Source organism: Prionailurus viverrinus, chromosome A3 (genome assembly GCF_022837055.1).
Source record: "Prionailurus viverrinus isolate Anna chromosome A3, UM_Priviv_1.0, whole genome shotgun sequence".
NCBI lineage: Eukaryota > Metazoa > Chordata > Mammalia > Carnivora > Felidae > Prionailurus > Prionailurus viverrinus.
In genome coordinates this window covers 73192434-73480791 of record NC_062563.1, presented here as the reverse complement: position 1 = coordinate 73480791, position 288358 = coordinate 73192434, and the positions used below count along the sequence as shown (strand labels likewise).

General features: G+C 38.8%; 2 protein-coding genes and 1 non-coding gene across 5 annotated transcripts; all 3 read right to left on the bottom strand.

Moving 5' to 3' along the window:
- Positions 1-40592: 40592 nt before the first annotated feature.
- LOC125163132 (U6 spliceosomal RNA) lies at positions 40593-40699 on the bottom strand. The gene has a single exon (XR_007151298.1). It is a non-coding gene; the product is annotated as a U6 spliceosomal RNA (small nuclear RNA).
- Positions 40700-47779: 7080 nt separating this feature from the next.
- On the bottom strand, positions 47780-73142 carry CA3H2orf73 (chromosome A3 C2orf73 homolog). Its single transcript, XM_047851215.1, has 5 exons — positions 73010-73142; positions 68749-68962; positions 62075-62228; positions 49117-49232; positions 47780-48328 (listed from the first exon to the last, which is right to left on the bottom strand). Exons 1-5 carry the CDS (start codon positions 73033-73035, stop codon positions 47960-47962), a joined length of 879 nt encoding a protein of 292 aa, XP_047707171.1. The 5' UTR covers positions 73036-73142; the 3' UTR covers positions 47780-47959.
- A 23784-nt stretch (positions 73143-96926) lies between these two features.
- Positions 96927-287314, bottom strand: ACYP2 (acylphosphatase 2). 3 transcript variants are annotated; one of them, XM_047851168.1, is made up of 6 exons: positions 287039-287314; positions 260178-260194; positions 258659-258768; positions 241544-241638; positions 237511-237619; positions 97383-97476 (listed from the first exon to the last, which is right to left on the bottom strand). In XM_047851168.1, the coding sequence occupies exons 1-5, from the start codon at positions 287175-287177 to the stop codon at positions 237552-237554; spliced, it is 429 nt and encodes a 142-aa protein (XP_047707124.1). In that variant the 5' UTR covers positions 287178-287314; the 3' UTR covers positions 97383-97476; positions 237511-237551. The 3 variants fall into 3 exon arrangements, with proteins under 3 accessions (XP_047707126.1, XP_047707125.1, XP_047707124.1); XM_047851170.1 differs by lacking the exon at positions 237511-237619 and having other exon boundaries at positions 96927-97476; XM_047851169.1 differs by lacking the exons at positions 237511-237619; positions 241544-241638 and having other exon boundaries at positions 96927-97476.
- Between the last annotated feature and the right edge of the window lie 1044 nt (positions 287315-288358).

Genomic DNA, 288358 nt, shown 5'->3' with positions numbered 1-288358 from the left:
TCATGACCCACTCCTGGCCAGTGCAATCCAAAGGGAAGCCTGTTGGACTACAGCTGCAAAAAAGTTTCCTCCCTGATAAAGTCCAACCCACTAAGAAAATCCTTTTCTGCCTTTGTCTTTTTGCTCTGCCTTTTCCCTCTGGAAGTTGTGGCAGCCATCTTGAAACCTCACCAACTCTTTGAGGAGGGAAGGGTAGAATGACTAGACAATACCACTGAGTTACTGAATAAACTCAAGGACAGACCGCCTCAAGACTTTTTGATAACTACATAATAAATGTCTTTGTGGTCTGAACCACTATTAGGTTTTCTATTACTTGAAGCGCAGTGCATTTTAACTGCTATAGGCTGACAAAAATAAGACTCTGGCACACAGAGCTATCTAAGTATATGGAAACCACAAAGTGACAGGGAACATTGCAATAAATATACAGAATAATATAGAGGAATGTTATACTCCTACAGAAGAAAGCAAAAAAAACAAAAAACAAAAAAACAAAGCAAAACCAATAACCCAATAAGCACTTTTTTTTGTTGTTGCCAGTTTCCCTGGATCTGTCAATATTTCCTGGTAGAAAAAAATATTAATTTATACTTCCGATTAAAATAAAACAAGCACCCAGATACTTTTTTTGGCTTGTAATCTTTTTCAAGTGCGTATATCTCAGGGAACAGTCTTCTAGGGAGTGATATGGTAGTGTTTTTTTCCTCCCTCCCTCCATCCTCTGACTTCTTTTATTATTATAGAATACTACTAAATTATGTAAGATGGAGCTCCCTGGGATTCGAGAATGCACTGCCTGGTGGGGCTGGGGGAAGAATGTGATTTCTTTATTGATCTAGCATTGGGAGTCTCTTCAACTCAGGCTCTGTGTCTACTCAATACAAATCTGTTTTTGAAGATGATAATGAGTAATTGAGTTTGCTGAGAAGGAAATTGATTGCTTGAAGCTGGAGAAGTGGGTGACGAAATAGCTTATTAAAAACAGTCTTTAGAAACACAATTCTAACTTATCCAACTTTTTCTAAATGGTTGGTGACCCTTAGCTTAAACAAAAAGCCAGGAGAATGGATTCTGTGATTATTTTCAGCGAGGTAGTGAATCCTTGGCTTGGTATAGACACTGAAATGGGATTTAAATAGCACATAAGTGATGAAAGTGAAGACATTCGCTCTGCCCTACAGTGCTCTTAAATGATGATGGGTTGGGGGTGAAATGGCCACAACGTGTTTCATCCCTGCATTGGTGTTGGTTTGGATGCTCTGGCTGTCAGGGGGCAGTGGGAGGAGAGAGGTAAAGGGCCTCCTTCATCCTTTGCTTCTTCATGATGTTCCCTCTTGAAGCTGTTTCAGGAGACAGGGATGCTCTCAGTTCAGATGGCAGTTATCTGCAAGTAACAGAAAACCCGTCTTAGAGTGTCTTATACAGATATCTATTTACTTTTTGTTTTTCCACATAACAAGAAACCCAGAAGTAGGCTGATGCTCATTTAATTCAGCTGATCAAGAGTAGCACCAGGCACCTAGTCTCTTTCTATATATCAGCTGCACCATCGTTAATGTGCCAGTTTTCACTTTCATCCTTGACTCCTGATGATGGCCAGATGGCTATACTCTGTAATTAGAATCCAAGGCAGGAAGAAGGGAATGGCAGAGGAGGATGATATTAACTATATATATATATATATATATATATATATATATATCTGGAAAGCAAAATATTTTGCAGAAAAATTCAGGAGATTTCTGTTTATGTGTCATTGGTCCAAACTGTGTCACAGGGCCATCCCATGATGCAAGGGGTAGGGGAAAAAATAGCCTGTTACATTGCCAGCCAGAGCAAAATTGGGATTCTGTTAACAAGATGATTCCACAAAAATATAGAAAGAATAGAAACATTCTCTCCTGCTTTGCTAAAGATCATTGGACAGCTTTGGGTTCTTCAAGGGCTCCAGAAGCCATGGTGGAACCTGGTTGGAGACAGTGGCAGAGCCCAGGAAGGAGATCAGTGTTCATGAAGAGGACACCCTGAGAACAATAACATGACCTCTCTCCTCACCTTTTACTCTCTTCTCCCAATGAAAGCAGTAATGACTCCTCTGATGGCAGATTTTGGAGGAAGGAACTGGGCATACCCTGGTCATTCCTTTGCTTCCTCCTCTCCTTTGGGACTTCCTGATTCTTCTGTTCTTAATCATACAGGAAGCTTAGTGCACAGCCCTTGACCCTGTGGATGAGGAGTAAGATTGTCCAGCTGTGCCTGTGACTGGGGGCAGTGTGGAATAACTGTTGTACAATACAAGGATATAATATTGTTGTACAACTAGCTATGTCCTCTAATTTAGCATTTCTCAGTAAGAAAGCCCATAATTTTCATTTTCAGTTATCTGACACTTATGTCTGTCTCTTAATTAGTATTGAACTCAGATGAGTGAAATATAGGTACTATGTATGAACTCCCTAATACCCCCACATGCATGAGCCTCTAGGTGTTCTCAGACTGGTATGCCGCTGGGACATTCAAAGCTCTAATGATCCACACTGATAACCTGAAAATGGAAGGTACCCTCCAAAGATGTGGTCTCCTCTATTTGAGTAACGTTTGGCTTCCATTTCTGAGACTTTCTTTTCTGCCAGGATCAGGTAGTTGGCCACTTTTAGACCCAGCTGGACTGATAACTCACACAAAGTGAATCCAACATAAGTTAGCTGAGGTTTAAAGATGATTAAGGCAGTAAGACTGCCTCCAAATTACTTCAAGGATGGATATTTAGAGTTAACAAAAAATAAGTCTTCATTCTTGGATTGAATGAAAAACAAACTCCAGAGGAAAGAAAACAGATTTCTGAAAATATCTTTTTCTTCCCCTCATAAAAAGAACATTGGCAATTCTTCATTGTCAAGCAGCTGTGTTTGGAAATTTCTTATTCATCTAGATTTGGGGTTACTTAAGATCCTGTACAAGTCATGACCCGTATACCTAAATCTGATCCAAAAGAAACTCTCATGTAAAAAAAAAAAAAAAAAAAAAAGAAAGAAAAGAAAAAGAAAAAGAGAAGGCATTATATTCAGGAAAGTTCAGCCATGAGAACAATAGTGAGAATTTCCTGAAGTGTTTTCTAGATCTTACCAGCTCTCTGTGCCTAAACATGCATGTAACCAAAATGTAGTTTTGTGGCTTCTGGGCAACTCTCATAATTTAAAGCAAAACCATTAAACATCAACAGACCCACCCATGTAGAAGAGTTAAATACATTTTCGCTGCTTGGCTTCCCAACAGGATTACTATTTGCCCTGAAAAGACTTCTTTCCAGGATGTATTAGTCCTATAATGTGGTAGGCAGGCTAACTGAGCAGATCAGAGGGCCCTGGGGTGCCCTGACCTTCCCAGTTCTGATGGAAGACTGGCAGTAGGGTATTCCCAAAGGTGTACCCTGGCCACTCAGGGCTCCAGTAGCCCTTCCTCGTGTTGTTCATGTAAGAGAACCTAAAGCAAAGTTGTTGAAAAATCCTTAAACTGCTCTGAGCAATAGGCTGGAAGCTGATTGCAAGGAATGCTATTGGTTTAAATTCCAGATATTTAGGGCCGTCTGGATGGCTCAGTCGGTTGAGCGTCAGACTTCAGCTCAGGTTGTGATCTCATGGTTTGTAAATTTGAGCCCCGCGTCAGGCTCTATGCTGACAGCTCAGAGCCTGGAGCTTTTTCGGATTCTGTGTCTCCCTCTCTCTCTGCCCCTCCCCACTCGTGCTCTGTCTCTGTCTCAAAAAGATATAAACATTTAAAAAAGTTGAAACTAAAAAGTTGAAAGATGTTTGTCCCAAATAAAAATGTTAAAATTTAACTGCAGATTTCCCACCCAGGTGAGGCTAATGGACAAGTAACCTTGACCTTAACAGTGGTAGCCTAAGTCCTTTTTTCCTTTATTCACCAAAATGCACCCAACCGAGTAAAATTAGTGTATCCATCAAGGTTTTATCAGAGAAGCACAATCACTAGGGGTGACCTAATAACAAGGGATTTATTTTCGGGGTTTGACCTTATGCAGTGTGGGAGCTGGTTAAAGAGTCTCTGTGAGGCTTTGCTTCTGCCTCTGGCACTGGAACTTGAAGTTAGCAGACAAGCAGTTGAGAAGAAAAGCTGGGCGTGAAGGGGGGAAACATAGACACACCAGAATAGGTGGGAATGAGGCAGAGACTGCAAGGATGGCTGGACCTCAAATGGCACTCTCGACTACCTTCAAGGCTCCAAGTCTACATAGTGCCGGTACCCTGCAGAAGAAGCCGGCAGCTTCTCTCCCACAGAGAAGAGTGCAGTGGCCATGGAGCCCCAGAAGCTGATGCAGGACAGCCGGAAGCACTATGGCCAGGCCGCAACAGTGGCCTATGCCAACCAGCGGAGCCACTGAATCTGTAAAGACACACGTGAGTGGCACCAGTGCCCCGTGCAGGCACCAACCTTCCAAGCACCAAAAGAAAATGGCTATTTCATTTCTGTCTTCTGAATCTCAAACAAAATTTCTCTTTTGACCCAAGCCAGCTGTGCAAAGAGAACTCTGGGAAATGTAGTTCTAGCTTAGCTAAATTGACATAATACACACGCATCCCAGAGAGGAATAAGGCATCCGAGTAAACTGTAGAAATAGTAGTATCTTGATTATGTTGCTGGATGAAAAGTTGAATATGCTTTATAATCAAGTAGGTCAACTGAGGGCAGGAAAATGCGGCATTTTCACTTTACATGACAAAAGAATCGGAGATGGAGCATATAAAAGCTAAAAGCCCAGCATAAATTACTCAAAATATAAAAAGATACAGAGAAACCAAATAGACACCTTGAATAGAATCAAAGTGTTGGAGGCGTACAAACTGCCCTGGGAAACAAGATTCCTTGAGAGGGCTCTAGTAGCAACAGCAGTAGAAGCACCAGCTGAACAGACATTTAGGTCTTCGCTGACATCCGTTTGAATGAGGAGCAGGAGTGTGCCAGAGAGTAAATCGGGAGATTTCTGTGCTTATAAAAATCCCAATGAAGGAAAGAGGTCCAGCTCTCCCTGTCAATTCCCAACATCTCTAGAGAAGGCATCTCTGCTAAATCACCCAAAAGGACAAAGTGAGGTAAATGTACTATAATCCATGACCTGCCAGCATCGTCACATCCTTAGTTGTTTGGGGGGTCCCAAAGACGGATTACTGACTGGGTTCCTGGAATTCTTGACACACATGTGCTTGCCACACTCTCTCATCCTCTCTCCTCTCTTTCTGTCACATTTTTCAACTCTCATAATTTTCTCTAGTAGGAAACTGGAGCCTTGAGTCATACCAGATGGATAGAAGGAACCAGCCACTTACTTGTGCAAAGGGACATGGCAGCCTTTAAAATGATCACTGTGATAACTGTTAATGACAGACATTCTGAAATGTTTCAGAGACATTTGGAAGATGTGATTTATCTAGAGAGGCTTATGTTATTTGGAACTGTCACTTTTTCTATATATCATTAGGCAGTGCCTCCTGCTAATTGCATACATACAGTTGCCCTCAAGTGCACTTATCCTTGACCTGCCCACATTATAAATATTTTAGATCTATGTGCTTCTAGTCTGAGAAGATGACTGTGATTCATCCTTTCCTCTCTGGGTTGCAAACCAGGTTGCTCTATACAACTAGAACAGGAAGCCAAGACTCATTATATTTTGGTTTTTATAATAATATTTTATTTTTATTTTATTTTATTTTTTTTTTAATTTTTTTTTCAACGTTTATTTATTTTTGGGACAGAGAGAGACAGAGCATGAACGGGGGAGGGGCAGAGAGAGAGGGAGACACAGAATCGGAAACAGGCTCCAGGCTCTGAGCCATCAGCCCAGAGCCTGATGCGGGGCTCGAACTCACGGACCGAGAGATCGTGACCTGGCTGAAGTCGGACGCTTAACCGACTGCGCCACCCAGGCGCCCCTATAATAATATTTTAAAGGGAGAAGAATTTTTACTAGCATGAATGCCATAAAGTGTAAATAATGACTGTATATTTGAAAGGGAAATTAATGCCATCAAAACTTAAATTAAGAGGAAAATAAATACGTTGTTTAATTGGTAAAAAGATAGGCTTCTGGGTGACCCTACAAAGAAACTAAATGTTTCCCTGGATATCCCACAGTACCCTCAGAATGCTATTTCTAGAAGTCAACAGAAACTGGGCCTCTACATTTAGAAAGTATGAGTGCAATTTATATCGACTATTTCAGTTAACTTCTGATTGATCGGAACTGGAAACATTTTCAGAGCACAGAACATGTATCAACTATTGAACATCTCAGCAACATAAAAAAATATTGACATAACATTAGTACATGATTTCTATTACTTACCCAAAGTATTTCATGGATTATTTTAAGATATATGTAGTTCAAGTCAATTTCCCAGAGATCTACATGATGACCCTCCAAAGGTTTGAAAGTTTTGATACTAAAGACAGAATTTTAAATAAGAACCCATAAGGAATGAAGCCTTAGCTGCTTAAGGCTCTAAATTGAAAAGGATTAAGTTATTTCCAGTTCCATCTGAAATGATGGTTTCTGACAAGTTCCAAAGAGCCGAACAAACCTGCCATTTTGTCTGAATGATGCTCTTTTTGAGGACAGCTTCCTTCCAGGGGTAGATTGCTCACAGCTCTCTTAGTAGGGGGAGCCTAAAAACATAGGCTGGCTTCAGACAGAATCACTACCTAAAGCCTTAATAAGAGTAATTCAGACCAGCTAATGGCTGCAGCGTGTGGATGTGGTCAGATGAGGGGACCACCCTGTCTCCAGAGGTAACTTCCTAGTGACCTTCTTTCTTACCAAAAAAAAAAAAAAAAAAAAAAAAAAAAAAAAGTTTATTAAAACAGGCATGTCTTCCTTCCCCCTCCACGTTCTTCCTTCCTCCCTACAACCAAACAGGACAAAATGGCCGTGTGAATGAATGCTTTGAATGCTTCCTCCACAACCTTTGACATTACCACCTGGATGGGTGAGGCCTATTGTTTCTTTTCCTCCTTCCCCAGCTTGGCTCTGAAAGGACACTGATGCAGTTACTGATAAATTATTCACTGGGACTCAATGACCAGTCCTTAGTTTAATAGAATGGAACGGATTCCTCTCAGAGTGAAAGCAGGGCCTTTACCACGTTTGTGAGGGATTCGGCCTCTTTCTGGCTGCTACACTGGATCAGGGAAGGCACTCCGGTGCCTCTGTATGCTGGGAGGGCATCGGAGCCTGGAAAAGCCACAAGCGTGTTGTGCATGTTCTCCCACAGCCTGCTCTCTGGGGTACTCTTGGCCTTGAAGGCTTGACTGGAGAGTTCTTCCTATTCCTATGGTTGCCTTAGGAAAGAGCAGGACAAGGTATAAAGCATTTCCAGCACTGCAGAAGGTTTCCTGGATGCACCGGTTTCTAATAGACTCTGGGACCATAACAGATTAACAGAGGCCTCCAGTTTCAGAGAAAATCACAAACCCGTGTGACACCGGTGACCTCCCCTCATCCCCAAGAGAGAACCACCAGCCATTAAGCCCCCATTAAGTGAGCTAGCCCCCCCACCCCTCACCACCAAAAAGAGAGAGGTAGCCCCTGAGAAGGGGCTGGCAGTGTCAGGGCAGGTGTCATCTCCCACACTAAATACACAAACCCATTTCCAAGTCCACTCTGGAGAAGGAAAGAAGAGCTTTGAATCGCTTATGACATTATGAGCTTGGACAAATTTTAATAACTAAAAGTGACGTGAAAGATATCAGATCTGCCTAAAATAACACTAGGGGATGAAATGGACAATTTGAAAGGACATGGTTGAAAGCAGTGATTAAAAAAATATAAAGCCATTTCTGTGGCGCCTGCGTGACTCAGTCAGTTGAGCGTCCAACTTTGGCTCAGGTCATGATCTCACGGTTTGCAAGTTCAAGCCCCACATCGGGCTCTGTGCTGACAGTGCGGAGCCTGCTTGGGATTCTGTCTCTCCTCCTCTCTGTCCCTCCCCTGCTCGCATGTGTGTGCCCTCTCTCAAAAATAAATAAGCATTAAGTATCTATCTATATCTATATCTATATCTATATCTATCTATATCTATCTATAAAGAGCCATTTCCTTCTTCAAGGTAAGGCTCCTCAAATAAACTGGTTACCTAAAATGCATAATAATCTGGTTTCTGCAAATTTTAAATATAGAGCTAAAGCAACACCACGGAGAAGAAGAGAATGGCCAAAAACCTCGAATATTTCTAGTTTTCTCTCTCCTGAAGATGTTTCACCTGTCCATGAAAAAGAACACCTTGACAGCCTGAGGTTTGAGCACTGGGCAAGGAGTCAAGAGACCAGAGCTCTGGGTCCTGCAAAGGCAAACAAAGCTGCAGGCTTGGACAAGCCCCACTGCCTCTCGAGTCTCGGTTTTCTCATCCATCAGACGCCCTGCAGCACCGGCTCCCCAGCTGTTTCCAATTTCCCCTCAACTTGCTCGTGAATGACTCATAACCTGGTCTTTTATAGGGGCCAGAGCATTTGAAACACATCAAATATAGGTTAAATACAATTCAAACAGTTAATCCACATAAAACACCAATTATGTAAGTAAAGAGGTTCCTTCACTCCAGGGTTTGTGTGTTGCTCTGGAGGTCAGATTAAATCTCGTGCACATTCCAAAGCGGAGTTACTAAGTGGACATTGATGATGCAGCAGGAGCCTGATACTGTGGCTGTGAGATGGATCACCTGGGACCCTCAAGTCTCCGCCCCCATCAGCAAGTGGATGCAGGCAGCCAGCCTCATGCTTCTCCAGCACAGCTGTTTTGCCATCGCAGTATTAAAGGGAGAGAAGAACTACATCAAAGCTCCAAGCAAACGATGTAGTTGTGGCTTTTTTCCCCAGAAAAAGTTTTTAAAAAGTTAGTTATTAAATATTTCAAATGTATAATAAGATACAGATAAAAGTATAACAGTACACATTTACCTTATCCAGGTTTTAAGATCATTAACATGTGGCTACATGTCCTTAGATTTAAAAAACGGAAGGAAGGAAGGAAGGAAGGAAGGAAGGAAGGAAAACATTTTAGTTGGAGTCAGAGATGTCTCCCCAACCCTGACTGAGGAGATCCTGCCTCTTCCCAAAGGTAATAACATTTTTATTCATGTGCCTTTTTCCTGCTCATGTCTTTATACTTTTTCTACATGTATGTTCATAAATATATGCACATATATAATTGTGTGTTTTCACATTTTACATAAAGGGACATTTTGTAATTTTCACTTCCATTTAGCATTACATTTTAATCTGTGCTGAAATATGTAGATGTTTATTCATTGTAACTGGGTATACTATTTCATCATATCATGAATCGTATGATGATGAAACCACAACCTGCTGTTCCCCCATCAGAGGATATTAGCCCTTCTAATCCTCACATGACATTCACATTACAAACAGTGCTGCAGTGGACACCCTTGTATATCTGTCTGTCTTCTTCTGTACCTATCTGAGTGGCCAGTACCTGAAGGGGAAATTGATTCCTAGAAGGGTGTTAGCATCTTGTACATCAGTAGATACTGCAAAACTGCTCTTCTAAGTGGCTGTGTAAATGGACACCCCATCAGTAAGATAGGAACTCTCGTTGCTCAACATTCTTGCTAACATTTGGTATTACCAAGCTTGGATTTTAGTCATTCTGTTAAGTGTGAAATGGTATGTCTCATTTGTGATTATAACCAGCATTTCCCTGATTACTAGAGATGTGGAAGATTTTTTTCATGTTTATGGGACTTTAGAGGCTTGTCCTTTATTTATTTTTAAAAGTTTATTATTTTGAGAGAGCGAGAAAGCACAAGTGGGGGAGGGGCAGAGAGAGAGAGAGAGAGAGAGAGAGAGAATCCCAGGCAGGCTCCCTGCTGCCAGCGCAGAGCCTGATGTGGGGCTTGAACTCACAAACCGTGAGATCATGACCTGAGCCAAAACCAAGTGCCGGAGGCTTAACAAGCTGAGCCACCCAGGCACCCCAAGTTTTCTCTTTTTTTTAATTTTTTTTTTCAACGTTTATTTATTTTTGGGACAGAGAGAGACAGAGCATGAACGGGGGAGGGGCAGAGAGAGAGGGAGACACAGAATCGGAAACAGGCTCCAGGCTCTGAGCCATCAGCCCAGAGCCTGACGCGGGGCTCGAACTCACGGACCGAGAGATCGTGACCTGGCTGAAGTCGGACGCTTAACCGACTGCGCCCCCCAGGCGCCCCCCAAGTTTTCTCTTTTACTAACTTTCTATTCTTTGCTCATTTTTCCATTGGGTTGTTGCCTTTTTTCTTATAGGTTTGTATTTCCTTCTGTTGAGATACTAATCCTTTCTTGGTTGAAAATAGGAGTTGCAAAATATGCAAAATACCTGCTTTTGCTGGTGGATGTGCCTGTCTCTCTTGATAAAAGTGTAACAACTGACACTTGAGCTTGGACTTGGGGATGGAGAGGAGGAATCAGCTTTTCATTTGACTCTGCTTTGTGGCTCTTAATTGCAGGCAAAAGTATGCCTTAGGCCCAGCCTAGCTCACTACAGTAGTGCAGTGAGATTGGGGGCTGAAGCTCCTGAGAAAGTTACTTGCTTTGTTTTCCTCTCTGAGCACCTTGTAGGAACCGATGGCTATCTAGGAAGGGCTTAGGATCCTAATGATCCTAGACCTGTGTTTCTCATGGCTACCTGCACATTCAAATCTCCTGGGGAACTTGCAAAAATAATATGGATAATCTGGCCTTACCCCTGAAACAATTAAATAAGAATTTCTGAGGATGGATCCTAGGCATCCCCATTTTATTTATTTATTATTTAAAAAAATTCTTTTAATGTTTATTTATATCTGAAGGAGAGAGAGAGACAGTGTGAGTGGTGAGGGGCAGAGGGAGACACAGAATCCAAAGTAGGCTCCAGACTCCAAGCTACCAGCACAGAGCCTGACATGGGGCTTGAACTCACAAACTGCAAGATCATGAGCTGAGCTGAAGTCAGAAGCCCAAGCAACTGCCTCCAGGCAGTAACCTTTTAAAACTTTCCAAGTGATTGTAATGGGCAGCCAGGGTACAGAACCACTGCCTTCAACAAATACCATCTTAACCACGGCCTGTTGTTACTTTCAACACTTTGAAGTTTAAGTCAAGACACCTATCCTCATTAAGAATTATTAATTAGCTCTGGGGAGAGGTTAAGAGTTCTCTAAGCAGATAGGAAATAACTATTAACACGTGTCTTTTTAAAAGGCCAAGAGACTGATTACTACGTGACACAAAAAGCTTTTAAATCACATGCAGTGCTGAGGTCAGTAAGCTAGGGAGTTCTGTACTCCCCCTTCCTACCCCGTGTATTATTTGATCTCTATTTTGGTCTCCTTGGAAGACAAAGATGTTCAGTTTGTAACATTTTTGCAGCTGGAACAGTGGTCCCTGGAGCCTGAAGCCTTCATTTTATTCTGAGGGTTGTGACGGTGACCCTGCAGGATTTATAGTATTTTTCTGTCCTGACTATCCTTTCTCTATTTTCCAGTTATTCCCTCTACTCAGAATCTTCTCTGCTATGTTGTGCTGAATTTTAGTTTTACAAAGGATCCCTTCAGCGTTGATTACCTTAGATCCTATTCTCCAGGGCACTTGGGAGCTTCCCTCGGCTGCAAAGCCTTCTTTAGGGCCAAACATCTCTAGCACACATAACAGGGAAGAACAGAGGTTCTTGGAAGATGCTGGGTCTCTGTGGACAAATTTTCCAGGTTTCCCTTTGAGGTTGCTTTGTTCCTCTCTCCAGGGAAGAAGGACAAGATTTCCTTTGGGCATTGACAGACTGTTCAGATGCAATCCCAGGGATCTTTGAGGTAAATGAGCAGAAGGTAACTGGGCTGTTTTCAAAAGGGCATGTGTCTAAACTCAAAAGGAAATGTCTGCTGAAAGGAAACACTAGATGCTTGTTTTCTCTAATGATTAGAAACTACTGATGAATTATGGAAGGCCCAAAATTTCACATCGTTCCTTCCCTCTATACCCCCAGGGTGACACTGACTTATGGTTCATTCTTCACCACTCTTACCTCAACATTCAATGACAACCATGCTTTTTAGTCTCTTTCCTTGCAACTGGGGGCATGAGTCTTTTCCTTCATCTTGTTTTCCACTTCATCTCTTAATTTTTTCTTGAAAGAAGGTTACTCTTTTTCTCATGCTAATTGTTTGCTTTGAAACTCGGTTTCTTTTAAAACCTTTTGTGAGGGGTGCCTGGGTGGCTTAGTCAGTTGGGCATCTGACTTCGGCTCAGGTCATGATCTCTGGTTCTTGAGTTCAAGCCCCGCATGGGGCTCTGTGCTGACAGCTCAGAGCCTGGAAAGCGTGTTTCAGATTCTGTGTCTCCCTCTCTCTCTGCCCCTCTCCCACTTGCACTCTGTCTCTCAAAAATAAATAAACGTAAAAAATTTTTTTTTAAGTATTTAAAGCCATTTTTTAGTACTCCCATCAAAAGGTTTACCCCCACTGTCTAACCTTCAGTGTTGACTCAGGAGGGCAGATCTGGAAGGGGACAACAAGGCAATTTACTTTGTCTTTATAAAACTTCCTTATCTTTACTTTCTTAAAATGGGCACATATGACTTCTGTTTAAAATCTTAGAAAGTACATTTAGTCACAAGGAAAACAGAAAAAAGTGCACCCTTTGTCAGAATTTATGCAACCCCATAATATTCACATTATGTGATAAATTTATATATTCTACATACACACAAATGTAGATGCATAAATATAAATATGTTAGCATTTATAAAGCAGTGAAGACCATCCAGACCATAGTCAATAAACTAAAACAAATAGATGTGCCATCATTCAGCAAAACGAAGGATTTGTGTCAGGTCTCTAAGTGAAAGGAAATTCCGAGTTAAGGGTGAAAACACAGTGCTTGGCCCAGCGTGGAGTGCCTTGCTCTGCTGATGGGTAACTGCTGAGGTTTCCTTTGTTCTCATCTGAGAAACTGGAATGAGTTAAAGGCAAGGAGCATGCTGAGCTTGAACTCCTTCCATAGTTTCAAAGTGACACAAGGCATGATTTAAAGCCAGACAGCCTGCCCAGGTTTTTAGTTCTTAGTGGAAGCTGTCTGTCTTTGATGGATTACATGGGACTGGGGGTTCTGAACACCTATTATGACTGACCCAGGGCTGAATGCAGCCAGGCAGATGGTTTGCTGCATTCCCATAGGTTTTCCGGTTCCAGTCAAAGCCCTTGGATTTGAGTAGCCATAGGATTGACCTAGGACTTGTTGGCTGGTCCTGGACCCCGTATCCACAGATAGGGCCCCAAAGTGTCTAGGCTGTTTCCATACCAGACCAGGGCACCCGAACCTTGAGTCTGATAGTCGGCTCTGGGTACTGACTAGGACTTTTGTCTTCCATAGAACTAGGGTTGGGCTCTAAGCTAAGTTCCATTGGGAGGAGGAGGCAAGGTCAACTAGGAGTTCTCATAGCCCAGATAGCCTGAGACAGATAGAATCCTAGTCAAACTCCTGTCCAGCAGGTAGGTCCAGCCAGACCTGTTCTGACTGTAGCACTGAAGGTTTAGCCAACCCTGGGTCAGCTTTGGTTTTGGCCCAGTTGAGTTGGTGTCAATGCTGCTCTTCCAACTCAAAGTTTTCTTTGAAAGCAACCAAAAATAAGAGAGAATTACGCTTGGAATATATTTTTTACACATATGTATTTTTGATCATAGTACTTTGTTGCTGCATTTCTTTTTTAGTTGTTAGAAAAAAGAAAAAAGTCTAAATCCTGAACAAACAGGGGTGCCTGGGTCACTCAGTCAGTTAAGTGTCCAACTTTGGCTCAAGTCATGATCTTAGGGCATCCAACACCACATCAGGCTCTCTGCTGTCAGGGCAGAATCTGCTTTGCATCCTCTCCCCCCCCCTCCACCCCTTCGTTGCTTATGTGCATGTGCTCTCCCTCTCCCTCTCTCTCAAAAACAACAACAACAATAATAACAATAATAGAACATTTAAATCCTAAACAGACAACTGCATTAAGTGGTTACATTGGTGGTTTGAAATGGTGCTTTCGGTAATTTTTTTTTTTTAAGTGTAACTTGTTTTCTTTGGCATAGAAAATTCCACAGGGACTTGTGAAAAATTATAGGGGCTTCTTTGTGTTCTTAGGCATTAATTCAAAGAATTGTTGATGGATCAATAATGATACAACTAAACTTCTGAGAGAATTCATCCTACTGGGGTTTCTTTAAGTTTAAAGGAAAATATTTTGTGAGGCTTACTTGGATGGGGGAGAATTAAGTGTGGATCCATGATTGTTTAGGGAGGGATAGTTTGGGAACTTTCCTAATGACCCCATTCCAAGTGAGGAGCCAAGTCCAGCCCCTGGGACCACACACTCACATCCTTCCGGCTATTCTAGCTGTGGGGGGAAGTCCAGAAGCACCTCCTGTCCTGGGACAACTGGTTAGGGTGGAGACCAGTCAGAAATATAAAGCGAAAGTACCAGAAGCTCTTGCTGTTCATGTCCTGAGCCTAAATTCTTACTTGACTCATTTAACCTCCTTTAGCCCCCTGAATTGATGCCCTTGGAGAACCTGACTTTCCCAAAAGGATAGGGGTTTATTTATAATTATCATATGACCAAATCCACCGTACTGGAAATTCATCATATGCATGCTTAATATATAAAATAGCTCAACAGTTCAGGTTCATTCCCATTTCATTTCAGCTTTCTCCAAACCTATCCTGGCCAAAACATTGTAATATTTAGAAATGGCCTGGGCACTTCTGTTTTTATTAAGAACAGACGTGCTTATAGTTGGAAAGTCTTTTCTCTCACTGTCTGTGTCCCCCTGATAGCATCGCAGAGATTCAACAAATACTTACTAAATAAATGGATAAAGAACAAAAGCTAGTTTGGTTCCATTTCGAAGCATTTATCAGGTACCTTGTACGTCCAGGGAGAATGAACACAAATACCTGCTCCCAAATCTGGCCAATACCAACCTCACACTTGGTGTGTCATCCAAATAACTAAGAGATGATCCCCCTCCTATTGAATCACATGTTCTCTGAGCACAACTTGATGGTGAATGTCTATGTATACAATGGGGTCAACATATCTATAGCAGAGTTTCTCAACCTGGACACTATTGGCGTTTTTGATTAGAAAATTATTTGTGGTGGGGACGGCCCTGTGCCCTGTGGGTTATTTAACAACTTCTCTGGAGGCTGGTAGGACCCACCCACCACCAAAAATGTTTCTAGGCATTGCCAAATTTCCTGTGGGGGAAACAAATCACCCTGGGTTAGAAACCGTGAATCCCTGTAAAAGAGTAGTATGTGGTTATGCCATCTTAAACAATACTAAAATTACAGAAAAACCCAATAACCCATTTTTTTGGTGTCGTTCAGTGAAGGTGTTTTGTAATATTCTGCTCTAAGGAACACACACTGAGTGGACTATTCTCTGAGAAACAAGTCTTTTGTTTATGGGAACAATAAGTGTTGTTTTAGGACAGAGATTTATAGTTAAAAAACCAAACTAAAAATAGTATTTTATTTCTTGGAACCAGAATAATAGAAAAATGAAGACCCAAATAGTCAAATCCTCACCCTGGTGGACTCTGACACTTAGAAAAGTAAAATGAATAAGTACACACAATAAAAAGTTAATATAAGAAGTAAAAGTGGAGGGGCGCCTGGGTGGCGCAGTCGGTTAAGCGTCCGACTTCAGCTAGGTCATAATCTCGCGGTCCGGGAGTTCGAGCCCCTCGTCAGGCTCTGGGCTGATGGCTCGGAGCCTGGAGCCTGTTTCCGATTCTGTGTCTCCCTCTCTCTCTGCCCCTCCCCCGTTCATGCTCTGTCTCTCTCTGTCCCAAAAATAAATAAAAAACGTTGAAAAAAAAATAAAAAAAAAAAAAGAAGTAAAAGTGGAAAACAAATGTCTCCCCCTTCCCCAATGCCCCTAACTCTCCCCAGAGCTAGCCACTTTAAACATTTTTTTTTCAGAAAAAAAAAATTACAATAAGGAGGGTTTAAGCTCACCTTTGGGAGGTTAGAATAGATACAGGTATAAACTTGGAAACAGGGCAGTGACTTGAAGCTAATACCAATTCCGAACAAATCAGAAAGGAAGACCTGGGCTTTGAGACTATTCATTATTTATCTACCCTCCCTAGGAAGGGATAGTCTTCTTTTTCCCAGGCTGCACTGGCTGTGTGCTTTAGAAATTAAGCTGTTTTAGTTTAAATCTGATAGGGTTTTCACTCCTAGAGCAAGCTCGCTGAGACTGGTTTCTGGCAGGGAGTTGTGTCCCCATCTTTGTTAAGGCTGACCTGCTGTGATTGTGCCAGGGACTCATTTACGGCCTTTTTCCCTCAGTACACAGGGCACCCACTCTTTCACTGCATTAGCGTGTTGTTCTGAACAGAACAATTCAGCCTTTGTCATCGTGCTGAGGTCCCCCCCGCCAGGCCTTGTGAATGGACACAGGTTTCTAGAGAAATGGGCACCCATCAGTACAGTAGTTCCTGTCTTCTCCTTAAAGGTGCCTGTGGATTCCAGTAACTTTCTCTGAGTCGGCTGTTCAGAAAGTCCTGAATTTGTTTGATGTTCTGAAACACTTTGGGCTCTTTATCTAAAAATGTAGACATGATGAAGAATTTCCTAGTATTCTCTAAGCACGCTTTTCATCCAGTGAATGAATCTCTTTATGTGTTCTAGCCACTAACACCCTAAAGTTCAGATGCATACAAGTAAAAGGAGGCATTTGTATGAGGACGACAAGATGTCAGGACAGCAGATTTTTTTTTGACTATTTGTGAACTTTTGTGACATTTCCCCTCTTAATATATTACCAATTGTTCATTCACATTTTCATGCAGTCACAGACATTAATTAAACAATGACTGTATGCAGGAAGACTGTGTTGAGCACTGTGTGGGATACAGGGGTACATGGGAGGGAGCAGAGCAGAGTGGTCCAGAGCTCTGAGTTTGGGAATCAGAACACTCTTTGGCTTTTCCTCTTCTGGGCCATGTGATCTTGAGCAAGTCACTTAACCTCTCTGTGTCAGATTCCACATCTGAAAAATTATTGTAAGAATTAAATAATACATGCTTGCAAAGCACATACTGCCAAGCATCTTCCAACTGCTTGTTTGCTCATGGGAAAAAAACATTTATGTCAATAATTATAGCCTGTGTGGTAAGGAACAATAAATGCTATGAGAAGGCAAAAGGAGGGTGTATTCACACAGTAAGTAGCATTAGCTACTGTAATTAACAAGCTGTGCACCTGTGGTTTAGCACAGTGGGCATGGTTTTTCCAGGCTACCTCTGTTCCAAGTGACTCGGAGGCCCTGGCTCCTTCCATCTGTGGCCTTCTAGAGCCTCATAATCATTCACTTCAAGGTACACAAGTAGGAAAAAGAAGAGTATGTGTGAAATACTGCTTGGGATGTGTTGTAGCGAGGCCTGCCTGTTAGTTACCTACTGTGGTGAAGCACAGGGCCCCAAACCTAGCAATTTAAAAGAAGCCCTAGTTTCTGCAGGTCAGGAATTCTATAGCAGCTTAGTTGGGTGGTTCTAGCTTTGGGTCTCATGAGGGTGGAGTTAAGATTTGGCTGGGCTGCAGTCATCTGAAGGCTTGAATGAGATAGGAGAATCCTCTTCCAAGAGGGCTTATTCACATGCCTGTTGGCAGAAGGTCTCCCTTCTTGGCTGGCTGTTGGCAGGATGCCATGTGGACCTCTCCCCTGAGCTGTTTGAGTGTTATTACAACATGGTAGCTGGCTTCCCCCAGAGCCAGTGATCTGAGAGGGAGAGCAAGGAGAAAGCTCTAATGCCTTTCTATGATCCAGTCCCAGAAGCCATGTGCTGCCATTCCTGCTATATTTGCTCATTAGAAGAGGGTCACTAAAGCGTGCCTGGGTGGCTCAGTTGGTTGAGCGTCCGACTCCGGCCCAGGTCATGATCTCATGGTTGTTGAGTTTAAGCCCCGTGTTGGGCTCTGTGCTGACAGCTCAGAGCCTGGAGCCTGCTTCGGATTCTGTGTCACCCCCTCTCTCTGCCTGCCCCTCTCCTGCTTATGCTCTGTCTCAAAAATAAATAAAAATTTAAAAAAAAATTTAAGAAGAGGGTCACTAAATCCAATCCACATCATGAGAAGTAGAGTTAAGCTCCAATTCTAGAAAGGAGGGGTATCAAATGTATATTGAGCCCAGAGCTCCAAAAGCCCTTGGAGTGTTCTGAATGGTAAGAGTACATAAGAGTGTCTTTGGTTATTTAACAGAAGGCTCTTTCAACCATACCTCAGTTTATTTGAATGAGGTGACTTTTGGAAAGACCTGAGGGTAAGGAGAATCAGCCTATGGTCAGAGGGCTGGCATTTTCAGCCCCACTGCCTACAGCTTTCAGTGAGAGACTAGAGGTTGAGTTCATTGCCAATCATGCCTAAAATGATAAAGCTTCCGTAAAAATCCTCAAAATTGTCAGTACAGAGAGCTTCCTGGCTGGTGAACGCATCCATGCGGCAGGAGGGCAGTGCACCCCAGCTCCATAGGGAGAGAAGACCCTTCTGGATCCCGCCCTATGTATCTCTTCATCTGGCTGTTTGTCTCTGTCCTTTACCATATCCTTTATAATATGATAAACTGGTAAATGTAAGCAGGTGTTTGCCCGAGTTCCATGAGTCATTCTAGCAAATTACCAAACCTTTGGAGGGGATTGTGGGAATCCCAATTTATAGCCAGTTGGTTATATGTGCAAGTGATAACCTGGGATGTGCTATTGGCATCTGGACTGAGAAGACAGTCTTGTGGAACTTTAACTTGTGGGAGCTGAATGCTAATTACTGGATAGTGTCAGAACTGGGTTGGACAGGATGCCCAGCTCATGTTGGAGAATAAGTTGGTGTAGGGTACAAAACCACACACATACCTGGTCACATAAGTGAGTAGAGCAGTGGAGGAAAACACCACTGGAAAAGAAAAAGGGGTTTCCTCTCATAGCTTCTAATTCCTTCACGGATCCTCATTAGCTGTGTACCTTTGGGCAGTTTACTTTGTCTCTATCAGCCTTGGTTTCTTCATCTGTACAATGGGAACAATAATATCTCTGTTCATGGGTGTTAAGAGGATTTTAGAAAATGTGTAAAATACTTAGGGCAGTAAGTGGTGGCTCCAATGATCAATGGAGCTTCTTCATGGTGAATAAAGAAATAGTCATAGAAAGTTTTAACAACACGCTCAAAATCAGATAGGGGCTTAATTAGAAACTGGACTAGAACCAGTATGAACATAGGTGTAGAGATCTAAAAATAAGACCTGGGTCTGGAATAGAGGTAGCAGAAGAAGCCACCTGAGCACAGAGGGACAGGGCAACACCAGCCCTTGATGCAGGAGAGGAACTTGAGCTGATCTAGTAAAGAGAAGGATAGGGTCATAAATTCTTGGGTAAGGAGGCGTTTTATGCAAACATATTCTGAGATTCAGTTACAAATAGATGAATGATATAATTAATACAATAGACTTTGAATCAGGAATAGGAATACGCTCATTCAGCCACCAAGCTCAGTGGTGAAATATCTACTAAAAAGCACCCAGAGACTTTCATCATTCTCAACTTGTAGTCAGGGAAACAGGGAGACTAAAAAAGATATCACCAAAGAAACACTGTTTTGAAAATATCTGTACAAGAAAGAGGAGAATCAGCTATGTATTCTGTGCCCATGTTCCCATGGTAGCATGTATCTGTTTGGAGCACCTGTCCCATAAAGCACAGGTGTAATTGTGTGTGTGTGTGTGTGTGTGTGTGTGTGTGTGTGTGCGTGTGTGTATGTATGTGTATCAAGGGCAGGTGTGGAGAATTCATACCAAACTCATGTGATGTTGCAGTTGTGGGAAAGATATAAGCACATGGTCCCCCTGTGGCATCCACAGGTGGATGAGAAATTCCCAGGAGCTTTTTGAGCTTTTACCTTTTATGGAAAATGATCTGTGGAATAGCGTCTCAGAAGTCATTTTGGTCAATATAGAAAATATCACCTGGGGGTGCCTGGGTGGCTCAGTTACTTAAGTTTCCAACTTCAGCTCAGGTCGTGGACTCATGGTTTGTGGGTTCAAGCCCCATGTCAGGCTCTGTGCAGACAGCTCAGAGCCTGGAGTCTACTTTGGATTCTGTCTCTCTCTCTCTCTCTCTCTCTCTCTCTCAAAAATAAGGTAAAAGGCAACCAACAGAATGGGAAAAGATATTTGCAAATGACATATCAGATAAAGGGTATCCAAAATCTATAAAGAACTTATTAAACTCAACACCCAAAAAACAAATAATCCAGTGAAGAAATGGGCAAAAGACATGAATAGACACTACTCCAAAGAAGACATCCAGATGGCCAACCGACACATGAAAAAATGCTCCACATCACTCATCATCAGGGAAATATAAATCAAAACCACAATGAGATACCACCTTACGCCTGTCAGAATGGCTAACAGTAACATCTCAGGCAACAACAGATGTTGGCGAGGATGCGGAGAAAGAGGATCTCTTTTGCATTGTTGGTAGGGAATGCAAGCTGGTACAGCCACTCTGGAAAACAGTATGGAGGTTCCTCAAAAAATTAAAAATAGAACTACTCTATGACCCAGCAATTGCACGACTAGGCATTTATCCAAGGGATACAGGTGTGCTGTTTCGAAGGGCACATGCACCCCAATGTTTATAGCAGCACAATCAACAATAGCCAAAGTATGGAAAGAGCCCAAATGTCCATCGATGGATGAATGAATAAAGAAGATGTGGTGTGTATGTGTATATATATATATATATATATATATATATAAAACGGAGTATTCCTCGGCAATCAAAAAGAATGAAATCTCACCATTTGCAACGATGTGGATGGAACCGGAGGGTATTATGCTAAGTGAAATTAGTCAGAGAAAGACAAAAATAATATGACTTAACTCATATGAGGACTTTGAGACAAAACAGATGAAATGAGGGAAGGGAAACAAAAATAATATAAAAACAGGGAGGGGGACAAAACAGAAGAGACTCATAAATATGGAGAACAAACTGAGGGTTACTGGAGGGGTTGTGGGAGGGGGGATGACCTAAATGGGTAAGGGGCACTAAGGAATCTACTCCTGAAATCATTGTTGCACTATATGCTAATTTAGATGTAAATTTTAAAAAATAAAAAATAAAATTAAAATAATAATAAACAAACAAACATTAAAAAAAGAAAAAAAAAAGAAAGTATCACCTGGAACTTGGGATCTCAACTTTGTGCCTCCTGCAAATAGAGAGGCACCCTGTGTAGTAGTGGGGTAGTCAGTGTAAGGTTGTGGAAAGAACTGAAGACATGTGGCCAGATGGACTTGGATCAGAATTCAGCCTTAGTACTAACTCGCTGTGGGGCCTTTGGCAATTTGTATCTGAGACTCTCCTCTGAAAGAAAATGGTGTGAGAACCAAAGGAGCCATCTTAAATTAAAGGAGCTAGTACCTGGCCTGTAGGAACCACCTAACACATTCCTTTCTCATGTCTCTCTCCTCTTCTGAATAAGAGACTCTTAAACTTCAGAGTACATAAGAGTCACCCAGGAAATGCAGGCCTTGCCTCCCACCTAAGAATCTGATCCAACACCTTTAGAGGGGGGCCAGGAATCTGCATGTTTACCTGGGGCCACAGGGGATATGATGAGGTGATCCAACAACCATATTCTAGAAGAGAAAAGAACTAGAGAAACATAAGAAACAAAGGATAAACTGTCAAGTGAACACCAAGGGTTCCTTCCTGGCTATTTTTATTAACCAGGGGATGAGGAGGGAATTGTTGGGGGAAAGCCACATCACTTTCCAGAAAAGCCTGTCACTCTGACCCCAGGGCAACAACCCACATTTATAGAAAAAGCTTGTCATTTAAAAAAAAATGCTTATTTATTTATTTTTGAGAGAGAGAGAGAGAGAGAGACAGAGACAGAGACAGACAGAGAGGGAGAACGTGTGCATGTGCCTGTTGGGGAGAGGTAGAGAGAGAGAATCCCAAGCAGGCTCCGCGCTGTCAGCCCAGAGCCTGATGCAGGGCTTAATCCCACAGAACTGTGAGGTCATGACCTGAGCAGAAACCAAGAGTTGGACGCTTAACCGACTGCACCACACAGGTGCCCTGCAAGAGCTTCATTTTTAAATTGAATCAATGCAATCTCCTTGTGTAAGGCCAGATAAGGAAATGGGATCACAGAAGCCATGCTTTGCCCAAATCCATAGCTTCTGTTCATTTACTGCTTCATTGTTTCACTTATTCTTCATGAATTGACTGCCTGTTATATGAAGCTTGGTGAAAGTACAGGACCTGCTCTCTGCCCTCAAAAACAGGAGACGTTAAAAAAGGACAATTTGAGTATCTACAAAGACGACAGTACAGAATGTGACAAAAGTACAGACTGAGCGGTAGAGATAACGTGTTCTGTAGCTGGGGGAATTCAGGGGATGGGGATCCACGAATGGTTTACTGGAGCCTTTGGGAACTGGGCTGGGCTTGAAAAGAGAGTTTGATTTGGACAGAGAGTGAGCGGAAGGCATTCCAGCTTTCCCCCTTCATTGAGTACTTCTTTTTAATTTATTGTGTGGGAAATCATTACATATCCTTCACATACCCTCCTGCATACCCTCTGTTTGTAAATGTGTTACTAAGTTTTGTCGTTGTTGTTCAAACTAGTAACTCTTCCCTTTACTGTTGATGATACTGTTTTCTGGGAAAACTGAATGCTCTTTTCTTCTACCCTAGACAAGTTTTTGGTAAATTCACTTGCATATTTCCTGAAATACATTAAATTTTTTTAATGTTTATTTATTTTTGAGAGGGGGGCAGGGGCAGAAAGAGAAAGGGAGACACAGAATCCAAAGCAGGTTGTAAGCACAGAGCCCAACACAGGGCTTGAACTCGCAAACCGTGAGATCATGACCTGAGCCAAAGTCCGACGCTTAACCAACTGAGCCACCTAGGTGCCCCTTCCTGAAATACATTTTATAATAAATTTCTGATGTTCTAAAAAAAAAATCTATTAACACATATAAAACATGTGATTTGATCAGTTAATTAGGGAAGAATTCAAATTGCTTTAATACAGAGTTTTTCTGTTGAAAATCTGTTGACAAACTCTGTTCAGGCTCATCTAGGTGCAGGCCTAGAACCCTGGATAAGCTCACGTGGCTGCAGAGCCGTATGAGGCTGAGATTGTCATCAAGAATGAAGAGCGCTGGTTATACATCCAATCCAGATGACCCAGAGGAATATTTTCACCACAATCGTCCTATCTGTAGAACCTGCCACACAGTGGCAACCTGAATTAGTGGGCTAAACTACAGACCGTTGCCAGGCACCAGGATGATAAAGTCAGTGTTTCTTCCAACCTGATTTCCAAATCAGGTGAAAAGAAAAGGAGTCAGGTTCAGCCTGCTGTGTCCTGAAGCTGCCTGGTTCTGCAGGTCTCTCTAAATAGCTCCGATCGATTACCTGGGATCTGTGGAGATGTTCGTTAAAGAGAAAGGGTCCTAATATGTATTAAGCTCCTGTTAGATGCCGAGTGCTGTATATGTCAGTCCTTAAGCCTCACATCTGCTTTATGTTTAAATACGTTCTCTACCTGCTTGATCTTTTTATACCATAGGTAATATTATTAAATCATTAAATTAAGATCCAAAGATTAATTAAATGGTACATTGATGCAGAACACTACTGGTTTATTTGACTCGAATGTCCAAGCCTTTCTTCTGTACTGTCCAGCCCCGACACCAAGCCCAAGGAGCTGTGAAAACAGACACATGCATCAACAGAGCACTGCCTGTCAACATACTGACACATGGGTTGTTGAAAACACAGGGAGATCTGGGTATCCATTAAGGAAATAATGACTGTGATTTTTCCAGGAAAAAGAATATCCATAACATCTGGCACTGTGGTAGTCTCAGGGGTGGGCTGGAGCCAGTTTGTATTGGCTTAAAAGAGCCAGTTGTTAAATTTTCAGGAATTTTGTGAGTTGTTAAACTTGGCCATTATTAGATACTAAACTACATAAATTTTTGATTAAATAAGATATTAAAAATGAATGTCATAAATACAACTCACTTCCTCGTTATTTTATTACACTTTACCATTACCTCTGCTCTTAAGGTAAAAATGGTATATGATGGTACGCTATTGTGTGCATGTCTTCTCAGTGCTCAGCAACATTTTGATGGGATCTTGAACTCCATCTTGGACATTGTAACTGCACTAAGAAAATTAATAAATATTACAAACCAGGGTGTAGTTTCTCCAAGAGAGCTGGTTGTTCAACATTTACCAACCCACCACTGGGCAGTATCCATACAAGTGTTGTCATGAATTTCCTTTATAAGAAAATAAACAGTCCATAAGGACTAATGAATACCTTCTGTAAGCCCAAAGTGCTATCCACACAATAGAGAGTTGTCCAGGAGAGTGGAAATCAGGAAAACAAAGTCTGTTGGAGTGTTAGTAAAGTGAGTAGTATAGATTCCTTACATCAAAAGAATGCTTGGCCATTCACAAAATTGTGACACAAACTCTAGTGTGAGCTTCACATGGATCCTGTGGTCGAAAAAAAAAAAATCTAATTTGTTGAGCTTACAATGCTCAGCTAATAGAAGCCCTGCAGTGGCCTAATGCTTTTTCCAGAATGCTCAGCTTCTTGGGCTTCAGTGCTATTGGCCAAGCAGTGGCAGCCCTAGCTGGTGAAGTGCGTGAACACACGTTCACAGCAGGTTTCAGGATGTAGTTTGTGCATGGCTTGTTTTCACTAGGTTAGTAGGACTCCTGATTCTGGGTACTGCCAGCCCATTGCCCCAGTGAGTGTCCAGTGGTTTATTCCAGGTGACCTTCACCAAAGGTTAGATTTACCTCCATGGGAATAAGATGTCTGGAAATGAGTAAGACAGAATAATTGGTAGAGGGTCAGAAATGAAAATCATGGCCTTACATGTAAAATCATATACATCTATTTTAGTGCCAAGAGAAGGGGCCATAAAATAAACTCAAAATTTTATGGTAAATATGGTCTTTCAGGTATCTTCAAAGCTTAGTGGGTTGATACTCATGACAGAAATATAGATAAGATTTAATTGGATATGATTTCTTCCATCATCTTCCCTAAAAATTTAGAAACTGATTTATGTTACTGTAAAAATTTTAAACAATATGCAGGGGCACCTGGGTGGCTCAGTTGGTTAAGTGTCCAACTCTTGATTTTGGCTCAGGTCATGATCTCGTGGTTTGTGAGTTCAAGCCCCACATGGGGCTCTGTGCTGGCAGTGTGGAGTCTGCTTGGGATTCTCTGTCTCTCCCTTTCTCCCTGTTCTTCCCCTGCTTGTGCTCTCTCTCTCTCTCTCCCTCAAGATAAATAAACTTTAAAAAAAATTTAAACAATACGCAAGGATGTAAAGCCAAAATGGGAGTTGCTTCTTTATCCCTGCTCTCCAGGGATAATCACACTATGGTTCATATTCTTCTAGAATTGTATCTACACACACACACTCCTCTACATGATTTGAAAATTTTTAAAAAATTGAATCATACCATCTGTAAGTAGTCTTGTGACTTGCTGTGTTCATAATACATCTTAGAGAAGATCTAGACCGTATTTTGAATGTATAATAAAGAATTCCATTGTGCAGGTATACCATAATGTATTTAAAAAGTTCCCCATTGAAGAACATAGAGATGTTCTTCAATTACTTACAACTAAAATAATGCAGTAAATAAACATTCATATAAATATGTTCTTGCTGGGGCGCCTGGGTGGCGCAGTTGGTTAAGCGTCCGACTTCAGCCAGGTCACGATCTCGCGGTCCGTGAGTTCGAGCCCCGCGTCAGGCTCTGGGCTGATGGCTCAGAGCCTGGAGCCTGTTTCTGATTCTGTGTCTCCCTCTCTCTCTGCCCCTCCCCTGTTCATGCTCTGTCTCTCTCTGTCCCAAAAATAAATAAACGTTGAGATAAATATGTTCTTGCTTAATCGTACAGTTGTTTCTGTAGGATAGTTATCAAGGAATAAAATTATAGGGTAAAAATGTATGTGCATTTACAATTTGGTAAGTTTTGTCAAATTGCCTTTCAAAAGAGTTGTACTTCTTTATACTCCCACAGTGTTATAGTAAAGTACCTGTTTCCCCACTGATTCTTTCCAACATTTTATGTAAATAACCTTACATTTTAGTCCATCTCAAGTGAATAGTTGTATCCTTTTATTTTGCAATTATGTGACATAATTATGCTTGTTTTTTTTTAATTTAATTTTTTAAATGCTTTATTTATTTTGGGGGGAGAGAGAGACAGAGCGTGAGCAGGGGAGGGGCAGAAAGAGAGGGAGTCATGGAATCCGAAGCAGGCTCCAGGCTCTGAGCTGTCAGCACAGAGACCAATGCAGGGCTTGAACCCATGAACCGTGAGATCGTGACCTGAGCCGAAGTCAGACGCTTAACAGACTGAGCCACCCAGGCGCCCCTGCCTGTTTTTGTATTTTTTCTTTGAATTGTCTATTCATGCCCTTTGCCCATTTTCCTATTTTTATTGACTTAATTTGATTTATGTAAGCTCTTAATATAGAACATTTGATATCTTTATGTATTAAGGCTATTAATATTTGTAGCACTAAAATATTTTTTTGTATTTATTTTTTAACTTGGCCAAAGCTCTATTTTGGGCCATATTTATATTTTGCATTCTTGTGTAGATAATTCTGATCTGTTCCTTCATAGCTGCTCTTTGGGGTATTGTTTTGGATATTCAGAGATGTTGACAAGGTAACTAGAAAGCCTTAAGAATAAGCCTTGAAAATTTGACTAAATGTCATAAAAGACAGCATTTTTAAAATACTAGATATTCTATTATATGTGGAAGCAAAGCAAAAATACTTTTCCAATGAGTTTAATAAATTGTTTTTACAGGCCAGGGAAGTAAATGCAAGTACAAAGCTGTCCTGAGCCTTCTTTCTGTGAGTGGCAAACACACATGCACTGGAGTGAGGGAGCCCGACAGGAAATGGGAAAGGTGTCTTGACATGTACTTTTTGTTATTTGCTCTGGATCTGAAATTTAACACTTGATCATTCTGTTCTTATTTTCCATGTAAAAAGAAAAGAAAGGATTAGAAATCTGTCAAGTGCCCTGTGTTTGAAAAGTGACCACTATTTTCAAGCTCAGGCCTATCTAACCTTCTCTTTGGAATACATATTTTGGAAAATGTGTATAAGAATATTCCTAAAAAGGGACCAAAATGCGAACCACTGGTTGATGTTTAAGTTCTTTAAATAGAGACCGATTGTGCTGTAATTTTGGAAGGAATTAGTTATTCCCTAAGAAAATTAGGGTATATTTACTGTTTTTCTAAGCATTATTTTACTTTACTTTAAATATCAAAATCTTTATGCTCCTTTTGCCCTGAGACAGCTTTTCTTTTTACTTTAAATGCCATCAGTAGCCAAAGGAACTATGAATGTCCAACCAATTATTAAATATCATTCTTCAACCAGATAACTCAAATTTACTCAGGATAACTTGTTTTCAGTAGGACTTCCCAGTGCATTGGTATATGATTGCTTAAAATAGCTCATAATAGAGTGAGAGAAAAGAAAAAAAGACTTCCATAGAAGAACAACAGTGTAGAGCAAAGAGTGCTCAGCTAAACCAGTTACTTTGGAGAGCACGGAGTGTGAGAGAAAACAACCTTGCGGGAGGATGTTGCACAGTAAAACACAAGCTACAGTGATTGGGAAGGAAGCAAGAAACTCTATCTCTGATCTTCAGTGTCGCCCTGCTATTGCCTTGGCAATGGCAATAAAGAAAGTGAACTTGCTATCTAACACGCGGAAATAAACATGACCTCCTGGCCATTCATGAGACTCAATGTGGAGACTCACAAGAAAAATGGAAGAATAAATTTTGCCCAATAGGAAGAGACTATGAGGGAGATAAATATATGAGTAGAAATCCAAAAAATTGGACCATGCATGCTGGAGAATATCTGAGCACAGAAAAGAGGAAAGAGGATCACAAGCAGCACAGAGATGGGTAGTACCCTAGTCCATTTAACTTACTGGGTGACTTCATCTATTTGATCCTTACTCCAGGTCTCCTTCAGTCCAAAGACATAGATCACATGCTGTGCTAAGCTCTGTCTTCATTCATTGGGGAGACACCTACATTTTTGAGGGGGGCGGTGACCTGTTGGCAGCTGTATTTTTTAAAACGAATTTTAAGACACAAACTCCGAGCATCAAATCCCAAGAGGAGCATCCTTCTTTTTAGAAAATGTTTATTTATTTTTGAGAGAGAGAGAGAGAGAATGAATGCAAGAACAGGGGACGGGCAGAGAGAGAAGGGGATAGAATCCCAAGCAGGCTCCATTCTGTCACCATGGAGCCGGATAAGGGGCTTGATCCCATGGATCATGAGATCATGACCTGAGCCAAAATCAAGAGTCAGATGCTCAACCGACTGAGCCATCCGGGCGCCCTGACAGCTGTATTTTCAGAAGACAAATTATATTAGGGTGAAGATTATTCTGTGAATTAAGGTAGCAGCAGTATAAATCCTAAAAACATTGACAGAGTACATCTTGTGTTCCAGGCAGTATACACAGTAGACCCTAGAGATGCAGAGTATAGAGACAGACAAGTGCGTGCTGTAAAAGTGACATGCAAACAGGGTAACAATGGGATATTCAGCTACGAACAATTTGTTCTGCTTGGGGTTGGTGGAGGTGGACCTTCAGAAAATGTGAAATGGGGAGGTGTGAAGGTGTGGGCTGTCCAGACAGAGGGAACCACATAGATAAAGACCCAGAAGCACTAATGTGTTTGGAATGTTCTGGAAAGAGCAATTATCTCCAGGTGTGAGCACAGGGCACTGGGCTGGAGGCATGGCTGGCTGGAGGGAGGCTGCCAGACTGGGGAGTAAGTCCTTCTGACAGCAGTGAGAGGTCTTTAGAGAGTTTTCCGCAGGGTTGAGCTGCATGGGTCTGAGGTGAAACTGCAGAGACCAGTGCCAACAGTGAATGAACAGGATATGAGAAGCGAAGGCTGACAGGCCAGTTAGGAGACCATTGCCTGTAGATGAGTGGAGTGGTGTGGTCTTGAACCAAGGAAGGCAGAGGCAGTGGAAATAGGAAACAGGAAACAGATGGAAGAACTAGAATTTGGTGACTGATTGGAGATAGGACACAAAAGTTTTTAACCCATTGGGTGACCTATGATGCCATTAACTTAAAGGCAGAAATATGCAAGGGGGAACATAGGAGGCAGGCAGGAGTCTCATTTGGGACATAATGAGTGTTCCAGTTTATCTATTGCAAGACAATAAACAACCCCAACCTTAGTGGCAAACAACAATAACCATTTTGTGATGGAATGGGTGTGGCTCAACTCTACTCTTCAGTCTGGGGCCTCTGCTGAAAGAAAGACAAATGCTGACCATAGAATAGCCAGAGCTGCAGGAGCCTCTTCCAAGTTGACTTTTTCACTCATGAATCTAGCACCTTGGTGGAGAAAACTAGAAGGCTGGGCTCAGCCAGGACCGCTGGTTGGAATGTCTACCTGTGGCCTTCTCTGTATGGTAGCGTTGGGGAAGTCCAACTTCTTACATGCTGGCTTTGTGTACCAGTAAACCATGGCCTTTTATGACCTAGCATTGGAAGTCTGATGTCATCGCTTCTGCCTTGGTCTACTGCTCCTAACAGTCACAAGGTCATGCAGATTCAAGGGGAGGGGACACAGACTCCTCCTCTCAGTGGGAGAGAAAGTTTGAAGTCATGTTTCGAACCACCAAAATCAGTTAGAATAAAAACAAGAGGACAAATTGAGACACAAATAAATGATACAGATCTCGGCAACTGATTGGATATTAGGTCAGGGAGGAAGGAAACCTCAAGGATGAATATACACATTGAAATTTCCCACATTATAATTTTATTACTAGGTGTCAGAGGGCAGACTTGGAATCAGACTATGTGAGTTTCAATACCAGCTCCACTGCTTATTAACAGTTTGGTCATAGGCAAGTTACTTAATATCTCTGCCCCTTTTTCCTTAGCTGTTACCCCATTTTAATGGGTATGGTGATAGTAACCTACTTCAAAGTGTTGGTGAGGATCATAGTTAAGAAACATGAACTCGATTTAACAGTGCCAGCCAAACAGCACTCTCAATACATATTAGCAGCCATTATTGTTTGCAAAGCATTCCACATGCATTACCTCATGTATTCCTCACTAGGACCCTGTGATGAAGCTGTTTGCATTATCTCCATTTCACAGATGAAGAACCGTGACCCTGAGAGGTTAGGTAACATTCTCACGGTCACACAGCCCGGAAGTGGCAGAGATGGGAAACATGCCTTCCTGCTTCCCTAGACTGAGCTCTTCCCAGAGCAGCTCTGCAGCTCCCAAGGCAGACGCATGCATAGGCCCCTCCTGCGCTCACCCACACCGTGGGATTAGCTTCCTGGCAAGCTGCTGTGTTTCTGGCACTGGTGTCGTCCTCCAGGGAGATGCCTCTGAGGCGGCCTCGGCCCTCGCCCACTATCGGCATGTCTGAAATTTACTAGAAGCAAGATTCCTACAACTGTGACAGCAGGTGTGACTCCCGCAGGCACCCGCCTCCCTGCTTGAAATCTGCAGACTGTTGCATTTGCTCTGGGATGGGCATGGGATGGGGTGGGGTATGGTCTTTTCCCTAAAGCTGATTGGAAATTGGGATTGGACAGGTTAGTGCAACCTCTGCTCCCCAGGGACTGAGCAGATGCCAGGCCCAGATGTTCCTGTCCCCTTTCTGGCCAGAAGGAGAGGCCCACAGGGCTGGCTGTGGGGTGAGTGTTGAATAAGGACAGGCTTGCCTTTCCTGGAAAAATCCAAGGCAAGCCAGCTGCCTGGTGAAGGCTGTCAGGTCCCCAGCAGTGGTACCTGCAGGGTGGTGTCTCTCACCCCCTCGGTGCTCTGGCCGAGCGCAGTACTTTCCCCAATTTCACCCTGCCCCGTCTTTGCATTTGGGGGGCTCAAAATCAAATCAGAAAAAATTCAGAATAGTGACAGATTTTTCTCTTCTTCCTTGAACAACCTACAACATTGGCACATCTGTGAGAAAATGAATCTATCAACTCATCAGAGACCCTGAAACTGGCTGGAAAAGCATAACCATGTCCGCTGCTTTCTGTTAAAGGGCACCCTCTGGGCCCTGAGGAATTGTTCCTGAATTACAAAGGAGGAACAGATCAAGTGCTTGTCATAACACACTGTAGAAAATAAGGAGTAACCAGAAGTTCCCATTCATCTAAGGAATCTTTGAAAATCCTGTCTTGGGTGGAGTGACATTTGGTAACAATAAAAACAGTTCATTAAGGGTGGGCAGCCCTGTTACGGCTAAAGCTGACTGGCAGACTATCCCTCCAGGGATCGTGTCTCACCTCTCAAAGCTTCCAGGAAGTTCCCAAGAATGTCAGGAACCCTGTCTGGCCTTGGTGGGTCCCAGCCCACCCCCCATCCAGGCTTGCTCTCCACCCACATCACAAGAGAAGGGGCCTCCTTCATAGAAGTTTCTTCTTAAGACCAGGTGACTCCTTCTGCTTTTCCCACAGTTGAAGCTGACCAGGGTCAGCGTGGGGAGAGTCACCAGGCAGAACTACCCACAAATTTGTGTGCGTCCAAGTTACCTGGTTCCTGCCCGGATCGGATTCTATGGCTAGAATCCTGGATGGTAAAACCTAAAAACATCACATCAGCTCTGCAGTGACAGATCTGAGTTAACACACTTGCTACTCTTCTTTACATCGGTTTTCTAAAAAAGCACTAAAATAGGGGTGCTTGGGCGGCTCAGTGGGTTGAGCATCTGACTTTGGCTCAGGTCATGATCTCACATTTCACGAGTTTGAACCCCAAATCAGGCTCTCTGCTGTTAGCACAGAGCCCTCTTCAGATCCTCTGCCCCCCCTTTCCCTCTCCCTCTGCCCCTCATGCTCTCTCTCAAAAATGAATAACCATTAAAAAAATTTTTTTTAATAAAAAGCACTAAAATAACAGCTAATATTTGTAATGTGCTATTAAAGGATATATGTAAAGTATGCTTTATAATTAACATCTCATGATTTCCATAACATCCTTATAGACATGGTAGGGAATTTTATTTCCTTTCCTTCTTCTTTCTCTGGAAATGTAATTTTCACTCCTTTTTTTTTTTTTTTTTTTTTAAGATAGCTGGCAGCCCTGAAATATAACATAGGATTTTTTTTAATGTTTATTTTATTTTTGAGAGAGAGACAGACAGAGTGTGAATGGGGGAGGGGCAGAGAGAGAGGGAAACACAGGATCCGAAGCAGGCTCTGGGCTCTGAGCTGTTAGCACAGAGACCAGCACAGGCTGAGATCATGACCTGAGCCCAAGTCAACCCTTAACCAACCAAGGCACCCAGGTGCCCTTAATATAGGATTAAAGTAGGATAGGATTACTCAGTGTTTTTTACGGTGTGAATGTACTGACAACCGTGTTAGAAGCAAGATGAAGAAGAGAAAACCCCACCGGACTGCCCTGCAGTGGGATGCCCTTCATTGCCATCTATTAATGAATTCTTTTAACAACTCTGGCAACTTTGGTGTTGTTAAAAAAAACAAAATTCATCTGTGTAAGTTTAAAAATCAAATTTGGCTTTCTTCAATAATTTATGAATCGAGCATCATTCCATCCAGCAGATAGAAAGGAGCAATTTTGAGCTGCAGAAAAGGTTTTTAAAAGCAGAGAGGGAACAGGAGAAATGAAATTAATAGCAAAGAGTGTATTGTTTCAGGCAAAGTCACCCTAGTAGGGGGAACAGACAGGGTCTCTCAGTGGGTTACCTCCTCCAGGTTGGTTGGTTAAAGGTCACATTCCTTAGGGGATTGAAACCGTAGTTAGGTTAGATAGTGAGTCTTGGTTTGCTGACATGGGCCTTAACATAAGTGACTCCATCTTGGGCCTGTGGTTTTCTTTTTAACAGTGTGATTAGAAATGCCAGCACCATACTGATTTGCTTAGCAAGGAAATTTTTAATATATATACATATATATATATATATGAGCAAATAAATGCATTCAGTAGTATTGTTTTTCCTCCCTTCAGAACAGTGCTTCCCTGTAACCCATGAAATTGTCCTAGTTATTGAAACAACCATTTTTATTGGCCTATTAAAATTTTCACAGGTAGTGCTTCTGGGTCATTGTTGGTTAAGTATCTGACTTCAGCTCACATCATGATCCCACAGTCCATGGGTTCAAGCCCCGCATCGGGCTTTGCGCTGACAGCTCATAGCCTGGAGCCTGCTTTGGAATCTGTGTCTCCCTCTCTCTCTGCCCCTCCCTTGCTCATGCTCTGTCTCTCTGCATCTCTCAAAAATAAATGTTAAAAAAATTTTTTTCAATAAAAACATTTTTTTCACAGGATCAGGACTTCAAAGATAAGAAAAGAAACTCCACGTCTTGTCACTTTACACATTTTAAAGCACTTTCAAATAAATTTTTGTTTCTAGTTTGATCCTTAAAATCACTGGTGACTTAGAGTGAGTGTAATTGTTCTTGGATTACAAAGCTGATATTTATGTGGATGAGGTGACCTGTTCCAAGACCTATCTTGGAGTTAGAAACCAGATTTTCCAGCATTTGGTTCAGGTTTGGTCCAAGCTGCCTCCGTAGAGATTTTCAGGATTTTTTTTTTTTTTTTTTTTTTTTTTTGTCTCCTGAGTAGGGATTACTGATAGGTGTAGGAGTCACAATGTCTGTATATCTTGGATCATTTCGCTTCAGACAGTAATACAGACACAAACCCTATGCAAATTTTTGAAAGTTTTATCTATGTCAGTTTCATCTTACTTTTTGGTAAACTACAGATATAAGTTCTTATTATGAGAGGAATATTATACTGTGACCCAGAATGGTGGTTAAAGTTCTTGTGGCCAGATGGGTGCCATATGCATAAGGTGCACAGCACCATAGGTGAACAAGGGCCGTTAGAGCAAGTGGGGAGCTCCTGAGGAAGCTGGGAGGTTGTTTGAGAGATTTTGGACAATCCAAATCCAAGATTTGGAAATCTTGGATTCAAGATGTCCTAAAAGTTGGGCTGGACTTGATTGAACTGCCCTACTAGGCAGAGTTGCAATCAGATTCCCAAGTGAGGCAAGGGTGCACCAGAGAAGGGTGTACCACAGCTAAGGAAACACCCAGGCTGGATCTTGGTGCTCTCCTGACCAGGTTCTGCATGTGGGACACAAAAGATGTGATAGCCATGAAGTGATATGCCACTTCAGGGGAAATCCCCTTGCCCTGGTCTCCTTCCTGGTCTGGAGGACAATGTCTCTAAGAGGGCTGTTATGAACAGATGGAGAGCTTCTTAAGAGGACCCACACACTTGGGGCCTAAGGTCTGGATCTGGCAGCCGTGTATTTAAAATGTTTCCGGGATGCCTGGCTGGCCCAGTCAGTGGAGCAGGCGGCTCTCTATCACAGGGTTGTAAGATCGAGCCCCATGTTGGGTGTAGAGATTACTTAAACATAAAATATTTAATACAATAAAAGGTTTCTGAATTATGATATCTTCTTTAAAAATTTTTTTAACGTTTATTTATTTTTGAGACAGAGAGAGACAGAGCATGAACGGGGGAGGGGCAGAGAAAGAGGGAGACACAGAATGGGAAGCAGGCTCCAGGCTCTGAGCCATCAGCCCAGAGCCGGACGCGGGGCTCGAACTCACAGACCGTGAGATCATGACCTGAGCTGAAGTCGGACGCTTAACCAACTGAGCCACCCAGGTGCCCTGAATTATGATATCTTTAGAAGGGGCCTGGACTCCATAGTTTTCTATAGGTTCAAGTACTGCCTATTGTCTTATTTTTAATAACTTTATTGAGATATACAGTTGGCCCTTGAACAACATGGGTCAGTACTGCGTGGGTCTACATATATGCAGGTTTTTTGGATAAATATGGTATGGTACTGTAAATCTTTTCCTTATGACTTTCTTAATAACATTTACTTTTCTCTAGCTTACTTTATTGTAAGAATATAATATATAATACATAACATACTAAATATGTGTTAATCTACTGTCTGTTATCAGAAAGGTTTCTATCAACAGTATGCTATTGGTTAAGATTTGGGGGAGTCAAGGGGAGCTTGGGTGGCTCAGTTGGTTAGGTGTCCGACGTCAGCTCAGGTCATCATCTTGTGGTTCATGGGTTTGAGCCCCACTTCGGGGTCTGTGCAGATAGCTCAGAGCCTGGAGCCTGCTTTGGATCCTGTGTCTCTCTGTCTGTCTCTGTCTATGTCTCTCCCTCTCTCTCTCTCTCAAAAATAAATAAACCTTAAAAAAGATATGGGGGAGTCAAAAGTACACATGGATTTTAGACTGTGTGGGGGGTTCAGCATCCCAATCCCCTGCATTGTTCAAAAGCCAAGTGTAATCGACATGCAATAAAAATTTGCTATTTTAAAGTGTAGAATTTAGTGGTTCTTATTATTAGGGTGTATGTTGTCACCGCTAACCCTAATTGCAGAATGCTTTCATCACCTCAGAAAGAAACCTTGTACCCATTATCACTCCTCATTCTCCCTCTGCCACTCCTAGCCCCTGACAACCACTAATCTGCATGGGTTTCTGTGGATTTGCCTATTTTGGACATTTTCTATACCTGGAATCATACAACTTGTCTTTTGTGTCTGGCTTCTTTTACTTGGCATAATATAGTTTCAATGTCCATACTGCTGCATAATCTTCCATTGTATGGGTACACTGCATTTTGTTGATTCATATGTAAACTGGGGGGCATTTGGGTTGTATCTGCTTTCTGCCTGTTATAAATAATGCTGCTATGATTATTTGTGTATACATTTTTGTGTGGACACATGTTTTCTGTTTTCTCGGGTGTCTTCCTACAAGTGGGATTACTGGGTTGTATGGTATCCCACATACAATTTGATTTTGATTTTGCCATCCCAATGGGTATGAAGTCATTTTTCATTGTGGTTTTCATTTGCATTACCCTAACACCCCTTGATGTTGAGAATTGTTCATGTGTTTATTGACCATTTGTATAGTTTCTTTTGAGAAAAGTTTATTCAAATCCTTTTCCGTCTTTAATGTGGTATTTTTTTTTTTAATTGTCGAGTTTCTGAGTTGTTTATGTTTTGGATACAAGTCTCTTAAGTGATTTGCAAATATTTCCTCCAGTGGGTTGACTTTTAACTTTTTTAATGGTGCTCTCTGAAGCACAAATTTTAAAGTTTTGATAAAGCCCAAATTTACCTATGTTTTCTTTAGTTTCTTGTGGTTTTGGCATTATGCAAATCATTGTCTAATCCAAGGTGATAAAAATTTATGCCTACATTTTATTTTTAAGAGTTTTTTGTTTGTTTGTTTGTTTGTTTTAGTTTACACTCTGACGTTTAGGTTGGTGATTCATTTTTGAGTTAATTTTTGTTAAAAGTAAAGAAGGGTCCATCTTTATTCTTTTGCATGTACTTATCCAGTTGTCTAGTGCCATTTGTTGAAAAGACTATTCTTTCCCCATTGAATTGTCTTGGCACCCTTGTTGAAAATCAGTTGACCACAGGTGAATGAGTTTATTTCTGGACTCTCCAATCTCCACTGATCTTCATGTCTATTTTTATGCCAGTACCACTCTACCTTGATTCACGGTAGCCTTGTAGTAAATTTTGAAACCAAGAAGTGTTGGTCCTCCAACTTTGTTCTCCTTGAAGCATGTTTGGCTATTTGGGGCCCCTTGCATTTCAGTATGAATTGTAGGATCAGCTTCAATTTCTGAAAAAAGGGCACCTGGGATTTTGAAAGATACTGTGTTGATTCTGTCAATCAGTTTAGGGAGTATCACCAATTTAACATTATCTGTTCCAATTCATGAACATGCTCTGTCTTTTGATTTATTTAGATCTTCTTTACTTTCTTTCAACAATATTTTGTAGTTTTCAGTGCAAAAGTCTGACACTTTTTGCCTCACTTATTCCTAAGCATTTTATCCTTTTGGGGAGTGGGATGGAAATAGGGCAAGTTAAAATACCACAAGGCTTACTGTTCTAACAGAGATTCAGTCATTTTTAGTGAATAAATGCTCTTCCAATTGTTGTAAGCCTTTGGTTAACTTCCAGAATTTTAAAGTTGATTTCAACAATATTTGTCAGTGTTCTCATTTGTTTTATGGAGGAGTAGATTTTTGGAAGTCTTTATTCTGATGTGACAGAAATCAGAACTCCTCATTGTTTATAACACTGCCTTTCTTAGGTTACCTTCTGGTCTCTGAGGACATTTGAGATATATAGGCAAGTGACTGGCAAACAAAGAGGTATGACACAGAAATTCATTGGGCTACAGGGCATCCTGGTGGGTGTCATATATTAACAGATATATTGGGCCAAAATTCCCATCACTGAGGTCACAGGCAGAGTCGTAAAACTGAGGTGTTGTAAGTTGTTCCTCAGTGAATTAGAAGTGAGACAGCAATGAAGTGTCTAATAATAAGGCACATTTTTCATGTTTCTTGGTGGAAGCTCAAACCAAGAGGTATATTGTGAAATCCCAAATCTAGGAATGACAAATGCATTTTAAGTGTCAACTTTAATCAATCATAATAATAGCCTGGAGCTCAGTGTAAAGAAGATTCTGTGATTATGGGGCATCTGGGTGGCTCAGTTAGTTGAGCATCTGGCTCTTGATTTCAGCTCAGGTCATGATCTCATGGTTTATGGGTTCCAGCCCTGTGTTGGGTTCTGCATTAATAGCACAGGGCCTGCTTGGAATTCTCTCTCTCCCTCTCTTTATGCTCCTCCCCCATGTACATGTGTTTGCTCTCTTTCTCAAAAATAAATAAACATTTAAAAAATATATATTTAAAAACAGAAAATTCTGTGATCACATGTAGCCTTAGTGCCAATCACTGCATTGGTCAGGTTCAGCCAGGAAATAGTGGCCACTCAAATGGGGTGAATGAGGAGTTTTAATAAAGGGATTATTTAAGACTCTGTGGCAAAGTTAAAGGAAGTCTGTGAGGGAGGCTGCTGTACACAGGCCAGAAATTGTGATTTCCACTCCAAGGCCTACAGGATGTTCCAAAGGATTGATTGAAGAAATGAGAGTTTCAGTGATTGATCTAGAGTTCTTCTTTTGGCCATTTTTTAGTACCATATATGAGATTACTTGTAAAATCAATACTCTGTCCTTAAAAATTTCAGAAGTTGTAATTTAAAATGCTTGGGAACATTTATAGCAAAATGAATATAACTTATTACTAACTTTTATCAAATATTTAAACTTTCTCTAATACAGTGAGAGATTCCACACTACTAAGGATTTTCACTGTAGACATCATTATCTTGCTTAATTCTCACAGCAGATGAATCCATCCAAGGTTTGAGAGTCCCCAAGACCACCCTGACTTCTGACATCAAATTTGAGGGTTGTCAAGACCACCCTCATATTCAATAATTTGCTGGAAGGACTCCTAGAACTCACTAAAAGCTCTTATACTCACAGTTATGGTTTATTACAGTGAGAGGACACATGATAAAATCAGTAGAGAAAAGAGGCACATGAGGCAGTGTCCAGGAGAATTCCAAGCAAGAACTTCCATTTGTCCTCTCCCAAAGTTGTGGAGTTGTGAGCAGTACTAACTTCTCTGAGTAATGTGTGATGATACACATGGATTATTGCCACTAGGATGTTTTGCTGAGTTTTGGTATCCATAGTTTTTATTGAGTTTGGTCATATAGTCATGGTTAACTGCCTACCTGGCTGACCTTAGTCTCTAGCCCCTCCAAAGGTCCAAGTAATATTGTGTGGCCCAAGATCACTCCCCCCCAGCAAAAATTACATCGTTAGCATAGACCTTCTGACATGGCCCAGGGTCCCAGGTAAACAAAGACACTCTTGTCAAGCAGAATATTCCAAGATCTTAGAAGCTACTTCACAGGGGTCAAGGGCAAAAGCCAGACCTCTCTTTGGGCAAGGTTCATCCTTTACTACATAAGCATGTACTAAGGTTATAGAAGCCTAATATAAAAACAGAATGCCTATAGACAGGCAGACATCTGATAGGGATTTTCCTTTTGTCTTCATAGCTCAGTGATATTTTTAAGTGTATATAAGAATTACTGTGTACAGAATTTTATATACTGGACATCATGTGCTGTATAGGGGACTTTCATGGGAACTTTGGCTTTATAGGCTGCCTCTTAAAAATACCTTCTCATTATCCCCAACTCCTTCCACAGAAACACATAAGCTCTTGCTGCTATAAAAAAAAGAAAAGCAAAAGCAAACAAACAATAGCACCCTAAAAAATGGTTTTTACAGAAGAACTTAATCTGGAAATTTGGTTTCTGTTAGTGCTACAGTTAAGATTCTAGACATGAGGGGTACAGGGTGGCTCACTTGGTTAAGTGTCCAACCCTTGGGTTTGGCTCAGGTCATGATCTCTCGGTTTTGTGAGTTTAAGCCCCGTGTTGGGCTCTGCACTGGTAGCATGAAGCCTGCTTGGGATCCTCTCTCTCTCTCTTTCTCTGCCCATCCCCTACTTGTGCTATCTCTGTCTCTTTCAAAACAAATAAATAAACTTAAAAAAAAAAAGATTCTAGCCATGAAAACTGTGCTAGGTCATACATTTTTTTCAATTCATTTGCTTAGGATTGTGAAACCAATTACTGGGAACTCTGGGGACCATTTTGGGGGTATCTCTTTCTGATGCAAAGTTGACTAAAGAATGAGGAAATTGTATGAAATTGGCATTCTCAATCTACAGAATCAACAAGTTGACAGAGCAATTTGAAGAAAATTTTTATAATAGTTATTATTACAAGTAAGTAAAATGTAACATGTTTTTTCTATTTCTCCCAAAATTCACTCCTTCAGAATTGTTCAGTATGGTTATCCATCTTTGATTTTGGTGGGCATGTAACAGTACTGGGCTCTGCCTTCTTGGCTGAAATACTGTAGATGACCTTGATATAATTTATCAACAAAAAGCATTCTCTCCAGAAACCTTAATAAGTTAGCAATGAGTTTCTGTGGTGGGTTTTATTTTTCTTCCTTTTTGACATTTTGACTTATAGTATTTCCTTCACAGGAGCCATGTTTGAGGAAAACAGTGATTCTCACTAATGGCTACATGCAGCCTGTCCTTACAGCATGAATCCAGATAACCAACAAAATATCCTAATACCAATAAATATTTTTTTTTGCATGACACACTAGTAATTAACTTTGCAAATTTGTTTTTTTGAAAAAAAAAATCTTGGTTGCACAATAGATCACTAGTTGCCAGACTATGATTTCACACACTAGGAAAATTACCAAAATTTGGGGCGAATTGACGTAAAGTCATCAGATATTTTCTCTTGCCAAATACAGACACTATAAGGGGAGAAAATCCCCTAGAATCTATTGTCAGAATTATTTCATGAAAGAATGTTTTTGTGTTAATAAGTAAGTTAATCAATATTATTTGCTGATTTAGTTTCCTTGTTTTTCTGCTTATATCCTACTTTTTCTGTCCAAGTTCCATACCAAGCTTTTGTGTGTTATCCTTGTGCACAGGCCATGCAAACCTTCTCTGGATCATTCCAATTTTAGTAGATGTGCTGCTGAAGTGAACACTGTATCGATCTTTTAAAGGACATCTTTCAGGGGCGCCTGGGTGGCTCAGTGGGTTGAGCATCCAAATCTTGGTTTTGGCTCAGGTCATGATCTCACAGCTTCATGGGTTAGAACCCCCATGTCGGGCTCTGTGCTGGCAGCTTGGGGCCTGCTTGGGATTCTCTTTCTCTCTCTGTGTCTCTCTCCCTCCCTCCTCCCTTTGCCCCTCTCCCACTCACACTTACTTCTCTCTCAAAATAAATAAACTTAAAAAAAAAGACATCTTTAAAAACAAAATAAAATAAATGACATCTTTCAGTAGTAATTTCATTGAAGATGAGCAATTAAAACCATGGCATCTGAAGCAGAATGCCTGTGCTTGAATCCCAGTTTGGTCGGATACTAGCTGTGTGACCTTGGACATGTTACTTAGCCTCCCTGTATCTTAGTTACATCATCTCTAATATAGCAATATTAATAGTATCTACCTCAGAGGGCTGTTGCAAAGATTATGAGTTAAAATATATAAAGCGCTTAGAACAGTGCCTTGTAAAGTTGTGTTATATAAGTACTTGCTATTATTGCCAAACTGCGTATGTCTTACAATGTCCATATTTTGTCCTCATTCTTGAATTATAGTTCATTTAAGCATGGGATTCTATGTTGAGCAGTATTGCCTTCCACCATTTTCAAGATATTACTCCATTTTCTTCTTGCGTCTCTCATTGTGGATGAGAAGTTTGTCTTTTCTTATGGGTAACAATCACTTTTCTCTCTGATTTGCTTTTAAAGTTTTTCTCTGTACATTTGTGGTTTTATTATTCTATGTCCATGTGTGGATTTAATTTCACTTTTTCTAGCTCAAAATTCATTTTGCCTCTTCAAATTGAAGATTCACATCTTTCTTTAATTGTAGAAAATTCTCAACCATTGATTGCATTAGTTATGAATAGATTCTGCCATAAGTGACCTTAAAAAACAACTCTAAATCAAAGTGGTTCATACGAGATGGAAATTTATTTCTTTTTCACACATATAATGCTATCCAGGTGGTATTTGATGGTGTCAGGAGCTCAGGGACTCTTCTGTTTTATTCTACCATCATTCTCTAATCAAACTTAAACAATACCATTAGTGTTTTAGCTACTAAGAAGGAAAAGGTGGAGAGAAAAATCTTACCTCCTCCCTTTAAGGACATTTCTGGAAGTTGTACATGCTGTTTTGGCTACATCCCAGAACAGAGTCATATGGCTAATCTAGGTATAGGGGAAACTGGGAAATATTGTCTTTATACTGGACAGCCAAGTTCTCAGCTAAAAGTTGGTGATTCAATGAAAAAGGCAGAGAGGCAGACTGGTTACTGAGAACAGATAGTCTCTATCATAGCCATTTTTATTGCAGATTTCTCTCATATTCCCTCTATTGTGTCCTTCTGGAACACTTAGTAATGTTCTATTCTCTGTGCCTCTTTCTTTTTAATATTTCTTTTTATCTTTTTGTGTTTCATTCTGTGAGATTTCTTCAACTGTCTTCCAACTTTGTTTTAAGCTATGTTTAGTCTACTGAGCTTTTTGTTTTTTATCTACTGAGTTAAGTTTTAAAAAATGATATATACTTTTTATCTTTAGAATTTTTATAGCTTTTTTCCCCTGAAATATGCCTCTTATTTTTTGTGCTGTTCTGGTTTTTCTGTATAGTTTTTATTTTTTATGTCCTGAATCATTTAAGCTTAGTAATTTTATAGTCTCTTTGCTCTCTTGTCTGTAATCCTTGGGGGATGAATTCTGCTGACTCCCTCCCCTGGAAGATGGGTACATTTTTTCCATCTTATCTTAGGTATTGCTTTCCATCCTGTACCCAGGATTGTAAAGTGTGACAATGGGGCAGTATTATGTTTGTCTGTTGTCTATACTTGGGTCCTTCACGTTTCTCTGATTCTTCTGGTTCTTTGGTTCTCAGGTTTTCTGTTGCAACCTTGGTTTGGGTTTTCTGCGCTATTACTCATGAATACACGCTTGGCTCCCATTTTTTGCACGACTTAGTTTAGGAGGTGTGTTGTCTGGGTGATAATCAGTTTGTTTTACCCCCTACCTTGCAGTATAATCAGAAAGAGAGATTCTAGAGTCTTTTTCACAGCAGCAAAACTCTTCTGGAATCCTGGCTCTATGCTCAACTCCAGTTCCACTGCATGTGGGGCCTTAACCCCCATTGCAACTCCTAAGGTCAAATTTGATTCCACCTCTCTGGTTGCCTTACTTCTTGATCACCACTTTTTAGCATTCTCTTTATTTCTGGAACTTGAGGATTTCTATGTTTTGTTTTAGTGCTTAGTTATGTACTTCAAAGCTTTTTGTAATACCTTATCAAGGCTTTGTCTATGCAGGAATAATGAAGTCTTCCCGCATCAACTTAGTCCATCCTAGTGATAAGAAGTCTAATAAAGAGCATTTTAAATCCCAAAAAGCAATGAAGTGATGATCTCTTAATAAAAATTTTGAAATATGTGCTTTGATACTCCTTAAACTGTCCTTGTTTTTCCATTTGTAATGGGCCAGCACTGCTCTGTGCATTGACATTTGGGGATGAATGGACAGAGCACTGGGAGGCTTAGGTTCTGGCCCTGGCTTTGCTGCTTGTTAACTGCAAACTGGGGGAAACTCCTTCAGTTCTCTGAACCTATTATTAGCTGTAAGATTGATATACATGTTATCATTTGCCCTGTTTCCATCTGATTATTATAAAGATCCAATGAGATAATAGATTGGAAAATGCTTTAAACCTTAAAATACATATAATTAATAGCAATGTTAAGGACTGAAAGCCTTTGGCACATTCGCTAAGATATTTAAAAAATAGTAAATTTTATGAAGAACCATGTTTGTTTGTTTTTTTCCTCTCTTTGGTAAACAGAAAAAACAACCCTCTATCCTGGTAAAAGCTTTAATTCCATGAAAATACCTAATAAAAGAACTATTTGAAAGCTTTCAAATATTCTTGTGAAATTTAAGAGCACTATTTGTAGCAACAGGCACTTATAACTTTAATAGACTATGGAATTCATTGTGGAGAGACACACCCCAGCGGTTAAAAAAAAAAAAAAAAGAGAGAGAGAACTGAACCTGGGAATCATCAGTGCATTTTGTTGTTATATGTTTTCTCAAACAATGGATACTAAAAGTTCAATTATTATTTTGTAAAGAACCATAAGCTTTTCGAAATGCAGAAACATGTCCCTATACTTGAAAACATTGAGAACCACTAATCTAGCCTATGATAGTAGTCCACTAACTGGGCTATTTGACCCCAGACCCTCAATCTTGCACTAAAACACATTCCCTAAGACATAAGTACTATATCGGTCCTCAGTGATGTCTGCCAGTCAGTTGTGAGGTCTATTGCAGAGAATTTATAATTTCTTACTGATTAAAGTACTAAGTTTGCAAATGATTTACTTAATATCAGAGACTGATTCAAGATGGCAGACTGATCATACACATCTACCACTTACTGCTCACTAACTCTCATAAAATATATGTAAATAGATACTGATAATAAAATACAGTCTAATATCATTGGAAACCAGGGAAACCTATTATCAGAAGAAATATGTTTGTGTTAAATTCTGAAAGAAATTACCAGAGAACAAATGCTTGGAGGAATAAAACTAAATGAAAGAAAAACCCAACACATGTGGAGAAGACTGAGGTCGAGGTAGGTTGGACAGAACTACACACTTAGAGCCATTGGATATTAAGAAGTGGAAGGAGCTCAGGAGCATTTATCAATTTGAAAAATTAGGAACTGCATGTGGAGCAGCAAATCAGTAACCCTTACCTGTTCTGCATGCGCAACGTGCTGGGCTGCTGTGGATGAATTGAATCATACGCTGGGGCTGGAAAAGCAGACCAGTGCTCAAGTAGCTACTGACCTTCAGGAGGATCAAAGATACTATCACACAAATCATCCTCATATCCTGTCTGACTGCAATATCCCAACCTTGTCTTAAAGTCAGACTGCAGTAGACAAAAAGAGTTGACACTGACAGAGATCTGGGAGTCACATAATCAAAGAAGAGTATACAAGCAAAAATCACCAAACATTTGAGAAAAAAAACCAAACAAACTACAATACAAAGAAGGTGAGGCATCATGCTTAACAAAAATTAACAGAATTAAGAGAACAGAAAAAGACGTTAAGCTTAATTACAATATTTTAAGAGTATCATATTCTTAATATAGGAAGAGTCTTATGTATTCAGGAGGCATTTCTAGATTTTGGAAATTAAAAAATAAAATACTTATTAAAAAGTGTTTTTCAGTAGATGGCCTGACATAACAATTGACATGGCTGAAAAATAATTTATTTCGTATACGGTTAGTGTCAAGGAATGCTTGCATTCCTAGTGGTAAAGTACCATGAAAAGGATAATGAGAGGGGTGCCTGGGTAGCTCAGTCAGTTAGGCATCCGATTTTGGCTCAGGTCATGATCTCGCAGTTTGTGAGTTCAAGCCTAGCTTTGGGCTCTATGCTGACAGCTCAGAGCCAGGAACCTGCTTTGGATTCCGTGTCTCCCCTTCTTTCTGCCCCTCCCCCGCTCACATTCTGTCTCTCTCTGTTTCTCAATAATAAATCAAGGTTAAAGAGTTAAAAAAAAAAAGAAGGATAATGCTAGAAAAGATAAAAGGGATAGAAGATAAATCCAAGTGTTCCATCATTCGGCTAGTAGCTGTTCTAGAAGGAGAGAAGAGAGAAAATGGAGGGGATGGAAATAACAGAAAAGGCTACAGAGTAAAATTTTCTAGAGTGAAAGAAAGACAAGTATCTTCAAATTGAAAGTGTTTTACCCCAATGTTTATAGCAGCACTCTCAACAATAGTCAAATTGTGGAAAGAGCCTAAATGTCCATCAACTGACGAATGGATAAAGAAATTGTGGTTTATATACACAATGGAGTACTACGTGGCAATGAGAAATAATGAAATATGGCCCTTTGTAGCAACGTGGATGGAACTGGAGAGTGTGATGCTAAGTGAAATAAGCCATACAGAGAAAGACAGATACCATATGTTTTCATTCTTATGTGGATCCTGAGAAACTTAACAGAAACCCATGGGGGAGGGGAAGGAAAAAAAAAAGAGGTTAAAGTGGGAGAGAGCCAAAGCATAAGAGACTCTTAAAAACTGAGAACAAACTGAGGGTTGATGGGGGGGTGGGAGGGAGGGGAGGGTAGGTGATGGGCATTGAAGAGGGCATCTTTTGGGATGAGCACTGGGTGTTGAATGGAAACCAATTTGACAATAAATTTCATATATTAAAAAAAAATTGAAAGTGTCTTAATTCTATTACCTCTAGTTTTGTTTTAACCATTCTCTTTGTTTTACTGCAGACTCTTACTCATTTGGGTTTCCTTTTTGTGTGTGATTTGCAATTTTTGTTTGTGACTTTACCTTCAGTGGGGACTGTTTCATCTGTGGTTTGTAGAAATATCTCTCCAGGAGGGTTTTGCATTTACTTTAGTCAGACAGCTCAGTGGTAGCACCAGCAGGACTAATTTTTATGTAAATTTGGTGTCCTATGAAAGGTACTGTATGTGAGTTCATTTTCCATACTGGAATATGGTACACACGAGGTTTTACTTTCTCACAAAGATTTTAACTATCTATAGCTGTAGGAAGAGGCAAACTTTCTTGCATCTGCTTGGTCATATGAGTGAAATTCTTCCAGTCTGTCTTGTACCAGTTGGCCAGCTGTTTGAGGGCTGTAGCTTTATGTGGGTTTCAATCTCAACGCTGTACTTTGGAGGCCATACGTTCCATCTCTGTTCCAATATGAATTAAAATTCAAGTGCCTAGCATTTAACACCTCTCTCTCCATCTTTGCTACTAAACCCCACCCCTGCCCTTTCCCTACACATATACTTAAGCTTATATTCTTTTTGCTCCAGTTCTGTGGTATATCTATACTATTGAAGTCTATTATCTATTAAAATAATGACATACTCTACACGTGTTGACAAAAGATCTTCAAGAAATATATTAATACACAAACAAGCAAGTTCTCTATTTTGGAACATGAGGGTTTCTCTGTTTTGTGCACTTGGCTACATATGTGTTTGTTTCATTTTATTTAGCATTTCAAGGTGTTTGTAATGAAAGGGGTTCACTATTACCCTTAATCTGCTATATTGCAAGAACAGAAAGTCCCCAATACACAAATACAGAATAATGGCATCCATTCATTTGCAGTCTATTAAAATTTCTTTAGTGGAGGAGAAACGGATAAAGATACACCTATATATTTTTTTTTGTCAACACTACAGATAACAGTGTGAAGCTGATATATTGCCAGGGAAATTTGCTGGGCATATAAATACTCCTTTGGCACAGATATTCCACCTACTTCCACTTGTGTGCAATAGAACATAGCTTCTGATAGACACATTTTGGCACACCAAATGTGCCAAATACAAGAGCTGGTAGAATTAACTACGCCGAACTCATCTAAAAAGCAAAGATTGAGTTAGTGCTAGAAATGTTCTAAGTAAAATAGAAAACAATGTCAGAAATATTTTTATATTCTAGGTACCCAAATGTCTTTGAATTAATTGTGTGTGTGTGTGTGTGTGTGTGTGTGTGTGTGTAACTAGTACCAGGAGAAATGTTTTTAGATTTTTCACACTCTTAATTGTATATAGAGGGACTAAAAGTTTAAGAATAAAGAGGAAAATTTAAGGTTATAGGAGGACATTATCCTTAAATGGAAATTTTAATTATAGTAATAGTGATGATGTAATTACATTGGTCACTTACTGATCAGTGTGCATAATCTCATGCTCACTAACCCTTGAGAAGTTGCTATTATCCTGATTTTACAGACAAGGAAACTGAAGTCTAGAGAGGTTAAGTAATTCACCCAAGGTCACACAAGTCATACATGGTGGAACCAAAATCCAACCCTGCTTTGATCCCAGAGAATGACTATCTCATAGGGCCTCTCCTCTAAAAGTATTATATTTGTCAGTTATGTTCATTTTTATGCAAAGCAAAATTGTTTTGTTTATAAATAATATAACACAAAAATATGTCTCATAGCCCACCACTCATTAGAGACCACTCTTAAATTTCTGGTGTATTTTAATTGTCTTTTTTTTCATTTTCCCATTTATGTAAATTGAATTTCTTTAGTTTATTGATAACAGAAAAAGCAACTGTGAGGGCTTGTATGGTGATTCTGAAATTTGTCTACATTCCAAGGATTAGATTTTCATCTGAAGAAGGTAATTTATCCTGATTTATTCTGGCTTTTTATTGGTGGATTTAAAGGATCATGCCTGGGGAGAAGAGCATTTACTGCAGTTATTTGGAAGGTGTCTGCAGCCTTCTCTCTTCTCTCAGGACTTCTGGGGCATGCCTTGGCTGCCCCTCTGACGTCTGTTTCTGATAAGTGAGTTTCAGTCTCTAACAGCTCTGGGGAATTTTGTCGGCAGAGACCTGGTGAGATCATTTTGCTTTCCGCTGAGTTTCCTTTCTCTGTTTTTTTGGACTGTTCTGATGAGCATGACCCCGCAGCGTTCCGTAATACCTCTGTTCCCGTAGGAACTATTGGCCTACTCCCTGGTTTTATCTCTGTCTGCACAAAAGCTCCATGTCGCTGGAAAGGAAAACAAAGTTGACATTAACCAGGGCACACAAGTTGCTGGAAGATGCAGCTGGGAACTCAGTTCATGTGTTAGCTCAAGTCCTGGCAAGGCAGGTACTTCTTTCTCTGCCTCTTCATTGGCTGTCACTTGACTCCAAAACCCAAGACAGCAGCATAATCATTATTAGTGAAACTTTTAAATCACTTATAACATAGGGCATGCCAGAAAATAAACGAGAAAGGAAACGCAGAAAGTCAAAGAAGCAGAATCTCATTTCTCATTCTCAACAGTTCTATCAGTTGGATTGTTTAAGACTAATCATATCAAATTCATTTCTTGCTCTATAGGGCAACTTGTGGTTCATAGACCTAAGGGTTTGTGACTGTATCCCAAATGCCTGTTAGTTTTCAACAAAAGACTTAAGGTGAAATATGAAAACAAACATTTGCAGTTGGAAAAAAATCCAGCAACTATTACATTGCTGTTTGGCTTTGTAAATCTTATATGCATTCCCCTGCCACACCCACATGAGCATATCCAAAAGCTTATCAAACTGCTTTGATATTACCTCAAGTGAATGATTACAATAATTTAAACCAAACTCCAAAGACTGTGATCCAAAATTCTGACATCATTCCTTAGTTTTAACCATGGCATGTTGTTGAGATCTTATCCTATCAGCCATGCTAGTTTGTTTAAATAGACTTTTAGAAAGATGGTTATGACTTGAGAAGGCTTAACGTTCTGCCATAAATCTGTCCCATCCTAAAATATTAAATAATTGATTCTGAATACTCACCTTTCCCAGGATGGGCTCATTGGGACTTTTCCTAGCATCGTATTGATGTAAATAAGAGATGTGTTCTATAAAATTCTTTTGAAGTTCTGCTGATGCTTCAGGAGAGGCAAGTGGAACTGAGCGAAAAAAAAGATTGTGTGAAGTCAGGACAAAAATTAGATTTGTATGTGGAAATATAATCAATATTCATAATCATGCTTTATCAACAATTGTAATAAAAGTAAATTCTTTTAGGTATGGATAAATATAATGGATGCATCATCCTTTCTCCATGAAAAGAACCAAATCAAAACAACCAACTTAGCCCCATATGTGAATTATTAAATTATAAAACTAATATTAAATATTACTAAAATTCTAAAACTAATATTAATGCAATAATGGCTTTGAAAGTCTGTTAGAGGGGCCCTTGGGTGACTCAGTCAGTTAAGCATCTGACTTCAGCTCAGGTCATGATCTCATGGTTTGTGAGTTCAAGCCCCACATTTGGATCTGCACTGAAGTACAGAACCTGCCTGGAATTCTCTCTCTCCCTTGCTCTCTGCCCCTCCCCCACCAAAGTAAATAAATAAAACTTAAAAAAAAAAGTCTTTTAGATATGCTTCTTGCCCAGATACCAACCAAAATTTTAGGAAAAGTGTAAGTACAAATCATTTATCAACTTATATTTTTACTACTGGAAAGGCTATGAGAAATTTATGCAGGAGTTGTTCCCAACTTAGCACTAACAGAATGAACTGGAAAACCCCAGGGCTGCTGTAGTGGTAGCTGAACACGTGATTCTTTTCATTTCCCATTGACAGACATTCTGAAAACTTGTAAGAGTGTTAAACCTTTTAAAAATCACTTTTAAATAATCTTTCTAGCTGGGTGAATGGTATATAGGGGGTTCATTATATTGGTCTCTCTCTATTTTACATTTTTAATAACTCTTAAAATTCATTTTATTTTTACTTTTAGCACACAAGGTTATAAAAGGGTCACAGCAACTCTCAGTTTAGTGAGGTAAAATTATGTCAAGGAAAAATTAAAAATTTCTCCCTTTTATAAAAAATTGATAAAAAAGAGTCTATGTACACCTACCATATCTCTGGAATAACATTCAAGAAACTGATAAAGTGATAGCTACAGGGGGAGGGAATTAGGTGACTCGGGGACAGATGGGGATTCACTTTCACTGTATATACTTTTGTGCTATTTGAATTTTGTATCATATGCATGTGTGTTAACTGTTAAAAAAAATGAAATTTAATTTTTTAAAAATCTTGCCTTTAAAATTAGGGAGAATATATAAGAAGGAGAAATATGTTAGTAAATTCATACTTATTAAGCATTCATGAATTCAATTCAGAATTCAGACATTGATATAAACTAACTTTACTAGCAGGAATGAGGAGTCTTTAAGTATTTACATATTACATTATACGAAATGGCAATCTTTCCTCATTACCAGGGAAAAACTGCTAACTGATAATATTTTCTTGATTTCTTTTTTTTTTTAAGTTTATTTTTGAGAGAGAGAGAGAGAGAGAGAGAGAGAGCGAGCAAGCATGAATGGGGAGGAGCAGAGAGTGAGGGAGAGAAAGAATCCCAAGCAGGCTCCCCACTGTCAGCATGGAGCCCAACCCAGGGCTTAATCCCATGAACCATGAAATCACATCTTGAGCTGAAATCAAAAGTCAGATGCTCAACCCACTGAGCCAGCCAGGTGCCCCAATTTTCTTGATTTTTAATTGAGGTAAGTTACTCAAAATGCATTTCTTCTTAATAATTACCTTTTTTTTTTTTTAGGATTTGTTAGTGCACTAAGGAACAGCAGGTGCCCAAGAGTTATTAAAAATGTGTGGGCAACTATGACATTGAGAAAATTCTAACCATAACTTATACATATTTTTTTCTACCAGTTGGGAAAAGACTACCAGGTTTTGGGTGAATGCCATGGTCCAGCTCACAGAACATTAGTGTTTTTAGAAACATAGTTTGATAACTTCTTGAAAAAAATGAAACAGCTCTAAATTCAGTGATTCATCAGTTGGGGTTAATGGAGTGTCCAAAGCATGGGCTTTGGGATATGATAGACATGTTATTAAATTCTAGCCCTACCACATTTCCTAGTGGTGTACAAATCACTTACCTTCACTGAAATTCAAGTCCCTCCTCTCTAAAATGCAGATAATGATATGATTCCAGAACTGAAAGATGCTCGATCAAATTAGAGAGGGTCTTGTATCTTGATGAAAGAGGAAACCATGAAAGGGAGAAGAAGCAGGACTGATGAACTATCAACTCTGAGAAACCCAAAGGCTTTAGTGGACTGGTGTGAAGGGTTGGTGGCAGCTTGGGCTGGATGGTAGGAAGGTCAGGTTTGGGCAAGAGAGAATAAGTGGGGAAGAGGTCTCAAAACCTGTTCTTGACTTCCCCCCACATTGCCATGGGAAGATCATTGCTTGCCTCAGGGGCAAGAAACTGGTGGCAACTACCTAGCCATCTGTTGTCAACTTAGTAACATTCGAACAGGACAGAAATCCCTCCAGGTAAGGAGCTGACGAAAATGGGTGCATGCTGTCCTCTTAGGCATTTGCTCTGCTACCATTCCCCAGAAACCATCAGTACTGGTAGGGTTGAAAACATTAAGAGATTGTCTTTTCTTGTGATGCCTTTTTATAAGAGTTTAAAGTAAGGGGGGGAGGTGTGGTGTTCTGACTAGAGAACTGGCCTAGTACAGGGACAGCAAATGGAAATGGTCAAAATTGGTTTTATGGGGTCTGACACTCTCTAGCTTCACCCTCCTTTTCTTTCCTTTAAATTCACTGGGAGGCACACAAGCCAGACCCTAGTCCTTAGACTTTCCCCCCACAGGGCTGTTGACCCCTTGAGGAACATGACCTAAGATAAACTAGACAGACACTATAAAGAAAGACAACAAAATTTAAAACATATATTATGTGAGGCAGAGTAACTGGAACTAGTTCTCCAAGAATTTAAAATAAGCATAAAAAATATCCTCAAAGACACAGAAGGTATTATTAATATGAAGCAAGAAGAAGAGGTCAATAAAAAAAAAGAATCATGTAAATATCAGAAATCAAAGAAAATGTAATAACTAAATTAAAAAAGATGCGATCAATAAAGACTCATGAACTGGAAAGACAAACTCTCCCAAAGGTAGCAGCAAAGGATAAAGAAATTAAAATATAAAAGAATGGATGGTAGAATTCAGAAGACCTAAGTAAAGAAACAGAGGGAAGGAAACTGTTAAAGAAATAATGATGATAGGGGTACCTGGATGGCTCAGTCGGTGCAGCATGTGACTCTTGATCTCAGGTCATGAGTTCAAGCCCCACATTGGAGCCTATTTTTAAAAAATGATAAATATTCAAGAATTAAAGAAAGACCAAAGACCTCAGGTTGAAAGGGCTCACGAATTACCAAGCAGGGTGGCAGGTCCAGGAGTAAGTTGAGGCAAGTGAGACCCTTGGGATATAAAATTGAAGGAGGCATTTGCATAGTCCTGGGACTGAGTCCCTCATCAAGTTTTGCTCCCTGGGTCTCTCATTTGCCTCACTCTCCTCCCAATCCTGTAGGGTACATAAGGAAAAACTCACATCCAAGACCCTTTATAGAGAAATATAAGGTTATCTGGGGCAAAGAAAATTCTAAATGCTTTGAAAAAGAGAAGGTAGATTACTTACAAAGGAGGAAAAAGCAGATCTATATTAAAATTCACAGCAACAATCTTGGACACAAGATAATAATTAATATTTTTAAAATGTTAAAGGGAAAAGAATTTCAAGCCTAGAATTTTTATATCCAACCAACCAGTCATTCAACTGTGAAGCCAAAATAAAAAAATATTGGGAGGCAAGTAAGTCCTCAGACTATTTCCCCATAAAACAGATCAACCTCAAAAAATTCCAAGAGGAAGAACTCAAATAAGAATAGAAATAAATCAAGGAGAGTACATAAGATAGAAGAAAATAACAAATTTTTTTTATTTCTTTAAAAAGACATGGACTAAATAACACAAAAAAATAAGTATACCCATAACAACTCAGAACTAAGTTTATTAACATATTAATGGAGATACTGGAGAATATTATATATATATATATATATATATATATATATATATATATATATGAAAAAAGTAGTAAAATGATTGCAAAAGAAGAGTAAAAACTGTCATTATTTGTAGGTAACATGATTACCTGAATAGATAAACCACTAGAATCAACAAAGTATGAGAGTAAGAATATGGGAAGGTAAGCAGTTAAGTGTATAAAAATCAAAACCATAATCTACTAGATAAGAAAACAAAAAATATGTTCTCTGTGGGAACAAAAACTGAACAATATCAAGGTTTTAGAAACTAACAACTAACTTGCAAGACATCCACAGAGAAAAAAAATTTAACTCTCTTAAAGACATAAAAATAGAACTGAATAGGGGTGCCTGGGTGGCTCAGTTGGTTAAGTGTCCAACTTCGGCTCAGGTCATGATCTCACAGTTTGTGAGTTCAAGCCCTGCATGGGGCTTTGTGCTGACAGCTCAGAGCCTGGAGCCTGCTTTGGAGTCTGTGTCTCCCTCTCTTTCTGCTCCTCCCCTGCTTGTGCATCCTCTCTCTCTCTCTCTCTCAAAAATAAATAAACATTAAAAAAAATTTTTTTAGAAAGTCTGAATAGACTTTCCCACTCTGTTAGATAGGATGAGATAGTAGGTTACTATAAAAGTGACCATTTTCCTAAATTACTCTATAATGTCAACACAACCCAATCAAAATTCTACCTGGATAGTTTGAAGAATGCCATAAATTCCAAAGTTTAAATGGAAAAATAAAAGTCCATAAATAGAGAGGTCAATTTTGAAAAGGAAAAGCAAAGAATGGGTATTTTCCTGATCATATATTAAGACAAGCTAAAAATTCAGAAAATTAAAATACATTAGTACTGATCCAAGTCCTAAAAATTAACCAAAGGAACATAATGGAGAGCTCAGAGGCAGACCCATAAGAGAACTGTAACATACAAGTAAGGAAGTCCAAAGCAACAAGGAAAACATGGATTGCTTAGTAGATGGCATCCAGGATACTTCTCCATGGAGAAAAATGGAATATCTCCTCTATTTAACACTGCACATAAAGACAGACTCTAGGATTAAAGACATACTTATGGAAGGTAAAATTATAAAAGCAAGGAAGAAAATGTAGAATATTTTTGTGACTTAAAGATAGGAAAACTCTTCATAAATACCCAATGCACAATCCAGAGGTGAAAAGTTGATAAAACTTGATTACATCAAGGTTTAGGACTCCTGTTCAGTGAACAGCATGCCAGACAAAAATAATAAATAGTGGAAACATTTTTAACCCGAACACTGAAAGGTATAGGACATCAGTGGGAATGGCAGAATAAGAGCCTTTGAAAAGCTGCTCCTCCATAATAGCAATGAGAACTCTGACAAAAAGAATCAAAATAAACTTCTCAGAACTCTGGAAATTATGGGCATTTGTGTGGCTCAGTTGGTTAAGCTTCTGACTCTGGATTTCAGCTGAGGTCATGATCTCATGGTTCGTGGGTTTGAGCCCCGCAACAGACTCTGCACTGACAGTGCAGAACCTGCTTGGGATTCAATCTCTCCACCCTTCCCCTGCATGCACTCTCTCTCAAAATAAATAAATAAACTTAAGATGAAAAAACTCTGGAAATTAACCAAAATCTCACAACAACCCAAGAAGTATTTATTTAAGAAAAGTGACATTTTAACTTACCCAGTTTTCGTGCTTCTCTCCCCACCTCTACAGAACCCTTAAAAACAAAGAGCCTTGCAATGACAGCGAAACAATATTTAAAAATTAAAGGCTTAAGGAAAGAAATATTTTTCATTTGTAATATTAAATCTGGGATATTAATTTAAATCATAAGTAACTATAAATAACTCTTTCTATATACAAAGTCCCCTTTTAAATATTAAAAATCTTATCCTGAAACATATTACTCTCAAAGGATTAACAATTGGATTTCCTGCAGATTTGATGTAACAATAGGATCCAGAAGACAATGGAATAATATCCTCCAAGTACAAAAGGTAAATAACCACAAACCCAAAATTGTACACCCAGCTCTACTTTCGCTCATTAGAGTGAGGGCAGTTTAAAGACATTTTCTGACAAAAGAAGAGTGAAGAGTTGGCTACTCCTATACTATCATGGGAAGAACAATTTAGGGATGTTGTGGTGGTCTGTTATATAGATAGCCGTAGTTTATTGGTCTCCCATTACTCATATCCTGGTACAGTCCCCTTCTTGTGGATGTGGGCTGGACTTGCGATTAGGTTTAACCAACAGGACGTGGCAAAAGTAACACTGCCAGTTCTAGCCATAAACCTTAAGAAAGCCTTTCAGCTTCTGTTTCTGCATTTTTGAAAACCTTGAGCTGCTATGTAAGAAGTTCAGCTACCCTACTGGAGAACCCACATGGAGAGACCACATGTAGAAAGAGAGGCCTGGTCATTCCAGCCTCCTAACTGAATCTAGTCCTTAGATGACCTGCCAACTTAATGCAGCCACAGCAGTGCCCACCACCAAGATGAGCCAAAGAATTGCCCAGCTGAGCCTAGCCCAGATTACAGAATCATGAGTAAATAAAATGATGGTTGTCTGAGACAACTAAATTTGGGGGTGACTTGTTATGCAATTAAGCAACAGAAATACTTCAGAAGGAAGTCAATTAAGTCAATTATAATGACTTATCTTTTAAGTAGTGATCTAGAACCTCTCAGAATCTCAAAAATAACAACTTAAAAAAAACACTTCTTTATGGGGACTAATAAATAAAGGGAGAGGAAAGGAATCTGAGCTATCAGAGAAATTCCTTACCCAGATGTTATATCTATTAAAATTAGACATAACTACCATATGCATTTATGCATATATATGAGACTTTTAAACAAACCAACAATAGTAAAGAACATCTAAGTAGGAAAACATCAAAGAAGATATTCAAATTCTTAGTGGTTATTCTACTTCAGAATTCAAATTGAACCCAAAGTAATTACTTAAAAGAAGCCTTGTTATATGAGGATTACGAAACATAAGGCAAAGTCCATGAAGAATGTTTGAAATCCCCTCTCTGTTTCTTGGAAACTTGATCTAATTAAAATAGAAAATTTCTAAACAAGGATACACAAAACAAGTTGGTGTCTAGCCGTCTATATTTTATCAACAAAGCCAGGATTTATTCAAACACACAACTTAATCCTTGTATTGGTGGGAATGTAGCAGCTTTTACTTTGAGAAATCTTAACTTTTTGTGTCTGCTTAAAAAACATTCATCAGTAATATTTTTCTATCAGAAACTCCATTCCTTCTAAATGATAATTTATTTTGATCTTATATAAAAATATTATTAATGTAAAAAATAACACTATAGATGTTCAAAATACAGTGAAAAAAAACTTGAATATATCTATGGCAGGAAATCATTAAGCTACACCTTGGGACAAATAAAGCAACACAAAATAAATCCTACTTTAGAAAATTATTTTTAATAATAATCTGAATTTCAATTAAGAAAAACATTAAAATAGCAAACGGTTGATAAACAGCCAAAGTTTCATTTAAGTGTAAATGACTTCCTTCACAAATTATATCAGCCTTTCCAATTTATAAAGTTTTATTACAAAAAACCCAAAGTGAACACTTATTCTTACAGGGACTCAGATATGATGGAGCATAGCCATTTGTTGAAATGACCATGGATGGAGGCCAGGAAATTGTGTGGTAGTACAAGAATAAAGGGCACTTTCATTATCAGCACAAGATGACATTGCTGAAATGCCAAAGACCAAGCGTAATTAAGTGGGCTGATGGAACAGAATGACCAGGAGATGACTTTTAATTGGTATTATGCATGTTTACATACACATTTTCTATGTCTGTATGCATATATATATATATATATATATACATATATATATGCATATATATACATGCATATATATACACATATATATGCAAATCTGGATTATACAAACTGGTATATATACACATTTTAAAATGCTAAACTAAAATATTTTCTTTTAAAAACCCTTTTCACTAGTACCCAAACACCATCTAAAATATGAATAAGTTGCAGGCCTATATTATAGTGTGTATGTTAGTTTAAATTACAGTATGTCTTTAGTTTAATCTGTTGAATAGTATGTAATTATCATTAATCAATAAACATTTGTTGTGTCTGGGTATCGTACTATGATCTGGGAAACAGTAAAGAACTTGGCAATGAGAAATACCAATAAAAGAACTGAGAAAAACAAGAATGAGGAGTAGGAGGGGGGTGGTGAAGGGAGAGGGAGGGTGGGGAAAGGGAAAAGAGAGACTTCCACACCTGTTTTCAAAGCTAAATTCCAACTAAACACATAACTTAGTACAATGCAAAATTAATAATAGAAATAGCTTCCTTTGTTGTCTAGTATGTAACAACATAGCACATAGTACGTTGTGGTAGGCGCTTCACATATTTTTATTTCTCATAACAATCCTGCAAAGTAGGGATTATTATTCCCACTTCATGAACTGAGTAAATAAAATGATGAAATTTAAGTAATGAGTCTACAATTAAACCACTGTAAGTGCTAAATCAGTATTAAATTCTGAGAGTGAGTGTTGGATGATGATAAAGTGACCATGATTTCCAGTTAAACATGGCAAATTCAAAATGTGCATTTCCTCCCCAAACACCAGTACAATGATAGTAGAGACATTTAAAGAGCTTCAATCCTTCAAAAAAAAGAGAACCAAAGAAGAACAAAGATCTTAACAAATTTGGAAGCCAGAAAGCAGATGGTTAAGTGGCAATTAACTTGTGTAGACCACAAAAAGCTGGAAACTAAGTGCTTACGGGGATGGGGTGGGGTCCCAGTAAGGCTCAGAAAATGCAGGTATCAGATATCTCAAGGGCAGGGATCACGGCATGTGGTACAAGGTGAAGTTGCAAAGAGGGGACTATCTGAGAAATTCCCAGATTTTTTGTTCCCCTCTCCAGGGAGAGATTTGGAGGATTCCACTCTGGGAAAATAGATTGGCTTGGCAGAACAGAACCACAGGTACTGACGTTGGGGGCATCTCTTATGAAATGGCTGGGTCTTGCCTGGTCATTCTAGAACAAAGCCTAGCTCTCTGGTGACATCTTCTACCATGTCCCATACTGAACCAGAGTAGAAGCAACCACTCCTTATGAGAAAGAACTGGACTTGACTGGTTACTTAACCAAAAAAGTTAAGACAAAGACTCCTAGAAAATTATAAACACCAAACTTAGATACTAGTTATTCTCACCAGTTCATTCACCACATTTTTGTTGGAATGCCAATGCATTTCCTTTGCAGAAGTATCCATTGACTGGAATTGAACTTTGTTTCTGTCACAAACCACATCACTAATATATCCTTTCTAGTTTGTTTCTTTAAAACAGATTGGAAAGTTAAAGACACATTTGAAATGAAATGTGTACAGAATCCTTTAAGATTTTTAAAAATTCACTCCAGCTCCTCTTATTTATAGTGATTTTGTCTACACCTAATTAGCACTTGCAAAAGTTAGTGACCTTTTGGCAAGCCTTTCCAAAGTATTCAACTTTGAGTGTTTTATAGAAAGTCTTCTAGTACTCAGATTTTGATTTATAAGAATATTAAATTATGGAAATACAATAACAAGTACACAGGCATAAATTGGTTTAGAAACAACCATGACTTTTAGAGAACATTTTCTGCCTCCTTGGCCTGAGTTACATGCCCCTTCTCAAAATCCCCCATCATGATGTCATGAGCAATAGGAGACAGACTGATTCCATAGATTAGACTGACAGGTAGGCCATGGTGAGGAATTTGAAATTGATTCTACAAACCATGAGAAGTAACTGGAGGATCTAAGGGAGGAAAGTGATATCATGAGTGTTTTTAAAAGATCCTTCTAACAATGGTGTGGAAAACATTTTGGAGGAGAAAGAGAGGAAGCGGGGAAACAGAAGCTGTATGACATTGGTAAGAAGATTTGGAGTATATTTTGGAGATAGAGGTGTCAAGATTTGCTGATGGATTGGATAGAGAGAGTAATGAGTTTGGGGATGACTCCTAGGTTATCAAAGCTTGAGGGGGAATAGAAGTGGCATTTATTGAAAAGATAGGTTTGAAGGGAGAAAATGAACGATTCTATTCTAGCCATGTAAGTTTGAAAGGAGATGAGCTATCCAAGAAAGGATGTTAGGTGGGTGGCTGGATAGGAGTTCAAAGTTCAGCAGAAAGGCCAGAGCTAGAGAGATAAATTTGTTCTAGTTCTTTTGGCTTCAACCTTAAACTTCTGTTCCTTGATTCACCCGTTTAGGATAGTATCTTGAATACTCATGTTAAATAAGATATTAGCACCTTTCTTTTATTCTTCCCATCTTCTATCAACTGGATATGTGCTTTTCTTGGTAAGGCTAATAACACAATTCTGTTCTGTAACCACATTTAGTATTTCCATATTCTGTCTATATGATGCTAAAAGCTGAAAACTATGAAATAGTGTTTATGATATAATTATGTGAATTTTGTTCACTTAAGGGCCAAATATTGAGCTAGGACTACATTTCTTTCTCAGTGCGTTCAATACCTGGTGCCACTTGAAAAAGAATGGTTGTAGTATCGGTGTGAAATAAATCCTCTTTCCTAAGGAAAAAAATCTTTTCCCCTGAAAACTTTGAAGACCTAAATTCTGTTGTGCTTTTGCATCAGTGCTGCTTAATTCCATACTTATTTCTTAGATGGTGACTTATTTTTCTTTCTCTTTATGGGAACTGATAGAATCTTCTTTTTATAGTTGTTGCTTTTCAATTTCATAACGGTACATGTATAGTTTGTATCTTTTTCCTCTTCATACTTGGAAGCACTCTCTAGACTCTTCCAATGCCTCTCTTTTATATGGGGAAATTTTCCTAGTTTAGAGGCTGTGTAGAATACTGGTAGAATACAGAATTATAGGTAGATTGAGTTCAAATAGCAGTTATTTGCTATGTAAGCTTCGACAAGTTATCTAAACCCTGTGCTTGCTCTCTTTTCTGAAAATTGAGAGTATTAATAATATTACCATACTAATATATTCCAGAGGGCTGGTATGAGAATTGAATGAGGAAATATTTAGAAAGTTCCATAAAGTGCCTGGCAAATAGGATGTGCTCAATGAATGTTATGTGTTGATAATTATCTCCACTTTCATTTTTTGTTCTTTGCTTTTCTGGAGCTCCAGAAAAGTTGGACCTCCCAGACTGATACTCCATTTTACTTTTATTCTCTCATATTTTTCTTATTTTGTTGTTGTTGCTGTTGTTGTTTTATGCTCTGTGATAATTCCTTGACTTTACCCTGTAAACATTAAAAGAATAATTTTGCATAATTGTACTTTGGCTGTCCATTCTTAAACTAAGACTAGGATAGGAGATCAACTTGAATTACAAAAAAAATAACTGGTGTGGTAGTTGACATCTGGCTTAGACATTGGGCTCAACTAGTCTTAATGTTGGCATAGAGTAGAGTGTTCACGACTGGAGTGGTTATTTAAAAGACAGACTTTTGGGGTTCCTGGGTGGCTGAGTTGATTAAGTATCCAACTTAGGCTCAGGTCATGATCTCACAGTTTGTGGATTTGAGCCCTGCGTCAGGCTCTGTGCAGATAGCACAGAGCCTCAGAGCCTGCTTTGGATTCTGTGTCTCCCTCTCTCTCTGCTCCTCTCCCACTCATGCTCTGTCTCTTCTCAAAAATAAATAAAAACATTTAAATTTTTAAAAGATAAATAAATAAAAGATAGACTTTTAAGTAACCCTTGGACTGTCCCCTTCCCCCTTCATTCTTGCCTTCTGCTATGCCTGTTGACTGAGCCTACAGCTACTTTGGGGTTTTGTCAGGCAGATTGGCTCTTTGCTGCATTTTCCTCTATATTTTCTAAGCTATTTCTTCTTTGCTCTCTTTAATCTATCAGCAAGTTTTCATTCCTTCCCACACCACAGAAAGTTCTTCTTTCCATTCTCTTCATCTTTATGGGTTGATTGCTTTGTTGTCATTGAATAGACTCTTGGGAGGTGGGAGATTTAGATTTTTGTGTTCAGTCTGCCATCTTGAATCACAAGTGAAAACTTCATTACCTTTCTAAAGGACAGACCATGTTACAGATTATCTAACAGTTCTCTCCATTAACTACCACCCTTGAGGTGGAAATCATGCTGAATATGACTATTTTTCAATATCCTGACCTTCAGTCTACCTGCCCTTTGTATCTTAACTATACTGGCCAGATCACAGAGGCTAAAATAGGCCTGTTGACTACTAAAAGTAATCCTTTGTTGTCTACTGTCATGTTCAGAAAATTATTTGAAGTTTAGCTTATGAACTTCTATATTGTTTTGACTTGGTCTTGCATTTCTTTAACATTTACTAAATCTACTTCAGCAGTAGAGATGACTAAGACATATGGTAGGAAACAGATACCACTTGACTAAATGTGAAAGATTTAGGTTATTATTATGATACTGTCAGGTAAATAACTTTTATATCTGACAATGTTTTAGTGGTCCATGTTAATAGTATTTCCTACAATGTGTGGTGGGATACTAGTCCTGTGAAATAATCTCTTGGAAAAAGAGTGAGGTGGTCAGTAAGTGGGGAACACATAGCATTCTTTATTCTTTTTCTTGGAATGAATGCATTATGCTTATGCTTACAATAAGAGTTTTAAGAGTTCTGTGGTTTAAAAAGATTTGTTCAACTTTATAAATTTAGTTTTTGCCTCCACAGCAGTCATCTCTACACGTGTTGGGTTTTTCTTTCATTTAGTTTTGTTCAGGAGGTGCCAGTACATGTAATGCATTTTAATTTGAGAGCGGAATAACCTCAGAGAGTGGGAAAGAGGTTTTATCATAGCTAACCTTACCTATTCCACAAGAAGGCTTTTGCAACTTGCTGTGTTTGACTGGCAAAACCAATGGACATGTTGGTTTTTGAAAGTCACTCCTCTGGGTGCTCTTAGTGTCATAAGGTGGTTGGAAGGGGTGTTCCATTCCTTTACTGTGCGACCACCAGTCACCCTTTAAGGGAAAAAAATTGGAAACACAAAATTGGATACTGTAGAACATTTTCATGTGCTGCTTGATATCTGTGAATATTTAGTAATTCAATCCAATAAGCTTTTGGATATTCTAGTACGAAATGGAATTCTGAAATCTAGGAATAAGTATATTTTTTCAAGGACTTAAATTTTTAAATGGTACTTAAAAGTGAATTATCATGTATTTTTAGCTAAAATATAGCTGCTAAATTCTTAAGGTACTTTCTATCAACAGATGGAGTGGTAAAAATCAACCAAGTAGTTATACTTCTATATGTTGTACTACCATTTTATTATATATATGTATATACATGTGTATATATGATTTAATCTAAAAATTATGTTCTATACTTTTCATTATGAAAGTACAAATAATGTATTATCATCTAAGATGGTGGTTTTCATAGTTTTTAGTCTGTGATCAACACCATGAAATATACCTCATATCATATAAGAGCACACAATGCATACACATACATAAAACTAAGTTTTACAAGACAACACTTATTCTTACTATATGCCTGACTATTTCTCTATTTTATCGTTTATCTCTTCTATTTCATTTCACAATGCTAGTTGCAACCCACATTGATTTATAATTCACTAATGCCTCAGTTTGAAAAAAACTTTGTTCAAAGGAAAAATACCTCCAATGTTACTGAATTTTTGATGGTAAAACCTGCCTTAGGTACCCAGGAAAGGGAGAATTGATCGATTCTCCGTTAGTACATATTACAATCTGATCTCTTAGAAGTTGTGAAAACAGTGAGGGGAACCGTTACTCCACTTAATGCTAACTAAATATGTATTTTTTAAATCTAGTTGATCAGTTAGACCCGAGACAACCTTGAGAGAAAACAACTGTGACAACCAGGAGTTCTTGGATATTATTAGACAACGAAAGTAACTTTGGGTATAATCAGACACCTACCTTGGGCTTTGAGGAAAGAGATCAGGCTTTTAAAAAATCAACCACGATGTTATAGTCAGAGGCTTTAAAAATATGATTCAAGGGGGATGAATATGAGATTCAAATAAGTAAAATTCTGACAGTGCAATTGAAGCTACATTGATATAAAAAGTAAGAGGCATTTGAAAACATCTATCTGGCTCCATAGGGAGTAAGCTCCCAGCTTAGTTTCTAAAAAGACAGGCATGTGTAAAAGAGGTACACAGTATCAAATTTTAAAAAATAATAATTTCACGGAGTCAACTTGTCAGGAGATTGTCAAGAAGCTTAGATGGAAGAAATTCATGAAATATGCCAAAGGCAGCAAAAAATAGGGTTTTCTGTGAGAAAAAAAAATCTGTTACATCAAAAAAATCACAGAAGGACTAAGAATTTGGAGAAGAGTACACAGTTCAGAGCTGAAAGTCAGAGCTACTCAACTTTAGGTTCTTCGTTAAGTGAATTATCCTCAAACTGAAAAAGACAGGATGAACGGGGACCTAAGAGGGAACTGAGCCCTGACTAATTAAAGAGAGAGCTAGACCTCCCTTGGCAACTTTAAATGAGTGCCGGTTTTTAGGCCAATAACGAATTGTAACCAGGGGTAATGAATAAGATTGCAGAGATCAAAGAAATTTAGGAAGTAGGGAATTTTGGAGACTAGGAGAGATGGGCTAATACCTCATTTTTCAGAAAGAGCTGAAAGGTGAATTATCAAAATTAAGACTACTTGATGTCGATCCTGGGAATTCTAGAACAGATTACTAAACAGATGGTGTCTTCTCACTATCTGGCTGAAAATAGTCACATCTAACTGTTGTCAGAATGCCTGCTTCTTGCAGCCCTCCTCCACTGCACAATTATCATAGTGCTTATTATGCCCCGAGGTCTAAAATTTATAGGCCTTCTCTCCCTTAGCCTTGTCACGATTCTGCAAGTAGATATACCCACTTTACAGATGAGAAAACTTTTGGGAGATTAACTTCCCCAAAGTGTATCCCTAGCAGGCAGCACAGCTGTCCAAGTCAGACCCCTGCCCCCATCTCTGCATGCCTCTAACTTCTGTGCTACACTGCTTTATCAAATCTTCTGTAGAGGGGTGCCTGGGTGGCTCAGTCAGTAGAGCGTGCAACTCTTGATTTTGGCACGGGTCATGATCCGAGGGTCGTGGGATCAAGCCCTGCATAGGGCTCTGTGCTGAGAATGGAACCTGCTTAAGATTCTCCCTCTGCTCCTCCTTGGCACGTGCACTCTAATGTGCTCCCTCTCTCTCGCTCTAAAAAAAAAAAAAAAAATAATAAAAAAAATAAATAAAAAAATAAAAGCTGTAGCATGCAAAGCCAGATAAGCACACACCTACCTAACTTATTTGAGAAGTGACAATGTAACAATGAAGAGATTTTAAGTAAGTATCTTGAGAAAGATCTTCTGTAAAAAGGTTTTAAGGAGTACACTGTGTATTATCTTCTTTTGTTGATCAGAAATTTATTTTACTAACACCCAGGTTACTGGATAACTGACTCTGGGAAAAACAAACTGCTAGGACATGCCTGGAAGCATTCAATCATTTCTTGAACAAGAGTATAATGCAAAAGTTCTCCTTAAAGCATGAACTTTAGAACTTTGCCAAAATGGTCTCTTTAGTTTCACAAAATATAAAGCAAAGAATGAACATTGGCTCCCAAAGTGTGACTGATGATTTGAAGACCTCAGAGTTGGTGGAGGTATTCTGATTAGTGTCATAAATTGGATGAATCTTCACTTCAGCAGAAGGAAATCCTACAGTTCAAAAAAATGCTGTTTTTCTCTTTTCTATTTCTGGAGAGCCTGCCCTTTGCCTGAAAAGTCTGGTTTGTTCCTGGAAGAGAGAGAGTGTGTATGGGCCCATGCACATGTGCATACCATTTTGGTCCAACATTTGCTCATAAGAGATTATAAGATTAAAGGGATAGGTGGAAGCTTGTTTTTTTCCCCCCTTTGCCTCACGCTGAAGTAAAAGACTAATAAAAATTTACTGCTCTGTGGACCATCACTTGAAATGGATGGTGAGGGGTTGACATGAGTTATTTATGATGAAACAAGGCAAACCAAGAAAAATCCTCTACTGTGATTGCTTTGTCTGAACTTCAGGGGTCAGTCCATCTTTTGTGGATTGCGGAAGGGGTTTTGCCTAACAGGATAGCTGCTGTCAGTTCAAAACTTTGAATACAGAGAAAGGAGGATGTCTTCCCTTCTAGCCCAAGGCCTGCCTCCTTTGCCGCCCCAGGATCATAGTCATTGGAGCTCCATGGTAAGGAGACATCTGGAGATTCCTCAGGAGAGGGCTCCCATTAATCCCCACCCCTGGAAGGCCTGTTGGCCATTACACTGTGAGCTCCTTAGCCACATTGGAAACCAATGTGGGACAATCTTTGTTATATTACTGCTATCCCTAAGCCTTCAGAAATGCATTAGGAGACACTAATTACTTTTCATTCTTTGGGAAATTAAGGGAGAATCTTTGGGGAAGAAGTAGTAAAAGCAACGGGGGCACCCTGGAGAAGCCAGTTAAGAGAATGCAAGAGGTGGGGAGCAGACCTCCATGGCAGCAGTGTGGCAAAGATGGCTGCTCATAAGAGATCACAAAATCGTGATTCATGGGTTCCTAGGGAAATGCAGACTTCTGACCACAGCTTTTAGAGAATCGCACGCTTTCTTAGTAGAGTTCAATGGCTTTAACAAAATGAAGTGCTACGGGAAACACTGGGAGTTACACTGTAGCTATGCTCTTCTCCATTTTGCTGTGGAGACCAGGAGTGCTGACAATACCTCTTTTTAAGCAGGTCATGTCACCGATAAAAGTTATTCCTGAATTGTGGTTTTGGAATACCAGTTCTGTTAGCGTATTAATAGGTGTTATATACAAGATTCCAAAGTTAGATAAATTTGGGAAATATTGGGAGAAGTAAAGTTAAATAAGTTTATCACAGGTTTTCTTAGAGCCTTTACGTACAAAAGTGATTTGTAAAGTTTTAAGATCTAAAAATTCAGCTTTTCCAAAATGTATTTGACTTTGGAATTTTATTTTGTTGAGTACATAGGCAGGGCTAATGCTCTGAAACATACACTTTGAAAGTAATAACTAGCATAATCTCTTAAAATACCAATACATATATTTTTAATGTTTATCTTTTGAGAGACAGAGACAGAGCGTGAGCGGGGGGAAGGGAAAGACAGAGAGGGGAGACACAGAATCTGAAGCAGGCTCCAGGCTGTTAGCTGTCAGCACAGAGCCCGACATGGGGCTCGAACTCGAGAACTGTGAGATCATGACCTGAGCCGAAGTCGGACGCTTAACTGACTGAGCTACCAAGGGCCACTAAAATACCAATATTTAAAAACACAAGACCACCAAACTGTTTTCTTTGAAAGTGATTGAGCCACAGCTCCTTTTAACTTTTTCTGGAAGCTCAAATTTTATGTCCCTAGGTTGAACTGTGTGATTGTTTCATTTAAATATCTTGTAAATAAGTAAAATCAACCAACCTGGTGTTAGGTTCGTAAGATATTAGCAAAATACATAAGACAGCAGTCCATTTAAACATTAGGCAACTTTATTTTCTTCATCTTTGTTTTAAAGCCAGTACTACTACGAACCAGTTAATTAAAAACAAACAAAAAACAACTAACCTTTAAGAAGAAACTTGTCATCTTAAATAAAGGAACAAAGTGTACAGATCTGTGAAACGAGCATTACTCAAGTATGTGGAATTGAGTACACTTAAGGTTCTTGTTCTGTTTTTTAAATAGGACCATTGCCTTCACTCCATGCCCAAATCACATTCACTCTTAATTCTGGCATGCACCTTCATTCTTCCTTTGTACCTCCTCACTCATACCCAGGAGCAGTCTTTCCTACGAATCCTCTTCCTTCCTTTAACGCTACCTCTACCCTCTCTTTCAGGCCTCTGACTCATGTAGCCCTTTAGCACCAAATAACAAGAATCCTACTACTCTGCTACTCTGTTGCCCAATCTTGACAGCAGCTTCCAAGACACCTACAAACTAGGAGTAAGAGAAAAGTAGTTGGATTAACTTTTGAGATTTTTACATTTTATATCTCTTCTCAAACCGACTTTTTTTCTTAGTACCTCCAAGGTAAGGATGGGTTCAGTTAACAGCTGGGTTTTAATTCAGCCCTGAATAAAAAAGCTCAGGAGAGTCTTTCATTAACTTTGTAAGAAACATGGAAACTTCACTAACCTGGATTTATGCACTAGACTTATTTCCCCAGTGTAGGCCTGGACTATCAATATCTTTAAATCCCAAATTGCTTGTTTATAAAACAAAATAGCCTTAAAACTGCCCATGTAAAGATTTACTACATGACATTAAAGCATATTTGACTACAGGAATTCCTGCCCCAAGAAGATCTCCCATTCACATACAGTGTCCTGGCATGCCATGTATTTTATGCAAGAATATTTGATGTTACAGAGGTGAAGACAGGTCATTAAAAGAAATCTCCATTTAAGTTGTAAGTTAAATCACAACTGCATATAAACTTAAATGACAAAAGGAACTTTGCAGCTATGATGTTTAGCTTTCCCAAATTAAACATTTTGGGAAGAGGACATTACCAGGATTATCTAGGTGGGCACTATGTAATCACAAGGATCTTTGGAAGAAGGAGGCAGGAGAATCAGATTTGAAGATGCCATGCTACTGGCTTTGAAGAGGAAGGGGCCACGAGCCAAGGAATGCAGGCAGCTTCTAGAAGCTGGAAAAGGCAAGGAACTGGATTTTCCCTTAGGTCTTCCAGAAGGAACCAGCCCTGCTTATAGCCAATGAGACTAAATTTGGACTTCTGAGCTTAAGAAATGTTGAGAATAAACTGGTGTTGCTTTAAACTAGTGTTTAAATTTGTGCTAATCTGTAACATCAGTAACAGAAATACAATAAATTATACCTCAACAAGCCTAACTTTAAAGAAAAAAGATAATGGAATATATTTAGTATAACAGTGAATAAAAGTGTGGTTCGACTAAACCAACAGTCCAGGGTCAGAAACACAACTGTAACATTGTAATGTATCTCAGATATCTTCATTTACTTCTTTGTGGTATGTTATCCAATAGTACCTCTTAGAAACTATCACACAGATTAAAGTATATAACTTATATAACTTATATAAACACTTAGCTCATCCCTAGCACTTCATACACTTTAAATGGTAGCTATTATTTTATACAGAGTATCATGGGAAATTTTTATCTTAGAATATGTGACACAAATACAATATTATCGATTTCTTCAGTATCTGCCAAGCACTACTAAGTAGCTATAATCTGACCCAATCTAGAAAAACAATTATTTGGATTCTTTCCTTATTTATATATTGTTTGTATGTGACAGTTATCTGTAAGAATAGTCCCAGGTTACTGCTTTTAACTTTTAAAGAAGTATTAGTCTGAGCTATGTCACATCCTTTACGTAGTCTGTGACTAAATTATCCTGCAAAACAGCTTCTGAATCTAAATCTGTATTTGTATATAAGGAACATCCATCCAACCTGTTTTTCTGGCCCTTTTTGGGGATCTATGTAAGGAACTGGTTCATTCAATGTTCTTGCATTTGTATGAATGAATTTTGCATAATATACACGTCCTCTCCCGACACATGGTTTTGAACGTTGTACACTTTTCCTGGGTTTTTCGTCATATTTGATTTCTTCTTTTTTTTCAGTTACATACTCTATACCAGCATCTTCTATTTTTTTATGCTGTCTGAAAAACAGAATTAAATAGTAAATAATTTATCCCAGTGAGCATTTCCATACTGTGTCGTAACTGCATAAAATAAAATTTAAATATATTTCGAGTATCAGTCAAGACAATTTAGGTTTTATTAATAGTTATAAGGGAGTATTAAAATATGGATGGATATCTTTTCATTTCAGTTCATGTAAGAGATAAAGGGATTTGTGTTATTACTGATTATTCATAACAATATACCAGTGCAGGATACAGACTTGGATTTGCTTGGAGTAAAGAATGAATAGTGATTTGATAACGTTACAGATCATGTTTGCAGTTTCATTCATGTAGCTAAGTTACATGCTAATCTTAATTCATCTTCTTTAAAAGTTACTTAGTAAAAATCAGTTACCCAGACAAGGACAGCTATTTAACTTTAAAAGTTCACTTGGCAAACCTATAAAAACTACAACTGACCACTATAATTTATCTTTTCAGGAAAAGAGCACCGTATAGAGATCAGATCAGTCAATTCAATCTCATCACTTTTTGCTTTTAATAACTACACTGGTACCAAAAAAATGAACGTTATTGAATTTTTAAATGTTAAAAAATGTTTAGAAAGAATTTATAGAATTTTTCTCCTTTGAAATAAAGAGTGATAGACATTATAAAAGGCAGTAATTTAAAATCTCACATACTGGGAAAATAAATGGTAAGGATGAAATAGATGAATGTGAATACTTTTTTACATAAAAGCATTTAAAATCAAAGCCCTGACCCATGGAAGATGAATAAATAGGATTCCAAACTTATAGAGAAAGTCAGTAATTCTGCTTAGTCTTGGCCCTTAAAATATAACCTCTACCTTAACTTCAAACCAAGGCTGGGTCCATCTTTTCAATTAAAATCCCCAGATGAAGAGGCACTTGGATGGCTCAGTTGGTTGAACCTCGGACTCTTGATTTCAGCTCAGGTTATGACCTCACAGTTGGTGGGACTGAGCCCCGTGTGGGGCTGCATGCTGACAGTGCAGAGCCTGCTCGGGATTCTCTCTCTCTGTCTCTCTCTCTCTCAAAAATAAATAAACTAAAAAACAAAAACAAAACACCAAATAGCTTTGCATTGCATTTACAGTGAATATTACTTCCTTATCATAGCTCTGAGGCCAGGTAACCCAGCTCCAACTAATCTCTTCAAAGGCACTCAGACCTCTCTCCCCTCCCTTCTCCAGACAGCCCGCCTACTTTCAGTTCTTGGAAGCACAAGTTTTCCCCCCTCAGGGCATTTGCACACACTCTCTCCTCTGCCTGGGCAGCTCTTTCCCAGCTCCCTGCAGGACTGGTCCATTATCAATCAGGTCTCAGCTTATGAGCCATCTCCTCAGAAGATTTTCCTAGATTTCCTGCTTCCTGCCCTATGTAGTCTCTATTTTAGTACTTTGTTTCGTAACACAATTTATAATTTATGTACCTAGATTTTTGTTTTTGGTAAGCACTATAAATATCCTTTACTAGTCAGTAAGCTCCATGAAGGTGAAAAGACTGTTTCATTCATCATTACATAGCCACCTGGGGAAGCATCCTGTTCATCACAGGTAAATGGACTGCCATGATAATATTTGCATATTTTTGGTGCGTCTATATTTTGTTTTATTTTTGATGTTTATTTATTTATTTTGAGAGAGAGAGAAGGAGATAGAATTCCACGCGGGCTCAGAGCCTGACTCGGCTTGATTCTAGGAACCAAGTGATCATGACCTGAGCCAAAACCAAGAGTCCAATGCTTAACCGAATGAGCCACCCAGGCGCCCCAACTGGAATTGTTTTTCAGTCTGGCTGAGTGTAGCTGTATACTCCCAACCCCCACTCCAATATACATACAAACAATATTCAGCACCCTTGGATTCTAGTTCCCTGAATCCCAACAAAAATTGCCCTCTTTAAAGGGTCTGGAAAAACTGATTACTGGTAAAGTGTAAATAATTTATAAGGCTTTTTCTATTACCTTTCCAGAGACAGAAGTATTTGTTTAAAGGTCATGATTGATTTATTATAGACTTCTGATGTCAATTTTTTCTATCTGCTTCTCATGGTTGTAACTCAGCAGTACACTTGTATTGCCATCAGGTCCTTGAATGAGGACTGTGGCTACACGCTTACATATGTATGCATTCGTTCAATTAAAGTATTTGTGATGTGAGTAGCTATAGATTAACACATAAACATGAACTATATGATTTTGTAGTAATTTCTTACCAGAAGGAAACACAAAAACACTAATGGGCAGTGAAGAAAGTCAGACCTGGGTTGGAATCCCAACTCTGCCATTTACTATCTGAGCTTTGGTTTCCTCATTTGCATGGTAAGGGCAAGAATACCTATTATGAGAGATGTGACAATAACGTTGAGTAAGTCATTCTTTCAACAGGTATTTATTGACTTATGTGCTGTTCACAGCACTGAGGATAAAGGAATAACAAAACAAAACTTCCTGCCCTCACAGAGCTTACATTCTAGTGAGGGAAGGCAGATGAGAAAGCAAATAAGTAAAACATACAGTCTTTTAGATGGCATTAAGTGCTAAGGACACCAATAAAGCAGGGAATGGGGAAAAGGAGTGTATGTATGTGGGAGAGAGCCTGCATTTTTAGACAGGGTGGAGGCTGCATTATGAAGGTGGCAACTGAAAAAAGGAAAGAGGGGAACAAGCTAAGAGGATATTTGAGGAAGAGCATTCTAGCAGAGTGAACTGTAATTGCCAAAATACTGCAGCAGAAGCACCTGTCCTTCTCGAAGGTGGTGCCTCTCGAAGTGTGGTCTCAGGAGTAGCTGCATTGACATAAATTGTTACCTTGTTAGAAGTACAAATTCACTGGCCCCATCCCAACCTGAGGCAGGTTTCCTGGGAAACTGTTTTAACCAGCTCTCCAGGAGATTCCTATATAGGTTAAAGTTTGGGAACCATTGTTTAGTGACGAACATAGAGCAAATACTCCTGGCTCCATGTCATATTAAGCTGTAACACCTTGGTCAATAGTTTTCAGAATCTAGGGTACATCAGAATCACCTGGAGGTCTTGTTAAAATCCAGATTGTTGTGCTCAACCCCAAATTTCAGATTCAGTAAGTCTGTGGTGGGGAGCCTGCAAGGATATACTTTAAAAAAAATTTTTTTTTAATGTTTTTATTTATTTTTGAGACAGAGAGACAGAGCATGAGCAGGAGAGAGGGAGACACAGAATCCGAAGCAAGCTCCAGGTTCTGAGCTGTCAGCACACAGCCCAATGTGGGGCTCGAATTCACTGACGGTGAAATCATGACCTGAGCCGAAGTCAGACGCTTAACGACTGAGCCACCCAGGTGCCCCTAGGATATGCATTTCTAATCGCTTCTCAGTTGACGCTGATGTGGCTGGAGGACCACACTTGAGAATCACTGCAGATGACAGCATGGAGGCCTATGTGCTGGAGCAGACTGGAGTCAGAGGATAAGCAGCAGAGAAGACCAAATAAAGGAAGAGGGGCAGTTGTGCAGGTCCCATAGGCTACAGCAGAGGCCTTAGCTTTCACTCTGCAATGGCCAATGGAGAAGAGTGATCTAACTTGCGCTGTAAAAAAGACCAGACTACTGTGTTGAGGACGCTGCAGAGGCAAGGAGAGCAGCAGAGACATTACAACATCCCGGTAAGAGATGCTAGCAGTAGTTGGGCCAGGGTGGGGATGATAGTGGAGGTGGTGGATTCTGGATATATCTTAAAGATAAAGCCTACAGGATTTGCTAATAATTTAGTTGTGGGGTATGAGAAGGAGTGGATGATTCGACAGGACTTGAAGAATTTCAGGCTAGGTAATGCATGTAAGGTGCCTGACACACAGTGGGTGCCCAGTAAACAGCGTGTTTTAAAAAGTATCACTGTCAGCGCTCAACTACTAGAAAGGAGAGGTAGGATGGAAGAGGAAAAGCTTTGATGGCCTGAGAACCCCACCCCCCACCACCTTCGGGTCTCACTTCACCGTCCCCTAAGGAGGGAAATATTTTTTGTAAGGGGAAATAGAAAACCAAACCCCAGCACTTACTGCCGCTTATCCTCCTTTCCCTCCATGGGCTCCCACAGCCTGACAAGAGGCAGCGAGGAGCCTCACGCGAAGATCAGGCACTAAGCCCTGCTAGGAAAGAGGTGCGTGGAGAGCCGCGACTGTGACTCCCGCGTTGCTAAGCGACGGCGGCCTCCAGGCTCTAGGCCTCCGAAAGCGGCGTGGGGGCGGAGCCGGAGCACGCAGGCGCAGTAACCCGGCTCGGCTCCGCAAACTAGTGGGTGCGACTGCTTGGCGCGGTGGGGGCTGCTGGCCGGATCTCTGGGCGGCCTTTCCGGACACGCCCCAGGCTGGACGTTTTGTATTTGAACTTGGTCTTTGCTATCGGGCCGAGCAGGGTATTTAGTAAGGCCCGCCCTGTCCTTGGGGATCAGGAAGGGCGGTTCCCAGAGCCTCCCCGTGGCCCTTGGCTCTGGTGCCGGAGACTGCACCGCCTGCGTCCCCGCCGAGCCCCGCAGGAGGCCTCCCCGGCGTTGCCCACGTCTGCCGGAGCTGGCTCCAAAAGTGCACGCAGGCAGGGGAGAAACTTGTTTACGTGAACCGTTAAATACTGTGCAAGTCATGATTCGCTGTTGTGGGCTGACTAGTCTTTGCTTGAGAAAGCTTGGCTGTCGCTTTTCTCCGTGATTTCTGGCAAATCTTCCTTCACCGACCCGGCAGCAAGCATTAAAATAGAGCAAGGGAACACTCATCTCCTGCAAATGAGGCTCCCCGCGGTGTGTGCATCTGCTCCAGCCTGAGTGGGGTTCAGAATCAGGCGGAGGGGGCTGTAGGCTATGGCAGCAGGTTGGATTAGGGATGAGTAGCACTTATCCAAAAAGAGCAAGTTCCTGGGAAGAGCAGTTGATGACTTGGGTCCACCTTCTGGCTCCGGATTTTCTTACCTCATTTCACCATTGCTTCCCAGTTTCCACTACCAGAGCCAAAAGTCTTTGGCATCAGTCATGGTAACTCTTGCATTTGCCTGGATAATGGGAAAAGAAGAAGCTTTATTCGGTTGAATTCGGCTGCATAACCAGGGTATGCATACGCGTATATTTTGTAACCCAGAGCCAGTATTAGTATGTATTTAGTTTACATTTACCTGGAGTAGAGAGAGCCGAGTTTGGTTCCTGGACTCATTTGTACATATGTGAGTTTAAGTCCTTCCTATGAGGAAGAATATATGAATAGAAGTTTGATAGCTAGTTATCTACCCACCTAAGATGGTAACAATAGTGAAGTGTGTAAATACGGGTATGTGTGTTTGGGAAGTAAGAACTGGTGGGTAAATAAATATGAGGAGAGTGGGTTGAAAACCCAAAAGTGGGGTAGCTAACATTAACTGAGCTCCTGCTTGGGAGCCAGGCATTTGTTGGGCACTGTATTAAACACCACATACTTATGTGGTTTTCTCCTAACCATCAAACTCTGGGAGCATAGGCCTTAGTTCAGTGTTTAAATCCTATTCCACCAGTTTGGTAGCTGTTTCAGTTGGGCAAATGACCTAATCTCTCTGAGCCTCAATTCTCTTGCCCACAAAATGAAAATATTCTTAAGGTTGTTCTGAGGTGTGGATGATTCAATACAGGCAGAGTACTGACAGGAGGACCAGGCTCCCAGTCAGTCTTTGGTCATTATTAGCTAGGGTTTTGATTGAGCAATTTGATGTGGATATGCTACCACATGTCTTAAAAACTCAGTCAACTCTGTCATCATTCCCTCTAATTTTTATTCCTTTTCTTCAAGCTCCTAAAACCACCCACTTTTGAGTGAGTTGGACAATCCCAACTGCCTGCTGTGAAGAAATGAGGAATTTCTCAACTTGTCCCTTTCAAAACAACAAATTCACCTGCATCCATACAAGCTGACACTTGTTGGGTTCTATTTTGAGTTGTGTAGTATGAGTCTAAAATCTAAATATATTTATGTCAATCTCTTTCCATTAAGCAGTTCATATATGTGTAGATTTATTGAGGGATATAAGAAGCATTTTTAAAAGATAATTATGCTTACCACAGAGAAATCACAATCTAGTTAGGAACACAAGACATACATACTGGAAAAATTGTGAACAGCAATGATACATGATAGTATTGGAACTGATAGTCACAAGTCTCAAATTTCAGTACTGAGGATAACACAGTATTATAAAAATGTGCCAGGGGGCGCCTGGGTGGCGCAGTCGGTTAAGCGTCCGACTTCAGCCAGGTCACGATCTCGCGGTCCGGGAGTTCGAGCCCCGCGTCGGGCTCTGGGCTGATGGCTCAGAGCCTGGAGCCTGTTTCCGATTCTGTGTCTCCCTCTCTCTCTGCCCCTCCCCCGTTCATGCTCTGTCTCTCTCTGTCCCAAAAATAAATAAACGTTGAAAAAAAAATTTTTTTAAAAATGTGCCAGTAATTTTTTTTAAAAGTGCTAATTACTTACTGGCACATCTTATGCAGGGCATTGCAAAATAATGTGGATTTTATAATAATTATTGTCTTTTTAATGTAGAAAAAGCACTGGGCTACTAGTTTTTTCTCCTAGTAACTAGCTATTCTGACCCAGGAGAAACACTTAAACCTGCCTGCTGTAGATTCTTACTTGTAAAACAGAGGTAGTCAGATTAGATAATCTTTATGATCGCCTCCAGCTATAAAATGCAGTGATTCTTCTGGGGAATTTATGTCTGAAAATCAATGAACACACTAGCTTCAGTAATACATGTAATTTTCTCATTTATGTTAGGTAGTTTGGATTCTTGTCAGCGAAGTAATTCAAAGTGGCTTACTAATATTGTGCAAGTTAAAAATACCAGTGCTATTTGAGCTAGAACACCATATGTGAGGAAACACAATAGGATAGAAATTGCTCATCCAAAATGTTATAGATGCAGAAAATTGTCAACACTTTTTTTCGAACCCTAGGAGAATGCCAAAAATAATGAAGGTACAGTTGTATAACCTGATAGGAAAGGAGGGTCCACCTTCCTCTCATTTCATCCTTCAGTGATGGGATACCGGTGAGGATCTCAGAATATGGCATAAAACCATATCCACCTCTACTTTTAGTTTTTTTAAAGATAGTTTATTTGCCTCATATATATGTATTGTAAAGATTAAATGAGAAAATAACACACAGAAAATTTACCCTGGAACATAGTAAGCACCCATTATGAGTTGGCTGTTAGTATTCTCCCTATTTTTATAATTAATAGGGTAGAGGTTTCATCAAGTACATGCATCATGATTATCTTGACTTCATTACCTTAGACTAAGAATTTTATCATAACAAAATATACATTAATTTGGGGTAATGGAAGTGAGAAATGTTAATGTTAGGTTTGTGTATCTTTGAAAATGAATATATTCAAATGACTTACAGATAGGAAAGGAACGCTGAGTTTTCCTCTGGTCTGAATTCAAAACTAATTGATTTATATTGTACTTTTGAGAGAGAGCTTATAAAACAACCATGAGATGTTACATGTGTTGAAAGGTAAAAGTCTCTAGTATAAATCATATAGAACACTCTGATATAAGTGATCCTGGGTATATGCATGAATATGTTTATATACATAGAATGTATACATAAAAATATCTCTTGAAATAACAAAAACAATTAGATAGCCGGCTTACTCCAAAATCATTGTTAGAAATCATGAGTTTGGAAATCTATCTGATTGAAGGAAGAAACCTATATTTTATGAATGTGGAGCATTCCAGTCACCTCTATAATTTCATAATTCAAGGCTTATTTTGAAATAACCCACCTATGGTATCTTTTATAGAAGCTGTACAACCAAAGAGTGAGTAAAGAGCTGGTCCCAGGCAGCCTTTAGTAAAGGGTGGTGTTGATGCTAGAGTGATGTCCTCAGTAGAGTGCTCAGGTAGTAAAGATTGGTTGAAAGAATAGCTATGGACATAGGGACCTGGGTGGCTCAGTCAGATAAACGTCCGACTTGGTTTCAGCTCAGATCATGGTCTCACGGCTTCGTGTGTTCATGCCCCATGTTGGGATTCTCTCCCTCCCTCCCTCTCTAGCTGCCCTCCCCCCACTCTTGTTGTCTCTATCTCTCTCAAAATAAATAAACGTTAAAAATAAAAAAAAATAGCTATAGACACATTATGTCCTGAGAAAGCAAAGCAAAATGAAACCTGGTTGAGGTGTTACTATTCTCAAAAAGTTAGGAATCCCTAGTCTAAGCTGTCTAGTTTTGATGGTTTTCTGTGTCCTAGCTTATTTTGGGGGCAACTGTCCTTGTGCTCTATGAAGAATTCCAGAGATGCAATCACCTTCTTTGCAAGTCATTATTACATTTTATTATCTAGTTACTGAGCAATCCACCATATATTCCACACCTTGCATGTTCTGGCCTGTTCTGACTGGACCATGAGATTTTAGTTTAGAAAAGTACCTTGCAAATAACAGGTTCTATCAATGAAATTGATGCAGAAAAATCTTTCTTGTATCCTACAAAATACATTGTATGACTTTGAACTTTTCAGTGTTTTTTATGGACATAGTAATTGTTCAACAAACTCCTTAGAGAATCTCCAGCTTTTAAAAATGGTAATTAAAACTAACTTGTAAGCCAAGAAACTTAAGTTCTTCAATTTCTTTCTGCCCAATAAAATCTACCTTTGATCCCTTCAATGATACAAATTACTATTCTCTATACTTTACTTAGTAGAGGAGAACTAATACCTATTAAAATTCAGGGCAGAGTTTAAGTCCCAGCTCTGTATTTTTTTTTAAGTTTATTTATTTATTTGAGAGAGATGGAAACTGCGAGAGTGGGGTAGGAACCTAGAGAGATAGGGAGAAACAGAGAATCCCAAGTAGGCTCCATGCTGCCAGCACAGAGCCCAATGTGGGGCTCAAACTCATGAAACAGTGAGATCATGACCTGAGCCGAAACCAAGAGTAGGACACGTAACCAACTGAGCCACCCAGATGCCCCATGTCCTAACTCTGTTTTTAAAGCTCTGTGATTCTGGGTAAATTATTTAAATCCCTTGAGCTTTAGATTTGGACTATGTCTCTTATTAATCTTTAAAAAAATAAATGAATAAGACACCAAAAGATTAGGGATAAAAGAACTTACCTTGTAGGGCTATTATACTAAAGTGTAGAGCTTGCACGAAGTAGGCACCCAATATGTATTGTTTCCTACCACCCTCCCCTGGCCTTACCTATGGTGGAAGCTCCCCCACCCCCGCCACCGTGGGAAAGTGACGCAGCAAGGATTTGTTTTCAGATCAGTCTCTTTTTTATTTATTTATTTTATTTTTTATTTTTGGACCAGTCTCTCTTTTTTATATCCCATTGCCTCTACACATAGTTTCTCTACCTCTTGTTTAAGTCATAGCCATAAAAACGGGCCATAAAATTCAAAATAGGGTCTTCCTAAGGTCACTATGGTGTGGGAATGGGTAAAAATAACTAGAAAGAATTAAACTAGCGGATGTTTCAGGAATGGAAGCCTTCAAAACAGGAAGGCTGTGATAGAGGAGGAGAACATTCAGAGATGGGGGGAATGGGGTGTGTGAAAAGTGAAAGTTTGCACAATCTACTTGTGAAACGTTGCCATACACAGTGTATTGTCACAAACATCCTGCAGTTAGGGCTGATGTTGAGGTGCCAGAGTTGGTAAAACAGAAACCGTAGCAATCCAAGAATACGCACACAATCACCAGTCACCACAGCTCCTGGTGCCACAATGTCAGACTGTGGCGATGAACTGGTAAATGCTGGTAATTATTTTTATATGGATGGGTAGACCCATGATAAATTTTAAAATGCTCTTCTTCTTTAACACAAGTGAAGAGTTAGGAGATAAGCTTCCATTTAAAGAAAAATGGGAACTTTGACCTAAAAGTTGGAATATACCTAAAAAGAAACCACAGGTGAGGTTTTAAATAGAAAAGTACAACACTTTTAATTAATAAGGGTAGTTTACCTCAAATACATCCTAGGCCCATCTTTTTTATATGACATGGCAAATCAATATTTCACGGGTGCTTGCTTTTAAACTATTATTCTAACCTATCCTTTTTCCCTTATGTAATTATACTGGTATTATGTGCTCCAAGTTATAGTTAATTATTTTGGTATTCATAAGATTTTCAAGAGTTTGGAAACTTAGCTATTTTTTTTTTTAATCATCTTAGGGTAAGCAGGGAGCAGGCTAGCAACCTTCCTGATTTAAATTTCCTTTTTTTTTTTTTTTTTTTTTTGCTTTCTCTGCCAGTGTTGTTCTGAGGCTTTAAGAATGAGTTGTAAGATTTAAGATTGAGGAAAAGATATCTTACAGGATTTCCTATATTTTAAGAGCAGGAAGGCAGCATTAGAAAGAATCCTGGTATTACTGCAATTTTTTTGCCATGAAGCGAATAGGTAGGGAAATACCATAGTCCTTACATTATCATGGCTAGTTAGCATCGCGGGCACCACAAGGAAGCCTTGTGAGCCACCATTGAAGGTAACAAGCTACCACAATGAGCAAGGGCCTGGCTTCCCTGTCAGAAGTCCAGGGGACAAGTCTGACTTCTCTGTGCCTTTGTCCGGACACTGGGCTACCAACATTTCTCCTCTCGGCTCCGGCAGGGCTAAAGGAGCAGTTGTACACCAAAGGGCTTTGCTAAACTCCTCTTCCTTAAGTGCAATGGTTGGACCATGCTAGTGTCCTAACCTCACCCTCATGGAGTGCATTGCATGGGACAGAGCAACTCCCCACATATTAAGTACAGTTTGTATCAGCAGCCACTTTGGTAACAGACTCTCCTGCTAGTCTTTCCTTTTGGTTTTTGTTCATATTTTAGCTCCTGCTTGCTTGTTCGGCCTGCTATTAATCTTTATTTTAAGCTATATTTCATCTGTATTAAGACTGTGAAACTGAGAAGCTCAGCCATAAGATCATCTGCTCAAGGGGTGCCTGGGTAGCTCAGTCGGTCAAGAGTCCAACTCTTGATCTTGGCTCAGGTCATGATCTCATAGTCATGAGATGGTGAGATCCAGCCCCACATGGGGCTTAGGGCTCAGCGTACAGCCTTCTTAGGATTCTCTCTCTCTGCTTCTCTCTCTGCCCCTCCCCTGCTCACAAACACATACTCTCTTAAAATAAATTAATAAACATTAAAAAAAAAAGATTATCTGCTCCAAACTTCTATTTCTCTCTCTGAAGATGGGCCTGACTTGTGTAAAACATAGGACTTTGATTTGACTGCAATATAGTTTGATTAGATTGGGTGAGAACAGAAAGTTTCGCTAATGGGAAAACAGAATTATTTTAAATATATTATTTCCCTAATGAATGTTTGAGGTTATATAAAATAAAATAAAATATATAGGAGCCATAAAATTTTATGTTGCCCGTACTTCATCGGGTTATATACCAAAGTTACTATTTTCCTTCTATCATTTTCTACTCATGTCAGAGTTGTGATTTTTTTCCCCCCTTAGAATTACTATTCTTTAAACTTTCTCTTTTTTTACCTTCTCAAAGAAAATTTTTTATACTTTTTAACTTATATCCGTTATGGTCCTTTCTTCTGAAATGAGTATAGATAGAATGGAAATTCTACTTCTTTTTTGATACTTTTTGTCTCATTCAGTATTTACAGGAATTTACCATAATTGTCACAAACTGTGCCCTGATGTTGGGACCATTTCTTAATGACTTGACTTTGGATAAGTTTTGTCTTTATTTTTATTTTTTTATTTTTTTAATTTTATTTTTTATTATAAAATTTATTGTCAAATTGGTTTCCATACAACACCCAGTGCTCATCCCAACAGGTGCCCTCCTCAATATCCTTCAGCCACCCACCCCTCCCTTCGAACCCCCATAAGCCTCAGTTCCCAGTTTTTAGGAGTCTCTTATGTTTTTGCTCCCACCCTCTCTAACCATTTTTTTCCTTCCCCTCCCCCATGGTCTTCTGTTAAGTTCCTCAGGATCCACATAGGAGTGAAAACATATGGAATCTGTCCTTCTCTGTATGACTTATTTCACTTAGCATAACACTCCCCAGTTCCATCCACGTTGCTACAAAAGGCCATATTTCATTCTTTCTCATTGCCACATAGTATTCCATTGTGTATATAAACCACAATTTCTTTATCCATTTGTCAGTTGATGGACATTTAGGCAATTCCATAATTTAGCTATTGTTGAGAGTGCTGCTATAAACATTGGGGTACAAGTGCCCCTATGCATCAGTACTCCTGTATCCCTTGGATAAATTCCTAGCAGTGCTATTGCTGGGTCATAGGGTAGGTCTATTTTTAACTTTTTGAGGAATCTCCACACTGTTTTCCAGAGTGGCTGCACCAGTTTGCATTCCCACCAACAGTGCAAGAGGGTCCCCGTTTCTCCACATCCTCTCCAGCATCTATAGTCTCCTGTTTTGTTCATTTTAGCCACTCTGACTGGCGTGAGGTGATACCTGAGTGTGGTTTTGATTTGTATTTCCCTGATGAGCGACATTGAGCATCTTTTCATGTGCCTGTTGGCCATCTGGATGTCTTCTTTAGAGAAGTGTCTATTCATGTTTTCGGCCCTTTTCTTCACTGGGTTATTTGTTTTTCGGGTGTGGAGTTTGGTGAGCTCTTTATAGATTTTGGATACTAGCCCTTTGTCCCATATGTCATTTGCAAATATCTTTTCCCATTCCGTTGGTTGCCTTTTAGTTTTGATGGTTGTTTCCTTTGCTGGGCAGAAACTTTTTATCTTCATGAGGTCCCAATAGTTCATTTTTGCTTTTAATTCCCTTGCCTTTGGAGATGTGTCAGGTAAGAAATTGCTGTGGCTGAGGTCAGAGAGGTTTTTCCCTGCTTTCTCCTCTAGGGTTTTGATGGTTTCCTGTCTCACATTCAGGTCCTTTATCCATTTTGAGTTTGTTTTTGTGAATAGTGTAAGAAAGTGGTCTAGTCTCATCCTTCTGCATGTTGCTGTCCAGTTCTCCCAGCACCATTTGTTAAAGAGACTGTCTTTTTTCCATTGGATGTTCTTTCCTGCTTTGTCAAAGATGAGTTGGCCATACGTTTGTGGGTCTAGTTCTGGGGTTTCTATTCTATTCCATTGGTCTATGTGTCTGTTTTTGTGCCAATACCATGCTGTCTTGATGATGACAGCTTTGTAGTAGAGGCTAAAGTCTGGATTGTGATGCCTCCTGCTTTGGTCTTCTTCTTCAAAATTACTTTGGCTATTCGGGGCCTTTTGTGGTTCCATATGAATTTTAGGATTGCTTGTTCTAGCTTCGAAAAGAATGCTGGTGCAATTTTGATTGGGATTGCATTGAATGTGTAGATAGATTTGGGTAGTATTGACATTTTGACAATATTTATTCTTCCAATCCATGAGCAGGGAATGTTTTTCCATTTCTTTATATCTTCTTCAATTTCCTTCATAAGCTTTCTATAGTTTTCAGCATACAGATCTTTTACATTTTTGGTTAGGTTTATTCCTAGGTATTTTATGCTTCTGGGTGCAATTATGAATGGGATCAGTTTCTTTTTTTGTCTTTCTGTTGCTTCATTATTAGTGTATAAGAATGCAACTGATTTCTGTACATTGATTTTGTATTCTGCGACTTTGCTGAATTCATGTATGAGTTCTAGCAGACTTTGGGTGGAGTCTGTCGGGTTTTCCATGTATAATATCCTGTCATCTGCAAAAAGTGAAAGCTTAACTTCATCTTTGCCAATTTTGATGCCTTTGATTTCCTTTTGTTGTCTGATTGCTGATGCTAGAACTTCCAACACTATGTTAAACAACAGCGGTGAGAGTGGACATCCCTGTCGTGTTCCTGATCTCAGGGAGAAAGCTCTCAGTTTTTCCCCATTGAGGATGATATTAGCTGTGGGCTTTTCATAAATGGCTTTTATGATGTTTAGTATGTTCCTTCTATCCTGACTTTCTGGAAGGTTTTTATTAAGAAAGAATGCTGAATTTTGTCATGCCTTTTCTGCATCGATTGACAGGATCATATGGTTCTTATCTTTTCTTTTATTAATGTGGTGTATCACATTGATTGATTTGCGAATGTTGAACCAGCCCTGCATCCCAGGAATGAATCCCACTTGATCATGGTGAATAATTCTTTTTATAAGCTGTTGAATTCAATGTGCTAGTATCTTACTGAGAATTTTTACATCCATATTCATCAGGGATATTGGCCTATAGTTCTTTTTACTAGGTCTCTGTCTAGTTTAGGAATCAAAGTAATACTGGCTTCATAGAATGAGTCTGGAAGTTTTCCTTCCCTTTCTATTTTTTGGAACAGCTTGAGAAGGATAGGTATTATCTCTGTTTTAAATGTCTGGTAGAACTCCCCTGGGAAGCCATCTGGTCCTGGACTCTTATTTGTTGGGAGATTTTTGATAACTGATTCAATTTCTTCGCTGGTTATGGGTCTGTTCAAGCTTTCTATTTCTTTCTGTTTGAGTTTGGAGGTGTGTGGGTGTTTAGGAATTTGTCCATTTCTTCCAGGTTGTCCAGTTTGTTGGCATATAATTTTTCATCGTATTCCCTGATAATTGCTTGTATCTCTGAGGGATTGGTTGTAATAATTCCATTTTCATTCATGATTTTATCTATTTGGGTCATCTCCCTTTTGTTTTTGAGAAGTCTGGCTAGAGGTTTATCAATTTTGTTTATTTTTTCAAAAACCCAACTCTTGGTTTCATTGATCTGCTCTACAGTTTTTTTGGATTCTCTATTGTTTATTTATCCTCTGATCTTTATTATTTCTCTTCTTCTACTGGGTTTGGGATGTCTTTGCTGTTCTGATTCTATTTCCTTTAGGTGTGCTGTTAGATTTTGTATTTGGGATTTTTCTTGTTTCTGGAGATAGGCCTGGATTGCAATGTATTTTCCTCTCAGGACTGCCTTTGCTGCATCTGAAAGTGTTTGGATTGTTGTATTTTCATTTTCATTTGTTTCCATATATTTTTAAATTTCTTTTCTAATTGCCTGGTTGACCTATTCATTCTTTAGTAGGGTGTTCTTTAACCTCCATGCTTTTGGAGGTTTTCCAGACTTTTTCTTGTGGTTGATTTCAAGCTTCATTGCATTGTGGTCTGAAAGTATGCATGGTATGATCTCAATTCTTGTATACTTATGAAGGGCTGTTTTGTGACCCAGTATGTGATCTATCTTGGAGAAGGTTCCATGTGCACTTGAGAAGAAAGTATATTCTGTTGCTTTGGGATGCAGAGTTCTAAATATATCTGTCAAGTCCATCTGATCCAGTGTATCATTCAGGACCCTTGTTTCTTTATTGATCCTGTGTCTAGATGATCTATCCAACGTTGTAAGTGGAGTATTAAAGTCCCCTGCAATTACCACATTCTTATCAATAAGGTTGCTTATGTTTGTGAGTAATTGTTTTATATATTTGGGGCTCCCGTATTCGGCACATAGACATTTATAATTGTTAGCTCTTCCTGATGGATATACCTGTAATTATTATATAATGCCCTTCTTCATCTCTTGTTACAGCCTTTAATTTAAAGTCTAGTTTGTCTGATACAAGTATGGCTACTCCAGCTTTCTTTTAACTTCCAGTAGCGTGATAGATAGTTCTCCATCTCCTCACTTTCAATCTGAAGGTGTCCTCAGGTCTAAAATGAGTCTCTTGTAGACAGCAAATAGATAGGTCTTGTTTTTTTATACATTCTGATACCCTATGTCTTTTGGTTGGCGCATTTAGTCCATTTACATTCAGTGTTATTATAGAAAGATATGGGTTTAGAATCATTGTGATGTCTGTAGGTTTCATGCTTGCAGTGATGTCTCTGGTACTTTGTCTCACAGGATTCCCCCCTTAGGATCTCTTGTAGGGCTGGTTTAGTGGTGATGAATTCCTTCAGTTTTTGTTTGTTTGGGAAGACCTTTATCTCTCCTTCTATTCTAAATGACAGACTTGCTGGATAAAGGATTCTCGGCTGCATTTTTTTTTTCTGTTCATCACATTGAAGATTTCCTGCCATTCCTTTCTGCCCTGCCAAGTTTCAGTAGACAGATCCGTCACGAGTCTTATTGGTCTCCCTTTATATGTTAGAGCATGTTTATCCCTAGCTGCTTTCAGAATCCTCTCTTTATCCTTGTATTTTGCCAGTTTCACTATGATATATGTTGTACAGAAGATTGATTCAAGTTACGTCTGAAGGGAGTTCTCTGTGCCTCTTGGATTTCAATGCCCTTTTCCTTCCCCAGTTCAGGGAAGTTCTCAACTATTGTTTCTTCAAGTACACCTTCAGCACCTTTCCCTCTCTCTTCCTCCTCTGGAATCCCAATTATGCATGTATTATTTCATTTAATTATGTCACTTAGTTCTCTAAGTCTCCCCTTATACTCCTGAATTTTTTTTAATCTCTCTTTTTCTCAGCTTCTTCTTTTTCCAAAATTTTATCTTCTAATTCACCTATTCTCTCCTCTGCCTCTTCAATCTGAGCTGTGGTCACCTCCATTTTATTTTTCAGCTCATTTATAGCATTTTTTAGCTCCTCCTGACTGTTTCTTAGTCCCTTGATCTCTGTAGTGATAGATTCTCTGCTGTCCTCTATACTTTTTTCAAGCCCAGTGATTAATTTTATGACTATTATTTTAAATTCATTTTCTGCTATATTGCTTAAATCGTTTTTGATCAGTTCGTTAGCTGTTGCTACTTCCTGGGGTTTCTTTTAAGGAGAATTCTTCCGTTTCGTCATTTTGGATAGTCCCTGTGGTGGCTCCAAACTGCAGGGCACTTCCCCTGTGCTGTCCGGAGTGACTTGTGTTGGTGGGTGGGGCCGCAGTCAGAACTGATGTCTGCCCCCAGCCCACTGCTTGAGCCACAGTCAGACTGGTGTGACCTTATCTTCCCCTCCCCTGGGGCAGGACTCACTGTGGAGTGGTGTGGCCTGTCTGGGCTACTTGTACACTGCCAGGCTTGTGCTGCTTTGATGGGATCTGGCATATTAGCTGGGGTGGATTGGCAAGGTGCACAGGGACGGGAGGGGCAGGCTCACTTCGCTTTTCCTTCGGTGATCCACTTCCCAAGGGGCCCTGCAGCACCAGCAGGGAGTCAGACCGTCAGAGGGATGGATCCGCAGAAGCACAGCGTTGGGTGTTTGCATGGTGCAAGCAAGTTCCCTGATGGGAACTGGTTCCTTTTGGGATTTTGGCTGGGGGATGGGAGAGGGAGATGGCACTTCCCAGCACCTTTGTTCCCTGCCAAGCTGGGCTCAACAACTTTCCCTCCCGTTGGTTGTCCTCTAGCCCTCCTCTCCGAGCAGAGCTGTTGACTTATAACTTTCCAGATGTTAAGTCCCACTGGCTGTCAGAACTCACCCAGTCTGGCCCCTCCACTTTTGCAAGCCAGACTCTGGGGCTCTGCCTTGCTGGGTGGGCTGGCTGCCCCTCTACTGCCCTGGCTCCCTCCTGCCAGTCCATGTAGCGCGCACCCCCTCTCTGCCCTTCCTACCCTCTTCCGTGGGCCTCTCATCTACGCTTGGCTCCAGAGAGTCAAGTTTTGTCTTTCTAAACCTAAATTTCCTTATCATAAAGTGGTAATAATTATCATGCCTGCTTTCCTCATTGTGTTCTTGTGAGGCTGAAATAAGATGGTCCATAGTGTACTGCCTGCCACCTGGCAGGTGCTCAGCCACTTGTCATCTGGCAGCATTGCCATCAGAAAATAAATGACTTAAAAGTTGGGATTTTCTCATATTCCTTTCTGTGCACCCAGCCCCAGGCACAGTGCTTGGCATCAGTAGATGTTTCCTGAATAAATGACAGAAATGTCCACTAAGTTTTATATGGTCCCCGTTCTTTCTCTGCCAGCCCGCTGGTTTCTCCCTGCTTCTGGAATTTTTCATGGAGAGTTATGGGTACCAGAGACTGGAATCCTGGAGTGTCCCGAGACCTTAGTGTTTATGTAAGAAAGGTTTCATTTTTTTTTTTTTAAATCAGACTGCCTATTTTCGGCAAGGGCAAGGGTATTTTTCAACCCCCTTTTGGCTTTGGACTTGACATGCTCACAAGGCATGGATCTCTGTCTTCACACTGAGCCTACTGATCTCACAGCTCCACAGTTTGGATCCTCTGGTCCAAACAGTATATTTTACCACAAAATCATTCTCATTTCTGCTTTACTCTGTTTGCAGATACAGTTAACTTACCTGAACTGTGTTCACTCCTGTTTGGAAGAAGGAACTTCCTTTCCCCTTTGTTCGTGGTTTAAAAAGAAACCATTGCTCCACTTCTGGCATCCCTCTCTCCACCCACTTTCATTATGCTGGAGAACATACTTGCTCAGTGGACTGTTAGAACTGGACTTACCAGTAGGTAGGATCATTGTGTTAAAGGTCATTGCTCAGGGATGGTGGACTTCCTGTCTCCAGGAATTGGACAAACCGAACAGGGTCTATCTCAGATGGCCTGGCCATTTTAACAGTCAGTTATACCTGCAGCTGGATGGAGCTGATGGCCCAGTCATCCATAATCATGGAGAGGGTATAGAATTCAAGAGAAATCCCAGGGGAAGTAAGAGGGCTCACTTTGGCCTCCTACTCTAAGTCAGTTTCTGTAATCTAGCTTGTAGTCTATTTTTTTATCCCATTGTTGGTCCTTGTGCAGTTAATGAAAGTATTACTATGTTTGCTATTTGGCTATCATTTCTTGTCTATATCCTTCTTTGGCAGAGAATCCAAAGGTAAGACCAAAGCCATGTGCAAAACCAAATCCTTAACATCATTCTCCATTCAGACCAACCTACTTCACCAAAACGTTTTAGACAGCCACTGTAAGGATCTTTTTCTAAAGACATTTTGCAGTATTAAGAGAGGTAGCTTATTCTAATCCCCTCCTATTTGTGCTGTTGATGAGGGAGATATTGCTGCCCCACAGTTATGGGGGTGGTTGAATACATGACACCTGACATTGGACAGATGACACTAGCAACAGTTCGCTAGTCACACTCATAGCCAAGGGGATGGACACCAACCCATGCAGGGCCACACAGGGTTGCAACAAGCACAAAATGAACAACCAGAGGCTGTGGGAGGCAGGCGGGATGAGGTCACCCCTGGTTTCCACTGAGGAATGTGATTGGCTTGCTTGGATAATTTTGCAGGCTAGCAGGGACCTAAAACTTGGTACTCAGGGATAAGCCAGAAGTGCATCTGGTCCCTTGGAAGGAGGGTTGTTTGGCTAGGGGACTTTCCCATGGGAGCAGAGTGGGAAAGACACTTTGCAGTTAGGCCATTTAAGGCCCTCCTGATTTAATCAGGTATCAAGGCAGCGCTTAATACTGGGCCTTAATTTTTTAAGATTTGCCCCACACAGACCACACTAACAAAATATCATTCATTCATTACCTTGGAACTTTACCATAGATGTGTGTTTGTGAAGTTCTTATTTCCCAAATTGTGAGCTACTCAGGGACAGCCAGTACTTAAAAAAAACAATGCATATTATAGTTTGGAAAAACATGATTTGCAGTAAAATGACCTGTTCTATCTTATATCAAAGTGATATTTTCAAATTTAGTCCTCTGAATACCATTTAATACACTCAAGTTTTGTCTTTGGACGTGATTAATTTTTTAAATGTAGCAAAACTTTTAGTACCACAGGATGTGCTAGGTAGAATTTAAACTTGTGTCAGTGAAGAGTTTGAACTCATGGCTGGCAACGTTGCCCACATACACACATACTGCTGAACTAAAGCCCTGTGATGTGCCAGGGATTGACAGCTCTACACATTTAGAGTTACCCGCGTTTGCTGACATTCTAGAAGAGCTAATGTGGTTTTTTTCCACTCTGTTTTCAAACAATGGGTAAAACAATAAAACGAATGGAACATTGGCATTCTTTCTAAAATCAGAGTTAAGCTAAGGCCTAACTACCAGAATGCTGATGTCTCAACTGTATTATTCGGGCTGCATATTTTAGGCACTAATGGGGCCCATTAAGAGGTCTAATTGTTGCTACACTGAAGCACTGTTGGGAAGGAGGAAATGTGAGGAGGTCAGGTTGTAGACATTGAAAGAATTTACAGTATATCCCCTCAATTTTTTAAAAAGCTAATACTACATCTTTTATTTATCTCAGGTTGAGTCCATTAAACTGATTTCATTTTCTACTTTATTAAAATATTTGTTAAATTTTCCGCAACTATAAACACAAAGCTCTTTCCCTTCTGTTATATACAATTAGACAAGTGAATGAAAGTTTCACAACTTAACTGATTTTTTTATTGTCAGCGTAGTCCATTATGTCTCTGAGATAGAATGCCTTTCTTATACTACTTACTAATAATCCTGTCTAGATCCCTCACTATGCAGAGGAAATGTTGTTGTTAAGAAACTATTCATTTCACTTGCACATGAAAATTTGAAACTAATTTCCTTAAATTCAAATGAGATTTCCATTTTGCTCAACTCTTTGTTGGTGTAGAAATTCCTATCCAGAGATGAACACTGCTTTGAAGGATCAAGTGCTACCTCAGTTTCTCTACTATTAGAGTTTGATTCTAAAACTTTTCTGGTGAAATCACTTCTTATAATTCCAAGTTAGGTATTAGGAATTTGATGTACACATGTTTTCAATGGGTTTTTTTTCCCTATTACAAAAGAAATACATGCTTATTATAGAAAAAGTTGGTAAACATATACATTAAGCACGATTTGACCTGCTAGAGACAACCACTATTAAATTTCAATGGATTTGTTTCCATTTTTCCCTCATTAGTCTAGAGCTGTGCTGTCTAATATGGTAGCCACCAGCCAAGTAGAGCTGTGTCTCCCTAAACTCCATTCTGTCCCTTCTCTTCAGTAAGGCCTCCAAACACTTCCTGCCCCCACACTCTGGAAATTGCCTCTAGGCAGAAAATAATGGCACTTACAGGGCTCACTTCATTTGTTCTCCTTTCCTTGGGATCACAGTCCTGCACTGCCTGTTCTCCTGTGTCTGAAAACACTTGTTGCATATATTTTGTGCAGTGTCCTAGTTGTTTACCATGGAAGGCTAAGTTTAGTGCTTGTCACTACATCATGAATGATAGTGGAAGTTTTTATTTTATGTGTCTCATAATCAGCATATGCTTAGATTATGGGAGGAGTGTTTATAGGGGAATTTAAAACATTTTTTACATATTTTCATGAAGCCGTCGTCTTCTGTTTAAGCCCTTGAGGAACTATTTCTTTTTCTGTGTCTAATTCAACAAACACTCTTGAGCACTTATTATGGCCATGTGCTGTCCTAGGTGCTACAGATACAGCAGGGTACAAACTTAAATACATTCCTGTCCTAATGTAGCTTACACTGGGATAAAGACAATAAATTAGTAAAATAGGGATTATTAGTTAGATGGTGATAAGCACCATGGAGAAAGAAGTAGCTAAGGAGTTAAAGGAGTGTGTTTGACAATTTAAGTAGGTGACCAGGGAAGGGCTCGTTGATAAAGTGACATTTATCCAGAGACCTGGAGTGATACCTGTGGATCCAAGAGAAAAGCATTTAAGTCAGAGAAAATAGGGGTGGAAGGACCTGAATGTAGAGGATGCCTGGGACTATCAAGCAACAATAAGGAGTTCCATGAGGCTGGAACAGGTGAGCAAGAGGAAGAGCAGTAGGAGATGAAATCAAAGACACATAAGGGGAGGCCAGATTATAGATGATTGTAATACAATTGTGGCTTTGACTTAGAGTAAAATAGCCTGCAATCAGAAGGTTTTAAGCCGAAGAGTGACATGTTCTAAATTTTTTTTTTCAAGGCAAAATCAAGAGTCCTAAGCTCAGCCAACTGAGCCACCCAGTTTAAATTTCTGTTTCAATAGTATTGCTAAATACTGTGTCAAGTACAGGCTGAGGAAGGAAGAAGCAGGGAGTTTGGTTAGGAGACTATTAGAGGAATAACGGGGACTAGGATCACTAGCCTAGAGGTAGTGAGAAGTGGTTGGATTTGAGCACATATTTTTTAGCTCTTTGTTATGGAAAATATAAATAAAGGAAATGATAAAGAATGGTCTAATGATCTATGTGCCCACTTTAGTAGTTGTCAGCTCATGTTCAATCTTGCTTTATCTATACCTCCAGCCACTTTCTGCCCCTCCCTTCCTCCTACTGTATTATGTTTTTCTAATGTTTATTGATTTATTTTGAGAGAGAGAGAGCAGTAGGGGAGGGGGAAGTGTTTGCAAAGCCTGCCTGATTGTCAAAATCACCTGGGGGTATTTTTAAACATGCAGATTCAGGAACAAAAGCCAAGAAGATTCTGGTTCAGTAGGTCTGGGTATGAACCACCTAGTAATATGTGTATTTAAAAGGCTTCCTAGGTAATTCTGATAATCAGCTGGTATTAGCAACCACAGCTCTACATCATTAATGAAATTTGCCAGTTTTAATAATTCCAGAATGGATAGCAATTCCCCTATTCCCTTCTGGGTTTCCTGTAGTCTGTCCATAGCTTAAGTGTGTCTGTATGTGTATGTTGCCTGCTCTTCAGAATATGATTTTTACATCTCAGCTAATTTCCCATAATCCATATTTTTTATTTTAATCTGCACATCTCCCCCTCACCCACAATAGCTCCCTGCTCTTTTCAAAGATAAATTTTCATTATATGCTATCAATGATAAAAGCAGGTGTTCCCTGAAAATATTTTTCTATTATAAATAACTTTTAGAGGTGTGTACTTCGCCTGATTCTAAAGGATAATGTTCCATTTACCTTAACTATGGTGCTTTTTTCGTAAATTTTAAGGCTAATTTGGTTTACTGTTCATCTTTTAATGAGAAGAATTTGATTACATACTGGTATTTGCCCACAGAGGGTAGGTATCCTTTTCAAGTCTAAAGCCCTAGAATGGTTGGACTCTTCTAATCCAGTATTTTGTTATTTTGCTATGAGATTTCTAGGAGCTTTAATTTTTTTAATTATGGAATACACATATGAAAGGATATACTTAAAAATTTACAAAGTTGAAATCATTTTCAAGTGAACACTTAGGAAGCTACCTGGCCTCACTTCCATGCTTTAAGTAAAGGGACCACCCAGCATGCTAACTGTGTCCTTCTCTTTCTGATGTGCTATGACTGAAAAATTAAATTATCCCAGTTAATAGAGAAAGAATGGTAGTTGGGATCAGAGAACAGAGAGAAAGTTTGATTCTGCTTTTGCTACTTCAGAAAATAGTACCCAAAACGTAGGATTGTGTTCCATTTGTTCTGGTTGTTGTAGATAATGCATCTCAAAAATAATAGGATGTTGTGTCTACCTGTTCATGCCAATTTCCTGGTTAAGCATTGCAAGCATGTTGTTAATCCAGATTACTGTGTACTAAATTCAGTAGAAATTCTGTCTTGATGCTTGCAAATGACCAAATGACTGACTGTAATCCTTGCTTTTAATACTTGTTTTGAAACAGAAACTCTATTTCCAATACAATTAATCTCTTGCATGTTCTCTTTCCGTATGCATTTTTAGTATTTGTAAAAAAATGAGAAGGGAAGGGAATAAAAGCAGCAGCCACCAGATGGGAGGCTTGTAGCCACTGCTACTTGCAGCGTCCATTGTGCCAACATGGAAAATAAAACTAAAAAAAGAAAAACCTAGTTTGAGTATAAAAGAAGCATCTTGGACATCCAACCAATAATGTATACAGACCTTTAAGCAGCAAAGAGAGAATAAATCATGTCTCTACAATGGGGAAAAATCCACTTTCTGTAGAAAAACCTGCCAGTGAGATCACACACTAAGACTTGAGACTTTCAAGTCTGATAATTCTAAAATTGTATTAAATTTTTATCAGACTTTGGTTTTATTCAAAAACAATTTGAATCAATTAAGAAAAGGAAAATTATCTCTTAGACATAATTCTAAATATCAGGTTAAAAATCTCTAGGCTATGCTTATAAAATACATTTTAATTAAGCCACTAGGTATATACTTGTGTTTCCTCTTGCATATTTTTCATTTTGGCACATAGAAACAAAAGACAACAGAAATTGATTTCAGAAATATTTTAGTCACCATGGACCTTTGTGGAGACCACTATGAAAAATAATTTATTTCCAATAGTACTTTTCGTAACTTCCACATTTCAATGGAAATAGTTAAAGGTAGAGTATAGGTAACACAGTGGCTTGATGGAAGTAGTCAAGAGAACAAGAAATGAATTTGAGTTTAACATGTATAGAAACTTAGAAAAGAAGACCCCAAATACTAAATTCATAGTCGTTTTGTTGGTGGTGGTGGTGTTGTTTGTTTTTGTTTTACTTGAGAAAGAATTCTTCTCAGCAGATGTCTTGCGGATAATCCTAATGCGTGAAAGAGAGGAGAGCAGAGCTGCTTTGATTGGAGCAGATATGAGGACCCTCAACTAACCATCTTTCGCATGGCCGTTCTGTACCTCTCCCTGCACCACCTCCTGGGAGGCTTCTGGCTTACAGGAATCCTGCAAAAAGTCTTGATTTAGTTCAAATTCTTGACTTTGCAAATGACCTAGGCATACAATTAATGGATGGATTGGACCCAGAATGCAGGTCTTTTGATTCCTATTTCCTGCTGCACAGAGTTGCCTATTTTCAGTTCCTGCAATTTGTTCCAGATATAAAAACCTTGTCCCTCTATGTAGTGAACAATTCTTTGATATCCAAATTAACAGAGGCCAGAGAGAGCTACCATGTGAAATATATTCATGATATACCTTCCAAATACAGGCTAATTTTTGGAAGTAGATTCTGGTTTTCTATTGTCTTTTCTGTTTTAATTATGAGCTTAGAGATAGGTACTTCTGAAAAATTCCTTCAATAGACAAAGTTAAAAATATCTAGTCATAAAAATAGTGACCAGTTTCCAGCACAAACTAGTGGGTGTTGCTATATCTCCTGACACCACCCCCCCCCCCCAGACACACACACCAGCCACCTGTTAGCTCTGTTCCTTCAGTGCTTCTCTGTTCTTTGTTAACATAAGTAGCTACCTCTGAAGCACAAGGATCCCTCAGGCAGGATATTCCCTTGAATTTAGAGATTCCCTGTGTCAGATGAAACTTCAATAGCTTCTTCTCAAGCTTAGAAGCACATACTCTTCCTAAGGAAAAGTCTCATATATCTCTCACAGCATAGTTGCTTCTATGCACCCTACCTGGTGAAGGGTCTATCTTTTGCATATTCCCTCCAGTCAAGAAGACTTCCCTGAGCTTTACTTCATGAGCTAGCTTTTTAAAAGATAGGCATTTTCGGGGCACGGGGTGGCTCAGTTAGTTAAGCATAACTCTTGATTTCGGCTCAGGTCATGATCTCATGGTTCATGAGTTTGAGCCCGCATTGGGCTCTGCACTAACAGCATGGAGCCTGCTTGGTTCTCTCTCTCTTTCTCTCTCTCTCTCTCTCTCTGCCCCTTCCCTACTTGTGCTCTGTCTCAAAATAAATAAACTTAAAAAAAATAAAAGGTTGGGGTGCCTGGGTGGCGCAGTCGGTTAAGCGTCCGACTTCAGCCAGGTCACGATCTCGCAGTCTGGGAGTTCGAGCCCCGCGTCAGGCTCTGGGCTGATGGCTCAAAGCCTGGAGCCTGTTTCCGATTCTGTGTCTCCCTCTCTCTCTGCCCCTCGCCATTCATGCTCTGTCTCTCTCTGTCCCAAAAATAAATAAACGTTGAAAAAAAAGTTTAAAAAAATAAAATAAAATAGGAATTTTTATATTAATTTAGAAAATAGTATTTAATATGTTTTTACAGATCATACCCCCGATTCTGATGCGTGTTTCCTGAAGAGGGTGTGGGCATGTGAAGTGTTGTAACACTTACTGGTTGATAGTCACTGAAGTAGATACCCATCTTCTGCTTTTTTTCCTTGATTTTTAAAATGTCTAATTCTGACTAAACTTGTCAAGGTTTATTATCTAAAATAAATAAATTTAAAATTCCCTGTGTGCATTCACTGTGAAATTTGACATAATCAAGTTTACTGATAAGATGTGTTCTCTGGTATCCATAATACATTTTTACAACTTCCCTCTTGCTTTCTACCCATTCACAAACACTACTTTTAATCATTATTTACATTTTTCATCCTGTGATGGAATTTCATTATGTGTTAATCATTAAGTAACCTTGACTAATGTGATTCACTTTGTGCAGTTAGAAGATTGTGCCAGTAAGGTATGATTTTCTTATAAAGACAGTTGGGAAGGGAACTACCAGAGTATAGCAAGGTAATAAAAAGTGACATATTGGTGTCACTTCTGAGATGGTATTTTTCTAAAATCACTTAGCCTTTCTATGTGTAAAGAGATACCGATTTTGTTTCAAACTTGAGTGTGCAAGAAATGTCTATTTTATTTTCTGTAAATCAAAGCAAATCTCTTTCAAGCCCCATCCTGTCTGACCGGTGGGAGGTTAATTCTCAGTCATCCCTGGGATTGTCTGCTCTCTTCCAGAAGGACCACAGAAAGGATTTCATGCACAGAGAACATTCAGGAAAGATTTCTCTGGCTTCTAGTCCATTCTAGTTGCCAGGACTATTGTCTGAGCCACCATGGTCCCCTGTAGCAGGATGCTTTGTGGCATTTTTGGGGACAGGAATCTTGCTGGTACCAGGAGTCCCTGGGCCTGGGACCCTTCTTCTCTGAGTGTTCAAGCTGCCCCCTTCTCAGGTGTAGCCATCCTGCACAGGTGCTGCTGGGGAGAAAGGCACAGGTCTCCATCTCTTAGGAAACCCAAGGCCTTTGGTACCTTCTCAAAGTCTTGGATAATCTCTTCCTCTTGGCTCTTGCCAATTCTGCTTCTCTTTTGCCTGCTAAAAGCCTAGTGTTAATCTTTGTCCTCCACTCATAGCATCATATGCCCTCTTTAAAATTCAATCTTGGAAGAGAAGTTGTCTCCAGGACACTAGCACCAAAAGCTTCCCTGAGCTTAGGGAATACAAAGGCTTTTCTCCCTTCTTTCAACCAGGAGTAGGGAAATAAGAGAAAAATTCAAATGACTATCACAATAGATTCTCCTATATAATATTTGACATGTATAATGCTTAACATGATGATGACATTAGAATAATAGGAAAGTTGTTTTATTCCTTTAAGTGTGTTTGGAAAGTTTTAAAAAAATATCTTGGTCATTCCCTGATTTTGTGTTGTCTTGTGTATGGTAGATATCAATATTATTATTATGCACAGAGTTAACCTTTCAAAGGAATGATGTCAGTCTCACCTCATTTTCTTTTCTCAAGTCTACTCTTGGAGCAGGTAAAAGAAAGAGGCCTGAAGTCTTTGTCCATGCCATCGAGAGTAACAGTGGAGATTGGTTCTACAGACAGAATGGTAGTTTCTAATGTGGATTCCTAGGGGATGTGAAATTGTCCAAGGCAGACAAGATGCAGGAGGCAAAGTGAGACCAAGCATGCAGGGCTCCAAGGACCTCCATGCCCATTTCAGTCATACTAGTGGGCTTTTTTACTTACTTTAGGTATTAAATTCCATGTAAATTTTGTTTTAATGAAGGATTCCATTGGTACAAAAATTAGGAGATCACTGAAGGACATACACATTATATGCCTACAACATTTGAAGTCCCCTAGTATTTTGAGTTAAAGATCTTTTTTCAGTAATTCTATGGCATAGAAATGAACCTTCTCCTTAATATATCCTGTTGCTTAATTACCATTTACATGTGAAAATCCCTAAATGATAAGTCAAGTTCATGGGATAGTATGATTTAATTGGACTGTCGGTTCCTTTTCTGGTTAATAGGACAAACCATTGTACATAGTTGTTGACATAAATCTTGCTGTTTGTAGTAGTGAAATTGTGGGTTCTTAACAGTTACCATCACTCACCTGCTCACTACACAGAACAATAAAGGTCATAGATGGCATTAGGTTACTCCAACCAAAATATTGAATGTCTCAACCAGAATTTTAAAAATTCTTTATTGATATTATTTTGTGGTTATACTGATCATCATATACATTTATATCTAACTACTGGTTCTTGTTAAACAAATGACTCAAATTTAATAAATTATTATTCAGGAGGTTTTTAGAATTCAGAAAACAATGCTTAATTTTTAAATGGTTGAGCTTTATTTTATCCTAGCCAAATAACGCTTGCTATAATATTCATTAAAGATTCCACAAGACAAGGTTAAATATTCATATTAAATATTTTGTAATGTCCTTTACAATACTATGTTTTTGCGTCTTAAAAACATAGTCAAGTAAAACTATTTTAGTGTCAGACCTTTTTAGTAACATATATTCTGTTGTAGCTTTCAGAACAGAAAGTTCTTTTTTTTACCCTACTCTGCTACTATTATTCTAGTACATAGACTTGAGAATATATGGTGTTTGTTGTGTAATATAAGCATTAAAATTTTTATTTCTCTTCTGTTAGTATCGGATACTAAAATTTGAGTAGTCAAGTTGAGAGATGATTTTTTCATTAGAAAAGTTTGTGCGGTCAATGCGAGAACTAGGACTTCCAACCTTGCTCAGCCAGGACATCCTACAAAAAATAAACAAATGAATAAAAATTAGCACTCAAAGCATCTATGGACTAGCCAAAATGATCCCACCACAGGTTACAATGGGAGTTTACTTTTACTAAGTAACTTTTGCATCTAATGTGAAATATAATTTTTTATATTGTATACATCATGTATCAGAGTACCAGAAAGTTTAACACATAATTAAACAGGAACAAAGAAAAGCTTATAGCAAATTAAGCCCAGTAAACTCCTGATGATTTCATATTTTCCCTGTTTTAAAGCATTCAAAGCCATTAAAATCTAGCTCTTATATGTAAAAGGATAATATTTTTACAAAGAAGTAAATAATAAAAACAATTCACCATTGTTTTTTCTCATTACTCAGCACATGGTAGGTGTGTGTACGTATGTATATGTACATATCTGCCATGTGCTGAAAGAGAAAAAATGAAAAAAGTGTAAAGAATGTGATTTCCCATAAACATTTTAGATGAGGAGTGCCTGGTTGGCTCAGTCAATACAGTATGCAACTCTTGATCTCAGGGTTGTAAGTGGAAACCCTACTTTGGGCATAGAGATTACATTAAAAAATAAGATCTTTTTAAAAATTTTTAAAAAAATTTTCTTTTAATTATTTGTGAAAGAGAGAGAGAGCATTAGCAAGGAAAGGACAGAGAGAGAGGGAGACAGAATCTGAAAGCAGGCTCCGGGTTCTGAGCTGTCAAGCACAGAGACGGATGCGGGGCTCTAACCCAAAACCGTGAGATCATGATCTGAACCAAAGTCAGATGCTTAAACTGACTGAGCCACCCAGGCACCCCTTAAAAAAATAAAATCTTAAAAACTTAAAATAAAATTAGCTGAACATTTTCTGATCTATTCAAAAACTATTTAATACATATATTATCAAAATGGCCACGTTAAAGAGACAAGTTAAATGCTCTGAAACTATTTTTCGGCTTCTATAGTGCAATGGTTTTTATTTATTAGCAATATATAGGTGTTTAATTTATGCATTTGGGTACTTATCTGCGATGCTTCCTTATGTAATTCAGGCTTAGTTTAATATTGTTGACCCCCGAGATATTACTGTTAAAGGTTTTCCAGAATCTTTCTAACTATTAATAATTAGTTGGGATGACAGATTACATAGGACTACAGGTAAACAACCTGAAGCAGTTTAATATAAGCACTGGCTGTTACCCAGCTGTTGCTGTAGAAACAGTCCACAAGTTTGCCCATATCCCCAAAGTTCTTTCAAGTTGTGAGGCTAGTACCACATACAGCTGTGTACTATCATATGTAACACTCTCCTGTAACCTTGAATTAAAAAATATTTTCTATGCTAAAGTGGTCCGATAATCTGGAAATTACTCTTAATCAGTCTAGAGAAGAATGCCAATGATTCAAATTGCCATTGAATTATTTAACCCTTTCTTTGATTCTTGTGACAATTTTACTAGGTAAAGTGAATTTTCATGTTTCTCCTTTCTCAGAAGCTAAGCCCAGTAACACATCTTATTTTCTTCAACTCATTTAGTTAAAATCTTCAAAGTTGAAATTGCACATGTTGAAGAACAAAATTCAGTTACTTAGAAAAGGAGCCAATGGCTTCAATTTTACTACTATCTCCTTGAAATCTTTTAGAAAACAAAGGCCAGAAATAATAAAAGCGAAAGTATATTAAGCACTATTTGCTCAGCATTGTGCTAAGTTCTTTATATAGACTCTAACCCTGTAAGTTATAGTCCATCATTACTCCCAAGGTATGGATGAGGAAAGAGAGAAGAGTTAAGTAATTTGCCCAGGGTAGTAGCAGTGGTGATGATGACAAACGGTCAGATTCTGGCTGTGATTTGCTGACAGATTGGACATGATGTGAGGGAGAGAGGACTGAAGGATGACCCCAGAGTTACTGGTGAGAAACTATTTGGTAATGGTTGTGATTCACTGAAATGGAGAGACCGTGTGAAGAGCAGATTGGGGAAAGATTAGAAGTTCAGTTTTGAGTAGCTAAATTATGGAAAGAGCCCACATGTCCATCGACTGATGAATGGATAAAGATGTGGTATATAAGCACAACAGAATATTACTCAGCCATTAAAAAGAACAAAATCTTGCCACTGGCAATGACATGGATTGAGCTAGAGAGTATAATGCTAAGTGAAATAAGTCAGTCAGGGAAAAACAGATACCATATGATTTCATTCATGTGGAATTTAAGAAACAAAACAGAATGTAGGAGAAGGGTGGAGGAAGAGAGGGAAGCAAACCATAATACTCAACTATAGAAAACAAAGAGGGTTGATGGAGGGAGGTGGGTGGGGGATGGGCTAAATGGATGATGGGTATTAAGGAGGGTACTTGTGTTGATCACTGAGTGTTATATGTAAGTGATGAATCACTAAGTTATACCTCTGAAACCAATATTACACTGTATGTTAACTAACTAGGATTTAATAAAAACTTGAAAAATAAAATCATATTTCCTAAAAAAAAAAAAGTTCAATTTTGGAAAGTTGACTTTGAGATATTAGACATCTACATGAGATGTTGAGCAGGCAGTTGGATCTTTGAGTCTGGCTGGAGGAGATAAAGTTGGAATTTGTCTGCAGGTAGTCAGTACTGAAAGCCGTAAGATTGGATGGCATCGCCGAGAAAAAGCATATAGAAAAGGAAAGAGGTACAGGGACTGTGTCTTAGGACACCCCAAAGTTAAGAGCTCAGGAAGCAGAGGAAAAACCAGCAAAGAAGAGAAGAAAGCATCTAGGGGGTAGGAGCAAAACTGGAAGGGCATCCTGTCCTAGGAGGCAAATGAAACCCTCCACGAATGGATCAACTGGGTCCCTGCTGCTGGCAGGTCAAGTAAGGTGAGGACTGAGAATTGACCATTGCATTTGGCAACACGCTGGTCACTGATGACCTTGATAAGTATAGTTTTGGTAGAGTTAAAGCTGTATTTCAATGGGCTCAAGAGAGAATGAGTGGAGAACAATTAGAACCAGTGAATCCAGGACAAGTACTAGTGGGCCTATAAGTTGCAATGACTAATCCACCTAGGATGAAAACTCAATGTATTTAGCTAGTTGAGAGCCTGACCACCTACTTGTAGCTGGTCTTCAACACCATTAAGAAGTTCACCAGCCACAAGTAGGGCCAAGGATAAATCTATGCCACTGCTAGGGGCAGAATGGTCATGCTGTTAGGTGATTCAGCTATGGCTTTGTATCAGATGCAGGAGGGCCACTTTGTGTCATGGCTCCAAGCATGCCACCCCTACTGCTAGGAGCAATCTTGCCTGACCTGCCTACTTACCGAAGAGTGTTCTGGTCACCTATCACTTGGCAAGCCCTGAGACTTCCCTCATGTGCTGCTCCTGCAGTCAGCCCTTTATAGGTGTGGCTCAGATCTGGGAGATGGCAGAACTGCGAGGTCTCCTAGCTCAAGTGTTTTAATTTCACCTTTTTGTATCAAGAAGGTTTAAAAACCACATAATCAAACAGTATCAGTTAATTCATTTCAGTAAATATTTAAGTAGCATTGTAAGCAAGGTGATATCCTTGATAATGGAATGCATTACAGATATCTAAAATGAAGTTTCTTTACTATCCAAAATATATAAAGAACTTATAAAACTCAACACCCAAAAAATGAGTAGACATTTTTCCTAAGAAGATATACAGATGGCCAATGGACCCTTGAAAAGATGCTCAATGTCACTCATCATCCAGGAAATTCAAATCAAAACTACAATGCAATACCACCTCACACCTGTCAGAATGGCCAAAATGAGTAACACAAGAAACAACAGGTGCTAGTGAGATGTGGAGAAAGGGGAACCCCTCTTAGACTGTTGGTAGGAATGCAAACCAGTGCAGCCACTCTGGCAAACAGTATGGAGGTTCCTCAAAAAGTTAAAAATAGAACTACCCTAGGATCCAACAGTTGCACTACTAGGTATTTATCCAAAGGATACAAAAATACTAATTTGCAGGATAAATGCTCCCCAATGTTCATAGCAGCACTATCCACAATGGCCAAATTATGGAAACAGCCCAAGTGTCCGTTGATTGATGAATGGATAAAGAGGATGTGGTATATATACAATGGAATATTAGCCACAAAACAAGAACAAAATCATGCCATTTGCAACAATGTGGGTGGAGCTAGAGAGTATTATGCTCAAAATAAGTCAGAGAAAGACAAATACCATATGGTTTCACTCATATATAGAATTTAAGAAACAAAACAAGCAAAGGGGGAAAAAAGAGGCAAACCAAGAAACTATAGAGAACAAACTGATGGTTGCTAGATGGGAGGTGGGGGGATGGTTGAAATAGGGGATGGGGATTAAGAAGGGCACTTGTTGTGATGAGTACCAGGTATTGGTTTTAAGTGTTGAATCACCAAACTGTACACCTGAAACTAATTTACACTGTATGTTGACCAATGGAATTTAAATAAAAACTTGGAAAATACAAAATCTGTGAAACTGGCTGCCAAGAGAAGCCAAAGGAGACATGATGACTAATGCAGTATCCTGGATGGGATTCTGGACCAAGAAAAGGACATTAGTGGAAAAACTAGTGAAAGATAAATAAAGTATGGAGTTTGGTTAAAAATAAAGGAATAAAATGAAATTTCTTCCCTCAGTGACTCACAATCTAACAGAAGAGTTTGGAGAATAAAAATTACTATAAAGTAATTCAGAATGTGATGTGCAATGTGATTTTAATATAAAGGCAGAGGAAATGGTTGGGGTTAATTTCTGGTCAAGGTACTCAGGGACATCCTTGTGATGCCAATGACACTGGAGCTAAATTATAAAGAAAATAGTATTGAAAATTTCAAATCTTAGGATAGGGAATGCCAGCTTAAGCTTGACAGGAAACTAAGAAGCATAGGGAAAAAAAATGGATAATGTTAACCAATTAAAAATGTAAAACTTTAGAGAATGGTCAAAAAAAAAAATATCTTAAGCAAAGCCATAACAAAGAACAAACCGGAAAACTTACCTGCAATTTTCTTACTCTACAAAGAGCACTTAAAAACCAATACATAAAAGATAGCCATTCCATGGAAAAATGGACAAAGAACATAAACATAAGAAATATAAATGGCCAATAAATATGTGAAATATTCTCTTACTCATAATTTTAAAATTATAAATCAAACAAGAACAAGATACCATCTGTTACTTATGAAATGGCAAAGATTCGAAAAATTGATTATATCTAGTAGTGATAGTTTAGAGGCACTTTTCTAGATTGATGGGAATGCAACTCTGTACAGCTTTTGAAAAGGGCAACTTGGTACTACCTATCAAGATTTTAAATGTCCATGACTTACAGACGTGCTGTCATAGAGAGGGGGCCCTGGGATGCGACTCTGAGATGGAGATTAGTTTGTAGGGATTGCTCTTGGGTTCAAAAACCGTGGGAGGCAAAGAAAGTAGACAGCATTGGCCTGAGGGGGAAGTTGGGTGAGATGTAGTCTCATTGAAGACCTCGGCCAACACACAGGAGCTCTGAATTAGGGAAAACCCTTCAGGGCTGTCCCAAGGTACAGTGAGAGGGCTGGGTCTTTATATCCCACCCCTCCCCCCATTAGCCAGTCATTACAGAAGAGCTGCCCAGAGAAGGGGTGACTCTTTGTGTTATGACTTCCTTCTGCTGGGGCAACTTCTGAAGATGGCTGACGGTTGAGGGCCACCTTCCACCAGCACTCCTGGCACCTGGAGAATAAGCCCACATATTCTCACAAGTGGGCAGCCAGAATGAATAGAAGATGCAAGATAGAAGTAGTAATTAGAGGGAAAAGGGCTCAGGGCAGGTTCGTAAGCAGACTCGTTACATTTAGAAGACAGGACAAATCTTATCTGTACAGAAGACAGATAAACACACACACACACAATTTGATATGAAGAGGCATTTACATAAGATAGCCTGAGGTAAGGTAATTTACTGAGAATTACGAGGTAGGGTTGAGGAATTTAAGTGAAAATGGTGTTAATAATTGCTATGGGAGGGGCACCTGAGTGACTCAGTGGGTTAAGGTCTGATTCTGAATTTTGGCTCAGGTCATGATCTCACAGTTCGTGAGTTCGAGTCCCACATCAGACTCTGTGCTGACAGTCTGGAGACTGGGATTCTCTTTCTCTCCTTCTCTCTCTACCCATCCCCTGCTTGCTCTCTCAAAATTAAAAAAAAAAAAAAAACTTAAAAAAATAATTGTTATGAGAGTTAATTGCTGAAGAGCAAGGGGAGCCCTTGAGGATGAATAGATGGCCAGGAATGGAACATGTGCCTGTCTGCACTGCGCTGAGCTCTACTTCCTTAGACATCTGTCCTCTAAGCACAGTGGAAACAATAGGGCCAGGGATCAGTGCTTGGGCCAAAGGCTTCTCCATAGGGACATCCCATCTTAGGGGCAGAGTAACAATTCAATCCGATGTTTCCTGGAGTGAGCAATGGAAGGTAGGACATCCCCCAACCTGGAGTGGACTTCTCCTTAGCCAGCTGCAGAGCTGTGGTCTTAGGTTTACTAGAGTACGGTGAATGAGCCATTTCATGGGGGAGCTTCTGATTTTGGTATCTTTGTATCTCTTCTCTTAAACTGGGCAGATCCTCCACAGAAGGTATGTCCAATATCCGCCTAGAGTCTATAAATTTGGCTATGTCTGTTCTGGGAAGAAGGGTAAGACCTCAGTATTTAGTGTGTAATTTTCACTGAATATCTGTTATCAGCACTTGATCTTTTTTCAGCTGTGTCTCTAAGACCCTCTCCAGAGCTTGAAATTCTGGCTTCCACCTGGGTGGGTGGTGCAGCCACTCCCCTGTAAGGGATGGGAGATAATAGCTTATTAAACAAATTTTAAATCCTTGTATTTTTGACCCCACATTTCTGCCCACTTCTGCCCACTGCCTTGGGGAGTTTCCACTGTGTTAAAAGGGCCATTTCTCTGCTTCTCCCACTGGACACTTACCATTCAGATCACTGTGACCATTAGCTCATTTGCTTTCTAATTTCCCAAGTTTTGTTGCCTTGTTTTCCAAAGTTTTGAAGCTTTCTCTCTCATTCTTTGTTCTTCTGGGTGTTTAAACCTTTTTTAAAAAATCAATTTTACTCATACTTAAGTGGGGCTTAGATGGGAGAAGTAAATGCATATGTTCAAAATGTAACATCTTTAATTGGAAGTATGGCTTTTTCCTTTATGTTTAAATCTTCAATCCATCTGGAATTATATCATTGCATTATATGAAAAAGAGATCTTAATTTTGAATGGTTATTTTCCCCAGCAAAACTGTTATTAGAGACTGAATCTACGTATATGCCTGAATCTTTTTCTAGACATTCTATTTGACTTCACTGATAGCTTTGGTTAATCCCTAAACCATTACCAAACTATTTTATTTTTAATAAAATTTATTGTTAAATTGGCTTCCATACAAACCCAGTATTCATCCCAACAAGTGCCCTCCCAATGCCCATCACTCACTTTCCTCTCTCCCCCCACCCCCCATCAACCCTGTTTGTTCTCTGTGTTTAAGAGTCTCTTATGGTCTGCCCCCCTCCCTCTCTGTAACATTTTCCCCCATTACCTTCCCCCATGGTCTTCTGTTCAGTTTGTCAAGATCCACATATGAATGAAAACATATGATATCTTTCTCTGACTTATTTCACTGAGCATAATACCCTCCAGTTCCATCCATGTTGCTGCAAATGGCATGATTTTATTCTTTCTCATTGCCAAGTAGTATTCCATTGTATATATAAACCACATCTTCTTTATCCATTCATCAGTTGATGGATATTTAGGCTCTTTCCATAATTTGGCTGTTGTTGAAAGCACTGCTGTCAACATTGGGGTACATATACCCCTATGCATCAACACTCCTGTATCCTTTAGATAAATTCTTAGTTGTGCTATTGCTGGGTCACAGAGTACCTCTATTTTTAATTTTTTGCGGAACCTCCACACTGTTTTCCAGAGGGGTTGCACCAGTTTGCATTCCCACCAACAGTGCAAGAGGGTTCCCATTTCTCCACATCCTCACCAGCATCTAGTTTCCTGATTTGTTCATTTCAGCCATTCTGACTGGCATGAGGTGGTATTTCAGTGTGGCTTTGATTTGTATTTGCCTGATGATGAGTGACATTGAGCATTGTTTTTGTGTCTTTTGGCCATCTGGATGTCTTCTTTGGAAAACTGTCTATTCATGTCTTCTGCCCATTTCTTTATTGGATTATTTTTTTTTTCAGGTGTGGAGTTTGGTGAGTTCTTTATAGATTTTGGATACCAACCATTTATCCAATATGTGATTTGCAAATATCTTTTCCCATTCTGTCAGTTGCCTTTTAGTTTTATTGATTGTTTTCTTGATCAACAAGACCTATTGATGAGGTCCCAATAGTTTATTTTTGCTTTTCATTCTCTTGTCTTTGGAGATGTGTCGAGTAAGAAATTGCTGCAGCTGAGGTCAAAAAGGTTGTTGCCTGCTTTCTGCTCTAGGATTTTGATGGTTTCCTGTCTCACATTCAGGTCTTTCATCCATTTTGAGTTTATTTTTGTGTATGGTGTAAGAAAGTGGTCTAGTTTCATTCTTCTGCATGTTGCTGTCCAGTTCTCCCAGCACCATTTGTTAAAGAGACTGTCTTTTTTCCATTGGATACTCTTTCCTGTTTTGTCAAAGATTAGCTGGCTATACGTTTATGGGTCCAATTCTGGAGTCTCCATTCTATACCATTGGTCTATATATCTGTTTTTGTGCTAATACCATACTGTCTTGATGATTACAGCTTTGCAGTAGAAGCTAAAGTCTGGGATTGTGATGCCTCCCACTTTGGTTTTCTACTTCAGTATTACTTTGACTATTTGGCGTCTTGTGTGGTTCCACACAAATTTTAGGATTGTTTGTTCTAGCTTTGAGAATGCTGGTGCAATTTTGATTGGGATTGCATGGAATGCATAGATTGCTTTGGGTAGTATTGACATTTTAACAATATTTATTCTTCCAATCCATGAGCATGGAATGTGTTTCTGTTTCTTTGTGTCTTCTTCAGTTTCCTTCATAAGCTTTCTATACTTTTCAGCATACAGATCTTTTACATCTTTGGTTAGGTTTATTCCTAGATATTTTATGGTTCTTGGTGCAATTGTAAATGGAATCAGTTTCTTTCTCTGTTGCTTCATTATTGGTGTATAAAAATGCAACCGACTTCTGTACATTGATTTTTGTACCCTGTGACTTTGCTGACTTCATGTATGAGTTCTAGCAGACTTTGGGTGGAGTCTTTCGGGTTTTCTGTGTACAGTATCATGTCATCTGTGAAAAGTGAAAGTTTGACTTCTTTGCCAGTTTTGATGCCTTTTATTTCCTTTTGTTGTCTGATTGCTGATGCTAGCACTTCCAACACTATGTTAAACAACAGCCGTGAGAGTGGACATCCCTGTCATGTTCCTGATCTCAGGGGGAAAGCTCTCAGTTTTTCCCCATTGAGGATGATATTAGCTGTGGGCTTTTCATAAATGGATTTCATGATGTTTAAGTATTTCCTTCTATCCTTTCTTTAGGGTTTTTATTAAAAAAAGGATGCTGGATTTTGTCAAATGCTTTTTCTGCATATATTAACAGGATCATATGGTTCTTTTATTAATGTGATGTATCACATTAATTGATTTGCGAATATTTCCTGCAGCCCAGGAATGAATCCCACTTGATCATGGTGAATAATTCTTTTTATATGCTGTTGAATTCGATTTGCTAGTATCTTGTTGAGAATTTTTGCATCCATGTTCATCAGGGATATTGGCCTGTAGTTCTCCTTTTATGTGGGGTCTCTGTCTGGTTTGAGAATCAAAGTAATGCTGGCTTTGTAGGATGAGTCCAGAAATTTTCCCTCCCTTTCTATTTTTTGGAACAGCTTGAGAAGGATAGGTATTAATGCTGCTTTAAATGTCTGGTAGAATTCCCCAGAGAAGCCATCTGGCCCTGGACTCTTATTTGTTGGGAGATTTTTGATAACTGATTCAATTTCTACACTAGTTATGGGTCTATTCAAATTTTTTATTTCTTCCCGTTTGAGTTTTGGTAGTGTATAGGTGTTTAGGAATTTGTCCATTTCTTCCAGGTTGTCCAGTTTGTTGGCATATAATTTTTCATAGTATTCCCTGATAATTGCTTGTACTTCTGAGGGATTGGTTGTAATAATTCCATTTTCATTCATGATTTTATTTGGGTCATCTCCCTTTTGTTTTTGAGAAGTCTGGCTAGAGGTTTATCAATTTTGTTTATTTTTTTGAAAAACCAACTCTTAGTTTCATTGATTTGTTCTGTTTTGGGTTTTTTTTTTGGATTCTCTATTGTTTATTTCTCCTCTGATCTTTATTATTTCTCTTCTGCTGGATTTGGGGGTTCCTTTGCTGTTCTGCTTCTAGTTCTTTTAGGTGTGCTGTTAGATTTTGTATTTGGGATTTTTCTTGTTTCTTGAGATAGGCCTAGAATACCAAACTATTTTAATTCTTATAGCTTTAGAATATATTTTAATGCCCAGCAGTCTCTGTTACCCCCCAACCTCATTATTCCAATTGTCCTTGTTTATCACGAAGTCTATTAGATTTTAGCATAATTTTGTCCAGTCCAAATCCCCTTATAAATCTTAAAATACCCTTGTAAATTTTAAAATAATTCAGAAAGAATGGACATTCTAACATTTAATCTTATCAAGAGTAACAGATTTTCCCTATTTCTGTTCTTTACATTTCTCCTCAAAATTTTGTAGTTTACTTAATTCAGGTTCTTAATTAAATACCAATAATACTTAGATATATTTTATTTTTCTTGCTATTTTGAACAAGATGCTTTTTAATCATCATGTTTTTAAACTGGTACATAGGGAAACTAGTGATCTCTTCATTGGAATCAGATGCCTTACTGAAGTTCCTTAGTAGAATAGTTTTCTTTGGGGTTCCGAGATAAACCACCCTATGTACTTCTCCAGAATTCATTGTTAGTTTTTATCACATTAATTGGATAATTTCAAATTGCTCCTTATTGTAGGCTATCTAGCCACATTTTTGTTGGTGCTAAGCCTTTGAAAGAATTGCTTTAGTACATAAAGAAAGAATCATGAACAGTGTTCACTGAGTCAAGGGGCCAGTATGATCAGAGTACATTGCTCTGGCTAAAGCATATTTTACCTATTAGGGCAGTAGACTCAATAAATACTGAATGGATGGATGGTTGGATGGATGAGTGAATTATATTTGCTTGAGAGACACTGAAGTATAATATTTATGCTATAAATCTGAATCTGCTCTATGTGTGTATATCTTTCAGGTATTTTTATTTAAGTAACATGATACACTGGTAGGCTTTTAAAGCCTTTTTTTTTTAAATAAGAAGGTTCAACTAATACAAATGGAAGAATAAGAATGGAAAGTGGAAAATTCTGTTAACAGAAGTCATGTTACTTGATAAACATGTCCTCCCTTCACTCTATTTTAAATGCTGTGTGTAGAGATTTTGAAAATTAAAATATTTCTGTGAAGTCAATTCTTTTATCAAAATCATGTTGCCTTTAACAATTACAAAGTAATACGAGGACATTTCATTATAGATGCATTTTTTACATGTTTCATGAGGATTATACATGGTTATAAAAATAATTTTTATGGAGTGGCAAAAGACAATGATCTTGCATGTGTTTTAAGTATTCTTCAGGTCATCTTTGCATGGAAAAAAAGAATAAAAAAACAGTTCTGATAAATGTTAGATGACCAGGGGAAAATTCCATTCGTTTACTAAATTAACTATGTTGTATTTTTTTTTTTTTTTTTTTTTAAAGAATCTCAGTTCTTCAACGTTTATTTATTTTTGGGACAGAGAGAGACAGAGCATGAACGGGGGAGGGGCAGAGAGAGAGGGAGACACAGAATTGGAAACAGGCTCCAGGCTCTGAGCCATCAGCCCAGAGCCTGACGTGGGGCTCGAACTCACAGACCGTGAGATTGTGACCTGGCTGAAGTCGGACGCTTAACCGACTGCGCCACCCAGGCGCCCCGTATTTTTCTGTTCCTACTCAGGCAGTCACCAACTATTGGTCCCCTCAAGGGCTTCCACAGCATTCTGATTCTTTGGTGCAGATGGCACACATTTGGCTATCCAGTATAGTAAAAGCCACACATTTATGGCCTCAGCAGCCAGCAAAGAGGCCAGCTGTGACTTTCTAAAACACACTTAGGTATTTCCCCTCCCAGAGACCCTTCTCTGACTGCCTCTATCTAAAAAGGACCCGCCCAACTATTGTGTGCATCATGGGAAGTATCACATTCTGTAATTGCTGTGTTTATGTTATTCTTGATGTGTTCATTACATGCCTCCTCCATATTAGAATGCAAATTCTATGAAGGCAGAGGCGGAATCTGACTATTGCATCCCAAACATCTAGCATGATGCCTGATGACAGGGGGCACTCAGTAAATACAACACATCCTCAATGAACCCATCTTTGTCATTTGCCTGCCTTCTTTGGGTCTACAGCTTCCATGCATGAGAAAAGAGGCACATTTCTAGGGTTTGACACAGTTCACACACAGAAGGGAGCCCTGGGCATGAACTGTTAACTTTTTAATTTTATCTCCCATGAAATAACCCTCCCCCCATTTTTTACACACTTTGAAAGGTAAACAAATAGTTGCTCTTATTACAGAAAAGTGATAAAATTCATGTCAGTAACAAGTAAGGACTATGTTCATCCTCACAGAGGAAACTGGAGGCCTATGGGTCTACCTAATAACCTGAATGCAAGCACGTGAACCAAGTTTATTTGTGGAATCAGTTCACTTATTTTTGCCAGCCCCCAAATTTTACTGCAGTTCTTGTGATTTTAAGCTTATTCATTGTATACGTTAGCATAGTAACTGACTTCACCCAGCGTTTAGGGTGATTATTACAACACCCCTGGAGGTCCAAATCCATCTTGCAAACCAAGTCACATGACATGCCACCATTTCAATCAAGTTCAGGGCACAGTTGGTTGTATATGCTCAGATGAGTTTTAATTATCAAAAATCCTTAGACATTGTTCTTGGAATCTCAAAGCTGTATAAACACCTATTGTAGTTGTATTTATTCAGGGTTTTAAAGCTTTTTAAAAAGAAGAGTCCTTTCTTCCAACATAATCTTGCATGAAAGCTTAATGCTTATAGAAGTGAGGTGCTTCTCTGAAGCAAGGGAACGGTTGGGGGTGAGGTTCAGAACCTCCCCCTCAGGCCTCTGTTTCCCGGCTATACCTTGAGTACCTCTGGGGAATCCCAAGGGCTCCAAAGAGCTCAATTTAAAAATTGCCCTATTAACCTATCACTGAGCATATATATGGGATGGAATGTATGGAGAATCCATAATAAGTAGAAGTAGAAACCAACATAGGACTGTCTCTTCTATTACTCAAGTCATTGAGTGTTTCCTACAAAATGTACTAAGTTCCTGAAGTGATAGGAAAAACTCCATTTAATATCCTTATTGAAACAAAGAGGTAGAATTAAAGCACTAGAAGGCCAACACTATTAATAATTCATAGCAGTTCTATTTCCTGGGACTGAAGTGGGGCGGCATAATCCTTTCGGACATCTCTGCAGCACCAGTATAAAACATAGACCATAGCAAGAAAGCAGACAGTAAGAAGAGACAGTTAATGAATTAAGAGCTAATATGATGCATAGTGGAAAATATTGAGTTGCCTGCCCATTTGAAGCTTTTAAAGTATCATCAATAATGGAAGGATGGCACATATTTTTGCTATTCTCCTTTCTTAAGCATGTTTCTTACTCAGTTACATGTGGACAAATACTACCATAGACTTCATTAGTTTAAAAAATTTTTAACACTTATTTATTTATGAGACAGAGACAGAGCACAAGTGGGAAAGGGGCAGAGAGAAGGAGAGAGGGAGGTACAGAATCTGAAGCAGGCTCCAAGCTCTGGGCTGTCAGCACAGAGTCTGACACAGGGCTTGAACCCATGAACCATAAGATCATGACATGAGCCAAAGTCGGAGAATTAACCGACTAAGGCAGCCAGGTGCCCCATCAATAGGAGCTTTTTAATGGTATTTTTAAAAAAAATTTTTTTTAAACGTTTATTGATTATTTTTGTGTGAGAGAGAGAGAGAGACAGACACAGTGCAAGCAGGGGAGGGGCAGAGACAGAAGACGACACAGAATTTGAAGCAGGCTCCAGGCTCTGAGCTGTCAGCACAGAGTCTGACACGGGGCTCCAACTCTCAGATGGTGAGATCATGATCCGAGCCAAAGTCAGATGCTTAACCAACTGAGCTACCCAGGCGCCCCTTTAATGGTATTTTAATAGACCGTTGACCCTCAAACAATATGAATTTGAACTGCATAGGTCCACTTACACGTGGATTTTGTACAGCACAGTACAATAAATGTATTTTCTCTTAATAACATTTCTAGCTTATTTTAAGAATATAGTATATAATACATCTAACATACAAAACATGTGTTCATCAACTGTTGATGTTATTGGCAAAGCTTCTGGTCAATATAGTAAGAATTAGCGGTTACATTTTTGGGGAGTCCAATGCTATATGTGGATTTCCAAGCACATAGAAGATTGGTACCCCTACTGCTGCATTGTTGAAGTGTCAACTGTAATGTCTAAAACTTCTGCCATATTGTTGCTCATGATCAGTGAAGAGTTCAGTGATTATCAAGGGAATCCTAGCACTTTCATACTTAACCTGAAGCCAAATTACTCTTCTTTAAAAATGGAGATAACCCTCACCTTACTGAGTCACTGAATGGATTAAAAAGAATGTATATAAATTGCCCAGTACAACATCCGACACACAGTAAGCCCTTAATAGCAGCTCTTACAGTGTAATTGTTCTCTGTCTTTGCCAAAGATGGTGGACTGGCTCTTAAGCAAGCTCTGTGACCGGCAAAGTCACATACTTCCTGTGGAATTCACTCATAAAACCTGGAGTTACTGCTCAGCGTGTCATTCAATCTCCTCAATTGGGAGAGTCTGGGAGAGCTACCCAGGCTATGCCCAGGATTCTGAAAAACAGCCAACTGGATCAAAGGGCCTGGGAGCAGAGGAGGCAGAAGAAGCAAAGGCAGTCACTTCTCTGTCATACCACAGTTTCGGGTCAGCAAAGTGGCAGATACTCTCTCCTGTTTAGTGGAAAGAAAAGACAGAGTGGCACAGTGGTAATGGAGGTGGACTTTGGATCAGTTCTGCTTGAGTGCAAATCCAGCTGCCACTTCCCCGCTGGTTACAGTGGACAAGTACCTTCAATTCTAAATGTCTCATTTGTAAAATGGAGAGTATGTCACCTGACCCAGAGGTGTTATGAAGATGAAAGGAGATAATCTGTAAATCATTTCAGACAGTATGTAGAAAGTAGTAAACATTCAAAATTTAGCTGTTTTCTTAGGGTACCATAGTAGGTAATGAAAACCATCTTAGCTATTTTAGAATGCATTTAATATAGGGCATTGGGTCCTTGCAAAATCACTATGAGTCATAGACTGGAAGAACATATTTAGATGGGGCCTGTTGGAGCAACTCTGTAGAATTGGCTGCTCAAATATGAAATGTTAAAACTGTGATTCTCCTGCAAATATAAACGGTAAGTGTCAAAGATTTCTATTTGACACACGAAGTAATGACAGAACCTGGTTCAAAGGAGAATGTAGACATATGTGTGTATATACATTCATGAAATCAGGGATGCTGAACTCAACTGACTAATAGATATGAAACTGGTTTAAATGCTACAGGGCAGGACTGTCCAACACTGCTGTATTATGAGCATCGTGTACAATTCAAAATCTTGAATCTTGTACCATATTAAAGTAAAAATAGGTGAAATTAATTTATCATTTAGTCCAATATATCTAAAATATTTCAGTGTATAATCCATATAAACAATTAATGAACAAAATGATAGAGTTTACATACCTTTTATATTGAGGCTTTGAATTCTGGTATTCTACACTTACAACATATCTCAATTCAAACTGGCTACATTACAAGTGCTCAATAATTGCATATGGCTAGTGACTCCCATATTATTAGAGTTTTAGGGCAATAAAAAGAATGTTTGGGATTATCTTTCCTTTAGGGCAAAAGCCAATTATATATCTACCAGAAAAAAAGGTAACTTGCTTTGTTATGAACAAGGAGTATTAGCATTTCTTTGGTTTGCAACAAGTAAATTTCTACCTTAGAGTTGTCAAATAGTGTAGTTAGTCGAAAATCAAAAGGGCATATCCGTAACATCAGAAAATTGCTGAAAGTTCCCAAAACAATACCCAGAACTTTCCTGAAAGTTCCCTAATCTCCATTGCTAAGCCTTGGACAATTTTTTGTGTGTGATAGGCCCATGAGGGGAACTTCTGGGAATCAGGAGACTGTCACTGAAATCATTGCACTGATGGACATGTACCCTAGCCACAGTCCAGGCATCAGGAAGTCTCACCAGGATTACTGGCTCCAGCATCACATAATAGCAGCTAGATCCTCACACTAGCTAAGTGGATGATTCAGGCATTTCTGCTGCTTCTCTTTCCACCTATATCATTTTCAAATTCAGATTTCACATGAGGACTTCTGATGGATGAAACCTACATCATGTTGGAGTCTCTAGCTGTAAAGGAGTGAGGGAAACACGGTTCCTGGCTCTCCAGGGTCTGCAGTAAAGGAAAAGCACCAGAAGGACTACGGAACCAAGAGTGAGCAAGGCAATATACCGTGTTTACCGCTGCTGTCATTCAGTTGACAAGAACTTGATGAACTTCTCCATTATGGGATACAGAGGATAAGTACTTTTTTTTTCTGGTCTGCATGACAGCAACATTTTTGTGGGCTCTCTCATATCTAGGGTTCCTCTAAGCACTACAACAGAACTAAGGAACACTAACACTGAAGAGTCAGGTGAAAAAGGAGAAGCAGATGGAGGACAGGTAGAAGGAATGAACCAAGAACAGGGAGGTGTCCAAAAAGTATGGTATTACAGAAAACAAAGGGCACAGAGTATTTTAAGAAGGAGGGAGAAGTCAACTTCCAAATGCTGCTAAGACTCTAAGAAAAACATGAGCTGAAATGTACTTTGGGGACCTTAGCAAGATCAGCTTTGGTGATGTGCTGGGGGTGGAAGCCACATTAAAGTGGTTTCAGGAGTGAGGGGGAAGTGAAGAAATGCCGACAGCAAGAATAGATCAATCTTTTGAGCTGTCTGACTCTGAAGAGAGGAGAGACACAGAGGAGCTTTATACATCTTTAAGGCTCTGTTTTTGGCAAGCAAGCAGGCCTCGATTCTGAATTCGATGCCTTCCAATATTTATGAGCGCTTTGTCTCAGAAGAACAATATTTGAGGAGGATTGTTTTACTAACACACAGTCTAGGGCGTTTTCTATTCCAGATATGTTAAAATCTACTCCTACATGAAGCCAAATGAAAAGTGAGTTGGCCAGACTCCCCTGTGTTTTCACCTCTCCCCCTGACCTCTCTACTTCCCCCCAAAATGCTCACAAGGCAAACTGAATTTTGGGGGGTGATGTCATTAGTTGATGCAGGGCTACTAGATAGAACCAAGCTGTGATCCACCCAGAGCAGAGGTAGTTATTTTATACTTTTTTAAAGCCTTGTTCCTGGCTCTCTTTTATGTCCCCACCCTTGTTTTTTGCCCTTTTTCACTCTTTTGTTATAGTTTTATATATTCTGACAAGTCACTTTAAATTACGTTGGGAACAAAGTGAGGTATCAACACATAACACTGAGGGTTTCTTTTTTCTTCTTGCTGATACTGTTTCCTTGATTTTATAAAGGAGATTACTGCAAAGGAAGGTAGAGATTTATTTATGGAGTTTTGCTTTACAGCCAACTTTACTACTTTTTTCATTAAAGCAAGGTATGCAATGTTCTGAGGTCATAAAGAGTGAGTGAGGAGATGGACTAAATGTGTGATGGACCTTAAGAAGGGCACTTATTGGGATGAGCACTGGGTGTTACATCTAATTATGAATCACTGGGTTATTCTCCTGGAGTTAACATACTACACTGTATGTTAACTAACTTGAACCTAAATAGATAGACCATTAGGCTGTCTTTTAAGGGTATCACCTGTGACACCATATTGCATTACATGTTCTTAACCCTAGAGATGTGGGCTTTCAGAATGCCTTTAAAGATGTGCCCAGAAGTCAAAATATTGAAATTTTTCTTTATTGGGATGTTTCATAATCAGGGAAATGGTGTATGGTCCGAACCTCTTAGGGTTAAAAAAATTCTTTTAAGATTTTCATTTTCCCCTAGGAAGGTGTTTTATCTTTAAATCCAAGTAGGTGACTCAGTTCATAGGGGGAGGCTCATGATAGGATAAAAATGCCATTGAAATGTCGGTTCATAAGTGGTCACCTGCGAGTGGGACTTGGATATTATACCCTGAATATTTTTTCAGCACTAATGTGTTCAATGCACATAAGTTTTAGTCTGTTTTAAGTGATTCAGAAAAAAGCCATTCCCTTTCAAAATGTTTTCTTTTTTGTATTCATAAAAATAGATGCCAATTTCCTTTTACAAAAAATAAAGAATAAAATAGAAGAAGAAAAAAATACATATCCCAATATTAATGTTTTTTTACAGATAGTAAAAAATAGTCATTGCTAAATCCCAATGAATGCTTTAGCCTAAATTTTAGAAACTAAAATTGCATGTATTATTGTCACCCCCAAAACAAAAAATTCAAATAGTGTGTGCTTGTTAACTGACTTTAAACTTGTTGTACTTTTCACAAAGAAATTTCATAAATAGCTTTATGAATCTTATAAAAATGAAAGGATATCACCAATTTATTTAAGTTGCCTAGCTAGTGGGAAGTGATAAGGTGAAATAAGAATGGGATTACAGGCTGAGAGGAGGAAGGGAGAAAGACTTAATAGAAGAGACTGAAAGACAGGTAATGATCCTGCCCTAAAGTAAAATTCTCCATAATTTTAATATTGCATTCTAAGATGTGTTCAGTTTCTGACACCATTAATAAAATGATCAAAGACTGTCTAGTCACCAGAATCAAAATGCAATTTAATTATATTCTCTGTTTTGAATTGATAGCTTCTTAGAAAGAAGATGGCTGTCATATTTAGTTTTCCAAATGACTTTTATATGAAGCTGCTCAAACTAGGCATATAAACCCAACTCACCAGAGAGATGTGCTTGCATTTAAAGAGAATTAAAAGCCTAAGGTTTCAGGACTTAAAATCATGAAGCTGAAGTCAGAAGATAGGTCCTACCGTGGAAGAAAGTGGCCTCCCTGACATTGGGTCTAGAAAGTGCTCTGTGAGCCTGGCAATCATCCAGATGAGGACTAATGTTTGGGAGCCTCTTATAATTGGACACTCTTTCCTGCTACGGCTAAACTTGGATCAAAGAAAGAAAGAAATTAGCTAGCAGCTTCCTGTAGAATCCGATGAGGCATCATCACCTTGGTGGAGATGCCAACAGTCTTCAGTGGTCTAGGAAATTGATCCTAAAAGCTTTCTCTGAAATGATCAAGTTTAGGAGCACAAATAAATGCTAGCCAAATTCATAGATCAATTTATAAAACAGAATGCCGCATAGTCATTTATATTGGGCACTGTATTTGTCAAATGTATCATCCACTTGCGCAAGAATTTTCCTACCTGAGCTTGCTGAAATGGAATTACATTAGATTGCTTTCTCCAGTCCAGGCATATTTTGGCCTAGAGAATCTACACTGAGAGTACTTTCTTCCCTAGCTAACACTAAAGAAGTGGTGATAATGGATAGCCTTTTTAAGAACTCTTCATCACTCCTGCTTTTCACTTAACGCATCATTGCCGCAGACAGGTTAATAAGGCTGCGGATTTCTTTACGGTTACTTTGTTCCTGTCCTGGGCATATTCTCTGGCCACCTGGATTATGCTGAAACAGTCTAGTCTGTTCTTGTTTCTAGGGCAAAGAGAAGGAAAAACCTATCACTTTTTTTTTAACTTATCACTTATTGTACCATATTTATAAACTACATCTTAAGGCAGTTTTCTTTGAAAGAGCTAATTTTGTTTGTTTCAATTTTGGAAGGCAACATCTCTGCTATTGTCCATAGATTCGGAAAAGGTAGGAGGAGTGAAACCCTTTCTGACCAGTGGCCACAGACATGGTAGGTGACTACAAGAATGCCTCTTTACCACAGAGAGAATTCTTCAGAAAAGGGAATGCACTGAAGTGTCAGAATGTTCTCCATGGCAATCAAGCAATAATACTCTCGTGGCAACATATAGCATAGGTGTGCTGGGTCAGAAAATGTTTCTGTGACCAGGGGTACTATTCAAACTACCCTCAAACTTAGAGACTTGAAGCAGTATTTATCCTGCTATAAGTCTACAATTTGGGCAGAGAGAGCTCATCTCTGCCACATTCCATCAAGAACACTGAAATAACGGGAAGGCTTAGTCACTCACACGTATGGCAGGCTATCCTTGGAAAACTCCATGAGCTAACATCTAGAACAGCCAGGGCTCCTTAGGCATCCCTCTCCAGCACGGTGGCTACAAAGTAGCCAGACTTCTCACACTTGTATCAGCTCAGGAATCCAAAAGCAATGTGTCAGAGAGCAGCGTGTGGAAGCTGCATTGTCTATTCTAACCTAGTCTTGGTATAGGTTCAAGTGTCCCTGAGCAGCATTCTATCTGACAGAACCCAGTCCCCAAGGATAGCCCATATTTAGGGGGAGAGGAATTAGGACCCAACTTAAGTGAGAGGAATGGCAAAGAAATTGTGAGCTTGCTTTAAAATTATCACAATAGGGGCTCCTGGGTGGCTCAGTTGGTTGAGTATCCCACTTTGGCTCAAGTCATGATCTCACAGGCAGGGAGTTCCGGCCCCACATTAGGTTCTGTGCTGACACCTCAGAGCCTGGAGCCTGCTTTGGATTCTGTCTCCCTCTCTCTCTGCCCCTCCCCAGCTCACTCTCTGTTTGGTCTCTCAAAAATGAATAAACGTTTAAAAAAATTAAAGTATCACAATAACTTTATATAGCTGAAGAATTACAGGAGAATACACCATTAATTTATTTACTCATTCATTCAGCAAATACTGCGTTTGTACCATAAACTAACTTAACATAGACTTTTTAAAAGATTCTAGATATTCTAGCCTGAGACAACTCAAATTTGGACATGATTTTATGCATCAAGAAGGATGTATTTTATTTTAGGCCTGTCATATGAAAGTACTCAAACCAGTACAAAATGTCAGATGATGACAATTCATCCATTTGGAAAGGAGTATAATCTTAGCAGCAAAAATGGGTTTTTATTAGAACTCATTAAAAACCCAAGAAACAGAGGCACCTGGGTGGCTGAGTCGGTTAAGCATCCAACTCTTGATCATGAGCTCATCATTTGTGGGATTGAGCCCCTCCTAGGCTCCACACTGTTAGCATGGAGCCTGCTTAGGATTCTCTCTCTCTCCCTCTCTCTGCCCCTTCCCTGATCATGTGTTCTCTCTCTCTCAAAAACAAACTTTAAAAAATAAAACCAGAGAAAATAGAAGTATGAATCTTTGTTAGATACAAATACATTCTAAAAAAATTATTTGTTGAATCAATTTGTGTAAAAGCAAATCATCTTTTCTAACTTTATACTTTTAGTGATTAATATGTAAGAAAAGTTTTCCTTGACTTCCTAAACATTCCAAATTGCCTAGTATGTGAAAGGAGGATTGCTCTCTGATAGACAAGAGATAAAATACAGAATACATAGGTGAATATACTGGATACGATAGGTTCAGCTGAGAGGCACAGTGGAAGTGGCTTGAAGAAGGAAGGTCTTCACTTGTCCATCATGGAAGGAAGCCTGGAGGCAGGTAGCTCTGGACTGGTGTGACAGCTCCATGAATGTCAGAGACCCTTTCAGCTTACCACTCAGCTACTTCTGGGAAGTTGTCCTCATTTTCCTCACCCAAGATGGACACTAAAACTCCAACCATCACCTTTTGTTTTCTCGACAGTAGAATGGAAGAAGGGCAAACCAAGGGACAAAGAAGGTGTCCCTAAGGTAAAGTGCCTGAAGGTGTAGTTTGTAAATATGGTACAATAAGCGAATGTTGTCCAGAAGCAGCCACATAATACTTCTGATTACATTTTATTGGCCAGAACCCTCCTACAAAAGAGTTTTGGAAATGTAGGCAAGGTTAATGTTATTCTGAGTTGCCACTGGTCTAGCCAAAGTCACCAGCATTTCAGAGGAAGAAGGGGAGGGTGGTTCCTAGAGGGCAGCTAGCAGTCCCAGCCACAGCGTGGAAATCATGTGTTATATTTTGCACTTTAAGCATGAGATGCCTCTTAAACACTCAAGTAAACAACAATATATACAACTCTGGAATGTAGGGGAGATATTGAAAACCTGGGGTTAAAAATCGGGAACTCGTTGGCCTACAGATGATGTTAAATATCTTGGGGCTAGACGGCAACATGTGGGGAATGAATGGAGACAGAGAAAAGAAGTGGCCAGCCAGAGAGGCCACCAGCAGAATAGGCTGAGAGGACATCATGAAAGAGACAGGTGAAGAGCCAGGACACTCTGGCATCCTAGAAACCCAGTGAAGAAAGAAGCTCAACAAGACCAGAGTCTCCACAGTCTCACAGGCTGCTGGGAGTTTGAGTCTCCAAGCCTGAGAACTGATGACTGAATTTGGCAAGAAGGAGATCATGGAGATGAGATGTGCCAGGCTATAGTGCAGAGGTGGAGAACAGAGCCTGTGGGAAAGGGCTGAAGGGGAACCAGGAGACGGAGGAAGTAGAAACAATCAATAGTTCCAGGAGATATAAAGGGCAGTAGCTGAAGAGGAATATGGCATCCAGAGAAACCCTTAAAAAAATGATGGTGGGTATTAGAATATATATATATATATATATATATATATATATATATATATATATATATATATATATATCTGCTTATGGGAATGAACTATAAGAAAAGCAGAAGGTGATGATGTGGGAAAAGTGTTAATTTCAGCACAAAACCAGGGTCCAGTATACAAGTGGAGAGGCCAAAACAGTGTGTAAAAAAGATACACATAGAGCCTAGAGAAGAGAGTAAGATCAGATATGATGAGAGAGAAATCAAGGAAAAGAATGTGGTGAAGGGAGTCTGGCAGTGGAATCAAAGAGAAAATACTCAACAAAGAAGATTCATCTCAATCCAGATTCACCACCTGGGATTGACTGGTGGTGGCTGCCCAGGGCTCTGTGTTGAGCAGATGGGTAGAATCCTTATCCAGCTCACTGGGGGACAGTGCAGTGACTGGTGATAGGTTCCCCAATGTTCTGGCCTCAAACACTTAGTAGCCTACTTTTGAAAGTGTTTCTTTTTCCAAAATAATCTCTACACCCAACACGGGGCTCAAGGACCCCAAGATCAAGAGCTAGCTGCATGCTCCACCAACTAAGCCAGCCAGACCCCCTTAGTAGCTTACTTTTGACATCTTGGACTTTAATGAGTCCAACTCTGACTTTTAATTATGTAGTTTTTCACAAAGTTTAATCATTCTACAAGTACTGTTACAATCTTTTCCACTTAATAATATGAACAGAATTTGCTTTTGTGTTAATGGATCAATATCTACATCATCTTTTTAAATGTTCCTCAAGTCTGGCACTATGTGGGTGGACCCACATCCTATGGTTGGAAATTTAAGTTGTTCCAAGTTCAAAAATAAATATTTACTTGTACAACTCCTTCTTCTAGATTACACTGACCTTATGATCTGGAAGGCATTGTGAAGTAGTGGTTTAAAAGCATGGGCTGTTGAGTCAGAGCAGAAGCCCTCTGGGATTCAAATGACTGCTACCTTAGTTCCTAGCAGTGTTATCTCTCTGTGTCTCAGTGTCTTTATCTGTAAAATGGGGTTAATGGTATTTCCACTAGATAGAGGTGATACAAAGATGAAAGGAGATAATACATATAAAGCACAAACATCGTGCTTAGGGCATGGAAAGCATGCAGTAAAGGTTAGTATACTGAAGCAGGTTTATGTCGGTCCACCTCTATCCTATCCTCAGCACCCAACCCAGAGGCTGGCAAGGAGAAGATGTTCAATAAGCCTGCTGAATGAGTGGGTTGTACACAAGATCTGAAGTAACAGTATTAAAAGGTTATAATCCTAGTCACAAAGATAGGACTAAATTGTAGACTCCTGAGCCAAGATATACAAAGTTAACAGAGGGTTTATATGTAAGAATTATTTGGATAATTTTTTCTTTTTATTTTCATTCATTCATTCAGTCAGTAGGACAAAACCTAAAATACACCATTTATCATTGGATTGAAAATGCCACTGTGAAAAATACAACAAGATTTCTGATCATTGGTGGTGCTGTTTCACAATGCTGTTGTCTTAAATATGTTTGTTAGAAATCATCATACTTGTATTCCTTCAGCAGCTAATTAAAACAGTAATATCTGCTCGTCAGAAAAATTTCAGTCTGACAGGATACAAAGTAAACTGGAAGCAGGAAGTGAAGCTCCCCTTCACCACCTCCCAGCCCCACTCAGATGTCGCTACCCTCTGAAGTATATTCCTTGACCCTTTCCTATGCATATACAAATACAAACATACAAAAAACTCCACGTGCATGTACCCAATGCAGGGAATCGTCATCATCTGATTTTAGGCCACAAAATTGCTGCTCTATTTTCATATTAAAAACAAAACCAACCAACCAACCAACAAAGCAAAACAATAGCAGCTTTGAAGCCATTTCTATCTGAAAAGATTGTCACCGTTCTGGGGTTCTGATCTGCTAAACGTTCGTTTCTGGTGGTATGCCTGGGAGTGACTGACTCAGTGCTGTTGGTTAATCACTAACAAGCAAGTCAAGTGTTTCGGTTCTGTTAAATAGAAACTGTTCTCTTTTTTTAAAAAAGATTTAAGTTTATTTTGAGTGAGAGAGAGCAAGAGTGCACACAAGCAGAGGAGTGGCAAAGAGAGAGGGAAAGAGAGAATCCTAAGCAGGCTCTACATTGCTAGTGCACAGTCCAATGTAGGGCTTAAACTCACAGTGAGATCATGACCTGAGCTGAAATCAAGAGTCAAATGCTTAATGGACTGAGCCACCCAGGTGCCCCAAGAAACATTCATAAGAGTACATCTCTTTCTTAAATATTCATAAGAGAATATGGGGCAGGGGGTAGAGACACCAGACCAGAACGAAGACCAAATCAGGTAGAATTGTGCTCCAGTTCAGAATTAACCTCCGGGATCTTGAAAAATAACCACAGACAGGGTGATCTGCCTACCATGGAGCAAAGTAAAGGTTGGAGCAGACAGAGGATACAAGGGAGGATTGAGAGACGGTTGACAATTGCCACAATTCCCATCACCAAAATCCCCAACACAAACACTGATCTTTAGCTTCCCATCATCACTGATGGTAGGATTTGCTGGTCATTTATTGTTGGGGTTGTTTTGTTTTCTAATCACCACCCCCAACAGACATGGGAGTGTAACTCACCTTGGGATTTATAGATGTATCCTAAAGCAATTTGTGAAGGATTTGGAGAACTTGGATATTCTTCTGTTGTTCTTTCACAAGAAATTGTGATTTACTATGTAAGTCAAACTTTGAAGGCAAAAATACTCAGATTAACATAAATTTCATTTCCAAGAGAAGTAGGATCTCCTGGGTAATCAATTATGAATAAAACCACATAAAATGAGTAGCAACAGTTCAGCTCCTTTGTGAAGGAGACAGGATATAAATAAGTAAACATATAAATGAAAAAATGAAAATAAATAGTAATGAAGTTTACTAATTATGTTGCTTGCTTCTGTTACAATTCATTCATTCTAAGGAAGAAAATAATTAGTGGGTAGAATATCATTAGTATTTTTAGAACTCTTGCTCAGATGTATTCAATTGAATTTGTGTAATGAGGAAAAATGGAACTTGGTAAAATATTTTCAATAATCATGTAGTTTCTATGTCCCTTCAATCTGTATTCAACTCCTTAGGAAATGCTCCCACAATCAAGCTCTCCTTCCTGGTTCTCTCACCAGGAGTTATGCCACTATGACTTTGAGGAGCATCTGGGTGACTCTGTCGGTTAAGTGTCTGCCTTCAGCTCAGGTCTTGATCTCACAGTTTGGAAGTTCAAGCCTGTGCTGACAGCTCAGAGCCTGGAGCCTGCTTCAGATTTGTGTCTCCCTCTCTCTCTGCCCATCCCCTGCTCACACTCTGTTTCTTTCAAAAATAAAAATTAAAAAAAAATCTTTTAAAGAATATGACTTCAATTTTGTCTTTTTAATTTTACTTCATGATACCACAGCCCAGAACTAACTTGTACATCACAGAAAATTGAGCACAAGAGTTTCACCAAACTCTAGCTGTGATCATTTCTGCATATAATGTCTTCACCATCGAGTTCCCAGAAGATGAGGAATCTTAACCAACTGAAATTGGATCTGGTCCCCAAAGTCATCCCATACTTACTTTTCCTGGGCATTATTAGGCTTATAACCCCTACCTCTCAGCCTACTGATCGAGACACTGGTATCTACAAAACATCCATCGACAGTGCCCTGTACATGCGCACTACAGTAGGACCTTAGATTCACTTTGTATACGGGGCTTAATTTGATGAGCTGAATTCAAAAAGTTACCTGGATATGATGTATCATTCATATTCCTGGGTATTTTTACTAAAGACCTGAAATAGAGATCTCAAAGATATTAGCACTCCCACCTTCATTACAGCATCATTCACCCTAGTCAGGATATGGAAACAACCCAGATGTCTGTTGATGCATGAATGGATAAAGATGGAGGGATGAATGGGTAAAGAAAATGTGGTATATACATACAATGGAATATCAGTTAGCCTTAAAAAGAAGGAAATTCTACCATATATAACAACATGGGTAAACGCTGAATACATTATACTAAGTGAAATAAGTCAGTCACAGAAAGACTAATACTGCACCATTCCACTTATATGAGGTATCTAAAATATAGTTAAATCCATACAGTCAAAAAGTGGAATGATGGTGGTCAGGATCTGGAGGGAGGAAGAAATGGGGAGTTGCCAATCAACTCCCATAAAGTTTCAGTGAAGCAAGATGAATATGTTCTAGAGATATGTTGTACAACATTGTACCTATCGTCAATAATACTATACCATATACACTTAAGAGGTTAGCTCTCATGTTAAGTGTTCTTACATACACACGTGATCTGACATTCAAAGCATCAGAATATATATACCCAATTGTCAGAAGGGACTTGCGCCCTGTTTTCTGAGCTGCAGTGACAAGCTTAATTATAACTGGATTCTAAGTCACTAAGACTAATCTTAGGTACTGAATTAAGGTAATAAACTGGAGTTAATAATACAAAGAGTAATCTATTTTAGATTTTGTTACTTTCAAAATGTTTTTAATTATGTTACTTCATTTGAGGTGCCTGGGTGACTCAGTTAGTTAAGCATCTGACTTTGGTTGTTCAGGTCATGGTCTCATGGTTCATGGGTTCAAGACCCGAGTTGGGCCCTGTGCTAACAGTGCAGAGTCTGCTTGGGATTCTCTTTCTCTGTCTACCTCTACCCATACCCTGCTGGCACTCTCACTCTTTCTCTCTCTCTGTCAAAGTAAATAAATAAAAACTTAAAGAAGAAATTTAAATTTAAACCTCCAACATCTAAAATATTATTTCCATTTACGTATGAAGAGACCTAGGCTCATACAGATAAATTCTTCTCCCTCTTGGTGATGTCTCCTTTTCCACCTTTTATATACTTTCCCCTCTATGATCCTGATGCCTGGTAGATTCTCTTTAAACAATTAGCCAAAAATGCCAACCATGTAACGGAATGTAAACTCACTTTCCAATAACCATCCAATTTCTCCCTTTTTTCTCTCAAATTTCTCTTTAGCATCTTAAGAGTGAAATCTATGCAACATCTCTTCTCCACCCCTCGTTAACTTTTCAACCCACTCAATCTGGCTTTCAAGCCCCCTCCTCCACTAAAATTGCTCTCAACAAAGTTATCAGAGACCTCCAAATCACTAAATCCAAAGCATTATATACATTTTTGCTCTTTTTTTTTTTTTTACTTGACATTTCTTCTCCTCTCCGCCCTAGGCTTCTGGGACACCACACTTTTTTGTCTTCCTCCCACATCTCCCTGTGATCCTTCTCAGGGAGAGTTCCTCTTACTTTGTTCAGTCTTTACTTTTCCTGATCTTTATTTCAGCTTCTGCTCCTAATCCTTCTGCTTGCTCTCTTAATCTCTATCTACTCTTTCAATGACTTCATCTAAACCCAGATTTAACACCAAAGCTCCAGATTCATATACCCCTCTGCCTACTGAGTGTCCCCACTTGACTGTACCATATCTACCTCCAGCCACTCCCTTTACTCTCTGACCACACACACCTCCCTCACCCAATGTGCTCTTCCTCCCACATTCTGAAACTTGACAGAACTGGGGGAGTCATAGACTCTCAACATCCATGCACAATCAACACGTCCAGTTGATTCTAGTGGTCTTTCATCTCTCTTGTTCATTTTTATTGCCCTTGACTTACATCAGGTTCTTGTCTATTTGCCAGAAATACAGGTCAAGATTGGCTCTGAGGCTTGGGGCCATTACTTAGCAGGTGCAGTGAAAAGATTTGAGATTTGTCACCTTCATTTAAAAAAAATTTTTTTAAGTTTATTTATTTATTTTGAGAGAGAGAGACAGCATGAGCAGGGGAGAGGTAGAGACAGGGGGGGGGGGGGAGAGAGAGAGAGAGAGAGAGAGAGAGAGAGAGAGAGAGAGAGAGAGAGAATGAATCCCAAGCAGCCTCCGCACATCAGCCCAATGCAGGGCTCAAACTCAGGAAACCATGAGATCATGACCTGAGATGAAACTGAGAGTCAGATATTTAACTGACTGAGCCACCCAGGTGCCCCAGTATGTTACCTTCCTATCACAGTGTTTGGATTTGGACATCTCCTATTGCTGGAAGACTAGGGATGGGGAAGTGCTTGCTCAGGGATAGAAAATTATAAATCACAACGTTTGCATTTTATCTTCACAGTAGTTGAAGTTTATTTAAAAATAGCCACAAAAGCAGATGAGGTACTAAAGGAATAAGTGAACAATTGGAGGTATTGATGAACAAATAGTTGTTAGAGATCTATTCTGTCATCTACGTTAGGCATCTGGGTTACCAAGACTATTATGGCATGGTTTCTATGTGCAACAAAATCATACTCTAGTGGAAAAGTAGATGATTCAAATTTAGCAAGGAATGTATGAAGCATCATATGAGTACAGAAGAGTTTTCTTTCTGCTCTTACTGCAGTAGCACATTAGGTGGTGGAGGAGGGAGTGATGTCCTGCCTCAGGAGGAAGAGTAGAGCTTCCAGAAGATATGAAAATGCTCTCGCTCTTACAGAAACCTTAAGGGAGTGTAACCCTGGATCCTGACAGTGGGGATTTGGGGAATTCAGTCAGCTGTTTTCTCAACTTACACAACCTATGTGATTCCTACTCTCTACATCTCTAAAACAAAAAGGCTGGTATAAATGAGGTTGGCAAACCTTTTCTATAAAGAGCCAGAGAGTAATGTTTTAGGCTTTGTGGTCCATATAGTCTGTCACAACTACTCAACTCTGCTCTTGTAATGTAAAAGCAGCTATAGACAATACATAAACAGATGGGCCTGGCTATATTCCAGTACAACTTGATTTACAAGAACAGGCTGGGGCTGGATTTGGCCTATGGGATGTAGTTTGCCTACGCTTTGTCTCCATTACCTCTAAGATGCTTTCTAAATTTACCATTCTATTGGTTCCTGAAACAGTAGTTCTCAAAAACTTGATATACTTCATGGTTTTTAAATGTACTTTGTTGTGGCTGGTTAGCTCAGTAAGTTTAAATTGGCATTAAAAATAAGATTTAGAGTCTGATTTATTGTGGGTCAATTAGCTTCGCTGTTCCATGACCACAAACCACACTGGGAACTTCAACAGATTCATGGTCCTGCCTGGAGCCAGGTAGAGCAATGTGACAAATGCCATCCTCTCCTGCTTCTTTAAAAAAAATTTTTTTTTTGATGTTTATTTTTAAGAGAGAGAGACAAGAGTGTGAGCAGGGGTGGGCAGGGGGATGGGCAGAGAGAGAGGGAGACACAGAATCTGAAACAGGCTCCAGGCTCTGAGCTATCAGCACAGAGCCCAACACAGAGCTTGAACCCACAAACCATGAGATCATGACCTACGCGAAGTCAGATGCTTAACTGACTGAGCCACCCAGGTGCCCCATCCTTTCCTGCTTCTAAGAACAAATGCCCCAATGATGGTGTGGCAGCATCCTTTTTACACATGTACCAGCACCACTGAGTTCATTTCAAAAAAGCAACTACTTTTCTTTTTCTAAAAAAGTTTAGAGTGTGTGTGCAAGCATGGGAGAGGGGAAGAAAGGCAGAGAGAGAATCTCCAGCAGGGTTCATGCTCAGTGCAGAGCCCAACACAGGGCTCGATCCCACAACTGTGGGACCATGACCTAAGCCAAAATCAAGAGTTGGATGCTCAAATGACTGAGCCCCCCAGGAGTCCTAAAGAGCAACTTATTGTCAAAGAAAGTTGTCAACGTAAAAGCAGGCTTTGGGAATCTATAGATCAAAAGAAATGTCTCATCACCTTTTAATTAAACCAAATTGGTTTTTATGGCTACTCAACAAAAGAAAAACATGCTGCTATGCACATAAGCTAAAGCAGAATCACCAAATTACATGGCACAGAAATCACCAAATTACATGGCACCAAATTACATAGCGAATTCCTTCCTTTCCTTTGCTAGACATCACTAATTAATTCTAGTGCTTTCCCGCACAGAGCCTAGACGTGTTCTCATAACTCTTCCAAACACACTGAACCAGGATGCTACACTGAGTAGCTTGGCATCCCCGTGCTAGATAAAGCTTCTTGTCATACTGCAACAAAAGTTACTGTGCCTTATGTTTCCTATCATTTTCCATTCCTATCACCAAATTACTCTTGTTAAAAAGATGTACGTACAACCTTGAATATAGCAGCTATAAAATTCAACAATACAAAATTGAAGGTAGTATAAATTTCATTTAGCAGCTAAGAGTATAAATCAGTTAAAACCTTTTATGGAGAAAAACTGGACATTGTTTATTATAATCATACTAGTTGGGTACTTGGGGATTTGTTATATTATTCTTTCTGCTCTTGAGTGTGTTTTAACTTATTTTTAACTGCCTAATGAAGATAAAAATATCATGGTAGTGATATAGTACGTAAAAGTAAAATCTAAGTTTACTAATAGTACACAACTGAAATAATTCAATGCGGCCTTGTTGTACAAAGTTTTGTGCCTTTGCTTAGTTAGCATATTAAATTACAAAAGTTTACTACTGAAACCATTTTACTAGTTTCTTAATATGCATACTAAAGGATTTATAGAAGTTTATAAATGCATGAAATATTTCTGGAAAAATAAATAGAAACTACCTACCTTAAGCAGCTGCTTCTGGCTTACTTTTCACTGAATATCCTATTGTTCCTTTTGAGTTTTTGTACGTGTTGCATGTGTTGCCTAATTAGATAAATAAAATGTGACTCACTGATTCCACTCCTAAAAAAATGTATCCTGAGGTAATAACTGAGGAGTGGGTAAAGATTTTACCTCAAGGAGTTTCACTGTATATAACAAGAAAATATTTCAAGGAATCTAAATACCTAATAATTAGGAATTGGTTAAATAAGTTACTGTATTTTCATATAAAGGAATACAGAAGATGAATTTTTACTTATAAAGATGTTTGTAATATGGTGTTAAGTTTTTTTTAAAGCAAGTTACACAAGAAGATGTGTATTATGACCTTAGTTTTATAAGAAAATATATACAGACAGAAAAATATTTGAAGGAGGCACATCAAAATGATAATATAAACCATCTCCTGAAATATGGATAGTTTTCTTTCTTCCTTTTTTTCAAATTTCTCCAACAAATATCAACTTTAAATAAAAGATTATTGATAAAGAGCAATCTTAACACAGAGAGAAATATAAAATTTGGCTTTTGTGATCAAAGCCAAAGTCATTACAAAAATACTGAAATTTTATTGACAATGTCTCTTGTAGAGGGTAGTGACATCCAGAGTTAGACACTACCTGGTATTTCACCAAAGGTACCAAGTCTTTTCAGTGGATTTAGTAACTCCAACATGGTAATGTAAGGAATGATTTTCCCCCTGTATGAAAAAGAAATCTTATAATATTGAAAACTGTTAGACTAATACATATAGGTTGTGTAATAAACAAAGGGGAATGGTGGCTGAAATACCTGAACATGGAGACACCAGACATTTTGAGTGGGAGACTGATATGGATTCAATAGTTTGTTGTGGCCATGGCTGGCTGGTAAAGGGTCTTGTGCAGCATGATAAGGACTTGGACTTTTTCTATAAAGACATGGACCAAGTTGTGTTTCAGAATGAAAACTCAAAGTGTCCATAGACAGAGTCAAAATTAAAAACAGAGTACAAGTGGAGTGTTTATATTTGTAGTTTCTTTAATTTCTCCTAACAAGGATAGAAAGAACACACTGCAAGTTATTTGTTTCAGAAAAAAATATATGATATGTAAACACAAAACCCATAGCAATTGCTATGTCAAAAACTATAATATACATAGTTAGGGATAAGTTTAATGTAGCATTTTATTGTTTGACTAAATATAAATAAGAAATTATATTAAATTGGAACTTATTTTGTCCTTAACACTCTACACTAGGCAAATCAAGCACAGCTTGGATGTTCATTATAAATCATACGTGCTGACATTCCAAGTTCACCTAAATGGAATGCACTTAGTATGTTAGATTCTATCAATCTGTTTAATCATTTCTCAGAGATTAATATTCCTTACAAAAAGAACCGTTAAATACAAAGGCAATCCCTACTCTGAGAGCTATCAGTTTCTTCCCGTGAGACCCCCTGGAAGCACATCCCTGTGGTTGCCAAAAAAAAGCACTAGAAAATTTCCCAGTTCCATCTTATTCCAAGACTTTAGGGACAATGTTAAAAAATGGTTTTCTTTCCTGATCTACTACCAGAGGCTAGAAATCGTCAAGTGGTACTAGCTTCTTTTCAAAATTAAAAACCGTTGAAACCACACTTAAGAGCGTTTTACCTCTAGCATTTAGTCGTCCAGAGCTAGTGCTCAGTCTCCTGTGGGTGGGAGTGACACAGTGAGACACATGACAGATTAGGAGGGCTAAGGAGTCAGATGTTACTGGAGAAGCGTACTTGGATTAGGTTCACGTTGTTCAGGCCCTCTTTTAGAGAATATGGTTAAACTCCTACAATTTAAGGGCTTGTATGAAATTTAACTTGAATAAATACAGAGGACCTGTCCCATCACAGTCAGCCAGGGGAGCCGGATCATTTTAAGTCAAAGGCAAAATATTAAGACCAAGTTTATTTAGGTGGAAAGGCTTTATTCTTCTTTCATATCTCACCTTGCACAGAACTGTAAAACACCACTAGGAACCCTGAAACACAGTCTAGAGAATTCAGGACCACCTCAGCTCTGGTTGCCATGGCATTTTCTACAACTGAGCCTAGTGCCTTCTCTTGCAAACTGAAATAACACAGAGAAGGTAAAACATATCTACACTGAATAAGCTATTACCAAAATTTAATTAATGTGTTTACCTTTTCCTATTCTGGGACAATAAAGCTAAGAACTATTAAAAAGTGGTAAACAAAACAACAAAAACCTGAAAGGAAAGATATTTGTGCCTTTACTGCCTGTTATTCAGGTTGCACTTGAACACAGATATTTTGGCTAACAAAGGGTAAGGAAATAAAGGATAAGGAAAGCACTACTGATGGTCTTTACCAGGGCAGCACTGACCTGCTGCTGTGGTCTGCGTCATTCTCCTTTATAGCCATGTTACAAAAGCCCTTCTTGGTTTATGTCAGGTTTTCTCTCCCTGCAAATACTGTGGCTCAAGAAAAAAGTTTGACTCATTAGCTTTTCCTCCCTATGCTTCCTTTTATATGAAAACTTAGTTAAAACCTATTTGACATTCTAAATAATTTTCAACAAAAAATGTTTAATTTCTCCCAGATATTTCTTTTAGGTTCGGAGAACAATAATGTTATAGTCTCAATATGATGCTGGTCTTTGTGAAGCTCAGGAGACAAAGCCAGATGCTTGTGCATGCGGCAAATTCCTGTTTTCATCCCCCAAATAACCTTTTTTTTTTTAAGTTTGTTTATTTGTTTTGAGAGAGACAGAGAGAGAATCCCAAGCAGGCTCCATGCTGTCAGCACAGAGCCCAACACGGGGCTTGAACTCATGAAACTGCAAGAACATGACCTGAGCAGAAACCAAGAGTCCAACGCTTAACCAGATGAGCCATTCAGGTACCCCCCCAAAATAACCTTTTTAACTAGTGTCAGTACAAGTCTTCCCTCCCTACCCTTTTTGGCTGGGGATGGCAGAGAGAGCAGGAAGGCTATTGGGATAGCTGCTCAAAAGTTTTTGGATGTAAATATTTAGAAATGTCAACTAGTGTCTTCAATGAGATTTTTTATATATATATAATTATATAATATTAAATTATAATTATATAGATATTATAATTTTTTTAGAGACAGTGAGCAAGAATGAGGAGGAGAGAGAGCATCTTAAGTAGGCTTCACACTCAGCATGGAGCCTGACATGGGGCTCAATCCCACGACCCTGGGATCATGACCTGAGTTAAAATCAAGAGTCGGCCACTCAACTGACTGAGCCTCCCAGGCACCCCTTCAATGAAATTTTAAGTTTAAAACTAGTAATTACAAAATCCACAGATTGTATGCCTCCCAAGAGCTGTGTATCTTCCTTTGGATTTTTTTTTTTTTGGCATAAAAAGAGAATATTAACGCAGAAGTGATTATATCTTCTGAGGGTGCACTAAAAAGACAGGAACTTAAGACTTAGTAGTTCTCTATCATATGCCCAGAGATGTTAAGGCATACTCCCCACAGTTTGTCATTTATTCAATTACATTTATCCAAAGCTGGCTTTGGATAGGCTCTAATTTGGTTAAATTTGAATAGTCACAATTTTTTTTCATATTGTTGTTGTAAGAGCAGCACAAAGAGCAAACCCAAACAGCTTTATGAGAGAAAAGTCTACCTTCCACAGCTCCCACCTTGATCCTTCCTAGGCTTCCAGCCTTCCTAACGTCAATTCTTTGTTCTTTTCAGATGAAAACAAGATGACCCTGGCTAAGCATCTTCTTGTGAAGAGACTAATGACAAACGCAGTCTTTATAAAAGATTCCACAGTTGAAATGTAAAATATTTTTTGCCCCTTATGTCCCAGCATTGAAAATGTCCTGTGAGAAAAGCACTAAGATTATTTCATTTGACTGATTGATCAACTGATCATTCATTCATCCTGTCTAGTATTCACTAGACACTTGTTACATGCAAAGCAATAACACTGATTCAAGATTGTGGAAAGTACAGTCTCTGACTTTGAGAAATTTGGCATCTTGAAGAGAAGTAAATGCATTTATCAACAGGGTTGTTGTCCAGCCTGTAAAAACTGGACCATTTGTCTGACTCTTTCATTGTACAGATGAGGAAATTACAGTACTGAGAGGTGAAATGAACCTCCTGAACCACATCATGGGTGTAGACATCACTGGGAGAATGGAGAAAGCACTGGCTATTGAGCAAGCCACTGACTCCATCACTCACTATTTATATGACTTTGGAGAAATTACTCAACTCACTGAGCTAAGCCAGACCTCAAAGGGCTAATGGGGGAAGAGAGGAGGGTGTGCAAGACTGGTGAGCAGGGGAACACAGACTTCCTTCAGGACTGTTTTCATACAAGTTTACTGTGACCCAGAAGCAGGAAGTGTGAAGTGTATTTACAAGATAAGGATGAAAGTGAGCTGGTGCAGCTTCTCCATGCCTCCCTACTTCCTCACAGACCCTTAACTAAAGGTCAGTGGTCAATACAGCCCTCAGGGAGTGATAAACCTGCCAGGTCAAGAACTCCAGGTTACAGGCCCACGGCCACTCATACACAGACCTCCACAGTTGGGTACTTGGGTGTTCCATTTCTTACTGCTTGTTTGGGCCTAGCATAGGCCAGCTTTGTCCTACTACACTTGCAAAACTTTAGTTTCCTCATTTCTGATATTTAATTATATATATACTCTGTAGGCTTATTCTAAGACTTAGGCAAGATGGCATATGTAAAGTGCCTAGCAGGGTGCCTGACCCAGACAAGGTGCTTCATAGATGGCTTTCTTAGTTGAGGATATGAAAGTAGAATTCGAATTTCTGGACTCTCCAGCCTAATGCTCTTTCAATACACAAAGAATGACAACTCCATTTAGTGTGTATTTACTTTGTGCCAATGGAATGATATATTAAAGGGAGAGATAAAACTATGGTTATTTGCAGAAAGCATCACATATCTAGAAATCCTAAGAAATCTGTTTAAATTTATTGGCCTATATGAGTTTATCAGAGTGACTAGGTTTATAATGAATTTACCAAAATTAGGAGCTTTCTTTATGATGTTAAGTGCCAGCTCAGTAATATAATAACGAGGGAAGAAATTCTATTAAAAATAGCAAAATGTCGGGGCACCTGGATGGCTCAGTTGGTTAAGGGTCCGACTTTGGTTCAGGTCATTATCTCACAGTTCATGGTTTCCAGCCCCGTGTGGGGCTCTGTGCTGACAGCTCGGAGCCTGGAGCCTGCTTCAGATTCTGTGTCTCCTTCTTTCTCTACCCCTCTCCCACTCATGTTCTCTTTGTCTCTTTCTCAAAAAATAAACAATAAAAAAATCTTTTTTAAAAAATAGCAAAATAAAACAAAACAAACAGGAGGGAGGATAAACTTAGAATCGCCTAGAACACTTATAAAGAAAATTGCATGGGGCACTGAAGTGGTTCAGTCAGGTAAGCATCTAACTCTTGATTTCGGCTCAGGCCATGATCTCATCGTTCATGAGTTCGAGTCCCACATCAGGCTCTGTGCGGACAGTGTGGAGCCTGCTTGGGATTCTCTCTCCTCTTCTCTCTCTCAGCTCTTTCCCCATTTGTGCTCCCTCTCTCTTTCTCAAAATAAAATAAACCTTTTTAAAAAAAAAATTACAATGGATTTTACGAGCCATATGCAAAGAAAACTACAAAGCTCTTCTGGAATGTATAAAACAAGATGAACAAATTGAGATAAATACCATATTATCATGTAGGAAAACCAATTTCAGCAAGTAAAGTTATTTACTATTTGTTAAATATTAAAATCCCACACTAACAAAGAAACCGTGAATATAATGCTGATCTAGGTCCTAGGAAATCTAAAACAAAGCATACTGCTTAAATTATTAAATAATCAAGGCAGTGTGAACCATACAGAAATGAATCTAGTTTACAAGTATCATAAAATTGGGGAAAATAGTAATTATTTAATGTTTGCCTAATTATACTTTAGTAACTCCCAGAATAACTGGTTAACCAACACAAAGCAAAACATGATTTGGATCAGCTCTTATACTACACACCAGAGTAAGCCCCTAGTGGATTAGAGAGTCAAATATTTGCTTTAACTCTTAGCAAAGCTAGGAAAACAAAGAATAAAATATTTATGAAATCTTTAGAGGGATATTATCTTTGAAGAGTTTATTACAATAATGGAATTGTAAATGAAAAAATAAATGGCTCAAAAAATCAAGCAAGAAAATAATATAAAATAAATATAAAATAAAAAACTAACTCGATTAAGAGAAAAACGATTGGGAAACATTTGTATTGATTATGATAAAAAAGAAGTTGGCATACATAATTAAGAACTTATTCAAATCTTCAAAAACTAAAACCTCAGGAGATAAATGGTCAATGTATATAAACATACAATTCACTTATGAAGAAATGTATGTATATTATATATATTAACAAGTATATAATGAATATATGATCAAATATATACTTGCATTATATTAAAAATACATAATGTACAATTAATATTCTCAGAAGGATATTTATAAAAGCAAAAACTGAAAACAAGCCAAATACCCGATATAAATTATACTTTATAAACTCAACAGAGTACTATATAGGCATTAGAGGTATAATTATAAAAACTGGAAAAAATTGTTCCTATTTAATGATGGAGGGGAGCCCAGTAATAATTCCACTTACTGTGCATACTGAAGAAGACAAAACTCAAAGTCACTTTTGACGTGGAATAGTGGAATCATGGATAATATTTTTCTGTAAATAAAATGGGGGAGGAAGCAGGAAGCAACTATACTAGTAGTTGAACAATAGTAGTTGTTGAACATTATGGATTCTAACACCTACTATATTTTTCACCATATAGATGAAAGCACAGAGTAGAAGAGAACAGGAATATCAGTGTCAAATGGCAAGTTATTCGGTTTCCTAGAGGAAGGATCTTTCACTGTACCAGAACCTTACAGAAACCATGTTTCCAAAAGGTGCTGGAGAATGCAAGCATCACATCTTGAAAATCAAGTGTATGCGATTTTTGCCACACCTTTGTCTATGGAACCTTGTTCTGGGCTCTTGGTATCCTGTTTGTCTTCTTCCTTCCAGATACTTTATTTTTACCATAATACTTTTTTCAAAAGTTTGCCTGGATTTAGACAAATAAATTCACATGTAAAAAATTAAGACATTTTTTCTAACTCCTAACACATTTTGATTTCTTTTTATTGTCCTTTATCTTCTCCTTTACTGGATTCCATATAACAGACATAATTTGGATTATGAGTTAATAACCAGGAATAACAGACATGGGTTTCAACCCTGACTCAACTGTATGACTTTGGGCAAATTACTCATTTTTAATCCTTGGATACCTTCATCTATAAGATGGAAATAATAATACTCCACTGAGTAATTATGAGGTTTAAACTAAAGGAGTGAATTCATGTAATATACTTGTATGGTATCTACTTCTAACATTAAACTCTCAGGTAATGACATATGAATATTCCACTTGAAATTGTATTCAAAATTTCAACTACTTAGAAAAAGATAGAAAAACAACCTTAAAATGGTTCTTCTACTTCCTTCAATACATTTCGTAGATCACATTTCCTTACAGAGAGTCACAGTTCAATGAAAGAGAAATTCCCATATTTTTCTGTCCTATACTTGCTTTTTTTTTGTTTAATTTTTTATTTGAGAGAGAGAGGGGGAGAGAATGGGGGAGAGGGCAAGAGGGAAAGAGAGAATCTTAAGCAAGCTCCATGCTCAGCATGGAACCCAACACAGGGCTTGATCCCAAGACTCTGGGATCATGACCTGAGCTGAAATCAAGAGTCAAATGCTCAACCGAATGAGCCACCCAGGTGCTCCCTATGTTTGCCTTTTTAAAGAGGCCCTGATTTCTTTATAAAATGGAATTGTGTGTAAATAAATAGATATACCAAGTTACCTTAGTCACAGCACCCAAATGAAAACTGTCATTTACTGGAGAAAAGGCAAAGAGGAAAAATGCATCTATTCAGTCCTGGCTTTCTGACTTCAATAGTCTAGCAACCTCATTTCAACTACTGAAGGCTGCAGAATGATCAAAATCAAAACCCACAACTGTTGGATAGAGTTCATATTTAAAATTTTGCAAATGAAAACGAATCTCAGTTGAAAAGTGACTCAGATAGGGAGAAAGGGGTGTTTTTAAGAGATTAAATGTTGTGGTTCAGACTCAGAAAAACCATGGTTGGCCAAAAAGCAAGGCTTTCATATTGTGTCTTCATCAACATCAGTGACTGCAGTGTAGGTTTTCTGGAGGTGTGTTTTTTAAACACTCCTTGAAATCCATAAGTATAATATGAGCATTACTTGGACTTTATTTGAATTTATTTGAATTTCAACAGCTACCAGCAGATGTGCTTAGAAGGAATAGGCCCCCAATTCCCAAATAGCACAGTATTTCACATCTATTTTAGACTCTGAAATGAGATTCCAGGAAGATGGTTCTGAACCTTTCGCCCAGCTGCAGAAATACCTCCTCTTGTTACCCTGCTGACCTACACCAAGGGAAGCCACTTGAAAAGATGTTCTTTTGCCAACAATCATGTTACCATTGTAACCCACAAATGGAAAAATAAACTGTTGGCTCCTCTTCAGAAAACCTATTCTCACATTGCACAGAACCAGGTAGATAAATAAAACCATAGCATTCTTTTCATTCCTTTCTCATTTTCCAAAATGATCTTGTTATTTTTATAACCTCAGCAAGCTTATAAAATGGGGCTTATCTACCAACAGTGAAGTCATATTAACGTTTTTCAAGGTAAAGGGTTCCAGAACTATCCCCCTCCCTTGTTCCTTGGGACTTCACTCTATTGGCGCACTCACACCAATTTGCTCTCCCTCCTGCCCTCCCCACCCCTCACTTCAGGATGTACAAGCCCTTCTCATTGGAAAATAAAAACCTCTAACCTGAATTCTTCTCTACCTATTGCCCTATCTTATTTCTTTCCTTCACAACCAAGCTTCTGGAGCTAACAAATCCCTATTAAGTCAAGTGGAAACTCTAGGACTTTGCTTTCAGACATAATAGCAACAACTTTATTGGGTGCCTGTCTATCCCAGGCAGTCTTATAGGCGTTAAAATTATTTTACTTGATTACAAAAATGCAGGACTAATTCATGTTCATTGTAACAAGTGAAACAATACAGAAACAGATAAAGACAAAATCAACCTCATCCCCATCCCCAACCCTCCACCACCTGAGCTCCTTATCTTATTTGACATAACCACCATGAGAAAATTGAGGCCTAGAAAGTCTCAGGATGTACCCTGCAGTGTTTAAGAGGAAGAACTTAGGGATCTGACTGCCTGATTCCTGACTTTGCCATTTACTAAGTGTCCACGAGCAAATTACTTCTTATTTCTGCACCTCAGTCATCATATCTGTAAAATGGGGCTAATGACAGTGCCTAGTGCAGAGGGTTCAGTGAAAATGTAATGCACCAAAACACAAAAACATTGTTATTTATAAAGAAAAAAACTGATTAAAAAAAGAGATTGTTTCAAAATGACAGCTGAGAAGAAAACAGGCATTAGAACAAAATTCTGTTCACCATTCTGTAACTAGTACAGAGTCTAAAAGAGTCTTTTCAAGCAGCTGGAAAAGTTGGCTCAAAAAATATGCTCCTGTAATGATGACACCGTGATGCACTTTTTCAAGGTCATGCTATTTTTTTTAAAAAAGATCCCATATTTCAAATTTTCATAAATTAATTTTATTGATTTGCTATAGTATCAGCTTCCTTATTTTTAATCATTAGTTTCATCCCAATTAAGTTAAAATGATTATGTTTAGCATTTAGATATTACAAACATATTTTATGTAATGTTTTATACCATTTTTTTCAATTTTTTAAGTGGCTCTTTACATCTGTAGGCTGATCACAGTCACCCCTGCTATCTGGCTCCACCACGCCAGACCAGCACCCTACAGAGACTTTCAGCCCCTTATGGTTTTATCAGGCACCATCATGCATATTTGCTCTTTCTGAGTGCTGTATTCCTAGCACATGATTAAATCACAATTATTGACTTTCCCAGGGTAAATCATTACCCACTCTCTGGTAACTAAAATATTTTCATTCCACTTCTATTTATATACTTTTTCCAAGAGGCTGTAGAGAGATGACTGCAGCTGTAAAGCTACTTGGTTAATCACTCACAGCCTCTTTTTCACCAATTCCTTCTGCAAACACAGTTTCATGGGCTTTCTATGGGAAACTGAGGAAAGTAACAAAGTGTGTATCTCCTTCACTTGTCTACCAGCATTCTTTCTGGTCTTAAGTAAGTAACACCAGATTGAGGTCCTCAACGTTCTACCCTGGGTGGCCCAGCCCAAGGAACCATGGCTCTGCGTGCCAAATTATACAAACATACTTGCTTAAAGAATTTAAGTCAAGAGAGATCCCTTTCAAAGCAAGGAAGAACTGCTCAACAGGATTTGAAGAGTCAAAGGGAATTAAGACTACACAATTCACAGGCTCTCTTCATTCATCTTATATTAAGTTTATCCATTAAAAGATCATGGGTTTTTTTTTTTTTTCTGTTTCCCAGAGAATTTAAACACTTCACAATTCTATGCTGTGCAGAATTGTGGCTACTATGGACTTCTCCCAAGAAGCCATCCTTCTTTCTTTCCTCATTTTTCTTTTCTTTCTTCCCTTTTTCTTTCTCTATCTTTCCCCTCTTCCCTCTTCCTCTCTTTTCACATTTCTATTTCTGCTTCTGGTTGACTAGACAGTTCATATATTTTGTATTATCTTTCTTTATTCCCCCTTTCTAATATATATATATATATATATATATATATATTCTAATATATATCTTTCTAATATATATATTCCCCCTTTCTAAAATATATGTGTATATAATATATATGTTCCCCCTTTCTAAAATATGTAATATATATATGTATCCCTTTCTAAAATATATATATATACACATATATAAATCTAAAAAAAATATGTAAATATATATTTGTTATGTATATATTATATATTATATTACATATATATATAAATATATATATAAATATATATATATAAATATATATACACATACATATAGCCAGAATGTTTCAAGCCCCAACTTAAAATCCTATTTTGTTCTCTTCAGTAGTTTCTAGTCCATCCTCTAGGACTCAAACAGAATGAAAGACCCCAAGAGAAATTGCCATTCACCCTAAACCCAGTATAGTCACCATTCACTTTCTAATTAAAAACAAACAAACAAACATACACATTGCTTATTTTTTACCAGATCCTATATGTGTAACCTTCTTCTAGGCACTCTGAGAAAAATAGTGAAATACAGGGTCTGTGACATTAATATGAAATTCTAAAAGTATCTGCTTTCCCACTAACTGCTTTCAGCAAAGGTGGCATTGCTATGTAATTAACCTTGGCCCTAGAATACAGGCCCAGCTTTAAATCTCCTGTCATCACTTTAGATCGCCTAATGCCCTGCATTCATGCCCAGGTCATGATCCCCAGGTCATACCCCCCTCATTTCTCAATGATTTTAGCTCCTGGCTCTTTCTCACTGCTCTCTGGCCTTATCTTTCCAGCATTTCAATATACACATCAATGATCATTCACACCCTGGCCTCGTGGTTCACTGACCTCCCCACCTGGAATGACCTCATCCTCAATCTGCCTCATCTGAGCCCCATTTGGAAGGATGAGTAAGATTCTGACCAATCCTCTGTGTTCCACTCCCCAACCTCTGTGGCATCCCTCCAGCGCACTCTGGTACTTGACCCAACAACACCTCAATTCCCTGGGTCTTCCAGTGCATTGATCAGGCCACCTGTTCACTGCCCCTCATCCCTGTATGTCCTCTATTCCTGCAGCTTCAATTCTAAGATCGATTATTGTCATCATTTTCTTGCTCTTCTTGCTTCAGCTCTAAATCTAACTCTGCTTACTCATGCTGCGCCTGTACACTGAATGTGGCTGAAGAAAAATTCCCAACCATGCTGACGTAACTCACTTCAAATCCATGACCTTGAGAGCTCTCCTCAGAATCCCACTGCCTCTTGCCTCATCCTTTTAATAATCTTGCTTTCTGCCTTACTTATAACACTGAAGAAATCAGAAGAGAACTTCATAGATTCCACCACTTCTACCCACTGACCAGCATACATACCCTTATCCTTTGCCTTCCTGCAGTTCCTACAGGTGAACTTACCATGCTCCCATCGACAGCCAAGTCCTCCACCTTCTCCACGTAGGCTCCAGATTCCATCTGATCTCATCTATTCAAGGGCATCCATCGAATGATTCTCCTTCCTCTCTCCTACATCATTTTTTGCTCCCTACCAAATCATTGACATCAGCACGTACACATACTTCCTTTTCCCCCATTTTAAAGACACTTTCATTAACCTACTTTCTCCACCAGCTCTCACCCCCTTCTGTAGACCACAACTCCTCAAGAGTTGTGTATACTTGCTACCTTCACTTTCTCCCTTCACATTTCCTCTTAAACCCATTATAGCTAAGCTGTCACCCTCCCACGCTTCCAAAACTGTTCTTGTCAAGTGATGACCCCATTTCTTTATTTCCTTTTGGAGCAAATTCTTCAAAAGAATTGTCAATGTTCACTGTCTCAAATTTATTTTCTCTCATTCCCCTAAAAACCCACTCCAGCCCCCTCACTCCACTGAAAGTGCTCTTCCTGAGTCACCAGTGATTCTTTTTGCTGTAAAATCCAATGGTCAATTCTCAGACTTCATTTTATTTGACCTGTCATCACCATGTCACACATGTGAACACAGTTGAACACTTCCCTTTATGCATCAGGCTGCCAGCACACTGCACACTCTCATTCCCTCCTACCTCAGTGGTCTCTCCTTAGTCTTATTCTCCTTGACCTTATAATTTTGGAGGCCCCAGGGCTTAGTATATCAATACTCACACCCTTGGTGATTTCATCTAGCTCTCTGGCTTTAAGTATCATGTATGCTGTTTATTCCCAAATCTGTATCCTGGTCACAGACCTGAGTTTCAGATTTCTAATCCTTACTATCTCAACTGTTGTCTAACAATCATTTTAAACTTCACTCATCCAAAAGTAAACTTCTGATTCTTCTGTAGAGATCGGCTCCATCATGATCTTCCCCTTTTCTGCTTCTGGCAACTCTATCTTACCAGCTACTCAGGTCAAAATCCATGGAGTCATTTTTGACTTCTTTGTCTGATTTCCCCTACCCAATTTATCATGAAACCATGCTGGCATTACCATCATACTACACCCACCATCCACCTCCATTGCTACCACTTGGTCTGAGAAATTTCTTTCACCTGGACTACTTTGGATAGCCTTCTAAAAGATCTCCCTGCATCTATCACTGCCCCCATCCAGTCTATTCGTCACCCAGGACCTAAAACAATCCATGCAAAACCTAAGCCAGATTTTGAGTCCTCTGTTCAAATTTCTGAAGTGGCTTTCCATCTCACTAAGAGCAGAAGCCACAAGTCTTACAATATCCTATGAGACCCTACTTGATTTGGCCTCTCTCATTCACTCTGCTCCAGTCACAGTGATCTCCTTGTTATTCTTTGAATGCCCTAGGCATGCTCCTGTCTTGCAGCCTCTGCTTAGCTCTTCTCTCTTCTTAGAATGCTCTTCTCTATAATATCCTCTAGCCAAGTCTCTCGTCTTTGAATCTTTGCCAGAATCTTACCATTTCAATGAGGCTTCCTCTGACCACCCCTTTTAAAATTATTGTTCCCCACTCCCTACTCCTAGAACCCTCATTCCCCTTATTCAATTCTTGTTTCTTTTCCATAGTACTCATCACTTCCTATTATGTTTTACTGTTTAAGTGTTATTTATTGTCTTTCTCCTCTGTTAGAAACTCCAAAAGGAAAGAAATCTTTGTTCTGTTTACCAATATACCCCAAGGGCCTAGAAGTGTGTCAGGCATAGCACAGGCACACAATAAATATTTAATGTTTAATAGACTATGTATTTAATAGACTATGTAGGTATAGTAGTATTTGTCTCAACATCACTTCAGCCTCATGCTATTTTGTGCAAAGATTACTTTGAAACTCTTGATTCAACTTATTTATTGTTTCTACATCTGTTTAGGTTTTCTACTGCCTTTCAGTCAGTGTCAATGAAATACATTCTGTGAAATAATATATTTCATCCAGGTTTGAAAATGCATTGGCATAATGTTTTCCATCATGCCCTCTGATAGTTCTTTAAGTCACTACTGTGACTATTTTTCATTCCAAATACTGTTTACTTAGTCTCTTCCTCATTTTATTGTTAATCTTTGGTTGATATTTTATTGTTTTTCATTTTTCTCCTCTAATGTTCCTCATTTACTTTTTCTCTTTCTTTGGCCTAACTCTGCTAATTTTACACATTACTCAGGTTATACTCTTTGATGAGTGATATAATACTCACCAGTACTTCTAGTTTTTTTTTTTCCTAGACGATAGCACTTACCTGACCTTGTGAAGCTAGGCAAGGCCATATGACTAGCTCTGGCTAATGACATATGCCATTTTTGATGCAAACATTTAAAAACCCATGCATGGGGAGGTGATGGTCTTCTCAATAAACAGGGTCTGGTCAATTCAATATTTATATGGAAAAATGAATCTTGATTCCTATCACATCATTCACAATAACCAATTTCAGATCAACTGTAGGTATAAAAGTGAAAGATCCTGGACAGTGAAGATTTCTTAAACAGAAAACAAAAATCACTAATCTAAAAGGGGAAAGTGATAAATTGGAATAGGTTACAATTTAAAACTTCCGTTCATCCAAAGACATAGTTAAAATAGAGGAAAGTAACTAAGAAAGGGAGGAGACATTTGCAATACACCTGTTTCTAAACAGACTTGTATCTAGAATGCATAAAGGATTCCTACAAATCAATATGAAAAATACAGAATACGCAACAGAAAAATGGGGAGAAGACTCAGACACCTCGTAAGGAGAGGATATCAAAACACATGAAAAGTTTCTTTGTTACACAGGAGGTAAATGCAACTTAAAACCAGCATGTGATAACATCACACACACACTAGCGAGGCAGAAATAGGAATGCACAGGTTATGGAAATGGACTATCACGAGACTGACCCATGAAGGGCCTAGAAGCAGCCTCTGAGTAAATGAAAGCAACATGAAAAATGGCTTGAGCCACATGGTCCTAGTGGGGACAAGGGCCTAGAGATCTATGGCACATGGAGGCTGGGGTCTGAAGTGATGGCTCGGGCAAAGGCCAAGAAAACAGACTGAAAGGTGTGCCATCTTCTGAGGAGCAGTGGGTGAGGAAGAGAGGGCTGGAGTGGTGGAGGAGAAGCCAGGAGGTGAAGAAATGGAAGCAGTGGAGGAAAACAAAGTGGTAAATTAGGTGAAAGTCAAGGGAGGTCCCTGGTCCCTGAATGTGGCTCTCCACATGAGCTCCGTGGAGGCCGGCCAGCCAGCCAGAAATGGACACGGAACGCTCAGGCTGACAGAGCCATACTGCAGGTGGAGCACAAATTTGGGAAGGTATGGCAACACTACCTAGAGCAGAGGAACTACATCATTCAGAATATCCCCAGCTTCTGGGTCAGGGCCTTTTGGAACCACCCACAGCTGTCCACCCTGATTAGAGGCCAAGAAGCATAGATGTTTAAGTACATAACCAATATGGAGGTGAAGGGCTTCAGATACCCTAGGATGGGCTGCAAGTTCAAGCTTTTCTTTCTAAGAAACCCATAGTGCAGAAACAAGCTCACTGTCAAGGAATATGAGGTTAGAACTCCCAGCCAAGTGATGTCTCTTGCCACTCCAAGCAAGACGTCATAAGAATCAAGACATCATCTGCAGCTTCATTGCCTGGTTTTCAGACCACAACCTCCCAGAGTCTGACAGAATTGCTGAGATTATCAAAGAGGACCTCTGGCCAAATCCACTTGAATACTACCTATTGCATGAAAGAGCCCGTAACGCCAGACTTGGCCAGATAAGGAAGCCAGTAGAGATCTCCTTGAGTTCCAAAGTGGTTAACCTCACCCTTGAAAATACTCCCATACAAGATCCCCTACCATTTCCTGCTGGACCTGTGCTTTGGCAACAGCACTGGATATGCCCATTACTCTTTATGTGCTGACCTTTCAGCATCTTCCTTCCTTTGAACATTCGTTCTCTCAACTTTAACATTAGAACTTCATGGCAGTTCCATATTAACATCACAGGCTATGTGGCATGGTTCACACTCTTCTAAGCCAAACAAATGATATTATAAATTGCACTGCTTTTATCTACACTGCTTGTTTGTTCCCAGGGCCTCTAGCCTGGTCACTACCACCTGGATTTCTAGCTATGTTCAGGAGCCTGTTTTACTCACTTTGCTCATCACCTGTGGACAATTGCTGGGCATTAATAAAACCCAGGGAAAACAGCAGTGTGCCACTTGGTCTATGTGATTTATGCAACTCCATTGCTCTTCTTACCCTTCTGGTCACCGACTGCTGCCTATACCCACCCCTTCAGGCTGTTGCCTGCTGGATGGACATTTTCCAGACCATTGTCAGCTCCACTTTCTGATTTTAGATAAACACTGATCTCCAGAACTGGTGGTGGGTCCATGTTTCCTGCCAGCCCATGAAAGACCTTTCTATTCCTCCCCTACAAGACCCCAATCCTTACCACCACAACCACCACTCAGGAAACCTACAGGCTGTCAGGCAAGTGGTTGAGGTGATGAGTTAGACCCTATTCACATAACGAGGATAATGATAATGTCCTTGGAGATAAAGTACCAGGCTTTCTCAGCCTCACCCAGGGAATTCATATAAAATCTAGGGACTGTAAGTTGCCTCCATTCTTCACCTTCAACATGATTAAGTGTCACAGGTGCCACGGTGAGTGTACGCTTTGTCTTCTCTTTCTCATTTCCTTCTGTCTCTTTCTCTCCTATCTCTCCTACCTCTTTTTAAAAGTGGTAGCCTCACCCTCAACAAAAACATTAAAAAAAAAAGTGTCAGCCCAGACACATCTGCAAAAGCAGGCTCTTTAGTTTAATCTATCTCTCTTTTCTTCTCCAGAGACAGAATGGGAGTCCTGTCAAGAAGACTACCACAGCTCTTACTGCCCCTCTGCACGCTTCCAGCCCCTCCTTCCCTTAGCAATGCCTATAGGGTTTAAGGGAAGACCAGTCTAGATGGAAAGAAAGGTGTTTGCTGCTCAAAGTGGATGAAAGAACCAAAGAGGTTGTGATGGGTGCCCCATGCAGGGAAAACTGAACTAAAGGCCAGCAGCAGAAACTGCCAATGAAATGCAGGGCCTAGAATTAAGACTGGGTTGACTGTGAACCTGCAAGGAAGGGATGCTTGCTCTGTGAGTGGTGACAGAAGGGCTACTTTTCTCAGGACTGGGATGGGAGAATTGCAGGTGGCTGAAGTGTTAGCTCTGTTACCTACCCAAGGGCTTTTTAAAGAAAAACAATGCCATGTTGGGTGTTTTCTCTCTTGTTTTCATGTGACCTTATTTATGTGAAAGATTAACTACTGTGCTCTTAATTTCACTCATATTTAGTAAAATCCTGTTACTTTCTCTGCTTCTGCTTACTGGGAAGATTCAGTCATATAGATTTGTTTTCCTTTCAATTAAGGGAACACTTGGAAGAATATATATCTATTTCCTGTATAATATGGAGAATTCTGTGAATATCCACAACAGTTTTCACCTTGTTTCTGTTAAAACTGTATCTTTAGAAATACAATTTGAATAACTTGGTCTCGTCAGAGGCTGAAGACTTCAGAGATTGTCGTCTTCATGGGAAAATTACCTACAAAAAATTTGTGGCCCTGATTATCTTGACAATTTACCCTGGTAACAACCTAGCAAATGATAGATCGCTTTTCCTAAACAGCAAAAATACTTGTGAGATTGCTCTGTAAAACTGGAAGGGTACCATTGGCCTATTTATTTGTACATGTTATGGCAAAATGAAAGCATGTCAGTATGAAAAAAAAACAGATAAACTAAAAAGATGGAAAATAACAAGTGTGGAAAAGTACACAGAGAAACCACAATGGTGGAAGAGTAGCCTGATACAAAAATTTTAGACAATTGTTTGGCAGTATCTATGCACACCCTCTGATCCAGTTCTGGGAATATACCCAACAGAAATGCATACATGTATTCACAAAGACGTGCAAAGAAGTGTTTATAACAGCACAATCCTAATAGCTAACACTGGGAACTTCCCCAATGTTCATCACTGGCAGAAAAAATAAACACAGTTTAAATATTCACACCATGGAATACTGTGAGAAATAAAGAACTGTGCTTACATGTAATAACATGAATGGATCTCACAAACATGATGTTGGATAAAAGAAGCCAGACTCAAGAGTATGTGCTATATAATTCCATTTATAGTTGAAGTTTAACAACAAGTAAACCTAATCTATGGTGATAGAAGTCAGCATAGTAATCACTATGAAGAACAGTGAAAATTCTGGTATTTTACCCTACTTACAAACTTAGCATGCTAGCCTGCTTAGTTAATGGATGCTGAGTCAGAGACAAAGGACGTTACAATTCAATAGCCAGCTTCAGTGCTTGCACCAGTTGCTTGAACCCTAATTCTTATTCTGCAGCATGAAGAAAGCCAAGTGACCCCTGCCCACACAGTGGGCTGCAGAGGAGAGGAACTCTGGGCTTAGGGAAAGTGAATCCTTTATAATGGGAATTAAGCATGTATGCCCTTTGCTTTGAAGGCCAACATTATCTTTACTACATAGAATAGCAAGTAAACCTGTACTTTATTCCATAGGAGACAATCTCTATTTTTTCAAGGCTGTAAGCAAACCTGCCCTTTGCTCTGGAGGGAAACACTATTTCTGTCTTCCAAGGCTGTTCTCAGATATCCTTAAAAAGATACTCTGAACAGAGTGGCCAAAATGAACAAATCAGGAGACTATAGATGCTGGAGAGGATGTGGAAAAACGAGAACACTCTTGCACTGTTGGTGGGAATGCAAACTGGTGCAGCCACTCTGGAAAACAGTGTGGAGGTTCCTCAAAAAATTAAAAATAGACCTACCCTATGACCCAGCAGTAGCACTGCTAGGAATTTACCCATGGGATACAGGAGTACTGATGCATAGGGGCACTTGTACCCCAATGTTTATAGCAGCACTCTCAACAATAGCCAAATTGTGGAAAGAGCCTAAATGTCCATCAACTGATGAATGGATAAAGAAATTGTGGTTTATATACACAATGGAGTACTATGTGGCAATGAGAAAGAATGAAATATGGCCCTTTGTAGCAACATGGATGGAACTGGAGAGTGTTATGCTAAGTGAAATAAGCCATACAGAGAAAGACAGATACCATATGGTTTCACTCTTAGGTGGATCCTGAGAAACTTAACAGAAACCCATGGGGGAGGGGAAGGAAAAAAAAAAGAGTTTAGAGTGGAAGAGAGCCAAAGCTTAAGAGACTCTTAAAAACTGAGAACTGAGGGTTGATGGGGGGTGGGAGGGAGGGTAGGGTAGGTGATGGGTATTGAGGAGGGCACCTTTTGGGATGAGCATTGGGTGTTGTATGGAAACCAATTTGACAATAAACTTCAATTATTGGAAAAAAAAAAAGATACTCTGAACAAAGGCAGTGTTTCTGCTTCCAAGAGTGCAGAAACATCAGAACCCATGATAATTATCTCCCAACAGTTTGGGAGTAGGGGGCGGGGGTGTGAGTACCTACTGACTGGAAGGGACTATGATGGTGGATTCTAAAGGACTGGTCATGTTCTGTGTCTTGATTGAGTGTATTCAATTTTTGAAACATCATTGAGTTGTATACCTATGAAACACACTTTTGTATGTGTATATTATTTTAATAAAATATACTTGAGAAAAACAAAAAAAAGAAATAAAAAATAAACAAAGGAAAATAAAACAACAAAACCACCACCAACAAAAAAAACTTCATCATTTTCTGGAAACTCTGCTAGAAAATGATTAGCCAATTCAAAAGTATATTTCAGATCCTTCTGAGTGGGTCATGAGTCCATATGTGAGAATTCTAATAGGATCATTTACTGTGTTATATTCAAATGGCTAAATCCCATTTTCTAAGAAAAAAATGTTCAATTATCTGGGTATGGGCCTCAACTTTTAGTATTTTTATTGTTCCTGCTCATTTTGTCAACTGACCTTTATCAGACTTTTTCAGTTGTAAATAGTTCATTTATCATGGATTGTGACAATTTTCTTTTCTCCATCATGATAAGTGTACTCTTTAATCCCCATCACCTATTTTACCCCCCTCCAACCTACCTCCCCACTGGTAATCATATAACCTCTCTGGTTCTCTAGGGTTAAGAGTCTGTTTCTTGGTTTGTCTTTTTTTTCCTTTACGTGTTTATTTTGTGTTTTAAATTCCACATATGAATAAAATCATACGGTATTTGTCTTTCTCTGACTTATTTTGCTAATAAATACTCTCCAGCTCCATCCATGTCATTGCAAATGGTAAGATTCACTCTTTTTATGCTGAATAATATTCTATTGTATATATGTACTACATCTTCTTTATCCATTCATCAGTTGAAGGACATTTGGGCTGCTTCCATAATTTGGCTATTGTAAATAATGCTGCAATAAACATAGGGGTGCACATATCCCTTAGAATTAGTATTTTTATATTTTTGAGGTAAATACCCAGCAGTCTAATTACTGGATCATAAGATAGTTGTGGTTTAACATTTTTTTAATGTTTATTTTTGAGAAAGAGAGAGAGAGAAAGCCTGCATAGGAGGGGCAGAGAGATGGGGAGGTGGACAGAGGATCTGAAGCAGGCTCCATGCTAACAGCAGAGAGGAGGATGTGGGGCTTGAATTCACAAACAATGGGATCATGACCTGAGCCAAAGGCAGATGCTTACCCAACTGAGCCACCCAGGTGCCCTAGTTCTGTTTTAACTTTTTGAGGAATTTCCATACTATTTTTCCCAGTGGCTGCGCTAGTTTGCATTCTCACCAACAGTGCAAGAAGGTTCCTTTTTCTCCACATCCTTCTCAACACATCCTGTTGTTTCTTGTATTTTTGATTGTAGCCATTCTGACAGGTGTGAAGTGGTATCTCGTAGTTTCATTTGCATTTTCCTGATGATGAGTGATGTTGCACATCTTTTCACATGTCTGTTGACCATCTGTATGTCTTCTTTGAAGAAATGTCTGTTCATGTCTTCTGCCCATTTTAAATTGGATTATTTTTTGGATACTGAGTTATATAATTTTTTTCTGTATTTAGATACTAACCCTTTATCAGATTTGTCATTTGCAAATATCTTCTCCCATTCAATAGGCTGCCTTCTAGTTTTGTTGTTTCTTTCACTGTGCAGAAGAAGCTTTCTACTTCGATAGTATCCCAATAGTTTTGTTTTGTTTTGTTTTTGCTTTTGCTTTTATTTCCCTTGCCTCAGGAGACATATCTAGAAAGATGTTGCTACAGCCAGTGTCGGAGACATTAATTACTGCCTGTGCTCTCTCTTCAAGGACTTTGATGGCTTCTTGTCTTACATTTAGGTCTTTCATCCATTTTGAGTTTATTTTTGTGTATGGTATAAGAAAGTGGTCCAGTTTCATTCTCTGAACATAGCTGTCCAGTTTTCCCAATACCAATTGTTGAAGAGTGTCTTTTTCCCATTGTTTACTCTTTCTTCCTTTATCAAGGATTAATTGACCACATAATTATGGGTTTATTTTTGAGTTTTCTATTCTGTTCCATTGATATATATGTCTATTTTTATGCCAGTACCATACTTTTTAAAATATTACTGCTTTGTAATATAACTTTAACTATGGAATTGTGTTACCTCCAGTTTTTTCTTTTTTAAGATTGCTTTGGCTATTCAGAGTCTTTTGTGGTTCCATACAAATTTTAGGATTATTTGTTCCAGTTCTGTGAAAAATGTTATTTTGGTAGAGATTGCATTAAATCTGTGTAATGCTTTGGGTAGTATAGACATTTTAACACCATTCTTCCAATCCATGAGCATGTGTCATTTCTTTGTGTCATCTTCAATTTCTTTCATCAGTGTTTTATAGTTTTCAGAGTACAGGTCTTTCATCTCTTTGGTTAAGTTTCTTCTTAGATATTTTATTGGTTTTGGTGGAATTTTAAATGGGATTGTTTTCTTAATTCCACATTCTGCTGCTTCATTATTAGTGTATAGGAATGCAGATTTCTGTACATTGATTTTTGTATCCTGTGATTTTACTGAATTCTTTTGTCAGTTCTAGTAGTTTCTTGGTGAGATCTTCATGGTTTTCTATTTATAGTATCATGTCATCTGCAAAGAGTAAAAGTTTTACTTCTTCCATGCCAGTTTGGATGCCTTTTCTTTTTGTTGCTTGATTGCTGTGGCTAGGACTTCCAGCACTATGTTGAATAAAAGTGGTGAAAGTAGACATCCTTGTCTTGTTACTGAGCTTAGGGGAAAAGTTCTCAACTTTCCCCCATTGAGTATGATGTTCACTGTGGGTTTTTCATATAAGGCCTTTATTATGTTGAGGTATGTTTCCTCTAGACCTACTTTGTTGAGGGTTTTTATCATAAGTGGATGTTGTACTTTGTTGTCAAATGATTTTCCTCCATCTAGTGAAATGATCATATGTTTTTTTATCCTTTCTCTTATTGATGAGATGTATCACACTTATTTGAGAATGTTGAACCACTCTTGTATCCTGGGAATAAATCCCACTTGATCATGGTGAATGATTTTTTTAAATTTTTTAGTTTGTGTTTACTAGTACTTTGTTGAGAATTTCTTCATCTATGTTCATCAGAGATAGTGGCCTATAGTTCTCTTTTTTTTGTGGTGTCTTTATCTGGTTTTTATATCAGGGTGATACTGATCTCAAAGAATGAATTTGGAAATGTTCCTTCCTCTGGCACTTTTTGTAATAGTTTGGGAAGGATATGTATTAACTTTTCTTTAAATGTTTGGTAGAATTTGCCTGTGAATCCATCTTATCCTGGACTTCTGTTTTTGGGGAGTTTTTGATTAGTGATTCAATTTCATAGCTGGTAATCAGTCTCTTCAAATTTTCTATTTCTTCCTGATTCAGTTTTGGTAGGTTATATGTTTCTACAAATTTATCCATTTCTTCTAGGTTGTCCAATTTGTTGGCATATAATTTTTTAATAATACTCTCTTAAAATGGTTAATATTTCTGATGTTGGTTATTTCTCCTCTTTCATTTGTGATTTTGTTTACTTGGGTCCTTTGTTTTTTCTTATGAGGTGATAGTTCATTTTCTTTTTTTTTTAATATATGAAATTTATTGTAAAATTGGTTTCCATACAACACCCAGTGCTCATCCCAAAAGATGCCCTCTTCAATGCCCATCACCTACCCTCCCCTCCCTCCCACCCCCCATCAACCCTCAGTTTGTTCTCAGCTTTTAAGAGTCTCTTATGCTTTGGCTCTCTCCCACTCTAACCTCTTTTTCTTTTTCCTTCCCCTGAATCAGTTATCAAAAATCTCCCAACAAATAAGAGTCCAGGACCAGATGGCTTCCCTGGGGAATTCTACCAGACATTTAAAGCAGAGATAATACCTATCCCTCTCAAGCTATTCCAAAAAATAGAAAAGGAAGGAAAACTTCCAGACTCATTCTATGAAGCCAGTATTACTTGGATTCCTAAACCAGAGACCCAGTAAAAAAAGAGAACTACAGGCCAATATCCCTGATGAATATGGGTGCAAAAATTCTCAATAAGATACTAGCAAATCGAATTCAACAGCTTATAAAAAGAATTATTCACCATGATCAAGTGGGATTCATTCCTGGGATGCAGGGCTGGTTCAACATTCGCAAATCAATCAACGTGATACACCACATTAATTAAAGAAAAGATAAGAAACATATGATCCTGTCAATTAATGCAGAAAAAGCATTTGACAAAATTCAGCATCCTTTCTTAATAAAAACCCTCGAGAAAATCGGGATAGAAGGAACATACTTAAACATCATAAAAGCCATTTATGAAAAGCCCACAGCTAATACCATCCTCAATGGGGAAAAACTGAGAGCTTTCTCCCTGAGATCAGGAACACGACAGGGGTGTCCACTCTCACCGCTGTTGTTTAACATAGTGTTGGAAGTGCTAGCATTAGCAATCAGACAACAAAAGGAAATCAAAGGCATCAAAATTGGTAAAGATGAAGTCAAGCTTTCATTTTCAAAGCTAAGCTCTTCCAGCCAAATAAATAAAATCCATGTATAATTTAGTTCTATTGTTCAGCAAGGATGATGCTATTCTGAAGATGGGCCCTATTATATACTTGCTTGTTAAGATGGTTTTATCAAAGTTTCATATCCTTTCTTTCCAGGCTTCCCTAATTGAGGTATAAATATTTCACTTGATAATTAAGGGTTAAAAACAATTTCAAAGCCACAGCTTTGGCACATACCATAGAAGACTGCCATTAATAACAACAAAATCTTCTGTTAAAAATATAAAGAAAAATTTGGTTTGGTTTTTGAGCAAAATCTTTCCATTTCTGTATATAGCAAGGATATTTGGGGATAATGAAAATTCAGTGTTGAAGATGTAGCAGGTTTCTTTTTTACATAAAGGTATGAAAACATTTAATAATGCACAAAATTAACTCAGTGCTTTTGAAGCATAAAGTAGATTTAATTAGGCTTTTTACAGTTCTTACTATCAAATTCATAGCACACATTATAGTTTTAAATGGCACCCAAATGGACAGCTTGCCCTATGTTTTCCAATGGCAAAATTTTCTCTTTGCTGTTATTAGCTAGAAGTATAAGACATATAGGAAACTTTGATTCACATAAAGGAGTCCAAAATTCAACTTTAGTCTGTCTTACCAAGATCGGTAGGGATGGGAAAGGTGTGTGGTGGGATTTTTGAATGTAGTGTTCAACCGGAATCCAGAGCATCAAACTAATACTGCACTGAATTACAGGTTGGGGCACCTGGATTCCAGGGGCCTTGCTCTAAATTGTAGGCAAACCATTTGATTCCAAACATACAGTTTTCCCTTTTTTTTTTTTAGTTTATTTATTTAGAGAGAGAGAGAGAGAGAGAGAGAGAGAGAGAGCGCGCACAAACAGGGGAGGGGCAGAGACAGAGAGAGAGAATCCCAAGCAGGCTCTGCACTGGCAGAACAGAGCCAATGTGGGACTCAGTCCCACAAACCGTAAGATCATGACCTGAGCTGAAACCAAAAGCTGGACGCTCAACCCAATGAGCCAGCCAGATGCCCCTTCCTCAGCTTTTTAATAACAAATTTGAAACAATTTCATCTAAATCTGAAGCTTTACCTACTCCTTAAAAACAAGTTTTCCACAAAGTTCAGTGCCTGGCTTGCTTTCTCTGTACTTTTCCTAACTGACCCTAGCCACTGTCATAGCTTCTGCCATCACCTTTGAGAAAAGGACTCTGAAACCAGAATCTCTAGCCCTTATGCCAGATCAGGGTCTGACATGTCCATTTGCACAATGTTTTCAGAACTGCTCTCTTCTTTCCCTGTTTCACTGCAACATCTCTTATCTACATTACTGGAAATCTCCAGACTGCCCTCCTAAATCTGATCTTTCTTTTTCCAACATTCACACTGTTGACAAAGTGACCAAATCCTTTTTGCCCATTTATCATTGTCAGCACACCAATACCTGCAGAACAGAGTCTCAACACCCCATTAGTGCATTCAAGGTCAGTTACCATGAAGCCCCCATCCAGTAACTTTGCTGGAGCCCACTCACATGGGACTCTGCTACACCTCAAACAGCCCATGTACTATCCTGCTTCTATGCCTTTCCCTCATCTTGGATTTTCTTCCTCATCTCCTTACCTATGGAAATCCTACCCTTCTTTCTGATTCAATTCAAATGCCATCTCTTCCAAATAATATCACAACCCCCCCACCTCCTGCAGCATACAGTCTGTAGTATTGAATTCATTCAAGCTTATACTGTAAGTTGGTTTTATCTTTATATATGTTAGCTGGTTTTATCAGTCTGTTACTCAATTTTGAGTTATTTAAGGGCCAAGATCATGTTTTAGTTATCTCTTTCTTGTGTGATGAATAAGACACAGTCCTGTCCTCAAGTAGCCTAGAGTCCAGCACAGGAGACAATTTACAGTGTGAGAAATGCTAAAATACATACAAGCATAGAATGCTATGGGACCACGTAAGAGGAGTAATTCCCCCAGCTGAGGCTAAGGGCTATCAGGGAAGGCTTACATTATTATAAGAAGTGGCTTTTAAATTCCTTTGTAAGCACCATACTAGACTGTAAGCTTCTTCAGAGTAAGGATTTGTCTTTTCAACTTTGGATCCCTAGGGATACATATTTTATGTCTAACACAAAATAGACACTCCAAAATTATGTAATGAACGTATAAATAAAAGGTGTCCAAGTCATTTACAGTTCGAAGTGTGTAGAGTGAATCATATTAGTCTTTTGTGCTTTTTTATTCTATTTATCAGATGGCCAACAAATAGTAATTGGCTAATGAAAACCTCACTAAAAAGTTAATAACCTATTTTTAGACTTGAGGTTTTAGGTAACTGTTAATTGGCACAGCTACCCAAATAATTCCTAAGAAAAAAGAGCCCAGGCAGAGATTTCAGTCAAACCCTTGCAAATACCTTAATTCTAAGTCTCAGAAAGGAGTACATGTGGATGAATGAGCTGTTTTGAAATCATAGATCCAAGTTGTGTCCAAACTGTGATATTTGCTCCTTAATCTCTAAATTCATCTGAGTTAAAAGAACAACAACAACACACACAAACAACAACAACAGGTTTTGTTACAGCCCTTAACAAAAGATTGCACTAATAGTAGCTTTCCTCTATTAAGTCCCTACATCATGGTACCACTGTGCTAAGCACTTTAGGTGCATTATTCTCTTAATTCCCATACAACTCTCGAAGGTATTCCTGCCCCCTTTTGCAAATGAGGAAAATGAGACTTAGTTGAGATACTTGGGTCTAGTCACTCAGCCAGGCAGTAGTAAAGCCAGGATTCAAACCCAATCTGACTTCACAGTTTCATAACTGTATATGGGTAGAAATATTATGTTTTGTTTTACAGTAGAAAATTATTATTCAAAACAATTTGCCAATGGCTTAGATTTTTCTCATTTGTATACAAAACTTTTTAGTATATAAAACACTTTACTGATTTTTAAAAATTAATGAAAGTTACAACAAAGGATAAGTGCAAAATCAGAAATACAGTACTAATACACAATTATTTTTCCTTTAATGATTACCAACATATTATGACCTAATTTCTTTTGAGATCTGAATATCATCACCAAATGTCTTTAAGATACAATGGCTTTGTGACATATCTACTGTTGGTTCAAATCACTTTTTTAAGGCACCATCACAGCTAAAGCCTATTTTTAGGTGTTCAGGTGGCTCCAATCATCTTTCTGTCCCAAAGTAACCAGCAGCATTTGGAAGACAATGCACTTTGTCCAGGAAGACCAAATAACAGAGGTCTTTTTGGGTGGGGAAGGGATTATGTCACTGTCTAGAAATCTTTGATAAACTTGGCTCCTCAGCAATGGCAGGCTGGGGAAAGCAGGCACAGCCAAGCAACACATGTGAAGTCTCAGAAATGTGATGGAAAGAGAAGGATAAAATGGAAAAATCTTAAAGGAGAAAGCAAAATGGAAGAAAAAAACAGTCATATGAGAAATTTTCAATGTAAGTTGCGTATCCCCAAAAAAACACTGGTGTGAGACCTAAGAGACAGTGATTTTTAGTTCCAGCTTATTTTCCAATCTAATTTTGGGACTTCTGGGAGGAAGTATAATCTCCCTGTGGTTGGAATTTATTACTCATTATGGGAGGGAGGTGTACTAGAAAGTCTTTAAGTTTCCTTTTAAAGCTTTGATCCTATCATGCTAGAGAGGGTGCAGATATACATTCCTGTGGCTTTACTACTACTTAGAAATATGGTTGAACTTAAGTAGAAATAAATGGGTATCTTAACTTGATCAAATATACCATGGCCCCAAAGTGACCACCATGCTTACTGGGGCAAACAGTAAAGGTATTCCCACCTGAGTTAGGAATAAAGGACATTCACATGTCACCATGATTGCTTAACAGTACTGGATGTTAGACAACACAATAAGAGAAAGTAAGTAGAGGTACTGCAATTTAGAGGAGGAAATAAAAGTATCACCATTTGTTACTATTGTGGGAAACCAGAGATATTCAACTGATAAAGTACTATCAACCAGAAAAATTAATAAGGTAACATTATATAAAATTACTACGGAGATATCAGTAGATTTCAGATGAACAATTATAACAAATTAGAAGCGGAAATGGAGGGGAAAAAATAAAGAAGGAATGGAGGAAGGCTCCATTGACAATAGCAATGGTTAAGGATGAAATACCTAAGAAAAATAACTTTAGAAATATGTAAGATTTATAAATACAATTTTAAAGCACTCCTGAAGGCCACAAAGACGTGTAGAAAAAGAATGGCATGACCAGTTCTTAGATAGGAAGTCTCAAACTCAAAGTGATCAATTCCTCTTACCCAAATTTTAAAAGTTACTCTAATTACAATAAACAAGCCCAAAAATTGAGGAAGGGTGGGAGAGACACAAATTCTAAAGTCCATTAAAAAACAACAATTTGGGGGCACCTGGGTGGCTCAGTCAGTTGAGCGTCAGACATCAGCTCAGGTCACGATCTCGCAGTCTGTGAGTGTGAGTTCGAGCCCCGTGTCAGGCTCTGAGCTGTCAGCTGACAGCTCAGAGCCTGGAGCCTGCTTCAGATTCTATGTCTCCCTCTCTCTCTGCCCCTCCCCTGCTCATGCTCTGTCTCTCTGTCAAAAATAAATAAACTTAAAAAAAATTTTTTTTTTAAAAGCAACAACTTGAAGGAAACTCCAAAAAGAGGCAAAATGAGGGGATGTATTCCTAATACTCATTACAAATTAACATAAAGCTGCAATAATTAAAAGTGTGGTCTTGACACAGTAATAAACAGATCAATAGATTGCAACAGGAAATATAGAAATAGACCCCACTACATACAGAATTTGGTGTAGGATCAACATGGTACCTGAAATCACTGAGGAAAAGAGCAACAACTCAAACACTGTCTCTAAAAACTGGAGAGATATTTTTAATAAAATGAAGTTGGATTAATGCTTCACAATGTACACCATGTAAATTCCAAAGAAGATTTAAATCTTAGTTAATGAAATCATAAAAAACTAGAAGAACATGAGAGAAATTCCTTATTAACTTAGTGTGGGGAGGCCTTTCTATTAATTAAAATCTGGAGACATTAAGGAAAAGATTGATACATACATAAAGGGTAACAGTGATAAATAAATGTAGTTCATGAAAAAAAATCTACATGGTCAACATCCATTCATGATAAAACTCTTACTTAATGAGGCACAGAAGGAATATATTTCAACATAATAAAGGTCATATATGACAAGCCCACAGCTAACATCATACTCAATGTTGAAAAGGATGAAAGTTTTTGCTCTAATATCAGGAAAAAAACAAAGGCATAGACTCTCACCTCTCCTATTCAACACAGTGCTACAAGTACTAGCTAGGGCATTGGGGTGGGGGGGAAGAAGAAATGAAAAAGAAATAAAAAGTATGAGAATTGGAAAAGAAGTAAAAATGTCTCTATTTGCAGATGGCATGATTTTATATATAGGAAATTCCTAGGGTTTTCTGGGTGGCTCAGTTGGTTAAGCATCCAACATTTGATTTCATGACCCTCAGGTCATGATCTTAGAGTTCATGCAACCGAGTCCTGTGTTGGGATCTATACTGACAGCAAGGAGCCTGCTTGGGATTCTCTCTTTCCCTCTCTCGTTGCCCTTCCCCTCACTCATGCCCATGCTTTCAAAAGTAAATAAACACTAAAAAAAAAGAAAAAGAAAATCCTAAAGACTCAACCCCAAAATTGTTAGATCTAATCAATGAATTCAGTCATGTTTCAGGATACAAAATTTACATACAAAAATCACTAGCATTTCTACACACTAACAACAAAATTTTTGAAGAAGAAATAATCAATCCATTTACAATAACATCAAAAACAAAATACTTTGGAACAAATTTAAGGAGGTGAAAGATGTCAATGAATGCTAAAAACTGTAAGATAATGATGAAAGAAATCGAAGAAGACATAAATAAATGGAAAGGTATCCTGTATCCACGGATTGGAAGAATATTGTTAAAATATCAATGCTATCAAAAGCAATCTATAGATTCAATGCAATCTCCATCATGAGTCCAATGGCAGTTTTTCAGAAGTAAAAAAAAAAATTACTCCTAAAATTTTTATGGAAGCAAAAAAGACCCCTGATAGCCAAAGAAGTCCTAAGAAAGAAGAACAAAGCAGGAGGCATTAGACTCCTGATTTCAAGCTGTACTATAAAGCTATAGTAATCAAAACAGTATGCTACTGGCATAAAAAGAAATACACCAATGAAACAGAATCAAGAGCCCAGAAGTAACCCCAAGCAAACATAGTCAACTAATATTTGACAGGCAAGCCAAAAATACTCAGTGGAGAAAAGACAGTGTCTTCAATAAATGGTGCTAGGATCACTGGATATTCACATGTAAAAGAATGAAACTGGACACATATCTTTTTTTTCCCAATTTTTGTTTATTTTTAACTTACATCCAAGTTAGTCAGCATATAGTGCAATAATGATTTCAGGAGTAGATTCCAGCAATTCATCCCCTATATGTAACACCCAGTGCTCCTCCCAACAAGTGAATTCCTTAATGCCCCTGACCCATTTAGCCCATACCTCCACCCAAAGCCTCTCCAGAAATCCTCAGTTTGTTCTCTGTATTTAAGTCTCTTATGTTTTGTCTCCCTCCCTGTTTTTATATTCTTTTTGCTTACCTTCCCTTATGTTCATCTCTTTTGTATCTTAAATTCCACAAGAGTGAGGTCATATGATATTTGTCTTTCTCTGATTTATTTCGCTTACCATAATAACCTCTAGGTCCATCCATGCAGTTGCAAATGGCAAGATTTCATTCTTTTTGATTGCTGAGTAATACTCCACACACACACACACACACACACACACACACACACACACACACACACACACACATCTTCATCCATTCATCTGTCAATGGACATTTGGGCTCTTTCCATACTTTGGTTATTGCCAACAGTGCTGCTATAAACATTGGGGTGCATGTGTATCCCTTGGATATATACCTAGTAGTGCAATTGCTGGGTCATAGGGTAGTTCTCTTCTTAATTTTTTGAGGAACCTCCATACTGTTTTCTAGAGTGGCTGCACCAGTTTGCATTCCCACCAGCAGTGCAAAAGAGATCCTGTTTCTCTGCATCCTCGCCAATATCTGTTGTTGCCTGAGTTGTTAATGTTACCCATTCTGACTGGTGTGAGGTGGTAACTCATTGTGCTTTTGATTTGTATGCCCCTAATGACGAGTGATGTTGAGCATTTTTTCATGTGTCCATTAGCCATCTGGATGTCTTCTTCAGAAATGTGTCCATTTACATCTTTTGCCCATTTCTTCAATGGATTATTTGTTTTTTGGGTGTTGAGTTTGAGAAGTTCTTTATAGATTTTGGATACTAACTCTATGTCATTTTCACTTCTCCCATTCCGTTGGTTGCCTTTTAGTTTTGCTGATTGTTTCCTTCACTGTGCAGAAGCTTTTTATCTTGATGAGGTCCCAATAGTTCATTTTTGCTTTTGTTTCCCTTGCCTCCAGAGACATGTTGAGTAACAAGTTACTGCAGCCGAGGTCAAAGAGGTTTTTGCCTGCTTTCTCTTCTAGGATTTTGATGGCTTCCCGTCTTATTTTTAGGTCTTTCATCCATTTTGAGTTTATTTTTGCATATGGTCTAAGAAAGTGGTCCAGGTTCCTTTTTCTGCAAGTTGCTGTCCAGTTTTGTCAACATCATTTGCTGAAGAGACTGTCTTTATTCCATTGGATATTCTTTCCTGCTTTGTCAAAGATTAGTTGGCCATATGTTTGTAGGTCCATTTCAGGGTTCTGTATTCTGTTCCATTGATCTGAGTGTCTGTTCTTGTGCCAGTACCATAGTGTCTTGATGATTACAGTTTTGTAATACATCTTGAATGAAACTGGACCCATATCTTACATGACTCACAAAAATTAATTCAAAATGGATTAAAGACCACGGGCACCTGGGTGGCTCAGTAGGTTGAGCATCTGATTTCAGCTCAGGTCATGATCTCGCAGTTTGTGAGTTCAAGCCCCATATCAGGCTTGCAGCTGTCAGCACAGAACCCACTTTAGATCCTCTGTCCCCTCTCTCTCTACCCCTCCCTTTCTCATGCTCTCAAAAATAAGCAACAACAACAAAAAAAAAATTTTTTAATGGATTAAAAAGACTTAGGTTTAAGACCTGAAGCCATAAAACTCCTAGAAGAAAATATACAGACAAAACTCCTGGTGATGATTTTTTGGATATGACACCTAAAGCACAAGCAACAAAATAAAAAATAGAAGTGGGACTACATCAAATTAAAAAGCTTCTGCACAGCAAAAGAAACCATCAACAAAGTGAAAAGGCAACCTACAGAATGAGAAAAAATATTTGCAAGCCATATATGTGATAAGGGGTTAATATCCAAAACATATACAAAAGTCATACAACTCAATAGCAAAAAACAAATGACCCAATTAAAAAATGGGTAAAGGCGAAAAACAAATAACCCAGTCAAGAAATGGGCAGAAAACATGAATAGACATTTCTCTAAAGAAGACATCCAGATGGCCAACAGGCACATGAAAATATGCTCAACATCACTTCTCATCAGGGAAATACAAATCAAAACCACACTCAGGTATCACCTCACGCCAGTCAGAGTGGCCAAAATGAACATATCAGGAGACTATAGATGCTGGAGAGGATGTGGAGAAATGGGAACCCTCTTACACTGTTGGTGGGAATGCAAATTGGTGCAGCCACTCTGGAAAACAGTGTGGAGGTTCCTCAAAAAATTAAAAATAGACCTACCCTATGACCCAGCAATAGCACTGCTAGGATTTTGCCCAAGGGATACAGGAGTACGGATGCATAGGGGCACTTGTACCCCAATGTTTATAGCAGCACTCTCAACAATAGCCAAATTATGGAAAGAGCCTAAATGCCCATCAACCGATGAATGGATAAAGAAATTGTGGTTTATATACACAATGGAGTACTACGTGGCAATGAGAAAGAATGAAATATGGCCCTTTGTAGCAACATGGATGGAACTGGAGAGTGTTATGCTAAGTGAAATAAGCCATACAGAGAAAGACAGATACCATATGGTTTCACTCTTAGGTGGATCCTGAGAAACTTAACAGAAACCCATGGGGGAGGGGAAGGAAAAAAAAAGGAGGTTAGAGTGGGAGAGAGCCAAAGCATAAGAGACTCTTAAAAACTGAGAACAAACTGAGGGTTGATGGGGGGGGGGTGGGAGGGAGGGGAGGGTGGGTGATGGGTATTGAGGAGGGCACCTTTTGGGATGAGCACTGGGTGTTGTATGGACAACCAATTTGACAATAAACGTCATATATTGAAAAAAATAAAAAATATAAAAAATGGGTAAAAGACCTAAGAAGACATTTCTCCAAATCCAAAGAAGATAAACATGTATATGAAATGATACTCAACATCACTAGTCATTAGGGAAGTGCAAATTAAAACCATGATAAGGTATCTCACCTCACGCCTATTAGAATGGCCATCATGAAAGTGACAAGAGATAACAAATGCTGGTGTGGATATGGAAAAAAGGCAATCCTTGTGCATTGTTGGTGCGATTGTAGATTGGTATAGCCACCATGGAAAAGCGTAATGGAGGATGCTCAAAAAGTTAACAATACAAGTACCATATGATCCAGCAATTCCACACTGGTGAATATATTCAAAGGTAATGAAAATACTAACTTGAAAACATACCTGCACCATCTTTCTAGCAGTATTACTTACAATAGCCAAGACATGGAAACAATCCAAGCAACCACTGATGGATAAATGAATAAATGTATGTGCTATATACATGCAATTGAAGATTACTCAGACATTAAAAAAAAATCCTGGGGCACGTGGGTGCTCTTTCAGTTAAGTGTCAGACTATTGATTTCAGCTCAGGCATGATCCCAGGTTCATGAGATCGAGCCTTGTATCAGGCTCAGCACTGAACGCGGAGCCTACTTGGGAGTCTGTTTTTCTTCCCCCCTCTCTGTTCCTCCCCTGTTTGCACGCACGCACACACACGCACGTGCGCACACGCGCACACACACACCTCTCTCTCTTTCAAAATAAACATTTAAAATAAATTAAAAACATCAGGACATCCCACCATTTGTGACAATATAGACGGACCTTGAAGGTCTTTTGCTAAGTGAAGTAAATCAGAGAAGGCCAAAACCTATATGATCCCACTTTCATGTGAAATCTAAAAATAAAAAACAAACCCATATAAGAAGAGACAAGACTTATGGTTATGAGAAGAACAGGCAGAAAAGGGGGCTTGATTAGAGCAAAGTAGTCAGAAGGCACAAAATTTCAGTTTTAAGATAAATAAGTACCAGGGACGTAATATATATCATGACGACTACAGCTAATACCACTGTGTGATATGTAAGAAAGTTAAAAGAGTAAATCCTTAAAGTTCTCATCACAAGGAGGTTTTTTTCCCCCTCTATTCTTTTCCTCATTGTTTTCTTTTTATCATCTCTCTATGAGAGGATGGAGCTTGGCAGAACCTGCTATTGCAGTCATTCCAAAGTGTGTGTATGCGAATCATCATGCTGTGTGCCTTAAACTTACAGTGATGTATGTCCGTTATTTCTCCGTGAAGCTGGAATAAAGACTTTAACAACCTACATGATAAAAAAAAATCCATAAGCAAGTCACAAGAAAAATAACCAACTTGGAATGCACAATTTCATATCAAGCAAATTCCTAGAAGAGTGAGAAAGGATGTACATCCTAGAGCTGCAAATCACTAATCCAGGGATTTGCCAAAGAAGGATGCTAACTTCAGTTTATGTATTTATTTCACCCAAGGTGCCAAATAAATCTTCATTCTGTCACATATAATTCTATTTTCCATTTTAATGGAGGAAGCCAATAACCACAATGCCACCAGGGCAAGATTAGTAAGATGAGCCTACTATACCTGTCTCACAGGACATCAGTGATGGGCAAGGTCACCTTGCAATTACTACATTCTGGAAGGAATTTCTAATAACAAGCCTGGTCATTTCCATCTTGTTTGATGCTGTGTTTTAACAGCTGCAGACTGCAGTGACTGCACCATGCAAGTCACTTCTGTACTGGTGTGCATGAGTTTGCACAGATTAACTTGAATTTATGGAAGCGGCACAGCTGCTGTTACCTTCACCAGGTAGGCCATGTAGTCATGGCCTCTGCACCTTTATTGGGCCTATTACAAATACACAGCCAGTTTTTCCCATATACTACTACTACTTCATCTGAAATGTTTTTATATTCTTAATAGCAATGCATTTGATGAGTAAATCTGGTACTATTGAAATATGGTTTCTCTCTCAAACAATAACTTTAACTGATTATTCAAGAGAAGAATATGATTATCTCTGAGTCTCTTGACACACATAAATCTTTGTCTTCATAGAGGGGGTGGGGAAAAGCTTTTTCAGTCTCTTCCAGTGTTTGATTTCAGATAGAAGCAACCCAAAAACATCAGATTTCAACTGAAGAGGTTTGAGGGAAATCCCAGGATTATTATACCTATAATCCTTTCAGTGAGTTTTTTTCAAATTAAGCCTACCTCCTGAGCACCTGAGTGCATACTTGAAAAATGGTCTGTTAGCAGAAGGTTTCTTTTTTAGGTTCAGTTTCACACAAAGCAGCTGGAAATTTCAAAACAGTCCATGAACATACTTCTGTCATAAGAAGGCTATTTCCATGGAAATTGGGATAAGGGTCAACCAGAATATATTATAAATAGTATCTTCCCATGTGATGCCTAAATTAGAGATCAAATCAACTTGTAATTATTGAATTGACTTAATTAACAGATATTTTTCATGACTTGCCATTCACAGGCATGTGGGGAGGGGATAGGGTGCTCCACTTGGGTATGTCTTGCTCAAAGGGTGAAAAGAATACATTCTTTGGACCATGTCAATGGCACTTGCTCTCCAGCTAACCAAAGGAAAAGAATGCAAATCAAGACTGATAGATAAAGTGGATCACGGAGTCACATGTAAGAGGTAAAATGATAAAACTCTTACAAGAAAAATAATAGTAAATTGTCATGACTTTGGGTTAGGCAGTAGTTTCTTAGATATAATATGAAAATCACAAGTGAAAGGAGGGAACCAAGATGGTGGAGCAGCATGGAAGTATTTTGTGTGTCTCATGTCCATGAAATACAGCCAGACCAATACTAAACCATCCTGCACACCTAGAAAACTGGTCTGAGGATTAACACAACAATCTGCACATCCTGAACCACAGCATTCAGCAGGTACATGGCACAGAGAGGTGAACTTGAGGAAAGAGAAGCCACGGAGGGCAGGGAGGTGCTTATGCTTGTGAAGAGAGGATGGAGATAGTGGGGAGAATACAGGAAAAACACCCCTCCCCAAAAGTAGCTAGGGAGAAAGTGGAAAATTGGAAACAGCCACAGGGACTGAACTAAAAAAGGGAGAAGGGAGACAGGAGAGGGTATAAATTCCATTAAGACTGTAAACAGGGGGAGCACAAAGTCTGAAAATCCGCAGCTTGATACCTGGCAGTCCTCTGGTGGGAAGGGCGAATCCCCAGGAAGAGAGTGGGATCCAGGAGGTGCTTGGGCCACATGGGGAGAAGTGGTTCCACTGCTGGAAGGACATTTGGTAGAGGCTATGAGGCCACCTGGGCCCAGCAGACCCCAGAGAACAGCCACATTCCCTGGTGCTGGACCAAAGTCGTTGGGGGTGAAGCCTGGTGCCAGATGTGTGTTGTGATTTTCCATAATCCCTGAAATGCTGCTTCTACACTATCTTGTGAACTTTTTCTGGGGCAGGCTGGCACCTGGCCACTGTCTCTGGGCCTTGGCAGCAGCACAGTAACACGAGCTTTCCTGGGTGTGGCTGGCATTTGCCCATTGCTCAGTGAGACCCTCCACAGAGGGGTGGAACAGGTCAAAGCTGCAGGCCCTCAGAAGTAAGGGGCTGGGGAAAACAGCTGCATCTGAGACAAAACTCAGGAGAGAGGTACTGCCTGAGGCTCAGTCACAGACAGTGTAAAAGCAGCCAGTGGATGAAAGCTGAAGACAAAGGACAGGTGCACAATTGCTAATTGGGGAGAACAGAGTTCCAATACTAGAGACTAGGTAGCTGGGTGATCCCATTTTCACCACTCCCGTGCATGCGCATATGCACCTACAAGCGCCACAACAATCCACCCCAGTAGGCTAGCAGTGCCATCTAGTGGAAAATGGAGCCGTTACACTAAGCCCCACCCAACTGGGACAACTTGCCTCCTCAAGAACAGAAGTCTCACCACCTGCTTATTTTATGGACTATAAAGCACTTCATAGTCTGACTTCTAGGAGAAAACGAAGTAATTTCAGTTGTAATACAGTCTGTTAACAGGTCCATCTATTCAATTTTTTTTTCTTTTTCACTTTTCTTGCTCTTGAATACAGAAAGAAAAAATTCATCCTTATTTTCAATTTTTATTAAAAATACTTTTAATTTTTTTCTCTACTATATTTTTTACTTTTGTGTAAATTTTTTCAATTTCTATTTTACTTCCATCATTTTATTTTAGTCTACTTCAGTGTATTCATTTTTTCAAGTTTTCAAACAATTTTCTTTCTTTTTCTTGAATACAGAAAGAGAAAAAATTCATTTTTTTTAATTTTTATTAAAAATATTTTTCTTTAATTCTTTTTCTACTGTATTTTTTACGTTTGTGTAAATTTTTTCAAATTCTAGTTTACTTCCATCATTTCATTTTAGTCTACTTCAGTATATTCATTTTTTCAAATTTTCAAGCTATTTCCTTTTTTTTTCTTCTTTCCCCTTTTTTCCCTAATATATCAAGCCACTTTCAAGACCCAGACCAAAACACACCTAGGATCTGGCATCATTTATTCGATTTGTGTGTGTGCATGTTTAATTTCTTAATTTTAATGTTTATTTTAATTTTTTTAATTTTTTCTACCTCATTAATTCCTTTTCTCCCTTCAAAATGATGAAACGAAAGAATTTACCCCACAAGAAAGGGCAGGAAGAAATGACAGCCAGGGACTTAACCAACACAGATACAAGCAAGATGTCTGAACCAGAATTTAGAATCATGATAATAAGAATACTAGCTGGAGTTGAAAATAGATTAGAATCCCTTTCTGCAGAGATAAAAGAAGTAAAAACTAATCAGAATGAAACAAAAAATGCTATTAACTGAGCTGCAATCACAAATGGATGCCGCAGCAGCAAGGATGGATGGGGCAGAACACAGAATCAGTGATATAGAGGACAAACTTACGGAGAATAATGAAGCAGAAAAAAAGAGGGAGATTAAGGCAAAAGAGCATGATTTCAGAATCAGAGAAATCAGTGACTCATTAAAAAGGAACAACATCAGAATCAAAGGGGTTCCAGAAGAAGAGAGAAATAGGGGTGGAAGGGTTAAGTGAGCAAATCATAGCAGAAAACTTTCCTAACCTGGGGAAAGACACAGACATCACAATCCAGGAAGCACAGAGGACTCCCATTAGAGTCAACAAAAACTGAACAATCAACAAGGCATATCATAGTCAAATTCACATAATACTCAGGCAAGGAGAGAATCATGAAGATAGCAAGGGGAAAAGAGTCCTTAACCTACAAGGGAAGAAAGATCAGGTTTGCAGCAGACCTATCCACATAAACTTGGCAGGCCAGAAAGTAGAGGCAGGATATATTCAACGTGTTCAATCAGAAAAATATGCAGCCAAGAATTTTTATCCAGCAAGGCTGTCATTCAAAATAAAAGGAAAGATAAAAAGTTTCCCAGACAAACAAAAATTAAAGGAATTTGTGACCACTAAACCAGCCCTGCAAGAAATTTTAAGGGGAACTCTCTCAGGGGGGAAAGATGAATACACACACACACACACACACACATACATATATACATACATGTATATATGTATGTATGTATAAATACATACATACATACCAAAAGTAACAAATATTAGAAAGGACCAGAGACCACCACCAGAAACTCCAACTCTACAAGCAACATAATGGCAATAAATTCTTATCTTTCAGTATTCACTCTAAACATCAATGGACTCAATGCTCCAATCAAAAGACATAGGGTAACAGAATGGATAAGAAAACAAGATCCATCTATATGCTATTTACAAGAGACCCACTTTAGGCCTAAAGACACCTTGACACCTTCAGATTGAAAGTAAGGGAATGGAGAACCATCTATCATGCTAAAGGTCAACAAAAGAAAGCCAGAATAGCCATACTTATATCAGACAATCTGGACCTTAAAATAAAAACTGTATCAAGAGATGAAGAATGGTATTATATCAATAATTAAGGGGTCTATCCACCAAGAAGACCTAACAATTTTAAACATTTATGCACCAAATGTGATAGCACCCAAATATATATACCAATTAATCACAAACATAAAGAAACTCATTGATACTAATACCATAATAGGAGACTACAACACCCCACTCACAGCAATGGACAGATGATCTAGTCAAAAAATCAACAAGGAAACAATGGGTTTGAATGACACACTGGACCAGATGGACTTAACAGATATATTCAGAACATTTCATCCTAAAGCAGCAGAATATACATTCTTCTCCAGGGCACATGGAACATTCTCCAGAATAGACCACATACTGGAACACAAATCAGCCCTCAGCAAGTACAAAAAGATAGAGATGATACCATGAATATTTTTAGACCACAACACTATGAAAGTTGAAATCAACCACAAGAAAAAATTTGGAAAGGTAACCAATACTTGGAGACTGAAGAGCATCCTACAAAGAACGAGTGGGCTAACCAAGAAGTTAAAGTGGAAATTAAAAAGTATATGGAAGCCAATGAAAATGATAACACCACAATCCAAAAACTCTGGGATGCAGCAAAAGTGGTCATAAGAGGAAAGTATATAGCAATCCAAGCCTTCCTAAAGAAGGAAGAAAGATCTCAGATACACAACCTAATCTTACGCCTTAAGGAGCTGGAAAAAGAACAGCAAATGAAACCCAAAACCAGCAGAAGACAGGAAATAAAGATTAGAGCAGAAATTAATGCTATCAAAACCAAAAAAACCAGTAGAACAGATCAATGAAACCAGAAGCTGGTTCTTTGAAAGAATTAACAAAATTGATAAACCACTAGCCAGTTTGATCAAAAAGAAAAAGGAAAGGACCCAAATAAATAAAATCAAGAATGAAAGAGGAGAGATCACAACCAACACAGCAGAAGTAAAAATAGTAAGAGAATATTATGAGTAATTATATGCCAATGAAATGGGCAATCTGGAAGAAATGGACAAATTCCTTGAAACATTTACCCTACCAAAACTGAAACAGGAAGAAATAGAAAATTTGAACAGACCCATAACCAGTAAGGAAATCAAATTACTAATCAAAAATCTCCCAATAAAAGAGAGTCCATGGCCCAATGGCTTTCCAGGGGAATTCTACCAAACATTTAAGGAAGAGTTAACACCTATTCTCTTGAAGCTCTTCGAAAATATAGAAATGAAAGGAAAACTTCCAAACGCATTCCATGAAGCCAGCATTACCTTGATCCCAAAACCATACAGAGACCCTACTAAAAAGGAGAACTATAGACCAATCTCCCTGATGAACATGGATGCAAAAATCCTCAACAAGACATTAGCCAATCGGCTCCAGCAATACATTAAAAAAATTATTCACCACAACCAAGTGGGATTTATACCTGGGATGCAGGGCTGGTTCAATATCCACAAAACAATTTACATGATTTATCACATCAATAAAATAAAGGATGATCCTCTCAATAGATGCAGAGAAAGCATTTGACAAAATACAGCATCCTTTCTTGACAAAACCCTCAAGAAAGTACGGATAGAAGGAGCATACCTCAAGATCATAAAAGCCATATATGAACAACCCAACACTAATATCATCCTCAATGGAGAAAAAGTAATATCTTTCCCCCTAAGGCCAGGAACAAGACCACTCTCCCCACTGTTATTCAACATAGTATTGGAAGTCAGCTTCTGCAATCAGACAACACAAAGAAATAAAAGGCATCCGAACTGGCCAGGAGGAAGTCAAACTTTCACTCTTCCCAGGTGACAGGATACTCTATATGGAAAACCCAAAAGATTCCACCAAAAAACTGCTAGAACTTATTCATGAATTCAACAAAGTTGCAGGATATAAAATCAATGCACAGAAATCAGTTGCATTCCTATATGCCAATAAAGCAACAGAAAGAGAAATCAAGGAATTGATCCCATTTACAGTTGCACCAAAAACCATAAAATACCTAGGAATAAATCTAACCAAAGAGGTAAAAAAATCTATACACTGAAAACTATGGACAGTTTATGAAAGAAATTGAAGAAGACACAAACAAATGGAAAAAGATTCCATGCTCCTGGATAGGAAGAACAAATATTGTTAAAATGTCCATACTACCCAAAGCAATCTACATATTGAATGCAATCCCTATCAAAATAACACCAGCATTCTTCACAGAACTAGAACAAATAACCCTAAATTTGTATGGAACCAGATAAGACCCCCAATAGTCAAAACAGTTTTGAAGAAGAAAACCAAAGCAGGAGGCATCACAATCCTGGACTTCAAGCTATACTACAAAGCTGTAATGATCAAGATGGTACAGCACTGGCACAAGAACAGACACTCAGATCAAGGGAACAGAACAGAGAACCCAGAAATGGACCCACAAATATATGGCCAACTAATCTTTGACAAAGCAGGAAAGAATATCCAATGGGATAAAGACAGTCTCTTCAGCAAGTGGTGCTGGGAAAACTGGACAGCGACATGCACAAGAATGAACCTGGACCACTTTCTTACACCATACACAAAAATAAACTCAAAATGGATGAAAGACCTCAATGTAAGACAGGAAGCCATCAAAATCCTCAAGGAGAAAGCAGGCAAAAACCTCTTGGACCTCGGCCTCAATAACTTCTTACTCAACATGTCTCCGGAGGCAAGGGAAACAAAAGCAAAAATGAACTACTGGGACCTCATCAAAATAAAAAGCCTCTGCACAGTGAAGGAAACAATCAGCAAAACTAAAAGGCAACCAATGCAATGGGAGAAGATATTTGCAAATGACATATCAGATAAAGGGCTAGTATCCAAAATCTATAAAGAACTTACCAAACTCAACACCCAGAAAACAAATAATCCAGTGAAGAAATGGGCAAAAGACATGAATAGACACTTCTCCAAAGAAGACATCCAGATGGCCAACTCACACCTGAAAAAATGCTCAACTTCACTCATCATCAGGGAAATACAAATCAAAATCACCATGAGATACCACCTTATACTTGTCAGAATGGCTAATATTCACAACTCAGGCACCAACAGATGTTGGAGAGGATGCGGAGAAAGAGGATCTCTTTTGCATTGTTGGTGGGAATGCAAGCTGGTGCAGCCACTCTGGAAACCAGTATGGAGGTTCCTCAAAAAACTAAACATAGAACTACCCTACAACCCAGCAATTGCACTACTAGGTATTTATCCAAAGGATACAGGTGTGCTGTTTCCAAGGGACACATGCACCCTCCATGTTTATAGCAGCACTATAAACAACAGCCAAAGTATGGAAAGAGCCTAAATGTCCATCGATGGATGAATGGATAAAGAAGATGTGGTATATATTTACAATGGAGTATTACTCGGCAATCAAAAAGAATGAAATCTTGCCATTTGCAACTACGTGGATGGAACTGAAGGGTATTATGCTAAGTGAAATTAGAGAAAGACAAAAATCATGTGACTTCACTGATATGAGGACTTTAAGAGACAAAACAGATGAACATAAGGGAAGGGAAACAAAAATAATATAAAAACAGGGAGGAGGACCAAAAAAAGACTGATAGATTAAAAATCAAAACTTTGGGGTGCCTGGGTGGCTCAGTTGTTTAAGCATCCGACTCTTGATTTTGGCTCAGGTCATTATCTCACAGTTCGTGGCTTTGAGCCCCACGTCAGGCTCTGCACTGACAGTGTGAAGCATGCTTCCAATTCTCTGTCTTCCTCCCTCTCTGCACCTACCCACCCTCTCTCAAGATAAATAAACTAAAAATTTTTTTTTATAAATTTTTTTTCAACGTTTATTTATTTTTGGGACAGAGAGAGCCAGAGCATGAACGGGGGAGGGGCAGAGAGAGAGGGAGACACAGAATCGGAAACAGGCTCCAGGCTCTGAGCCATCAGCCCAGAGCCTGACACGGGGCTCGAACTCACAGACCGCGAGATCGTGACCTGGCTGAAGTCGGACGCTTAACCGACTGCGCCACCCAGGCGCCCCTAAAAATTTTTAAAAATAATAAAAATAAAAATAAAGGCTTTACCAAGAAAGGTGGAATGATAGAAAACCTCTTGGGGCAAGATGGCGGCTTAGGAGGACGCTGGGCTCACCGCACGTCCTGCTGATCACTTAGATTCCATCTACACCTGCCTAAATAACCCAGAAAACCGCCAGAGGATTAGCAGAACAGAGTCGCCGGAGCCAAACGCAGACGAGAGGCCCACGGAAGAGGGTAGGAAGGGCGGTGAGGCGGTGCGCGCTCCACGGACTGGCGGGAGGGAGCCAGGGTGGAGGGGCGGCTCGCCGGCCAAGCAGAGCCCCCGAGTCTGGCTTGCAAAAGCGGAGGGGCCGGGTGGACTGTGTTCCGACAGCAAGCGCGACTTAGCGTCTGGGAGGTCATAAATTAACAGCTCTGCTCGGAAAGCAGGAAGGCTGGAGGACAAAGGGAGGGAGAGCTGCTGAGCCCCCTGACAACGGAGCTCAGTTTGGTGGGGAACAAAGGCGCTCGCCAGCGCCATATCCCCCGCCCATCCCCCAGCCGAAATCCCAAAGGGAACCGGTTCCAGCCAGGGAACTTGCTCGCTCCTCGCAAACACCCAACTCTGCGCTTCGGTGGAGCCAAACCTCCTGCAGCGGATCTGACTCCCTCCCGCTGCCACAGGGCCCCTCCTGAAGTGGATCACCTAAGGAGAAGCGATCTAAGCCTGCCCCTCCTGCCCCCGAGCACCTTGCCTACCCACCCCAGCTAATACGCCAGATCCCCAGCATCACAAGCCTGGCAGGGTGCAAGTAGCCCAGACGAGCCACACCACCCCACAGTGAATCCCACCCCTAGGAGAGGGGAAGAGAAGGCACACACCAGTCTGACTGTGGCCCCAGCGGTGGGCTGGGGGCAGACATCAGGTCTGACTGCGGCCCCGCCCACCAACTCCAGTTATACACCACAGCACAGGTCAAGTGCCCTGCAGGTCCTCACCACGCCAGGGACTATCCAAAATGACCAAGCGGAAGAACTCCCCTCAGAAGAATCTCCAGGAAATAACAACAGCTAATGAGCTGATCAAAAAGGATTCAAATAATGTAACAGAAAGTGAATTTAGAATAATAGTCATAAAATTAATCGCTGGGCTTGAAAACAGTATACAGGACAGCAGAGAATCTCTTGCTACAGAGATCAAGGGACTAAGGAACAGTCATGAGGAGCTGAAAAACGCTTTAAACGAAATGCATAACAAAATGGAAACCACCACAGCTCGGCTTGAAGAGGCAGAGGAGAGAATAGGTGAACTAGAAGATAAAGTTATGGAAAAAGAGGAAGCTGAGAAAAAGAGAGATAAAAAAATCCAGGAGTATGAGGGGAAAATTAGAGAATTAAGTGATACACTAAAAAGAAATAATATACGCATAATTGGTATCCCAGAGGAGGAAGAGAGAGGGAAAGGTGCTGAAGAGGTACTTGAAGAAATAATAGCTGAGAACTTCCCTGAACTGGGGAAGGAAAAAGGCATTGAAATCCAAGAGGCACAGAGAACTCCCTTCAGACGTAACTTGAATCGATCTTCTGCACGACATATCATAGTGAAACTGGCAAAATACAAGGATAAAGAGAAAATTCTGAAAGCAGCAAGGGGTAAACATGCCCTCACATATAAAGGGAGACCTATAAGACTCGTGACTGATCTCTCTTTTGAAACTTGGCAGGCCAGAAAGAATTGGCACAAGATTTTCAGGGTGCTAGACAGAAAAAATATGCAGCCAAGAATCCTTTATCCAGCAAGTCTGTCATTTAGAATAGAAGGAGAGATAAAGGTCTTCCCAAACAAACAAAAACTGAAGGAATTTGTCACCACTAAACCAGCCCTACAAGAGATCCTAAGGGGGACCCTGTGAGACAAAGTCCCAGAGACATCACTATAAGCATAAAACATACAGACATCACAATGACTCTAAACCCGTATCTTTCTATAATAACACTGAATGTAAATGGATTAAATGCGCCAACCAAAAGACATAGGGTATCAGAATGGATAAAAAAACAAGACCCATCTATTTGCTGTCTACAAGAGACTCATTTTAGACCTGAGGACACCTTTAGATTGAGAGTGAGGGGATGGAGAACTATTTATTATGCGACTGGAAGCCAAAAGAGCTGGAGTAGCCATACTTATATCAGACAAACTAGACTTTAAATTAAAGGCTGTAACAAGAGATGAAGAAGGACATTATATAATAGTTACAGGGTCTATCCATCAGGAAGAGCTAACAATTATAAATGTCTATGCGCCGAATACCGGAGCCCCCAAATATATAAAACAATTACTCATAAACATAAGCAACCTTATTGATAAGAATGTGGTAATTGTAGGGGACTTTAATACACCACTTACAGAAATGGATAGATCATCTAGACACACGGTCAATAAAGAAACAAGGGCCCTGAATGAGACATTGGATCAGATGGACTTGACAGATATATTTAGAACTCTGCATCCCAAAGCAACAGAATATACTTTCTTCTCGAGTGCACATGGAACATTCTCCAAGATAGATCATATACTGGGTCACAAAACAGCCCTTCATAAGTTTACAAGAATTGAAATTATACCATGCTTACTTTCAGACCACAATGCTATGAAGCTTGAAATCAACCATAGAAAAAAGTCTGGAAAACCTCCAAAAGCATGGAGGTTAAAGAACACCCTACTAACGAATGAGTGGGTCAACCACGCAATTAGAGAAGAAATTAAAAAATATATGGAAACAAACGAAAATGAAAATACAACAATCCAAACGCTTTGGGACGCAGCAAAGGCAGTCCTGAGAGGAAAATACATTGCAATCCAGGCCTATCTCAAGAAACAAGAAAAATCCCAAATACAAAATCTAACAGCACACCTAAAGGAACTAGAAGCAGAACAGCAAAGGCAGCCTAAGCCCAGCAGAAGAAGAGAAATAATAAAGATCAGGGCAGAAATAAACAATATAGAAACTAAAAAAACTGTAGAGCAGATCAACGAAACCAAGAGTTGGTTTTTTGAAAAAATAAACAAAATTGACAAACCTCTAGCCAGGCTTCTCAAAAAGAAAGGGAGATGACCCAAATAGATAAAATCATGAATGAAAATGGAATTATTACAACCAATCCCTCAGAGATACAAACAATTATCAGGGAATACTATGAAAAATTATATGCCAACAAATTGGACAACCTGGAAGAAATGGACAAATTCCTGAACACCCACACTCTTCCAAAACTCAATCAGGAGGAAATAGAAAGCTTGAACAGACCCATAACCAGCGAAGAAATTGAATCGGTTATCAAAAATCTCCCAACAAATAAGAGTCCAGGACCAGATGGCTTCCCAGGGGAGTTCTACCAGACGTTTAAAGCAGAGATAATACCTATCCTTCTCAAGCTATTCCAAGAAATAGAAAGGGAAGGAAAACTGCCAGACTCATTCTATGAAGCCAGTATTACTTGGATTCCTAAACCAGACAGAGACCCAGTAAAAAAAGAGAACTACAGGCCAATATCCCTGATGAATATGGATGCAAAAATTCTCAATAAGATACTAGCAAATCGAATTCAACAGCATATAAAAAGAATTATTCACCATGATCAAGTGGGATTCATTCCTGGGATGCAGGGCTGGTTCAACATTCGCAAATCAATCAACGTGATACATCACATTAACAAAAAAAAAGAGAAGAACCATATGATCCTGTCAATCGATGCAGAAAAGGCCTTCGACAAAATCCAGCACCCTTTCTTAATAAAAACCCTTGAGAAAGTTGGGATAGAAGGAACATACTTAAAGATCATAAAAGCCATTTATGAAAAGCCCACAGCTAACATCATCCTCAACGGGGAAAAACTGAGAGCTTTTTCCCTGAGATCAGGAACACGACAAGGATGCCCACTCTCACCGCTGCTGTTTAACATAGTGCTGGAAGTTCTAGCATCAGCAATCAGACAACAAAAGGAAATCAAAGGCATCCAAATTGGCAAAGATGAAGTTAAGCTTTCGCTTTTTGCAGATGACATGATATTATACATGGAAAATCCGATAGACTCCACCAAAAGTCTGCTAGAACTGATACAGGAATTCAGCAAAGTTGCAGGATACAAAATCAATGTACAGAAATCAGTTGCATTCTTATACACTAACAATGAAGCAACAGAAAGACAAATAAAGAAACTGATCCCATTCACAATTGCACCAAGAAGCATAAAATACCTAGGAATAAATCTAACCAAAGATGTAAAGGATCTGTATGCTGAAAACTATAGAAAGCTTATGAAGGAAATTGAAGAAGATTTAAAGAAATGGAAAGACATTCCCTGCTCATGGATTGGAAAAATAAATATTGTCAAAATGTCAATACTACCCAAAGCTATCTACACATTCAATGCAATCCCAATCAAAATTGCACCAGCATTCTTCTCGAAACTAGAACAAGCAATCCTAAAATTCATATGGAACCACAAAAGGCCCCGAATAGCCAAAGGAATTTTGAAGAAGAAGACCAAAGCAGGAGGCATCACAATCCCAGACTTTAGCCTCTACTACAAAGCTGTCATCATCAAGACAGCATGGTATTGGCACCAAAACAGACACATAGACCAATGGAATAGAATAGAAACCCCAGAACTAGACCCACAAACGTATGGCCAACTCATCTTTGACAAAGCAGGAAAGAACATCCAATGGAAAAAAGACAGCCTCTTTAACAAATGGTGCTGGGAGAACTGGACAGCAACATGCAGAAGGTTGAAACTAGACCACTTTCTCACACCATTCACAAAAATAAACTCAAAATGGATAAAGGACCTAAATGTGAGACAGGAAACCATCAAAACCTTAGAGGAGAAAGCAGGAAAAGACCTCTCTGACCTCAGCCGTAGCAATCTCTTACTGGACACATCCCCAAAGGCAAGGGAATTAAAAGCAAAAGTGAATTACTGGGACCTTATGAAGATAAAAAGCTTCTGCACAGCCAAGGAAACAACCAACAAAACTAAAAGGCAACCAACGGAATGGGAAAAGATATTCGCAAATGACATACCGGACAAAGGGCTAGTATCCAAAATCTATAAAGAGCTCACCAAACTCCACACCCGAAAAACAAATAACCCAGTGAAGAAATGGGCAGAAAACATGAATAGACACTTCTCTAAAGAAGACATCCGGATGGCCAACAGGCACATGAAAAGATGTTCAGCGTCGCTCCTTATCAGGGAAATACAAATCAAAACCACACTCAGGTATCACCTCACGCCAGTCAGAGTGGCCAAAATGAACAAATCAGGAGACTATAGATGCTGGAGAGGATGTGGAGAAACGGGAACCCTCTTGCACTGTTGGTGGGAATGCAAATTGGTGCAGCCGCTCTGGAAAGCAGTGTGGAGGTTCCTCAGAAAATTAAAAATAGACCTACCCTATGACCCAGCAATAGCACTGCTAGGAATTTATCCAAGGGATATAGGAGCACTGATGCATAGGGCCACTTGTACCCCAATGTTCATAGCAGCACTCTCAACAATAGCCAAATTATGGAAAGAGCCTAAATGTCCATCAACTGATGAATGGATAAAGAAATTGTGGTTTATATACACAATGGAATATTACGTGGCAATGCGAAAAAATGAAATATGGCCTTTTGTAGCAACGTGGATGGAACTGGAGAGTGTGATGCTAAGTGAAATAAGCCATACAGAGAAAGACAGATACCATATGGTTTCACTCTTATGTGGATCCTGAGAAACTTAACAGGAACCCATGGGGGAGGGGAAGGGAAAAAAAAAAGAGGTTAGAATGGGAGAGAGCCAAAGCATAAGAGACTGTTAAAAACTGAGAACAAACTGAGGGTTGATGGGGGGTGGGAGGGAGGAGAGGGTGGGTGATGGGTATTGAGGAGGGCACCTTTTGGGATGAGCACTGGGTGTTGTATGGAAACCAATTTGTCAATTTCAGAAAAAAAAAAAAAAAAGAATTTCACCTTCTTTAAAACCAGCATCCCTCTGGAAATGACCGCATAAAGGGGAGATTTAGTTTACTATTTAGCAGAATGAACATACCTTGAAGAAGATAGCTTTAATTAAATTAGTGCTCTGCACCTACGTCATACTTCCATAAAAAGTAAAAAAACCCACAGAATTTAGTAATATTACAAGAGGTCTACATATTAATTGGGAGTAAAACTTGGTACAGCCACTTTGGAAAACTGCTTGTCAGTATTGACTTGAGGTGAACTCTGTGGTCAAGCAATTCTATTCCTAGCCATACACCCACCAAGCATGCACGTGCATGTTCATCATGTGACATGTTCAAAAGCGTTCATAAATGGCGCTATTTCTAATAGGAAAAAAGCCAAAACCTTGGAAATGATCCAAATGGAATACATTTGTTATATTCAATCAGTGGAATACCATAGAGCAATCTAAAGAAGCATCTGCAACCATACAGGGCAACATAGACAAATCTTGGAAAACATACTATTGAAAAAAAATAAGGCCATACTCAAATAAATACATGCAGTATAATGCTGTTTGTAAACAGTTCAAAACCAAGTAAAACTGATCTCTTGTCAGAGTATAGCATCTGGAAGCAGAAATGAGGGTAGCTTCTCAGATGTCAGAAATGCTCTGTTTCTTAATATGGGTGCTTGGTTTATGGTTGCGTTCACTCAATAAAAATTGAACATGTAAAAAAAAAAAAAAGAAAACCTCTTAACTTCAAGGAGCATAAAAGTTCATTCCCTCAGCCTAAACATTTTCGTTCTAGAATTACTAAAATTAAATCAAGCACTAGACCTAAGTTACATGTCGAAGGTGAAAGGGACCTTATTTTGCAGCCTGAGCCACTGAAGCCAGAAATAGATATTCAAGGTCAAGCTGTGAGGCAACAAGGATCCCAAGGTGCGGCCCCCAGGTTGTCTGTCCCCAACATCACGTCATGTCCCTCCTCACTCCATCTGCTGGAGAGCTGTTCATCTCAACTACACCCTTTGTAATACAAACCTAAGGCCAGGGAATTTTCACTTGCCATGGGTATGATGAGGCAGGAGGTGCTGCAATGTCAAAGTTCTAATGACCTATAACAACAGGAAAACTAGAAATTGGAGAAAGTTCTAAATGTCTTTGGGTGGGGTACCAGAGCTCCGACTACAGACATTTCCAAGTTATTAGTCAGAGAAAGAAACATCTCCAGAGTAGAGTGAGTTCTCCAGGCCACAACAGTTTGATGTATTACTTTCTAGAAAAGGCCTTTTTCTTTTTTGATTCTTTGCCTCCAAAAATGTTTCTGTACACATGCAGACTGATGCCTGAATGAGGTATGTTGTCTACTCCCAATTAATACACTGCTGTTTACCTTATTGATCATTCTCTTCTTAGTTACAAGATTTTGGCTTCATTTTTCACCTAAAATTTGGTTTCTAGAAATTCAGCACTGAGGTCACAGTGACACTTCCTCCCCCCACTCCAGCCACGTCTGTGGGCAGTCTCAGTCCAACCCACCTGCATTAAAGTAACCCCAGAGCCCTCTCAAGCATCCACTTGGTGCTCTTGTGCAAGAGCACACATTTAACTTCATTCTGAGAAGAAATCCCCACCTCTAATGACAGAACTCTTGGCCCACTGGAGTCAAACTTCCTTCTAGGAAACTCTCTTCATTGCTGAATATATGTGTAATTTTTGTTATATACCCTTTATACTAAGGGATTGTTTTTAGAGTACTTTTCACAAAGAAGAATCCTAAAAATAAGAAATGAATAAATTCATATGTAAACATATGACATTTAGAAATGTTTACCAGTTTCTTCTTCCCTATCCCACCATGAAAACAGCATAGTTGGCCTTTCAGTGAGCTGTGACTAAGCCTCTCTATTTAGAGTTCCTCCACCATACCACTGTGTTAGGTCACCATTAAATTTTAGTTCAGCTGCAGTAAGGCCATGTCCCTTATAACCTTGGTGGCTTAGACAACCCCCTGGTGTTTCTTAGTCATTATAAATTCAGTATTTCTCATAGGGACGTATGGCATGGCCCCCTTTCTCCTCTTGTTCCTATCAGATACTAACAATCCTATTTCAAGGATGAGGAATATGAGGAGCTGTGGGGTGGTGGATGCTTTCCTTAACCTTTCTAGAAAGCATTTATTTACGTCATTAGCTTCATTCTAGAATAGGAAAATACATGGGCGGTGCAAGGAGGCTCTGAGTTGATGACTTTATTAGTTCCATTTCTGTTTCTAGGCTGGCTAAGTTTGTTTTAAGATGCCTAAAAGAACAAGACAGAGACCATTCTTGCTCTCTTTATAGGCAGCGAAATGTTACATTATGGCATCTTTTCTTTCAGGCAGGATCCCTTCGAGACATTCCTGGAAAAGCAGCATAGTCCCTGAACATTAGGAAGGCATGCTGACCTCAGGCAACCTGGCAAAATACTGTGGGCAGCAGCGAGACAGAAAAGCCTTACTGTTAGGGGAGTCTAGTCTCTCTTGACAACTAGCTTTGATCTACAATATAGATTCTTTCTGAGTACCTATAACAACAGTACATCATGTCTAAGTCTAGGCATTATAGGAAGATTTAAGGTTTATTTAGGGGAAGAAATTTACAAAGACATTCAGAAATCAGAGTTATGTTTTTTTGCCCATAAGAAATGTTCTATTCGTGTGAGTCCCTAAATAGCTTCACAATAAATAGGTATCTCTATAGACTACAAATGAACTAGACAAAGCAATAACCAGGTCCTGGCCAATTAAGCCTTTACACTTAAAAGCATTCATAGTATTTCACAAAAATGATAAATTTTTCTATGCAATCACAATAATTTCATACTTGAAAAATACTCAAGTAGTCTTGAATGTACATATTCATTATTTCACTGGAAAATAATGCATCTTATTTGGTAGGTGCTGTAAAATGAACTGTATACTCCCAAAATTTGTATGTTGAAGCCCTAACTCCAATGTGATATATTTGGAGATGGGGGCTTCAGGAGATAATTGGGTTTAGATGAGGTCATGAGCATGGGATTCAATTGATGGGATCAGTGCCCTTATAAGAAGAGAAAGTGACACCAGCACACATATTCTCTGCTTTGTGAGGACACAGCAAGAACACAGCCATCAGCAGACCAGGAAAATGATCCTCACCAAAGCTGACCATGTTTCTAGCGTCCACAACTATGACAAAACAAATCTCTCTTGTTTATGCCACCTAGTCTATGGTATTTGTTATGGCAGTCCAAACTAATACAGGTTTTATTGTTTTAGTTAAAATAAAATGTTAAAAATTTAAAGCACATGGGACACATGTCTAAACTCAATTACGAGATACCAGTTAATTTAAATTAGTGAAAGCAATATTTCAAACATAGTGAAGTTTAATTTTGATATTTTAGGTAACAATGATGGATAGAAATATAATCAATGATACTATATGTATAAAAGAATAAAGCATAGATAATAAAATGTAAATGCCTTGCTTAGTTTATTTCTCTTTGTTTTCTTCACTTTCTATACAGAACTCTATCTTCCTATATGCATTATCTATTAATCATTCATCCACCCATTCATCCATCCACAAGTATTTATTGAGTACCTAGCTCTCCTTCAGGCAGAGTTCTAGTGACTGGGATATAGTTGTAAGTAAATAAGTCTCTTTCTGATTACATTTTATGTTCTAATGGAGGGAGGCAGAGAATAAGCAAACAAATGTTAAATACATAATGTGTCCTATTATAATAAGTGCAATGAAGAAACAAAACCAGGTACAGTGTAAGAGTACAATGTGGGAAAGGAGGAATCTGAGTAATCATTTCAAAAAAGTGATCAGGGTAAGCCTCTGATAAGACCATATTTGAGCAGATACCTGAATCATGTATGGGAATGAGTCTTGGAAATATCTGGAAAACAGTGTTTCATGCTAAGAAAAGAATATTTTCAAAAGCCCTGAGGCAGGAGCATGCCTGGCTTGTGAGAGAAACAGCAAGGTGTTTAGAGACAAGTGACTAAGACAGAGCTTGGCTGGGGACAGAGTTAAATAGGTTGCCAAGGGATCCATTCATATATGTCCAGAAAGTTAGATAATGAGAAAGTCCCCAGAGGAGAGTGAAGAAAAAATGAGGATGAAGGAATATTTGAGAAGATAATGGTTAAGATTTCCTCAAAGTTGGCAAAAAGTCATAGACGCAGGTAGCTCTCTAAACATAAAGCAAGATAAATAAAAAGAAAAGCACGCATGACACATTAAAGCTGTTGAAAATCAAAGTTAAAGAGAGAATATTAAAACTGAAAGAAAAAAGAACTTCAAAGGAGCAAATATTAGACTGACAGCTGATTTCTCAAAAGAATCTAGAAAATGCAGAAGAAAATGTGATCTTCAAAATGCTAAAACAGTGAAGTTAACCCTCAATAATGCAGTAAAAGCCAGACATTTTTCAGGGAAGAAATGTAGAGAATTTTCCACCAACAGACTTTTTTTTTTCAAAGTAAGTTCTACACCCAGTGTGGGGCTCAAACTCACCACCCCATCAAGAGTCACCTGCTCTACCACCTGAGCCAGTCAGGTGCCCCCCAGCAGGCTACTTTAAAGACAACAGTAAAGGGTATATTGAGCTCCCACATGGGAGCTCAAAGGTGCTGGAAGGAATCCAAAAACAATGGAAAGGAAAAGCATGTGAATTAATCTAAATGAATTTTAACTGAATATAGTAGTAATTATAATAATATATTAGGGATTTTAAGTACATATAAAATGAAAATACAGAATAGCTTATAAACCATATTTGTACCAAAGAAGATTTTAAGGCAAAAACCATTATTAGAAAGGTTTATAAAGGTTTAAGCTTTTCAACAAAAGATAATAATTCTACATTTTTATGCATGTAACAGTGCCCAAAACTTTTAAATAAACATTGACATAACAAAATAGAGCAACAACAACAACAAAAAATCACAGACCAATTTTAAGATACCTCCTTCAGGTACCTCAGACAAAATAATATCTACAAATATATAAGATCTGAACAACAAAATTTACGTATTTGATCTAATAGTCACACCTACAACACTGTCCCCCAAAACCACAGAAAACACGTTGCTTTCAAATATACATAGACTATTATAAAAATCAACCATGTGTGAAAGCAAACTGCTACAAATTCTAACAAATTCAATTCATACAAGGCACATTTTTTGAGCACTAAGAAATTAGACTAGAAATTTCTAATAAAAATATTCTTAGAAAATCTATAATGCTTGCAAATTAAGAAATATACTTCCTAATAACCCATGGGTCAAAGAAGAAATCACAATGGAAATCAGAACCTACTTTGAAGTCAATGTTCATGAAAATTTATGAGATGCATTACAAGTATTTTAAGAGGAAAATGTGTGGTCCCAAATACATATATTAGAGAAAAAGAAAAGTGGAAAGGCATTGAGCTAAATATCCATAATAAAAAGTTATATAGGATGCCTAGGTGGCTCAGTCAGTTAAACGTCTGACTCTTTCGGTTTCCACTCAGGTCATGGTCTCATGGTTTGTGAGTTCGAGCTCCACATAGGGCTCTGTGCTGACAGTGTGGAGCCTGCTTGACATTCTCTCTCTCCCTCTTTCTCTCTCTGCCCCTGCCCCACTCACTCTGTCTTTCCCTCAAAAATAAACTTAAAAAGTTATAAAAGAAAGAAAATAAAAGGATACAAATAAAAGATAAAAAGAGTAATAAGTAAAATAAAAAACACACAAGAGAGATTATCTGCAAAAATAAAAACTGTTTTTTTGATGGGGTGCCTGGGTGGCTCAGTTGGTTAAGTATCTGACTCTTGATCTCTGTTCAGGTCATGATCTCACAGGTTCATGGGTTTGAGCCCTGTGTCAGGCTCCACCCTGATAGTGAAGGACCTGTTTGGGATTCATTCTCTCTTTCTCTCTCTCTCTCTCTCTCTCTCTCTCTCCCTCCCTCCCTCCCTCCCTCTCTCTCGCTGCCCCTCCTCTGCTAGTGAGTGTGTGCACTATCAAAATAAATAAATAAGCTTTAAAAAAAACTTTTTTGAAATGACAAATAAGCTTATAAACCAACCCCCTCTACCACCATCATGGAGAATAATGAATAAATGCAAAGTGTGCTTAAATAACTAATCAGAAATAAAAAAGGGGAATCAGTATAGAGCTTACAGATATTAAAAGATAAAATATTTGAACAACTTTACATCAACAAATTGTGCATTTGTAAAAAAAAAAGTCAACCTTTATTGTACACACTACAATGTATCTATTTCATAAGAGTCAAGAAAACACGCATCTTATAAAAACTGACAGCAAGACAAGAAACAAAATGTGAATAGCTCTAGGTCTATTTTAATTTTTTTTCATGTATTTTTTTAAGCTTTTATTTTAATTCAAGTTACTTAACACGCAGTGTTCTGTTACAGGTGCTCAATATAGTGACAACATTTCCATGTATCACCCTCTGCTCATCACAACAAGTGCACTTCTTAATTCTCATCACCTATTCCACCCTTTCCTCTGCCCCCCTCCTCTCTGATAACCGCCAGTTTGCTTTCTGTAACTGAGTTTGTTTCTTGATTTGTCTTTTTCCTCCCTTTGCTCCTTTGTTTTGTTTCTTAAATTCCACACGAGTGAAATCATAGTATTTGTCTTTCTGTGACTGACTTATTTCATTTAGCATTATACTCTCTAGCTCTGCCCATATCATTATGAATGGGATCTATTTTAAAACTGAATAATTAAAAACTTTTCCACAAAGAAAACTGTAGGTCCAGTTGGTTTCTCTCGTTGGTTCAAACCAAATATTTAAGAAAAAAAAATAACATCTCTTTTATATAAGTTTTTCCAGTGAATAGAATAGAAAACACTCACTAGTTCATTTTATGAGGCCAGCAAAACCTTAATGCCAAAGTATGACAAGGGTATTGTTAGAAAAGTTATGGTCCAATTGCAATTATAAACAGGATTTTTTGCACCTAAGCACAGCATTAGATTAAATGAATACAGAAATATTTAAGAGAGAGAGTTAATATCTAATGATCCAGTCGGGTTTATTTCAGAAAAGCAAGTTTACCTTAACATTCAAAACTTGAGTCAATAACGCAGCTCATCTATAGTGACAGCAGATGGTCACCTATAGTGAGAGCAACAGACCCATGTTTGCCTGGGAGTCTTTGAGAAGGGGCAAATGTGAAGGAAGGGACTGGAGCAACGGGTTAGGAAGGGCATAAGGAAATTTTTGGAGAGGGATAAATATGTTCATTATTTTGATTTCAGTGATGTTCTCAGGAGTATATACAAATGTAAAAAAATGATCCAACTATGTAACTATATATATTTATATAACACACACACACACACACACACACACACACACACACCCCACTGGAATATTACTCAGCCATAAAAAAGAATGAAATCTTGCCACCTGCAATGCCATGGATGGAACTAGAGGGTATTATGCTAAGTGAAGTCAGTCAGAGGAAGACAAATACCATATGATTTCATTTATATGTGGAATTTAAGAAATGAAACAGATGAACATAGGGGAAAAAAAGAGAGGCAAACCATAAAACAGACTCCTAATTGTAGAGGATAAACTGAGCTCGAGGGGAGGTGGGTGGGAGGATGGGTTAAATGGGTGATGGGTATTAAGGTGGGCACTTGTGATGAGTACTGTTAAAAAAATCAAAATTAATAAAATGAGTTGACCCTTTTAAAAAATCAGTCAGTAATGTATCACATTAAGAAAATAAAGAAAATACACACGATCATCTCAGCAGGAATGAAAAGCACTTGATAAAAATCAACCTCCATTCATGATTTTTTAAAACTCTTAGTTAACAAAGTTATTTCCTTAAACTGATAAAGGATATCTTTTAAAGAAAATCCTATAGCAACACATCATAGTTCAAGCTAAAGTGTTGAAAGCTTTCCATGTGATTCTGGGAACAAGACAAAGATGTCTTCCCAGTACCACTTCACCTCTTGCTCCATTATGCCCCTCCTTGATTTGGGTGACACTGACCACAGCCTCAGGTATAGGTCTGAGCTAAGCAGCTGAACAGATTCCTCTTGTCCAGTGATTAATCCAGAGAAGAGAAGGGAGAAGCCACTCAATGCACTCCAATCCCCTACTCCGAATCACTGTGTGAAAGGCAACACAAGATCTAAATTGGTCCACTCAAAGGAAGACAAGAGTTTTTGTCTGGGAGAAAAGAACCTCTCATTCCAGTGGAGAGCATGGTATAAAGATGTCCTGTCAGGGGCTGCTGCAGCCATTTCTAACACAATAAGGGGAGCCATGGGGGAAGACAGAGTAAAAAGAATCACAAAGAAACGAAACACAGTAAAGAATTATTCAGTTGTGTGTGTGTGTGCGAAAAATTCCCCCCCCCCTTTTTTTTTTTTTTTTGAGTCAGATTGGTTCTGCTTTTCTATTATTTGCATCCCAAAGCCTCCTGATACAGTTTGGTTACGTAATGTACCATAATTAGTTCAAATCAATAGAGAGAATAAGGCAGACAAAAGTCAAAAGAATATAAGCTCTCAGAGAAAATACACACAGTTTAAAGTCTTGGTACAAAGTCAGAAATGAAAAATTTCTTTAAAGAATGGCTGTTCTGATTAAATGGCATAATATATGGAAATCATTTAGCATAGTGCTAGACATACACCAAGCTATCACGACTAACTTCAGAGAGCTAATGGGGAGTGCCCAGGGAGGCAGGAAATAGTCTTTTCTATCAAAAATATTTTCTTGGGGCACTTGGGTGGCTCAATTGTTTGAGTGTCCAACTTTGGCTCAGGTCCTGATCTCATGGTTTGTGAGTTCAACCCCCTCACTGGGCTCACTGCTGTCAGCACAGAGCCCACTTCAGATCCTCTGTCCCCATCTCTCTCTGACCCTCCCCTGTTTTCCCTCTCTCTTTCTCCCTCTCTCCATCCCTCTCCCTCTCTCTCAAAAATGAATAAACATTAAAAGAATTTTTCTTAGGGGCGCCTGGGTGGCGCAGTCGGTTAAGCGTCCGACTTCAGCCAGGTCACGATCTCGCGGTCCGTGAGTTCAAGCCCGGCGTCAGGCTCTGGGCTGATGGCTCAGAGCCTGGAGCCTGTTTCGGATTCTGTGTCTCCCTCTCTCTCTGCCCCTCCCCCGTTCATGCTCTGTCTCTCTCTGTCGCAAAAATAAATAAAAACGTTGAAAAAAAAATTAAAAAAAAAAAAGAATTTTTCTTAAAATTTGAAATAATTTGACTGGATAGTCTTAAAGTTCAGGTGCCAATGAGGGATAACCACTTTTACTGGAAACCTACATTGGCAACTTTACATACATTAGTTTTTTCATAAGGAATTCTTCCTCCCCCCGCCCCCTCCCCCTTGCAAGATAGGTATTATTTCCAGCAGACATATCAAGAAACAAAGTCAGAGACATGAACCAATTTAGCAGCTCATTAAATGGTGATACCTGCTTTCACCATAGTCCCAACTCAAGCCCATACTCATGCTCCATTTCAGGCTGGCTCTAATGGGGGTTGAGAGTCTAAGATGCACATTAATTCTATCAACTTAGAGAATGTACATCACAGAAAGTCACTGCAATTACTGGATGCATCCTATATTTTAACATTTCTTTTGTACATCTCAGACCTGGTTCATAGTAACAAAGGTATTTACTGAACAGATCACAACAAATACACAGATCAAGAGCAAGATTTTCAAGGGGCGTCTGGGTGGCTCAGTCGGTTAAGCGTCTGACTTCGGCTCAGGTAACAATCATGGTTCAGAGTTCAAGCCCCGCGTGGGGCTGTGTGCTGACAGCTCAGAGCCTGGAGCCTGTTACAGATTCTGTGTCTCCCTCTCTCTCTCTGCCCCTACCCCACGCATGCTGTCTCTGTCCCTCTCTCAAAAATGAACATACATTTAAAAAATTAAAAAAAAAGAGCATGATTTTCAAGTAGAAACCACCCCATATTATGGCAGTCATCTAAAAAATGGTTTCCTAGTAAAAATGAAATTAAACTGGGTTCTTAAAAACATTTTGGGGAGATTTTTAACAGCCCTTACAACTAGATCTAGGAAATCATGAGCTTTATAAAGAATAGATAATTGTACAGTCTTTAGAGCTATTATAAGATAAAATATGGACACAGTTGGATAAACACCAAACGAAAGAAAAAATAAAATTGCTTTTTTTCCCATAGAATAGAGGATGGGAGTAGCAAATGAAAACTACTTAAACAATTCTCATAAGTATTGCTATCTTGAATGTTTACTTGACCTTTTAAGGAGACAAACCATATCTATTCTCCAAAAGTTATTTTAAGTCAGTATAAAAAAAATGACATGAATTATTAACTAATTTCATATCTAATTATTCTAGTAACCTCCCAATTGTCTTAGCATACTCTACCACCCATGAATCACATAACATACTATGTTTTTTTTGTAATAGGAGAATAGCAACTTATATGGTGGGAGATCATGTGTGAAAGGATGCTACTTAAGTTTGTAATTATAGTATGAACGTGCATCGCTGTATTCCACAGTCTTTGCGTATCTCCTGTCACTGCCACATGATCTCCCACAGAAGCAGGCGCTGCCAAGAGGAAGAAATGAGAGAGGGAAATGAGAACTAGCCTCTTCCCTGGAACTCTCACCCACTCAGGTTAGTTTGTCATGGCTGACCTGGCTCCTGTCCTTGCTTCTCTTTCCCTCTGAGCTCAATCTATTAAATTGACCTGACCTACAGCTATGCATCTGACTCTGGGGCCAACACCAGCTCTCAGCAGGTGAGATAGGGTGAGAAATCCTCCTGCCCCTGCCCTGAATTCTTGTTCCTCTGATTTTGCTCCGATTTTATTCTAGTTCCCTTGTGACTGGGTTCTTCCCCTTGTATTCCAGATTCCCATGGTTGGGTTTCTTACTGTGAAGTCTCAATCTCTTTATAAGGGGTCCCTAATACTTCATGGGAGATTCCCACAATACTCAGTGCCTGTTGGACTGGCCTTAAAAAAAAAAAAAAAAAGAATTACCTTGATATTTGTGCCACTTGCTAAGTAATTTAGAACTTGGCCTCTGTTAGGGCCATATTCTACCAGATCTACACCACCCCCTTCCCTAGCAACAAATGTGGTGGATTATCTACTTTTCACATTGATGTGAGGCAATATAGCATACTAGTTAAGGCAGTGGTTTTGGCAATCAGATTCCCTGGGTGTGAAAGCTAGCACAGCTATGTATGACCTTGAGTAAGATTCTTAATCTCTGTATATCTTGATTTCTTCATTTCCTAAATGGAGATAAAGACAGCACCTACCTCACACACCCATTATCTGTAGATGTAGCTAATAATGAACACTCCATAAATATTAGCTGTTATTATTATGTTTCCTATCTACCCATCTATGAAATGATAGTAATTCAGCCTATCTTTAGGTCTTGCTTAATCAAGACCTGCCTGATACCCTAGGTCTATTTGTGATCTGCTTCCATACTTGCATGTAAATTCCTTCTTCTCAATTCATGGTAAATGTGATCATTTTCCCAAAAGAAAGTAGTAAGGGATTGAAATCCCTTATGTTCCTTTATAATCCCTCTATATTCCTTTCCTTTCAAAGCAAAAGGAGCTATTGTTTACCCAGCCTGAACTTGTTCATACTTCTCTTTATCTATGAGATGCTTACCTCTATAGCCATTCTGTCATCATGGCTTATCTTGAAGAGCCACTGGAGTTTAGCTTTCTGAGCAGATCATGTTCAAATTTTGTAAAAATCAAGTCAAAATGGTGGTAGCTTTGAGTAGTGACCTGTTCCATTCCTACAAGGTCTTAACCCTACAATTTTTTTTTTTATTTTTTTAATGTTTATCCATTATTGAAAGACACAGAGCGTGAACAAGGGAGGGGTAGAGAGAGGGCGAGACACAGAATCGAAGTAGGCTCCAGGCTCCGAGCTGTCAGCACAGAGCCCGACGCGGGGCTCAAACGCACAAACCGGGAGATCATGACCTGAGCCAAAGTCAGTCGCCCAACCAACTGAGCCACCCAGGTGCCACTTAACCCTAGAATTTTTAAGCTGTGATCTGAGGATGGAATCTGAAAATACACATGTATGAACCTTTGCATCTGATTTCATTGTTCCAAATACTTGTATAATTTTTATAAAATGTAAGTATTTATTAATTATGAATAATAAAGATTAAATAATATAGCATTCATTCACATGATTCTGCTCTTATTCTATGCAATGTTGGTACCACTATTCATACACGTAACAATACTTTGGGTTGATGAAGACTTAAAATATCACTACTGCTGATATTTTAAGACTTTACCACAAGGAGTGGTACATGTATGACACCTTCAGATACAGGGAAGCCAGAATTAGTGTGCATATTTCATAAACTGAATAAAAGAGAAAGTTATTTACTCCAAACTCTTTTAAGAAAGAGTTAAATAAGAAACCCAGTCCTTCAACATCTAATACTTCACTAAACTATTTTTGGAAAAAAGCAAAATGTATTACTCATTCTTTGAAAAAAGATACTCTAAACATATAGAGGTATTAAGGCTGGATGTAAAATCAAATACATCTGGCGTGCCTGGATGGCTCAGTTAAGCGTCCGACTTTGGCTCAGGTCATGATCTCACAGTTTGTGAGTTCGAGCCCTGTGTCAGGCTCTGTGCTGACGTCTCAGAGCCTGGAGCCTGCTTCAGGTTCTGTGTCTCCCTGGCTCTCTGCCCCTCCCCCGCTCATGCTCGGTCTCTCAAAAATAAAGCATTAAAAAATTAATAAAATAAAATAAAATTGAATACATCCTAATACTAACTGTCCGGTTTGGAACCCTGAAGCAGTCTACCAAATTCAGCTCATTTTCAATATTTACATATAATGGCTTACAGACAGATCTTCAAATTCTCTGTACCTTCATCACAATAACAAACTCTTACCCAATTTCATAGATTTGGGCAGCTTTACATTATTCCAGCCAAATGTATTGATAAAAATCCTAAATCAGTTTAGAAAAATGTTATCCTATTTCTTTAAGCATCAGAATGACTGTGCTTCTAAGGGTCAGCCTGTCCTGAAACTCTAAAGTAGAATCACATTTTACACTGTGCTTGTGTAGTTACTGTTAAGTGTAGATTCATGGTAAGGGAACAGTGAGGGATAAAAGGAGGGGACTAGCCACTGCCAAATCTAAAGCTGGGGCACGAACATCAATCATAGAAGACTCTGTGTTCCACTCTTAGGGCTGAGCCCTGTCATCTCTTCCAGCATTTACTTCTCCTCTGTTGTTTCACTTAGGGGTTTATTGCTCCAATGCATCCCGTGAGCCACGGCCTATGAATTCCCCTGTCACTTTTCAGGAGTAGATCAGAGAAGTACATTTCACCAGGGTCTAAAATGAACACTTCTTTCTTACCACAAATGGCTCAACTCTTCTGGACATCAACACATTATTGGAGGTTCTATACTATAAATTCTTTGTCCTTCTTAATCCTGCCCTTTCTTATTGCCTACAGCCAGTGATAACACACTATCGGAGCAAACTGGGGTTTCACAAATGCACATAAAAATTCCAGGTGCTCAACATCTTTATAAGATGGGTCCAGACTTATCCAAAAGAATCCATTTTTACTCACTTAGGTATTTAAATATTTTTTCTTTTGAATTTTGAATGTGGGGTTGGCTACCATCTTCCAAACCATTCAACACATCACGTGAATTTATGATAACTGTGAATATGTGGGCCACACTGGTGCCACTGTGGGATTTGTAACGTAAATACAAACAATTAAGAACAGCATGTTTATGGGGCGCCTGGGTGGCTTAGTTGGTTGAGTGTCGGACTTCAGCTCAGGTCATGATCTCATAGCTCATGAATTCCAGCCCCGCATCGGTCTCTGTGCTGACAGCTCAGAGCCTGGAGCCTGCTTCAGATCCTGTGTCTCCCTCCCTCTCTCCCCCTAACCCACTCACATTCTGTCTCTGTCTCTCCCAAAAATAAACAAACATTAAAAAAAAAAAAAAGAACAGCATGTTTATACAAGACTTAATTTTCTCACAAACTTTCCCATATTTTCTCTAAATATTTAAGTTAAAGTAGGCACCAAAGTAGCAATTCTACTGGAGTAAAAGAGCAGTTAAATATAGTATGAGAATTTAACACCAGATTACTCCCTGAGATCTTCTGTAGTTTTTAATCCTAGGTTTGCTTTCTTACACTGCTTGGCATCTTCTGGAATGTCACCCTTTCCTGTTGTTGTATACTCTGAAAGTGAATGCTTATTTTATTATTTGTCTAAGAAAGAAATAAATTGGAAAGAAATCCTTAAGGCATTCCAGAGCCAAAAACAATTACAACTAACTGGGAATCTTTGTCATTGGTTTTTATTAGCATGAATAACAGGTTATCCACTTTTTTCCTTTAAAAACTGTCAAAGGTAAAGATCACTAGCAATTTGACTTTTGAATACAAAAGATTAAGGTAAAATGATACCCAAAGATTTAGTGTCCCATAAGAACACAAGCAACAGAGTAAAACCTCATTGTGACAGTGTCCTTGAAACCTGACAAGAGCATATAAGCAACATGAAACATGACCAAACTGTAAAGACACTAGTCCTATCATTTCTCATCTATTAAATGAAAAAAAAAAGCATACTCAGGAACAATGCTAATCTCTGTATCATTCCTATTTTAACATACGTGCTGCCGAGGCAAACACAAATCAAAACCACAATGAGATACCACCTAACACCTGTCAAAATGGCTAAACTCAAAAAGACAAGAAATAAATGTTGGTCAGGATGTGGAGAAAAGGGAACCCTCATGCACTATTGGTGGGAACATAAATTGGTGCAGCCACTGTAGAAAACAGTAAAAACTTAAAAAAAGAATTACCATATGGTCCACTAATCCTACTACTGGGTATCTGTCTACCCAAAGAAAATGAAAACCCTAATTTGAAAAGATACACATTCAGGTTGCCTGGATGGCTCAATCTGTTAAGTGTTTGACTTCAGCTCATGATCTCCAGTTCCTGAGATCGAGCCCTGCATCAGGCTCCATGCTGTCAGCTGGGAGCCTGGAGCCATGGGGGATTCTGTATCTCTCTCTCTCTCTCTCTCTCTCTCTCTCTCTGCCCCTTCCCTGTTTGCACTCTCTCTCTCAAAAATAAATATTAAAAATTTTTTGAAAAGATATATGCACCTTTATGTTCACTGCAGTATTATTTACAATAGCCAAGATAAGGGTCCATCATCAGATGAATATATAAGGAAGATACTGACATACTAGATAAAGAAAATATTTGATATAATGGATACTCAAATTTTTAAAATATTTTTAAAGAGAAATTATGATTATAGAATTCTGTTTGTAACCAACCTTTTTAAACACCCTTAATTTTTGTCTTTTCTGTATTATTTAAACAGGTAAAAATATGGTGTATTATTTATTTTTCTTTATTTAAGCACAGTTTACACACAATGTTACATTAGTTTCAGGTATACAATGTAATGATTCCACAAGTTTATACCTTATGCTATGCTTTGCCATAAGTATAGCTTAAATTACCCTGTTTAATGATGGGGGAAAAAAAACATACGAGACCCAGTCACAATAACCAGTTCTTTTCTGCTCCAATCACTCTGTCTAGCCTCCCAGCTCACCCCTGCTAGTGGGTTGGAAACCGCTGGAGAGCAAGATATATATTTTGTCATTGTGGGTATCCTTAGCAACTACCATAGTGCCCAGCCCACTGTAAAACACTTAAGTATTACTAAAATGATTGGAATTGGCATTCACTAGGGCCAGTTAAAGAGCCCTGCCATTGCTGTGCCCCAGGTTGGGGGTTTCCTTCCTGCCATCATTAAAGCATGTAGAATTTGTATCCATTTTCAACCACACTGAGGGAATGAATTTAAAAGCAACCTTGCTTCTTCTACTCCATCTTGCCTATATCTGTGCTCCACCAATGTCATCACCAATGTCTATAGGTACTGTGCAATAAAAAGCACTTTCACATTTATTGTTTTTATCTGACCCTTACAACCTTTCAAGGTAGGCAACACATAAGGAATTTTAAAACACATTTAGTGTTTAAACACTATTTAAAACACATAAGAAATAAGAGGTTTAGGAAGGTTAAAGAATTTAATCATGGTCACACAAAGGTCAAATGTTATTTTGCAATCTTACTATTAAGACCACACTAATAATAAGAGCATGTTAACACCAATGTTCCAATGGGGAATCTTAAGACATTCCACTTCAAACGCATCTCACTTCTCGGATCTGCCCCATCTTTTACTCACCCTCTTTTATTACTATGCATGTGTTTGAAACATGCCCCAATGCAATGCTTTAATACAGAAAATGATGTTAAGTAAAAAACAGTACCACTATAATCAGGAAATTAAAAAAAACAAACAAAAACATGAGTTTCTCAAAAAATCCTTAAGGCCAATATCTTTGGTAAGGTTTTATTTAAAGGAATTAATGTCTGCCAAATTACTAGGAAAATTGTTTCCTAAATTAAAAATGAACCAGTTAATATTATATTTGAGATGAATGAGAATTAAAGTGTTTTTAGTCAACTGGTTTCTAGATTTCTCCCATTAAAAATAATTCTGACAGGAATTAAATTTTTAGTGGCCAATCATACAAGACAGGACAGTAATCTGGGCTTATCCAGAAGCAGAAAGCAGTTCTCCAACCATATCTAAGACAGTATTGTAGAAGCACTTCAGACTCTTTAAATGTATACCAACAGCCAAATTCTAGGCCTAAACAAACTAAGCTCTCAAACTCCTAAAATTCACTCTGAATAGCTAATAGGAAAAGTGGTCTGAAAAAAGGACAGAAAAAGCTTTTTTCAGATTTATTCTGTAATTTTTGTAAATCACATTTTTGGAAAGAGGTAGGAAGTAAGTAAAATTCTAAATATAGGCTTTTTCTTAGTTATGTAAAGTATTTTATTTCTAACCTAAAAAGAGTAGCTCTTATATTAGATGTTTTCAGTTCTCACCATTTAAGGTTAGTTGAACGAGATTGTTGATGTTGAAAATTCAGTGAAATTCAAATCAAAATTGAGCTAAATGGGGGCTGTCAGACTGATGAGACTAATTCCAACTTCTGTGTTTTTCCCAAGAAAATATATTTTTGCTTTTAAGGAGATACAGACAGGGAAAGCATGCACTGATACTCCAGTTTGGGGATAGAGAGGATTCCCAGAGTTGTCAGGTGCCTAGAACATCAAGGCTTTAAAGGAAGGTAAAGATACTATGCATGAGAGAAAAGAATTTAGAGAAGAACAGGGCATTGTAATTAGGGGCAAGGCTGAGAGGGGAAGAATGGTGTAAGACCTTGGGTTTTGTATGGGGATCCTTATTAATGTCCATAAAATGCTTGGTGAAGGCATGTGCTGCAGGAACCGGAAACGACAAAGCTCGACACCCAGAATGAGATGGCAGATCAAGGTGGCCTCCAGAGACACAGGAGGGGGACCATAAGAGTATAAGACCTGGGAATTAGAAATTGTGGGGAAAACTTCAGACTGGCAATGGAAGTAACACAAGTGGGGACTAAGCTAATTTCTGATTTCTCAACACTAAGGCAATTCCAGGTAATACCTGGTTTACATAGCAAATAATGGTTAGGGACAGCACACCAACAAATATTAGGTAAACCCATTTGTAAATTCTATCTTTTCTCCTACTTCCACCCTTCCAAACATGAACAATACAATGACAACAGTAGTTTGGTCTTTGTTTTTCTTTTTAATGTTTACTGATTTTTCAGAGAGTGATATAGTACCAGTGGGGGAGGGGCAGAGAGAGAGGGAGACACAATCTGAAGCAGGCTCCAGGCTATGAGCTGTCAGCACAGATCCCAACACAGTGTTTGGACCCACAAACCATGAAATCATGACCTGAGCCAAAGTCAGCCACTTAAACTACTCAGACACCCAGGCACCCCAATAGTTTGATCTTTGAAGTTCGACCTCAAGTTAAATCCTAGCTCTGCCATTTCCTAGCTGTTAAACTTGAACTATTCACTTAACTTTCTGAGTCTCAGTTCCTTCGTTGAATAAAAATGAATGCAGGACACATCTTGCAATATGGCATATAATAAGTGCTCAATAAATATGTGTTTACTGAATGACAAGTTTGCCAGGAGAAAAAGATGTGATGTTAACACCAAGCACATGTGTGGCCAGGCCCTGAACAAATGTTAGCCATGCCTCCTATGTCATTCCATTTTGTAATTACTTGAAGTGCCAGCCACATTTATAAAAGAAAGAGAGAGAGAAAGGGAGAAAGGGGGAGGGTGGTAGGTAGGGAGGGAGAAAGGAAGTTCTTTGACAACTAATTCATCAAGTTCCATTTCAGGCATTTTACTCAAAATTTGCAATGGCCAGTAGCCAAGAAATACTCTCAATTACTGTTATGTGTTATTACTTTCCAACAAAAAAGCAGGGAACTGATAGTTTATCCATGTATAATTATGCTTTTTCTTAATGAAAATATTAAGACCTATTTTTTTATGAACTGTACTAGTCAGCTATTACCACAATGATCCTACAGAATAAAATATCCCAAATTCATTGGCTTACAATAAGCATTTATTCTCGTGTTCATGTCCGTATGTGAACTGAAGTTTGGCTGGTCTAGGCAGGGCTTGGTTGGGTGTCTCTGCCTCAGATTGTGGGTTGGGCTCAGGTTCATTCTACCTGTGTTCATTCTGGAACCAAGCTGAAGAAGGGGCAACAACTGCCCAGGAAAAGCTCTTCTCAAGGGATACTACCAGTGTGCAAAACCAAAGCCAAACCATGCAAACATACTTAAGGCTTTATGTCACATCCATCAATATTCCATTGACCAAAGTAAGTCTCATGGCCAAACCTTTTATCAGTGGAATGGGACTGAACAATCAGACAGTACCCAATAGTGAACACTAAAATCTTAAGTAGTTGGGTATAATTGCATTGTATGTCTATGTATACATGGAGTTAAATTTATACTAATGAATCTCTAAAAGAACTTATGGTAATTAAGAGGAAATTCTAGAGAGATGAGGCATTAATGAAGATAATTTCTGATACTCCAATTACTAAAAAAAAATGATGTAACTCAAGCTTGAGATGCTCATTTATAATGATGTAGGAAATAACTTGAGCATATGTTTTACGTGTTTCAATTGAATCAGAATGTCTTATTCAAAATGCTATGTCAAACCATCAAAAGTAATTGATTACACTATTAAAAGAGAAGATAAATCTTTAGTATTTTGTGAGATTTACAGTTGAATAAATACTTGTTACTTTGTAAAATTTTCAAGTCCATCTGCGGAAAGTTCTAATATATCTTGCTTATTTAAAAGACGTTTTCCAGGGCTCCTGGATGGCTCAGTTGGTTGAGCATCTGACTTCAGCTCAGGTCATGATCTCATGTGAGTTTGAGCCCCTGGTAAGGCCCTGTGCAGACGGTTCAGAGCCCAGAGCCTGCTTTGGATTCTGTGCCTCCCTCTCTGTGCTCTCTCCTCTCTCTCTCAAAAATAAACAAACATTAAAAAAATATTTTCTAAAGACACTTTGCAAAATGTATTTATTGATTTAAAAAGGAAACATTAGGGGCGCCTGGGTGGCTCAGTTGGCTAAGTGTCTGACTTTGGCTCAAGTCAGGATATCACAGTCTGTGAGTTCAAGTCCCACATCAGGCTCAGCGCTGACAGCTCAGAGCCTGTAGCCTGCTTCAGATTCTGTGTCTCCCTCTCTCTCTCTCTGCCCTTTTCCCACTCACACTCTGTCTCCCTCTCTCAAAAATAAACATTAAAAAAATTTTTTTAATAAAAAGGAAACATTAGGTCAACATAAGTGCTTTGAAGTTTACACATTTTCAACAATCTTAAAATTCTAGATTGAGAAAATAGCAGACATCAAAATTACATTTAGTCAAAGAGAACCAATCTGTTTTCAATCATCATTTTACAAATTATTCAGTGCAAGCTTAGAGAAATGATTTTAATTAAGGAAGATTACACTTGGGTATTGATATGATAAAATATGCTGACATAATATTTAAAATCTATGTGGTGATAACAGAAACGAAGAATTCCTTAGCAATTAAAAAAAAACAAGTTTAACAGAAAATCTGATTTCTAGAGTTCCACTGGTCTGTACCTGGAGACTTCAAATGTAACAATATTAGTTATCTATGTTAGGTATTGAAGACACCTTAGGACCAACTGCTTTGGTCAAAAGTATTATAAACTATCTTAACTACTGGATAGGAGAGATCTCATATATTAATTCCAGTGAATGAATCTGTAAATTATTCCTTCAAGCTTTCTCTAACATTAACATTTCTATTATCATACCTATTCTATTGTCATTTATTTTCTACTTCCCCCTATTATTCCTCTTTTCAGATACCTCCAATACATCTGATGTGATCAAGTCTCAAATCCAAACTCCTCCCGGTGGCACCCCAAATCCTCTATTGTGTTATCCAAACCTATTTTCTACTGCCCCATAACATGAGTTCATAACTCTTGCTAAGCTGGTCCAGTGATTCAAAAACATAGTTAAGGTCTATTATTCCTCACTTGCAAAACAGATATCCAGTGCCTCTGTATAATATTTGACTGATCTTTTTTTTTAACCCATCTTTTAAGACTCTGCTCAAGTTCTACCTCTTACACACAAGATTTCTTATCAACTCCATCTTTCAGAGAGCTCTTGCACCTCTAATCTTTGTTAGCACTTACTATCTGATTGTGTATATGAAGTTTATCATGTAATTGTCTTGACTTGTTGAACTTCTCACATTATCTTATCCCTTTGTAGATTCTAATGGCTCTAAGTGTACATTCCATGTCCAAGATAAATACTCCAGGCTGCCCATCCAAGATTCATTCTCCTTTTCTTCCTTATGAACAGAATTCAAATTTTGGGGGGTAACAACATTCCTAGTTAAAAACACTCACCTTCCCCAATTCCTGGTAGATGGAAATGCCCCTGTGACCAAATTCCTGACCAAAGAAATAAGAGATGTCTATTTTTAGAGACATCTAAAAAAGCTACTGTTCTGATAGAAAGGAATGACAACATAAATGATGCTTGGAGGTGGAAGACCCTCATAAGATCATAAGGACAAAATGTGACATGTTTTATATGTCCATAACGTTAAGAGCAGAATAAGTCTGGGGCATTCATGACATCATGACACCACTGTATCAACTGTATCAGCCCTAGGCTGTATACCTCCAGACTTACTGAGAATAACAGCTATTCCATTAAGCTAGTCTAGTTGGATTTCCATTACACAGAGCAAAATGTCAATCCAAAGTAATTAGTCAGAACACTTTTTATGAATATTTTAAATAATTACCCCCAAATTGTTCAATGCTTAGCACTGTGCTAGTACACAAAAAATGCAAAAACACATATGATCTGTAGTCTGCAAAGGTTATCAATTGAAGAAAAGACATACACAACATAAATGATTAATACAACTTGTGTATCAGTCATTTAATAAATACTTACTGTGCGTATGTATATATATATGTAGCATACCAGCAGATGAAAAGTATATCAGTCAAGGACTATTTCCAAGAGATTATAAGAGATACGTACATCCATTTTAGTATTTATAATATCATTTGTAAAACCTACCAATAGATATAGATATGTATTTTATGTGTCTTCATAAATAGCTATAAGAAAATGTGCAGGACTAACACCATAAAAATAAATGACAAATCCTAGTTTCAAGGAAGATGAAACTTTTAATCAATGGCATCAAAACAGGGTTCTTTCATACAGAAGGTCCATTTGTGAAGTACTCTGAACAATGGAGGAGATAGAGGTCTGTGGAAATGAGGGTGGGGTGAAGGAGTGTCTGGGTATTAGGGGACAAGAAATAGAGAAAACTAAAAAAAATGTAAGGTTTTGGGGTAGGATAATGATGGAAATACTAACAGAAATAAAGAACAAAGAAGAAGGTACATGTTTGGGAGGATAAGTAACATGTTGAGTTTAGGACAATACCCAGTCTTGGTAACAAAATAAATGGACGGAAAACAAGCTTTTCTTTAACCCTCATCCAGCTATATTCTATTCTCTATTCCCTTCCACATTCTGCTAAAAGCATCTCACTTTTACCCCATCACCTTTACTCTAAGCTGGCTTTAATATCTTAAAATATGCATCTGAAATAAATACTTAACAAAATTAACAGTGAAAGTCTAGAGATGTGTTGAATGTGGTTGAAATTTCAATTATTTTTAAATCAAATAAAGTAAAATTCAGTTTTTAAATTTCAGTTTTCTCGTTAGCCACAAGTTGAGTTCTCAAATGGCCACCTGTATGGGACGTTAGGAGAATAATCCCATAGTTACAGAAAGTTCTACTGGACAGTGACACCTACAGTCTTTCTTTTTGAAGTCAGTAATTAAGCAAGGAAGCCCACTTATTACAATTTTCAACACTTTCCTAGACTAGGTTTGAACCTACACCATGTGTCAAGAAAGAGAAATGAGATCTAAATGGTAAGAAATGACTGTCTCTATGAAAAACCTAGAAAAATAAAATAAAAATCTATTAGAAATAACTATTTTCAAAATGGAATATAAAACAAGTATGTTCAAATTTATATGTATTTGTGCTAACAAATATTTTTTCTCAGAAAGAGCAAAAGGTCCTATTTACAACACCAACAAAGAATAAAGTATTTTGCAATAAACTTAACAAGAATGTGGAATAACTATATGAGTAAAACTTAAAAAGGTCATTAGGAAGTAAAAAAAAAGATGAGTAAATATGGTTATTTATGTTATTCTAGATTTACTGAGAAATAATTAACATATAATATTGTATATGTTTAAAGGCTCATGATGTGATGATTTGACATACATATATTATATATATATAGTGATATGATCACCACAATAAGGTTAATTAATACATCCATTACCTCACATAGTTGGTTTTTGTATGTAATGAAAACATTTAAGATCTACTCTTAGAAACTTTCAATTATAAACTATAATACCTTTGACTATAGTCACCACATTTTACATAGCATGGGATATTATAAATATGTTAATATCTCCAAATTAAGCTTTACATTTAGCATAATTCCAATTAAAAACTCAAGTTGCAAACATTTTTGTATCTTGACAAATTATTCTCAAATGTATCTGGAAGATAACCCACTGTTAGTCTAACCAAGAAACTTTGAGAGGTTTTGCTCAAACGGACATCAATCGAAAAAAATAATAAAACAAAAATTAATAATAAACATTAAAACACACCCGGATCTTACACAGGAAGAAAATACATCAAGAAAATTAAATGTAAATGCCTCAGAACAGTACTGATTATTCATATGGATCATTCTTTACGAACAAACTGGCAGCTCAAATTAGTGGAGAGATGAATTATTTAACAAAGGATTTTAGGAAAAAAGTCAGCTTTCTGTCTCATAACATGGGAGACAAATTCTATATTGGTTAAAGTTTTTAGTGTTAAAACAGAAACCAACGAAGTACAAGAAAAAAAAACATGTCTTAGTAATTTTAACTTGTATTTAGAAGGAATTCCTGAGCATGATCGCAAAAGCAGAAACCATAACAAGACTGAGAGATTGGACTCAAAAATGTCAGTCTTCTGTATGGTACAACCAACCCCCCACCTAAACAATTATAATTTTCTTGATGAGTTTTGTTAAATAATGTATGTATATATGTATTTATTTTCTACATCAGTACAGTGGAATGTCACACAGCCTTTATTAATAATTGGGAGATGTATTTATTGACATGGAAAGATATTAACAAAAAAGATTATACCTAAGTATGTGTGGTGTGCTTCCAGATAGTCATAAATTTATATAATTGTACAATTAAACATCTGGAAGAAGAGACACCAAAATCATAATATTCACTATCTCTAGATAGAGATTAAAATTTAAAGGTACCCGTTTCAATACTACCTTCTATTTTTTCTAGAAGTAAATACATGTTACCTTGGTAATAAGAAGTGTTTTTGGGGGGCACCTGGGTGGCTCAGTGGGTTAACTGTCCAACTCTTGATTTCGGCTCAGATTATGATCTTACAGTTGGTGAGTTTAAGCCCCACATCAGGCTCTGCACTGACAGAGTACAGTTTGCTTTGATTCTTTGTCTCCCTTTCTCTCCACCCCTCAGCCGCTCCCACATGCTCACTCTCACTCTCACTCTCAAAACTAAACATTAAAAAAAAATTTTAAGAAGTATTTTTAAATTCTTGTGGTGAAAATAGCCAAGACATTAAAAAAAGAAAGAAAGAAAAATAACTTCTATTAAACTGTGGTTATTTCTAGGAAGCAGGATTACACTTGATTAATATTTTCTTCTTCTCAGACTTTTTGAATGTTTTTGTACAAGGATATATTTACTCTTTCAATAAAAATGAAGTAAATTTGATTTATCAAATATATCTGGCTACTGTGCAGCTACTGATTACACGCTACTTTATAAAAGGAAACTTCCTCAGTCAATAGGTGAAGTGCCCAATAACGAATAGACATGACATCCCCTGTTTCACATTTTGTGTCCAGGTCACATATAATAAGCTGTGTGTACAAGGTCAGAAATTAAGCCATTTTCTTTTTATTCTTTTAGTGTTCTCACTCCTCTTTTGATGCTGGCAGGAGGAAAGCTGGTGGCAAAGGCCTGAAAGACAGACTACTACTAATATGATCATAACTGGGTTATTCTAGCCCCAGTAAGGCATAAAAAATGCATTCTTATTCAACAGTGCAGGCAAAGGGAGATTACATCTGAAGATCCAGGGTGACAGGTGAATTCAAACTAAAATTAAAAAGCAAAACAAAGTAGAAATTCTATGTACGATTTTATGTATGTTCTAGGACAACTGCTTCCTGTAATGTTAAAAGCAATCTATACCCTTGGTATCCAAAGATCATGCTCCCCCTAAGTATATTAGCCAGAGGACCTAGCTCATTTTCCACAAGATTCCTGCATGTCCAAACATAAAGGTTCCAACAATACAGAGATCAGTAAGACAAACTCTCCAGCTTCAAATGATAAACCATCTAGGAGCGCCTGGGTGGCTCAGTCAGTTAAGCGTCCAACTTCAGCTCAGGTCATGATCTTGCAGTTTGTGGGTTTGAGCCCAGCGTTGGGCCCTGTGCTGACAGCTCGGGGCTGGAAGCCTGCTTCAGATTCTGTGTCTCCCTCTCTCTCTGCCTCTCCCATGTTCACGCTCTGTGTTTTTCTCTCTCTCAAAAATTAAACATTAAAAAAATTTTCTTTAATTTTTTTAAATGATAAACCATCTAATAGGTGCCTCTCCTGAAAAACTACATGGCCACACCATCACCACTACTACTATACCAAATTCATCCATCCATCCATTCATTCTTCATTAGTTTGTTCATTCATTCACCTACAATGAATACCTATGTGCCTGCCAAACACCATGGCAGGCAGTGGGTGCAGCTTACAATCAGCCTCTTATCAAATGTAAACATATTATGCTCCTGATTGAAATCCTGCCAGATCTAAATTAGCTAACAGTAAGTTCAAAAAAGAAGAAAAAAAGCAGAGATACTGGCATCATAAAGAATACAGGTTTGCTCTGAATTTTCAAGTACGGATCATACTCTACCCTTTTGGTCCATTAGAGATGGAAATAATGAGCCGTACAAGAGAGAAGGCCCTGTAATGCAATCCATAGAGAAATGGTAGGTGTCAGATATCTGAAACATGGAAAAAGTAGGAGAAAACCACTGATGAGACTAGGGTTAAATTTATTCTTTGGTAAATGAATCGCTTCTATTTTGTTTTATTTAAAAAAATACTTAATGTTTATTTATTATTCAGAGATAGAACATGAGCATGGGAGGGACAGAGAGAGGGAGACACAGAATCCAAAGCAGGCTTCAGGCTCCGAGCTGTCAGCACAGAGCCCGACAGTGGGCTTGAACTACAAACCACGAGATCATGACCTGAGTCAAAGTTAGATGCTGAACCAACTGAGCCACCCAGGTGCCCTGAATCACTTCTATTATTTAGAAATTAAAAGCAACCAGTAACACATGAAAATGTGAACATTATAGTTCTCAAAGTAAAATAAAGTTATATACTGAAACATAAAACTAACACTTCCCAGAGCCAGCACTGGACATAGAAGACACCAAAGCCGAGCTTCATGGTCAGTGTTTCAGCCCAGCTAAGCAGATCTGGATGTTCACAGCCTCAGCAGAGCAAAGGCTACAAGCAGTTAGAGTTATCTCTTAAAACCTAGGACATATCCAAATTGTTTACTGTATATATATATATATATATATATATATATATATATACACATACATATATATATATATCCCATTGTCAGGTCTTAGACATGAGATTTAAATATGGTAGTGCTAGGCTTTAACAGTGGATCTAAAACTGAGAACCTATTCACAAATCTATTTAAACAGAAATTTGTATTTGGAGCCCCAAGTCTTTTTTTATTAACACTGAACTGCTGAGTACCCCCTGGCAGCATCTCTCAAACTAAGATCTATGGCTATAGTATTAAAGGTCTTCAAATTCTTGATGTTTTAAAAAATACTGTCTTTAATTTTATAATTTTTTAAAAAGGAATATAAAGATAGTCTGCATCTTTTGGATGATCCCCATGCAACTGCATACTGCCATAAGATCTTTATGCAGTAGTTTGTATGTACAAGGGGGTTTATGTCAATGACATCAGGGAAAGCTGTATGCCTGAAAGGTCTCAGGGTCCAAATAAGCAGAGTAGTGAGAGAGCCCAGTATCATCTTTGTGCCAACCTGTGTCCATTTATTGGAAGTATGGTCCTAAGTATGTAAAAATTTTTCCATTGCTAATTCTTGCAACAATTACATCACATATCTATTTAATGAAGATGTCAATTAGGCTAACTTTATCTTCAAGTGATGAGGCTTTACAGAGTTGCCAAGTACTGTGTCTTTAATGTGCTGTTCCAAGACTACTCACTGGCAGAGTTTTACTCAAGATGAAGCTTGATTAGCTTAACTTCCAATTACAGACTTACAGGTATTAACATTCTTTGAACAACATAGTTACATAAACAGGCATTTGTTGAGTATTACCAGAATCCAAATACAGAAACAGATGAACCACACAACTAGGCCTGTGGTGATATCTTTCTGCTATAACTCCCCAAATCAATGGCTATTTCAGCAAAGCAGCATCACCCATCCCATTAAATCCATGGGGATTTGCATTTAACTGCAATGCTCATTTAAACTCTAATGGCATCATAGTCTGATTTATATTTAATATACTATATGAAACTAAAACAAATTTAAATTAAGAGCTGTAAGCATAGGGGCACCTGGTTGGCTTAGTCAGTTAAGCATTCGACTTCAGTTCAGGTCATGATCTTGGCAGTCCATGGGTTTGAGCCCCACCTTGGGCTCTGCACTCACAGCTCAGAGCCTGGAGGCTGCTTCAGATTCTGTGTCTGTCTCTCTCTTTCTCCCCCTTCCCCGCTTGTGCTCTCACAAAAATAAACTTAAAAAAAGGGTTACAAGCATAAAATATATTGTAGTTTTAAATTTGTGCATATTAAATAGCATAATGAACAATATAAGTAAAATAAGCAATTTAATGTAATAATTTCAGTCAGCACTGGAATTTCACAGGGATTTTATTTTTTTTCTTCAACAAGTAGGACAAATCCTTCTGCTTGAGGAACTCTGCTTTATGGCACATTAGTCTTCTCCAGGATTTAAGAGAAAAGGAAGCACATTACCATGGTTCTCTGTTGGCAGCTTAAATTTTATTTCTTTATTTCAAAGTCAGTTTCTCTGTGTCCTTGCTTCTGCTTTATTACCCAACTTCAAAGCTCAAAGTAACTTTTCAGGCCATCTACAGATGGCCAGAAATGGTAGGACACAATCAGGAAAAGGAGTCCTTTTGTAACAGTCACTATACTAAAATGTAATTGCTTTCATTTTTATCTCAGCTGTTAGTTTCTGCAGAGACAGGACAGTGTCGAAGCCTATCACAACTGGCAGGCTTAAAAAATGTTTGCCAAATGACGGAATAAGCCATTCCAGGTTATCTTCTCAATTCTTCTTACTCCAGTCTGGCTCCAAGAAAATGCGTAAGAACAAAGTCTTAATATAGTAATTTTAACTATATAAGAAACACTCTAAAAGAAATGTACTTGATGTTGACTGATCAGTCACGTAACCTCTGTAGGAGGCTCTCCAAATGATCATTGACAATCCTAAGATGACACTAACAGTTATATTCAAATTTTCCAAAGAAAATAAGCATGAACAACATTATCTCCCTTCCACAATAATCATTAACTATCAAGTAATGAACATATCAACCCAGAACAAGAGTCCAAAAGCCAAGAGGGAATTAAAATAAGCTATATAGTAAAAGGCATATTTAAAAATGTTGTAAAATATATTTTTAATTTACTGGTTCACAAAAGTGAAAAGACTCCCTACCTCCTCCCAGATATATTTTAAGAAAACAGATTTTTTTTAAGAAAGAACTTTCTGGGTGGTACTAACCTAGAAGCCAGCAAACATTCCTAGCTTCATTCTTAAGAACTGATGAAATACATCTGCAAAAATAAACAGCTTGAAAAAGCTGAGCTTGCCAAAAAAAAAAAAGTGTTTTTGTCATTTCCTCAATAGTTTTCTTAAATAAAGGAGAAATCCAAGTAAAAGCTAATAAACTTTATATTAGGGATTGCCTCAGTGAACATACATGCCCTCCACATACACACACAATCACAGAATAAAGTGTGACAACACAGTCTGATAAACAGCTAATCCTGTAAAATTTTATTTATGACACAGAATATCACTCAGTACTATATGCAAGTAACAATTTTCTCCTTAATATTTTTCTATAACCAGAATCTATACAAGCCCTGGAAAAAAATCTCCCTTTCCTTCCAAAGTTTAAACCTAAATTCTTATCAGCAGGTGGTCTCATGAGTTAAGTCAATCACTAAACCCCTATTTCAGTTTGTGCTTCTGTAGCAAAGAGGCTTTGGAGCTAAGAAAGTCATTTCTGTTGTATCCTGCTATTCTGGACAAAAATTAATTTCCTGTCCAACCCTAGGGGTCACATGACACTAAGTTAATGAAAAGTCACGTACAGATCAAGCTCCAACAATTAAACACACACACACACACACACACACACACATACACACACTTCCCATTCACCATTCTAAGATTTAAACAAAAAACTATAATCATCTTAGGGAAAAAACATAGTTGAAGACTGTTACATAAACTGAAAATAAGAAACCCAAGATTAAGGACAGTATAGTAGATTGCAGTTTATACCTTAGTACTCCAAAGATGAGTGGGGGACATGAAACATATAAATCAGCATCAGGACCGAGGGGGCAAAAGGAGGGAGGGAGAGAGAGGGAAGACAGGAGAGAGGCAGAACCACTTTAGAACTGTACGGAAAAGTATCAATACATTTTCTTTTTAACTTTAGAGACAAAAAAAAAAATTAGAGGGTGGAGTGCCACCTCCAACCAGATCACATGAGGTCAAAGGAAAAGCAAGCTCAGCATCTCCTTGAGCTGGAAGAGCTAGAAGCTTACACAAACCACAGAAGGAATAGAATCAAGAAGATACATTTTATGGATCTGTGTGAGGTCCTGGAACATTCTGTGTTGTAACAATTTTAGGATTTCAGAAATTCCACAGGATTGCCAATTGATTAGACTTCTCTCTTTAATCTATCTTTTGGCCAGTACTCTAACTGTGTGCTCAACATTGCCCAATATTGAATTCACACAAAGAACTTGAAAGCTAAGTTTCAAAAAACAGACTGAAACAATACGATTATAGAAGACTGACCCCTCCCCCAAAAAGGGAAAAAATCCAAATTGATAAGAAGTATGGTTTGTGATTTGTATGTTTCATGTCCCCCACTCAACTTGAGTACTAAGGTACAAACTGCTATCTTTATTACTGCAAAGTTGTATCAAATATTGAATCCAAGCTACCTAAAGACCTAGTTACCATTATCTTTAATTTAGGTTCATCTCTACATCAATAAAAACATATGTAAGATGCCCAGTGATCATTAATTTTATGTGTCAACTTGGTTAGACTCCACAGTGCTTGGTTGTTTGGTCAAATACTAGTCTAGATGTTGCTGTAAAGGTATTTTAAAGATCTTATTAACATTTATAATCAGAAGACTTTAAGTAAAGCAGATTATTCTCCATTATGTGGGTGAGCATCATCCCATCAGTTATAAGACCTTTACAGCAAAAACTGAGGTTTCCAAGAGAAAAAGAAATCCTGTCTCCAGACTACAACTTAGAAATTCTGCCTGAGTTTCCAGCCTTCTAAGAGCAGCAATATCAACTCTTACCTGAATTTCCAGCCTAGAAGCATATTTTACAGATTTCAGATTTGCCAGCTCCCAAAATAGTAAATCAATTTATTTGTATAGAAATATATATATAGAAATATATATATATAGAAATATATATATATAGAAATATATATATATATATATATATAGAAATATATATATATATATATATATAGAAATATATATATACACACGTGTGTGTATAATACCTGAATTTCCAGCCTGGAAGCATATTTGACAGATTTCAGACTTGCCAGCTCCCATAATAGTAAATCAATTTCTATATTTGTATACATATGTAGTACATGTGTGTGTATAATAGTATACTAGTATATTATATGTATGTATGTATGTGTATGTAAATATACACACACACACACACACACTATTGGTTCTGCTTCCCTGGAGAACTGATTAATACAATGCCCAATACTCTAACAAAATATGAATCGTTTTCATTTTTCCTAACATTATTCAAATTTTCTAACTAGCAGCCAAGATTGGTTATCATCAAATTTTCAGGGTTTTCAAATCACTGAAAGAACCTGCATTAATAAAGAGAGAACCTACAAATGTTCCCTCTATGGCTTCTAGCTTTTATTACACTTATGGAATACTACGTGGCAACGAGAAAGAATGAAATATGGCCTTTTGTAGCAACGTGGATGCAACTGGAGAGTGTTATGCTAAGTGAAATAAGTCATACAGAGAAAGACAGATACCACATGTTTTCACTCTTATGTGGATCCTGAGAAACTTAACAGAAACCCATGGGGGAGGGGAAGGAAAAAAAAAAAAGAGGTTAGAGTGGGAGAGAGCCAAACCATAAGAGACTCTTAAAAACTGAGAACAAACTGAGGGTTGATGGGGGGGGTGGGAGGGAGGGGAGGGTGGGTGATGGGTATTGAGGAGGGTACCTTTTGGGATGAGTACTGGGTGTTGTATGGAAATCAATTTGACAACCAATTTCATATTTAAAAAAATAAAAAATAAAACTGTCTTGCAAAGCTGGTCATAAAAAAATAAATTTATTCTAAGATAAAATAAAAATAAAAAATAAAAGATAAAACAGATTGCACCCCCTAGAGGGGAACATTTAGTTTGCATTTCTAAATTATATTTTGGAACAATTAAGTCAATTTCATTTCTACAATTATGGAAAAAATTACACAGATTTGATTAAACTAAAGTGAAGTGGGTTGGTACACCTGTTTCAGGGAAACAAAAAAGAGACATCGATAACCATGAAGAATTTATATAATGCTAATAGGCACCTGGTATAAATAAAAGATGACATCTCTGAAAACTATGAGTCTTAGGTCTGTCAAAGCATAAAGGATAAATTATCTTGTTTTCAAAGTACCTTTTAGTGTATTAGTTTTGTATCAAACACAATAGAGATATCACTAATTATACCTTCAGCAAAGTGACAACAATCTAATTAAATGAAAACACATAACATGTTTTGGGTAGAAACATTTTAGAAACATCATAGACTTGGGGAAGAAAAAAACATTTTAACTGAGTAGGAAAACAATCCCAGGTCATTCTCTGGGTGCATCCAGCAATGACAATAAACAACAGATCTGCAATTCATGACATGTGCCTCTAATTCATAATGTCATCCATTACAAATATTTAAGCAAACTATTTGCAAACAAGTAAATTACAATGACATCTTGGGCCCAAGTTCCCAAACTTTAAACCCAAATGCCTTCAAGATTAGGGGGGTGAACAGAAATGTGCGAAGTGTGAGGTGTAAGAAAGGGGTGAGGAGGCAGGGAGTGCATGCCCCATCAAAAAGATAAGTTTATATTAAAATGACACAGTAACAACTTTATTCCTTCCCAACAGAATGCCTCAGCCCGGGTGGAATTCAACAAATAGCTGCCAGTTTGTGATCTTTGAAGTCAACACAGTAAATTAGAACAGTATATACATGAGTTAGTGAAAGAATAGAGCCATAAATATCTAGAAAATATACTCTAAAAAGGGGTGCCTGTTTGCTAAGTACATGACTCAGGATTATTGGTATCTATTTAACCCTAAAGCAAAGCCTGCATCATTTAAAAAGTACAAATGAGCTGCAGATGAGTATCCCTGACCCAATTATGTGAGTCACTTTGGTAAATCAGTATAGGTTAAAAACACTAGGAAGATAAATCTGTACAGATTACAGGCACTAGAAAGAGAGTTAAACTTTGGGGAATAGAAGAGAATTTCAGAAGGGATTTAGGCAAGGAATGAAGTTATCGAAAGAGATTACTAGAAAGGAGATACCTGGTGAAGTAAATCTAAGTCTCTATAGAAAGAATGTTGAGGAGATGGGTCCCCACTATCTCCTGAGCCCTTGTGAGGAGATGAAAGCATCCCAGGCAATAGTGGTAGGACTGCTGCCTCATCTGGGAAGAGAGATCAACTAGAGGCATCTCAAAAGGGAGGAGGGTGGGTGGGTGGTAGGAGTGGGTGCAAAGAGGAGATATGCAACCAGTATCATAAGAAGATAGGCAAAGGTTTTGTAAGAAACCAAGGATTAAAAAAAAAAAAAAAAAAAAAGCAGGCCTGTCAAGAGCTGAGTCTTCACTTTCTCAAAAATCTGCTTCTCTCTGGGCATTATCTTTTCAATGCAAACTGGTTTCCTTTGCTTCTATATCTTGCCTTTGACCAAAATGTCCTCTCCCAGGCCCAGGTGAAGTCTTACAATTTTTGAGTTTAGCTCCCACAGGTTATTGGCAATATCCACCATGGCCAAGAGACTTCACTCACCACACCTAAACATGATTGGGAGAGAACACTCCCCTGGCAATAAAAAGGCAAAAAAACTTCATAGACGTCTCAGGGACTTAGAAGTTTGAACTAGAAAAATCAGAATGGACAGAATAGGCATCTTCAACCAATTCCACGTTAATGGAAGAAACAATACAGATGTGTTAAGAATGTTTAAAGGGATACACACAGAAAAATTATAAAAATTTCAGGGGGACGGGCTAAAGGAAACATGAATTCTGAGGTCAAAATTCCAATGGAGGAAGTAAAATGCCTAGTACTGAAAACCAAACTAGTCAATGGGAAGATGACATAAAGGAACTATCACATGATGAAGCAAAAATTACAAAGAAATGTAAATTATTGAAAATATAAGAGCCATGGGGGACCAATCCAGAATTTCCAGAAGAGAAAAAAGAACAGAAGCAATGAGCAAATAAGAAAACTTTTTTGAGCTGAAGGAAGAATGGAGTTTTCAGATCAAAGAAGTTCACCAAATGCCAAGCAGTTATAAGGGAGGCAGGGAGGTGGGGAGTCACACAAATGACATATTATGGTGAAGTTTTTGAACTCTAAGAATAAATTAAGTTTTACAGACTTCGAGAAAGAACATAATACTTACAAAGATCAAATAATCAGACTGCCAGTGGATCTCTCATACACCATACTGGACCCTAAAGATGTATATAGACTTTAAAGAAGGACTGCATTACAAGAATACTGTCTCCAGACAGTAGACAGTATATAACATTAATGAGAGAAATTTCAGATTTACAATGATTCAGGAAATAGATCACTCATTTGCCCTTTTTTGAAGGAAACAGGGTACTAAAAGAGTACTCCAGGTTTAACATATAAAAAATTAGTCAGCATAATATCCCATATTAGAAAGAAAAAACAAACCATGTGGCCAATTAAACAGATGCAGGGAAAAAAAATATTGTGACAAATTCTAGCACTCTTTCATGATTAAATACCACTCAACAAACTAGGAAGAGAAGGCAGCTTCTTCAACCTAACAAAGGACATCCATGAGACACCCACAGCTAACATCGTACTTAATGGTGAAAGCTTGAAACTTGTCCCTTTAAGAAGACAAGGATGTCCCATCCCAACTCTTGTGTTCAACACTGTACTAGAGGTTCTGGCAAGGTTAATTAGGCAAGAAACAAAAATAAAATGCATCTAGACTGAACAGCAAGAAGTGAAACTATCTCTATTTGCAGATGACATCATCTTATATATAGAAAATCATAAAGAACTGGGGCACCTGGGTGGCTCAGTCAGTTACATATCTGACAATTGATTGCAGCTCAGGTCATGACCTCATGGTTAATGGAATCCCAATACACTGACAGTGCAGAGCCTGCTTGGGATTCTCTCCCTCTCTCTGCCCCTCCATCACTCATGCGCTCTTCCTCGCTCTCAAAATAAACAAACTTTAAAAAAGTGAAAATCATATCACATCCAGTAAAAAACTATTATAACTAGTAAATGGACCCAGTAAGGTCAGAGGATGAAAGATAAAACAAAAAATCAATTGTTTTTCTATATACTAGCAGTGAAAAATGTGATAATAAAATTAAAATAGTTGTAATCACAACAGAATCAAAAGGAATGAAATACTTAGGAATAAATGTAATAAATGAAATGCAAGACTATGCACTAGAAACTACAAAGTGTTGTTGAAAGAAATTAAGGAAGACCTAAATAAATGGAAAGACATCCCATGTTCATGGATTAAAAAAGACTTCATATTAAGATGTCAATACTCCCAAAATTGAATCTGTAGTTTCAATAAAATCCCTATTAAAATTCCAGCTTCTTTTTGCATAAATGGACAAACTGATCCTAAAACTCACAATGAATTTCCAGCGACTATAAAGAGCTAAAATAATAATAAGAAGAATAATAACAATAACAATAATAATAATAAAAACAAAAATAAAAACCTTGAAAAGACTTAAGTTGGATGACTCACACTTTCCAACTTCAATAGTCTAACAAATGATGCTGAGAAAACTGAATACCTAGAATTAAGGTAAAACTGAATACCTAGAATACCTAGAATACTCAAAGAATTAAGCTGAATTAAACTGAATACCTAGAATACTCAAAGAATTAAGCTGAATCCCTAACTTTATACTCTATGTAAAAATTAACTCAAAATGAATAAAAGACTTAAATATAAGAGATTAAAATATAAAACTGGAAGCTCTTGGTTGTCTCAGTCGGTAGAAGAACGTGACACTTGATCTCATGGTTGCCCCATATTGAGGGCAGAGTTTACTTAAAAAATAAAAAATATTTAAAATATATATTCAAAACTCTTAGAAGAAAAAACTTGGTGTAAATCTTCCCGATTTTGGAATAACCAAGGTTTCACATATGTAACACCAGAAGCACAAGCAAAGAAAGAAAGACATTATCAAATTAAAAATTACTGTTTCAGAGCACACTATCAAGAAAATCAAAGGAGCCCACGGAAAGGGAAAATATTTTTGCAAACTCTGTATCTGATAGGGGTCTAATATCTAGAATACCATATATAAAAATTCTTACAACTTAACAAAAAGACAAATAACCTCATTTTTTTAAATGGGCAAAAAATGTGGCTAGGCATTTCCTCAAAGTCTATGTACAAGTGGCTAATAAACACATGAAAAATGTTAACATAATTAGCCAGCAGGGAAATGAAAATCAAAACCACAATGACATACCACTTCATACCCACTAGGACACCTATTAAAAAAAAAAAAAAAGGGGCGCCTCGGTGGCGCAGTCGGTTAAGCGTCCGACTTCAGCCAGGTCATGATCTCGTGGTCCGTGAGTTTGAGCCCCGCGTCGGGCTCTGGGCTGATGGCTCGGAGCCTGGAGCCTGTTTCCGATTCTGTGTCTCCCTCTCTCTCTCTCTGCCCCTCCCTCGTTCATGCTCTGTCTCTCTCTGTCCCAAAAATAAATAAACGTTGAAAAAAAATTAAAAAAAAACAAACAAACAAAAAAAACAAGAACAAGTGTTTTTTGAAGATGTGAAGAAATCAGGACTCTCATACATTGCTTTGTTAAATGGTGCAGCCACTTTGGGAAACAGTTCAGCAGCTCCTCAAAATGTTAAACATAGGGTTACCAAGTTAGCAATTCCAATACTAGGAATACACTCAAGAAAACTAAAAACTTAAGTCCACACAAAACCATGCACACGAATGTTTATTGCACCATTATTCATAACAGCCTCAAGTAGAAACAACCCAAATGTGAATGAATAAAAAATGGTAAACCCACACAATGAATATTACTCAGCCATAAAAAGAAATGAAGTATTGATTCATGCTGCAACATGGATGAATCCAGAAAGAAGTCAGACACCATATTGGCTCATATTGTAGGATACTATTTGCAGTAAATGTTCAGAATAGGCAAATCATAGGGACAGAGCATAGGTTAGTGGTTGCCAGCATTTGAGTGTACAGGGGAAGGCAGAGTGACCACTAATAGGTTTCTTTTGCGGCTGATGAAAATATTCTGGAATTAGATAGTCATGATGCTTGCACAATTTTGTGAATATACGAGTAACCAACAAGTTGTTTTCTCTAAGCAGAAGAGGAAATCAAAGATTTGAAGCATGAAAAAGATTTAATGCATGGTTGCTGGCTTAAAGATGGAGTGGATCATATGATTCCACTCACATGTGAAATTTAAAAAACAAAAATAAGCAAAGAAAAAAAGACACACACACAAACCGAAAAACAACCTCTTAACTACAGACAACAAACTGAGGGCTACCAGAGGAGAGGAATGGGGGAATGGGTGAAATAGGTGATGGGGATTAAGGAGTGTACTTATGAGGAGTACTGGGTGATGTGTGGAACTGTTCGATCACTGTATTGTACACCTGAAACTAATATAACATTGTATGCTAACTACATTGGAATTAAAAATTTTTTTAAAGGTGGAGTGGATCATATCACTCCTAAGAGCTGAAAGCGACCCCCAGAAAAATATCAACAAAAAAGTGAGGATCTCAGTCCTACAACCACAAGAAACTAGATTCTGCCCAAAACCTGAAAGCACTTGGAGGTAGATTTTTCCACAGCGCGTGAAGAGTGACAGGAACCTGGTTTCCAGCTTGGTGATACCTTGACCAGAGAACCCAGCAATGCCATGTCAGACATGTGACCTCCACGACTGTGAGTTGGGTGTTGTTTTAAACCACTAAATTTGTAGAAAGCTGTTACATATTGATAGAAAACTAACAGACTCCTCCTCCAACAGTGGCTGGGTCTTGGTAAATATCAGTCACCACTTTTATCAGTGAAAGGAAGGCAGGTTAATGCCCCTGGGGGTAACCAATGGGAGAGTCAGTAGAGAAGTCTCTCAGTCTCTTCCCAACCTAGTGAACAGGATAAGAAAATAATTCTGAGATGCATTCTTCCTAGCTCCCCCAGGGTCCTGAGAGGTAAAGTGCCCCTGGTGGCCCAGGGGTAACCGGATCACAGTTCAACATCAATTGCTTATCAGCTGTTTTTTTTCTTCTGTTTCACTCTCCCTTTTCTGTCACTGCTTCCTGGGATTGCCTCCCAAATAAATCAGTCACACCCAAGCCAGGTCTTAGGCTCTGCAGGACAAGCAAAGCTAAAATAACCTCCAAGCTTCATTATCCTCATCTGTAATGTGGGGGTAATACTACCTAACATCATTAATACTTTAATGCAGTGCTGTTAAGAAGACTTTACATCCAGTGATAAATGTAGTACTCTCATCACAGTGCCTGGCACACAGTAAAAATTCAACCAATTCTACTTTGTTCATAGCAAAACAGCTAGTGACAAAGTAAAATGTACAATGGCATGTTTTTACAGGAAACCAAACAGGTAATTTTAAATAAATGTGAGGCTATCTTACAGCACAGTGTTTCTTGACGGTGGCAATTTTGCCCTCCAGGGGACATGTGGCAATGTGTGGCGACAGTTGTGATTGTCACAAGTGGGAGCTGTTACTGGCATCTAGTGGATAGAGGCCAGGGATGCTGCTTAACATCTTATAGCACATGACAGCCCCCTCACAATAAAGAATTATCTGGCCAAAATGTCAACAGTGCCAAGGTTGAGAAACACTGTCTAGCACAATATCCAGATTACAATAGGAACCTCTTAAATATTTAATGTAATTCATCAAACCTCTAAAAAAATTTTTTTTTAAATAATCCTATCACAAGAATAAAATTAAGTGTTAACATAATGTCTATGTTGACCACATAAAGAAAACCTAATGAAACATACCTCCATGGCTCACTTGGGAAGGAAGGACACATCTTAACAATAAAGTGGGTTAAATATCAAGGAGTGGCAGAAATTTCTAGATACCCATATAATACACATTTAGCCTTTCTTCCTTAGTAAGAGAACCCCAATTTTAATTGACATGCCAATATGCCCAGCTCAAAGAATTTATTCACCATCCTTTTTTGTGACTATGTCACTGAAAGAGGCTCCCCCCAAAATGCTTTTAAGCCAGGAAGCATGCCTTTTTGCCTTTGCCCCTTCTTCCTTCTTGCTGCCTGGGCTGTGGATGTTAGAGCTGAGCTGTGGGGGCCATCCTGCAAATGTGAGGAACCCTGGAGGATGGAGTCTATGATCCTTATGATTAAGGAACTGCCAAGTCAGTCTTGAATTGCTTGTCTCTGGACTTCTCTTACCCAAGGAGAAAAAAAAAAAAACCTCTATTTTACATGGGTTTTCTGTGACATGTAGCTAAGCCTATTCCTAACACTTACTCAAGAGATTAAACCTACAAACCATAGTCACGAAAGATGACTGAATGTCAAAGAAGCTATATTTGAAATATCATCTCTCAGTTAATTATCATGCCAAACAAAGAAGTCTAAGCACCTGAGAAGGTCTGCTGTGGTACAAGAGGGTGACTGAATCTGTCTGTGGTGTGCATAGCCATCCATGTTGGAAGCACTTCAGGAATTAACGACAATATTCTCAAAGAAGCTAATAAGGCTACCAGAAGAGAATCATCAACCTGTAGACGGCTGCATACAATGTTCAGTGAAGACCAAAATCTGCTACTGAAAATTTAACTAAGAAGAAAACAGTGATACAATTTAGCCAGAATTTTAAGGTCTCTATTCAGACCTAGTTTGGGGGGGTCCCCCAAACAAGCAAAATGCATATGATTCTTTTTCTGCTTCTACTTGCATATTAATTATCAGAAAACACAACTTCCTGGGATACCTGGGTGGCTCAGTTGGTTAAGAATCTGACTCTTGATTTCTACTCAGGTCATGATCTCACAATTCATGGGATCGAGCCCTGCATCTGGCATCCTGGTAGCATGCAGCCTGCTTGGGATTGTCTCTCTCCCTCTCTCTGCCCCTCCCTGACTCATGTTCCCTCTCTCTTTCCCTCTCTTTCTCTGCCCCTCCTCCCATGCATGCATGATCTTGCACACTCTCTCGCTCTCCAAATAAATAACCCCCCCAAAAAAACAAAGTACAACTTCCTAAAATAGCTCCTAGAGTTTTCATTAGTGTTACTAACTCAGAATATTTACAGTTTAAGTAATACCACAGTTGAGTGAGCAGCCACTATGTGGATGGCATTTTAATATGATATAAAGGCTTACAAAAGATAAATCATTTCTAACCTAAATATTTTCATATCTAGTTAGAAATATCAAACAAACATCACACAACAAAATCGATTGTAAATTACAGAGCAACAGGAAAAGCAAAAATGTTATAAATAGACTATAGGAAAGAAAACAATGAAATTAAATGCTATGGAAAATTAGAGGCATTGGCATTGATAGTACTACTCTATACATAGGATATGAACTCTATCTTTATATATTATTATAGTAATATGGACTTCCTGATAAGAGAAAGAAATCAGTGCATTTAAGATTTGAATCGAATGCCTCATGGATGAAGAGTCTGGGTTGAACAAAAGATTTAACTCAATAAAAATGTACAGTTAATTTTTTTCATCTCTAATTATTGATGTCTTACTTCCTATAGAATTGACCAAAACCCATTATACACCATGCCCAAAAGAAAATGCCTATGGGGTGAAAGGTGATCAGTCTTGTGGTTTCATATATCATGTATATTTAAAACTCTGGTTTTTAATCTTTTTGGACACAGTACAAATAACAGCAAAAGAAAGGAATGTTTTACTCTAATTTTTAAACGAGTGTTAAATGGAAATATTTCTATTTTCTCCAAATTCATAAGGTCAGCTATTTTCTAATCCATTACTATTTATCACTTGCAGATAGAAAGACAACAACGCAATTACAAAACACACAAATTGCTGCCATTGTTCCACCAGGATGTGCTGTTTGTGTAATAATAGTTGTTGATCATTCCAGGCTACATTCCAGCCTATATTATAGGCTAAAATATATGAGGTTAATTTTTACTGGTAGAAGTTCACATAATTATCATTAAGTGAAAAATTGGCCTTTTGAGTAATACAAGAACACACCTTCCAGGAAACAAACAGAAAACAGATTTTGATTTATTGCATACATTTTCTCTTTGAGCACTCATTGTGAGTGTGCAGGTTTCAGGAACTAAGTGCACAGCAAACTCAGAGTGGAGGCCCCCTGGAGACTCTTCCCAGTCCTACCATCTATAAATGGCATCAAGTTGAACAAGTTCCTTCACCTTCCCTAAATTGCCCTTTCCTTAACAGTTAAAGTTTGATAATTACCATTTAAAGAGCTAATGTAAAAATTAAATAAGTATATTCATTTAACAGATACGTAAGCATTCAGCAAATGGTACCTTTTATTTCTATATTGCTATTACCTTCTATGTTGCTATAATAAAGCTTAAAAATGCACCTTCATAAACAAGGAATATAGACCACTCCTCCTCCTTTTTAAAGGACAGCAAGGACCTCATTAAGTCTTAAAACAATTTAAACCAAATCCTTCTCTGGCAACCAAATGTTGATTATGGGAAAGGCTTTGATCTGTTCTGTTGTGATGTTTAAGTTACATCTGGGTGGCTTGGTGGGTTAAATGTCTCAGGTCATGATGTCACAGGTCCTGAGTTTGAGCCTCGCATCAGGATCTGTGCTGACAGCTCAGAGTCTGGATGGAGCCTGCTTCAGATTCTGTGTGTCCTCTCTTTCTGACCCTTCCCCACTCACATTCTGTCTCTTTCTCTCAAAAATAAACATTAAAAAAAATTAAGTTACAACTGTTTTATTTTTCAAACATTCTTCAAAGTAAGTACTAATTGAAACCCAGCTTTCTTCTTCTATTTTAAAAATACTCTAATCTTTCATTTTTTTTTAAGAGGCAAAACACAACTAAGTGGCACCAACATCTCTTTACTCCTAACGCAACTTCCCAGGTTTTTGTTGGAGTCAGAACCTTACATCTATAACCTTAGATGTTATCTGCATTTGTATTTTGAGCAGTGCTCAGAACTCTGGATTTTACAGACCAGTTTTGTTTTTTGTTTTAATTTTGAAAAGCACCATTCTGTTGACTAGTTTTCACCTTTCAAATGTTTAAAAAATTAAAAATAGGGATAATAGGAATATTTTATTAAATAGAATAAAAATAAGGATACTGGGAAAATATTTAAATTATCACCTACTATCTAAAGCGTTTAATTAAAGAAAGTATATTTTGACACCATACGAGGAAGGACATACTTTCAGAATAAGGAAAAACCTTATGGAAGTATGTCCTTCCTCTTTATACTGTCAAAAAGTTCTTTCCCAATAAGCTGGCCACTCTCTATTGATGTATAGATGTACACACACTCATTCAGATATTGTGCTAGTATTCTTTTTGATCTTTACCAATCTGATGGTTGGAAGAAGTTCTCTAAAATTGAATTTCTGTAACTACTAGGGACATTTCACCTTTTGCACATATTTGCTGATCAATAATTTTTGTGAACTACCTGGCCATTTTTTTTCTATTTTGATTTTTTCAGGTGTTTTATTCAAATATTTAGTATTATCTTTTACTTACAACATATATTCATATATATTCAATTCTATTTTAACAATTTACTTTTTGACCATAAATTTTGTTTATGGTGTCCCTTGGCATACAAAGTTCTAAATATTTGAAGTCTACCCTGCATATCCTTTATATTTTATTTGCCTTTCAGTTTATAAGGCCCTCACTAACTCCAATGTAGACATTTGGTAGTTCTTTAATGTTTTCACCTTTTACATTCAACTCAATCTAGATAGGATTTACCTGTTAGAAGGAAGGAAGTTAATGTTTTTCTAAATAGTTATCAATGGCCTCAGCATTGTTTATTAAATAATCAATCTTCATCATATATAGGAAGTGCACATATTAGTAAGTGCACTTCTACTTCACTGACCTAATATATTTGGATTAGTATTACACTAAGACTGCTACAGGATTTAAAATTTTTCATTCCTCCAGATGAGTTTTAAAGCCATTTTGTCATTTCATTTAAAAAGCATCCATGGGAGATGATGATTACTGTATTGGTTAAGATGCTCTGGTAATGAAAACACTGAAAGCCCAATTCAAAGAGGTTAAAACAAGGAATTGATTGGCTTTCATAACTGAATCAAAAAGCATATCAAATTCCGGTGGTGCTTGAAACAATGGCCCATTAATGTCATTAATAACCCAGTGTCTCCATCTCTCAGTCTCCAGCTCTCTCCCCACGATGTCACGTTCATCTTTAGCTCTGTTTCCTTGTGGATGTAGGATGGCTGCCAAAAGCAACCCGGACCACTGCATCCCTCAGTCACAGCTAGCTGAAGACCAGGAGTCACCAGGAAACAGTTTTTGGTGCGCCATCACCTGAATCCTGTCATCAACCCATTGTTTCTTGGGTTATTTTTGTTTGTTTCTGTTTTTTAATCAATCACAACTAAGAAAAACAGTATTAAAATTATTTCCTTAGATTAATAAGGGGCACCCACACTACAATTAGAATTGCCTTAGGGGTAGGGCACCTGGGTGGTTCAGTCGGTTAAGCATCCAACTCTTAATTTCGGCTCAGGTCATGATCCCAGGGTCATGGGTTTGAGCCCCATGTCAGGCAGTGTGGAGCCTGCTTAAGATTCTCTCTCTCCCTCAGCCCCCCTCTCCCACTCATGCTCTCTCTAAAATGAAAAAATAAATAATAAATTGCTTTAAATGAGTTAATTTAAAAACTTTGTTTTTACTCTATTTTTGGGAGAGAGAGAGAGCATGCACAGAGGAGGGGCAGAGAGAGAAGGAGACAGAGAATGTGAAGCAGGCTTCAGGCTCTGAGCTGTCAGCACAGACCCTGTTGTGGGGCTCGAACTCATGGACTATAAGATCATGATCCAAGCTGAAGTTGGATGCTTAACTGACTGAGCCACCCAGGCACCCCAAATGCATTAATTTTAAACAAACTGATCATTTATAATTTTGAGACTTTTATCCAAAGACATTTGCTATCCAAACAGCACCCCATTTATTCAAGTATTTTACTTTTGTAACATGTATTTTAGTGAGGACTTGTAGTTTTCTTCATATACATACTATACATGTATATGTATATATATGACTTCCTGAGTCTACCTAAATTTTTATTTAGGGTTCTATCATGAATGGGATCTTACATTGTTATATTTTCTGCCGAGCTGTATCAAAGTTCACTGGTTTACATACTTGCCAAATCCGGGGATTACTGCCCTCAGACCCAAGCAAAAGAGTGCCTGCCCTGGCCTCACACTCAACAGCCCCTCTGCCCCCCCCCCCACAAAAGACACAAATACACTTATTAAACAATGCATGAGTGCCTGTGTTACTCAGGAAGTGACACTTAGAGGTGACAAATGTAACCCACAATGCTGAAAATCCACTCTTATGACTAACACTATTCAGGTCCCTGGAAAAGATTTCTCCACAGTTCTTGCCCTATGTCCTCAAAATTTAAAAAAAAAAAAAATCAACTTTTACTAAATATTCCTCAACTGTGACTTTTGAGACAGACCCTGCTCCTAATTAAGAATAGTTTTATTTTCATGAAAACCTAAGATTAAATTATAATAAGGTTAAATTTTCACATGATTAAATGTTAAATCTTCATTTAAATGACTTAATTTTTAGATATTTGTTAATTATAATTTGTAGTGCATCTTTGAATATTAACATAATTCTAAATATTTTAAAGCATAAATAACGTTTTTAGAAAATGTATTTGAACATTCAAATGTTTGCAATTGATTTAATTTACATATTTGATGAAATATTCAAATTGGATACATCTGAAATATATTTACATTTTTAAATATTACATTCTTTTTAATGTTTATTTACTTTTGAGAGAGAGACAGAGCACAAGCAGGGGAGGGGCAGAGAGAGACAGACAAAGAATCTGAAGCAGGCTCCAGGCTCTGAGCCATCAGCACAGAGCCCAAAGCAGGGCTTGAACCTATGAAACCTGGAAATCCTCACCTGAAGTCAGATGCTTAACCAACTAAGCCACCCAGGTAGCCCTACATTTTTAAATATTTTACATCAGTACTGTGACTCGAACAAAAATTAAGTGAAATTCTTGATCATAACATTAGGAAACATAAACAAGGGAAATCTACTTTGTAGAATAAATTATGAGTTATATATTATTTTATATTAGTACTCATCCTAAAATTCTGACCCATGATCACAACACCCAGGTTTGCATGATAATTTAACATAATCATTTATATATATACATTTTATGTTTACTTACTTTGAGAGAGAGAGAGAGCATGCGGATGTGCACAAGCAGGGGAAGGGCAGAGAGAAAGAGAGACAGAATTCCAAGTAGGTTCTGCACCATTAACACAGAGCCTGATGCAGGGCTTGAACTCCCACACCATGAGATCACGAGCCGAGATCAAGAGTCAGAGGGTTAATGGACTGTGCCACTCAGGCACCCCATCATTTTTATATTTTGCTAACTTATAGTCATGTAGACAGCATAATTTACAATTTTGATTCATGTTTTTAATTCTGTTCTACTGGAAGGTTTATCAAGGTAGGGAGGTAAAACATTTTATTTAACAGCTTAATTTAAAATTCAACATATAAACCTTTGGTTTATGAGCCTCCATTTTTCCTCTCACCCACAGTCTAGCAACAATTAGGGGAGGGCATGGTCTGAAGTTTTATGTGGCCTATTCATGGCTGGGTCAGGGATCAAATGATATCAGGGTAGGATGGCATTGACAATCCTGTCACCTCCTGACTCTGTAGTCCTAAAAGAAGGTGGACTCTTTCAGCATTTCTTATTAATCCTGCTGGGATCATATGCTCCTCCCCCAGATCTATCATGGAACCCAAAGAATGTGGTGCCATGACAAGACCAGCAACATCTCATACCCTCCCCTGTATCTGGGAGTTGGCAGGATTACATGGAGTGGATAAAAGTGATCCTCTCAAGAAAAAATGCTGGCAGTAAACAAAATTAAGTCCCCCACATTAGAACCTAAGGTAGATACTTAATTTTACAAATACATTTTGCATTTCCTTCTTAATGAACTCATATTAATTCCAATTGTTTTTCTATGGGTTTTTGTGGATTTTCTAGGCAAACAAGGATATAAAATAGTGATAATCCTGTCTCCTGCTTCACAAAGTTGTTACTTCTTTTCCTTCTATTGTTTTACCTTAAACTCTCAAATCAGGATTCAATGGTGGTGGATAGCAGATATCCCTATCTTATTCATACCATGATTTGGATTTGCCTTTAGTATTTCATCATTAAATATCATTCTGACATTAGCTTAAAATATTCTTTGTCCTTTTCATATGATGTCCTTCCAGAGCTATATGGCCAGTTCTGCCTGGCAAGTTCTGGGAATCTGGGTCTGCACCAATGTGGACATAACCACTCTATACAAACAAGCCAAAACAAAAAAACCACAGTTCCGAACTGGATAAATAAACTGCTCAAAATTAAGAGTCCCTGCCAGTTGTAGGACTTTGCCTGACTGAACCTGTTCCACTCCTCCAAGCCTGAGACCATCCAGAAGCAAGGCTGTCCAGGCACCAAATGGTGGGCACAAGTGTTACCTTCTATTTTTCTATTTCCTTTGTTATTTTTAGTGGAGGAACAGAAGTTTATGATTGGCACATAAATAAGCATTTGGTGAGAAGACTCACCAGATTTTAAGATTTATGGCCTATGTTTTATGCAGTTTGTGTACATGTTTATTTGATTTCACAACCACAACAAATTCTACTGTAAAATGTGCCTACCAATGGGTGAAACGCTGTCACTAGTAGTCGGGACAATCAGTGGTAAGAAACTGCTTTGTCAGTCACAGACAAACGAGGTCATCAAGTGATCTTGGACAAGACAGGGATGGTGTCTATTTCATTTGCCATTATATATCACCATGGAGTGGTGCACAGAAGTGCTCAGCAACTTTGTGATGAATTTAAGTGATTCAAAGATGTATAGAACAGTTTTCTAAAGTTAGACCATTGGAAAATGGGTGTTACAAAATTCAAATTACATATAACTTACAGAGTTTAACAAGGAATATTTGTTGCCTGACAGAAAATGGTGCTCACCATGTGAGGAAATTTCTCTAACTCTTCAACTACTTTAAGCAGTAGGCATCATTATCCTCAGGCTGTCCAGGCGTTCTGAGGAATTAAGGGATTTGCAGAAGGTCCTGAAGCCAGGTCTTCATTTGATTCCCTCATTCTACTCTTGGGTGCTAGCTTCTATGAAAAATGAGTTTGGATTGGTCCCTGACCATCCAATCTAAAGTGCTCTGCCTCATTTACCCTCCATCATCCTATGTATCTCCTTCTTGTCACTATTTATGATTATCTTACTTGCTTACATCCTAATTACCCAACTCCCTTGATGTCAGAGTATGTGAGCAGATAATTTACCCAGCTTGTTCACAACTAAATCATGGTGCCTACAACATAGTAGGTGCTCAGTATTTACTGAATGCAATGAATAAATGAGTCAATGAATGAATGCACTCAAGTGATTTTTGTGAAACTAGAGAAAGGTTAACCTAAGTAGAGAGAACTTACAGAAAGTCACCTAGTGAGGTAGAGAGCTAGAATTTAAGAGCACATGGTTACTTTGTCCCATATTCCGTGATTAAAACCCTCTCTCACTGTTTTCAAATATGGTGTTATTCATACACAAGCTACATGATCAAACTCTATTCTTTCAAATCCGTTCCACTAAATGCTTTGTATTTTTTCTAGAATTATCAACACACAAGGAATATAAAAAGATCACTTGCTCCATTATCTAGTATCCAAACAAAGCCTAGCCCAGAAAACAGAAAAGAACATCACAGTCAAGAACAAGTGTCGATTCCATCCATCAGTTCAACTGTTTTAAGAGCCCATAGCTAAGGACCTTGAAGTTGTAGGTTTGGGCCACAGCCTTGCTTTATTCTGTGGGAGCTACAGAGTACAGTTAGTCAAACATCTTGAAAATACACTTCTTTTGTCACTAGTATTTGTCATTGTAAACACTACATAAAATAAATGAGATGAATTAGAGTAAATCTCTTGTCACTATGTGATAAACAACTCAAGCTATAAGCTCTAACCATAATATAGCAAACATTTGAAAAGATGTTTATTGGGAGTTTTTCATGGCACCATAAATGCTTTGATGTATCATGATAAAAACCACTATAAAACTGTATATACACTCCAACAATAGGGAACTAGTTAAAGAAACACTGCTAAGTCTACATGACAGAATTTTCATAGCCAATGAAAATCATGTTGTAGAAAAATATTTAAGAAGTGGGAAATGCTTTCTGCTCATCAGTCATGATCCTTCCAGGGAAGAGAAGGCACCCTCAAATGGGGTGACCAAGCCAAAGGACTGGGCAAGGATGAAAGAAACCAATAGAAAAGGTGAAGCTCCCAGGGCTGGCAACAATGGAGACCTGCTGGTGTTGTTTGGTCATCTGCATATACCTACAAAGCTTACAACAGGTATTTCTCTTCCCTTGTAATTCTTACTGGGATGCAGATGTATGTGAAAGAAGGTTGGTGCCCTTGGCTACACATTCCATTGAATGGTGTAAGGACTGAGGTCATAGGCCATTGTTACACAGTCTATTATCACCTCATATAATCCATGTGATAGTAAGTAGATGCCAGTTAGTTCAACTTTAAATGCTGAGGATGGTCAGGTAACTTGCTATCAAGCATCACAGTCCAGACCAGTCAATTTATTCTTTTTGGTGAATAATGACAGCTATTGGAGGGATGGTATAGTTAGCTACTCTCACAAACTTGCTACCAGTAATAGAAACAGCAGTTTTCAGGCAAAATTCAGGCACACATACAGGTTTTTATTAAGCATGCATTAGCAAAACATAAATGTTATAAAAAAGACAACATTCCCCAAGCAGCTTCTACAAATCCCTCTGCCATTCAGATCACTATATGACACTTTGCTAACTAGCTGCTATTCTATCAAGAACACGTTTGTATTAGTCAATTAGTGACTTGTTAATTGGCATGACAAATGTTCAAAATGAATTACCACTGGTGGAATTAAAGGCATTCAAAACACGTGGATTAGCTCAAATGCCTTAGAAACACTCCCCAATCTTTGTCCAAATATAGTACAAAAACACAGGGACTTTTAACTTGTACTACTAGGGATGACATGAGGGGTTTGATTCTGTAACTGGTCCCATATGAACTACTGGTTTCAGAGGAGTGTGACTACACCGTCTTTTTTGCCCCGAGAACGTAGTATCTGTCTTTAATAAATTTTGTGTATACAGTAAAGTCAAAGCACTTAACAGAGCACTGGATTTATAGACACTTGGAATGAACTCCTTTGGACTACTTGCTAGTGAATGCCTAATAAAAACATGTATATGTGCTTCAATTTTGCCTGAAAACTGCTGTTACTATTACTGGTAGCAAGCTTGTGAGAGTAGCTAACCATACCACTCCTCCGATAGCTATCATTATTCACCAAAAAGAAAGTAAGAGTCAGGTATGTCTAAATTGACAGGCTCAATTTGTAACAAGTATTATTGCTAGGCAGGCCAAATCCAGAGGACATTGAAAGAGCGGATAGTATTCTTATCCTTCCAGAACAATCAGTTTATTCAGAATTGATTTACAAGAATACTTCATTCTCTTGTTTAGAGTAAATACATTGATTTCTTCATTCAAAACTTCCTCCCTTTCATTTTACTTTATTAATTCATTTATTATAACAAACTTGTAGTAAGTGTTGGCTCATCAATGTTCTTCATCAGGGGTCAGGAAACTAGCCTGAGGGCAAAACCTGACCTGCCATCCTTGTGTATATAACTCACAATCAAGAATGGTTTTTATGAATTAACAAGATTAGGACTGCAGCATGATGTGTAACAGCCAAATTATAGAAGCAGCCCAAGTGCCCACCAATAGATGAATGATAAAGATGTGAAATATATAATAGAATATTACTCAGACATAAAAAAGAAAAGGAAATCTTGCCATTTGCAACAATGTGGATGGATCTAATGCTAAGTGAAATAAGTCAGAAAAAGACACGCACCATGTGATTTCACACATATGTGAAATTTAAGAAACCACAAACAAATGGGGGCACCTGGGGGGCTCAGTGGTTAAAAGTCTGACTCAATTTTGGCTAAGGTCATTGTGTCACAGTTGGTAGGTTTTTGCCCCACATCACACTCTGTGCTGACAGTGCAGAGCCTACTTGGAACTCTCTCTCCCTCTCTCTCAATCTCTCTTGCTCCTTCTCCTTCTCTCTCTGCTCCTCCCCTGCTCGTTATTTTCAAAATAAATAAATGAACATTTTTTTTTAAAAATTTTTAAAAAGCCGGAGCACCTTGGTGGCTCAGTCGGTTGAGCATCCAACTTCCGCTTAGGTCATGATCTCACGGTTTATGGGTTCGAGCCCCACATCAGGCTCTATGCTGACAGCTTGCTCAGAACCTGCAGCCTGCTTCAGATTCTGTGTCTACTTCTCTCTCTCTGCCCCTCCCCTGCTCATGCTCTGTCTCTCAAAAATAAATGTTAAAAAAATTTTTTAGGGGTACCTGGGTGGCTCAGTTGGTTAGCATCCGACTTCAGCTCAGGTCATGATCTCACAGTCTGTGAGTTCAAGCCCCATGTCGGGCTCTGTGCTGACAGCTCAGAGCCTGGAGCCTGCTTTCAGATTCTGTCTCTCCCTCTCTCTCTGCCCCTCCCCTGCTCATGCTCTGTCTCTGTCTCAAAAATAAATAAAAACATTAAAAACAACTTTAAAAATTTTTTTTAATTTTTTTTTAAAAAGCCAAACAAATCAATGAAGAATAAAAGACAAACCAAAAAATAGACTCTTAACTACAGAGAAAAAACTAATGGTTACCAGAGGGGAAGTAGGTGGGGAGGTGGGTGAAATAGGTGAAGGGGATTAAGGGTACATTTAACATGAGGAGCACTGAGGAATGTATAGAATTGTTGAATCACTATACTGTATACCAGAAACTAATATAACACCCTAAGTTAACTATACTGGAATTAAACATATATGTGTATATTGGGAAGCCAAGTGCTTATTTGGACTATTTTATTAGAGCATATGTTAAAAAATAAGTACATAAAGCTATCCAAAAATAAAGGTTAAGAAAAAAGACTAATAATCATGACATATAAAAATTATGTGAAGTTCATATTTCAGTGTCCATAAATAAAGTTTTATTGGGACACAGCTTCATTCATTTGTTTACATATCTATGGCTACTCTTGAACTATGAGCACAGAATTGAGTAGTTTTGACAGAGACTATTTAGCTCATGAGGACTAAGATACATGTTATCTAGTCCTTTACAGAAAAAAAAAATTGCTAAACCCTTTCCCTTGATGATGGGGATACACCATTGAACCAATCAGAACACAGGCTAAATTCTCATGGAGCTTAGATTCTGGAAGGAGGTAGAGAAGAAAAAAAAAAAACACACAAAAACATCCAATACACTTAGATAAAGAAGTGAAAATAAGGCTGTGTGACATAGAGTGACACGAGGCCTACTTAGATGGGGTGTCCCACAAACCTCACTGTGAAAGGGACACTGAATGAAGAACTAAATGACAAGGAGGTAGCTGTGTGGAGATGGGACCCTCCAAGCTTGCAGTATTAGGGGACCAAGAAGATGGCCAATGGAGCAGGTACATGACCAATGGGGAGAAGGTGATAGAAGAGTGTATGTACTGCTCATGCCTCTACAGATGGTCAGGAGAGTAACAACTGGTGAGAGCCTCTGAAGAGTCATTAGCAACCAACCACCACCTTCCCATCAAAAGGGCAGACAGGCTAAGAATTTGCACCCTTTCCCTCCATTCACACTCCCAAAAGAGGCAGGAACTCATCTGCACAATTACCCCTTATACTTTTCATCTCTAAAGCATCTGGAGAAGACGTGAGCAACTCAGTGGAAATCAGTCAAGGTAACACGTCAACCTTGCCAAGTGTGAGGTCCATGAGCTAGCAACCACAGACAGAGAGCTGAGGGGTGATGGCAGCCCAGTTCCTCACTCCCTCACCCTCACTGTTCCTAATGCATATGTGGAAGTGAACTTTGTCTCCACACGCGTTCACGGACAATGGGTTATACACACTGTTGTGTGTTGAGGATTTGAGAAGAAATTTAACCCAGGCTATCACTTCAGTTGCTACAAATGTATTCACAAATAAAAGCACGTGACCACACAACTTCGGTGTGAAAAGCTTTACTTAAAACATGAAGATTTTTGTGTTATCCCTTTGCAAACATACATATATTGAGTATGGTTGGAGGGAATATGAATTTTTCAAACCAATATTCCTATTAGTACAAAGAACTCAGCACCTTTAAGAAAAACAAGCTTCTCAAAAGAAGAAATGTAATTAGAAATGTATTAAAGCTTAAAAAGCTGTTTTTAACTTGTTTCCTAAGAAACCAAAAATAGAATTGACAAGTATAACTTCCAAAGAAGCTTAGCCTTACTTACTCTATTATTAAATTTTCCAGTTCAGATTTTTAGAATCATTAACTTAAGGGGTGAAGAAATCTCTTACATGAAATAAAATTAAGCCCCCCAGTTAATTTTGTTTGTAATCCCTCTACTCATGAAAACTGACCTTCATGAACAAAGAAACTACCACCATTGCTCTCCAACAGGGTAATAATGTATTTAGCAACCAATAACACATTGCAATTCTTTCTTACATAACCACAAGTGACACCACTACAGTCTGCTAAATTTATGCAAAAAAAAAAAAAATTCCTGGCAGCTAAAGTTACTTATTTTTTGTAAATTCAGTCATCAGAAATGAAAACTCTCAGAAAATAGGTAACAATTAACTCATCCTTCTACAGTATTTCCTATTCCACTTGCTATCTTCAGTGTGGGGAGGAAATTGGTGACTGGAAACTCGACTCCTATACTTATTTTTATAGTTCTTTTAAGTAGTTTCGTGACACTGAAAGGGTCCATATTGGAGGCTGGACAGAGCAGACATGAATGGAGGCCAGCAGGAAACCTTGGGAATATGAGATCAGCCCATAAGCCTCTGAAGTCAGTAAGCTCAGCCTCATGTACCCAGCTCTACTCCCTTAACAAGCTGTAGGAAGATGAGCAGTAAAAGGTTAACCATGAGCAAGAACCCTCTTCTCACCCTTGACTGCATAACTATGTTCCATTCCATGAGTTCAAAGGCTTCAGATAGAGTCAAGAGACAAAGACATCCTCTTGTCCTTTTCCCAAAAACAAAGAAAATAGACATCCTCTCGTCCTTGAGCTTATCCAAATCCTAACCTTTCTCTCTCAAATCCCTACTCACAAGCCCTGCCCTGAAGACTTTTCAAAATTTAGCTAGACATGTGAACATGCTTCCACCCATCACAGAGATTAGGTCTGTTCTGTGATGAAAAGTGCTTTGGGGGCACCTGGGTGGCTCAGTCGGTTAAGTGTCTGATTCTTGATTTTGGCTCAGACCATGATTTCATGGTTTGTGAGTTTGAGGCCTGCATAAGGCTCTTTGCTGACAGTTCAGAACACCTGCTTGGGAATCTCTCCACCCCCCCTCCCCCCATCCTGTCCTGACCCGTCCCTCCCCTGCTCACTCTCTCTCTCAAAAATAAACTTCAAAAAAAAGTGTTCTTAATAAAATAGAAGTGCTGCTTCAGATTCTGTGTCTCCCTCTCTCTCTGCCCCTCCCCCACTCGCTTACATGCTCTCTCTCTCTCAAAAATAAACGTTAAGATAAACTTTTAAGAGGCACCTGGATGGCTCAGTCGGTTAAGCCTCCAACTTCAGCTCAGGTCATGATCTTACAGTTCCTGAGTTCAAGCCCTGCATCGAGCTCAATGCTGACAGCTCAGAGCCTGAAGCCTGCTTCGGATTCTGTCTCCCTTTCTCTCTCTGCCCCTCCCCCACTCACTGGCACGATCTCACACTCTCAAAAATAGAGATTAAAAAAATAACAAAATAGAAGTGGATTCTGGGGTAAAAGTTTCTCAACTATGTATAAATGACAATCAAATATCATTAAGTATCACTCAATTCTAAAAAGGAGACAAATCCGGAGCTGGACTCCTCACTGGAGGCTGATTCATGGAAGGATGAAGAGCAGCTGAAGCCCTTCCCAGGCTTGAAAAGAAAAGGAAAAGCGAGGCAAATCACAGGCACCTGCAAGGGCACCCACCCCGCCGAACGCCAAGTGCTTCTAAGCATACTCTTGGAGAATATAACACTCACCTAGGAGTGAACATACAGAGCTCGGAGTATAGAAACCGACTGCTGATTCGCTTAACCTGAAGTCAGATGCAGCCACACTGAGGGCATGAGGGAAGGGAAGGGGGAGTGGAAGGAGTAGGAGAATTACCTCTTCATGTATCCTAAGAGAAAGTCAACAGATTTCATCTGTCATCATAGAAAGTCAACGGAGTGCCTAAAATGATTTAAGACAAACCGTTTTTATTATTTAGAAATTCAAAGGAATGCCCAAAATCAATAAAAACAGTTGCTGAGAAGATGGGATGGTTTGAAGACAGGAAGCTGCTATTTGATATTTTTAGCACTTTTCGACTTTTAAAACAAGGGCAGCTATTATTTTATTAAAAAAACAAAATTAACTTATAAAAACACAAGGCAGTAGTTTTTTTTAGGGGAAAAAAACTATTAATTTTTGGAGGCCTTTCCTGTGAGCTAGTTGTCAAAAATGTCTAGAGTAGCATGGATATAGCTGGTAGATCATAGCTAGTCTGAAGTTAACTTCCTAGAGGTTGAAGACTATTAATTTTTCTGATGTAAGAGTCACATAAAAGTATATTTGTGTGTATTTAGGTCAGCGATGCCCATAGATTAGAAATGGAAGTGGCAGACTGGGGGAGAAAGGAAAGGTTCTCATGGGCACGCCCCCAAATTTACAGAAAGTGATAAAAGCCAAGCAGACCTGGGATGCCTGGGTGGCTCAGTAGGTTAAGGGTCTGACTCTTGACCTTGGCTCAGGTCATGATCTCATGGTTTTGAGTTCGAGCCCTGTATGGGGCTCTGGGCTGACAGCGTGGAACCTGCTTCTAATTCTCCTTCTCCATTCCCTGCCCCTCCCCACTCTTGCTCTCTTTCAAAAATAAATACATACTAAAACAAAAACAAAATAAGCCAGGAAGTCCCAAAGTCAAGAAGAAAATCATAGAAGAACTAAAGAACTCAAGAACACAGTGGCCATTTGGCATTGGCACAAATGACACTACACACATTCACTGGCCCTGGAAGAGTCATTGCTGAAATGATAGACTAGAGCCGTTCAGGCAAGGCTAACATCTGCCAAATAACTCCCAAGTGGGGGTGGGAGGATGGTGATAAGGGATAAATTAACGCACTTTAGCACTTTAGAAAGAAGAGCATCTAAAATGGTTTAAAGTAAATAAAATTCTGCAACATTTCCTAATTGGCTCTTGAGGCAGCAAAGTCAAGCTTTACAAATCCAAACAGGTTTAAAAGGATGGAAACTAGTGCCAAAAAAAAAAAAAAAAAAAAGGCTTTGGCTCATCTTACCCATGTTATACCTTGGTTGCCCATTTTATATGCCACTTAATTGAATGTGTACAATACAAATTTTGCCTTTAACATCCTTACCTATCCAGAAATTTCCAACACTTAAGATTTTATTTCTAATAGTTACAGATACAGTCAGACTACAACTAATGTATTATCTATAATAATCATCCTCCCTGGTACTAGTGTCTTATCATCCACGTTATATTTTCCTGACAGGTTTTATGTTCATTTTCACGGTTCTTCTTTATTAAATGGAGTTTCTTACTTTAATTCAATGATTATCATATATTTTTAAATAACTGCAGATAGATCATCGATTCTACATCTGTCTAAATATTATCCTAGTAATATGTGTCAAGTTTTATTAATAACACTTCCCTTGATAATATCCCATTACTTTTTACAGTCCCTAATTCACCATTCATGTTGCTTTTTTCCTTTAGTGGACATTCTGATGTAGCAGATTTGACAGCGGTTTTGTCTGGGGCATGTTCAAATGGAGCCAAGAGAAAAGTGGACAGTTATGAGAGGTGTACACAAAAAATATAAAAACACTTTATTATAAGTTATAGTAATAGTAGGGGTGCAGAAATAGGATGGCTTGTGGCTCTGGAATGGCACAGAGACCAGGAAAAGGACAGTTTGTTTCATACAGAATATGGTAATTTTTACAGATGGCTTATTTTTTTTAATGTTTATTTTTGAGAGAGAGAGAGAGAGAGAGAGAGAGAGAGAGAGAGAGAGAGAACAAGCAGAGAAGGCGCAGAGAGAGAGGGAGACATAGAATCCGAAGCAGGCTGCAGGTTCCGAGCTGTCAGCACAGAGCCTCATGTAGGGCTCTAACCCACAAACCGCGAGATCATGACCTCCAAAGTCAGACACTTACCCGACGCCACCGAGGTGCCCCCAAATTGGCTGGTTATTTAGAACTTACCCAAGTATTCCATACTCAGAACAAGGCATTAGGGGCACTGTGTGGTCTGAACTAATCCCCTGTTGTCATGTGTACCTAAGGTTCATTCCTGGACACTGTAGTTTGGCCCATGCCACCTTGTCTTTTGTGGAGCCCCCTCCTTGCATTCTCCTCTCAATATCCGAATTCTACCCGTCCCCAGAGCCCAGACTCCATAGTTTCCACCTCCTCTGCCAATAGCTATCCTTTGGTCTTCTGAGTGGCTACCACACTTCTTTGCCATTTGACAGAATATTCTCTATATCCTGGTAATTAACTTTCACAGGCATAGGTTTTATTTCCTCAGGTAGACGGCAATCTGCTCAAGATCAAGGAGTTTATCTTTTTTCCTAATTTCCTCAAGTGCCAAGTGCAAAGCTTCACATGGCAGGTGCTCAATATATAAGAGCACTCAATGACTGATTCCAATTATGTGTGAACCACTTCTCTTAGGCTGAATTTATTTTGTCTGAAAACACTCAACTTCAGAAATTTCTCTCTAGCCTCATCATGCCATGAACGAACTAGTTTCCTCAATTAAAAAAAATGCAATCTTCAAGTGTGCCTCTTGTTTAGAAAAGAGGGTCTCAGAGATGGATTCTGGGTAACAATATCCTCTTGTAACATGTAATAAGGATGAGTCACTTTAAACTAGACCAGAGATCATTATATTCTAGAAATTGCCACTTCACACTGTGATTGATAAGGGGAAACCATAGACTTTAGGTGTACTCAATCAGAAGTATATCCTGATCAATCATAGATGACTCTGTGGGCTTTAGTCAATACCCTAGTCATTATCTTCCCTACTCAAAATGTAATCCACAGACAAGAAAAATGCACATCAGCTGGGAGCTTGTTAGATATGCAGAGTAATAGGCTCCACCTCAAACTTACTCAATGAGAATTCTATCTTTTAACAAAATCCCTAGGTGATTTAAAAAGCAGTGGAGCGGGGTGCCTGGGTGGCTCGGTCGGTTAAGCATCTGACTTCGGCTCAGGTCATGATCTCGCGGTCCGTGAGTTCGAGCCCCGCGTCGGGCTCTGTGCTGACAGCTCAGAGCCTGGAGCCTGTTTCAGATTCTGTGTCTCCCTCTCTCTGACCCTCCCCCGTTCATGCTCTGTCTCAAAAATAAATAAACGTTAAAAAAAATAAAAAAAATGTGGAGAAAAAAGTGTGGAGAACCTCTAAATGAGCATAGCTGATTGCACAGGACTTTTTGGATGCAGACGTCAATGAGTATGGGATTTTCATCCTTTCAAACTAGTCTGTACCAGTGGCTCAACACAGATTCCTGGACACTCTACCCCCAGGGTTTCTGGTTCAGTAGGTCTGGGGTGGGATCCAAGAATAAGCATTTCTAACAAACTTCCAGATTATGCCATTGGTGATGCTGCCAGTTCAGGAACCACAGCCACAGGGTTACACTGTCCAAATATGACAGGCCACCTATTCTGGGAATTTTGCTTCGAGTGTACTCCCAGTAGAAGGGAGAATAGTGAGCGAGTAGACAGGGAAGAGAAAAAGAAGGGACAGCAAAATACTTCATTTTTGTTACAAAAAGGTAGTTAACGCTCCTTTGTACACAATCAGGTAAAAATAGGCTGAAGAAATTACTATAGCAACACCTGTGCTCTCCACAAAGTCTAGCAGCAAAAGGAATCCCATCTTATATAAATTCTATTTCAACATTGAGACTTATAACAAAAACCATGGGAAACATCCCCTTCATTAAATATTAAGTGACAACAATACAGATTTAAGATGAATTTGAAAATGACTCTTTGAGGCCTGGATTTGCATTTTTAGGTCAAGCAAGGAAGTAAAAGGATTTATGAGTTTTTATCAACATGGCTCTAAAACAAGTAGAAAAAGAAAATTGAGAAGTGTTGAGAATATGTACACATTTTTAAATGTCTTTTAAAAAAATCCAAATAATTTTTTTTAAAAAGACTGTCAAAATTGTAAATAGAACAAGATTCATATAAACCAAAGAGCTCCACCTAGAGTCTGAAGACAGGTTCTCATTACTTAAATCCTCAAATGATGAAGCACTGTTTACCCATATCTTATATATATATATATATATATATATATATATACACACTACTTTCCATTGATGTTGAAAAAATATTTTCACAAAATCTTTATAAAAAGGGTAACTTTCTCAAATGTGAAATAATGTTAATTGAAAGGAGAAAATAAATTTTTCTAATCCTGTCTGTAACCTATTTTTCCCCTCTACTATTTTATAATTTAAAAACCATTCTCTTAAAGCAAGTTATTAAAATGTGGGAATAGTGTTCATCACAGCACAGAGAAGACAGCTTTAAAAAAATGCCTCTTGGGACACCTGGGTGGCTCAGTCGGTTAAGTGTCTGACTTCGGCTCGGGTCATGATTTCATGGTTCCTGAGTTCAAGCCTCACGTTGGGTTCTGTGCTGACAGCTCAGAGCCTGGAGCCTGTTTCAGATTCTTTGTCTGCTTCTTTCTCTGACCCTCCTCTGCTCCTGCTCTGTCTCTCAAAAATAAATAAATGTTAAAAAATTAAAAATAAAAAAAGTCTCTTACCTGAACTTGCTGTATGACCTTGAGCAAGATGACTTCCAGCCCTAAGTTTTTTCATCAATAGGGGTTACGCAAAATCGGTGGTTCTCAGCCCTGGCTGCACATGGGAACCCTTTGGGACCAACAGAGATAAATTGATACCTGGTTCCCAGCCCCAGAGATTTTGATTTAGTGAGTTGCTCTGACGTGGGGCCCAACCTCGTTGACTTAAAAACAAAACCAAACAAAAAGCTGCCCAGGTGATTCTAACATGCAGCTGTGGCTGCATCAGACCAGATGGTCAAGCTCTTCACCTCAAGTATCTACCTCGCTAGGTAGTGGTTCTCAAGCTTCAGGTGCTTTGAGTCACCTGAAGAGCTCGTTAAAACATGGACTGCTGAACCCACCCCAGGGATTCTGATTCAATAGGGGCCCAAGAATTTCCATTTCTAATAAGCTGCCCCATCATGCTACAGGTCCAGGGTCATGTTCTAGAAGATGACTTCAAAATGACATTCTCCAAATTCCGAGTTATTTTTACTCTACCCTAACGAACCACAGTATATTGTTAATTAGCCTCCCTGACTCTAGTCACTCTTCCACCAGTTCCTACACCAGGCTACCAAACTCACTTAATATCCTGATCTACAAATCCTGCCAGTCCCTCACCTGAGACTCTTTAGTGGCTCCCCAGCGCTAATATAGACCGGACAAATTAACCTGACACTAAAGGCTTTTCGTAGTTTGACCCAGAACTACCTTCCTTTCTTTTTTCTTCCTTTATTTATGGAGAGAGGGAGAGAGCACTCTTGAGCGGGGCGGAGGGTGTGAATCCCAAGCAGGTCCATCAGTACAGAGCCTGACGCAGGGCTCGAACTCATGAACCGCGAGATCATGACCTGAGCCGAAACCAAGAGTCGAACGCCTAACTGACTGAGCCATGCAGGCACCTTCCAAACTACCTTTCTAGCCTCAATTTCTAATAGTCCCTGTCATCTGCCTATGCTCCAGTCACTTGTCGCCAAATGCACAAAGGAGGCTATTTCAGCTCGGTGCCTTTGTACCAAACACTCCTTTCTCTTGCAATGTCCTTATTCAACCTTCTTTTCCTGACATAGGTGTCACCCAACCTTCATTCTGTGTGCCAGGTACTGTGCTAGGCATTGGGAGTTCAAGGAAGAATAGGACAATGGCTTCCCATAAGGAGTCTTGAGTTTAATTAGGACAACACGTCCCAATTATCCCTTCTCCCTCACTATATCGTATTTTTTACTTTCTATATATCATGTTTTGTCATCTTAAAACTCCTTCTAGCTGGGGGTTGGGGGAGACTGCTGCTCCTGGGGATTAGCCAATTCTCAAGAGATAGGTGCGGTCAGGCTTGAGTACACCTTTAATATGCAAATTTACCAATCCAGACCCCTACACGTCCTCTATCCTACCCAGGCATCCCAGGAGGCAATATTGGTTTCCCTAAACACCCCAGGGCCAGCTAAAACTCAAAGCCTTCTGGAATTATTCAAACTAGCCAATCCTAAACTGTTCACCATGCCCTGTCTTGCCTTTCCCTCTGAAACCCTAATAGCAGACTCTGGCTTAACCTTCCCCTTACTCCCTCCTGTGTTTTCCCTGTGACCCCTGGTAGCAGGCCACACCTTCTGTCTCTAGGATCTGTAAATACAGTAAACTTGTGTTTTCCCTAAGCTCCTCTGTCTTCTCTTGTAGCTGCACCTGACTAAGCTTCTCATAAAAGAACACAAAACATTTACCTTCTGTACCAGTTGCTGAAAAAGTTGATACAGCTAGAGATGGCCAATGACACAAACACGCAAGTGTACCACAGGCTTCTGGGAAAGTTTGCTTCCAAGACAAAAAAGAATAGACCCAGAGCCATCCCTTCCTTCAGCCTTCAACGTGGGTGACGATGGAAGCTGGGGCGGTCACTTTACACCCGTGAGGGAAAGAACAAGAGAAGCCTTCAGACCAGAGCCCTGACAGCGATAACGAATGAGGCACCTGACTACGATATCCCCCACCCCGACCTCCAGCCTCCTTTATATCTGCGAAGAACCAACCCCTGCTCCTCTGAACCACCTGTTGATCAGGTTACCAATCACTTACAACTGAAAGCATTCTCTCCTGGTGGAGGTGGGGGATACTAAGCAAGTAATTGTTCCTAACAGCTTTAATAAGTGCCATGAAGAAACAGAGCGTGGAGTGAGAGGGTTTCACAGAGTGAGTGGGAGAATAATCAGAAAGACTGGGAGATAAAAATACGCATCCGTGCCAGGCAGAGGGAGCGGCTTCTGTACAAGCCCTAACAGAGGAAGAGTATGGTGTGGTGGAGGGACTAAAGCCAGCCAGAGGACAGTGAGTGGCAGAAGATGCGGGAAGACAGACAAGGCAGGAGGGGGCGCACTTGCGCCTGGCGCCACCCTCCCCTCCCCTTGCTTCCCCACCTCCACTCCCCCACCCCAGCGCTCCATTCCTAGGGCCCACCCATCTTCTTCCCCAGTTAAACTGGAGTTGTCACAAAACCTTTAACCATCTTTGTACCCCCAGCACCTAGCAGAGAGACATGGGAAGACACGTAATATCTGCTGAATAAAAATCATCATGACAATATTTTTATTAAAAATTATCCCCAAAGCATTGATCCAATAAGGGGCCTGATTCATAACTATTTTTTGAGGCCCCTTCTGCAATTAAGTCCCACCACCCATGCAGGTACTCCTTCTTCACATGATTGACTGAGATGCTTGTTCCAATAGAACCTTAATAGGGTTAAAATACTAGGTGAACTTCAGTAAGTCTCACAGCTCTATAATTTCCTGATTTTGAGGATTTTCTAAAATCACTAGGATCGTGGCTTTAATACCCCAGCAAAAGAGAAACAGAAGCAGAGAGAAATAGTTCCCTTATGAATCAAAACCATATCTGTATTTTTTAGAGTGGGCTTATAGATGACTTTATTTCATTTCCATTTATTTCTTAATTTTTATAATTGTCTTGATTCACTTAAATTACCTAAATCTATACAACTATGTACTTACAAAAGTACATAGAAGAAAACTTCCTCATCCATGAGTCCTTCGTTTATTCAGTATTTATCTGAAAAATACTTCATGGTTTTCATCATTAAAACTGAACCAGCAGTTTACATTTTAAAAGGCATGTAGCTTGGGGCACCTGGGTAGCTTAGTTGGTTAAGGATCCGACTTGGGCTCAGGTCCTGATCTCAAGGTTAGTGAGTTTGAGCCCCACTTCAGGCTCTGTGCTGACAGCTCAGAGCCTGGAGCCTGCTTCAGATTCTGTGTCTCCCTCTCTTTCTCTTCCCTCCCCCACCCCCAAGAATAAACGTTAAAAAAATAAAAATAAATAAAAAGTACATAGCCTTTGTTTGACTCATGTCTAGGAGTTCACACTTAAGAAAATACAGTATAGGGGAGCACCTGGGTGGCTCAGTTGAGCATCCAACTTTGGCTCAAGTCATGATCTCACGGTTCGAGGGTTCGAGCCCCACATTAGGCTCTGTGCTGACAGCTCAGAGCCTGGAGCCTGCTTCAGATTCTGTGTCTTCCTCTCTTTATCTGCCTCTCCCCTGCTCGAGCTGTCTTCGTCTCTCTCCTCTCTCTCAAAAATGAATATTAAGAGAATTTTTTAAAATACAACATAGGGATAAGCACACAATGTCAGTGTTGTGGTGGGGAGGGCAGTAGAGAGCAGTATATTATTGTTAGAATTGTTGGCATAGGGCAGTAATAAAAAGTAAACCAATTTTAGTTGGTTTTCTCGTTTTCAGGTTCCCTACACAAATGTACCCTTATTGCCTGTACCAGGCAGATGCTCCCACTGCCCTGCCTGGTGCCAAGCTGCTTGTCCCTGTCCCCACCACACCCCCAGACTCCATCCACAGGCAGCCTTCTTTTCACCATGCAGTCCTCAGTTCAGATGTCACCTCCATGAAAACCTCTTCCCTGGCCATCCCATCTGAGGCAGGGAAACCACCACTACTCCTTTCACAGCATTTACTACTATCTGAAAACATCTAGCTTACCTATTGTTTCTTTATCATGGGTCTCCCCGCAAAAGAAATTGAGCATCATCTCTGGCTCATGGCTGAATCCCAGCACCTGGAACTGCCTGGTATACCTATATAGTAGGCACCAAACAAATAATTGTAGAATAAATGAAAAAGATATACACACATAAATATGGATGCTCACTGCAAACAAGATTCATAAAAGCAAAAAACTGCAGGGACACCTGGGTGGCTCAGTCAGTTAAGCATCCGACTTCAGCATCAGGTCATGATCTTGTGGTTCGTGAGTTCGAGCCTCGTGTCGGGCTGTGTGCTGACAGCTCAGAACCTGGAGCCTGCTTCAGATTCTGTGTCTCCCCCTTTCTCTCTGCCCCTCCCCCACTCACTCTCTGTATATCTCTCAAAAATAAATAAACATTTTTAAAAAAGCAAAAAAAAATGCAACAATATGAATGCCCAGCAATAGATGAATGATTAAATTAGGATAGATCCATACAGTAGAATACTCTGCAGTGATTTAAAAAGAACATTTGCTGCCATGAAAAGATATTCATGGTATTGTAACAGTGTTGTATGGTGACAGATGGTAGCTACACTTGTGGTGAGCACAGCATAAGTATAGACTTGTCAAATCACTATGATGTACACCTGAAACCAATGTAACATTGTATGTCAACTACACTTCAGTTAAAAAAAAAAAAGATATCCACAATACACAATACTGTGAAATGTTTAAAAGTTGCAGAACAATACGTATACCATGATCCCATCTTTGCTAATGATAAAGAGATAAATGTAACCATATGGGCATATATAGTTGTGGGTTTTACAATAACAGGATTATACCGTATGTATTTTTAACATATACACATGTTTTTACACACATAAGAAAAAATGTGTAAGACTAGGATATTAAGAAGACAGGCAAGGCCTACATCTTTTAGCCCATATAATTCCATATCATTTGAATTTTTGGAACACTTGTAAACCTTCTGCAAATTAAAAAAAATAACACTTTTATTTTGTAGTGGGTAGACTGAAATAGGTTTCAAGCTGTTGAAAAATTGAGATATCTTTTTAAAAAATATTTTATGCTCACATTTTCTTATCTAAGTTAACTTTAAAATATGTAAAAATAAATACTTTAAAAGTATATTTTATTTATTTTATTTTATTTATATTTTAAAAAGTAATTAATCTCATGACTGCCAAAACTTGGAAGCAACCAAGATGTCTTTCAATAACTGAATGGATAAACTTACTGTGGTACATCCATACAGTGGAATACAATTCATCAGTAAAAAGAAATGAGCCAAACCCATAAAATGTATAACACCAAGAGTGAACCCTAAGGTCAATGGTGGACCTTGTGTGATTACAATGTGTCAACGCAGGTCCATCCTTGATTAAAAAAAAAACAACAAACATTCTGGTGAGTGATACTGATAACGGGGGAAGTTACACATGTGTCGGGGAGGGCATACACAGGAAATTTTTATGCCTTCCTCTCAATTTTATCGTAAACCTAAAACTGCTCTAAAAAAGCAAAGTCTTAAAAAAAAGCTTTAAAAACTCAACATTTCTGTACTTTAAAATTTAAACTATACAATTATCATCTAAAATCTGTTTTTTGAAATAAATTCCAACCCACCACACACACCCCCACCCGCCCCCACCCACACACACACACACCAAAAGGAGGGAGAAAGGGAGGAACTCTCAAGCCATGAAAAGACACGGAGGAATCTTGAAAGCATATTTCCAAATGAAAGAAGCCCATCTGAAAAGGCTGAATACTATGTAATTCCAGCTATATGCCATTGTGGAAAAACTATGGACGCAGTGAAAACATGACTGATTGGCAGGGGTTAGGAGAGTGGGAGGGAGGAATAAACAGGTTGGAACACAGGATTTTTAGGGCAGTAGACATATTGTGTATGATACCAGAATGGTGGACATGTGTCATTCTACATTTGTCAAATCCCACAAAACCTACAACACAAAGAATGAACTCCAGTGTAAACTATAGGCTTTAGTTCATAATAGTGTATCAATATTGGCTCATCAATTGTAACAAATGTGCTACACTAATGTAAGATGTTCATAATATAGAGGCAAATGGGGGTGGGGTGGGGGCAGAGGTGAGGGGATATATGGGAACTCTACTTTCTGACACAATTTTTCTGTAAACCTAAAACTTCTCTTAAAAATAAAATCTATTGGGGCGCCTGGGTGGCTCAGTCGGTTAAGCGTCCGACTTCGGCTCAGGTCACAATCTTACTGTCCGTGAGTTGGAGCCCCGCGTTGGGCTCTGTCCTTACTGCTCAGATTCTGGAGCCTGTTTCAGATTCTGTGTCTCCCTCTCTCTCTGACCCTCCCCCGTTCATGCTCTGTCTCTCCCTGTCTCAAAAATAAATAAAACGTTAAAAAAATTTAAAAAAAATAAAATAAAATCTATTAATTTTTTAAAAGTTCATTACTGCTGCATTATACGTTTCTTAAATATTATTATCTTACTAAATTCACATATCTAAAATGTAAACTTTAAAGCAAAAACCAGGGATTTAAGTAGTTTTCATACAGATGCTATATTCCAAAGGAAAATAAATGACTTGGTATTTGGGGTCTAAAACCTGATGTGAAAACTCCAGCTCCCCTGTAGATATTTTGTTATGTTTTTAATTTTCCACTGGAATGATTTATATCAGTCAGGTCACACTAAAATTTTTTTCCCAAAATTATAGCTCCTCAATGAATTTCTTTCTCTTAGAAAGTGTCCAAGTCTTCTGTATTGCAATAGAACATGCAATGGAAAACACACCCACACCTATACTCACACAGAACCAAAGAAACTTTCTTAATAATCCCATGTATTTGTAGAAAAAACTTTGATGATAAGGCATAAAAAATATTAGGTAAGTGCCTTGAGATTCTCAGATGAAAAAGGAAAAACTGGTAATTCTGGTTGCATAGAAATTCATGCCACTAATGGTCTGCCTGAGAACAGTTATTTATTTATTTTTTTTAAATAACTTTGGGGCGCCTGGGTGGCTCAGTCCGTTAAGTGTCCGACTTCGGCTCAGGTCATGATCTCACAGTTTGTGGGTTCGAGCCCCAGGTCAGGCTCTGCGCTGACACTCAGAGCCTGGAGCCTGCTTCCGTTTCTGTGTCTCCCTCCCTCTCTGCCCCTCCCCTGCTCACGCTCTGTCTCTCTCTCTGTCTCGCAAAAATAAATAACAGGTGAAAAAAAATTTTAATTTTAAATAACTTTTAATCTGACACTACCTGTTTACAAAATCCATTGCTTCATTCCAATCCATTGCTGTAACAACTAGAAATCCAAAACAATGGCATTTCATAGTTAAAGCAGAACGTTGTTAAAATTCCTATTTCACACAAATGCTAAATATCTGTGGAAGAGACAAACATGACTATATTGATTAACATGCCTCTATTCTACTTCTCTTAATATATGGACACATTTTAAATACATGTATATTGTCAACTCTGCATAGAACCATAGAATCTCAGTTGGACAGGACCTATGAGGTCACCTACACTGACTTACCATCCAATGAGTTAGATCTTTTACCACACCCTTGACTTGTCTGATACCTACACCATCAGTTGGTACTCTTTCTATAAAGGGACAGAGAGTAAATAGTTGAGGCTTTGTGGTCATCCAGTCTCTGTTACAGTTGCTAACTCTGCCAATGTAACACAGAAGCAACAGAAGACAAAACATGAATGAATGGGCTGTGATCCAATAAATCTTTATTTGCAAAACAGGCAATAGGCCAGATCTGGCCTGAAAGCCATGGTATGCCAATCCCTGATGTAGACCACTCCTAGTTATTGATAAAATTCCATTAGATACATTAGATACCTTTACAGGAAAATTCTTTGTCAAAGTGAATTGAAATAAACAAATTCACCCATTACTATAACCAAAATTATCACTTTCTAGAACAACATAAAAGACTTATCTTTTTCCATGTATCAGCCCTTCAAATACTTGAAGTAAACTATCATGATTCCCTCAAGTATTCTTTTCTCAAGTCTAAATACCTTCAATGCCTTCAAGCATTACCTATATTGTGATGTAGTTTTCCAGACCACGTAACCATTTGATCACTCTCTTGAGTACATTCTCCAGCCCATCAATGATGCTTTCAAGTGCAAACTACACATATATGACATATGGTTTTAAAAATATATAGCAATCAAGATGTAATTTTAATTTTAGAATTTGGCTGTGTCCACATGCAAATGTTTTTCGTTTTTTGTGTTTTGAGGGCTTTTTTCCCCCAGAATTTCCATTTAGTTTTTAAGAAAAATATATTTTGTACAGATTTAGTCGAAAGTTTATGCCCAGCTGTGCACTGACAGCACGAAGCCTGCTTGGGATTCTCTCTCTGTCCCTTTCCCACTCATGCGTTCTCTCTCAAAATAAATAAGTAAACTTAGGGAAAAAAAGTTTGTGCTCAGAATTATAACTCTATACATTAATTTTAAATGGTTACCAATGGGAAAAGTAGCTTTAATGAAACAATAGACTTAGGGACAACTGGGTAGCTCAGTTCATTAAGCGTCTGAGCCTTGATTTCAGCTCAGGTCATGATCTCACAGTTTATGAGATGGAGCCCCGAGTTGGGCTCTATGCTGACAGTGTGTAGAGCCTGCTTGGGATTCTCTCTCTCCCTCTCTGACTTTTCATTGCTCTTTCTCAAAATAAATAAATAAACTCTAAAATTAAAATAAAACAATAGACTCAAATGGTTTCTAGGTATCAAAAAATGTTGGCGAATCTTACCACCACAATTGGAATCACATAGTGCAATTTGCAAAAGAAAGCCATCAGTCATTCTTTCTGACCAAATGAAACACAGACGGGGAAGAAAATACACACTTCTGCAGCATGTCCTGGGATCTCCTGGCACCTTTCCAAAGAGCTGCTACAATCGTAGCCAAGCCACCTCTAAATGATGTTGCCTGTTGAATTCCACATTTCAATAACTTCGGATGAAAGCACACTCATGTTTTTAAAAGACAATTTAATTCTGATTTTCTTATGTCATAGCACCCTTAAATAAATAAAGTTTTTTAACAACCAGAAGAAAATAAGGCGATATTTATTTAACCATAAATATACCACATGTAGTCTGACCTTGCCACCTATTTCTGTAACTTCTCTTTACCGTGGTTTAATTTTTTGATAATTCAGTACTTTAACCAACACTGCACACAGTACATGCTAGAGGAATGAATTCACTCTCTACCATCTATTTTTATTTGTAATGGCATTCCAATTTATAATGTTGGTGAAGCTTGATTTACATTCTCTGCTGCATGCTTCCTGTTTACCTATCATCAAGAAAGCTCTCCCTGGTAATCCCATCCATGTATATAACTTCAAACACTATCCACAGAGGGACAACCACCAAATTTATTTCTCTAGCCCAGTTTCTCTGCAGGGATGACCCATATATCCAAGAGCCTAGTGGCATTTCCACCTGGCCAGTCCAACTGCCACTAGAACCCCACGTGCAGAGATGGAGTCCTATGGGTCACCTAATGAGAGCAAACGTTTATTTGTTCTTTATTCTGGGCCAGGCTCTATGCTAAGTGCTTTCTGTGGATTTTCTCACGTAAGCTTCACGGTACAATTAAACATGGCACACTCATGTCCTTTTACATGAAACCCCATTAAAATGATAGCATAGCATCGGGTCACCTTGGTGGCTTAGTCAGTTAAGCATCTGACTTCGGCTTGGGTCATGATCTCGCAGTTCGTGAGTTCAAGCCCCGCATTAGGCTCTGTGCTGTCAGTGCAGAGCCTGCTTCAGATGTTCTGTTTCTCTCTCTCTCTCAAAAATAAATAAAACATTTAAAAAATAAAATAAAATAATAGAATCAAAATACAAAAAATGTAGCAGACATCATTCATTGCCTACCCACTACTCATTATCCTCCCCTTCTTTCTGGCCAAGAGAACACCAATTTTGTTCAGGGAATCAATATGCCAAACCAATTTCCCAGTCTTCTTTGTAGCAAGGAATATTCATATGGCCCTATACAAGCCAGTGAAATACCCACAGATGTAAGCTGGGGCAAGTTTGGGGAAAGCAACACAACCATTATCCCTTCTTGCCTTCTTCATGTCTTAATTATGGATATTCTGTACAGCTGCACTTTCCCTTTTCCTGACCACAAAGGAAAGGCTGAGCAAATCTCAGAAACATTGACCCTGATGCTACCAAGCTACTGAACCAAGGCCAGTAACCATCTACCTGCAGACTTCTTGTTACCAAGAAAAATGAACCCATTTGTTTTATCCTTTCTAAGTTCTGTTTTTCTATTAACTTGCAGCTAAAAATAGTTCCAGCTGATACAGAACTATAACCTGAGCAAGAGGTTTCAACAAATTAGAAGGAAAGCGGATGGAGGATAAGTAACTACACAGAAAAACCAAAGATGCTTCGGCCTAAGTGCCTGCAGAACCAAAAACAAGGAGAAGCTAGTCAGCTTACCTCATGACTCCACAGAAGACTTTGGATCTGGAGGCACCAGGAAGGAAAGACAGGACCTACAGATTTAACATTTGGGAGGTTTCCCAACAAAAACATCATCTCTCCCTCAGAATTTATGGAAAATTTCCTTAAAAGTCTGTTTATTCTTGGGGTGCTTGGTGGCTCAGTTAATTAAGTGTCCAACTTCGGCTCAGGTCATGACCTCGCAGTTCATGGGTTCGAACCCTGCACTGGGCTCTGTGCTGACAGAGCCTGGAGCCTGCTTCAGATTCTGCCCCTCCTCTGCCCCTCCTCTGCTCGCATTCTGTCTCCCTCTCAAAAATAAATTAACATTAAAAAAATTTTTTTAAGTCTGTTTATTCTTGGCTGTCTGTTCATATTTATGAATAAAAGAAGAGGAAAGAGAAACAGTGCAAAAAGCAGAAGGAAACAAAATGAAAAAACGCACACACAATACCATCAGGGAAATCTGAAGAAAACAAGGACAAGACTCTATGAAGCAGACACAACAAAATTAATCGGAAAGTTGGAAGACAAAATTGAGACAGTTTCCAGATAGTAAAGTTTGAAAGCTAGCACAGAAAAACAAAGAAAAGAAAAGAAAAGAAAAGAAAAGAAAAGAAAAGAAAAGAAAAAAGAAAAATCAAAGAATCATGTCCATAAGCAAGTTTCAGAAGAGGACAACCAAAAAGAGAGCGGGAAAGAAATCTTCAAAGACACAGAAATTCTCCTCCTCCCAGAGCCCAGCATTTCAAATGAAATTAAAACATGCGCTCTGGCAGAGGACTGAAACACAGAAAAAGAAGGATACACTGAATATCTAAAACATTTTCTGAGGAAAATAAACAGATATATTTTCAAATCCCTGGTATGAGAAAGACATCAAATCTCTGGGCAGTCTCACGAGAAGTCATGGAGTTATGCCATCAAAATTCTGGGTGGGTGATGATTTGGGGGCTTGGGATTTTAAAACTCGAACAATCCATCAAGTATGAGTGTAAATGAAGGCGGTTAAGGGTTCAAACTTTTTGTCTCTCTCGTATCTTTCCTTGTGAAGCTAGTGGAGAATTAGGCTTCAACAAACAAAGGAATAAGTCCAGGAAGATAAAAATATGATTGAGAAAACAGGAACCCACTCCACAGGAAAGGGACAAAGGGAAGCATGAGAATGACAGCTGTCCAGCAGGCACAGACCCAGACTGGGGAGAAGACAAGCCTCAGGGAAAGTGTAACAGACTTTTCACTCTGACATTTGGAGATAGATCTGCTGTAGAGTTTAGAAAAATATATTGATGGGTATATAGAGTTTCTGTTAGAGAAAAATAGTAAAAGTCTTAGAGACTTAGAGAAAGACTTAGAGAAAACTCTTTCAACAATATGAAACTGCTATTTTGTGGCTCAAAATTTTGTCAAACATTGGTAGTTTCATATTGCTCAACCTAACTTACAGGTGCATGATATGATGTAGGAAATTCGCTTTAATACTCTAACAATGAGAAAAGTAAAAGAAAAGTTGGAGGAATATGTGAAATAAGAATGTCATAAATTGTTATTGAAACCAGGTAACAGACACATGATGCTCATTGTCCCATTCTCTCTATCCATGGATCTGCTTGAAAATCCCGTAATAAAAAGCAATTTAAAAAGGACAATACCAAAACGTGCCGAATTTCAGTAATTTTTCAGACAGCTGAAGGAAGTTCCACTGAGCAACAGTCAGATGAAATCTGGTTAAAGAACCACTGGACACAGAAAAAAAAGTCAGTGCAAGAGCCTATCTACACTAGAACTTCACTCACAGCAGGGCAGGAAACATCGCAGATGTCTCACATCCCCCTTCCATCCCTTCCTTTCTGCACTGACTCTGCTGATTCCAGGACTGAATTGTGCAACAAAACATGGCTCCTGCAAGCTGTTACAATTCCTTACACCACAATTAAATAAGACAACCGTTTCTCACTGCCCATCAATTTTCTCCCAGCTCATTTCTCATTTTGTCTGAACTTAGGTTCGGGATTCATCCTTCTATTCACACTCTTGTAAATGCCCTCAAACCCTGCTCTCTCACTTCTGCTCCTTATAGCTGGCAACAACCAAGCCCTGGATGAACCCCACTTCATGCCTCTACTGCATACATATCCAGAGAACTAAGTATTACGGGAGAAAATCACCTAAACCAACTGACAGGCTTAATGTTATATTTATTATCACAAACTATAAACTGGCAATTTTATTATCATTGCCATTTTAAAAGCAGCAAAATTATTTTCAAGAAGCAAGGTGTAAAACTGACAGCCAATTTCACAACAAAACAATGCATGAGTTAGACATTGTAATGTTATCCACAGGGTACTGGAAAAAATAACTGCTATGTCAGAGTTCTACATGAAACAAAGATATTTTCCAAGAATGAAGGTAAAATAAAAACACGTAGAGACAAACCAAAACTGAAGTAACACATCACCAGCTGCCCAAATGAAGGAAAATACTAAAGAACATTTTTTGGCAGAATGGAAATATTCCTACACAGAAGCTCAGAGAATTAGGAAGGAAAAAAATAACAAAACAAATGGCAAATATATAGAATACCCCCCAAAATACTGACTTTTAAAAATAATTTCTTATGAGTTTTAAAATAGGTCATTAAAATTAGCATCTAGGGGGGCGCCTGGGTGGCGCAGTCGGTTGGGCGTCCGACTTCAGCCAGGTCACGATCTCGCCGTCCGTGGGTTCGAGCCCCGCGTCGGGCTCTGGGCTGATGGCTCGGAGCCTGGAGCCTGTTTCGGATTCTGTGTCTCCCTCTCTCTCTGCCCCTCCCCCGTTCATGCTCTGTCTCTCTCTGTCCCAAAAATAAATAAACGTAGAAAAAAAAAATTTTTTTTTTAAATTAGCATCTAGGGGCGCCTGGGTGGCTCAGTCGGTTGATGGTCTGACTTCAGCTCAGGTCATAATCTCACGGCTGGTGGGTTGGAGCCCCACATGGGGCTCTGTGCTGACAGCTCAAAGCGTGGAGCCCCCGGATTCTGTGACTCCCTCCTCTCTCTGCCCTCCCCTGCTTGCACTGTGTCTCTCCCTCTCTATCTCTCTCAAAAATAAATAAACATTAAAAAAATTAGCATCTAAATAAATAGTGAGTTAAATGAACTTAAATAAATAGCAAGTTAAATGTTAGAGATGTTGCATTATTAGGAAAAGAGTAAAGAGATAAATTAATGTCAAATTTTGAGCAGTTATGGTTGTATGTTGTATCTCTAGGAACTAATAAAAGAAACAAAAAGAATATACAACTTCTAACAGACAAAAAAAGTGGAATAATAAAAAATAATCAATTTAAATAAAGGCTAGAAAGAAGAAAAGGAAAACAGAACTAATAAGACAAAGGGGAAAATACAGTAAGATACACATTTAATTCTAAACATTAATGATTCCATTAAACTTAAATGGATAAATATACTAATTTAAAAACATGAGATACATATATAAAATATATTGAAATACACTTGAAACTAATATAACATTGTCCATCAACTACTTCAATAAAAACAAACAAAAGCACACAATGAGAAAGAAACATTGAAATTAAAATAATGAAAAGATACTCTATGCAAACATATATAAATAAAGTGTACATATCTCTGTTAATACCAGATAAAGTAACTTTAAGGCAAAAAACATTATTAAAGATAGAGAAGGACACTGGATATTTTTAAAAAACACATACCCAGAATGTCATTTGTTATTATTTGAAGAGGAACCAAAAATGAACTTATAGACTATCCAGAAAGCAATGAAAAGAACACTTTTTACCCAACCTATGTAACAAACAAAAGCTGTATTTAAGGGCAAATGCTTAATCATCTTCATTACTGACTTAAAAAGACTAAAATTAGGGGCACCTGGGTGGCTCATTTGGTTAAGCGTCTAACTCTTGATTTCGGCTCAGGTCATGATCTCCCAGTTTTGTGAGTTTAAACCCCACTTCAGTGCTCGCTTCGGCAGCACATATACTAAACCCCACTTCAGGCTCCAGCCTGACAGCATGAAGCCTGCTTGGGATTCTCTCTCTCATTCTCTCTGCCTCTTCCCCACTCACACACTCTCTCTCTTAAAATAAATAAACAAACTTTTCAAAAAATATCTTATTAAAAAAGAAAAAAAAAGACTAAACCTAAAGGGAACTACAATTCATGATGAAAACTTAAAGATCAACAAAGAAATAAAGAGGGAATTAGTAAAGATGAAAGTTGAAATTAATGACTGGAAAACCAAAAAAAAAAAGGGGAGAAATGATTAATAAATCCAAAATGTTGTTTTAATTTTTTTTAATGTTTATTTATTTTTGAGAGAGAGACAGACTGAGCACGAGCAGGGGAGGGGGAGAGGGAGACACATTATCCGAAGCAGCACAGAGCCCTATGCGGGGCTCTAACCCACACACTGCGAGATCATTATCTGAGCCGGAGTCCGACTCTTAGCCGGCTGAGCCACCCAGACGCCCGCAAAATGTTTTTTTTTTTTTTTTAATATATCAACACATAAATCCTTTCTAAACCCAATTAAGGAAAAAGAAGAGAATCAAATTATATAAGATTAGGAAAATTTCAAAGAACATATGACCGCAAATCAAAAGAGATTTTTTTAAAGTATAAAATCCATGACAAGCAATTTGAAAACCTAGAAAACCTGGATAATTTCTTAGGAAAACATAAATGAATCTGGGAAAAGTGGAAAATTCAAACAACCAATTACAATACGCTAGATTGGGGGATGCCTGGGTGGCTCAGTCTCTTGAGCAACTGACTCGATTTCGGCTCAGGTCACCATCCTAGGATCATGGTATAGAGCCCAAAGTCAGGCTCCACATTGAGTGTGGAGTTTGCTTGGGATTATCTCTCTCTCTCTCTCTCCCTCTACCCCTCTACCCTAATGGTTCATGCTATCTCTAAAATTAAAAAAATAATAATAACAATAACAGAAAGAAAAATAAAAACAATTGGTAGCCCACCATTGAGAAGGTACAAGGACCAAGTGATTTCATAACTTGTTTCAGCTAACTTAATAACAGAAATTCCAATATTATTCAAGTTATTCCAGAATGAAGGAAAAAATGGAAAATTTCCTAATACATTTTACGAAGCCAACAAAATTTTAACACTAAAACATAATAAAGAAAATTTTTTAAAAGAAACCATAATCCCTCTTATAAATATAGATGCAAAAATTCTAAATAAAATATTAACAAGTAATATTCAGCTATGATTCAAAAGAATAACACTCTGTGACCAATCAGAGCTTAATTCAAGGAATGCAAAGTGAAATTCAATGTGATAAAGTACATTTAATGAAAATCAACAGCAAACTATTCTACTTGGTGAAACAAAACCATTTCAAATACATTCAGACAGGGATGCCCACTATTGCTATTATTCAACATTGTCTTGATGGGTTTGGCGAATGAAATGAAAAAAAAAAAAACATTATTTTTTGCTAATTACACACTTGTCTACTTAAAAAACCCAATAGGGGCGCCTGGGTGGCGCAGTCGGTTAAGCGTCCGACTTCAGCCAGGTCATGATCTCACGGTCCGTGAGTTCGAGCCCCGCGTCAGGCTCTGGGCTGATGGCTCGGAGCCTGGAGCCTGTTTCGGATTCTGTGTCTCCCTCTCTCTCTGCCCCTCCCCCGTTCATGCTCTGTCTCTCTCTGTCCCAAAAATAAATAAACGTTGAAAAAAAAAAATTAAAAAAAAAAAAAAAACCCAATAACTACAGTTTAACCCTCCCCCCCAAAAAACTTAGTAGAATTAATGAGAATATTTGATAAGGTAACTCTGATGTAAGATAAATATACAAAAGTCCTTAGGCTTTCCCTATTATAGCATGGGAAACAGAAATGGGAAAAATATTCCATACACAGTCATGAAAAGGGCAATAAAATATTGTTATGGAATGAATGTGTCCCCCCCACCCAGCCAAATTCACATGTTGATGCCTAATCCCCAATGTGATGGTATTTGGAGGTGGGGCTTTGGGGAGATAGTTAGATCATGAGGATGAGGGCAGACACCTCATGAATGGGATTGGTGCCCTTATAACAAGAGACCAGAAAGCTGACTGGCTCTCTTTCTGCCGTATGAGGACGGAATGAGAAGTTGGTAATCTACAACCCAGCCGGGGCTCTCACCAGAATTCGACAATGCTGGCACTCTAATCTCAGACTTCCAGCCTTCAGAACTGTGAGAAATAAAGTTCTGTTGCTTATAAGCCACCCAGTCTACAGGACTTTTGCTACAGTAGCCCAAACTAACACAAAGACTTAGGAATAAAGTCAGCAAGGAAAGCACAAAATCTTAATGATGATAGCCATAAAACCATACCGAAGGATAAATTTAAAAATCTGAGAAAATGAAAATGAAATATTCTTAGATGGGAAAATTTAATAACAATTCTCTTAATGTCATAAAAGTGTGGAATTAAAAAGCAAGTAAGGGGCGCCTGGGTGGCGCAGTCGGTTAAGCGTCCGACTTCAGCCAGGTCACGATCTCGCGGTCCAGGAGTTCGAGCCCCGCGTCAGGCTCTGGGCTGATGGCTCAGAGCCTGGAGCCTGTTTCCGATTCTGTGTCTCCCTCTCTCTCTGCCCCTCCCCCGTTCATGCTGTGTCTCTCTCTGTCCCAAAAATAAATAAACGTTGAAAAAAAATTAAAAAAAAAAAGCAAGTAAAATATGGACTCCTAAAGAGAAAAGGAACATTAGGTAAAAGCTAAAAAAAAGTCTGAATAAACTATGAACTTTAGTTAATACTAATACATCACTACTGGTTCATTAATTGTAACATAAGTATCGTACTAATATAAAATTTTAATGGGGGAAAGTGGGTGAGAAGTACATGGAAACTCTTGGTAGTATCTTCACAATTTTTCTGTAAATCTAAAACTTCTAAAAGATAAAGTTGGGGCATTTTTAAGATTTTATTTTTAAGTAATCTCTACACCCAATGTGGGGTTCTCACATCCCTGAGATCAAGAGTTGCATGCTCTACTGACTGAGTCAGCCAGGCACCCCTAAAGTTTATTTTAAAAAGCATATTTGTAAGACAAGCAGGGAAGTTTAAAAAAAAAAACAACTATAGTTTCAATTAAATGGATAAAAGTATCTTAAAGTTTAGAGAGAAAATAAATGCCCAAGAAAGCAAATAAATGAATAAAAAAAAATAGTGAAGGGAAATAACCTATAAAGCCAGTATAATTAAATCAATATGGAGTATTAGTCTAGGAATAGGTAAACAGATCTATTAAGGAAAGAGAACAGAACCCAGAATCCAGAAACAGAATCTAGTTTACATGTGATTTTAATACATGATAAAAATGTATTTCAACTTGATGGGGAAAGAGCGATTATTTAAAAATAGTGCTGGCACAACTGGCTGTTACATCATGGTAGAAAATAGTCCCCAGTCTCATATTCTAAATAAAAAACAAATTCCAGGTGGAATAAATGCTTAACATAATAAATAAAGCATCATAAAGGTAGAAGGAAACCTAGGGAACAACATTTATGATCTGTTTCTTAACCAGAAAGAAAAGATAACTATATGTGAGTTTATAAAAATTAAAAACAATTCGCGTCGCAAAAAAAAAAAAAAAAACTATCATAAATAAACAAAACTAATGAATGGGCAAAGGATAGAATTGGGAAAATACTTGCAAAAGAGATTACAGATAATGAGTTAGTAATCATTACCAATATACAAAGAGCTCTTAAACATTGGCAAGAGACAAGCAGCCCCACAGACAAATGGGGAAAGGATGTGAAAGGGAGTTAGTTCAGGAGAACAAACCCACATAGCCACAAGCATGAAGATGCTCAAAATAACCAGTAATTAGAGAAATGCAAATTACAGTGAAAAAATACCATATCACTCTACACCCAATCAGATCAAAGAAAAATTAGACAGCAATAATACCAATTGCCCACAGGATGAAGAGAAAAAAATGTAAATTGTTTACAGCTGTTTTGAAAAGCAGTCTGACAAATATTTTTAACATTAATAGTACACAGATACGTCAACCAACAAACTGCACTTCTGGGAATCTATCTCCCAAAAATAAAATCACCAATAAAATGTTTATTATAGCATTGCTCTTATTGGAAAAAAAAAGAGAGAGAGAAACAAAATGAATTTTCAGAAATAAGGTAATAAAAAATGGTGCACTAACACTGTCAATTATTAAGCGGCCATTGAAAAGAATGAATTGAAGCTCTACCATCTGACTTGGACAGATTTTCTGGGATGTATTTTTGTTTTGCTTTGGGTTTTTTTTTTAATTTTTTTTTAATGTTTATTTATTTTTGAGAGAAAGAGTGCAAGTGGGCGAGGGGCAGAGAGAAAGGGAGTCACAAAATCTGAAACAGGCTCCAGGCTCCAAGCTGTCAGCACAGAGCCTGACGTGGGGCTCAAACTCACAAACTGTGAGATCATGACCTGAGCTGAAGTCCGACACTTAACGGACTGAGCCACCCAGGTGTCCCTGTTTTGTTTTGTTTTTTAATTTCAGTATAATTGACATACGGTCTTAGGTGTACAATAGAGTGATTCATCAATTCTGTACATTACTCAGTGCTCATCATGAGTGTAATCTTAATCCCCTTCACCTATTCCACCCATCCCCTTACCCGCCTCCCCTCTGGTAACCATCTGTTTGTTCTTTATAGTTAAGAGTCTGGTTTTTGGTTTGTCTCTTTTTTCTTTGTTCATTTGTTTTGTTTCTTAAATTCCACACATGAGTGAAATCATATGGTATTTGTCTTTCTCTGACTTATTTGGCCTAGCATTATACTTTCTAGATCCATCCATGTTGTTGCAAATGGCAAGATTTCATTCTTTTTTATGGCTGAGTGATATTCCATTATATATACACCACACCCTCTTTATCCATTCATCTGTCAATGGACACTGGGGCTATTTCCATAATTTGGTTATTGTAAATAATGCTGCAATAAACACAAGGGTATATATATATATATATCTTTTTGAATTAGTGTTTTCATTTTCTTTGGGTAAATAGCCAGTAGTGGATCAGATGTATATGAGAAGGTGAATATGGAGACAAACATGGGAGGAAACCCACCCAGTTGCCAATATAGATTACTTGTAGAACTGAGAAGGAAAAGTGGGTGTGCAGGGGTTGAAAAGAAAAATTGGGTAGCATGTATGATATGATCATATTTATGTTAAGGATATTAATCAAAAATGGCTACAATGTGGATTAGGATATAACATGATAGGCATGAGAGTCAATCTTCCATGCAGCCTGCATTCTCAATACCTCATAGTCATTTGGCACTTTCTCATCCATTGAACTGTTTACAATAGAAGTCTCAGAATTTTTTCTTGTATGCGTGTGTGGCAATCCTACTGATAATTATTGTTTTTAATTAACTGTTAAAAGAATTTTATGAAACTAAAATTGTAGACCTCACTTTCCAAGTTGGGGTACAGTTTTACACAAAGTATGTACTTATGCATAAAGAAATTAGGAAAAATAAGGAGTCAGTGGTTATATATTTACTGATTGATGAATGTCTATAAAATGAAAAAACTAGTTACAGAAGAATATGCATCAAGTATTCTATTTCAGTAAAAACAACCAAACCCTAAATAAATGCTTAAATAGTTTTAAGTGAAAGAGAAAGCTTCAGAAAGTATTCACAAAGCCACAGGCACAGGTGCCATCAAAGGGAGGCAAGCAGAAGGGAATGGGGCAGATTACTAGCTTAATTTTTTTTTTTATTTCTCAGCATCTTACTACTTCACTTATTACAATAATCAAAAAAGTATTACCTTGAAATCTAAAAACATTAATGAGAACAAAAATAAATTGCAAACAATAAAATGAATTAAATTGGGTATGATAAGATCCATTGTGTAGATTAAACGAGAAAACCTATGTGAAGTGTTTAGCATATTGTCTAACATTGCAAATACTCAATAAATTTTAGCTCTTTTTTATTAGGAAAAAAAAGACTACAAAGAGTAGTGGAACTTACAAAAAAAGAAGGCTTTTGAATGTGACAGGGCACTTTTTTCTATGTTACTGAATCTGATCTCTTTTGGAATACAAGGATTCATTATCATAACCATATAGCTCACAGAATACACTTTCATCAACAGCAAAAATAAAATTACAATTACATAAATAATATACTTAATAAAAAGGAGAGAGCAGCCTTTTTGCCTTGAAGTCTACTTTAAGAACTTTAAGAACCATCCAAAGGCACTATGCTTCTTCACAACTACTTTGGATAAGAGATATGTGGGCCCAGGATGCTTCTCCCAGGTTAGAAGAGACAGAACTCAATTCAAATAGACTAGAGAGTGACACTATTGTTCTTTTTGAGGGCTTGCCCAAGTGGGAAATCCATTCCTACATGTACAAATTCCATTCCCAGATCTGAGGACATCCTTTCTAGTATGCCTAAAAACATGCGAGTTGAGTTATATCCACAAACTGAATTTGGTCCATCAATATTGTTCTTACTGTCCAATGAAGCATTAAAAAAAAGTTCATAAATTGCATAAGTGCATTATTAGTCTTGCTACTTACATGGAGTTGACTTTGTCTTCGGGGCCTTGCACTTGGCCTGTCACAGTCCCTTTGCTGGTATTCTTCACCCAGCCAACCACTCCTATTTTCCTAGCCTCATCTTCTGTGTACTGGTTTCAGGAGAAAATATGAGAAACAAAATCCAACATCAAAAACTGACTGACAATTTTCTTTCCTAAAATATAGTCTATGCCAAAAATTGTGTAGCTGACCTACAATCATACCTCTGTTCACAGGAATCCTCACTTAAGTGGTATTTTTTTAGTAAATTCAACTTTCAGTAAAGACAAACACATTATAAAACAATAAACTGATAGTGGGAATTACTTCAGAAAACAGTTTCCGTGATGTGTTTTGGGATCCATAAAATTCAGTTGCATTGCCCCCATGCCTGCTAACAGTGAATTACATTGTCTGGTTCCAAAAGATGATCACTCTGAGATTTTCAATCACTGAGGAAAAATACGGAGTTATGATCAATACAAAGAATTCAATTAAAAGATTCTGATGTCTTCCATTGGCTGTGGACTTGCCACACACACGTTGTTAATTGTCTATAGATAAGTTTATTTCTCCTATTATTCTTAACAGTTTTTAAAAATTCCTTTTCTCAGTTCCAAATTCAGTTATGCTACCGGCAAATGAAAACCTAGCAACATTTTGATTTTGAACTATTGTAACTATATCATACTAAATTCTTCTAGATCTCATCTACCGGAAATTTTTAAAAATATGGTCTTCTGTTTGGAGGTCAGAGTGACCAAGAATCTATACACTCTACATCCCCAATTAAATGAAGCAATACAACCCAAGATGGTTATAGCCAGAATTTATGTTGGAGCCAGTTCTGAAAATAATAATGAAAAGAGAGAGAATCTGAACTGTGGGGGGAGGGGCTATCTCAAAACAAGGAGACTTTACTGGTTGGGAACATGTTAGAACCCTCAGAGGTTAAGAACAGACAGGTAATAAGCTAGTGACTGCCAGCTGAAATAGTAGGTAAAAACACATGCACATTTAACTTTTAGGAAAAGAGTATATTAACAAAATTAAAAAATGTAAAGCAATAAGAAGTCTTAACTTCTAAAAACCGAGAACCACTTTCTTATGCAACATGAGCATTTTTCATTTTGCAATTCAAGATACAGACATTTGCCTGGAGGGGGTTCTTCGATCCAGAACAAGGGGAAGATCCCATACTTTATATTCTATATACCAAACCAAAACATTTCATTTGATTATCCCAGTAGAAGTACTTTTGAAATTCATACAAAACATTAACTAAAAACAAGGCAGGCTGAAATGTTTTTAATAGACTACTTTTAAAAGACAGCTTTAATCAAAAACTTCAAGCAGTAATTTGGAAGAAATACAAATACTTCATTTGCTGTCAAGGATGGAAAATAAGCAGTAGGCTAGCACTAAGTAGAAAACTGCTCTATGTCTGTGAATAGAAATAACAGTAGGGAGAAAATGGCAAAAAAAAAAAAAAAAATAGTGAACAGACTTACTGACTTACCATTCTGAAGCAAACACCTGTATTAAAAAAAGATGAAAAGAAATGTCAGTTTGTCTACCTTTAAAAAAAGGTATATATTTCCTGACTTAATTTTTATCTAGTCCATTAAATAGTAAGTAAATGGAATGAACAAAACCTTTTACGTCTGAACATATTCAGAAAGTATTTTTAAAAATTGTTCTCTTTTAAAATAAAAATGAAAAAGGAAGACTATTTTTGGAGAAAGATAGTAATATTCTGAAACCAAAGAATCATGAAATGCCACACTGCATACTCATTCCATTTCAAAAAAGTAAACAAAACAAACTACTGATCACAAGGACAGTTGAGTATATTTGGCATAAAATTTATCCATCCTCAGCTTTTAGAATTTCTTCTTTAAGTGCAAGGACTAAATTCAAGTTAGAATGCAATAAAAACATTTCTGTTTCCATTTTAATTCCACATTCTGGAAAGGCAAAACTATGGGGATGGGAAACTGACGAGCTGTTGCCAAGGGCTGAAGGAAGAAGGGGTGCTGTAATGGGGCAAGAAGGAACTTTCTGGGGTGAAGGCACTGCTCTGCATCTCATCTGTGGTGAGGGTTACAGATCTGTATGCATTTTTCAAAACTCATTCAACTGTACACTAAAAAGGGTGAATGCTACTGAATTTAAATTATGCCTCAACTGAAAAAAATATTTTTTAATACATTGAGAAATCATAAGCGATAGGTCAAACAAATATTCAAAGAGGCCACAAGATAGTGCTTCCACCTACAGCAACTGAGCCTGCTTTAAAAGAGATAGAAGGGATCAATGGCTTAGATAATCTTATGTATTTTGTAAGCAGATTTATAATAACAGGGGGCATCACTTGTTTCCTGACAATAGCATATTGTGGTATCAAATGAAAATGAAGGAAAAGCATAGTAAAGCAATAAAGACAGGATACATCACAAATGGAATTTTTATAGGGCTATAAAACATAGTTTAAAAGATACATACAAAGTGAGGAGAAATGATGAGTGGCAAGTATTGATCTGAAGGGGAATCAGAAAGGCAATTTGTTAGAGAGAGGGAGGGAAAGAGAGTAGCTTGCAGACATAAAAGGAACTGGCAGAACTTTCAAAGAGAAACTTGAGCTAAACCAGGCCATGTAGAAGAGAGGGACAAAACAGGAGAGAAAACAGGCAGCACTGGTGAAAAGTGTGCAGTTGTTTTATCCTAAGCATGAGCAGATCCCAAAAAACGCTGACCAAGAAGACTTGAAGGTTTTGGTCCAGGCTGTATTGAGGATATTCCCCTGAGGTCCTTCTCAGTGAGCACCATCACCCCCCACACACACACAATGTCAGCATTATGAAAAGAAAGCCAGGCAACTGAAATAACCAGAAATGGAAAACATCTGGCCCAGCTCTTTGCTATTCAAAGAGTATTCCAATGCCCTGCAGCGCCAGCAGAACCTGAGTTTTTTAGACAATCAAATCTCAGGCCCCTCCCCAGACCTACAGAAACAGAAGCTCTGCAGGTGGAGTCCAAGAATCTGGTTTTAACATGCTCTCCAGCTGATTCTCATGCCCACTAAAGTTTAGAACCGATGGTTGGCACTACCTCAAAGAAAGGCCTGGGAAAGGTTTGAAAAGGATTTTTATTTCCGATCAAGAATTGCATCATAAAGGGGAAAAGTCTCATAGGGTCCTGCAGATCAGATGCATTTCCCAGGGACGCTGTTCAAGTTCATGTTGGTAATAAATCATGACCTTGCATAGCAATGTTGCTTCACCTATCTTACAAGTCAGCAGCACTACCTGAAAGAAGCTACAGACAATGAAAAGGCAAAAACACCTCCCCTGGTGTCAGAGCGTCCCAGGTCTCCTTAGACTGTCACTTAGCTAAATATCCAAAAACATGTCATTGCACTCCCTTTACAAATTATTTCTAGCCCCAAACTTCACTTAAGACTCACTAAAATAACAATAATAATAATAATAATAATAATAATAGTTCTGATTCAACTGTTTCTAGAAAAATGGGTAATGGTGTTTTCATGCCCTAGTCCAAATTATCATAATCTCTCAACAGCCCCCTTAACTAGCCTCTGTGCTTCTAGTTCTGCTGTCCTACAGTCTAGTCTCTATAAAACACCTACGGTGATTGTCTTAAGTAAAGTCAAATCACTTTCATCCCCAGCTTAAAACCTTGTACTGACTCCCCATTACACTCAACATAAAAGGTATCCTGGTTGCCACAGCCTGCAGACTCCCTCTGATGAGTCTGTCTACCTCTTATTTTAGGACTCCTCTCGTGGCACACTCCATTTCAGCCGAATTTGCCTCCTTTGTGCTCCTCAACATGCCAAACATATTCCTGCCTCACAGTCTTTGCATGTATCATTCCCTCTGCCTAAAATGCTCTTTCCTCTGATCTTCTCATTATTCAAGTCTCTGCACAGATATCATCTCCTTAGAAATATGTCCCCTGGCCAATTCACCTAAAACAGCAACGCACCCCATGTTTCCTGTATAGGCATAGTACTGATTACATATGACATTACAATGCATTTATTTGCTTTTTTAAAAATTTCCTGTCTTCACTGTAAGTTCTATTCTGTCTTGTTCACCACTGTGTTCCCAGAACCTAGACCAGGACTTGGCACATAGTTGTTGAATAAATGAATGAAAGACAAACCAGCTGATATATACTTAAGTGAAATATTTAACTCTCCTGTAATAATTTGTTATTAATATTGCAAATACACATATCAGCATATTGATTAGACTTTATTTCAAAGTGATGATAAATTTACTGCATTCCAGAGTTGAAAAGAATTTCAAGAATTCTGTGTTGATTCTAGCAGAACATTACCTAAATGATAATACATAGTGCTGTGAAAATTAGTAATGGGAAATTTCACTAAAATGGATTCAGGAGGTTTCAGCAGAGGGAGCTCTCATGCCCTACCACTGGTAGTCATTTGCAGACCCAACAGGAAAGGAGAGACTTGACCTTACACGTACTGGACCATGCACGTGGATACTACTTTACTACTCCAGCCCAAGAAAGAAACATTTCCTCAGCACCACCCCTGTCCCATCCAGGGCAACAGCTCAGCCAGTGAGAAGCACATTTGTAGCTCCCAGTTTACACTAGTGGACTTTCTGTTTAACAGCTTTCCCAACATACCTGTTTTCTCCTTAAAAAAATCATGTGTTCCTTTGTTGCCCAGGCTCATCTAAGGTTGTGACCCAGCTTGTTTGTCCTGACTTATAATTCTCTTTTATTCCCAAATAAATCCATTTTTGCTGGCAAAATAACTGGCAGTTTTAAAGTTAACATTACCTGTATACATACATAGTATATATGATACAAAGGATAGTGAGAAGCCACTAGATAATGCCTAAACAAAAAACAAAAAACAAAAAACAAACAAACAAAAAAAAAAACGAATACAACCACAAGAATGGAAAAGAAAGAAAATCGGTAATCTTATAGAACTTAGAGGAGCAAGATCTGGTGGTGATTTTTTTTATATTTCTATTTTTTAAAAATTTCCTTAATGTTTGTTTATTTTTGAGAGAGAGAGAGAGCGCGCACATGCGCGTGCAGGAGGTGAGGAGGGGCAGAGAAAGAGGGAGACACAGAATCTGAAGCAGGCTCCGGGCTCTGAGCTGTCAGCACAGAGCCCGACAGGGGCTCAAACCCAAGAGCTGTGAGATCATGACCTGAGCTGAAGTCAAACCCTTAGCCAACTGAGCCATCTAGGTGCACTGCTGGTAGTATTTTTAACTGTGAGTGATAAGGGCACACACATATTTATTGAACAAATCCTAAAATGCTAGAACTAAAGAACTGCCATTTAAGTGTAAGAGACGTAACTTTAGGCTAAGTTCATATTGCTTCACAAACTGGGTCAAAAATGGAAGTGTTGCCCATTACTTTAGGCAGTGACAGATGGACAAAAAAAAAAATCATAAGACTGAAATAAATCTTTCATGTGTGAAAGATTTAATGTGTACTTAACAGAAATTTAGCTTGTCTTGGTTTCTGATCTAATGTTTTGAGGTTGAAACCATGGAGATCAACGACTCTGTAATATGTCCTTCTGTGTCCCTACTTGGGAAAGAATACAGAATGTAATAATTATTCGGTTAAATTTATTTAATATATGAACATCTGTGGCAGACACTGCCAGCTGCCTACACAAAATCCATCTTTCTCTTCTACCTTTCTAACAGACTCTGATTTTACTTGGGGCAGCAACATGCCTTTCTGTATTTCCCATCTTCCTTGAAAGAGGAGTGGCCCTGAGATGTGAGACAGATTGATGCTTGAGGATTTCAGGAAAGCCCATTGACAGGACTGACTCAGCCAGGGGTTTTGCCCGTATAGCCTTTCCTCTCTCTTCCTGACTGTAGAATGAATATCATGATGGAGATATAGCAGCCTTCTTGAAACCATGAGGGAAAGGACAAGGACATTATAGTGGCCTTGACCCTGACCTGGCCCCTGAGGGAAGGGACAGGTGAGGAATGGGGAACTACTGATAAAGGGAATTGTGAGAGAGGAACCCTTTTTTGGGGTGGCAGAAGTGTTCTGGAACTAGATAGTGGTGATGGGTACAAAAATATTCAGACTATTGGAAAAATCACTGTATATTTAGTATGCTATGAACACTTTAAAAGGGTGAATTTAATATTATGTGAATTATATCTCAATCTGTCTCTATCCGTAGAACACGGGCAGTCATTCTCCAACTCTGGTCACCATACAACATCCCTGACTCTTCCTATCACTCCACAACAAAACGCTCTGGGGAACAGATCATCTTGACATACTGCAGCCAGAACTCTGGTTGAGCTCTCTCTAGATTTGATGACCTATGTCTAGAGGAGAAAGCTTCTTCACCCCTGTAATAGCTCCTTCTTTGAGAAGGAATATCTATTAGTGTGACACTCCTGACCATTCTACCCTGTCCCTACTCCTCACACACAGACTTATCTAAGTGTTACGTTTGGAAGAAGAAACAAGCATTGCCCAGGTGCTTTCTCTTCTTCCTTCTCTGGGGAGTACATTACGCTTGGGGATCATCACTTCTGCTTTGCTTGTCAGGGGAGCCCTGCCTATGCCTAGGTGAGTGTGTTTAATTCTGCAGGAGAGATTATTACAAAGTCCACCTACCTGAAGATTTCTGCTTTACTCTCTTATTTGTCAACAACTCACATAATGAAGAGAGGTATTATCCAATGGGCCCCTTAACAATAACCGTCCTTTTAAAGGCTTACAAGGAATGTGCATCAAGAGGTGGCAGGACATCCAACCCATTAACTTTGTGAAGCAGTGAACCATGCGAGAATTAACCATTCAAACCTCCATAATCCACTTTGAATTTCCTCAGAATCTTTCTGAGTCCTGATCCCTGGTTTGAAGCACGCTGTGCAACAGAGGGAGGTCCATAAAGAAAGAAAAAGCCAATGTGGAGATAGATTTTCTGCAGTTTTACAGCACTAGCTGGAACACAGCACTCTTGGGACAGGGCCTGTGTTGGAAGAGATGCTTCTATGGGCTCCCATGGCCTCTCTGCACCCCTTCCACCTCACTTGTTAAAGAGAAGGGAAGCTGATATGACACATGCAGCATTTTTTTGTTGTTGTTTTGTTTTGTTTTATTACAGACACACTGCTCTGGAAACTGGGACAGACATCAGCCCCTTTGGTTATGAAAGACTCCAAACACAATATGCTGCTGAGTCGAGGCTCGATTGGCTGTAATGATGGTGGAAAGATGTGTCAGTGAGAAACTCTGAGGTGAACATTTGCAAAGTGAATCTTACTTTAAATTCACAAAGACACACTGCTATTTAAAGAAACCATGATGAATTTTAAGCATCAGCATCCTTTCATGTAAAATCAAATTTTCATATTGTAACGTACCCCTTCATCCTGGGATCTGACTGCATGTGTCAATTTTAAATGCAGGAAGTCATCCAGTCACTACCTTACAAAGCAGCCCTTACTGATGTTAAACATCTTTATTTTTCAGAAAGACCTTCCTTTAACCTTTCACCTTCCATCCAGGGTTTGCCCCCTGGAGCCACACACCATGGCATCTTTCACATTGTTGAAATAGCTGTCACACTACCGTTTCTTCTCCAGGCCAACTATCCCCAAGCACTTTAATTTAATTGAAGACACTTTTGAAGTCCTGGCCATAAGCACAGCCATAGGGGCTATAAAAACAAGCCACCAGCTTGACCTTGAAAATACTATCCTTTTTGATTAGTGAGAGGCACAGATATGTGTACACAAATAAGTGTAGTTGGAAGCAGAATGGATTAAAGAGAAGTAAAAACAAGAAGTAGAACGGGACTATAAATGAAATGCTATAGGAAGAAAGATGAGCAAGGGAATTAGACTTAACCATATTTATGTTTCTTGGCTTTAGGGACTCAAATTTTCAACCTCTAGGACACAACTTCTTCCTGTCTACATAAGGAAAAATGTGTACATCCAAATCATGTGGTGTCTGGCAAAACTATGTAATAACTCATTCCAATTTTTATGTTAAGCAATCTTAAAGAAAATTACGTATTTCTGTAGTTATATAAGCTACTCCTATTCTAAATCTGAGTTAATATTGTCAAAAATAAACTGTTGAACTTCTAAAGCACAGGTAAACCAACAGATTGCCACAATCCATTTCTACGACTGTCATTAGTGTTCACCAAAGAGCTGGTAAAGCCTCTATACACAGCTTAATCAATTTCCCTCCCAAGTTTTCAGATTATGTTACAGTTTCAGATATAACTGTAATTAAAGATTAATAGCAACATTTTAAACCATGCCATAGTTACAAATGCTCTAAAAACACAGGTTAGTCCCCTCCCCTATCCCTGCTTCCATAGCCCCCACTGCAACAGAAATTGGTGGCAAAAAAAAAAAAAAAAAAAGAGCTTCTTGAGAACATGGAGATTAAAAAGTAGAGGATGGGAAGGGAGCAGGGAAAAGTAGCTTAACAGTGGAGAAACCTGACAAACACTTATCTCAGCCAGGTGATGGAGGCTGAGATACATACATAAATAGTAGGCACCCTTGATATGGTGTGATGAGAATTGCACTTGACCTCTGGTCTTCCACTCATCCATAACCCCAGTCTTATTATGAGAAAAATACCAGACACATTGTACGGGGGAGCTCCCTACAAAGTACCTAACCCCAAAGTACACCTCAAGACTGCCAAAATCACTGAAAACAAGGCAAGTCTATGAAACTGTCAAAGCTTAAAGAAATCTATGGAGACAAGATAACTAAATGTAAAATGATATCCTGGATGAATCCTGGAAGAGAAAGAAGACGTTAGGTAAAAACTTTAAAAATCTGAAGAAAATATAGGCTTTAGTTAATAATGATGTACCAATATTGGTTCACCAGTTGTGACAAATGTACCATACTAATATAAGATGTTAATTAAAGAAACTGAGGAGCACCTAGGTGACTCAGTTGGTTAAGTGCCCAACTTTGGCTCAGGACATGATCTCACAATTCGTGAGTTTGAGGCCACATCATGCTCGCTACTGTCAGCATCAAGCCTGCTTTGGATCCTCTGTCTCCCTCTCTCTGCCCTTCCTTGTGCAGTCTCTGTCTCTCTCTCTCTCTCTCTTTCTCTCTCAAAAATAAATAAACAGGGGCACCTGGGTGGCTCAGTGGTTGGGCGTCCGACTTCAGCTCATGGTCTGTGGGTTCAGGCCCCACGTCAGTCTCTGTGCTGACAGCTCAGAGCCTGGAGCCTGCTTCGGATTCTGTGTCTTCCTCTCTCTCTGACCCTCCCCCATTCATGGTCTGTCTCTCTCTGTCTCAAAAATAAATAAACGTTTAAAAAAATTATAAATAAATAAACAAACAAACAAACAAGCATTTGAGGGGCCAAGATGGCAGAGCAGCATGGAAGCTTTTTTTTTGCCTCTCTTGTCCCTGAAATGCAGCTAGATCAAAACTAAACCATCTTTCACACCTAGAAAACTGATTTGAGGATTGACACAACAATCTGTACAAATGGAACCACAGAACTTGGCAGATATGTGATGTGAAGAGGTGAACTGGGGGAGAGAGCAGCCACGGAGGGTAGGGCGCTGTTTTTGCTTGCAGAAAGAGGACAGAGACAGTGGGAGAGTACAGGAAAAGCATTCCCTCTCAAAGCAGCTGGAGAGAAAGAGAAAGAGTGGAAACAACAGCAAGAGACTGAACAAGAAAGGGAGAAAGGAAAAAGAGGGTTTAAATGCCTTTAAGACTCTATAAACAGGGGAGCACAGAGTCTGAAACTCTGCAGCTCACTACCTGGTGGATCTCCAGTGGGAAGGGCAAATCCCCAGGAGCAGACGATGAGGTCCTCAGAGTCCTCAGGGCCCAAGGGGAGAGGCGGTTCCCCCACTGGGAGGACATTTGGTAGAGGCTGTGGGGCCTCCCCACAGGAAAAGTTCTGAGTGGACCCTGGAGAACAGCCATGTTCACTGGTGTTGGAACAAGGACATTAAGGGTGAAGCCTGGCGCCAGATGTGTGTTGTGATTTACCATAATCCCTGAAAATGCTGCTGCTGCACGATCATGTGAACTTTTTCTGGAGCACACTGGCACCCAGCTTCAGTCTCTGAGCATCTACAGCAGCATGGTCTCACAAATGTACCAGAGGGCAGGCTGGGACACAGCCATTGCTCAGCAAGACCCTTCCCCAGGGGGTCTGAGAAGGTCAAAGGTGCAGTGCCCTCAGAAGTGAGGAGTTGGGAAACACAGCCCCATCTGAGGTAAAACTTTGGAGGGAGGTACCACCTGGCAGGCTGATGGCTTGGTAAAGGACAATGTAGAAGCAGGGAGTGGATAGAAGCTGGAGACAAAGGAAGGGTGCTTGATTGCCAGCCCCTGAGAGCACAGAGTTCTGATACTAGAGACTGAGTAGCTGGGTGACACCATTTTCACCCCTCCTGTGCATGCGTGTGCATGCCTACATGGGCCACAATGATCCACCCCAGTAAACTAAGCAGTGCCATCTAGTGGGGAATGGAGCCATTATACCAAGCCCCATATAACTGGGCCAACTGCACTCTAGGGAACACCACAAGTCTCTCCACCTGCTTAGTTTACAGACTATAAAGGGCTTCACAGCTTGACTTCTAGGGGAAACTGGGTATAATTTCAATCATATTTCATTGTTTGCTGGTTCATCTATTCAGTTTTTTTCTTTTCTTATTCTTGAATAAAGAGAAAAATTTTATTTTTATTTTGTTTTTATAAAAAAGATTTTTAATTTTTTCTACTATATTTTTTACTTCTTTGTAAATTTTTTAAATTCTATTTTACTTTCATCACTTCATTTTATACTATATTGTTGTATTCATTTCTTTTATTTTCAAATGTTTTCCTTTTTTTTCCTCTTCTTTTCTTTCTCATTTTTTCCTATGAAGCTTCTTTCTTTTTTTTTTTTTTTAATTTTTTTTTCAACGTTTATTTATTTTTGGGACAGAGAGAGACAGAGCATGAACGGGGGAGGGGCAGAGAGAGAGGGAGACACAGAATCAGAAACAGGCTCCAGGCTCCGAGCCATCAGCCCAGAGCCTGACGCGGGGCTCGAACTCACGGACCGCGAGATCATGACCTGGCTGAAGTTGGACACTTAACCGACTGCGCCACCCAGGCGCCCCATATGAAGCTTCTTTCAACAACCAGACCAAAACACACCTAAAATCTAGCATCCATTATTCGATTTTTTTGTGTGCTGTTTTTAGTTTCTTAATTTTCTTTTTTTTTTTCATTAATTCTTTCTCTTCCTTCAAAATGAAGAAACAAAGGAATTCACCCAAAAGAAAGAACAGGAAGAAGTGACAGCCAGGGACTTAATCAACACAGATACAAGTAAAATGTCTGAACCAGAATTTAGAATCACGGTAATAAGAATAATAGCTGGAGGTCAGAGGGGGGCATCTGGGTGGCTCAGTCGGTTAAGCATCTGACTTTGGCTCAGGTCATGATCTCACGGTTCTTGAGTTTGAGCCCCACATCGGGCTCTATGCTGACAGCTCAGAGCCTGGAGTCTGTTTCAGATTCTGTATCTCCCTCTCTCTCTGCCCCTCCCCCACTCACACACACACACACACACACACACTCTCTCTCTCTCTCTCTCTCTCTCTCAAAAATAAATAAATAAATAAACAATAATAAAATTTTTAAAAATAATAATAGCTGGGGTTGAAAAAAAAGCATAGAATCCCTTTCTGTGGAGATAAAAGAAATAAAATCTAGTCAGGATGAAATTAAAAATGCTATCACTGAGATGCAATCTTGAATGGATGCCATGGTGGCAAGGATGGATAAAGGAGAGCAGCGAATCTGTGATAGAGAAAACAAACTTATGGAGAATAATGAAGCAGAAAAAAAGAGGCAAAGTAAGGCAAAAAATCATGATATAAGAATTAGAGAACTCAGTGACTCATTAAAAAGGAATAACATCCTAATCATAGGGGTCCCAGAAGAGGAAGAGAGAAAAAGGAGTAGAATGTTTATGTGAACAAATCATAGTGGAAAACTTTCCTATCCTGGGGAAAGACATGAACATCAAAATCCAGGAAGCACAAAGAACTCCCATTAGATTCAACAAAAAACAACCATCAAAAAGGCATATCAAGAGTTGCGGCAAGATGGCGGCTTAGGAGGACGCTGGGCTCACCGCACGTCCTACTGATCACTTAGATTCCATCTACACCTGCCTAAATAACCCAGAAAAACCGCCAGGAAATTAGCAGAACGGAGTCGCCGGAGCCAAACGCAGACGAGAGGCCCACGGAAGAGGGTAGGAAGGGCGGCGAGGCGGTGCGCGCTCCACGGACTGGCGGGAGGGAGCCGGGGCGGAGGGGCGGCTCGCCGGCCAAGCAGAGCCCCCGAGTCTGGCTTGCAAAAGCGGAGGGGCCTGACGGACTGTGTTCCCACAACAAGCACGACTTAGCGTCTGGGAGGTCATAAGTTAACAGCTCTGCTCGGAAAGCAGGAAGGCTGGAGGACAAAGGGAGGGAGAGCTGCTGAGCCCCCTGACAACGGAGCTCAGTTTGGTGGGGAACAAAGGCACTCGCCAGCGCCATCTCCCCCGCCCATCCCCCAGCCGAAATCCCAAAGGGAACCGGTTCCTGCCAGGGAACTTGCTCGCTCCGCGCAAACACACAACTCTGCGCTTCTGTGGAGCCAAACCTCCTGCAGCGGATCTGACTCCCTCCCGCTGCCACAGGGCCCCTCCTGAAGTGGATCACCTAAGGAGAAGTGATCTAAGCCTGCCCCTCCTGCCCCCGAGCACCTTGCCTACCCACCCCAGCTAATACGCCAGATCCCCAGCATCACAAGCCTGGCAGTGTGCAAGTAGCCCAGACGAGCCACACCACCCCACAGTGAATCCCACCCCTAGGAGAGGGGAAGAGAAGGCACACACCAGTCTGACTGTGGCCCCAGCGGTGGGCTGGGGGCAGACATCAGGTCCGATTGCGGCCCCACCCACCAACTCCAGTTATACACCACAGCACAGGGGAAGTGCTCTGCAGGTCCTCACCACGCCAGGGACTATCCAAAATGACCAAGCGGAAGAACTCCCCTCAGAAGAATCTCCAGGAAATAACAACAGCTAATGAGCTGATCAAAAAGGACTTAAATAACATAACAGAAAGTGAATTTAGAATAATAGTCATAAAATTAATCGCTGGGCTTGAAAACAGTATACAGGACAGCAGAGAATCTCTTGCTACAGAGATCAAGGGACTAAGGAACAGTCACGAGGAGCTGAAAAACGCTTTAAACGAAATGCATAACAAAATGGAAACCACCACAGCTCGGCTTGAAGAGGCAGAGGAGAGAATAGGTGAACTAGAAGATAAAGTTATGGAAAAAGAGGAAGCTGAGAAAAAGAGAAAAAAATCCAGGAGTATGAGGGGAAAATTAGAGAACTAAGTGATACACTAAAAAGAAATAATATACGCATAATTGGTATCCCAGAGGAGGAAGAGAGAGGGAAAGGGGCTGAAGGGGTACTTGAAGAAATAATAGCTGAGAACTTCCCTGAACTGGGGAAGGAAAAAGGCATTGAAATCCAAGAGGCACAGAGAACTCCCTTCAGACGTAACTTGAATCGATCTTCTGCACGACATATCATAGTGAAACTGGCAAAATACAAGGATAAAGAGAAAATTCTGAAAGCAGCAAGGGGTAAACGTGCCCTCACATATAAAGGGAGACCTATAAGACTCGTGACTGATCTCTCTTTTGAAACTTGGCAGGCCAGAAAGAATTGGCACAAGATTTTCAGGGTGCTAGACAGAAAAAATATGCAGCCGAGAATCCTTTATCCAGCAAGTCTGTCATTTAGAATAGAAGGAGAGATAAAGGTCTTCCCAAACAAACAAAAACTGAAGGAATTTGTCACCACTAAACCAGCCCTACAAGAGATCCTAAGGGGGACCCTGTGAGACAAAGTCCCAGAGACATCACTACAAGCATAAAACATACAGACATCACAATGACTCTAAACCCGTATCTTTCTATAATAACACTGAATGTAAATGGATTAAATGCACCAACCAAAAGACATAGGGTATCAGAATGGATAAAAAAACAAGACCCATCTATTTGCTGTCTACAAGAGACTCATTTTAGACCTGAGGACACCTTTAGATTGAGAGTGAGGGGATGGAGAACTATTTATCATGCGACTGGAAGCCAAAAGAAAGCTGGAGTAGCCATACTTATATCAGACAAACTAGACTTTAAATTAAAGGCTGTAACAAGAGATGAAGAAGGACATTATATAATAGTTACAGGGTCTATCCATCAGGAAGAGCTAACAATTATAAATGTCTATGCACCGAATACCGGAGCCCCCAAATATATAAAACAATTACTCATAAACACAAGCAACCTTATTGATAAGAATGTGGTAATTGCAGGGGACTTTAATACACCACTTACAGAAATGGATAGATCATCTAGACACACGGTCAATAAAGAAACAAGGGCCCTGAATGAGACATTGGATCAGATGGACTTGACAGATATATTTAGAACTCTGCATCCCAAAGCAACAGAATATACTTTCTTCTCGAGTGCACATGGAACATTCTCCAAGATAGATCATATACTGGGTCACAAAACAGCCCTTCATAAGTTTACAAGAATTGAAATTATACCATGCATACTTTCAGACCACAATGCTATGAAGCTTGAAATCAACCACAGAAAAAAGTCTGGAAAACCTCCAAAAGCATGGAGGTTAAAGAACACCCTACTAACGAATGAGTGGGTCAACCAGACAATTAGAGAAGAAATTAAAAAATATATGGAAACAAACGAAAATGAAAATACAACAATCCAAACGCTTTGGGACGCAGCAAAGGCAGTCCTGAGAGGAAAATACATTGCCATCCAGGCCTATCTCAAGAAACAAGAAAAATCCCAAATACAAAATCTAACAGCACACCTAAAGGAACTAGAAGCAGAACAGCAAAGGCAGCCTAAGCCCAGCAGAAGAAGAGAAATAATAAAGATCAGGGCAGAAATAAACAATATAGAAACTAAAAAAACTGTAGAGCAGATCAACGAAACCAAGAGTTGGTTTTTTTGAAAAAATAAACAAAATTGACAAACCTCTAGCCAGGCTTCTCAAAAAGAAAAGGGAGATGACCCAAATAGATAAAATCATGAATGAAAATGGAATTATTACAACCAATCCCTCAGAGATACAAACAATTATCAGGGAATACTATGAAAAATTATATGCCAACAAATTGGACAACCTGGAAGAAATGGACAAATTCCTGAACACCCACACTCTTCCAAAACTCAATCAGGAGGAAATAGAAAGCTTGAACAGACCCATAACCAGCGAAGAAATTGAATCGGTTATCAAAAATCTCCCAACAAATAAGAGTCCAGGACCAGATGGCTTCCCAGGGGAGTTCTACCAGACGTTTAAAGCAGAGATAATACCTATCCTTCTCAAGCTATTCCAAGAAATAGAAAGGGAAGGAAAACTGCCAGACTCATTCTATGAAGCCAGTATTACTTGGATTCCTAAACCAGACAGAGACCCAGTAAAAAAAGAGAACTACAGGCCAATATCCCTGATGAATATGGATGCAAAAATTCTCAATAAGATACTAGCAAATCGAATTCAACAGCATATAAAAAGAATTATTCACCATGATCAAGTGGGATTCATTCCTGGGATGCAGGGCTGGTTCAACATTCGCAAATCAATCAACGTGATACATCACATTAACAAAAAAAAAGAGAAGAACCATATGATCCTGTCAATCGATGCAGAAAAGGCCTTCGACAAAATCCAGCACCCTTTCTTAATAAAAACCCTTGAGAAAGTTGGGATAGAAGGAACATACTTAAAGATCATAAAAGCCATTTATGAAAAGCCCACAGCTAACATCATCCGCAACGGGGAAAAACTGAGAGCTTTTTCCCTGAGATCAGGAACACGACAAGGATGCCCACTCTCACCGCTGCTGTTTAACATAGTGCTGGAAGTTCTAGCATCAGCAATCAGACAACAAAAGGAAATCAAAGGCATCAAAATTGGCAAAGATGAAGTCAAGCTTTCGCTTTTTGCAGATGACATGATATTATACATGGAAAATCCGATAGACTCCACCAAAAGTCTGCTAGAACTGATACATGAATTCAGCAAAGTTGCAGGATACAAAATCAATGTACAGAAATCAGTTGCATTCTTATACACTAACAATGAAGCAACAGAAAGACAAATAAAGAAACTGATCCCATTCACAATTGCACCAAGAAGCATAAAATACCTAGGAATAAATCTAACCAAAGATGTAAAGGATCTGTATGCTGAAAACTATAGAAAGCTTATGAAGGAAATGGAAGAAGATTTAAAGAAATGGAAAGACATTCCCTGCTCATGGATTGGAAAAATAAATATTGTCAAAATGTCAATACCCAAAGCTATCTACACATTCAATGCAATCCCAATCAAAATTGCACCAGCATTCTTCTTGAAACTAGAACAAGCAATCCTAAAATTCATATGGAACCACAAAAGGCCCCGAATAGCCAAAGGAATTTTGAAGAAGAAGACCAAAGCAGGAGGCATCACAATCCCAGACTTTAGCTTTTACTACAAAGCTGTCATCATCAAGACAGCATGGTACTGGCACCAAAACAGACACATAGACCAATGGAATAGAATAGAAACCCCAGAACTAGACCCACAAACGTATGGCCAACTCATCTTTGACAAAGCAGGAAAGAACATCCAATGGAAAAAAGACAGCCTCTTTAACAAATGGTGCTGGGAGAACTGGACAGCAACATGCAGAAGGTTGAAACTAGACCACTTTCTCACACCATTCACAAAAATAAACTCAAAATGGATAAAGGACCTACATGTGAGACAGGAAACCATCAAAACCTTAGAGGAGAAAGCAGGAAAAGACCTCTCTGACCTCAGCCGTAGCAATCTCTTACTCGACACATCCCCAAAGGCAAGGGAATTAAAAGCAAAAGTGAATTACTGGGACCTTATGAAGATAAAAAGCTTCTGCACAGCAAAGGAAACAACCAACAAAACTAAAAGGCAACCAACGGAATGGGAAAAGATATTCGCAAATGACATATGGGACAAAGGGCTAGTATCCAAAATCTATAAAGAGCTCACCAAACTCCACACCCCAAAAACAAATAACCCAGTGAAGAAATGGGCAGAAAACATGAATAGACACTTTTCTAAAGAAGACATCCGGATGGCCAACAGGCACATGAAAAGATGTTCAGCGTCGCTCCTTATCAGGGAAATACAAATCAAAACCACACTCAGGTATCACCTCACGCCAGTCAGAGTGGCCAAAATGAACAAATCAGGAGACTATAGATGCTGGAGAGGATGTGGAGAAACGGGAACCCTCTTGCACTGTTGGTGGGAATGCAAATTGGTGCAGCCGCTCTGGAAAGCAGTGTGGAGGTTCCTCAGAAAATTAAAAATAGACCTACCCTATGACCCAGCAATAGCACTGCTAGGAATTTATCCAAGGGATACAGGAGCACTGATGCATAGGGCCACTTGTACCCCAATGTTCATAGCAGCACTCTCAACAATAGCCAAATTATGGAAGGAGCCTAAATGTCCATCAACTGATGAATGGATAAAGAAATTGTGGTTTATATACACAATGGAATATTACGTGGCAATGAGAAAAAATGAAATATGGCCTTTTGTAGCAACGTGGATGGAACTGGAGAGTGTGATGCTAAGTGAAATAAGCCATACAGAGAAAGACAGATACCATATGGTTTCACTCTTATGTGGAGCCTGAGAAACTTAACAGGAACCCATGGGGGAGGGGAAGGAAAAAAAAAAAAAAAGAGGTTAGAATGGGAGAGAGCCAAAGCATAAGAGACTGTTAAAAACTGAGAACAAACTGAGGGTTGATGGGGGGTGGGAGGGAGGAGAGGGTGGGTGATGGGTATTGAGGAGGGCACCTTTTGGGATGAGCACTGGGTGTTGTATGGAAACCAATTTGTCAATAAATTTCATAAAAAAATAAAAAAATAAAAAGAGAAAAAAAAACAATAATTTGTATAAATTAAAAAAAAAGGCATATCATAGTCATATTCACAAAATACTCAGGCAAGGAAAGAATCATGAAAGCAGCAAGGGAAAAAAAAAGTCCTTAACCTACAAGGGAAGACAGATCAAGTTTGAAGCAGACCTATCCACAGAAACTTGGCAGGCCAGAAGGGAGTGTCAGGATATATCCAACGTGCTGAATCAGAAAAATATGCAGCCAAGAATTCTTTATCCACCAAGGCTATCGTGCAAAATAGAAGGAGAGACAAAGAGTTTCCCAGACAAACAAAAACTAAAGGAGTTCGTGACCACTAAACCAGCCCTGCAAGCATTTTAAGGAGGGACCTCTGAAGGGAGAAAAGATGGGGAAAAAAAAAAGACCAAAAGCAACAAACACTAGAAAGGACCAGAGACCACAACCAGAAACTCCAACTCTACAGGGAACATCATGGCAATAAATTCATATCTTTCAGTACTCACTCTAAACATCAATGGACTAAACACTCCAATCAAAAGACACAGGGTAACAGAATAGATAAGAAAACAAGATCCATCTATATGCTGTTTACAAGAGACCCATTTTACACCTACAGATACATGTAAATTGAAAGTAAGGAGATGGAGAACCATCTATGATGCTAATGGCCACCAAAAGAAACCTGAAGTAGCCATACTTATATCAGACAATCTAGATTTTAAAATAAAGACTGTAACAAGAGAGGAAGAAGGTCATTATATCATAATTAAGGGGTCTATCCACCAAGATCTAATAGTTGTAAACATTTACGCCCCCAACATGGAAGAACCCAACTAATCACAAACATACAGAAACTTTTTGATGATAATACCATAATAGTAGGGGACTTCAACACCCCACTTACAGTAATGGACAGATCATCTAAACAGAAAATCAACAAGGAAACAATGGCTTTGAATTACACACTGTACCAGATGAACTTAACAGATATATTCAGGACATTTCACCCTAAAGCAGGATACACATTCATCTTGAGTGCACAAGGAACATTCTCCAGAATAGATCACGTATTGGGGCACAAATCAGCCCTCAACAAGCACAAAAAGATCAAGATCATACCGTGCATATTTTCAGACTACAACACTATGAAACTCGAAATCAACCACACAAAAAAATTTGGAAAGACAACAAATACTTGAAGACTAAAGAACATTCTGCTAAAGAATGAATGGGCTAACCAAGAAGATAAAGAGAAAATTAAAAAGTACAAGGAAGCCAATGAAAATGATAACACCACAGCCCAAAACCTCAGGAACACAGCAAAGGTGGCCAAAAGAGGGAAGTATACAGCAATCCAGGCTTTCCTAAAGAAGGAAGAAAGGTGTCAGATACACAACCTAATCTTACATCTTAAAGAGCTGGAAAAAGAACAGCAAATAAGACCCAAAACCATCAAAAGATGGGAAATAAGAAAGAATAAAACAAAAATCAATGCTATCGACACCAAAATAAAAACAGTAGAATGGATCAATGAAACCAGGAGCTGTTTCTTTGAAAAAATTAACAAAATTGATAACTTAGCTAGTTTGATCAAAAAGAAAAAGGAAAGGACCCAAATAAATAAAATCAAGAATGAAACAGGAGGGGCACCTGGGTGGCTCAGTCGGGTAAGCATCCGACTTCAGTTCAGGTCATGATCTCATGGTCTGTGAGTTCAAGCCCCACGTCAGGCTCTATGCTGACGGCTTGGAGCCTACTTCCAATTCTGTGTCTCCCTCTCTCTGCCCCTCACCCACTCACACCTCTGTCTCTCTCATTCTCTCAAAAGTAAATAAACATTAAAATATTTTTTAATAAATAAATAATGAAAGAGAGATCATAACCAACACAGCAGAAATACAACCAATAATATGAGAATATTGTAAGCAATTATACACCAATAAATTGGGCAATCTGGAAGAAATGGACAAATTCCTAGAAACATATACACTACCAAAACTTAAACAAGAAGAAATAGAAAATTTGAACAGACCCATAACCAGTAAATAAATAGAATTAATAACCAAATATCTCCCAAAAAATAAGAGTCCAGGGCCAGATGGCTTTCCAGGGAAATTCTACCAAACATTTAAAGAAAAGTTAACACCTATTCTTTTGAAGCTGTTCCAAAAAATAGAAATGGAAGGAAAACTTCCAAACTCATTCATAAGCCAACTTCATAAGCCAGCATTACCTTGATTCTAAGACCAAAGACCCCACTACAAAGCAGAACTATATACCAATTTTCCTGATGAACATGGATGCAAAAATCCTCAACAAGATACTAGCCAACTGGATCCAATAAGACATTAAAAGAATTACACACCACGACCAAGTGGGATTTATACCTGGGATGCAGGGCTGGTTCAATATCCACAAAACAATAATGTGATACATCACATCAATAAAAGAAAGGACAAGAACCATATGATCCTCTCAATAGATGCAGAGAGAGCATTTGACAAAATATAGCATCTTTCTTGATAAAAACCCTCAAGAAAGTAGTGATAGAAGAATCATACCTCAAGATGATAAAAGCCATATATGACCGCTCTGGAAAGCAGTGTGGAGGTTCCTCAGAAAATTAAAAATAGACCTACCCTATGACCCAGCAATAGCACTGCTAGGAATTTATCCAAGGGATACAGGAGCACTGATGCATAGGGCCACTTGTACCCCAATGTTCATAGCAGCACTCTCAACAATAGCCAAATTATGGAAAGAGCCTAAATGTCCATCAACTGATGAATGGATAAAGAAATTGTGGTTTATATACACAATGGAATATTACATGGCAATGAGAAAAAATGAAATATGGCCTTTTGTAGCAACGTGGATGGAACTGGAGAGTGTGATGCTAAGTGAAATAAGCCATACAGAGAAAGACAGATACCATATGGTTTCACTCTTATGTGGAGCCTGAGAAACTTAACAGGAACCCATGGGGGAGGGGAAGGAAAAAAAAAAAAAAAGAGGTTAGAATGGGAGAGAGCCAAAGCATAAGAGACTTAAAAACTGAGAACAAACTGAGGGTTGATGGGGGGTGGGAGGGAGGAGAGGGTGGGTGATGGGTATTGAGGAGGGCACCTTTTGGGATGAGCACTGGGTGTTGTATGGAAACCAATTTGTCAATAAATTTCAGAAAAAAAAAAAAAAAAAGAATTAGGCATCGCAGTGACCAAAAAAAAAAAAAAAAAAAAAAAAGCCATATATGAAAGACCCACTACTAATATCATCTTCAATGGGGAAAACTGAAAGCTTTCCCCCTAAGGTCAGGAACACGACAGGGATGTCCACTGTCACCACTGTTATTCAACATAGTATTGGAAGTCCTAGCCTCAAAAATCAGATAACACAAGAAATAAAAGGCATCCAAATTGGCAAGGAGGAAGTCAAACTTTCACTCTTCACAGATGACATGAAACTCTATATGGAAAACCCTAAAATTCCACCAAAAAACTGCTCGAACTGATTCATGAATTCACCAAAGTCATAGGATATAAAATCAATGTACAGAAATAGGTTGCATTCCTATACACCAATAATGAAGCAACAGAAAGAGAAATCAAGGAATTTATCCCATTTAACATTGCACCAAAAATCATAAAATACCTAAGAATAAACTCATCCAAAGAGGTGAAAAATCTATACACTGAAAACTATGGAAAGTTTATGAAAGAAATTTAAGAAGATATTAAAAAAATGGAAAAACATTCCATGCTCATGGATTGAAAGAACAAATATTATTAAAACAATACTACCCAAAGCAATCTACATATTCAATGCAATCCCTATCAAAATAATACCAGCATTCTTCAGAGAGCTAGAATAAACAATCCTAAAATTTGTATGGAACCAGAAAACACCATGAATAGCCAAGAACCTTGAGAAAGAAATACAAGCTGGAGGCATCACAATCCCGAACTTCAAGATGTAATACAAAGCTGTAATCATCAAGACAGTATGGTACTGGCACAAAAACAGACACTCAGATCAATAGAACAGAATAGAGAACCCAGAAAAGGACCCACAAATATATGGCCAACTAATCTTTGACAAAGCAGGAAAGAATATCCAATGGAATAAAGATAGTCTCTTCAGTAAGTGGTGCTGGGAAAACTGGACAGCAACATGCAGAAAAGTAAACCTGAATCACTTTCTTACACCATACACAAAAATAAACTCAAAATGGATGAAAGACCTCAATGTAAGACAGGAAGCCCAAAATCCTAGAGAAGAAAGCAGACAAAAACCTCTTTGACCTCAGATGCAGCAACTTCTTACTCAACAAGTCTCCAGAGGCAAGGGAAACAAAAGCAAAAATGAACTATTGGGACCTCATCAAAAGACAAAGCTTCTGCACAGTGAAGGAAACAATCAGCAAAACTAAAAGGCAACCAACGCAATGGGAGAAGACAATCAATCTTCTGACTTATCTGACATATCAGATAAAGGGTTAGTATCCAAAATCTATAAAGAATTTATCAAACTCAACACCCAGAAAACAAATAATCCAGTGAAGAAATGGGCAAAAGACATGAATAGACACTTCTCCAAAGAAGACATCCAGATGGCCACTGACACATGAAAAAAATGCTCAATATCACTCATCGGCAGGCAAATACAAATCAAAACCAGAATGAGATACCATCTCACACCTGTCAGAACAGCTAACATTAACAACTCAGGCAACAACAGATGTTGGCGAGGATGTGAGAAAGAGGATCTCTTTTGCATTGTTGGTGGCAATGCAAGCTGGTGCAGCCACTCTGAAAAACAGTATGGAGGTTCCTCAAAAAACTAAAAATAGAACTACCCTACACCCAGGAATTGCACTACTAGGTATTTATCCAAGGAATACAGGTGTGCCGTTTCAAATGTTGACAGCAGTGCTATTGACAATAGTATGTAAAGAGCCCAAATGTCCATCAAAAGATGAACGGATAAAGAAGATGTGGGATGTGTGTGTGTGTGTGTGTGTGTGTGTGTGTGTGTGCGTGCACACACATATTTACACATGCACGTGCTCACACACACACACTGGAATATTACTCGGCAATCAAAAAGAATGAAAACTTGCCATTTGCAACTGCATGGATGGAACTAGAGGGTATTATGCTAAGTGAAATTAGTCAGAGAAAGACAAATATTATGACTTCACTCATATGTGGAATTTAAGTTACAAAACAGATGAACCTAAGGGACAAGAAGCAAAAATAATATAAAAACAGGGAGGGTGACAAAACATAAGAGACTCTTTTTTTTCAACGTTTTTTTTTATTTTATTTTTTGGGACAGAGAGAGACAGAGCATGAACGGGGGAGGGGCAGAGAGAGAGGGAGACACAGAATCGGAAACAGGCTCCAGGCTCTGAGCCATCAGCCCAGAGCCTGACGCGGGGCTCGAACTCACGGACCGCGAGATCGTGACCTGGCTGAAGTCGGACGCTTAACCGACTGCGCCACCCAGGCGCCCCCATAAGAGACTCTTAAATACAGAGAACAAACTGATGGTTGCTGTAAGGCTTGTGGGTGGAGAGATGGGTTAAATGGGTAAGGAGCATTAGGGAGGACATTTGCTGGGATGAGCACTGGGTATTATACATAGGGGATGGATCACTGGAATCTACTCCTGAAATCATTATTGCACTATATGCTAACTAACTTGGATGTAAATTAAAAATAAAAAATAACAATAAATTTAAAAATTAAAATTTTAAAAATTTAAAAATTAATAAAATAAATAAATAATAAACATTTTAGAAAGGAAGGAACAAAGGAAGGAAGTAACTGAATCCCTATAGTATCTTCTAACTTATCTATAAATTTCAAACTATTCTAAAACAAAAGATTTATTTTTTTTTAATTTTTTTTTCAACGTTTATTTATTTTTGGGACAGAGAGAGACAGAGCATGAACGGGGGAGGGGCAGAGAGAGAGGGAGACACAGAATCGGAAACAGGCTCCAGGCTCTGAGCCATCAGCCCAGAGCCTGACGCGGGGCTCGAACTCACGGACCGTGAGATCGGGACCTGGCTGAAGTCGGACGCTTAACCGACTGCGCCACCCAGGTGCCCCAAAGATTTATTTTTAAAAAAGGTAGAGGAAGAGAAGCAGCAATGGAAAGCAACAGCACCCAAAGGCTCTATATGTAGACTTTGCAGATCCACCTGAGAAGTGAATCCACTATTGGTAATAATATCTCTATGAGTGTATTTTCCTGAATTTCAAACAACCAAGTTATAAACTAATTCTTAGAATATGATGTTTGTAAATTTTGCTGTATTTGAGAATAAGGCAGAACACCTTTGACCTCTAGAATGTTTTGACTGCCTTTTGTCACCAAGTTAAATTCAAACATTTTTTTTATTGTTTATTTATTTTGAGAGAGAGATAGTGTGGGGGAGGAGCAGAGAGAGAGAGAGAGAGAGAGGGAGAGAGACAGAGAATTACAGGCACTGACAGCCTAGAGCCCGATGCACGGCTCAAACCCATCAACCACAAGATCATGACCTGAGCCGAAATCAAGAGTTGGACACTTAAACAACTGAGCCACCCAGGTGCTCCTTAAATTCAAACATTCTGAACAGGCATATAACAAACCTTGATTTTGGTTGGAAAATATTTTCTGTCCATAAACTCCATTAAGCCAGTTTAATTCATTGATCAATTTTCCATCAGGACAGGATAATTAAATCATTTTCCATATTTTCCCTATTCATTTTGATATCATTGAAACCATCTTTATTGGGAATATTTTCCATTTAAGTATTTTACTGACAATTTTATTTATCAATCTAAATTGTGTCCATATAAAATGTTCCCAATCGTTGCTTCTTCCATTGTAAATTTATTTTTATAGCTATTATTTCCAGCAAGTCAGCTTTCACTAAGATTTTATTATTCCATACTTTTAAATTAAAATTTAATCTTAAAATGTTTCCTCTAGGGGCACCTGGGTGGCTCAGTTGGTTAAGTGTCCGACTTCAGCTCAGGTCATGATCTTGCAGTCTGTGAGTTCAAGCTTCGTGTCGGGCTCTGTGCTGACAGCTCAGAGCCTGGAGCCTGCCTCAGATTCTGTGTCTCCCTCTCACTCTGCCCCTCCCGTGCTCACACTCTGTCTCTCTCTCTCTCTCTCAAAAATAAATAAACATTTAAAAAAATAATAAAATGTTTCCTCTAATTATCCATTTTATATTAAAATTAAATTTTGTTTTTATTATTATCAATAATTTCTATATAAGCATTATGACTTAGACAAAAGGCTGATGGTTTGTATTTATTTCTTACATAATCTGTAAGAAAACTGTGGGTTTTGTGAGACAAAGATATAGACTAATATAAAGAAATAGTGGCAGTTTCACCAAGCAACAGAGACAGAGTCAAACATCTGACTGTTTATGGACCAGGTCAAACTTCCTTGGAGCCAAAAGTCCTCAGGGTCATAAGCCATAAAAATGTCCTCAGGTCATCCAGACTGGTCCAAATGGCTGAGTCTAAATGTCCTGTATCAGTATATATATGTGTGTGTGTTTGATGCATAAGTTAGGAAGAGGCAAAATAAAGGTGGAAAAGGTATTGAAAGGAGAATCAATGAGTTATAGTGATTAAGAGCATGGGCTTGGGTATCAGAATGTCAAGGTACAAATCCTATCACCACTACTTAATTTGCTCTGTAACCTGAGAAAGTTACTTCTCTATGCCTCAATTTTTCTACCTGATACATGAGGAAAATGTTGAGGTCACAGGGTTGAGGATTAAATGAGATAATATATGTAAAATATTGAGTACAGAACTTGGCACATCCTAGGTTCCAGCAAATGTCAGTGTATATGTGTGCAAATATCTGACTCTGAATTTGTCACATATACTAGGCTTTGATAAACCGGGGCGCCTGGGTGGCGCAGTCAGTTGAGCGTCCGACTTCAGCCAGGTCACGATCTCCCGGTCCAGGAGTTCGAGCCCCGCGTCAGGCTCTGGGCTGATGGCTCAGAGCCTGGAGCCTGTTTCCGATTCTGTGTCTCCCTCTCTCTCTGCCCCTCCCCCGTTCATGCTCTGTCTCTCTCTGTCCCAAAAATAAAATAAACGTTGATACACCAATAGTATGCATGTACTCTTCCATTTAACATACCACAAACTATAGGAGTTAGCCCTAAAGATGATTTTTTAAACTCCACCCTTCATGTGTAGTTGATCTTTACATGCCATATATAATTGATCATTATATACCACATAACCACCACATACACAAAAGTACAATTATATTGCTAAAATCAAGAGAAATACATTATGCATTAACACAAAACACTGCATAATGGAAACATGCAGGTTTTAGAATTTGAGAAATGCAGGATCAACTCCCATTTATCAACTCAGGACTTGTCTAAGTTAGTGAACCTCTCTGTATCTGTTTTCTCACTGTGCAAACGGGAATAAGACATATTTCTCACAAAACTGTGATAAGGATTAAGTTAACAATAGTAAGATACTCAGCACATGGAACATACCCTATAAATGTCACACCTGCGCATGTGCACACAGGCACACAGACATGCACACACACACACTCCTTAATTAGTGCCATTTCTGTCCAAATGACCAAATATTTTGTCATAAAATATTTTCATATTTTATGTCCTGTGTTTCAAATGACTTATTCTGGCAATTTCCAACCCAGAATACCAGATCCCTGGGCATACACAAAGACTTACTATAGGTACAAGGCCTTAGATAATTTTAAGAAAATCAGTTTCCAGATCTTCAACATCCACATGTATTCTTTCCTCATGTTGGCCTGTCTGAGAAAGCACCTGTGGTCTGGGGTGGTTCTCCTTTCCTACAGCCCTTTGCACAAACATCTTTGAAAGGAAAGCCCTTAATCTCATTCTGTGCATCACCCCAAAGCATAAAAACCTCTAGAGTACCAAAATAGAGTACAGTTTCTTTAATCAAGTTTCCATAAACACCTCCAGCTTTCTCCTTAAGAAATAAGTCTCCAGTACAGATTTTCCTTTTAAATTGAGTAACATTTATCATGTTTTTAAGTATAGTTTTATTATTTACATGAACTGTATTCTATTAGTAATCATAATAGCAACTCAGGCCAGAAGAAAAAAAATTATAAAGCTTTATGGTCATAGGAAATTAAGAAAATATATTTAAATGTATATGTGCATATATACACACACATACTGTACATACATATTGCAAAAAAGCTTGATAGGGTGATCAATAACAAACTCTCAAACATAACAATGGGATAAAATTCTGTGGGGGAAGTGGAATGGAAATCAAACTCAAAAAGGAAAAGGTATGATGTAAAATTTTCCAACACTAAAAAAACTTTACTTTAAATGATGGCAATTATTTTTTTTTTAATTTTTTTTCAACGTTTTTTTATTTTATTTTTGGGACAGAGAGAGACAGAGCATGAACGGGGGAGGGGCAGAGAGAGAGGGAGACACAGAATCGGAAACAGGCTCCAGGCTCTAAGCCATCAGCCCAGAGCCTGACGCGGGGCTCGAACTCACGGACCGCGAGATCGTGACCTGGCTGAAGTCGGACGCTTAACCGACTGCGCCACCCAGGCGCCCCAAATGATGGCAATTATTAAATCACTAACTTATTTATATTCCATTGGATAAATTCCTGAGTGACTTAACATTTTAATTTTGAACTAACAATAGTAAAAATCAGCCAAATATTACATCCTTTGCAACTAAATTTTTGATAAAACAAAAACTAGATAACTGAATTCTGTTAAGAGCTACACAGAAGGGGGAGAAAGGGTAATCTGGCAAAGCGAACCCTCAAACATCAAGTGTCCCTTCTGAAATTCAAGCCCAATTTCAGTGGCTTGAAACGAAGACCACTAGTTCAAATGCCCTCTCTTCATTTCCTACCCAACTTTATTCTTTCCCACTCCGCCCGCCCCCCAACCCCGCACCTCCTCACTCCGCGGGTTCGGAAAGCCCAGCCGTCCCCTTTCTACCTCCCCTCGCCCCCTCCTCACACCCACAGCATTCTCTGCTCTCCCTCTCCTCTCCCACCCCAGGTCTTCGGCGCATGCGCGCTTGGATGCAGTCCCATCCGCGGCTGCTGTGTCATGGCCGAGCGGAAGTCCCGGCCACAGCGGGGAGGGAGGGGGGGGCGTCCTTAAGATGGGAGGCACTTTTCTTAGCTTTCTCCCCTTCTGCCCAGAACACCTCTTTGATCTCCCACTGTCGCGGGGAGGTGGGGGCCGTCCCCTACCCTGCACTCTTCCGAACACCTCGTAGTCCACGGATTTGAGTCGCCTGGCGGCAGACATGGCGGCGAGTCCTCTGCCGAGGAGCCGGAGTGGGGTTCGGGACGCGGCGACTGCGGCGGCCAGGAAAGGGAGGGGGCACATGGGACCTCTCGGCGTACCCCGCGCCTGTCACCAGCCCGGGACGCGAGCGCGCCGGGGTCACGCGTCGGAAGGTGGCAAATGAGACTGCGGGTACTGGGATCGGGGGCAGCTAAGGACGCTGGCCGGGAAGACCGTTAGGTCCCTGGCCCCGAGGCCTCCCTCTTTGCCCTCCCCTCCCTTATGGAACCTGACTTGCTTCCCCGCCGGTTCCATGTTCCCTGCGATTTAATTAACCTCCGGGCTCGTTTCTCAGTGTTGGTAAATAAAAGCCGGATGCTGTGCCCAGATGTCAATAGTTTGGTAACCAAACGTGATTGCTTTTGAAATGAAAGATCTGCCAGCTTGTTGATTGAGGGCACTTGGTTATTGAGTTAATTCTTATTAAATGTTTGGGCGACTGCCAAGTCTATTTGGCGATTTTGAGCCAATTCTTAAGGTAATGTGTGCACATTTTCATCTCTACTGTTGAGTCAGAAAGGTTTGGGGCCTGAATCCATATTCAAGTGGATTGTAGTATTTTCTGGGATAAGAAACTTGAAAAATCTAACTTCTTTTATGCTGGTGGAAACGGAGAGTGGGGGGGGAAATCTTCTTGCCTGCCGTTCACTCACATAGCTTTTTTATGGTCTTATTGTTGAGCGACATCCCAATTGCCTACAAGGTTAAGGCAGTTTGTACTTAGAGAATGCACTTTATGGTGAGCTGTTATGAAGTCTTAATTTAAAGCAACCCACCACTGCGAAGAATCTGGATACAGCTATTGATAATCTGCTGCCTTCTAGAATTCCAGATTTTTTTACTTGTGAGAATTTGCATTTCTCAACATAATTTGTTGGCTTCAATACCTTTACATATTTCTCTGCATCTGGCCACAGAGTTAAAATAATCCTCTACAATATGATTCAATATTATGTGCCAATTCTAGTAGAGAACACCAAAAATCATCTAAAAGTTGGTTAGAATTTGGTTAAAACATTTTAAAGTAAAATTCCAGTATTCTGGAAGTGCTAATCCAGGTAATTTTATGTAATGAAGATCCTGGTTTATTACAGAGACCTGACAATTATGTCTACCTCTCTTCCCCGTGTTTATTCCATGCCCACTCTAGAATCTACATAGATCCTACACCATTCTTTTCAATGATGTCTCTATAGAGTTTCTACATTGCATTCTACACAAAA

Bases quoted from the DNA above. Each gene is read 5' to 3' on its own strand.
- CA3H2orf73 (XM_047851215.1), bottom strand. From the start codon at position 73,035: ATGGAGGGAAAGGAGGATAAGCGGCA. The intron at 68,963-73,009 runs GTAAGTGCTGGG...TCTGTTTTTCAG, and splicing joins GGAAAGGAGGATAAGCGGCA to ACAGCATAAAAAAATAGAAG. The intron at 48,329-49,116 runs GTGAGTATTCAG...TTTCCTTTCCAG, and splicing joins ATGAGCCCATCCTGGGAAAG to CGACATGGAGCTTTTGTGCA.
- ACYP2 (XM_047851168.1), bottom strand. From the start codon at position 287,177: ATGTGCCCCCTCCCTTTCCTGGCCGCCGCAGTCGCCGCGTCCCGAACC. The intron at 241,639-258,658 runs GTAAGTAGCAAG...CCTACTATATAG, and splicing joins GAAGACAAAGTCAACTCCAT to GTATACCAGGCAGTTCCAGG. The intron at 237,620-241,543 runs GTAAGCTAGATG...TTGGTCCCAAAG, and splicing joins CCATGATAAAGAAACAATAG to GGTTCCCATGTGCAGCCAGG.